Source organism: Manis javanica, chromosome 16 (genome assembly GCF_040802235.1).
Source record: "Manis javanica isolate MJ-LG chromosome 16, MJ_LKY, whole genome shotgun sequence".
Taxonomy (NCBI): Eukaryota; Metazoa; Chordata; class Mammalia; order Pholidota; family Manidae; genus Manis; species Manis javanica.
The window spans coordinates 46,308,844-46,552,636 of record NC_133171.1 but is presented as its reverse complement, the minus strand read 5'-3'; the positions used below and the strand labels follow the sequence as shown (position 1 = coordinate 46,552,636).

Genomic DNA, 243,793 nt, shown 5'->3' with positions numbered 1-243,793 from the left:
TAAAAATGTTCAAAAAAATGGGCAGAGGACTTGAATAGACTTTTTCCAATGATAACATATAGATGGCCTACAGGCAAATGAAAAGATATTCAGCATCACTAATCTTCATGAACATGCAAATCAAAACCACAATGAGATATCACCTCACACAGGGCAGATTGATTATTACCAAAAAGACAAAAAATAAGAATTGGTGCCCCATGTTCATGCAGCATTATTTATAATAGCCAAGATATGGAAGCAGCATGTTCATCAATACTGAATGATGAATAAAGAAAATGTGTGTATATGTACATGTACATACACACACACAAACACAGATACACAAAATGGAATATTACTTAGTCATAAAAAGGAAGGAAATCTTGCCATTTGCAACAACATGGATGAGCTTAGAGGGTATTATTCTAAGTATGTCAGACAGAGAAAGACCAATACCTTATGATTTCACTTATTTGTGGAATATCTAAAGCTAAGCAAAACAAAACATAAACAGACTTACAGAGAGAGGAAACAAATTGTTGGATTCTAAGGGGGGAGGTGTTAGGGGTAGGTGAAACAGGTGAAGGGGATTAGGAAGCACAAACTTCCAGTTATAAAGTAAATAAGTCATGTAGACAGCATAGGGAATATAGTCAATAACACTGTCATAACTTTGTATGGTAACAGATGGTAACTAGACTTACTGTGGGGATAATTCTGTAATGTGTGAAAGTATGAAATCACTATGATGTACACCTAAAACTAATAGGATACTGTATGTCAGTTATACTTCAATTTAAAAAAGATTTGTACCCAAGGGGTGAAATTTAATATAAAAACTACTTTATTGCTTCATTAAAGACTTAAGTGAAACTGTGAAAAAAAAATACTACACCAAGGCACATCATAATCAAATGGCTTAAAATCAGTGATAAAATCTTAAAGTAGCCAGAGGAATAAAAGACATTACATAGAAACAAAGATGAGGATAATTGCACATTTCTCATCAGAAACAATAGAATCTAGAAGACAGCAGAGCATCATTTTTAAAGTATTGAAAAAATTGTCAGCCTAGAATTCTAACCCAGTACTCCTATCAGATTGGCTTATGTCTGCTCAAAATTCTTCAGTGATTTCCTGTCTAAACGTCTGATCCCCCAAACACTGACTGAGACAGAGATTATATGTAGTAGGTTTATTGGGAAGTGCTCTGAGGATCAGTATCTGTGGAGAAGTGCAGGAAGAAGGACTGGGCAAGGGAAGCTGAGCTCTGAGGCAATCTCAATAGAAGCCTCAACGGACCCTATTAGGAGTTTGAAAATGGGATGTCCCTTCAGAGCTGTTCAGAGCTGTCCAGAGCTGGGGTGTGCGGCAAGGCGTTTGCTCTCATAGGCTGATCATTGATTGGATATGCAAAGCCCCAGGAAGGGTGCATGATCTTGGGTGAGGCAGCTCCCTTGGCCAAAGGCAGTTACCAGAGGGGGAGTAAGCTGAGAACAGTCAGCCTTCAGCACCCCAGCAGCTGGGGGAATGAGTACAGAGATTCTGAATGGAGAACTGAAACGCTGACTGCATTACCCACTGCACTTCCAAAAAGTTTAGTGGAGAAAAAACAATCTTCCGAGCAGGGGGCACTTGGGGCCCTTCAAGGTTTTGCACATACCCACCCCCAGCTCACCTCAGGCTGTCATCTCAGCCTCGAAGTCTCTCCCACCCTCTGCCCTGCCTGTATGTATTAGTTGGACAACTTTAAAGCCTTCAAATTACAGTTGAACACACCTCCTCTGACTACTCTTCCAGACTCAATAATCCTTCCGTCTGCACAGCGGTTAGCAACATAGACTGTGGAACAAGGGTTTGAATTCCAGCTCCTCCAATTGCTAGCTGGGCAACCTAAGGCAAATTACTCAACCTCTCTGTATCTTAGTTTCCTCATCTGTAAAATGGTCATAACACTAGTACCACTCCCTCATAGGCTTGTTCTGAGGATTGAATGAGTTAATGTATCTAAGGTTAGAACAGTGTCTGGCAGGAGTAAACAGTTGCTGTTACTATTATTGCTGTTGTTATTGAAGGTGCTCAGTATGCATTTATTGAAGGCATGAAGGATGAGGAAGAACCTGAAAGAGACAAAGTGCAAAACATGTTCAAGGAATGTTGAATAATTGAATCAGAAGTGCAGTAATAGCCTCCATCTGGTATTATTGGGAAGAATTTTTGGGAAGAATATGTTGGGAAGAATTTTTAATGTCATAGTAAAGAGTGTGCCTCTTATTTGGTAAGCAATAAGAAACCATGACAGAGTCAACAGATGGGAAAAAGAGCCAAAGAAAGAGGTATTGGTGAGCTAGGAGGTAAGGAATATGTGTGATGAGGGTGAGAGTTATAGGTGAGGGAAGTGTTGGATGAAATGGATTGTGGGGACTACGGAGGATGAGAACAGATGAGGGAAAGTGAGTTTAGAGGAAAGTCGTGTGGACCTAGGGAGGATACAGTGGGGGAAACAATTAGACTGATGGGGACAGGCAACGCATGATAGGGACATGCTGGGAGTAGAGAAGATGAAGGGTGATGGAGGCAGATGAGATTTATGGCGGTCAAGTGAGTGGCAGAACCAGCGAGGAGGACCTAAGAGTTGGAGCAGGACCATCTGAGAGAGATGGGCGGGTGGGGGGGGGGGAACCCTAGGGCCGCAGGAGCGGAGAGCGGAGTAGAGCAGAACGATGTCAGAGAAAGGGCCGTGATGTAAGAGCCGAGGCGGCGGGGAGGTGATGTCAGGGCTGGTGCTGATGCTGGCGGCGCAGTGCATTGTGGGCAGCTCCCCGCTCCGCCGCTGCCGCCGCTGTCGCCCGAGGAAGATCGGGGCCGGGCCGGGCCGGGCCGGGATGGTCCCGGTCGGGAGGCCACCGCCGCCGCCGCCGGAGGAAGCGGGCAGTCCAGCGCCGCACTGAGCCGCCCCCGCCCCCGCCCCGCCCCGGCCCCGGGGGATGCGCCGCCCCGAGCCGCTGCCTCTGCCGCCGCAGCCGCAGCCGCAGCGGGCACAGAGCAGGTAAGGCGGGGCGGGGCCGGCCGGCCGGCGGGCGGGGTCGGGAGGGGCTCCTGCAGCTCGGCGGGCCTTGGGCCTGGGTCACCCCAGGCGCAGCCTTCTCCAGCTCCCTCCCTGGGCCATCTCCGCCAGAGCTGGGACGCTGGCCTACACAGCCTGGGCCTCATCCCGAGGCCCCGAACGGCTCCCTGCCCCCTCCTCCCGGACAGACCCACCCTCTCCGCCTGTCCTCCGGGGGTTTTGCTCCTCACTTCTCACCTCTGTCCCTTGACCCCATGGCTTCAGTCTCCTGTCACCCCTCACAAGTCGTTCCCTGTTGTCTCCATAACCTCTCTCCCCTGTTCTCAGTCCCTCCATTCCTCCCGCTAACCCCCTTCCATACTTCTTCACCCCTTCAACCCTGCCCAGAAACCCCTTTCACGGTTGCGGGGCTTCTTCACGTGTCACCATGGTCTCTCATCTGTCTCTATCTTGCCCAACCCCCTCTTCTGATCCTGTTACCCCTCATCCCTTCCATTCTCCTCTGTCCCCCTCCACACCTCTTTTCACCTGTTCCCCATTACCCTCACTGGTCTCCCTCACCTCTCTGTACCTGGGCTCCCAGGTTCACACACACACCTCGCTCACACCTTGCATAGTTACACATCAGCACCTATATTCACATCCCAAGATGGGTTCCCACCCACTTGGGTATACCTCCCTCTCTCTCTCACACACACACACACATACACACACACCATGGGCCCCACACTATCATATATGCACATTCTGACAGATTCTCATAAGAACCACCTCCACAAACCCTCTCTCACTACACACCCATGCCTCCACACACCTAAAGGGTCCTAAGGGTGCAGTGATGGGGCAGCCAAGTGCCTGTGTTTGTGTTGTCCAACCATATCGTCTGAGCTGAGTGTAGCACAGAGTGTGGGAAGCGTGGTGGGTAGGGAGAAGCTCATCCTCCTGTTGCCACTGTCTTCTTTCCCACCTCACCTGTTCCTTCTAGGCTTGCCCATCTATAAAATGGGAGCAGAACCCAAATTTTCCTCATCAACCTGTAAAATCCACCATCACAGGACACCAATACAGGGCCCACCCAAGGTCACGAGTTAACTCCTGAAGACTCCCTCTCTACCTGTTCAATTGCCTCTTCAGTCCTGTCCTCAACCTGTGTCCTCCATGTTTATTCCAGAAACCCCCATCCCTACCTCTCCCTTCATCCGGACATTCCCCTCACTGCTCTCTGAATTCCTGATGCCCCTATGCCACTTTGGCAGAAGAGGAGCAGAGCCCTATTTGATGTTACTGCAGTTCTGATACTCTGAAGTTGTGTGGATTGGAGGAAAGTCAGCTGAGTCATTTGAAGAAAGAAAGAGTGGCAGTATCCCTTCTCATGAAGATCCCTTACAGCCATCATGACTTGTTAAAGGTTGTCTCCACACCTTTACCATCCCACATTGCCCCTGTATCAGTCTGGCTAGACACAGGAGCCCTGGGGAATTATCTGTCCTGAGGAAAGACAGGTTTATGGAGTTCCCACCTCATCCATAGACATCTTAGGCATTTTCCTCCTCTCCATCTTCCCCCCATCCCCAGCCTGAGTACCTTCCTTCCGTCTGTGACTCTCCAGAGTCACTGTGAGGGCAAGGCAGTGTGCTTGTGAAAAACATAGGGGAGGGAAGAGAAGAAAAGGTTCTGGTTCCAATCCTGTACTGGGTTGGCAGAGATCTCGAAGAGTGCCCCTGCCTACATACACACACATCACACAAACACAAACACCACACAAGCACACATATATACAGACACAAAGACACACACACACACACACACAGACCCTTAGACACAGACGCACAGAAAAGACACACAGAGGCATATACACATTCACACAGAGGGTTACATGCGCTGATACCCAGACACATCCATGTGCACACACTTGCATTTCCCTAGGTAACACTAGCTGGTTTCCCCCACCTCTGTCCTTCAGAGCTGGGACACAGCTCTTGATATCCAACTGCTGCCTATCCCAGTGCAACAAGAGCTCTGTTCCCTCTTGTTCATTCTTGTGCAGATGCAGAAAGGTGTGGTCAGAGGCTCTCTAACCCCATGCCCACCTGGACCTGCTGCCCCCTGTCACTCCCCCTGCCTTCTATTAGGTCACTCCTACTTTCTCTGCCTGCCCCAGCTCCTCCCAGTTCAGCCTGTCTCTCTCCCTCAGAGGGCTGCAGTCCCTCTAAAATGCATGTCTTGAGTCCATGGCCTTATGTTCAGCCCACCCCTCACATCCTTGCTCCTGATCCCATGGCTGGGCAGAGGGGCTGGCTCAGCCCCGGAATGGTGTGTGCCTCTCAGCAGCCGCATCCTCCTCATTTAGCACCACCCTCAAGGGGCTTTTGTGTATCCCCACTTCTTCTTGATTATCACATCTCCTGTGGTTGATTAACAGGTCTCTGTCACCCTGCTGTGTGTCTCATATAGGTCACCGCTTGGTCAGCCGTTGCCCCCCACTTTCAATAAGCCTCAGATGTACAGCTCCAAGGGCATTTTGTGGCACAGGGGAAGTGTAGGTGCTGGGGGCCACAGATTGAGTCACTCCGATTGGACCTCCTTGGCCCAGGTCTCCCCTACACAAGCATGGGTCCTACACTACTACGCCCTCTCGGTTAGCAAGGCTCCCGCTCTCGTTAGCTTGTCTCTTTGGGAACCACTTTCCCCACAGCCTGTTCACACATCATTTTCACCTCCGTTTTCATCAACCCGTGTGTCCTCTTGCTGGTTTTCGCATCCCCAGCTTGTAGTTTGTATCTCCCTTCCTGTGGATAGTATTCTGCCTTCTGCTCTGACCTCCCCTCTAATAAGTCTTGGAGCCTCTGCCCAGTGGGCCCAGGAAGGATGCCCGCCAGGAGAATGGAGATCCCCTCCTCCATAGCTGCAAGGTGGTCCTGGGCCAGTAGACTGTCTGGCTCACAGCCCCTCGCCACTCCCCCAGGTAGATGGACCCCCCAGGGCAGGCCCTGCGGACACCCCCCCTCCAGCTGGCGGATGCAGTGCCTAGCGGCAGCTCTTAAAGACGAAACCAACATGAGTGGGGGAGGGGAGCAGGCCGACATCCTGCCGGCCAACTACGTGGTCAAGGATCGCTGGAAGGTGGTGAGTGAGTGACCCGGTAGGGCAGAGGGAGGGGTGGGGGGAGGAGAGGTCCTGGAGACTTGTTAAAACAGGTGCCCTCAGCATCCTAACCCTAAAGGTGTCCCTGAGCGCCTTTGCATACTGCTTGCAGGTAATTTTTTTTGCCTACACTTGTGGACAGTCGCTTTCTCCCAGTGCCCTCTCTCCAACCCCGCCCTTTCTCACCCCTTTCCCCGCTAGGTCACGCTGGTCAAGCCCAGAACAATCAGAACAACTCCTGGTTGGATGTGGGAGCAGGAGCTGCAGAGCTCAGTTCGGGGGAGGGGCGGGGGGAAGGGCCCTGACTCTGCCGGACGTTGGAGAAGGGCAGTGAGTGAGCGTGTGTGTCTCCACTTCCGCAGAGGACAGAAAGGCCTGGGTTAGGGGAAAGAGGCCCTGCAGGCTGCTCCCACCGCATCCTCGCTCCATCTTCTCCATCCATCCTCCGCCCCTCACTGGTTCCTGCGGCAGGTGCAACACGCTGAGACTCCATCTCCCAGCGTGCCTTGCTCCCTCAGCCCAGGACCTCAGGCTGCTCAGCCTACTGGGGGCTGTAGTCCCAGCCTCCTGGAGGTTAATGGTCTAGACGGGAGGGGGACACCTGAGGGTTGGGGAAGGGCAGTGTCTGGGGAGCGGGACCTACTGTAATTCAATCCTTGTCCCACCCCGCCCCCTCTTTCCTTCCCTTTGAAGAGCGCTCTAGTGCCCTCCTGTCGTTGTGGAGGCAGGATGGCGTGGGGCTGACTGCGGGATGACAGTGTGTGAGCCTGTGGGTGTGCACGGCTGCGGAGCCAGGGGGAAGGGAGGGGGAGCAGCACAGGTCAAGTCTCCGCTGAGCCTGTGGGGCGGAGTGCGGGGGCGGCGGGGATGGCTCAGCTCACCAGGGGTGCGGGGTGGAGAGGAGAACCGTGGCGGCAAACACACAGCAGGCAGGTCCCCTGGAGGCCAGGCTTAGGGGCGAAGGTAGCAGCCTCATCAGAGATGTCTCTGGGACCCGGCGCGCTGAGCGGCTGCAGAGCTGAGGGAAGGGGCTGTCTGTCCCAGAGGGGGACTCGCTGAGAAGAGTAACGGGACAGAACTGGAGGAGGAGGAGCCAGGGCAGTAATCAAAGGAATGGGGGCTTGGCCGAGGGAGGCGAGTTCCTCCAAGACTCTCGGGTCCCCTGGCACCAAAGCTGAGTTTCTGGCATATTGGAGGAGAGGAACGTTTGCACTGAAGAGGTGAGAAAATGATGGTGTTTACACACTGCATTTAGGTTAGAACTTTCCTGTGCTTTTTTTGAGGGAGGAGAAGGAAGATGTATGGGGAGAGAAATGACAGGTGGAGCAAGCATGCAGTCTTCGGCAGGCTGACCTCTCTGCACACTCACTCCTCCCTGGCTCCTCGAGCACTGGGGAGGTGGGGTGCTGGATGCCTCCCCTCAGCCATCTCCCCGTGAGGGATGGGGCGGAGACAGGAGGCAGAGCTCAAGAACCAAGAACAAGCTGCCCAGAGGCGGGCTGTGGCCAGGAGAAAATGAGAATCAGTGGCACTAGCTGGAGTATTTAAAACTAATAACATTTTATTTTTCTTGAGGAGTGCTTCTCAAAATCAGAATAGCAAACAACAACAATAATAACTTAGCATTTGTTTTGAGCGCTTACTGTTGCCAAATGCTGTGCAAAATGTTTATATGTATTACCTCAACAACCAAGGGAGTCGATTCTGTTATTATCCCCATTTTACAGCTGTGGAAACTGAAGCACAGTGATTAGCTAGCCTGCCAAGTTCTCATGACTGGGAGGTGGAACCAGGGCTGACTGGCTGTCACCAAACTAAATCGCTTCCCGAGAATTAGCCTATCTAAGAATCAGGACCATGGAGTTCAAGGACTAGTCTAGTACAGATGCTCAGCTTTGGCATCTTTGTGGCCGGTTCTAGTCCAACTTTCTCATTTGACAAATGAGAAAAAAAGTGGAGGCTCAGCGAATTTAAGAAACTCACCCACCAGGTCACCCAGAGCTGGGCCAAAGAAGTAGATTTCCTTTTTCCTAAGTGAATGCTGGTCCTATTGTGTTTAGTACTCCTCCAGCCCAGGAGGCCCTTTGGCAGGGGAGGGGATTGTAAACAATTTAGGAGGGGAGGAGTAGGGTCCTGTGAAGGGAGGTTGAGAGAATAGTCCTGTTATGGGGCTATGGCCAGGCTGTGTCATGACCTCTGGCCCTGGGCACTTTGCCTTTGTGGGCCCCATCTCCATAATAAAGCATGAAAAATTATATATCATGACTGCACTGTTGTAAAGAGGAATGCATTAATATTACATATTAAAATTTTCTTTTTGACCTAAAGTTCATTTTCTTTCCTTCTGATTTTAAAAGAAATCAAAACATTTTCATAGCCTCCTAAAACTACTGTTATAGGCTGTGCCTGATCCATAAGGCAGCCCAGGCTGTGGGGCCTGGGAGGAGGGGGTGTGAGGTGAGTGGGTGGACACAGATGTTCTGCTCCCTGGCCCCCCGCAAGGGCCCAGGGAGGTTCTGTAATGAGTGGGAGAGGGTGAGAGAGACCAAGTAAAGAGAAACAGCCTAGCCTGTGTTTGGAAATGAAAGGGGTAGGGCAGTGAGGTAGGTGTCAGAAATGTCTTAGCTGCCCCAGGCCCTCCTTACCATCTCCAGCAAGGATTTTGGAGCCGGGCAGATCGGGGCTTGAATCTCAGCCCTCAGACTTTTCATTGCAGTGGGATCAACAGTTCCCATGACCTGGTGGTTAGAGGGTGGGTTCTGCATCAGCTTGCTTGGATTGAAATGAAACCTGGTTTCACTACTTTCTAGCAGGGTGACCTGGAGCAAGCTAGTTTTCCTTCTGTGCCAAATGTCCACTCCTATGGCCTTCCTCAGCTGTGAAGTTGGGAGACTTTGGGGATGAGCTGAGAGGACATCTGTGAGTCTGGAGCATAGTACCCCAGATGTGGTGGTTGTCCCATCCCCTTTGCCCTTCCTTCCAAACTTAGCAAACCATAAAAAAGATACTAGAATGACTCCTGAGTTTAAAGTTCCCCAGAAGAAGACATGCCATTGCTTCCCTTGAGTCTGTGTCTGTCCCCTCCTGGTTCTGAAATTCTTCTACAAGTATGACCTTAGCTTTAGCCTCAAATAGAGGGGCTCCAATGTCCCTTGTTTGTCTTTCCCTGTCTGGTCCTGGACATAAGAGCCTTCGAAATCCCAGCCAGCCTTCCACTTCTCTTCTAAATCCTCTCTTCACCCTTCTCTCTTTTCTAGAGTGTTTTCAGTTGTAACCTGCTGAGACCTCCCAGTCCTCAGCTCTCCCCTGCCCCCTTCCTGCCTCCATTCCCATGTTTCAACCACCGTTAAACATTTATTAGGCATCAGAGTGCTGAATCAATGCAAGGGGAAGGGCTCTGGTGGATGCCTGGAGAGGGCAGGCCACCCATGGAGGGCAGGCCCCGAGGAGGGGAGAATTGAGCTGTGCATCTGAAACCAAACAAGCCCCAACTTAGACTGCAGTCCCCTCCCCTTGTCCCACAAGCATTGCCAGCAGCACCCTCTCTCTCCACAACCCTGGGCCTCTGACTTGAAATGACTTTGATCCCACCCCGCCATTCAGCCTTGCTCATCTCCCAGAGTCGTCCTGCCGGAGCTCTTCCCCTGCCTCTTCTCACTGCTGCCTGTGGGTGGGAGGAGAAGGGCCCAGAGGGTCAGCTCTCCCTCACTGCCCCCGGAATGCACAGAGGCTCTCTGTACCTCCATTCCCACCATGCTCCCACAGCCCCCTCGCTCCCGGGAGGAGGCTCACCTCTGGCATCTGAGCTGGGGCCTCGGGAGTGATGTGAGCTTCAGTAGCTGCACAGGCAGAGAGCAGCCTTTGCTGGGGCCCCTCCCCCAAAGGCTCCCCCCTAATGACTCTTTCCCTCTTGTGACACCTTTCAGGAGACTGCCAGCCCCAGGAAGGGCCGGCTTCCAGTGGGGATCCACCCTGAAGCTGGGAGGTTCCAGAAATTAGTTTTTCTTCTGGATGGAGGTGGCTCAGTCTAGGCAGGGGATGGAGGGTGTGATATTCATTGTCCTTCCAGAGAAGGAAAGGTTCAGGGCAGCCCATTATCTCTTCAGAATCCTACAGAGGTCTTTTCCACTGCCCACTCACCAACATCGGCCCTGTATGTGTGTGTGTATGGGGGGGGGATTATACACCCATGGGCCAAGCTGTCTGTCCCCAGGGTTGGGGGTGGGTGGGCACTGATGGATGAGGCAAGGAAGGGAGACCTAGAGTCCTTCCCTTTGAGTATAACCCCCACCCCATCAGGGAGGGATGTGGTCCAGTAATGGGTGGGATGAGGAGCTGCTATGTCCCCTATTCCCTGTCCCCTATGTCTGTAGCTGAAAAAGATCGGAGGTGGGGGCTTTGGGGAGATCTACGAGGCCATGGACCTACTGACCAGGGAGAACGTGGCCCTCAAGGTGGAGTCAGCCCAGCAGCCCAAGCAGGTCCTCAAGATGGAGGTGGCTGTGCTCAAAAAGCTGCAAGGTGCGGGCTTAGGGCAGGGGGATGGGAGGGAAGAGGTGACGGAGCCAGGGGGCCAAGAGAGGCCATGGGGCCAGAGTCAGAGCACTGAGGAGACCAAGGGCAGGGGGTGGTGGGGGGAGAGGTGGTGCTGGGGCCAGGGCTGGGGGACTGAGAATCAAGAGTGCACCAGGAGGCACCTTAGGGTTGGAAGTAAGGAAGGAGTAGGAGTTGGGGGACCCCTGTCTGTGTCCCTCAGGGAAAGACCACGTGTGCAGGTTCATTGGCTGTGGCCGAAACGAGAAGTTTAACTACGTAGTGATGCAGCTCCAGGTGAGTCCCTGCAGCCCATTTCCTGGGGTGGGGCCTGGGGAAGGACGACTGGCCCAGGGGAGGAGTGGGGAGTGGCTGGCAGAGTATCACAGCAGCCATGGTCAGGATAGCAGCTGAGCGGGCAGCCCCTACCCCATCCCCACCCCCAGGGCCGGAACCTGGCTGACCTGCGCCGCAGCCAGCCGCGAGGCACCTTCACACTGAGCACCACGCTCCGTCTGGGCAAGCAGATCCTGGAGTCCATTGAGGCTATCCACTCCGTGGGCTTCCTGCACCGTGACATCAAGCCGGTGAGGGCTGCCCCCTCCCCACCCCACCCTCCTTCTCTAGGTCCCTTGGTTTCTTCTCCAGAACCTTGGCTGGGGTGGGGAATAGCCTCTCCCCTGCCTCTGGGGAGCACACACCCCTGCCCATCCCTTGGCCATGCCCACACCCGCTCCTCTGTTCTTCTCTCCCTCTCCCTTACCCCTGCCCTGGATAGTCCTTGAACCTGGAAAGGTGCAGGGGTTCAGGAAGGATAGAAGGACTGAGGGAAGCTGGGGCTTAGTAAGGAGTTTCAAGTAGCTGATTTTGTGGCACATTAGTTCGTGGTTCAGGAAAAAGCCTCCAAATTAAAGGAGGGAAAATTGAGGCTCCAAAAGGTTGGTTGAACGGCCCCATGCCACATAGCAAGAATGGTGCCAGTCTCCTGCTGCCCTAGACCAGGACAGTTACACTCATCTAAATGGCTCTGCTGGGGAGTTTCAAGGACTTAGAGGCAGACAAACCTCAGTTCAACTTCTGGCTGGGTAACTGCGTGCTGTGTGACCTTGGACAAGCCCCTAAGCTACTTGACCTTCAGTTCCCCATCTCTAAGATGAGGACCATCACAGCTGCCCCTCCTCTGGATGCCATGCCCTGCTGCTGTGTGTGTTGGTATTTTCCTCTTACATGGGTGTACGTGGGGCTGAGGGTCCCCCATTGGAGCTGTTTCTCGGTGCCCCTTCAGGTGGGCCAGGCGGGGTTGGAGCCCCAGGGCTCACAGCTCCCATCCTCCCCAGTCAAACTTTGCCATGGGCAGGCTGCCCTCCACCTACCGGAAGTGCTACATGTTGGACTTTGGGCTGGCCCGGCAGTACACCAACACAACAGGGGACGTTCGACCTGTGAGTATCACCGCTCACAGGACCCCTGGCCCCTTACCACACTCCCTCATCTGGGGACCCTTTTTTTTCCTGCAGCTGCCTATGTGGGCCCAGCCCTGTTTGGTATCGGCTTCCCCCAACTCTGGGTCCACACTTGGCCTCTCCCCTCCTTCCCTTAGCTTAGGCCCTGTGGGTGCCCCACCCACACCGACTGAGCTGTCTGCCCACTCTGGTCAAGGATGGACACAGGGGCAGTGAGCAGGGTCAGGAGGCAGGTTTAGGACAGGGGTTGGTGTCTCAGGCTTGCTCCTTATCAGGCCAACTGGGAGGGTGGTAGTACGGGAAGGCCACCCACGTTAAAGTAGGCAGGGTTAGGCGTGGTCAGCGGAGCTGAGATGTGGCCAAGGACGGGGCAGTGGCTGAAGTTCCTGGTGTTCTCCCCTCTGCAGCCTCGGAATGTGGCCGGGTTTCGAGGGACTGTTCGCTATGCTTCTGTCAATGCCCACAAGAACCGGGTGAGTGGCAGAGCTAGGCATGAGGGGTATGGGGGCAAGAAGGGTACAAGTTGGGTAGAGTATGCTGCTAAGGAGGAGTAGGACAGGCAGTCATGGAGGTGGGGAGAGGAGTATGGGGCAGGAACTAGAAGCCGCCACTACAGAGACCCTGATCGGAAGAAGGCGCTGCTGTTGTCCCTCTTGACTGCACCTCCTTCCTTGTGTTTTTGGGTCCCCTCTTCTCTGTCCCCACCACAAATCCCTGTGGGCTGAGAAAGCACAGACAGAAGTTTGGACTGTGGGATTCTACATGTGTTGGTGGCTCAGGGAGGGAGCCATGTCTTCAGGGAGACCTCAGCTCTGCACATAGGGCCTGGGCATCAGACCTCCCTGAGTGGTGTCCCTCAGTGAAAGTTGGTGCCCCCACTGCCAAGGAAGGAAGAACCTGAGAACGATGGGTGGCCCCCTTCTCCCCCTCCAGGAGATGGGTCGCCATGATGACCTGTGGTCCCTCTTCTACATGCTGGTGGAGTTTGCCGTGGGCCAGCTGCCCTGGAGAAAGATCAAGGACAAGGTGAGGCCTGTGCAGCTGGGTCTGAGGAGGTGGAGATGGGATGCGGGGCTGGGGCTGCATCTCCCTGTGCCCTCTTGCCTCCAGGAGCAGGTAGGGATGATCAAGGAGAAATATGAGCACCGGATGCTGCTGAAGCACATGCCCTCTGAGTTCCATCTATTCCTGGACCACATCGCCAGCCTCGACTACTTCACCAAGCCTGATTACCAGGTGGGAGTCTGTCCCCAGACTCTGCACCCCAGACACCCCTCTAAGGGTGACTCTCCAGCAGCACCTATTCCACTGAGGTCCCAGGCCCGGAGCCCCTGCCACCTTGGTCTTAGCATCTCTCCCTGCTCTTCCAACTGCATGAAAGTGTCTTGTGCTCACGTAAACAGTAGTCATAGCTAAGATTTATTGTGAGCTGCCCTGTTCTCAGTGCTTTTCATGCATTAATTCATTTAAGCTTCAAAATAAGCCTTTGGTGGAAATGTATGTTCCTTTTGTTATTATTCTAGCACTTAACAATTAATGAAGCCAGTGCTTACTAGTATTTTACACCAAAACTTTGCAGGTTGTCAAGTGGGATAATTATCCCCATGTCATAGATGAGGAGCCCTGCCTGATAGCATGGTTAGAAGCAGAGCTGGGCTTAGGCACATCTTCTGACTCCAAGCCCAAGGCACCATCACCACACCGTATGGGCCCCACTAAAGCTGATAGGAAAATGGGAGAGACATCAGCAATGTTGTGCTCAGGATGCACTATGTTTAGGCACCAGGCTGCCCACACTGGGCAGCAGTGTTGGGCATGCAGTGGGTACTCGGTGCAGTGGGTCCTGCCAGCAGAAACTGCCATGCATTCTGAAGAGAGACATGTCAGCAGAATGGCCTTGGGGCGCCAGAGGGTCTCTAACTGCCTGCACTTCCTGAGTCCAAAGCCCTGGTTATGAGCAGAGAAGCCTCACTTGGGCCAGTAGTAGGCCATCCTCCCAATCCTAGCTCAGCCTCATGGGGAACCCCAAGCCATACAGCCATGAGCACATTTGCACTGGGCCCTGTGCTGGCTGCTGGGAATGTAGAGTTGGCAAATTGGCACGTGAACACTTCAAACCAATGCACCGTGCCACCCATGGGAGCTGTGTGGGAGGGGAAATCAGGGAAGGTTTTGGAGAGAGGAGAGGGCTAACGGGAAGGGCACTGCAGGCAGAGGAAGTGGCCTGTGCAGTGGTGTGATCCCAGGTGGTGGGTTTGGGAAACTGCCTGTGGTTCTGGGCTGCTGCTGATTCTGCTGAGATGGTGGAAATGGCAGAGGAGCCCGCAGATGGTAATCGGGACAGATAGCAGAGGGCTTGTGTTCAGCTAGTGAGGCTAAAACCAAGATGATAATTTGCATGCTGATTTGCATATCATGTGCACGTTTTCATTCAAAATCAATATACCCTTCTCCTTCCAGTGTGCCCTGTCGGCCAATTCCTGTCCTGGAAGGCCCCTCTCTTACCCTGCAACCCTAGCAACTGACCCTTCCACCTGACTAGCTCTGGGGTCACCTCTCTGTCCTCCCCCCACCCCCCCACTTCCTGCAGTTGATCATGTCGGTGTTTGAGAACAGCATGAAGGAACGGGGCATCGCCGAGAATGAGGCCTTTGACTGGGAGAAGGCGGGCACCGATGCTCTCCTGTCCACGAGCACCTCTACCCCTCCCCAGCAGAACACGCGGCAGACGGCAGCCATGTTTGGGTGAGTCTCAGAAGGGCTATGGCCCAGTGCGGGGCTGGACAACTGCCTGGGGCTGTCCCCAGAGAAGCCAGGCCTCTCCTTCCTTCCTGCCTGGACATGCCTGGCTGTTTCTCCCATTCTTGGTGCTCAACAAGGTTCTCAAACCCCAGGAAATTCTGCCACATCTCTACCCTCAATCTGGGGATGAAGTGGGTGTCCTCACTGGGAGTTTGGACCTTACAGGGGGGCAGAGAGTCCTGAGCTAAATTACCTGAGCCCCACAGTGCGTCTGTTTCTCAGTGCTCACATATATAAACAGGTCTTGAGCCCGAGCACCAGGCACCCTGGGGTCTCAGAGGAAAAAAGCTGCAGCCCCCGCCCTCCAAGTGCCAAATGCTCTGGATTCAAGTCAGGCAGGTGATAAACACAGATGGAGGTGGCTCAGGGAAGGGCTAGGGTGAGAAGGGGCTCCCCACCCAGCCGGGGGAGGAGCCAGGGAGAGATGCGGGCAGGGGCTTCAGGGACACCGTCAGTAAGCAGACTCAACAGGACTTGCCAGAATATCATGGTGTCGAGTTCTGTGAAGACTTGCTCAAGGAACCAAAGTGATTCTTCCCCTGGTCGAAGGGAAGATGGCTAGTGAACTGGATTGATAATCTGGCAGGGCCTGGAAAGCAATGGGGTCTTCTAAACAAATAAGAGTGAGGTAGTGCTGTGCCTGTCCCAGGCAGCCACGTCTCCTGGCAGCACTCTGCCAGCCTGAGGGTGGTCTGGTCTCAGGGTTTCAGGGTTTGTGAACCATGGATGGTGGCAGGCCTAGGGAGAGTGCCTCCATGCCAAGACCTCGCCTGTGCCCACTGCTGTGGGTGGCAGTCATCTCCGGGGTAGGAGAGGGCACCCTTGCCAGCCTCGCACATGGCCCCTCCTGGCCCCTCCAGGGTGGTCAACGTGACTCCAGTGCCAGGGGACCTGCTCCGGGAGAACACCGAGGATGTGCTGCAGGGCGAACACCTGAGTGACCAGGAGAATGCACCCCCAATCCTGCCTGGGAGGCCCCCTGAGGGGCTGGGCCCTAGCCCTCACCTTGTCCCCCACCCTGGGGGGCCTGAGGCCGAAATCTGGGAAGAGACGGATGTCAACCGGAACAAACTCCGGATCAACATTGGCAAAGTAACTGCAGCCAGGGGGAAGGATGCGCGTGACCTCCCCCTCCCACCTGGTTCCCATGCCCCGGAACCCCTCCCCATTCCACCTGAGTGCCCTCTCCCAGCCCGTGCTGCTTGCCCAGCCTCTCTGGCCTTGTCCCACCTCAGGGCCAATGGCATCCTCACCCTGGGAGAACCACTTGCCCCCCAGCTGCCTCGTCAGCCCCAGCTCCTGAAACTCCCCTCTCCCATAGACCCCCTGTGTGGTGGAAGAGGAGCAGAGCCGAGGTGTGGGGGTCCCCAGCTCCCCGGTGCGTGCCCCTCCTGACTCACCGACAACCCCAGTCCGTTCTCTGCGCTACCGGAGGGTCAACAGCCCTGAGTCGGAGAGGCTGTCCACAGTGGATGGGCGGGTGGAGCTGCACGAGAGGAGGTGGGTCTGGGGCCCAGGGGTGGTCAGAGGCCTCAGTCCCCTCTGCCTCCTCGTGGCTGGTCTGGGGGAAAGGCCAGAGGAAGGGTGGTGATGGTGAACCCTGGGGTGTTGAGAGGGTTACACTTGGGCCGGGGGTCAGACTCAGTTGGAGTCTGTGACAGGGCCTGGAGGGGTGGGGGATGCAGGGGTGCCAGCTCAGGGAGGGCAGAGGGGCAGGGGGCAGGCTGTAGGAGAGATAGGCTGGGCCTCCAGGCCGGTGGGGGGAGCTGAAGGGCAAGTTGGTCAGTGGGTGCTTCCAGGACGCTTTCCCTCCGGGCTTGTTACAGATGCCTCCGAGGGCCTGCCTAGGCTCCCTCAGCTTTGGGGGAGGGTCCTGGAGAGGGGCTCCAGAAGGGGGAGACCACACTGTGGGTGTCAGGGCTCAGGGATCTGAATGTCAGGGACGTGGTTGGCGGGAGGGACGATAGGAAAGTTTAGAGCCAAGGTAAGCCTTCAGGATGGGGGATGGGAAGGCAGCCAGTGGCCGTCAGGGACCAGGGCCAGGTCCCACCTGAGATCTGGTGGGTGAGACAGCCTGGTGGGAGAGGCCCCTGAGAGACGCCCCCACCTTCCCGTGGCTCTAGGTGGGACTTCACCCCACACAAATTGAGGAAAGGGGCCATCTCCAAGGCCCAGCTCTGGGGAGGGTACCCTTCCCCACATCCATGTGGTGCGCCTCCTCATTCCCCCACCTCCACCGCGGCTCCTCCTCCGGATTCTGCCCCAAGTGCACTCCACCTCTAGGATGGGGCACCGGCCCTTGAGTATGGAGATGCCCGAGACAGGGGTGCCCTATGCTGGTCCCTGGGCCACCCCAGGACAGAGAGATGCTGGCCTTGCCCTCGGGGAGCTGACAGCCCTCACACACACTCACACTCATGCAGGCTGGCCCACCTGGGACAGAAGACCACATTTTCATCCATGGGAGCCCAGAGGGTTCAGGAAACAGGGACAAAGGAAGAAGAGTAGTTTGGAAGGGACAAGAGTAGAAAAGAGAGGTGGGAAATGCCCTGGACAAAGACAGCCCTGAAGAGCAAATTGGCTTGGCTCGGCTGAACCATTGTTTCAGGGATGGTGGGGAAAAGGAGAGGGCCGTGGAGAGATTTTCTAGAATCTAGATTTTCTAGGTTCAGGATCTCATAGGCAGGGCGGAAGGGCCAGGGGAACTCTGGAGCCTCTGGGTGGGAGGAAGTAGGAAGCGGGTGGGACTTGGATCACCCGCCTCCAGCCCCCTTCAGCCCCTCTCTTCCCTTGGCATCTCCCTCTCCTTTATCAAAACAAGCCATGCTCTCAAGAAAGGAAGTGACACCAGCCATTTACATGAAGTATAAATGTAAGACCCTAGGTGACTCCCTCTGGCTGTTTTTATTTTAAGCCTTATTAACATCAATAAAAATATTGTGTAGAGGGAGGAGTTGGCAGGGCCATGGTGGGTGGGGGAGTATGTTGAGAATGCCCCACAGGTGGCTTCCTCTCCCTATGCTGGAGAGAGTGAAGCCAGCCGGTTGCCCACAGCCTTCGTGTGAGGGTTTGCGCAGCCCCGGAGCAGCTAAGCCTCCGTGGTTCCCAGTGGGGGCCCCCTGGCGTTTGGGAGAGAACCATTCTCCCTTGGTAGCATCCTGCAACTAGACATACCCTTACTTGGGGCTGGTACCCTCCCTCAACCCAGCTGAGAACCTCTGGAAGTCATACACAGTTCACAACAGTTTAAGGTAACGACAGAAAAGATGTGCCAAGGTAGGATGCATAAACACACATGCTCCCTTCTGTGTTGAGAAGGGGACACAGGGAGCCCTGGGAGGATGCTAAGCCCCCATGCAGGATGGACAGGCTCCCTCCAGGGGTTGGTCAGACTGCAAAGGGACGTGGGGGGTGCATGTGTAAAGGCACAGAAATGTGAGTATGTGGGCCTTTTGGGGAAAACCGAGTGAATCTGAAATAGATCTGGCTAGGGAACAGGGAAACTGAGCTTCCTCTGGCAGACTGAGCACCAAACTAAGGAATATGGATTTTGTCCTGGAGCTGGGAGCCACTGGAGTTTGTGGGGGTGGTGAAACCTGCCAGGCAGGCCTGGAGGGTGGTGATAGAAAGACTAGATAAACCACCTGCAAACTCAAGGGCCAGGTGGATGCGTGTGCCCTGGATGCAGCAGGAGGAGCCCTTGCCGGGATCTGGAGCATAACGTTGGCTTTAGGAAGACCAAGTTTCCCTGGAGTGGTCCAGAGGAGAGTGTTATTTGGGCATAAGTACCAGATTTTCTTTTCTGCATGTTTATATCCCTGGAACACAGTAAGCATCAAAAACGTATGTTGAATGAATGAATGAATGAGATCTTTTTAAGGAGTGAGGTTGGAGGGTGACAACTCAGAAGGTGACTGGGCCTGGCTCAGGGTGGAAGAGGTGCTGTGGTCAGGAGGTTCCAGGTATCATGCTCCACTTGCCACCTACTTGGGGCACTTAGGAGTCCAGACAGGTCAGACACTGAACTCCACATGGGGTGGCTTTGCAGGTCACGAATGGATCTGCCGGGCTCACCCTCACGCCAGGCCTGCTCCTCGCAGCCGGCCCAGATGCTTTCAGTGGACACGGGTCACGCTGACCGGCAGGCCAGTGGCCGCATGGACGTGTCAGCCTCCGTGGAGCAGGAGGCCCTGAGCAATGCCTTCCGCTCAGTGCCTCTGGCAGAGGAGGAGGACTTCGATAGCAAGGAGTGGGTCATCATTGACAAGGAGACAGAGCTCAAGGACTTCCCCCCGGGGGCTGAGCCCAGCACATCGGGCACCACAGATGAGGAGCCAGAGGAGCTGCGGCCGCTGCCTGAGGAGGGCGAGGAACGGCGGCGGCCAGGGGCAGAGGCTGCGACCCGGCCCTGGGGGCGCAGCATGCAGACGCTGGCTGAGGAGGACCCTCGGCAGGTGCCACCCCAGCCCCCACCACCCCAGCTGAGCCAGGCTGATGGCCGGTCAGAGACATCACAGCCCCCAACGCCTGGCAGCCCTTCCCACTCACCCCTGTACTTGGGACCACACCCTCGACGGAGAGAGTCGGATCCCACAGGCCCTCAGAGACAGGTAAGGTTGGGCTTGCACCCCACTCCCTGTTCCCGGACACCCACAGTCCTGGCACGTGTGTGCTATGGGGGCTACCAACTAGCTCCCAACAGCTGCAGGCTGTGATGAAGGTAGGCAGGTTTAAGGGTTCAAAACCATGCTTGTGGAGGAGGCAAGGCTTCCCAGAGGAAGTACCCTCCAAGTTCTGAGTTGAGTCTTTCACTATGAGCAGTGTCAGCCAGGTGTAAGCAGGAGAGGGGCCTCCCGGGCCAAGGGGACAGTTCGTGTAAGGGCCTGGAGATGGCAGTCGGGAAGCCCTGCACTGACTGCATGTGGCAGCAGGTGAGGCTGCGAGGTAGATCCTGGGGCCTTGTCCTGGAGGGCCTTGGGGCTGTGCCAAGGGGTTAGGGCTTGATTTTAAAGGTTTGGTGAGCCATTGATGATTTTTAAACGGGTGCAACATGATTTCATTAATACTTTTAAATGATCCCTTTGACTGTTGTGTGGAAAATGGATCGAAGGGGCACAGAACTGTAAGCTTGAGGCTGCACGGCAGTGCCAGCGGGACAATGCCCTGGTGGCTTGGAACAAGGTCGGGGCTCTGAACGTGGGGCAAGGTGCACCAAGCCAAGAGGTGTTGGGGAGAGTATTGAGGGTCTGTGACAGAGCCAAGGGGGTCTTGGCTGATGGCATCTGGGTGGATGGTGGTGTGTCACTGAATGGCTTTGAAGGGAGCTTGGATTCAGACGGACAGAGTGACCTCCTGGTAGCTATGGGATGCTCATGTGGAGGCATCAGGGCTCAGGAGAGAGATCTCGATCGGAGATACGGATTGGGGGATCTGGGAAGCCACAGGAGTGGGTGATGTCACCCAAGAGGACTGTGTGGGGTGGGAGGGGCCCCAGGAGGAGCACACATCTGGGGAACACTCACAGCTGAGGGGTAAGAGGAAAAGGAGCCCTCAGGAAAGACAGAAAAAAGAGCCAGAGTGTGAGAGGAGCAGCCGGGGAGAGGTCCCTGGGCATCAGGGAAGGAGCAGCTGGAGGGGGGCAGGGCTGCAGGGAGGGCAGGGGGCTTCCTGCCGTCAGGGCAGACAAGCCAGGATGGACAAACCGCAGTGGGGAGAAGCAGAGCCAAGGCAAGAGGGCCCCCGAGTGGGCACAGGGGCAGGTATGCTGGGGATGTGCAGGGACACCTTCTCATATGGGAGGACTGAAGGACAGGGATGGCAGGGCAGGGAGGGGCCAGAGGGTGGCCGACTCGCGTACACTGGGTTGAGGGTCTGCAGCATGTCTCATGGCATTTTGGTTATTTTCTTCTGACAAGGATGGGGTGTCAGCCGAAGGCAGAAGGCCATTGGCCTGGTTTCTCTGCATGGGGCAGAGGCTGACCTCTGAGCCAGGAAGTGGCATCAGCTCTTGCTCTGAGTGCTGGATGAGGTCCGTGTTCCCTTAAGCTGGGAGCTGGGGAGGGCTGGGGAGGGCCAAGGAAGGGCTGTGCTGCATTCCGTTCGACTGTCCCATGTGGTGGGCATACACCCAGGTGCTCTGGGAGATGCCAGCATGCAGGGCTGGAGCCAGTTCTGCTGCATGTTCAGATCGGGAGGCTCAACCTGGGGGCACTCAGGTGCCCTGGACAAGAGAAGCTCCAAGCAGGGCTGTATTCAGGCTCCATCCCTGTGTCTAGAAAAGAGGACCTCTGAACCAAGAGATGTATGTCCCCACATTTCCCAGGACTCTGGAAAACTGGGGGCTCAAAAATGGGGACCATGAGCCCCCACCCAGAGAGATCCTAGCAGGCCTGAGGTGAAGGCTCAGCCAGAGCAGGGTGTGAGCTAGCACAACTGTGTTGCAGACCTGGACATTGTTCGCACCAGGACCAGCATTTGGGAAGCAGGAGAAAGAGCAAGATCTGTTTGGGGCTCCCTTGCCCCCCTCTCATTCATTCATGCATGCATGGATTTAATAATTCACCACCTAGGCATTCCACATGGACTGAGCATCTATACCATACTGGGGACAGAGGCATCAGAGATCATATGCACAATAGGTTATGCCCACAGGAAGTGCAGTCTTGAAAGAAGACAGGCAGTGGTGGTGTAGGGTAGAGAAAAAGCCCAGAATTAAAGGTAGGACGTCTAGGTTCTGGACCTGGGCTCTGCTGGCCCTTTGCTGGTGACTGTAGGCCAGTCAGGTCTCAGAGTAATGGAGCTGAGTTATCTGAGAGGTTTTTCTCACCTTCAGATTCCCACCTGTGTCCTGAGAGTCATCCTTACATTGGGAAAAATACAGCCAAGGGGGTAAGGAGAGAGATTTGGGGGAGAGGGCACAGGCCTGTTGTACAGTCAGTCCGTCTTGGGTTCAGGACCTGCTCTTGACATGGGCCAGTGCTGCCCATCTCAGCCAGACATGAGTTGTGTGTGTCTGGAGGGGTGTTTAGTGTTCATGGGCCTTGGCTTTCCTGCAGCATATAGAAGCCAGGTTGGTTAGTATACCACGACTGTGTGTGCATTTCTGTTGGTGTAGCATTGGTGTGTTGGTGTGCCCATAGATGTGTACATCCATGTGGGCGTCCACATCAACCCGTCTGTGTGGAGGATGAACTGGGCCTTTCAGTGTGTAGAGAACTACAAAAGCCTGGAATGTTGGAGCTGGAAGGATCATAACAATCACAGCAATAATTCTAAGGACTAATAATAGCTGGCACAATTCTGGGCACTTCTGTATCTTACATGAGTAGTCATCACATCAACAATGGGAATAGGCAACCCCCACTTAAAAGGTAAGGAGACTGAGGCTCACAGGAGCTAAGTCTTTAGCCCAGGGTCACCAGCTGGGAAATGTTAGAGTCAGAACTTGAACTCAGGCAGCTGGCTCCAGGTTGTGCTCTGAACCACTCAGTCTGAGGCCTGTGTGGTTAGGACAGGAGCAAACTGGACAGAGAGAGCAGAAGGTTCATGTCAGAGAGCTGGGGTGTGTGTGTGTGTTGCATGCACGCTTGTGTGTGTGGTCACTGGCCAGGCCACATCAGCAGGTGTGCCTGTGAGCATGTCAGTGTGCGTGATGCCCTCTGTGCTTGTCCATGTGTGAGCACATGGGTTTGGCCTGTTTGGCTCTGTATTTCAGTACAACTTGGTGAAGCAGAGACCCTCTTTCCTCAAGGGCAGGAGAAGAAGCAGAAATGGACTGGCGTGTTTTTCTGTCATCCTTTGGTCTGGAGGGAATCCTGAGCCCTGCCTGTGTGAGGGCTCCCAAACCTGGCTGCACACTGGCACCACAGTTTGTGCACACCCCCCATAACTGGATTAAGTGGCTCAGAGCAGGCCGGAAGCCTCTATAGAGACTCCCTACCCTGCCACCTTTCTGCAAGGAATCCCCTCCTAGACTTCACCCTGACTGCTCAGTGCTGATGTGTGAATTCCTCAAAGTAGCAGTCATTAAAGATATGTCAGCTGCCCCTATGGGGAGCAGGGATGAGGATAATGTGGAACCAGGCACAATCTGAGAGCATCTATTGTTCTTTGGTGTGCATTTTAAATTTTCTTTACACACACCTCACTTTTTTTTCTAGGGAACTTAAAGGTGCAACTTAAAAGTGGCTGGGAAACCAAGGGCAGAGGGGAAAGCAGCAAGAGTGTGTGATTTGGGGAAGGGATGTTTGCCACCCTTTGCCCATTGTCTGGCTGATAACCCAGCAGGTCAGCGTTCCCTGAGTACATGGACTTTTGTTTGGCAGCCACTAGGACATTTCTCTGCCACGTGCCAGGCATTGCGCTAGGGAAGTGGGACAAAGATAAATAAGGCTTCATAGTCCTGCCCTTTCGGACAGTCAGGAGGGGTAAGGTATGGATTGAAAGGTGTAAACATGGATGTTTATGATCAAGGGCCATAAGCGAGATCGCAGAGAATCTCTTCTCTGCTGGGAGCAAGGAGACTGCCCAGAAAGCTGGCTTGCCTCACAGAGGTGGTACTCCAGCTGGGCCTTGAGGACAAGTAGGTGGCCACAGGTAGTATCTGGTGTGAAGGAATAGGATCAAATCCCCCTGGTAGCTGACCAAACTGGCTGGGGTGTTAACCTTGAGCTATTCCAAGGGGAGTGGGCAACTGTGGGTGTGTCTGTCCCTTGATATCCCTGGGTGGTCCTCAGACCCCTAACCCTCAGCACAGAAGGGACCAGCTCAGAAGAATCCTACACTTGGCCAAAAAGAAGCTGGAAGGCAAAGGAGGGTAGGGGCAGAGACAATCCCATCAGCCAATTCTTTCTCCTCCCTTCTCTGCTGGAGGTTCCATGCTGAATCCTTGTGTCCCCACTTGACATATGCAAGGGGAGACACTGGAGCTGAGTGTCCCAGGCCCCCTGGGCTTTTAGCCTCTAGCAGCTGGCCCAGCCAGTCCCCACTACCCCACCAAAATCTATCTACACTGGCCTCAGCCCCAGGAAGAGCTAGGGGTCAGGATGGGAAAGGTTTGGTGACGCCCAAGCCACCACTTCCAGCCCCCACATGCTGGAGACACTCAGTCCACTTTCCCTTCCCTCTGAGGGCACGAGGCAGGAGGGCACAAGGTGGGATTCTTCCTGACGGCAGCGAGGTGGCCAAGCCCCTCCCATGGGCTGCCTTGTGGCTCAGCCTTGGAGAGAATGGGGAGAAAAACACTTCGTGGAGAAATGATTTTAATTTGCCACCGCCCTCCATTCCTCTATCCCGTTCCTCATTCCCAAGAGTGATTTGAAGGGTAACCACACAGCTTACCTGGCACAGCATTTACTCCATGGCAGGTACTGTTCTAATAACATGTAATCCTCACAACAACCTATGGCTGGGAACCACTGTTGCCCCCATTTCACAGGTGAGGAAGTTGAGGCATGGAGAAGTGAGGTAGCTTGTTTGAGGTAGTAAGTGGTGGAGCTGAGGTTCAAATATGAGTGGTGGGGCTCCAGAGTCCTACCCTTCTACTACACTCTGTCGTTAAGACCCTATGGCCCCACCAGGTGATGGGGGCAGGGGTGCCCAGGTAGGGGGTGTGCAGGGAATGTTCTCCAGAATTCAGGAGGAGAATGGAGTCCAGCTGGAAAGCAGATGGCAATCAGCTGCCAACACATGGCAGGTAACAGTTGCAGAGGGGCCTTCCTGAGGGGGAGGATCTCCCCCCGCCACCCCCCAGAGGGAACGCTGAGCTAGGTGGGGCTAAGCCAGGAAGGCTTCCCTGAGGAGGTGAGTGACCAAGGTCTCTGCAAGGAGGCCGTGGTGTGAGAAGTGCCAGAGAGGACAAGGAGGGGGAAGGGCGCTGGAGGCCGGAGCCTAGGTTCTGCAGCTGGACGGGGGGCGCTGTGCACCCCCCCACACACTGCCTGACCCTGCCCACCTGCCTAGGACGCCAGCGCCGCAGGGGCTGTGAGCGGTGGGTGGTCCCCGAGATGGAGCTGTCGAGTCTGTGCCTGACGCCTCTTTTCCCTCCACTTTCTTGGTCTCTTTCAGTTGGAGGAGGACAGACTCTCGGGGCACTCCCTCCCGCGGTACAGCCCCCTGCGACGACTGGCGTCCTCCGTGTTCTCCTCCTCCACGCTGGAGACCGAGCATTACCCTCACCCCGGCGGCGGCGGCTCCTCGGGCTCCTCCGGTTCCCTCATTCAGCGCAGCCGCTCGGCGGAGAGCAGCCCCGTGCGGGCGCCCCACCGACGCCACGCGCCCCTCGCCGCTGGCAACCACAGACTCGTGCCCTCGGTGCTCCGCATCTCGCGGTCCCAGCTACAGCAGGTGTGGGCCCGCTTCACCCACAAGACCTAGGCTGGGCCCCCCCCCCTCCTGGAGGGGGCAGGTGGGGGGGGAGCAGGCAGAGACCATGGTTCCTTCCCAGGACGCAATAATCATTCACTCACACACCCCACTCCACCGCATCAGGCAATATGGCCCCCATTAACGTTGGCCCAAGGTACTGTAATATCCCCACCCCACATCAGTCCCTTTGCTTGGTGCCAGCCACGTGGTGCGGGAGGGGTGGGGCTGTTGGTGCAGTTTCCAAGACAGGACAGGGGCATCAGCTGGGGCCACCTGTGGCTCTAGAGGCCAGTGGAAACCAAGGTGTTAGGGAAATGAGGCATGCTGGGTCAGAGTTAGACTGGCACAGGGTTTATTCTGTTTAATCTGTGATCTCTTGGCATGTCTGGGCTTGGCCCATCCCTGAGGGGAGTGTCAGAAGACTGGGACCCTCTCCTTGGGATGTGAGTGTCTGTCTGTCTTGTGGTGCAAGCCTTGAGGTGGGAGCCTGGCCAACCAGGTTCAAGGTTTGGAGGGGAGTGCCTCTATACTTGAAGATACGGGGGAAGCAGCCCTGTGACCCACTGGGCCTTTGCCATGCCGTTGCCACTGAGGACAGAGTTCCTGACTCTTGCATCTCAGTCCACTGAGTGCTGCCCCTCTCCAAAGGCACATGGGCTATCACCCACTAGTGGGATTGGAGCTGAGGATGGATGAAGAGGGGCCTCAGATCTACTGCTGAGAGGGCTCTGGAACCTAGGGGTGATGGGAGCTAGTCTAGAAGCAGTGGCAGAAAGGGTGGTTGTCAAGAATGCTGCAGGACCTGAGAGCTCAGCATAAATTTCTGCCAGCAGCAGCCCCACCACTGCCCTTCTCAGAGGATTACTCCTTCCTATAGGTGCTCAGCCAAGCCAGCTGGGCCAGGGACTGTGGTGAAGGCAGAACACAGTATAGGCAGATCAGATGGGGATCTGGAGATGGGTAGGGGGTCAGGATGCCAGAATGTCCATTTCTCAGCCCCCAACTTGTCACTGTAGGGATCCCCACGGTTCATTTCCTGACCTCCTGTCCATGTCAGCCAGCACCTCTGTTCTCCTGGGTAATGGGGTAGTGGTGAAGAGGGCACCAGGGAGGGCAGTGCCTATATAGGAAGGGAGGAGGCCTGAAGGTTTGGAAAACATTTATTGCCATGAGACTGTATCTTTGTATGTGCTTGTGTGCATCTTGTGATTATGAGTGTGCTTTTGTATGAACATTTGTGCATGTGGCAGGGCTGCCATGGATGGATGCTCAGGCTGTGCACTGCACAATTTCAGGGCATGCCACTTACATAGACTCTAATGTGAATGGCACCCACTAAAGTTGCAGTGCTGCAGCCTTATGTGTGGGTGTGCATGAGTGTGCATGTGTGTGTGTGTGTGTGTGTTAGGAAGTCAGAAAGATTATTTGTGCAGTTCCTGGTAGTTTCCTATGTACCTACTCTCATTCTGGCTCCTCTCTCTACCCTTTTCTCTTTTTGATCTCTGCCTCCCTCCCAACTCAACTCCTTTCAATCCTCAGCTATCTCTGGCTGAAGTAGAGGCCTCACAACCCCTGCCCCAGCCGGGGGTGGGGGTGCCATAAGTGGGTGAGCAGTGTCCTTCAGCTGAACTGTCTTCATACATGGCCAGCAATGTGGTATGGTTCATTCACTTGAGTTATGCCCACACCCACTACACTCTTTTCTCCAAAATCTCTTTCTTTTTGAGGATATCTAGGCCAAGTGCACCCTCCCAATCTGGAAATGAAAGCCAGACCAGTTACTGGACCAGTACTCAAGCCCCTCCCCCAACCCCATCCTGGCTGTTCACTTTTGAACCTCCCCAAGTTCAAGTCTGTGTTGCTCTCCAGGCTGTTTTGGGTGGCTCCATATACTGCCATGGCAGAAGGCAGAGAAGGGGTCAGGGTAGACCCTTTGAGGAAAAGGACAGAAAACACAAAGCACAAAGGTGGGGATGGGGAATGAACAGTAGCCCCACTCCCTGCCTTCTGTACTGCCCCACATTCTCCTCCCTACCCTCAGGCCCTCTTCCCATCCTTCCCAGCTAGTGGCAGGGGGTAAAGTGAAGGGGAGTCTGTGCATCAGCCACTCCAAAAGTCAGCAGCAGTGGGAGAAGGCCCCTGCATCTGGGTTAGATGAAACTGAGTACTCTGTTATCCAGCATTCCCTTTCCGAGGTTCCACTGTGCAACCCTGAGCACAGCTCCCACTCAGTGGCCAGACCCTGAAGTATTCTAAGATCCAAAAGTGCCTTGTGACATATCAGAGATGATGGCACTAGCTTCAGACTTTTAGCATTAAATACGTATTTCTGTTTCCCAAGCCTTTGGAGGTAAGGAATCCTGTTACGCATTCTAAAGGTAGCTGAATTTTCAAACACACACACACATACTCCAGAACTGATACCTGTAGGAGAGGGTGTGTCCTTTAAAGTAAGCTCATGATTCAAAATATTTTGTTCTTTGGGGACATCCTTCTGCTCCCCACCGTGGTGGAGGAGTGTCTTGTAAGCCATAAAGCTCTGAGCTAGCAGGAGGTGATCCTGATAATATTATTATCTTTTGAGGGTGGCTTTCACTTTTGGAAACAGCTAAGGCCATTTGAAACCACATGTGTTGGATCAAGTTCACATGAAGCTCTTCGGAGTCCTGCACGGATTGGAGCTGAGTTGCCTGTCTCAAGTTCCCAGACCAGGTAGGGAAGGTGTGAGCCTGCAGTGTAGTCAGGCTCTTTCTCCTGCAGGATTTGTCAAAGTGGAAACCAGAATGTTCCAAGACATGATAACCCTGCCTGGAGAAAGTGCATGACTTTCCCAAGGTCAGCTTTCAAAGGCGGCAGCACTCTGTTGTACTTTGAAAATGATGTTTTTGTACTTTGTAAGCACACCCTGCACATAGAGGTGGCTTCTAGTTATTTATTTTTCTTTTATTTAACAGTCACTGGCACACAGTGCTCATTATGTGCTAGGCAGTGATCTAAGCACTTTATAACATTAACTCATTTAATCCTCATGATAGCTGTGAGGTAGATCCCACTATTATGTGCATTTAGTGGACTAATCAGATTATTTAATTTACAACTACATATAAAAACCCCTGCCAATGCCAAATAATTGAGGTCTTGTTTGATAGAAGTTTTAGAGTATTTAAGTCTGTGTATTGTTCTATTTACTGTCCTTTCTGGTTGGCTCTCCTCATTCTATCTAAAAAGAAGGGAATTTTCTATGAGCCAGATTCTCCTTCCTTTTCCATTCCCATGTTGTCGTGGGATGGCATCCCAATGGGGGGTCTCTCCAGGGACCCAGCTTCTCAATCTCACATGGCCCCAAGCATCTCATAGCAGCTCTGGAGATTAGTGGGTGAAGTAAGAGTTATGGCGAAAAAGTAGCTGCTCAAAACCCTGACCTCAGTTGTATTGATGGGGTACTGGGAGTCGGGCTCACAGATGGGGCAAGTAGTGGCATTGGTGAGTTGGGCCAGGGGATTTGAGCTAGGTGTTACCAACTCATACATCAACAGGAGCGGAGCAGTGTCAGGAAGTGGGCAGGTTTGGGGCAGAAGGCCCCCTCCCCCATCATGCTCAGCTCAGCCAGTTGTTGCCACTGTCTTCCAATTTTTATGTGAAATCTCCCGATTTTTAATTATTGGCACTTAAGTTTTAAAAACAACTTTAAAAAAAATCACCATGTGAGCAAAACAAAATCGGTTTCTGGCATACCTTGAACTCAGTTTGCAACGTCTGTGAGCCTGAGGCCTCCCCATCGCTCTTTCTGTTCAAGGCTGCAGTGCTGAAAGGGCAGCAGTGTTCTTCCCTGGGAACTCAAACCAGGTGGGCTTCTTAGAAGAGGCAGCTCACAGCCAGTGGAGATGTGTGGTGAGTGCTGTGTGTACATGTTGGTGACCATATGGTTTGTGTGCCTGAATGTGTGTGTGGGCCAGTGGACTTGTTTGTGGTGAGTGGGGTCCTCCTCATAAGACCAGAGTTTTCTCTGTGGGACAGGACTCTAGGACAGCATAAAATGCTTTAGTAGTTCTCAGTAATGAACAAATACCCCCACGCACCGAAGACAGCTTGGGTCACAGCAATAACCATTCAACACTCATCCCAACCACTAGCACCGAACCTAGCAATCTCCTTTTGCATTTCCAGTTTTGGGAAAAAAAAGCATAGCCCTATCCAGCATGAGGGAGAATGATGGTACTTCTGAGCCATGCTGGCACATGAACCCTTGCTTCCCCAGCTAAGTTGGGGTGGGCATGCCCTTCCAATCCCAGGAAAAGCCAGGGGTCCTCTCTGCTGGGTTGGGTCCCAGGACCCTTTACTATTTCTCTCCTCTGCTCTGCCTAGGTCCCTTTTTCTGGGGTGGGGTGGTGCTGTCTGGCCATGCAGTGGTGGGTGAAGCCTGGGCCGCTGGGGTGGGCAGAAGGAGCTGTTGGAATGTGTCTATGTTGGGTGACCAGGGGAGGGGACCATGTTTAGGGAGGGTGTGAGGCCCCTGGCTGTGGGATCACAGGGAGTGCTGTATACTATGCTGTCCTTGGGCTGATTTATTACCTGAGGATGGAAGCATAGATCTCTAAGGACCTGAATACCACCCCACCCTACCCCAAACTCCACTGAGATTCCACCCCCATGGGCATCCTTGGTACCAAGGAGTGTGGCAGATCACTCTCCTGAAGTTGGGGGACATGCCTCCAAAGTTTGCATTATTCTCATTAGGAACAGAGGAGCCCCTGGGACTGTTGGGGTCAACCTCTGAAATGTTTAAAGCATCCTTCTCCCTAAGGGAGAGGCTCCCAGCCTGCCACATCCCTCAAATACCCCAAATCGTTCTCCACACCACCCCAGTGGGCTTCCCAGCTCAGGGAGCCCCTGAGCCTAAGCGTGGCCCCTCCTTCCCCAAGTAGAGTTGAGAACAGTGGAGGAGAAGGGGTAATGAAACCCAAAGGACTATGGGAACCTTCCTAGACCTCTCCTTCCACTTGGTTCTGCCGTCAGTCCTACCATGCACCCTCCCTTCTACCTGTACTGGCTGTAGGGGTGAGGGGGCTGGGGTTCATTCTGCCACGATTAGCTGCGCGCGCGCGCACACACACACACACACACACACACACTCTCCGTAGCTGCACACACACACTCACTCACTCACCCACTCACTCACTCCGTAGCTGCGCGCACACTTCTTCCACTCTCCGGACAGTAAACTAGCAGCTCCCAGCTCAGGGGAGCGCAGGGATCACGTTTCCGGCCACCTCGCACAAGTTTAAAACTGTAACGGGACCCCCTACCACTACTTTCCACTCCATCCCGCCCCCAAGCCCCTGTCCCAGCGGCCGTCGCACCACGAATGTACCTTCCGTCTTTTTAACTAGCTGCTATGCGGCGTGAGCAGGGTATTCCCCCGGCCTCCGAGGGCCCCGCCCCGAGCCCCGCCACACGCGTCCCCTGAGCTTCCCGCCTGGGCGCCCCGCCTCCGTACGCGGCCGGAGGGACTTCAGCCCCGGCGTCCTGCCCCCGCGCCGAGTTGCCCGCTGCTGAAGGACTGCCCTAGGTCAGCACTACCCGCCGCCCCGCCTCCGCGCCAACTTTGTTTGCTTTCCCCCTCCGCCAGCCCGCGGCCACTGGGGCCCTGGCCCCGGAGGGCCGTGGACTGCTGTAGGGGCACTCCCTCAGTGCTTCCAGAACGGGGGTGCAGGCGAGGGGCTGGGAGGGGGAGCTGGCCAAATCTCCAGGCTCGAAGAGCCCCCGTCGCCCCACCCCTGATTCCTGTTACCTCACCGCCCACAGGGCTGCCCCCCCGTGCCCCCCCAAAATTGGCCTTGCACTTGGATGCCAAAGAGCCCAGAGTGAGGGGGAGCCAAGCTTTGAGTCTAAGTCTCTCAGAGCCACCAACACCCCTTTTTTGCCCACACCCCATCGTTGGTATCTTATGCTCTACCCCACTCCACTACTGAGAGCCCTGGGGGTCCCCAAGCCTGCCCCTTCTTCCAGGTTTTCTTCCTACCCACTCCCGAAAAATAAAACTCAGGGACCAACATCTGCTTCCTTTGCACTTGCTCCGTCGACCCCCGACCTCGGAGGGGCTTCTGTGGGGGGAGGAGGCAGGGTTCAGGGCCCTTGTGGCTGACAGTATTGAGCGCAGAGAGGACTTGCCCCTGACCCCTGAGCGATGAGGCTTATGGGACTGGGGAAGGTCAGCCCTGGGGCCCATCTGAGCTCCTTTACTCTGAGGATCCCCCTCTCAGCGGGAGACCCTTCCAAACCATGGAGTTGAGGAGAGCAAGGGATGGGAAGGGGTTGGTGAGAGGACCCTCCGGGAGGTCCCGAATCCCAGCCGGTTTATTCCTGAGCCTCCCCCGTCTTGTCACCCCATCACCCGTTTTGTACTGCAATAATACTGTATTATAAGCTTGCACTATTCCCCGACCCCGGCCAGCATAAGCATGCACGAAAAAGTCAAAACCACACACACGAAGATGGGACGCTTTGTTTTCCCTTCCTCTCTCTCCGGGGGTGCGTCCTCAGTGTACAGAGCAGGTTGGGAAGCTCCGGCCCGGTGGAAAAGCATGCACTGAGTCCCCGCCCCTAGTCTGTGAGTACTGTACAAATCCAACACTTGAATCCGACACGCATACGCGCGGCACCGCCACGGGGGGCGGGGGACACGGACACGCACCCACGCGCACAAGGCCGCACGCCGGCGGGAATGGGGAGGCGCCCCGCCGTCGTGCGTCGCTGTGCTAGGGATCTTGTGCCTTTTTAAGTCCCTTTATGTTTATGCAGACAATCCGGAGAGCTTGTGTACTACCAAATCCTGATTAAAGACGCCTTCCAGGAACCTGCGCCTCGCCTGCTTTCTTTCACCTTCCTCTTTCTTAACCCATCATTGGATGCAGTGGACGTCTGGTTGGGCAGGGGCCTGGGGCTAGTCTTCTGCTGGCTCAGGGATGGGGTGAGGAACAAATTCCAGATCAACGGATAGAGCCTACCTGTACTCCCCGCGCCCCGCCCCCCCGCAGCTAAGACCTAGGCAAGTGGAGAGATAGAGGGTCAGGGGGTGGGGGAAGGAGGCAGGAGGCTTCAGCCGCCTTGAACTTGAACAAACCTCACCCTGTTGGCTGTCACCTTTCACCAAGAGGAAGGGCTTGGGGTGGACTCTGATCTCCAGGGCCCTACTCCAAATTGCCAATTTGTGGAGGGGGATGGGAGTAGGGGTGTGAGCCCACCTATCACTTAGTTCTCTTGTGGCTCAGACTATTGAAGCCAAGTGTATGGTGGGGATGGGAAGCCAGGATGCCAGCGAGTGCAGGCTTCCCTGACCAGTACTCTGTGATGGGCCTGAGGTAGCCCTGGTCTGGGGGAAGAATGGTCTGTTGAGGGAGTGTGAATTGTGCGGAGCCTGGGACCGGGGTTCAAGGATAGAATGTGGGTTGAGGAAGGACCACCTCAGTGAGGGCTGGGACGCAAAGAGGACTGCAGAGACTTCTGAGGCTCCCTCTGTCTCCTTCTCTCTGTCCCCCATCCACTTCTGCAGGCCTTCTCCACTAGGCCAAAAGAGGAAGACACTTTTCTCTTTGGGGCCTACAGCAAGTGTGGGGGCAGAAGGGCAAACTATAGCTCCACTTCTTGAGGACCAACATTTAGAATGCCCCTAGGCTGTCAGCTCCCTTGCCTGGGGCAGGAGGGATGGGTTGGGGACACTGAGGCCTGGGGTCGAGTGTGTGAGGATCTGTGGCCTAGGGGAGGCAGTCACCCTCCCAGGTTATCTTGTCCTTTCCACCCAGATGGCCATCCCAGGTCACTGTGCCTGGGGATGGTGGCACTCCTGCATGGGGGTGAAGGAGCAGAGGGGGGGCTTGTGACCTGGTAGATGTTTGAGAGTGGAGACCTAGACGGACAGGTGACAGATCTGGGAAAGGCTGTGGTGGGTGGAGGAGCCACCTACCCTGTCAACTGCTCATCTCCAGTTTTCAGGCTCAGCAATTATGGCAATGGGGGAGTTCCACTGGGGAGGAGGGGAGATGGGAGGTGAGCATGGGTGGCTGCTGAGGTAAGAGGAAGGGGGTCACTGTGAGAGGCATAAGGGGTGGGGAGATGAGATGAAATGCATAAAGGCATGAGAGGGTGGGGACCCCCTGCCCAGTGGGGTGGGTTTTCAGGGCTCACCCTCCTGCTTTTGTTGCTTGGCAGTCCCGCTTTGACCTTGGGACTGTGGGCTGATGTGTGGTGTGCAGTGTCTGGTTTGGCCTGCATTCAGGCAGAAAAGCTGCTCTGTGGACTATGTGGGGATGGGGGAATGTGGATTAACCTGCCCCTGGTGTCTCTGTCAGAGAAGTCGAGGTTGAGGAGAGCCGTTTTGCTGGTGGCGGGGGAAGATCAGAGTCTTGGCCATCTACCCCTCTCACTTTCCTGCTCATTTACGTCACGAGGGACTTGGGCTGGGCTCTGAAGCTGGTGAAGCTGGGCTCAGTGGAGGCAAGCAGAGGGCTGGGACTTTCATTCTCTCTGAATGGCTCAACTCCAGTGGCTTGCGTCCCTACCCCCACAGTTCTCTCCCACCACATCCACCTTTTGCCACACTTCATCAGAATCACCAGGGAGTTTAAAACAGATTTCTGGGCCTCACCTCTTTCCTAATGAATCTGGGAGGTAGGACTCAGGGCTCTTTGTTTTTAAAAATCACCCAGAGGTTCTGCCAAGCCAGTCTGGAGAACCAAAATAAGCAAAATGGAATCAAAGGGTTGCTGCCCTGGGAAGGGGGCAGGAAGATGGGAGCATCCCCAGGCCCCGACTTCCCCTCATTGGCAGTCGGCGCTGTTGCTTCTCTCTGAGCTGTAATGGAAGGGTGTCACTGCTGTCCCCCTCCCACGGTGTCCTCAGGCTAGGGGGCCAAGCACACAGCGGCTGTCTGGTGATCGCTGGCTGAGTGAATGAGCACAGGACTGGTGGACAACTGGATGATACTTACTGGGCTCAGGCATCCAGGAAAAAAGGGAGAGGGTGAAGACGGACTTCCAATCGTTCAGGAATGGAGGAATCTGAGCCCAGGCCTGGCCCTCTCCAGCACAGAGCCAGAGTGGGGGCAGGGGTGTGTGTGGAGGGGCTTGAAACAGAAAGCCCAGCATGCCCAGGCCAACGTGGGCTTGGCAGTGATCCTTAGGACAAAGCTGTTCCCACTCAAAGGTTCACAGCCCTTCTTGCTAAAGGCCAGAGGGTCCCCAGTTTCCCCTCATGGGAGGGTGGGGCGCCAGTGAGGCAATGGAAGGAGTTCTGCGTTTAGGCCACTCTGGTTGATGTGCTTTGTGACCAGGGCATGTCAGTGGCTCTCTCCAGGCCTCTGTTTTCCAGTCTGATGCTATCATCCATGTCTGACCTTTAGTTTTCATTCCTCTTCCCTTCCGTGTAATAGAAGAGGGAGGCTTTGCAATGGAAGGAGAGAGGGGTCCGCTCTGATCATCAAACCTGAGCACTGTGAGCAGAGGCTCCATCCTGTGGATGGGGCTTAGAGGTATCCATAGCTTGGTCCGAGGAAAGGGCGGTTCTGCCACGGATGCCTGAAATGTTAGCAGTGGGATGGGAAAATGGAAGTTTCCGCTGGATGGGATGTGTCTGGTACTAGGTGGTCGAGTTATGAGCCAGAACAGAGGCAGACATGCTCTGAGCTCTGTGTCTGCCTGTCCCAGGCTCTGAGGACCAGCACCGTCCCTGTGTTCCCCATTCACCCAGGAGCTGCCGGAACCCCCGCCTCTGTGTAGTCATGTTCTCTAGCCTTACCGTAACTAATCATGTCAAAGGGCCCTAGCACAAGGCCTGGCGCAGAACCAGCACTTAATGTTTGTTCAGTGAATGAGTGCATAAATGAAGAGTGAGTGCAGTGTAGAAATAGAAAACAATTGCTGGGGACTTCCAGCCTGGATGTGAAGGGGACAAAGCTCTAAAAAAGTTCCCTGCCTAGCTCAAACAGGGTGTGCTGGGGTCCCATCCAGGGTCTGGTGCTACCCTTCTTGCCTCACTGCCATCCACTCCCATCAAGTCTTCATGGATGGTCTAATTATGAAGAAGATTATAGCAGTTGGGGTGGAAGAAGTCACAGCCTTGGGCAGATCCCGGGCCTTGGGGATTCTTGCCTTCCCCTCCACCAGCCTTTGGGCTAGAGACCTTAGCTGGAAGAGCCCCTCTCTTTCCTACTCCCCTGTCCCCCATAGGTGTGGCATCTGGGAGCCTGGGGTTGGGGGGGAGGCAGTGACCTCCAAACCAGAGTACATAGGACAGGATGTAGAGAGTGGGGGTGCGAGGCAGCTAACATTTACTGAGCTAGCCCTAGGCCAAACTCATTCTTTACATGACCTTATTTATAACCAAAGCCTTTGTAAAGTGTGTATTATCCCCATTTTGTCTCCTAATATAGAAACCACATATTCCATGAGAACAAGGACCATATGCATCTTGTTCAACACTGAATTTACAGATTCTTAGCCTCTACCATGGTAGCCAGGACAACAGATATCCAAGGACTTCTTCTTGGAATAAATAAAAAGCCCTCAAAGGGCTCAGTGTTTATCAGGAGAGAGAACCATATAAACATCTGAATGTGGAATGGAGGGTGGAAGGTTCTGTATGGGAAGGGTGTGGGAAAGTAGAAAGGAGAGTGGTGAAGTCTGCTTGGCAGGTGGACAGGAAGGCTTTTGGAAGAGGAGCTATTTGAGCTGGGTCCTGGAGGAAGAACAGGAATTTGTCACATGAAGGGGGGCAGGGGCGGTGAGAGGAACCCCTGGCAGAGGAAGCTGCCTAGGGAAAGACCCAGCAGTGTGGATGAATGAGGCATTTGGGAGCGGCTGGGCGTCAGCAAGGCTGGAGCGAATGACAGGCATCAGAGGGTGCTGCTAGAAGTGAGGCTGGAGCAGGAGGTAGGAGGCTGACCATGGGCAGGAGTGGGGTTGTTATGTGCCAAACCAAGGACTGGAACTGTTTTCTGAGGACTGTGGTGGCCATTGTAAGTTTCTTCAGGTTTGAAGCAGAGAGAGATAGGATCAAATTTAAGTTCAGGAAGATCACTTGAGAGGCTGTGGGAAGGTTAGATGGGCAGTGTGGGATGGAGAAAACACGTTTGTGGCTACAGAACCACCAGACAGACAGGACAGGGCTATGCTTATGGGGCTGGGGCAGCAGACATGGATGTTTAAGAGCAATAGTTGGCAGGACACCCTGAGAGTCTGGATGGCACCTGAAGGTGTTGATGTCGGGATGTCTCCAGGTTCTGGTCTGGATGGGCTGTGTGTAGGAAGACAGAGACTTGATGTATTCAAAAAGGTTAACCAAGTGCTGATATCATCATTATCATCCCACTTGGAACAAAGCCATGTCAGTCCTATGAGGCCCGGTGCATTGTGGGCAACTGCGATGTGTGTGGATTGATGAAAGTGGAGCTGGAGAAAGCACAGTACCTGAAGTCTGATAAGGTGGTCAGGTCTTTCCGTCTGGAAGGAACAAGGTTAATGAGAGTTGTATCAGGAGTCTAGAAAGCCAAGAACAACGCATAACATTGCCAAAGATTCTGTATAAAGGTTCAAAGGGGAAAACTTAATTGAGCAAAAAGAACTGTCAGGCTGGCTGTGAATTCCTGGAAGCTCAAAACACATCTGTACAGGGCTGGAAAATACCTGGCTGACAGGCCAGAAAGGAGCAGGAGGGAAGGGGGCTGGAGTGCCAGTGCACTTTGCAGGGTGGAGGACAACCCAGACTTTGCCCTTGTCTGTTAGAACGTCATAGGTCCTAGTGGCCCTGGTGACCAGCTCCCTGGCTGTAGAGGAACTGAGTCCTGTGAGGAGGCAGTGAGGGCTGACCCAGGCACTTGCTGCCTCTCTCTGGGCCTGGTTTACTCATCTGTAAAAGAGAGGGTTGATCTACCTGGTGGTTATGATGCCTTGTAGTTGTCATTTTCCTCTCCTCATTGAACTAGACTTGGCTTTGGGTTTGGGGATGCACATGGAAAGGCGAGGAGCTGGAGTACTAGGAGACTGGGAGACAGAAAAGCCACCGGGACCAGGGCCTGGGACCTCAGGGAGCCTGGAGCATGGACACAATCATTCATCAGAGATTTACTGAGCACTTACTAGGTGCCAGGGACCATTGTAGATCCTGGGGATACAGCAATGAACAAAACAGACCCAGCGTCTGCCCTTATGGAGTCATAATCTGGTGGACCACCTGGGCATGTGGGCCTCCTAGCTTGGGGGGCAGTCCAGGTCTTCTCCGGCCCAGGAGGCTGGGTGGCCTCAGCGGACCCTGTGTGTGCCCCTTGCAGGTATTCTCCGTGGCATCCCCATTTGAGATGAATGGTCTCCCACGAGCTGTGCCTCTCAGCCTGCCCTACCAGGACTTCAAGAAAGACCTCTCCGATTACCGCGAACGTGCTCGGTTGCTCAACAGGGTCCGGAGGGTGGGCTTCTCGCACATGCTGCTCACCACCCCCCAGGCCCCGCTGCCTTCTGTTCAGCCTCAAGCTAATGGGAAGGAGGAAGAGGAGGAGGAGGAGGAAGATGAGGAAGAAGAGGAGGAGGAAGAGGAGGAGGAAGAAGAGGAGGAGGAGGAGGGCGAGGAGGAGGAAGAAGAGGAAGAGGAGGAGGAGGAGGAAGAGGAGGAGGAGGTGGTAGTCCTGGGGGAGGTGCTGGGGCCACGCAGTGGCTCTAGCAGTGAAGGGAGTGAGAGAAGCACTGACCGCAGCCAAGAGGGCGCCCCATCCACACTGCTGGCTGACGATCAGAAGGAGTCCAGGGGTCGGGCCTCCATGGCTGACGGGGACCTGGAACCTGAGGAGGGCTCCAAAACGCTGGTGCTCGTCTCCCCTGGCGACATGAAGAAGTCGCCCGTCACTGCCGACCTGGCCCCCGACCCCGACCTGGGCACTCTGGCTGTACTCACCCCTCAGCACGAACGGCCCCAGCCCATGGGCAGCCAGCTGGACGTGTCTGAGCCAGGTACTTTGTCCTCTGTCCTTAAGTCTGAGCCCAAGCCCCTTGGGCCTGGGATAGGGCCAGGGGCCGGGGCAGTGGCCACGGGGGCCGGGGGCGTGGCAGTCACCTCCTCACCCTTTACCAAAGTCGAGAGGACCTTTATGCACATCGCAGAGAAAACTCACCTCAATGTCATGTCTTCCAGTGGACAAGCCTCGAGGCCTGAGGAGCTGGGCACTGGGGGTGAGCTGGGCCTGGAGGTGCCCTCTGATGGGAGGGCTGTGGAGGCAGGGAACTCTGTGCCCCTGAATGGCATCACCCGGTCAGGGCTGGAGAGCTGTGCCCTGTCCGGTCCCCCTGGGGGTGCCCCCTTGGAGGTGGTCACACACCCACTACCCGGTGGCCCAGCCCTTGCCAACAGGCCAGCCCCACTGGAGTCAGGCCCAGAGAAACTGGCCATAGTCTCCCCCAGCCACCATGCCACACCAGGCCCGCGCCCCAGGAGCCGTATCCCTGTCTTGCTGTCTGAGGAGGACACAGGCTCAGAGCCCTCAGGCTCGCTGTCGGCCAAAGAGCGGTGGGGCAAGAGGGCCCGACCGCAGCAGGACCTGGCACGCCTGGTGATGGAGAAGAGGCAGGGCCGCCTGCTGTTGCGGCTGGCCTCTGGGGCCTCGTCCTCCTCCAGTGAGGAGCAGCGCCGTGCCTCTGAGACGCTCTCAGGTACGGGCTCCGAGGAGGACACACCCACCTCTGAGCCCGCAGCGCCCAGGAAGGCTGGGCGGGCAGCTGCCACCCGGAGCCGGATTCCCCGCCCCATCAACATCCGCATGCCCACACCTGCCTCGGCCCAGCAGCCTCCTGGCAGACCCCATGGTGCGGCTCCAGCATCTGACACAGCCATCACCAGCAGGTGAGAACTGCTGCCAACTCCTGGTGGGCAGAGGGTGACTGACCGCAGGCCTCCCCCAGCAGGGACTTCCCCAGAGCCAAGGTCAGGGGCTATTGAAGATTCAGGAAGGACCCCCAGGTACACTTCCTGTCCACCACCTCCCCAACTAAATCTTTTTTCTGACTCAGGTCCCAGCCTTGTCACTGGGCTCACAGGAGTGGCTACAGTGAGCATATCTGGAGGGGTGCCAGGGAGTTCAAGCTTGGGAAAGGTTGAGGGGGGCTACTGTGGTCCACACACAGCCTCTGTGTGCCATGGGACATTTGAAGCCAAAGGATAAAGCCTGGAATAATTCTGAGAAAACATTATTCATATTAATATAAACATAGGTATATTACACAGTATAAAATCTATGAGAATTTTCAAGATGAAACAGAGTGGTCAAAGAAAGCCCGCAGTAAGCTCATCTGCGGCAGCCTGGGAGTGTGTGGCCCCCAGAGGTCCTGCCTTGGGAGAATGCAGCACTAGGCCTCAACTGACCCATCTGAGCCATGGTCTCCTCAGTCTCATCCAGCTCTGAGGATGCAGGATGCTAAGGCTCGGTGCCCAGGCGATTCTGAAAATGTCTCTCCTCTCTTTGGCCTCTTCTTTTCTCTTGCCTTCCGCCCTCCATCTCGCCCGCAGGCTCCAGCTGCAGAAGCCCCCAGGGTCGGCCGCTGCTGCTGACCATCGCTCCAAACAGTCCCCGGGCCGCGGCCCGGGTCCGGGCCCAGGGGGAGCCCAAGCAGGCCCCAGGACCCCTGCCCCGCGCAGTGCGGGCCTCCCTGTGTCCCCCAGGAGCCAGTCCCTGTCCCGCAAAGAGAGCCCCTCCCCCTCTCACCAGGCCCGGGCGGGGGGCCCCTCACCGCGGGGCGCCCCGCAGTCCCGGGCCCAGCCAGACGGCACCCCAACCCCAGGGGGCCCCAAGAAAGGACCCAGAGGGAAACTCCAGACTCAGCGCGCAGCAACCAAAGGCCGGGCGGGGGTCGCGGAGGGCCGGGCCGGGGCCAGATAATGACTTGCGCGGCTCTCTGCGGCCCCCAACCCTTACCCCGGCCCCCGACCCGCAGCCGGCCACACTGGAACAGCTCCCAGCACAGCCTTACGCGCCTGATGCGCGCCACCCGCGGCCCCAGCTTCCCGCCTGCACCCGCGAGCACGCGCGCCAGCACACGCCGCGCCGCCCGCAGGCCTGGCCAATGGCGGGCGCCGCGCCGCGGGGGGGAGCGCCCGCCTCCCCTCTGTCCCCTCAGCCCCTCCTCCTCCTCTCCCGCCGACCCTCGGGGGCAGGCTCAACCTCTATCCCGGGGAAGGCTCAGCCACTTTTCACCAAGGATGAGGAAGCCGCCAATGGGGACGCCCTGCGCACCCACCAGGCCTCTGCTGCTCTCCATGCCCCCCAGGGACCTCTGCTTACACCTTCTGAGGCGCCTTGCCCTCCTCCTAACCCTCTTCCAGCCAAAGCCCCCTTTTCAGAAAGGCAGCGTCAAATTCCAGAAGTGGAGGCGCCAGCCTCCCCTTAGAGGCCAAGCCCAGGGTCTCCTGGGAGCAGTGGTAGGCCAAAAGGCCTCTTCTCAGCTGCAGCCTGGGGTTGGGGAGGTGGGGCCTAGTGGTGGTTGGTCTACTCAGGTGTGAGCGGGCAGGTGTGACCTGCTCCAAAGTCAGCTCCATCTTGATCACCCTGTGGAAGGTAGAGGCAGGTGATGGGAAGGATGCAAAGACCCCCCACCCTTAATGTGGGCTGGGCCCTCAGTGGGAACCATAGAGTGTTTGTGGGCTGCCTTTCTGGGCAAGTGTTTCCCAGTGGGAAGTTGGAGGGGGCTTTAGAAAAGAACTTCCCCCCCATCCCTTGGCCCTGTGTTCTAGTGCTCAGGACCTCTCACCATCAGGAATCCCTTCCTGCCATCTAACCTCAATCCTGTCTACAGTTTCAACCAACTTCCCTATGTCGTGAGTTCAGTGAAGGTGGAAAATGGCTGGTTATCATCTCTGCGCTGGCTCTTTGGAGATTCAGGGATTCAGTTCTGGCTGGGTCACTCTGTCCTTTTGGCTTTGGGGAGTGGGCTGGATCAGACCATCATCTCCCCCAGTGGGCAGAGACAGCAGAAACAGGCCGACAGACAGCTGGCCCCTGGACTCAAAGCAAGGCAGAAAGGCCCTTCTAATCTCCAGGCTGTATGCTTGTGTGATGGGTCTGTCCAAGTTCCCTCCTCCCCCAGCTCACCCTTCAGCCTGTCCCTTCTTGTCCTAACCCCAAACCATGTGGCTGAGCTGTCCCTGCAGAAGGTGAGGGCTGTGCCGCTCTGTGAGTGGATATGGGTCTGGCTGTTGCATAGCTCATCCCACCTCATCATGAGCCTCAGCTGCCTACATCTGGGTCAAGCAGTCCATTGGCTGCAGAAGGGACAGCCAACCCAGCCTATCTGGGACAGGGCCCCTGTATCCCTCCTCTGCCCTCAGCACCCACAGCCTCTGTCCCCTGACTTGGGCCCTCTATTCTTCCCTGGGCCAGAGAGAGCAAGGGAAGGCCATCAAAGGAAGAGGAAGAAAGGGCCCAGTGTGCCCCAGTGGTCTGGCAACATTCAGCCACCAATGCTTAAAAGGATGCCCATGAGAAAGCTGGCCCTGGGAGCAGCCTGGTGATGCCAGCTGAAGCCTTTCATGGAGAGTCAGCAGCGTGGGCAGCTGCTTCCCAAGGTGGTGGCTTCTCTGCAGACCAGCCCAGGGGAGGACTCCAGGGTGGACAAGCCTTTGAGGTCCAACCACGCTGATGCAGAGGCTCCCAGAACACTCAGGAAACCTCTCCAGACAGAGCTCTCTTTGTCAACCCAAGACCCTTGTAAGGCCTCTACCACCCTTTGGGTCCAGCAGAGGGGGTGGAGGAGGGGCCACTCCCTCCCACCTAGAGCTTCTCTGAATGACAATCAGCTCGTGCCAGCTGGGGACCAGGGCATGACCTCCGGTGCCCAGGTCCTGGGCCTGCTACTTGCCACCAACCAAACTGTGAATGTAGGGCCCCCAGCCTTGCCCCTTACCCAGGAACAACAACTTCCTGGTTCAGTGTTGGGAGGAAAAAGGGATGGCCTGAGAGAGCCCCAGGCTCATCCCACCCTCCAACTTCTAGGGCAGAGATGCAAAACCCTGTCTGCCCTGGGGATTCCAGACCTCCCTAGGGCTCCCAGCTGACCTCAGGCCTCTGCATCACTGAATGTCACCAAGGCATGGGGAGGAGGGGTAGGGGTGAGTGCCAGAGGGAGCTAGGGGAGTGACTGCTCCTCTCCCCAGGAAGGATCCGGGCAGAGGAAACCACACCTCCCAGTGTCCCCACCCACCCCCACCCCCAGCTTCAGCTTCTTCCTCTCCACTCAGTCCTTCCAGTCCTGAGTCCCTTCTCTGCAAGAGAGTGTCACACCATAACCTCACCCCTCCAGTACTTCCCCATCAGGCCAGCCTGTGTCACCAGCTCAGGTGTTGGTCTGCTCACTCCAGAACACGCCTTCCCACCCCAGTTGCACTGTGCACAAAGGGGCTGCAGGAGAGAGGCCATGCCCCAGGCACGTGGGCTTCCCCCATTCCCAGCTCCTTGAAGAGGCCTGGCTTGCTCAGTCTTCTCAGCTCCAGGGACTAGCCCTGGTGGGTATGAGGTGAGGGGGGGGGCAGGAAGTTGCCCTCCCCCTCCCCCACCCCCGGAAGCCCCTGAAGAATGTTTACATGCCAATCAGAATGTAATGTCCTCCCCCATGCCTTCCCAGTCACTGCATGGCCTCTGCCCACCCTGCATCTGTCCATCGCCTCCCCAACACCCTGGAAGCCGCTGTCATGATCAGATCGGGTCTTGGAAGGGAAGTAGCCATCACACTATTAAAAAGCCTGTGGACCTTTCTTTCTGCTGGCCTGGACTCTTCTTCCTTTGGGGAGAGGGCAAAGCCCAGGCCCTGGGGCTGGGGGTGGGCAGGAAAGAAGAGCACAGGTTGGGAAGTGGGGAAGGCACTGTTGTGGAGGCAGATCATCTCTACAGAGAGGAAATGGACGCTCAAGAGAGGTACAGGTAACTTGCTCAGGATCATACCCGTGGAAGGGAAATGCCCTGCTGTCTCTGATAGCAAAGTTTTTACTCCCTCAGCTCCCCTGGCTGCCTCTCCCAGGGGTCAGACACTAACTCTAGCTTTGTGCAGAGAGGGAGGGAGCAAGAATTTTCACTGCCGTATAAAGGACCGCAGTTCACAGACAAGGAGTAACAGTGGTCATTATTCTAGCGAAATTTATGAAAACCACAAATGAATGTAGCCTATGACCCAGAATCTCCACTTCTAGAAATATTATCCTATGGACAGACTAGTAAACTTACAAAATTTTGTGTGTCCAAAGTTTTCTACTACAGCATTTCTGTATAGCTCCACAAAGCCTCATCTGCAATTCTGACACCCAAAAAGTTCTGAGAACTGGAAGTTTTTTCATTAAATTGGCACAAACTCATTTGGTACCAAAACCTGACATTTATAATCTTTTAAAATTCCACTTGGTATACATGTTTGCAGTGGAAATATTAATGTGTTTGATTATGGGGTACTGCCTTAGATCCTCTTAGGGTGTTTCTTATGGAATATGCACTGAATGTATATTTATTTAATTTGTATATTTAAGTTGGAATTCCAAAAGATACCTGATCCCAGCGGTTTGGCCAACATTACAGACCTGTGAAAGCAAAAGTTCAGAAGCAATCTAAATGTGTGTTTTCATTGGGGCTGATTAGTACAGCATTGCTGCCCCTACTGTGGGGACCCCATCACAGGTACTGCAAAGCTACAGTGAAGGAAGTGGCTCTCTGTTACACTTATGAACCGGTCTCTAAGACTAAAATGAGCAGTATGTATAATGTGCACCTATCTAAGTGAGTCAGAGGTCTCTGGTTGCTTTGGGGAGGAGGGCTGGGGGAAGGGAGGCCTTACTGTGGTGTTCTTGCTGTAGCTTTTGCATTTTGGACCCTAGGTTCACTGGGTGTAAATCTTCTGTCTAGGCAGTACATAAACAATTCTGTCCCAGGACAGGCTTTTGGGCCTGCCTGGATCAGAGGTAAAAAAGGCTGTGGCTCCAAAGTCCTGCTCTCCCTCTGAAAATACCTCTCAGAAACAGCTCTGACATTCCAGAACCTATGTAGCCATCCCTCAATCCCCATCATGGCCGCCTAGGACCCCCTTTCCTCCCATGTGGATGCCAGGGGGCTCTAGGGTCTGATTCACCAGCCTTCAGTGGGGCCCTCAGATGCTTTCACCTTCCTCATTTTCCAGACTGTCAAAAGCAGGTTGTATTTGTAGTAAAAAGGCAAATGCTGAAAGCATATAGAACATGAAAGTTCCCCATCCACAAAGCTGACCATCTAGAGGTAACCCCTGTGAATGGCCTGTTGTGTACCATTTCAGACCTTCTGCTTTATGTTTATAGTAATTGCACTCGCTGTCTGTATATATATTTCTTATAAATAGAGGAGGGTGTTATACCTACTACTCTGAAACATGATTTTTACACTCAACGTTTTAAAATACAGATCTTCCTTGTTTTTAGTATATTCACAGAGTTGTGCAGCCATCACCACAATCAATTTTAGAGCATTTATTCACCCCAAAAGGATCTCCATACCTACTGGCAGTCATTCCTATTCTTCCCCAACCCCTCCAGCCCAGGCAGCCACTAATCTGCTTTCTACTCTATATAGATTTGTCTGTTTTGGACATTATGGTGGAATCATATAGTATGTGGCTCTTTGTGACTGACTTCTTTCACTTAGCATGTTTTCAAGTTCATCCTTATTGCAGTATTTATCAATACCTCCTTTTCATAGCCAAGTAATATTCCATTGTATGGCTAGACCATGTTTTGTTTATCCATTCATCAGTTGGTGGACTTTGGATTGTTTCTACTTTTTGGCTATTGTGAATAATGAACGTTCACAGTGTTTGTGGAGACATATGTTTTCATTCTCTTGGGTAGACACCTAGAAGTAGAATTGCTGGGTCATATGAAACTCTGTGTTTAACATTTTGAGGAATTACCAAACTTTTCCACAATGGCTACACCATTTTACATTCTCACCATAATGTATGAGGATTCGCTTGTTCTTTCAATGGCTACACTCTAGTCCATGGCATGAATGTTCCATTATCTATTTAACCAGCTCCACATTGATTTTTCATTAGATTCTTTCCAACTTTTCACTATTTCAAATAGTGCCAAAATTACCACCCTGGTTCCAGTCTTTGCTTACTTCCGTATCTAAACCTAGGAGAAATCCCCAGAATAATCAAAATAAATGAAAAATATTATCTTGTTCTATATTAAATTTATTTTATTATTACTGAGAATGAATGAATTTCATGGATAATTCATTCATTATTTAGCATCTTTCAATCATTCATTCATCAACTAATTCTGCAGGCTATGTTAAGCCCCACATGTACCAAGAGGCTTTGCCAGACATGGGGCACAGTCTGGGAAGTGAGACAAAGCACAGTGCTCCCTCAAGAAGGTGGTTATAAATTAGTTTTCACTTTACATGTGCCATCTGAGGCTCAGACAGGGACACCCAGCCCAGAGTGGGAGCTTCAAGAAAGGCTCTCAGATGGATAGAGTTTATAGACTGACTTTAAAGAACAAAGAGGAGATGCCACAGGAAAAGGAGAGGACATTCCCAGAAGAGGGAGCAGCACAGGCAGCATGCAAAGTGTGTGTGGTGGTCACAGGTGCGAATCAGGGAATACAGAGGAATGAAGGGGGCCAGGACCAGGCTTGGGGCAGGGTCAGCTCTGCCAAGGAAGATGGCTTTAGAAGGCTACAGAGAACCCCTGCCCACTCCTTGTCCCCAGGAGCCCGAGATCTGCCAGGCACACTTTCCTCCCAAGGCCCAGCTTGGCTGTCAGGGCCTACCTGATGCTTCATAAGTGAGGACCTGCCCAGCCCTTGGCCAACCTTCTCCCCACTCCCCTAGAAAGATATTTCTCTTTTCTGCCCTGTGGCCAAGAGACCTCTGAGGAGAGGGGCATAGAGAAATAAGTGGCTTGAACCAGGTTGCTAAGTAAGGGGCTAGAAAGGGACCACAATACCAGGGACATTCGAAGGGCCTTTGTTAGTAGAGAGAGGCCCCTTGGGGACACCCTGGAGAAACAAAACCAGGGTAGGAGTATGGAGTGTCCTGTTTCTGGTCACCAGACACTGGGGCCTGCTGGGATTTTCCTACCAGCTACTCAGGAGTCAAGGCCAGGACGAGAGCTGAGACCAATCCAAGACTGAAGAATGGTTGGGATGGCCTTCTAAGTCCTCAGCGGATGCAGGAGCCTGGTCATTGCCCAGGGTGATGTGGTGAGAGGGGAGGAGAGACTGCATGGTCATGGACATTTGGCCATAGATCAGAGGGCAATATGATGCAAGCCCATTTTCATCACTTAGGTGGCATCTTCTGTAATTCTCCTCCCATGTACCATTAAATGCAACAGTTCTAGTAATAATTTTAACTAACAGGCTGTTATTTTTCCAGTGTACAAGGCTTCTTGCCATCTAGCCTGGTATAAATGAAGTTCTCCTCCATCTTGGCCTCTGTGCTGAGGTTTGTATTACAAGGTTGGAGGGGGATGGGGATGGTTAAAATTCTAATTAAAACCAGCTTAACTGGTGATTCAGCACTGATCTGCCCTCTGGGTAGGTTCTTGGCATCTCACAACTTGCCTGTCCAGCTCCATCATCTGCCTCCAAACATCATAGTCACTGTCACCACATCTCCTCAATCACATCAGAGAGGAGAGCTGCCATTTGGGATGGTGGCAGCGAATAAGATGTAGCCAGGGGTACAGTTAATGCCAAAGTACTTTATGTAAGAAGGGGCTGCAGATTTAATTTTAGAGATTTAGATTTAGATCTGAGTTTCCTAGGAGCCAGTACAAAGAAGGAGAGGTGACTACTATATGACTACCAGCTACTTCTCATGTTAAAGCAGAAGAGGATTTTTCATTATTAAAGCAAAGGCAGCACAGCCAGCGCCTAGGGTTGATCCCCCTGGTTGTTCTCTCTGGCTGTGGAAAAAACTCAGAATATCCCCCGTGGAGCCACTGGATGGAGCATGGAGATGCGATGCCTGCAAAACTTTCCCCTCAGGAGCTGTGAAGGGTATTGGCATTTTATATTTTTATATAAATGATACGATTATATGGTATTAAATGAGAGAGGAACCAGCAGTGCGGGGGTCCCATGTGAGTAAGAGCAAGGAGGACAGAGATTGTCTCACCCTTGAGCTGGTCTCCAGGGCAGCGCGGGCATCCACCAGGTAAATAAGAGGGAGGTCAGTGCTGCCCAAATACTGCAGAGGTGTGAGGTGCCAACCAGCTGGTGCGTTTGGGGACAGGAGGGAAGGGGCATGAATGGGAGGGGCCAGGGGTAGGCTGGTGGGGTGGAGCCAGTCTTGGGGGTCATGTGGACCCAGCTAGGAAGCTGGGCTTTTACTCTCCAGTAGTTTAAACACAGACATTATCCTGTCATATTTGTGTTTTAATAAGTTCATTGTGGTGGGTACATGGAGAGAGGGTTGAAAGGGGCAAGGCTGGAGGCAGAGGGTTTTGTGTAACTTGTTTTAACCCTCCTGCTAGACTGTATGCTCCTGAGGGCAGGGACTGTGTCTGAGGCATCTTTGTAGCTACAGAATGCTTGAGTGGCACTAGAGACTCAACAAGTATCTCTTACTATTATCACCTGTCACTGCTGCCAAATCTCTGCCCTCACTCCCACTAAGTACCATTAACACGCACCACGTCACCAGTATAGGTCTTCCCCCAGAGCTTTCGCAGGGAGCCCAGCTTAGTGCAGTCTGCCACATCTCCAGCTCAGCAATTTGCATCAAAGGCCTGGGCTAGAGTGGGGGCCCTGGTCCTCTCTTCAGCTTTGTCACTGAGTCACCATGTGAACACAGCAACAGCACTCCCCTGCCCACCCTCCACCCGCACCATGTTTCTTTCCTGTTCAAAGTGGGGCCTAAATTAAACTAGTGGTTTTCAATTTTTTTTTTAAAGCTTGGGCCCTTTAGAAGCCCATTTTCTTAGAAATCTGGAAAACAATTTAACAAACCCCCAGCTCTAGCAACCCAGTGTTTGGAAAATCAGATCAGAATAAACCTCACACTGCTGGCCTCTGCTGTGCTTTCGCTTCCAGGGCCATGAATGAGAATTCAGTGGGGGCAGTCAGGCAAATCCTGAATCTTATGTGTTGCAGGCACCTATGGCAGGACCCTGGCAAACTCTGGCCTTCCCTGAGCCCACCGCCCAGGGATAATTGGAAAGCTCCTGCAAATAGGGGTAGGGAGCAGGCAGAAGGGGTAGTGTGCGTGGGAAGAGTCCCTGGGTGAAGAAGTGGGAGGGTGACAGTTCTGGGATCTCCTGATTGGCCAAGCTTCCCAGTGTGGTTCCAGGTATGTCTCCAGGCCAGGGCATAAACTTCAGGTGGGGGCCCAGGGCTACAGGGAGGCCTGTGGCTTAGCAGAAAGAACCCTTCACCAGGTTAGAGCCTGGGCCTCAGTCTTGAATCCTGGGCTATGTATGCATCAGGTTGTGGCTGCAGATAGGCAAGGTTAACAGAAGGCTTCATAGGACAAAGAGTATCCAGGGAGAGGGGGCACCATGCCCCAGGGGACCCCCTCCTCTTATGGACCCTTTGAGCTCTGCTGATTAAGGGGCTAGGGTCTCACCTCTTACACAACTAATTACCCCGTCATGGCAGCCTTAGGATACCCCACTTGGTCCCTATGTAAATCTCAGAGCCATAGAATCAGTGACCTCTGAATGGATGACAGCCCCTCTCCCATGTCCTGAGCCACACAGGTAGAGATCTCTGGAGACAGGGTGGCAGGGTCAGCCCAGTCCCTGGCCAGCCCCTTAGGGCTGGATTCTGGCTGCAGGCTCTCCACCCATTAGTTCATCTGTTCCCGCCTCCAGAGTCCAAGGGTCTAAGTGGTGGGTGTGCGCTGGGCACTGCAGAGGGAACCTGTGCTAAGGACAGTTGGTGGGTGGGCAGCATGAGATTTGAGGAGCTACTAGACCAGGTGGGTGGCTTTGGGCCCTTCCAACTACGGAACGTGGCCCTGCTGGCCCTGCCCCGGGTGCTGCTGCCCATGAACTTCCTCCTGCCCATCTTCCTGGCTGCCGTGCCTGACCACCACTGTGCCCTGCCTGGCATACCTGCCAACCTCAGCCATCAGGACTCATGGTTAGCGGCTCATCTGCCCCGGGAGCCTGATGGCACACTTAGCTCCTGCCTCCGCTTCACCCACCCCCAGGCCCTCCCCAACACCACGCTGGGGGAAGAGGGGCAGAGTTCTGGGGAGCTTGAGGAGCCCTCCACAGTGCCCTGCCCCCAGGGTTGGGAGTACGACCACAAGGAGTTCTCTTCCACCATTGCAACTGAGGTACCCAAGCTGGGAGGTTGGGGGAAGTGTGAGTGGGATGGGCCTGCCATTGTCTCAGGTGATTACTAGGTGGGTATTAGACACATTACTTTCCCTGTTAGCCTCAGTTTACCCACCTGTAGACTGGGTTTATGAATTTAAAGCACTGAGCTTGGTTACTGGCTTGCAGTAAGGAGTCTGTACATGGGACCTGCTATTATTATTAGAAAGGTGATTAAGGCAGGGAAAGTCTGAGATGGCTCCAGGAGTTGAGAAGGGTGTTTCTGTAGTAAAAGGTGGAGAAACAATAGAGGCCTCCTTCTCTCCCTTCCTCTTTTTGGGCCCCAGGTGTGGGATTTATGTAATCCAACTGGAGGTGAGGGCAGATGGGAGTAGAGTCTCTAGGGAGGAGTAGGAGTCTTGACGTCTTGGTCAATGTCCTCCGTGGGAAGCTGAGGCTGCAGAATTTGGAAAGGGTAAAGTCTCCCACCCCCCAAGCTGGGGCAAATAGTTGGGGGTTTATTATCTGACATAGAGGTACCAGGATGGCACAGATGACTTTAGAAGGCCCTAGAGTCTGGAGAGGGGGAATTGGTGCCAACTGGAGTGGGACTTGTGCCCATGGGAGGCCCCTCCCTGCCTTTCCTGCAGTGGGACCTCGTGTGTGAGCAGAAAGGCCTGAACAGAGCCATTTCTACCTTCTTCTTTGCTGGTGTGCTGGTGGGGGCCGTGGCCTTTGGATACCTGTCTGACAGGTGGAGTGAGGTGGGAGGGTCAATAAGGGTGTGGGGTGGAGCACCCTCTCCCATTAGTGGGGGTATGGGCCTAGTCTCCTAGTCTACCTCTGTCTTGGGACTTCCCTTCTACAGAGAGTTGACCCTGCATGACCCCGTACAGGTTTGGGCGGCGCCGTCTGCTGCTGGTGGCGTATGTGAGTGCCCTAGTGCTGGGCCTGGTGTCTGCAGCCTCAGTCAGCTACATTATGTTCGCCATCACCCGGACCCTTACTGGCGCAGCCCTGGCTGGCTTCACCATCATCGTGATGCCACTGGGTGAGGCAAGCAAAGGATGAGCAAGGCCTAGAGGGCTGGAGGGAGGCAGTGGTAAAAGGTGAAACTGAACCCTTCTGGCCTTTCTGTCTTTGGCTCTTGCCCTGGACCAGAGATGGAGTGGCTGGATGTGGGACACCGTACTGTGGCAGGTGTCCTGAGTGGCACCTTCTGGACAGGGGGTGTGATGCTGTTGGCACTGGTCGGGTACCTCATACGGGACTGGCGATGGCTTCTGCTGACTGTCACCTTGCCCTGTGCCCCAGGCATCCTCAGCCTCTGGTGAGCCCTGCGGGCTGCTGGGGAGTGGGAGACATAAGAAGCTGAAGACAGGATTAATCAGAGGCTGAGATTTAAAGACAGAGAGACTGAGAAGTGATGCTAAAGAGAACTAGTGACCAAGAGAAGGAAAGAGACAGAGAGAGAGGAGACACGAGACCAGTATGAAGAAGATGGCACTGTTCATGAGATGCAGAGAAACAGAATGTACAGAGATAGAGATGGAGAGATAGAGACAGAACCTGTGAGACAGAGTGAGTGACAGAGACCAGGACTGAAAGGCAGATTCAGAGGGACAGATGGAGATGGACACATGCACAACATCAGAAACAGAACCCAGCACATAAGCACATTCTGAGGCTGGCACCCTGGAGGGGTGGGGATGGGAGCAGGGCAAGCACAGGGGTAGGAGATCCAAGCAGGAGGGAGGGAGGCCAGGCAGGGTAGGCATTTCGTTGCCTTCCCAAAGTGAACTGGCTTGGATGACCCCTCTCGGTATGTCTGTATGTCTCTCCTTTATCCTGTGCTCTCCTGTCTTTTGTGGGAGAAGTGGGTGGCTGGTGCTGGTGGCTGAGGTCTTAGGGCTGAGGCCAGACTGTGGGGGACCTGGGCCTAGGAAAGGGAGTGTGGGCAGAGGTAGCTTTTAAATTTGGTCTTAAAGGAGGAATAAAAGTTCACCAGGTCAGGAGGGTTTGGAAAGGAGAAGACATTCCAGGTGGAGCGGACTGTGTGAGCCAGAGCCTGGAGGCTGCCAGCGTGCGGTGTGTTGGGGAAAGATGGGTAGGGGGTATGGCTTAGGGTGCTGACTGACTGGAGGGCTCCTGCTCCAGGTGGGTGCCTGAGTCTGCCCGTTGGCTTCTGACCCAAGGCCGTGTGGAGGAGGCCCACAAGTACCTGCTCCACTGCGCCAGACTCAATGGGCGACCAGCGGGTGAGGACAGCCTGAGCTGGGAGGTGAGGGTGAACATGCGGTGTGAGTGCATGCGAGTCATGTGTGTGCATGTGTGTGTGTGGCCTATGTGAAGTGCCCCTTTCCCGGGGCCCATTGTGTGTGCAGGAAAGTCATCCCTGTCTCTCCAGTGGGGAGTCCCAAACTCTTCAGGATGCCCTACCTGGCTCTGGTGGGCCACACCCTTGACTTAGAAACTACCCTACTCAAGCTCTCTTGTGCATCCCCACCCCCCTACTGCAGAAGGGAGGAACAGAGACCCAGAGAGAGCTGTGTGCCTTGCTAAGGCTGCAAAGCCAATTCCAATGTCACAAACTCTCCTCCTCCCCCACCAGACCCTGAACAAAGTGGCCACTAGGGAGCGGGTGGTCCGAAGACCTTCCTACCTAGACCTGTTCCGGACTCCGCGGCTTCGGCACATCTCACTGTGCTGCATGGTGGTTTGGTGAGGAAGGGCTGGTCTGGGCTTGGGGGATGAGGGGGTAGAGGGAGGCGCGGACTCCAGGATGAGCAAACTGAAACGGGGAAGAGCCCTAGGATCAGCCTCTGGCGGGGCATAGGGCTCTGGAAGGTCAGAAGATGGAACAAGCTTCAGAGGCAGGTGCGTTCAAATTCAGACTCTGCCATTTCTTACTGTGACACCGTGAGGAGGTCACTTAGCACTGTGAGCCTCAGTGCCCTTCTGCAAGACCGGGCGCTGTTGGTTCCTACTTCACAGGGTTGCTGTGAAGATCAGGTAAAGGCGCTTGGGCCACTGACACGAGCTGCACCCTCGGGGGGATTATGGGACAGGGCAGCGGGCTCTGACGGCGGGGGAGGTGGTTCCTCTCAAAGGCCGAGGCATCCTGAGGAGAAGGGACAAGCGGGGCGGGAAAGAGGGCCCCTGAATGGCATCGTGACCCCCCTCAGGTTTGGAGTGAACTTCTCCTATTACGGCCTGAGCCTGGACGTGTCGGGGCTGGGGCTGAACGTGTACCAGACGCAGCTGCTGTTTGGGGCGGTGGAGCTGCCCTCCAAGCTGCTGGTCTACCTGTCAGTGCGCCACGCCGGCCGCCGCCTCACGCTGGCTGGAGCGCTGCTGGGCACCGCCCTCTCCCTGGGCCTCAGACTAGTAGTGTCCTCCGGTGAGTCCCGCCCCCTGGCCGAACGCGCGCCCTTTCCTGGAACCTCCAGTCAAAACCAGTTAAGACCCGCCTTCACCCGAGGCTCCACCTCCCGTACTGGAAGCCCTTGGCTCTCGCACCAGGCGCGCCCACTGCCGGAACCCCTTTTCCTCCAGAGATGCTGTCCTGGAGCACCGCCCTGGCGGTGGTGGGTAAAGGCTTCTCTGAAGCTGCCTTCAGCACTGCCTACCTGTTCACGTCGGAGTTGTATCCTACCGTGCTCAGGTGAGGGGAGCCTGGGTCCTCGTTAGTCACGTCTCTTGCCAACACCTCCACATACACAGGCTGCCCCCAGTCCCTTTCACCCACTCCTTACTCCACTTCCGGAATACAGAGCTAACCAGAGCCCTGTTTGCCTAAATCCGGGAGAAGGCAGGGCATTTTCTTTACTAAGTGACCTGAGTGAGGTCAGACAACTCTGGGCCTCCTTTGGAAGAGAAGCTCCCATCCCATTCACCACAGGGTCATCCCAGGGGGTTGCCTCTGGCCGTAAATCCTGGAGCCCTTTAAGCTGTCTGTTGACAGCTTAGGTGAGAAGGAGACCTATAGGCAGCTGGGTAGGTTTGGAAAGCCATTTGTCTCCTCTAACAACAAGGCACGGTCTGTTTGAGCTGCTGACACTTCCACTTCCTTCCACATTCCCCTTTCCCCATCCCCTTATAGTGGCTTTTCCTTCAATGGCACCTTATTGGTACTGTCAGAACAGAGGCCCCAGGAGCCCTGGCCTGGAGGTGGGTGGGTGGGAAGGCCACCTGAAAGAAGCCCCAGCTTTCCTAGCTGTCTGGGGAGCCCTACGAGGCATGACCCCAAGTAGTTGTGAGCACCAATCCCATCCCCCATCTTTTCTTTCCGAACAGACAGACAGGGATGGGGCTGACTGCACTGGTGGGCCGGCTGGGGGGCTCTTTGGCTCCACTGGCAGCCTTGCTGGATGGAGCATGGTTGTCACTGCCCAAGCTCATTTATGGAGGAACTGCCCTGCTGGCTGCCTGCACTACCCTTTTGCTGCCAGAGACAAGGCAGGCACAGCTGCCAGAGACCATCCAGGACGTGGAGAGGAAGGGGTATGTGCCCAGAACTGTCTGTGGATATAGGTGCTCAGGTACCTGACACCTTAGGTAGGAGTCACAGGAAGAAATGTGTTATGTGTATCTGGAGCACGTATGGGAGTGTGCACAGGTGTGTAAATTGCATGTATAAAAGTACACGAGTCAATATGTATGTGAGTGTATGTGTGTACACAAGTATCAAGATTATCCAGAAAGAGATGGATGTGTGCTCACTCAGGCATGCCCACACCTCAGGGATGTGTACCAGCATGTGTGGGTACACATGTCTGTACGCCAGGAGCTGGAGAGAGCCCTGGGTCAGCCCTGATGGGGCAGGCTGGACTGGTAGACTCAGGGGCTGAATCCCACCACTGCTCATGACTGTTTTCTCCCCAGTGCCCCATCCAGCCTTCAGGAGGAAGAGATGCCCATGAAACAGATCCAAGACTGAATGGTATCCAGGGCAGGCCCTTCACACAAGTTCTTCAGCAGGGGGTGGGAGAGCAGAAGAGCAGGCCCTGTGACCAGGGCTGGGGACATAACACCCCCTGCCCTGGGATGGAGTTACCACCAATGCCCCCTCTCTGTGCTCATCCAGCCTTAGCTATTTGACCTCCAGCAATAGGGTGACTTCCCAGAATGCAGTGGGCTGCTGGAGAATTCTGGCATCCCTAGCATGGCTGGGGGGAATCCTATAAATTAAAGTGCTCTTTGGGTTGGGGCAGCAGTGTGGGGCTGTGAAATGAGCCCTGGCTGGGAAGAAGAGCCACTGACTTTGGCCCTGGGTTCTGATTATGACTTTGCCACTGATTTGCTGTGTGACCTTAAGCATGTGGCTTTCCCTCTCTGGGCCTCAGTCTGGTCATCTCTCAAATGGATAATGAAGCCTCTGAACAGACTCCACCACAGGATCTCTCTGTTGTCATGCTCAAATGAGATGCTGAATTAGGTGCTTCATTTGGAGATGATGCTAAAGAAGGGGCTGTCCTGTGATGACTTCTGGTACCAACAGGGCTGGGGGGCATGCTGTCCAATGTGGGGTGCTGGGGGCTGCCCAATGCCAGGGCCAAGGAACCAGGAGAACAGAGCTCTTTGTTCCCATGGCTGGCTCTGCTACCTCCCAGGCATTTTGCAGGGTAATCCCTCTCCCCACCCCCCAACCCACTGTCTAAGCCCCATGTCCAAAGAAGAGTTGGCATGGGAGCCAGTATTTTATTGGAGAAGACAGAATAAAACAAGTTTTATGAGTACCTTGAAGCTCCAGAATTTGCTGGGGAAAGGGATTGGGAAGCCTAGGAGGCCAACCTTCAAAGTGGAATCAGACAGGAATGGGAAAGGGAGGAATTGGCAGAAAAAGTCTAGGCCCAGGTTGCCAGAATCCCACCGTCTCCCACCCCATGGGACTGGAGAATTCTGTAGGTCCCACTGAACCATGGAGGCAATGGTGGGAGGCCCAAGTTCAGGCGATCTCTCCTGTGAGCATCTCATTTGGATTTTATCTCCACAGGGTCATAGATGTAGCAGCCCACATCACCAATGTTCACACCTGAGGGAGAGAGCCTTATCACCATGGGCCTTGGAGGTGGCTGGGGGTGCTGGGCTGAGGGCTGGAGGGAATTGGGAGGGGCCTGGGACATGTTTGACCACCCAGGAAGTTGTCCACAGATCCCCCAGACCCACATGTCTGGAGTGGGGCTGCCCACCTTTGGGGCCAAACAGGTAGCCATAGCAGGGGATGTGGCAATAGGGAACGCCATCATGCTGGGACACAAAGAGAGAGAACCATCTGAGCTTGGTTGTCTTCCCATCTTCAGTCTCCCTCCTCCCAACAAAACTACCATCCCTTCCCTGTTCACCTCTGCATGACTCCCAGCAGTCAGGGTCTTCCGGCAGCGCTGGCACCTCAGGCAGGGTCGGTGCCAGTTTCTGCCCAGAGACATTACCTTCTCAGCTGGTGGTGGAGAGAGGTGGTCATCCTAGGGGTGGGGCAGGGAGACCCACCTGCCTACTTTGTACTGCCTCCCTGCATTTTGATGCCCATCCTGTACACCCCTCCCCAAACTTCCTGTTGTCACTTACCAAAATAGACAGGTTCCTCACAGCCAGGGCACAGTGAGGTCTCCCCAGTGAACGTCTTCATGTGGGGAGGGCCTTTAAGGGGAAGAGGCCCTGGCTAGGGCTGAGGTGGGGGCCAGGCCTAAGCAGGGCCCACCAGCACCAGCCGGCAGAGCACTGTCTTCTTCTAAAAGCCATGCTTATCCCAGAGCCTCCCACCCAGGTGACCATTTGTCTGTCTCCCTTGAGCAGAGCTGAGTCTCCTCTCCCCCGACCTCTGTGTGTAGGAGGGACCACCTGCTTCCTTCTTGGAGCTTTCTCCCAGGAGCTCAGGTGCCCAAAAGCCCGACTCTATCAGCAACTCAATCCTCAGGAAACCTAAGCTGATAGAGGAGCTGGCCAGGGCAGGGGTGTCAGGTGTTGGGGAGCAGGGGATAGGAGTAAGAAACAGGGAGGGGAGAGGCGGAGGAGTGGGAGGGCTGGCTCTGTCTCAGTGACCCCTTACTCTTAGGTCCATCCCTCCAAGGCTCTTGCCTGGGAGTGGCCTCAGACCCAGGCCAGCTTTGCCTCTAACAGTGTGACTACACAAGGTCACTTGCCCTCTCCAGACCTCAGTGTCCTCACCTGTAAAACGGAGATGATGCCATCTGCCCAGTCTACCTCTTAACTCAGCAGCTGACATGAGGGAACATCCAAAAAGGGGCCATGGCTAAGAGAAAACTTTGGCATGACCAAATTTGTCGGAATGTGAAATAGAGGACTGAGTAGGAGACAGCCAGCTGGTCCCACCCATTCCAGCCTAGGGAGGGTCAGGAGGAGGAGTAGCCACAGGCCAGCCTCACTTACTTTTCTTGCCCTGGGGGAAGCCAATACTGGGCCTGGGGGTGCTGAAGCTGCTGGGGCTGAGAGGAGTGGTGGGAGTGGGGGAATTGTAGAGGTAGGAGCCCACCCCACCAATATTCACCCCTGCAGAGAGAAGAGGGGAGGGAGGTCAGGCTTGAGCTCCAGCTCCCAGCCACAGACAGGGTTCTGCTGCCCCCTTGGCCCCTTCCAGGCTGGTACTTACTTACCCCTGGGTCCGAAGAGAGCCCCATAGCATGGCCTGTGGCAATACGGCCTCCCATTGTGCTAGGCACAAGCAGAGGGAAGGGCGTTGCTCAAGGCTGTCCCCTGTGCCCCACAGGCCTTCCCCCAAGAGAGGCTGCCAGGTATGTCTGTTCACTGGCCTGGGCTGGTGGGGCTGGGAGGGGTAGGGAGTGGCTGGCGTGCCAGAGTTGCCACTGTGGTCAGTGAGAAAGGGCAGGGGCAAGTCAGGAAGCAATGCTGCTTCTCCTCTCTCCGCCACCCAAAAGGCCTGGGGTCCACTGGCACAACTCATGCTCCCCAAATCCTGGCTGGTGGTCTTCTGAGTTGGCTGCTGAGGTTGCTTTTGGTGGGCCTCCAGGGCCTAATCTGAGGGCTGGTGCATGTGGACAGTGACAGACACAGGGCTGTGTGTCCTAGCCAAGCCTCACCTCTGCATGCCCTCCTGGGGATAGGACGCTGTGGCAGTGCTCACATTTCAGGCAGAAGCGGTGCCAGTTCTTGCCCAGGGAGCTCACTTTTTCCGCTGTGAGGAACAAGGTGGAATAAGAGGCTGCCTAGAGCCAGGCTAAGCAGCGGGCACCCTTCTTTCCCGGTTCGGCCCCGCTTGCCCTGCTTCCCGGAGACAATGGGGAGTGCCTCCTGGAGGCCGACTCCATCCCGCCCGAGGGACCTGTGCCCCACAGGTGGAAAGAGGGTCTGGAACCACACCGTGGCCTGCTCCTCGTGTCCTCGGGGAACCCAGCAGGTCGCACTCTCCCTATCTTCTCCCCTTCCTCAGTCTGGGGCTCACCGAAAAACACGGGTTGCTGGCAACGCGGGCAGGTCCAGCTCATGGTTCCGCTCGGGGCTGCCGGTGCTTCACACTGTAGCCACCGCGGTGGGGCTCCGTTTCCGCCCCCTCCGCTGGCTCCGCCCAAGGTTCAGCTTTGAGCTTCATTGGGCTGAATCCGCTGCTCCTTGGCACCCATTGGCCGCCAGAAATTTAGAACTTCACCTGGGGGATGCAGTTGACTTCGCAATTGCACCCAAACACTAAAGCCCCCGCAACCGGGGGAGAGGGGAGAGGGGAGTGGGTTTTGAAACCTGACTGGGAGAGGAAAGAGCAATAAGGACGCCCGGTGGCTGGCCCTACTTTCTGGCTGGCTAGGAGGGGAAAACTGTCCAGAGTGTAGACGCCGTTAAAACACTATTAATAATTTCGACGACAGGTCATGGATGTAAAAAAATATGGTTTAATTCTTTCCTGGCAGTCTCACAAGCGTTAAGGCAACGGAATCTGGAGCCCATTTGTATTACTTCCTAACTCTTTGGCTTCAGGCAAATGACTTAATCTCCCTCTGCCTCCGTTTTCTTATATGTATAGTAAGTATCTACCTTAGCGGATTGTTGTGAGAATTAGATAAATTAATACGTGCAGACTGCCCAAACAGTGCCTGCCATATAAGTGCCAATAAAAGCAATAGTTATCATTATGAGGGGTCCCATAATGATATCAAGACTCTTAGTTTGGAAGCCTTAAAACATGGTCTGCATTCAATTGTTTGCAGGTTAAATTATAATTTAATTTATATAATTTAATAAATACTAAATTTAAAAGTATAATTCAGACGCTACACATTCGTAATTTAGTTTAAGATTTTTTAAATATTTGTTAAAAGTAGCTCAGCAGTGCTTCAAGGGACATTTCAAGAAATTTAAGCCTACATAATGGGAGAAAACATTCAAGAACATATATCTGCTAAGGGTCTAACAACCAGAATATACAAAGGACCTTAAACTCAATAATAAAAAAACAACCCAATTAAAAAATGGGCAAATAATGTGAGTAGACATTTTTTCCAAAGAATATATACAAATGGCCAACAAGCACATGAAAAGATGCTCAACATCACCATTCATTGAGAGATAAAAATCAGGACCACATAAAGTACCACTTTATACTTACTAGGATATACAATAAAAAGATACAATAAAAAAGATGAGTAGTAAGGATTTGGAAAAATTGGATTCCCTCATAAATACTTGATGGGAATATAAAATAGTGTTGCCCTTTGAAAAAACAGTCTGGCAATTCCTCAAAAGGTTAAACAGAGTTATCATATGATCAAACAGTTGTACCTCTGGATATATACCCAAGAGAAATGAAAGAGTATGTTCACAAAAACCTTATACATGAATGTTCTCAGTACTGTTATTCACAATAACCAAAAGGTGAAACCCAAAGTCCATCAACTGATTAATGGATAAACAAAATGTAGCATATACATGATATAATATTACTCAGCATTGAAAAGGAATGAAGTACTGATGTATGCTACAACATGGATGAACCATAAAAACATTATGCCAAGGGAAAGAAGCCAGACACGTAACACACCACGTGTTGGATGATTCCATTTATATGAAATGTCTAGAATAGGGAACTCCATAAAGGCAGAAAGTAGATTAGTGGTGGCTAGAGGTTTGAGGGAGGGGGATTGGGCATATTTGTGGGATGAAAATGATATGGAATTAAGATAGTGGTGATGGTTGCAGAACACCATGAATATACTAAATACCAATGAACTGTACACCTTAAAAAGGTGAACTTTGTTATGTGAATAATGTCTTAATAATGCCTGAAGGGCTCTTTTTAAAAAAAAAAAGGTAGCTCAGCAAATGAGGAGCAGGAAACAGAGCTGATTACCTTGTACCAGTGCCCCAGCAGAGGAAATAATCCCTGAATGAAGTATCACGGTGAAATGAGGAGTTTGAGTAAATCCCTCTGTTTTGTCAAATCAGCTTGGAAAAGGCTGATGGGAGTATGTGTGCTAAACTCATCTCTGGGCTGCAGTGCTGTGTCCTGCTAGGTGAAAGAGTCCTATTTGCATATTGGGAGCGCCAGACCCTCTCAGGACTTCAGTTCCCTCAACTGGGCAATGGGGATGGGAACTTCCATTCAACACTCCTATTTCCTCACTTGTCTCTGTCAGTACTTTTTGCTTATAGTGACACTTGTTTTATCCTCCTTGTTGACTTCTAAAGATAGATGGCTTGCACACTGTGAAACAAACTTTTCTATACTTGATCATTATTTGTTTTTTGTCAGGGACTGTTCCAAGATCCTCAGTTTTATAACCATTTTTTCACAGGCTTCTTTAACAAACTTGAAAAATATTACAGTTTTAACCTCCACTGTTATTTTACTCTTGTGTTTCTGCCTTTCCCATTTGTTTCTTCTTGAAGAAGGCAACTTGAGGTTCACTGTCATTTGCTCTCTATGGCTCTCATGGGAAAGGCCCCATTTCAGGAGGTTAGAAGGTCTTCATTGTTATATTTATTCTTAGACACGCTGCTTTCCCTTAGGAAGGCTAGCTTCATCTGCCCAAGGAGCTATCCTCAGAATTTCTGGGCATATCAAATAATCCTTTTCCAAGGCTCCCCAGCTCCGTGTTGGATCACCTTCTGTGCATGCCTCAGCCTCCTGGACGGGCAAAGGGCCTCACACAAAGAAGCAAGTACTGGAGTATGAGTACCATGTTGCTTTCACACAACTTGCAGTGAATCAGTGGGGCAAATGCTTTACTACTCCCTATCTTCTGTGACCTTCCCATATTGTATGGTCATGACAGTCAGAGTATGCCTCGGCTCTTCTACTTCACTGTTCACCAAAGTATAGTTGAAGCTCCTCCTTTCCAAATATTTGCTATCAACATGCAGGCACAGCAAATCACAGTGTTCCATTCTTCTTGCTTGCCTGGTTTCTATTATTCCCACTCTAAAAGAGGTTTTGTAAGGAATGCTAACAGAAAATTAACATTTCTTGTAGAAATGTATTTGCAGTTACCGAGAGTGGCTGTTCTGAATACTTTGTGTAACTAAAGCCTCTAAAGTGATATTTTAACAAATACAGAAATGGATAAATCCTACTCAACTATCAGGGTGCAGGTTGTGTCATCTCTTATAAGAGGTAGGCCCCTTTCATACAGATGACTGCTCCCTTGGTAGCCTACCTCCATACCCCCTGCTTTTTCCTGAACAGAATTCTGTCACAGTATCTATAATATTGTATTATACTCATTTACTTGTCTTTCTTCAATTTATAGGATTGATTGAGACTTACTTTTTTGTGTCTATAGCACCAAGTATATAGTGTAGGTGCTCAGTAAATGATAGCTACTATTATTACTAAAATCTTCCACTAACACCTTTTACTTCAGTTTTTAAGTTCTATTTTTGGGTATGTATATGTTGTATAGTTGTTGTGTTTTCTTGATGAATTGATAAAAGATTGTTGTTAGGTTGAAGAAACAAGCTTATCAACTCTAGGTGAGTGGGGGTGGAGATAATGACCTCAACCACCTGGAGGGCTGTCACATGGAAGAGGCATTAGGGGCACTATGGAGACCCTGGATAGAGGTTACATGGAAGCAGATTTGGATTCAGTCCAAGAAAAGAACCTTCTAATAGAGCCCAAACATGGAGTGGCTGCTTGAGACACTAGTGAACTTTCTGTCTCTGGCTATTATAGTAATGTTGGACAACAAACCAACTGACTGTCAGTGCTGCAGTAGGAATGCAAGCATCATATATAAACAAACCTTTAAGGTTTCCTCACAATATGATAATATACGATTCTGTGATTTCATTCTCAAGGAGGAGTTTGAAATTCTGTTAGCAAAAGAGCATTGTGAACATAGTGATAGCTGCCACCTAGGGAGTGCCAGCTACCAGCACTGTACTTGTTATTTCTGATGAGGGATTTAAATGTACATTACCAATTGTGCAGAAAACAATTGCTCAAAGAAGTTAAGAAATTTGTTCAACCTCATACAGACCCAAGCATTCTGACTCTCAAGCTCATATTCTTTCTACTCTCTGCTCCTAAGCATGATTTCTGCTAAACTGCCCATGTGTTTCAGTCTGAAAGGATTCTACAGTTGTCTGCATAGCACCTCTGTCCCTGAAGGTAGAAGGGCCTATCCAGGTAAATAATGGGTTGAGATGCAAGAGGCAGGGAAATGTCATTAAAATTTTTCCACAGCTTCTCAGTGCCCTCAAGACAAAGTTTTTTAACTTGTTTATAGGACCCTCTACCGTTCCAGTCTTCTAGCCATTTCTCCTGTTGCATCAACCCCTCCAACCACATGAAATGAACTTCTTAAGCCTGCTAAGCTCTTTCTTGCCTTAGGGCCTTTGCAAATGCTCTCTCTTTTCTGGGGACTTGTTTCCCCAATATCTTCACCTTGCTAATTTCTGTCTAGCCTTAGCTGCCCTTCATCTACTCAATATCCAGCTACTGGTGCCAGGCACTCTTTCCCGTAGCCTCCTGTGCTGGGGGATAGAGGGAGTACAAGCTATGACAGCTGCATTTTCCCTGCCTGAGTGCTGAATCAAATGAGGAAAAAAAGGCAGATGGAGACCTATGATAAAGGCCATGCTTGTAGCTTAATGGGAGAGTATAATAGATCTGCCAACTTCCTGACCACCTACCCCACCCGAGTCTAGGTTTTCTCTATCCTCTTAGTCTGAGAACTCCATGAGGGACCAGGACTGTTTTGCCAACCACTGTGTATGCTTCCAGAGCCTTGCTCAATCTCTGGCATTGTGCTCAATAAATATTTATTGGTGAATGAATGTTAAATGTTAAGCACAACTCTCCCTCAAGTGTGAGCAGATGAGGGCTAGTGGGAGAGATGGGGGATTAGGAGGGGACTGGTAGGGGTTGAGACTTTTGTTATGACAAAAGCCCTAGAGCAAGAGAAGCTCAGCTACCTAGATGTAAGGACTCAGGAGTTTGTTTCTTAATATACATGAAGATCAGCATGTATGATGCAAAGTAGAATATGATATAAACTATTCCTGATTATAAATACTAGGTAACTAATAAAGTAAAAAGAGAGCTCAAAACTTGCTTTGGCAGCAAACCAGTCCCACTAATTACAGTCATTCACAAGAACTTACTAATTAAGCTTAATTAGCATATAGCACAATTATGTCTATCATTAAATATATGGCAAATGTGAGAATGTGTTATATAAACTGTAAAGCACCTTACAAATATGGCTGCTATTATGTGCCAGGTTAATGTTGCAGTGAGTTTTGATTACAACTATAAATTCCACTCATTTTATGTCTTTGTAGATTTGTTCAAGTGTATGCTTGTGATTTTTAAGGCATTATCAAAAACTTTGCTCCTAGATGATTCTTTTGAAAGATTTCACTCAGTTTTGGTATGCTAATGAAAAATCAGTCCTACCTCTTTATCAGTATTTCTTAAACTTCATTACCCATAACCTCAGTGCTTTCTCACTCCATCTTCTGCATATACCTCCAACTAGAAAGCTTTACCTTCTGCATTTAATACTACTAAAGAAAAACAAAAATAAAAATAGAAACATACATGCAAAACAAAAACATATTGAAATGCTTTCTTAAGAACACACTAATCCTTCCATCTGTAGAGCACTGCTGTACATTATTAATGGCTCTATCAAGTCTGATTTTATTTTTTCCCCTTGTTTTCCAGCATCAACCTGCCCTCACATGAACCTCTTGAGGGCACTCTACATAGCTACTTGGGGCTATTGAATATGCTACATTTTGTGATTCAGTGGCATCAGCTCTACTAATTTAGAATCAAGACTGCAGGAATGGACCCTGACCCATTGTCATGGCTTCTTTCTACCTCTGCTTGTGAAGAAATCAAGAACAGTTTTAAGTGATGACTTTCTATGCAAAAAAAAAAAAAAGATGGATTTAGTTTCTCAAGTATTACTTGGAAATGATCCCTCAACTAAAGTAAGAAATCTATTTCATCTGAAAGTATATAAAATAACTACCTCCAAAAGACAAGTACCAAATGATTTCACTCCTTTGTGGAGTATAACAACAAAGCAAAACTGAAGGAACAAAACAGCAGCAGACTCACAGACTCCAAGAAGGACTAAGGATGACCAAAGGGGAGAGGTGGGGGAGGGCCGGTGGGGAGGGAGGGAGAAGGGGATTGACACACATGGTGTGTGTGGGGGTCATGGGGAAAATAGTGTAGCACAGAGAAGACAAGTAGTGACTCTGTGGCATCTGGTTATGGTGATAGACAGTGGCTGTGGTGGGATGTGGGGGGGGAACTCCATAATATGGGTGAATGTAGTGATCACAATGTTGCTCGTGTGAAACCTTCATAAGATTAATAAAAAAGAAGTAACTACCTCCAAATAACTAGCAGCATAAAAATGTTTCCATATGCTGGAAACTAAGAAGAAAAAGAGAGAGTGAAACTTGCTGGTCAGCTTGCTTATAAATCTGATGGTGACAGTGCTTCTTCCTGTAAACTACCAGCAACTTCCTCATCATTTTACGTCTGGGGGAGCAATTTTTTCCAATATATAAAAATAGTCCTTCCAGGTCATGAGGCTATGTTAATAAGACTAAAACCATTTAATCTTATGATTTCAGACAATTGCAAATGCTTACCCCTCTTCATAGAAGAGTCTTTCAGTTCCCTATGCAGCTCAAGGTCACAGAATCAGGAGTCAAGTTCCAGCCTCTTCCCAACTCCAAAATGAGTGGTCTTTTTCTCTTCTTTTCCTGAGCTTTTGGAACAGGCAGAGTTATAAGGTCTTTATTTCTCATCTTTTATTATTCCCCCACCCAACCACCACCACAAAAGAGCAGCAATTACAAGTATCTTAGTGAGGACAAGAACTTCAGCACCAATCTCTTGATAAAAAGCCACAAAGAGAAAGGCTACAAAGGTGGCACTGGATCTTTGCAGCTTTATAGGGGACATTTCATTTTCTACTTAGAAGCACTTCCTTTGGAAAACCTCATCTGCACCCATTCCACATTAATTCAACTTAGTCTAGATTGTTCACTAGAATAGAATCTGCTTTCCATGGTGAGCTTATGACAAGAGCTTGATCTAAGTACTTCACTCACCTGGCCATACTAATTGTTCAGGTATAGAAATCACATTAGTCATTCTCCTTGAGACTTTCTGGTGTAATAATGAAAGATATAAAAGATATACTCTCATTTTCAAGATAAAAGCCTGTAAGGATCATGGCAGCTTGAGACCACAGGGGATATTTTGCCTGAGTGGAGAGAAAATGAAACTGAACAGAGCTGTGGGAATGGGGAACAGAGAGACCTGATGACATCTCTGATCTCTTGGATATAACTCTGCCTTGGTTTCCCAGCTACCAAGCCCATCCATTATTTCCTTAAAGTTGTTTAAGTTTCTTTTACTTACAATCAAAAGTAACTAGCAGTTACTTTTGGTAGTCCTAATTAATACCACATGTAACTTTCTACAGGTAGAAGAGCTTATAGTTAAGAATTATTTCATATTGTATAAAGTTCTGACACTGCAGATAGCTTTATTTTATTTTTATTAAGGTATCATTGATATACAATCTTTTTTTTTTGTGCCTATGCTTAACACTTTCCCAATAAAAACATTTGTATCAAAGCCAGTATCTCTCTCATTAAAATAAAAGCTCCTTCACCAGAGAGGTCTGAGGGCCCTGAGGGTCCCTTATAACACTCTCTGGTTTTCTGTCTTTAAGTCACTTCTTTCTTTTTTAAATTTATTTATTTTTTATTCATTTTAGTATCATTAATCTACAATTACAATAAGAACATTATGGTCACTAGACTCCCCCTTCAGCAAGTCCCCCCTTACAAACCGCATTACAGTCACTGTTCATCAGCGTAGTAAGATGTTGTAGAAACACTACTTGTCTTCTCTGTGTTGCACATCCCTCCCTATGCCCCCCCCCCACCTTACACGTGCTAATCCTAAGTCCCCTTTCTTTTTCCCTGCCCTTATCCCTCCCTTTCCACCCCTCCTGCCCAGTCCCTTTCCCTCTGGTAACTGTTAGTCCATTCTTGGGTTCTGTGATTCTGCTGCTGTTTTGTTCCTTCAGTTTTCCTTTGTTCTTATACTCCACATATGAGTGAAATCATTTGGTACTTGTCTTTCTCCTCCTGGCTTATTTCACTGAGCATAACACCCTCTAGCTCCATCCATGTTATAGCAAATGGTAGGATTTGTTTTCTTCTTATGGCTGAATAATATTCCATTGTGTGTATGTACCACATCTTCTTTTTCCATTCATCTATTGATGGACACTTAGGTTGCTCCATTTCTTGGCTATTGTAAATAATGCTGTGATAAACATAGGGGAGCATCTGTCTTTTTCAAACTGGAGTGCTGCATTCTTAGGGTAAATTCCTAGAAGTGGAATTCCTGGGTCAAATGGTATTCCAATTTTGAGCTTTTTGAGGAACCTCCATACTGTTTTCCACAATGGTTGAACTAACTTGCATTCCCACCAGCAGTGTAGGAGGGTTCCCCTTTCTCCACAACCTTGCCAACATTTGTTGTTGCTTGTTTTTTGGATGGTGGCGATCCATACTGGTGTGAGGTGATATCTCATTGTGGTTTTAATTTGCATTTCTCTGATAACAAGCAATGTGGACCATCTTTTCATGTGTCTGTTGGCCATCTGAATTTCTTCTTTGGAGAACTGTCTGTTCAGCTCATCAGCCCATTTTTTAATTGGATTGTTCACTTTTTGTTTGTTGAGGTGCATGAGCTCTTTATATATTTTGGATGTCAACCTTTTATCAGACCTGTCATTTATGAATATATTCTCCCATACTGTAGGGTACCTTTTTGTTCTATTGATGGTGTCCTTTGCTGTACAGAAGCTTTTCAGCTTGATATAGTCCCACTTGTTCATTTTTGCTTTGGTTTCCATTGCCCGGGGAGATATGTTCATGAAGAAGTTGCTCATGTTTATGTCCAAGAGATTTTTGCCTATGTTTTCTTCTAAGAGTTTTATGGTTTTATGACTTACATTCAGGTCTTTGATCCATTTCAAATTTACTTTTGTGTATGGGGTTAGACAGTGATTCAGTTTCATTCTCTTACATGTAGCTGTCCAGTTTGCCAGCACCATCTGTTGAAGAGACTGTCATTTCCCCATTGTATGTCCATGGCTCCTTTATCATATATTAATTGACCATATATGTTTGGGTTAATATCTGGGGTCTGTATTCTGTTCCACTGGTCTGTGGCTCTGTTCTTGTGCCAGTACCAAACTGTCTTGATTACTGTGGCTTTGTAGTAGAGCTTGAAGTTGGGGAGCAAGATCCACCCCCCACTTTATTCTTCCTTCTCAGGATTGCTTTGGCTATTCGGGGTCTTTGGTGTTTACATATGAATTTTTGAACTATTTGTTCTAGTTTGTTGAAGAATGTTGTTGGTAATTTGATAAGGATTGCATCAAATCTGTATATTGCTTTGGGCAGGATGGCCATTTTGACAATATTAATTCTTCTTAGCCAAGAGCATGAGATGAGTTTCCATTTTTTTTGCCTCTTTAATTTCTCTTAAGAGTGTCTTATAGTTTTCAGGGTATAGGTCTTTCACTTCCTTGGTAAGGTTTATTCCTAAGTATTTTATTCTTTTTGATGCAATTGTGAAGGGAATTGTTTACCTGATTTCTCTTTCTATTAGTTCATTGTTAATGTATAGGAAAGCAACAGATTTCTGTGTGTTAATTTTGTATCCTGCAACTTTGCTGTATTCCGATATCAGTTCTAGTAGTTTTGGAGTGGAGTCTTTAGGGTTTTTTATGTACAATATCATGTCATCTGCAAATAGTGACAGTTTGACTTCTTCACCAGTCTGGATTCCTTGTATTTCTTTGTTTTGTCTAATTGCCATGGCTAGGACCTCCAGTACCATGTTAAATAACAGTGGGGAGAGTGGGAATCCCTGTCTTGTTCCCGATCTCAGAGGAAAAGCTTTGAGCTTTTCACTGTTCAGTATGATGTTGGCTGTGGGTTTATCATATATGGCCTTTATTATGTTGAGGTACTTGCCCTCTATACCCATTTTGTTGAGAGTTTTTATCATGAACGGATGTTGAATTTTGTCGAATGCTTTTTCAGCATCTATGGAGATGATCATGTGGTTTTTGTCCTTCTTTTTGTTGATGTGGTGGATGATGTTGATGGATTTTTGAATGTTGTACCATCCTTGCATTCCCTGGGATGAATCCCACTTGGTCATGGTGTATTATCCTTTTGATGTATTTTTGAATTCGGTTTGCTAATATTTTGTGGAGTATTTTTGCATCTACGTTCATCAGGGATATTGGTCTGTAATTTTCTTTTTTGGTGGGGTCTTTGCCTGGTTTTGGTATTAGGGTGATGTTGGCTTCATAGAATGAGTTTGGGAGTATTCCCTCCTCTTCTATTTTTTGGAAAACTTTAAGGAGAATGGGTATTATATCTTCTCTGTATGTCTGAGAAAATTCCAAGGTAAATCCATCTGGCCTGAGGGTTTTGTTCTTGGGTAGTTTTTTGATTACCACTTCAATTTCTTTGCTGGTAATTGGTTTGTTTGATTTTGTGTTTCTTCCTTGGTCAGTCTTGGAAGGTTGTATTTTTCTAGGAAGTTGTCCATTTCTTCTAGGTTTTCCAGCTTCTTAGCATATAAGTTTTCATTGTAGTCTCTAATAATTATTTGTATTTCTGTTGGCTCCGTCATGTTGTTTCCTTTCTTGTTTCTGATTCTGTTGATGTGTGTTGATTCTCTTTTTCTCTTAATAAGTCTGGCTAGAGGCTTATCTATTTTGTTTATTTTTTCAAAGAACCAGCTCTTGGTTTCATTGATTTTTTCTATTGTTTTATTCTTCTCAATTTTGTTTATTTCTTCTCTGATTTGTATTTTGTCCCTCCTTCTGCTGACTTTAGGCCTCATTTGTTGTTCTTTTTCCAATTCTGATAATTGTGACATTAGACTATTCATTTGGGTTTGTTCTTCCTTCTTTAAATATGCCTGAATTGCTATATACTTAAGACTGCTTTCACTGTGTCCCACAGAAGTTGGGGCTTTGTGTTGTTGTTGTCATTTACTTCCATATATTGCTGGATCTCCATTTTAATTTGGTCGTTGATCCATTGACTATTTAGGAGCGTGTTGTTAAGCCTCCATGTGTTTGTGAGCCTTTTTGCTTTCTTTGTACAATTTATTTCTAGTTTTATACCTTTGCAGTCTGAAAAGTTGTTTGGCAGGATTTCAGTCTTTTTGAATTTACTGAGGCTCTTTTTGTGGCCTAGTATGTGGTCTATTCTGGAGAATGTTCTATGTGCACTTGAGAAGAATGTGTATCCTGCTGCTTTTGGGTGTAGAGTTCTGTAGATGTCTATTAGGTCCATCTGTTCTAGTGTGCTGTTCAGTGCCTCTGTGTCCTTACTTATTTTCTGTCTGGTGGATCTGTCCTTTGGAGTGAATGGTGTGTTGAAGTCTCCTAAAATGAATGCATTGCATTCTATTTCCTCCTTTAGTTCTGTTAGTATTTGTTTCACATATGCTGGTGCTCCTGTGTTGGGTGCATATATATTTAGAATGGTTATATCCTCTTGTTGGACTGAGCCCTTTATCATTATGTAATGTCCTTCTTTATCTCTTGTTACTTTCTTTGTTTTGAAGTCTATTTTGTATGACACTAGTACTGCAACACCTGCTTTTTTCTCCCTATTGTTTGCATGAAATATCATTTTCCATCCCTTGACTTTTAGTCTGTGCATGTCTTTGGGTTTGAGGTGAGTCTCTTGTAAGCAGCATATAGATGGGTCTTGTTTTTTTATCCATTCAGTGACTCTATGTCTTTTGATTGGTGCATTCAGTCCATTTACATTTAGGGTGATTATCAATAGGTATGTACTTATTGCCATTTCAGGCTTTAGATTCGTGGTTACCAAAGGTTCAAGGTTACTTTCCTTACTATCTAAGAATCTAACTTAACTCACCTAGTGTGCTGTTACAAACACAATATCAAGGTTCTTTTCTATTTCTCCTCCTTTTTCTTCCTCCTTCATTCTTTATATGTTAGGTGTTTTATTCTGTACTCTTTTCTGTTTCCTTTGACTGTTTTTGTGGATAGTTGATTTTATTTTTTGCCTCTAGTTAGTATTTGGTTGGTCTGTCTGCTTTCTTTGCTGTGATTTTATTTTCTCTGGTGACATCTATTTAGCCTTAGGTGTACTTCCATCTAGAGCAGTCCCTTTAAAGTATCCTGTAGAGGTGGTTTGTGGGACGCAAATTCCCTCAACTTTTGCTTGTTTGGAAATTGTTTAATCCCTCCTTCAAATTTAAATGATAATTGTGCTGGATATGGTATTCTTGGTTCAAGGCCCTTCTGTTTCATTGCATTAAATATATCATGCCATTCTCTTCTGGCCCATAAGGTTTCTGCTGAGAAGTCTGATAATAGCCTGATGGGTTTTCCTTTGTATGTGATCTTTTTTCTCTCTCTGGTGCTTTTAATACTCTGCCCTTGTCCTTGATCTTTGCCATTTTAATTATTTTATGTCTTCGTGTCATCTTCCTTGGGTCTCTTGCATTGGGAGATCTGTGGGCTTCCATGGTCTGAGAGACTATTTCCTTCCCTAGCTTGAAGTTTTCAGCAATTATTTCCTTAAAGATGCTTTCTATCGCTTTCTCTCTTCTTCTTCTGCTTGGATTGGTCACACAGTTCTCTCAATATCTTTCATTCTTAGAGATCCTTTTTTCTCTCCGTGCCTCAGCTTCTTTGTATTCCTCTTCTCTAGTTTCTGTTTCATTTATTGTCTCCTCCACCATATCCAACCTGCTTTTAATACCCTCCATCGTGCTCTTCAATGATTGGATTCATTTCTGAGTTCTTGGATGTCTTTCCATACCTCCATTAGAATGTTGATGATTTTTATTTTGAACTCCCTTTCAGGAAGAGTCACAAGGTCCATATCATTTTAATCTTTCTCAGGAGTTGTATTAATAATTTTACTCTAGACAAGGTTCCTTTGGCGTTTCATGTTTGTATATGGCGCCCTCTAGTGTCCAGAGGCTCAATTCTGGAGCTGCTCAGCCCTTGAAGCAATGCCGGGGGTCACAGGGGAAGTGATACTGGTGCCTGGGGGGAGGAAAGAGCTGTTCCCTGCCTCCCAGCTGCTGTGCCTGTCTCCACTGCCTGAGCCAGTGGGCTGGTCACAGAGGTGTAAGTTTTTGTCCCAGAGCAGCCGGATATGGATCCCTGCTTTCCACAAGTAGCCGGGATTCCAGTCTCCCCAGGAACTCTGCCTGTATTAACTGTCCAACCCTATAGTCATGTGAGTCTCATGAAAGCACCATGAAATGTAGGTTTGTGCTCCCAGAGGAGATCTCTGGAGCTAGGTATTCAGCAGTCCCAAGCTTTCCACTCCCTCCCTGCTCCGTTTCTCTTCCTCCTGCCAGTGAGCTGGGGTGGGGGAGGGGCTCAGATCCCGTGGAGCCACAACTCTGGTACGTTACCCCGTTTGGTGAGGTCTGCTCTTTTCTCCAGGTGTATGCAGTCTGCTGCCGTCCTCTTTCCTGTTGCTCTCTCAGGATTAGTTGCGCCAATTAAATTTTCTAATTGCATCCAGTTTTAGGAGGAAGCCTCTCTCTCTCCTCTCACGCCACCATCTTTAATCTCTCTAGATATACAATCTTATAAAGATTTCACATGACCAACACTGTGGTTATTATATTCACCCATATTATCAAGTCCCCCCCACACACCCCATTGCAGTCACTGTCTGTCAGCATGGCAACATGTGATAGAGTCACTACAGGCACTCCATCGCCCCAGCTGGCAAAGCAGCCCCAAGATCCCTCACTGTGATAAGCAGCCTGCTGCTTCTTCCAGCTGGCACCTGCGTGCAAACCCATTGTCCCTGCCATTGCTTCAAACCAGCAGGAGAGCAGCCCCGCCTACAGCAACTACACAGCTTAATGCAGAGGCCTCTCCCTGTGCGTGGTTTATTGGCCCTGACAGCGGAGACAGACACTGTGACTGGGAAGCAGGTAAGGATTTTATCTTCCCAGCAGACACCCCCGCTGCTCGCCTGTGACCCCTGCCATTGCCTAGGCCATTGTGTAGGCCACCCACGGCAGTTTAGGGGATTAACCCAGAGGCTGCTCCCTGCATGTGGCCCACTGGCCCTGACAGCGGAGACAGGCAGTGTGAACAGGAAGCAGGGAAGGGCTTTGTCCTCCCAACAGGCACTGGCGCTGCTCACCTGCAACCACTCCCATTGTTTCAGGACTATGAAAAGGCAGAAGAACGTTGTTCAATTCAAAATCCCTCAAACACCAGAAAGAGGGCCTGTGAGACTGAAATCACCAATCTTCTGGAAAAATTATTCAAAATAAAAGTCATAAGCATGCTAATGGAGCTACAGAAAAATATTCAAGAGATAAGGGATGAATTCAGAAGGGTGACAGACACCTTAAAAAACAGTAGCTGAATTGAAATAAACAATGGGCGGATTTAAAAGCAGATTAGATGAGGTAGAGGAGACAGTAAATGGAATAGAAATTAGAGAAAAGGAACACAAAGAAGCTGAGGCACAGAGAGAAGAAAGGATCTCTAGGAATGAAAGAATATTAAGAGAACTGTGTGACCAATCCAAATGAAACAATATTCACATTATAGGGGTACCAGAAGAAGAGGAGAGAGGAAAAGGGATAGGAAGTCTTTGAGGAAATAATTGCTGAAAAATTCCCCAATCTGGGGAAGGAAACAATTTCTCAGGCCATGGAAGTGCACAGATATGCTAACATATTGGTTAACCTAGAAGAAATGGACAACTTTACGGAAAAATAAATGACACAGGAAGAAACAGAAAATCTGAACAGACTAATTACCAGAAGTGAAATTGGTAATCAAAAAACTACCTAAGAAAAAAAAAACCTGGACCAGATGGCTTCACCACTGAATTTTATCAAACATTTAGAGAAAACCTAACCCATCCTCCTTAAAGTTTTCCAAAAAATAGAAGAGGAGGGAATATTTACAAACTCATTCTATGAGGCCAGCATCACTTTAATACCAAAACCAGGCAAACATACCACAAAAAAAGAAAATTACACACCAATATCCCTGATGAACATAGATGGAAAAATACTCAACAAAATATTAGCAAACTGAATTCAAAGATACATCAAAAATATCATCATGATCAAGTAGGACTTATTGGAGGGATATAAGGATGGTACAATATTAAAAAATTCATCAACATCATATACCACAGCAACAAAAAGAAGCACAAAATCACACAATCATGTCCATAGATGCTGAAAAGCATTCAAGAAAATTCAACACCCATGCATGATAAAAACTCTTAACAAAATGGGTGTAGAGGGAAAATTCCTCAACATAATAAAGGCCATATACAACAAACCCACAGCCAACATCATACTTAACAGTGAAAAGCTGAAAGCTTGACCTCTATCTACTCAAGATGGCAGCATGAGTAAGGGTGGGGAAAATCTCCTCCCAAAACCATATATATTTTTGAAAATACAACAAATAGAACTATTCCTAAAAGAGATACCAGAGGATACAGTACAACAGCCAGGCTACATCTACATCTGTGAGAACTCAGCATCTCACAAAGGGGGTAAGATACAAGCTGCGGTCCGGCAGGACCCGAGCACTCCCCCGACCCCAGCTCACTGGTGGGAGGAAAGGAGTTGGAGTGGAAGCACAGGACTACTAAATATCCAGCCCTAGTAATCTGTACCAGGAGCACAGACACACATTGCATGGTGTGCTGGATATTAGAGAAACGGAAGGGTAGAGTCCAAGACAGAGACTGCGAGCGGGTCCCCATAGCTGGCTCCCCTGGGACAAGAGAAAAGCAGGCGCTTTTTAGAAGTCTGAAAGGGACAAGGGCTTAACAGTTGAACAAAATTGTCCCAGCACACTCAGCCTAGCAGGTTGGGAATTTTGACGAACGTTGGGCCCCCTAGCGCCTGGGGGATAAAGCAGCCCCAAAGCCCCTCACAGTGATAAGCAGCCTGCCATTTGTTCTCCTGGGCCGGCACTGCAAGTAGACTGACTGACCTGCCACAGCTGCAGAGCTGCCCCGCCCGTATCAACCACATAGTCTCCTCCCAGCGCACAGCTAATCAGGGCAGGCAGTGGAAGCTGGAACAAGGTCCAGAAGACACAAAGGGGTGCCATTCTCGCAGGAGAACACACCCGGCACAGCTGTGACCCCCCCCTCCCCCGCAATGCTCTAGGCTAGCCTGAGGGTGGCCACGCCCACGGCAGCTGAGATTATCCCACAGACTGGCTCACGGTATGCGGGTAACCACACAGGCAGCAGAAGCTGGAGCAAGGCCCGGAAGGCAGAAAGGGGCACCGCTCTTGCAGGAGAACACACCCGGCGTGGCTGCGACCTCCTGCAGCACTCTAGGCTAGCCCGAGTGTGGCCCCGCCCATGGAAGCTCAGGAGATTATCTCAGAGACTGCCTCCCGGTCTGCGGATAACTGGCACAGGCAGCGGAGAAGGGCAAGGCAACCAACAAGGAGGAAGAGACTTTGTTCTCCCAGCTGACACATGTGCCACCTGCCTGCGACCACTTCTATCACCATGAAAAGACAGAAGAATCTGGTCCAGTCAAAAATCACTCAGACTGTTGGGAGCAAATCTGTGGGCCTTTAGGCAGATTCGGTCACAAAAGCCTTAAGACAACAGCAACGTTTGAGTAAAAATCTTTCCTGTAAAGTCAGCTAAAAATCTTTCCTGTGAAGTCAGCAACAATGAACCCATCCACGCGTTAGAAACAAGTTTTCCTCTATTACCAAGAAGCGCATTTAGTGAACTCCTAGGTTAGAGCTAGGGGTTAGGCTACCTAGCAACATATGCATTTCTAAGTTAGAGCTAGTGGTTAGGTTACCTCGAAGCATGTGCCTTTTCTGTCCTTTGTTAAGCAAGAAACACCCTCTGCCCCAGGGGAAAGCCCCTCCCTTAAAACCTCCCTCCCAAGGGCCCCCACCCCCAAAATGGCGAACTCCCCGCTTCTCTTCCGGGTCCTCCATTCCCGCCGGTGCCAACCAAGACCCAATCACCCCTCTACACCTCCCCGCCGGCGCCACCTACGGTCCACCCTGGGTCTCCTGACCCACCCCTTACTTGCTAACCTGTATAAATTGAGCCTGCAAACAATGAACTGTGCCAGCTTGATCAGACATCCTGTCTTGTTGGTCGTTCTTTGTGTCCCTTGCCCCATTCTTTTTTTTTTTCAATTCTCTCCTCCAGGTCGTCGACCCCCGTTGATAGTCCTGCAGGTCGGGACATCAGACAACCCCAGAGAGAGGGCCTGGTGAGAGAGATATAACGAATATTCCGGAAAAAGAATTCAAAATGAAAGTCATAACCATGCTGATGGACCTGCAAAGAAATATGGAAGAGCTAAGGGATGAAGTCCAGAGGCAAATAACAGAAATGAAACAATTGATAGAAGGGTTTAAGGGCAGACTGGATGAGGTGCAAGAGACTGTTAATGGAATAGAAATCAGAGAACTGGAATACAGAGAAGCTGAGACAGAGAGATAAAAAAGAATCTCCAGGAATGAAAGAATATTAAGAGAATTGTGTGACCAATACAAATGGAACAATATTTGCATTATAGGGGTACCAGAAGAAGAAGACAGAGGAAAAGGGATAGAAAGCATCTTTAAGGAAATAATTGCTGAAAACTTCAAGCTAGGGAAGGAAATAGTCTCTCAGACCATGGAAGCCCACAGATCTCCCAATGCAAGAGACCCAAGGAAGATGACACGAAGACATAAAATAATTAAAATGGCAAAGATCAAGGACAAGGGCAGAGTATAAAAAGCACCAGAGAGAGAAAAAAGATCACATACAAAGGAAAACCCATCAGGCTATTATCAGACTTCTCAGCAGAAACCTTATGGGCCAGAAGAGAATGGCATGATATATTTAATGCAATGAAACAGAAGGGCCTTGAACCAAGAATACCATATCCAGCACAATTATCATTTAAATTTGAAGGAGGGATTAAACAATTTCCAAACAAGCAAAAGTTGAGGGAATTTGCGTCCCACAAACCACCTCTACAGGATACTTTAAAGGGACTGCTCTAGATGGAAGTACACCTAAGGCTAAATAGATGTCACCAGAGAAAATAAAATCACAGCAAAGAAAGCAGACAGACCAACCAAATACTAACTAGAGGCAAAAAATAAAATCAACTATCCACAAAAACAGTCAAAGGAAACAGAAAAGAGTACAGAATAAAACACCTAACATATAAAGAATGAAGGAGGAAGAAAAAGGAGGAGAAATAGAAAAGAACCTTGATATTGTGTTTGTAACAGCACACTAAGTGAGTTAAGTTAGATTCTTAGATAGTAAGGAAAGTAACCTTGAACCTTTGGTAACCACGAATCTAAAGCCTGAAATGGCAATAAGTACATACCTATTGATAATCACCCTAAATGTAAATGGACTGAATGCACCAATCAAAAGACATAGAGTCACTGAATGGATAAAAAAACAAGACCCATCTATATGCTGCTTACAAGAGACTCACCTCAAACCCAAAGACATGCACAGACTAAAAGTCAAGGGATGGAAAACGATATTTCATGCAAACAATAGGGAGAAAAAAGCAGGTGTTGCAGTACTAGTGTCATACAAAATAGACTTCAAAACAAAGAAAGTAACAAGAGATAAAGAAGGACATTACATAATGATAAAGGGCTCAGTCCAACAAGAGGATATAACCATTCTAAATATATATGCACCCAACACAGGAGCACCAGCATATGTGAAACAAATACTAACAGAACTAAAGGAGGAAATAGAATGCAATGCATTCATTTTAGGAGACTTCAACACACCATTCACTCCAAAGGACAGATCCACCAGACAGAAAATAAGTAAGGACACAGAGGCACTGAACAGCACACTAGAACAGATGGACCTAATAGACATCTACAGAACTCTACACCCAAAAGCAGCAGGATACACATTCTTCTCAAGTGCACATAGAACATTCTCCAGAATAGACCACATACTAGGCCACAAAAAGAGCCTCAGTAAATTCAAAAAGACTGAAATCCTACCAAACAACTTTTCAGACTGCAAAGGTATAAAACTAGAAATAAATTGTACAAAGAAAGCAAAAAGGCTCACAAACACATGGAGGCTTAACAACACGCTCCTAAATAGTCAATGGATCAACGACCAAATTAAAATGGAGATCCAGCAATATATGGAAGTAAATGACAACAACAACACAAAGCCCCAACTTCTGTGGGACACAGTGAAAGCAGTCTTAAGTACATAGCAATTCAGGCATATTTAAAGAAGGAAGAACAAACCCAAATGAATAGTCTAATGTCACAATTATCAGAATTGGAAAAAGAACAACAAATGAGGCCTAAAGTCAGCAGAAGGAGGGACAAAATAAAAATCAGAGAAGAAATAAACAAAATTGAGAAGAATAAAACAATAGAAAAAATCAATGAAACCAAGAGCTGGTTCTTTGAAAAAATAAACAAAATAGATAAGCCTCTAGCCAGACTTATTAAGAGAAAAAGAGAATCAACACACATCAACAGAATCAGAAACAAGAAAGGAAACAACACGACGGAGCCAACAGAAATACAAATAATTATTAGAGACTACAATAAAAACTTATATGCTAAGAAGCTGGAAAACCTAGAAGAAATGGACAACTTCCTAGAAAAATACAACCTTCCAAGACTGACCAAGGAAGAAACACAAAATCTAAACAAACCAATTACCAGCGAAGAAATTGAAGTGGTAATCAAAAAACTACCCAAGAACAAAACCCTCAGGCCAGATGGATTTACCTTGGAATTTTCTCAGACATACAGAGAAGATATAATACCCATTCTCCTTAAAGTTTTCCAAAAAATAGAAGAGGAGGGAATACTCCCAAACTCATTCTATGAAGCCAACATCACCCTAATACCAAAACCAGGCAAAGACCCCACCAAAAAAGAAAATTACAGACCAATATCCCTGATGAACGTAGATGCAAAAATACTCCACAAAATATTAGCAAACCGAATTCAAAAATACATCAAAAGGATAATACACCATGACCAAGTGGGATTCATCCCAGGGAATGCAAGGATGGTACAACATTCAAAAATCCATCAACATCATCCACCACATCAACAAAAAGGACAAAAACCACATGATCATCTCCATAGATGCTGAAAAAGCATTCGACAAAATTCAACATCCGTTCATGATAAAAACTCTCAACAAAATGGGTATAGAGGGCAAGTACCTCAACATAATAAAGGCCATATATGATAAACCCACAGCCAACATCATACTGAACAGTGAAAAGCTCAAAGCTTTTCCTCTGAGATCGGGAACAAGACAGGGATTCCCACTCTCCCCACTGTTATTTAACATGGTACTGGAGGTCCTAGCCATGGCAATTAGACAAAACAAAGAAATACAAGGAATCCAGACTGGTGAAGAAGTCAAACTGTCACTATTTGCAGATGACATGATATTGTACATAAAAAACCCTAAAGACTCCACACAAAAACTGCTAGAACTAATATCAGAATTTAGCGAAGTTGCAGGATGCAAAACTAATACACAGAACTCTGTTGCTTTGCTATACAGTAATGATGAACTAAGAGAAAGAGAAATCAGGATAACAATTCCATTCACAATTGCATCAAAAGGAGTAAAATACCTAGGAATAAACTCAACCAAGGAAGTTAAAGACCTATACCATGAAAACTACATGACACTCTTAAGAGAAATTAAAGAGGACACTAACAAATGGAAACTCATCCCATGCTCTTGGCTAGGAAGAATTAATATTGTCAAAATGGCCATCCTGCCTAAAGCAGTCTACAGATTCAATGCAATCCCTATCAAAATACCAACAGCATTCTTCAACAAACTGGAACAAGTAGTTCTAAAATTCATATGGAACCACCTAAGACCCTGAATAGCCAAAAGCAATCCTGAGAAGGAAGAATAAAGTGGGGGGATCTCGCTTCCCAACTTCAAGCTCTACTACAAAGCCACAGTAATTAAGACAATTTGGTACTGGCACAAGAACAGACCCAAAGACCAGTGGAACAGAATACAGACCCCAGATATTAACCCAAATATATATGGTCAATTAATATGTGATAAAGGTGCCATGGATATACAATGGGGAAATGACAGCCTCTTCAACAGATGGTGCTGGCAAACTGGACAGCTACATGTAAGAGAATGAAACTGGATCATTGTCTATCCCCATACACAAAAGTAAGTTCAAAATGGATAAAAGTCTTGACTATAAGTCATGAAACCATAAAACTCTTAGAAAAAACATAGGCAAAAATCTCTTGGACATAAACATGAGCAACTTCTTCATGAACATATCTCCCCAGGCAAGGGAAACAAAAGCAAAAATGAATAAGTGGGACTATATCAATCTGAAAAGCTTCTGTACAGAAAGGACACCATCAATAGAACAAAAAGACATCCTACAGTATGGGAGAATATAGTCATAAATGACAGATCCGATAAAGGATTGACATCCAAAATATATAAAGAGCTCACACATCTCAACAACCAAAAAGCAAATAATCCAATTAAAAAATGGGCAGAGGATCTGAATAGACACTCCTCCAAAGAAGAAATTCAGATGGCCAACAGGCACATGAAAAGATGGTCTACATCGCTAATCATCAGAGAAAAACAAATTAAAACCACAATGAGATATCACTTCACACCGGTAAGGATGGCCACCATCCAAAAGACAAACAACAACAAATGTTGGCAAGGATGTGGAGAAAGGGGAACCCTCCTACACTGCTGGTGAGAATGTAAACTAGTTCAACCATTGTGGAAAGCCATATGGAGGTTCCTCAAAAAACTCAAAATAGAAATACCATTTGACCCAGGAATTCCACTCCTAGAAATTTACCCTAAGAATGCCAGCAGCCCAGTTTGAAAAATACATATGCACCCCTATGTTTATCGCAGCACTATTTACAATAGCCAATAAATGGAAGCAACCTAAGTGTCCATCAGGAGAGGAATGGATAAAGAAGATGTACATATACACAATGGAATATTATTCAGCTGTAAGAAGAAAACATATCCTACCATTTGCAGCAACATGGATGGAGCTACAGGGTATTATGCTCAGTGAAATTGGCCAGGTGGAGAAAGAGAATTACCAAATGATTTCACTCATCTGTGGAGCATAAGAACAAAGCAAAAACTGAAGGAACAAAACAACAGCAGACTCACAGAACCCAAGAATGGACAAACAGTTACCAAAGTGAAAGGAACTGGGGAGGTTGGGTGGGAAGGGAGGGAGAAGGGGAATAAGGGGCATTATGATTAGCACACATAATAAAGGGGGGGCATGGGGAAGGCAGTATACCACAGAGAAGTAGTGACTTTATAGCATCTTACTACGCTGATGGACAGTGACTGTAATGGGGTATGTGGTGGAGACTTGATAATAGGGGGAATCTAGTAACCACAATGTGGCTCATGTAATTGTATATTAATGATACCAAAAAAAAAAAAAAGCGAAGGAACTAGAAATTAAAAAAAAAAAAAAAGCTTGGGTAAGTCCCTGGTCCAGAAATGTTTTGTTAAAAGTTTTCTGGTGTTTTAATGTTTTAATAAAGATCACATAATGTGAAAAAAAAATAAGACCATAAAAAAGAAAAGAAAAGGTGAATTCTACCTGTATAAAAAAATTCAACAACCAAGAAAACACCTAAGATAACAGAACAGTGGTTATATTTTGGGAAAGTAGTGACTGGAAGAGGACATGAGGGAGGTTCAGAGGTGTCAGTCACATTCTTATTTTTTGATTTGGGTATTGGCTTGTTCACTTTGTTAAAATTGTTGAGCTTAATACTTGTATGTATGCTTTTGCTTATGTGTGCCTTATACTTTAATACAAAATTTATTTTAAGGAAATTAAGAGTTGTCATATGACCTAGTATATACCCAAGAGAATTGAAAAACTTATGTCTGCACAAATGTTCATAGCACCATTATTCATAGTTGCCAAAAAGTGGAAATTACCCAAATATCAATCAGTAAATGGATAAACAAAATGTGACATATCCATACAGTGAACTATTATCTAACTATAAAATAAAATGAAGTTCTGATATGTGGTAAAAAATGGAATAAGTGAAAGAAGAACATTATGTTAAGTGAAGGAACTTAGATACAAAAGACAACATATTGGTCAAATGATGATGGATAAGGTCATTTATTGGTCTATATTGGAAATATTAAATAAACAATGCGCCTGCCCCCCCAAAGTACTAAATAAATGGTAACCATTATAATTATCATTACTATTATCATCATTAATTCTATTTCAAAATTCAACATGTCATTCAATCACAAAAGGACAACTATGGTTTGGTTCCTTTTATATAAGGTTCCAAAGGTTAAATTCACAGAGACAGAAAGTAGAATGGTGGTTATAGGGGTTGGGAGAAGGTGTGGGGAGTTGGTATTTAATGGGTACAGAATTTCAGTTGGGGAAGAAGTTCTGGAGATGGGATGTTGGTGATGGTTGTACAACAATATGAATGTACTTAATGCCAGAATTGTATACTTAAAAATGATTAAAATGGTAAAAAAAAAAAGACAACATATTGCATGACTCCCTCTATATGAATTATCCAGAATAGAAAGTCCATATCTGGTCTCTAGAATAGACTGGTGACTGCTTTGGGGCAGGGGATAACTGGGGCTGCTAATGTGTATGTGTTTTTTATAGGGGTGTGATGGAAATACTCAGGAATTAGAAAATGGTGATTGCACAACCCTGAAGATAATTTAAACCACAGATAATACACTTTAAAATAGTGAATCTCATGCTATTTAAAATTGAATGTTATATGAATTACATTTTAGTGACTAAGAATCACAATATTTGTAAATCTACCATATTGAGTAAAAGAAGTCCAAAGGAAAAAATATTATTCCAAAAAATGTTCCCTTTTCCCACAGATCAGCACATCTTGGAGATGGACTTCAGATACCAGAGGAGAATGGAGGTCTCAGTAGCATACCAGGGGCTGATAGGTAGGTGAGTCATAGTCACAGTTAGGAATGAAAGTTGTGACCAACATCCTTGATTGTCCCCAAGCACAGGAATGTGGTAACTGACGAGAAACAGATCTTGGGCTGGAGCAAGGAAGAGAAAGTAGAAAGTGGTGGTGACAAAGTGTTGGCAGTCCTGGCACCAGGTTGCTTTCCATTGCTTCATCCACAGGGTCACACCCAGGAATGAGTAGTCCTTAACTGACAGAAACTCAGCAAGAAGAGCCCTGAGATACCTCTTACCCCTTACTTCTTATTCTATTGGTAGCTTTGAGATGTATATTATGCAGTTCTTTATATTTGCAGTGTTATAAGTATTCCCCAAAGTTCCCCAAAGCTGTAATTAATTTGGGCAGTAAACTACACATCCAGGACACATCTTCTATTGTACCCGGATTTAAAAAGCAGGAACAAAACCAGGCTTACTTTTAAGGATAAGTCAAGAGCTAGGACAGTGCAGATTTAAATGAATCTCAGAGTTTAAAGGCCTTTCAAGAGAGCTAAATTTTATTACTGGGACAGTCCCAAGTTACCATAAAAGCACCTGCTATTGGCATTTTAGATGGTCAGAGTGTAAGGTTTTCCTTGGTATTTTGAAATGATGCTTTCCTGCTTCTGTGTGTCACACGTTTCAACATGTGTAGGAGAGGTCTAAGACTGAATGGAAACTGGTAGACAGTTGTCCTGAAGTCTTAAGTCCCACAATTTTTCAAATACTCCCTTTGTGATTTTCTCCACCCTCCTTCCTTGAGCCTCTTTTGTCTACTCATACTCCACTCCTCTGACATGCCCAATTTTTACCTGGATTCTTGTGTAAACCAGTAAGGAAGGATGAAGCTGAGATAGGATATATTCTACTTGCTGGGAACATCTAGATCAGGGTCCAGGGGGGATAAGATCTGGACTCCACAGCTTTAACATAAGTATCATGGCACAAAATGAGAGATGGAAGTTAGGAGATAATTTGACATGAGGAATGACCAGCTTAACATATATACCTTCTACACCTATCATCTTGTTCCTCTACTGGCACAAAGATATAGACATATATAACATATTTGCTCACTCAACTCACCATTTCCTGGCAGCTAAAATGACAGGGCCTTTTCCACAACTCATTCCTGCCCCAGCAGCCATACCCACCTCCTGGAAGTCACACCTTGGAGGTGACTGCCTATTGGCCCCAGAGATGCTCATCATTTCTGTTGTCTCCAATGGCTTCTATACCCACCTCCCTGGAGCAGAGTTCTTCTGCAGTCCTTCCTTCTAGATATCTGAAGATTTCTGCAATTGTTTCTGAAAAGAAAGGAAGATAGGTGGGTGAGAGTTAGTAAACGTCATCATAATCATCCTTATGTGGATAAGCTATAGGAGGGCTGAATAGAACTTTAGCAGGGGCAGGGTATCAGAAAGATGAAAGATGTACATTAATGATATCAAAATAAAAAAAAATTTTAATATAAAAAAAGATGAAAGAAATATCTCAATATGGTCTTTATCTTTGTTCTCTCTACATCCTCTATCATTATGTAACTCTGCCTCCATTTTTACTCGGTACATTTTCACTTCACTTAAACAGTTTTTACGCTCATTTCCCTTATTTTCTACAAAACTGCTTTGTTGCTTGATCCTTTACACATGCAAGGAAAAAAAGCTTTCAGTCAGTACAACTAGATTTGCATTTTTTTCTGTCCTTTGTGATACCATTTACCTGCCTGCATTAAAGTAAGTTTGTGAAAAAAGGTTATTTTGATTTACATTGTTTAATGTCCAGGTGTTTGTACAGCATGAATGGAAATGCATAACCAGTTCAACAGAGGCAGGGGCAAGAGAAAGGGAAGAGGAAGAAGGAACAAAAGAATGGTATTCTTCAAGAATGGAGTTTCTTGGAGAATGTACATTGCTCAGCCTTGGAGTTAGAGGAATTTAGGAAGTCTTGAGGGAAAAGCAACAGGATCTGTCTGCAGTGAGGGAAAACTGATGACAGAAGTGAAGACAGGATGCACTGAGTGGAAAAGATACAACTTAAAATACTATCTTTTAATGCATACAAGTATACAGAAAAAACCTGGTCTATAATTCCACAGTACCAGATAACCCTTACAGACATAAAAATTATATATTTTATGTGTGTATGTATATTTCATATACTATAATATATATATATAATAGTACATAAAATAAATTTTCATGGTCAGAATGTTGAAACAAAAAAGGATACAAAATAAAAAGTGAAAGCATGACTTCTCTCTTACAAAGACAACCTTTTTTGGTTAGCTTTGTTTCCTTTCAGAAACAAAATCAATAGCTTGATTTCGTCTTGATGAGGTGACAAGAGGATCTTGGGCCATGAAGTGTTGGAATTACTCCTTCAGCCCAATCAGAGGAATCTGGGCTTTGACTGGCTGGCTGGCTTCAACATGCCTATGGAATCTGGCTGGAAGGAGAAAGGGAGGCATCTGAAAATCAGTCCGCAGTGGCCTTTTATTGCTAACTCTTACAGTCAGTTTACCTCTCTTCCCATCTTCAGTTTTCCTTGAAGAGTTCAAGGGCAGTGTGTACCCCTCCTGAACTAGCACTATTCCAGAATGCTGTTGAAAGGAAGGGGTCATGGGCAGCCTCGCTTGATATGCACTCTTCGCTACAGACAGTGCTTTGTATACAAAGATCCAGGGCAGAAGTCAGAGGACAGTTGTCTTCTGGAGTGCTAAGCACCCAGACAACACAATCGGCAAATTATAGCTTTTATCTACTTATAAATTGTTATTTGCAATCAGTAATAAAAAATTGCTCTATTACCACATTGATTCTTTAAATGAATTTTTATTGAGTACTCTTTCTGTGCCAGGTAAATGGGCACTGTAAATACAATAATGAAAAAATAGTAAGCAAAAACATACTTCTTGCTTTGGAGAGTTTATAATCAAGTTGTGGGGGAAGGAGGCAAATATTAATCAAGGAAACACATGAATGTATAATTACAACCACATTTAAGTGCTACAACAATGTACTTGTTCTTTTGAAAGCATAATAATCACCACCAGGATGGTGGTGATTTTTTTTAAAGGTCTAAAATTTTCATTTTAAGTTCACCTGCTTGGCTTATCAACGAATACTGGCAGGGTAGATACAATTTTTTATTAAAAATTACAAAATCATAAAATTAAACCCTAAAGAAATGTGCTCATAATCCCAAACTATTTTCATTTGTCCATGCTCTCACAAAATTGTTAATAAATGAAGAGCTTACTTAGGTTCTATTCCTGGGCTTGATAGGTAAGCTCTGTTAAGATTAGAACCAAGGTTTAAGAATATGTATTTTTAAAAAACCCCACCTCACTTCCTTTACAGGCTGTATTCTCACTGAACCCATCTTCATCTTCTTTTAAATACAATCAGTGTCAACAATTGGATCTTTTATGTCCAATTCTCCCACCCCCACTCCCGCTCCCCATTCCTCCTCAGTCCCTGAACCTGACAGTCTGATAAGTGGATTTATGTTCTGGCATGTTTGGTTACCAAAGCATTAGCTAACTTTTTTGTTTTTTTTTATAGAGAAGGGATGGCATGGGATAAAGTGAGAATATTTAGCAGAACACTTATTTAGAGTATTATGTGCCCTGAAGCTAGCTGTGAGTAGGAAAAAGACGGTTATCAAGCAGGCCTCCATTCACAATGCCAAGGGGAATTTTTAGGGAATTACTTATACAATTTAGGTAAAATTTGGTGTTTGCTTGAATCTAAACTTAACTGCTGATCATCTGTTCCCATAGTTGAGTGAGTCCAATAAAAACTTCCTGATGTTTGAAGAAATTTAAAATATAATTATGACACTGTAAGCTGCATGTAAAGTTTAGGGTCCACTCCTTGTATATCCCTTTGTCTCCTAAGGTGAAAGTTTGTTCAGTACTATGATAGTGCTGAAAATATAGCCCTACCTTTAGGCACTGGCAACTGGGTTAGTTCTGTCCTCCCTTTCGCATGGCTTCTCTGGTTGGGCTCCAAAGCTAGATCCCACTGATCAGAGAAAAAGGTAGCAATACTTCCTGCTCAGACTACAGAATCCTAAAGCTCTCCCTCTGCTGGTTCAAGGAAGGTATGAAGAATATTGCTGCTTCAACTCTTGGAAGTGGCATTACTCTAGAAAAAGCCTGAGATTGGTAAATGTCTAGTAAAAAGCCTTAAGTTATCAAGAGAGCACAAGAATAGTTGTTCAACATACTCCAGCCCCAATTACTTTAGTTCTGCCCTTCTTAGATCTGACTTTCTTCCCTTCCCTACTCTTCTCAAGTGGCCCCTACTAACATAGTTAAGACTGTGACTCCCTCTGAGAGGGAGTGAGATTAGGAGTGGGATACGGATAGGATTAACCCCTCTCCACTCCTTTCCTAAATCCACCCTTCTCCCCACATGGAGGTGGAATTTACCAAGTTAACAGCTCTGAAAATCAGTAACAACTTACATTGTTAAATCTTAAGTTCTCTGAATTCCTATAAACTCCTAGAACGTGGAGTAAACAAGTATCTCTGAAGCTCACCTGGGTTTATGTTCTTCTAAAGGGCACCTTCTGAGTCAGTCTATGGTTTCCAGGCTAGAAAAGTACATTAAACTTAGGTTTCAGACAAAAAAGCAGGCCTAGGAAGACTAATCAGGATGGCCTTACCCTGTACACATTTGGTGCTGAGATGGAGATAATGATCACCTTAAGGCAGAAAAATATCCCTGTTGGCACTATGAGGTAAAGTAACTTGTCTAAAATCACAGCAAGGCAAACAGCTGAGGAATATTCAAAGACCTGACTCTCCCAAATCTGTGCCCCTTCCACAACATGAAGAGGAGGCCAGGACTTATAGACATCAGTCAAAGCTCTCAATAAAGTAAGCAGCTTCCCCAAACTCAAATAGGGATTCTACAGCTAGCTCTGCATGCAAAGACACAGGGAAACAAGAATTAGGAAAAAAAGATCAGCAAATGTGCATTGTTTTTGAGGGGTGGGTAGAACAAGACTCTGAAGCCTCTGCTGAGCCAGGTTTTAAACTGCTGTCAACAGGGACGTCAAGAGGAAACTGAGACAGAAATTAGGAAATCTGAAGGCCTCGATCCTTGATCCCTAAGAGCACCCCCAACAAGAATACTAGGAGTGTCCTTGGCAGAGCTCAGTTCCCAGATGAACACAGGGAGATCCAACATAGGGAATATAAAAGCTTCAAAATAAGAAGATGCCAAAACCCAACCACTGTTGCCTACTCTACACACCAGGCAACACTGGGCTGGATATATAACCTAACAATCAGACATGAAAGAACTAGCCCTGATAAGGGGACAAGAATAGTTGGAGGTGGGGGGGAGAAATAAGAGGGCAGGAGGAGTTCATTGTTTTAGTTTTCCTGAGTATAAATGCGTGTGGTTTTAAAACAAAAATCCAGAAGGAAACATGAGGTTTTAAAACAAAAATCCAGAAGGAAACATGAGATTAATACATTTATTCCAAGTAAACACATTAAAAAATAAAGTTAAACTTGTCCAGGTCAACTCATAAATTCTTTAATTTTTTGAACAAAATGTACAACCCCAAACATCACGCTATATGGTGGATATAATCTGGGAAAGGGAGAGGTAGAGGAAGGAATACATATGGGTTGTGAAACAGAATGAGTCCAATCCCAAAACAAGTTTCAGATGTACCTCTTCAGAACAGAAAAGGCTGCTAAACAATTTAATAGAAATTGTTACTGGATCACAATACAATGAACAAAGGTCATTTTGTAAATAAGTGATCCAAAAAGCATATCTGCTCCTGGGACCGAGCCATGAATAAGCCTGACTGATTTGTAGTCTTCCAAAAGTGAGCCTCCTATATTTTTTTCCATGTTTACTGAAGCCATTTCCAAACAGGCTTGTGGGTTAGCATGACTGATTTGTAGTCTTCCAAAAGTGAGCCTCCTATATTTTTTTCCACGTTTGCTGAAGCCATTTCCAAACAGGTTTGTGGGTTAGCATGACCATCTCAAACAAAGGCAACAGAATGAGGGAAATACAGGGGTTGACATGCCACAAGGAAGTAAACAGTAAACAAAAGAGCTACTCACGCTTCATTTCAAACAATGTTAAGGCAGGCCCATTGAAATGGAAGCCTAAGAGATGAACAATCCGTTTCCTTCGTTAGTCGTTTTCCATTTCAGCAGACTTTGTTGCTTCTCCCAGAGATCCATCAGCTGCCCAGGAAATTGGGTGGTAATACAACACAGCAATTGGAGAAGTAAGCTGTCTCCCTCCTCCCCCACATTCCAGAAAGAAATGTCAGTCAAAGCCAAAATACAATCAAAGCACACTATGTGGTGAGCCAGATAGACATTTGATTTTTAATGACAAAGAAGGAGAAAATGAATTGAAAAAAATTAACAGAAAATATTTTACAGTTATGTATAGAAGTTATGATGGATTTGTCTGGTATCTTAAAGAGAAAGGAAAATAGCAAAGGAGGTAAGGTTTTTTTGGCTTCCATGAACATTTACTTTAAGATGCTGACTGTATCTCTTGGTGATTCCAGATAAGATAGCCAACTAGTCCTGGATCATCTGGGCACCTGATTTCTAGAAGCCAACTCCATTCATCTACAAGTAGATCTGGATGTGTATTCTTAGTCATGAACACCGGATTCTGTGTGGTCCTGGATGGCAGCAACTACAGCTTCTTGTGCCGGTATTTCCTGAGGGACCATATTGCCTCCAAATACCTGCTCCCTTGTAGGGGACCCTGAAGCCAGAGATTTTACCAAATTCAAAGGGTTGTCACTGTCCTCATCTACTTGAGAAATTGCTACCTCTGTGATGGATGCATTCGGTATTTCTAGCTGTAGTGGTCCCATCTCCAGGGAACTACACTCAGGAGGGCTACCTGGCTCAGAGAGAGGAAAACATAACTTCTCTTTTTGAACTCCAGATGTCCGTGTGACGAAGTCCACAAGGTCTGGAAGGCAAGGTGATGGCTCAAAGCCTGCAGGTTTAACTGTTTCTGACTGCAATCTGAGTGAATCTTGATTCTCTAATTGAGAAATTTCTTCTACTTCAGGCATGATTCCTCCTGCTAAAAGGTCAAGGGCCTGGTGTGTTCCCTCTAGGCTCCCCAAGCCAAGGTCAACATTTTCTACAGGAAGTCCGGTTTTCAAAATGTTAGGAGTGATCCTCCCACTTACGAAATTAGATGATGTTTTTCTACCTTCTGCTCCAAAGTTCAGCACCAGGCTTTTGGGAGAATCTAATGGAAACTCAGACAAGGATGGGACTGGTTGAAAGTCAGTGAGAGTGGAGGGATTACATCCTACAAGTGACAAAGAGTTTTCTTCACACGCTTTCTGAGACAGGGCAGTTGGGGATTTATGTGCTGGGTCTACTTGAGTACTGCAGAAATCAACACCCATATTCCCCAGGTTCCCTAGGGCAGCAAGCTTTTCTACTTTCAAGTCTGTAACTTCAAAGTCTTCTAAGGCCTTGGTTTCTATTGTCACTGTTAATTCTGGATGGACACCTCGTAGCTCCAGGGCTTCTGCTTCTGGCTTCTCTGGGCTCTCCCAGGTCTCTGGCTTCTTGTTCTCATCCCAAACAGCCAGTTCATAAATCATTTTACCTTTAAACTCTTTTGATCTTTCTCTCTTGAGTTTGAGGCTTTTGTATCTAGAAGTTCTAGAAAGTGATTCTGGAGCTGAATTTTCTAGCCAATCTTCATTAACAGTTGAAACTCCTTGCTCTTGAGCACTATCTGTTAAACACATATCTGACCTGGCTGGGGACTGAAGCAATTCTGGCACAGAAATTTTCACAGGTTTATCCTGTGGGTTCTGGATTAAAGACCTAGCTTCTGATGGAAATGAATCTATTTTTGCCTTTGTATTAGAGAAAACCTGTGCACTCAACTCAATCACTACTCTATTTTGAGTTTCACTTCTTGTCATAAATTTCTTGGACTGTTCTGCTTTTTTGTCAGTCATCTGCAACCTGGGCTGTTCTACTTCTCCCTCCCACATATATCTGTTCCCATGACTCAAATTAGAATCCTCAATGCTATTGCACATGTTGATACCTGTTTCCTCTCCTACCATCCTCTCAGAGACCTTTGCTCTCCTTTCTTTTAGTTCATTGTCTGTCTTTATCTCACTTTTCCCACAATCCTTAGATTGATGGAGCTTTTGACTTTCCTTATCCTGGTTACCAGATTCCATTATGTGGGTTTCTACCAACCTCTGAGATTCCATGGTATGACCATGTATATCTGACAGGTGAGGGGCTTGTTCCACACCTGGTGGCCCTGGCTCTGTCAGGTTAAGCTCAGTTTTTCCCTCTGGAGATAAACCCCTATTAGCATCACCCTGGAAGGAACTGGAAGTCCACATGGCCAAAGTATTTGTTTTGGGGGTAATAGTTTCATAAGGCCTGCTATGGCACAACCTTGTTAACGGCTGTAGGAAGCCATAGCTGCTGCCTCTACTTCTTGAGTCTATGTGTTCTACAACTGACCATTTCCCTAAAGACACCAGAGTTTTTGCAATGGGTTTTTCAGGGTTGCTGACTAAAGAAGCAAAGACCAAACTTCTATCTGGAGGCAACTCCTCTTGGGATGCACTGATGTTCAAAGTAGAAGTGGAAGAGGTGTCTGAACTTTCAGCTTTAGAGAGGTTGCTGTTTTCCCCATTGGCCAATGGACCACTACTGAGCTTAGTCTCAGGGGCCCCCTTTCCACCACTACTGTAGAATATGTCATACAGGTCCTTAGCATTGGCTGTAGCTAAGCATGAATTTCGCTTTTCCAATTTTTTGGCTTGTTCACTGAACACACTTGAGAGGGGAGGTGGAGGACGCACTAACACAGAGAACAGGGTCTGGTCCCGGTCACTCTCACTCACCCCAGGAGCTGTCTCATCAGAAGGAATGGCAGTTGGCTGTGCTGAGGCCATGATGGCTACTGGCAACACTGGGTTCAAAATGTTAGGACCCAGGAAGCCAGGGCTGAGAGTGTGTGATACAGATGGGTTTGATTTCACTGGAGCCAAGACAGCATTTGCTTGAGCAGGAGATGGGGCAGCTGGATGAGGTATAACTGGGGGTGGGGGAGGGGGTGGGGGAGGGGGTGGGGGAGGAGGTGGTAGCATTTGTTCAGGTATATGGGATGGCTCATTCTTTTCCGCCAGTACCATTTTTTCCTCTGGAGACCCTTTCAGTATCACCTCTTCTCCTCCAAATGCTTTGGAGATGATGTCAGGAGGCAAGAGGAGATCAGCTGAAGACTCTTTGACCACTGGCAAAGGCTTAGCTGTGGTTCCAGAGGACTTGATGGATAGAAAGGTGTTAAGAGGAGCTGGCTTACTCACTGTAGCTGAGCCCGACTTGCGGAGTACTGTGGATGGGATAGGCAGGTTGGGTCTAATCTTAGTTTGGGTTGAAGTTGTCACAACGGGCATCCAAGGGCTAGTATGTGCAACAACCGTTTTCCCAGAAAGCTTGATTTTAATGGGCTTTGCCTTTGCAGTTTCAGTTTTACCATCCTCTTTGTCCTTATTGCTTTCTACAATATCCTCCCTGGGAATACTTGGAGCCATTGAACTTCTTTCTTCCTCTTTTTCTGGCTTCTTCCAGCTGAATTTCCCAAAGGAGGAAGATATTGGTGATTCTTTCTTTAATTCTTCTTTTAATTGGAGTTTGATGCTAGCTTTCCTTTTATTTTCCACCTTTTCTGGGGAGTTCCCACACTCAGAAAGTTGGTCCTCTAATTCCTCAGAGACCTTGTCATCCTCCTTTACTTCTTTCATGATCTTCGCCTTTTTTTCTTTCTTCTCTTCCTTTGGTTTCTCACTAAGTTTGCGCTTCAGCTCACTCTGCCGACGCCGTTCTGTCTCTAGGACAACAGCCAAGCCAGCTTGGCGGTCCAGATTCCGCCGTTCCTCATACAATGGGTTTTCAATCACATATTTCTGGGAAGAAAAAAGATAAAAGCTCAACAACTAGTCAAAATACTACAAGAGAGAAAATCTTAGCACCGCAACTGTTAGAATTTATTAGAAATTCCTGGTCATCTTCCTCAAGGATAGATAGTTCTATCAGGTCAGTATCTCTCACCAGGACTGAGAACTTCCTAGGGGCAATAACTTTTTCTGGCTCTAAAGTAGTTTGATAGAGTCAAAAGTCAAATTACTGCAGTAAGTGGGGAAACTCCACATGCTACTACAAAGACCAACCTTGTATTTCTCATTGTGTTGGTGACCCTTCACATGTTGCTCTCCAGAAATTGGATCCCCCAAAAATTCCTCACAGAGCTGGCAATAATATCCAGTGATGGGAATCAGAAACTCAGAGCCTGGAAGAAGCAGAAGAAAGTAAAAAAAAATAAGTCACTTCCACCCAGGATGACAGCAAAGGAAATTCCACTTCCCATTTGCAGTAAAATGGTTAATGGTATTGAGGACCCTACCCATTTTTGAGTCAGAAGTAGCATTTATATGAATCATACTGGCATAGTGTTTCCAAATTAAAGCTTGAACTCAGGACTTCTACCTCTTCTTCCTCTTGAGAACACTAACTGGTTAATTCAGGAGTTTCCTGTGCCATACTCATTTGTTGCTGATTCTCCTCAAACTCCAACTACCACTAGCATCTTAGGAGATTAAAAAACTATACTCCCAAATAGCCAAGTACCATTTGTATAAGATCTCTCATGTTGATATTAATCACCCAGGAATCTATCTTCTACAGATCTAAAGGATGACTGACTACCTAAGAAGGTAAGAAATGGAGAAGTTTGAAGACAAAGAATCTTTCTACTTCTCAACTTACCCCCTAATAACTATTCAAGAATATTTTCTGTTTCTTAGTTGAAAAGGCAGTTAGTTAAATTACTGTACCTCATACGGTTTTTTGTTTTAACTGGATTTCAAATAAGATTTTGGTATATAGGCCAGTGACAAAGAAAATTATATTTTAAAATGGTATGTATATGTTTAACATCTGTTAGATTTAGGGCCATACGGGTAGAGAACATTCTTGTCTTATAGAGCTCTTTATTTCTTCATGACCTAGTGTACTATTTTGCATTTAGAAGGCATTCTTACACTTTTTTTTAAAAGGAATGGGTATGTCTCACCCTATGCAGCTTCCTAGCACCTTAGTTCTGGTACATCTCTTCCTTGGCTGACTGTAAGGAAACCACAAAAGAGGCAGTGAGGAAACATACCTTTTGCAGGAACAGTTATCTTGTCAGTGCGCTTTACAGCATCTTGCTTGGCCTCACTCTGAGTCTTTGAAGCCCAAGGTCTGTTGTAGGGATCCAATGTCTATTTGCAAGAGGCAGAGGCGCTCACACAACAGCACTAAAAACTCAATGACCCACTTTTCTCTCTTTTTCTCCCCAAAACTAGGGGGGACAAAGAAACCCCCAGCTACCCACCCCCACCCATTCTGCCAACTGTTTAAATGGAAATCACCTGTGGAAAAGGTAAACACATGTTAGAGCAAGTATTAGCAATGGATAAAATGAAACAAATAATCAGGTTCTCAAGGAATCAAAAGAGGCAGAAGCCTCACTTACACTTATCACGGTGTTTAGTTACAGGCAGGTCCCCTGGACTGAGCCCTGGGGATGGTGTCTCCTTTGTTGGTATTGCTTGGTTCTTCAGACTGGGGCTCCTGCCCATATGAGAATGTTTCATTTTCCAGCTTTGTAATGCAGATGGGGAACAGAAGTTTGAAGGGAAGGAGGGCAAGAGTGGAAATAACAGAGGGCAGGATACCTACCTGTGTGTGCTTCTTATTGTGCATATGAGTGAAGAAGTCAAACATGGTCCCACAAATGGTGTTGCAGTCTTTGCACCAGTGATTGCCAGCATCATAATACTCATAGGCAGCAACGGACTGATCAGACTGCTTAGCAGTTGGCTGGAGGCTCTCAGCAGGCTTGGGGCTCTTAGTATGGGAATTCTCATAGTTTACCTTTGATTCCTGGACAGGGGGAATAAACCTACACTTAAAAGGAACTCAAGACAGTCTACATCTGTCTTACCTCAGAAAAAGTGGCCTACTGCAATAATAGATAAAAGGCCATATGATATTTCCAGTGCCTAAAGCTACACATACTGGGGAAAAAAACCCTAAGAAATCTGTCTGCAAGGCTAAAACAGAACCAAGTAGACTCTACAGTGCAATCTTATAATGGAGAATAAATCATAATGGCAATATATTTACTTATGTATCCTGAAATATCTAGAAAAAGACTCCAAGATTATGGAAACACTGGCTGCCTCTGTGGAAAAGTAGAGAATAGGATGGATAGGAGCCTTTTTTACTATATAATCTTTGGTAGATGTTGAGTGTTACCTATGCAATTAGTTACATTTTAAAATCATAATGACAACTAGGGAGGAAAGCAAACCAAAATGGTCAAGATAATGGACAGGATAAGCTAATGCAGAGAATAGATGACAGTGAACTCACTATCGCAGACGCATCCTGGTATGACAAACTGGAAAGCAGAGCTGGTGTTGTGTATAGATACAGCAGACAATTCACCTATGTGGGATGATGACTTAAATATGAGTAAAGTATTTCTAACTGCCTAAAATACCACTAGAATTTAACACCTTTGAGTTAACATGAATTCTCTTTTAAAACATATAAACTCTCCAACATTAAGTTATCAATAATAAATACTTTAGTATGAATTCATTTGTCAGCAAGCTGGAAACAAGGTACTTAGGAAATGAGAATTTTGATTAATGTTGGGGACTGAGACAGAAAAAAGATAGTTTTGGAATGTGGGAAGGCTAAGTATGAATGAAGTTCTATAGTAGACAATACCAGGTAACTGGGCACCTGGAATACTGGCCAGTGGGGAGAAGAAGATAGGATGGAGAAAGGGAAAGAATTAGGACTTCAAAGATAATCTTTCCCTACTACAGTCCTATTTAAGGGTCATTAAAGAGATCATACCCAGGAGGTAAAGAATGGGCAGATACATACATGCATACACTGCTGGCAGTAACTGGTACCACCTTTCTGGAAAATAATTAGAAACACGTATTACATATATCAAAATTCTTTATACCCTTTGACCTACCAATTCCACTCCCTGACATTTATCCTAAGGAAATTATTATGTCAAACACTATTTGATTGGTTAAATAGATTTTGGTATCCATGTAAGAAAAATAAAGGTTGTTAAAAATGGTATCACTGAAGTCTGTTTACTGGCATGGAAAGATGTTCATGATATACTGAGAAAAGTAAGTGACAAAAGACTTTTGAATAATCAGTAAATATATGTAAATAGGCATAGAATGTCAAATGTCACCTATCTGAAAGACTTCCCCTAACTACTCTATATCCCTCATCCTGTTTTCTTTTTTTAGGCCCTTGCTATTCCCTAACCTGTACTTGTTTATTTATTGTCTATCTTCTCCTATTTCATGAGAGTAAAGACTTTTTCTATATAGTTCCCTGCTATGCTTCCCATATCTAGAACAGTACCTGGCTCTTTCTTGGAGATTAATAAATATTTGTTAAGTGAACCGATGAACAGAAGAATATTTAGAACATATATACACCAAGTATCAATAATAACTGTTTCTAGGTGGATGGAATTGTGTGTTTATTTTTATGAAATGACTACAAAGAGAAAGAAAACCTCAAACCAACTACACACTTGAAAGAGAAGCAAAGAAGGAAGAAATACCAAAAATATGCAGGAAAGAGAAATTGCAGACACAACTTTCCTTATTGGTGAAATGAAAACTGAATGCAACATATCCCTATTAGCTTCATAGAATATGAAGACTCTCTCAAATGAAGATGATAGATTACCATGGGGTTGGTATATAAATGGAACACCAAACAATGTTTAAGTCAACTACAAACAAAGGGCCAGAACTTTCAAGCTCTTCTCCCATCAAAAGCCCTGAACTCCATAATGCTGGTATAAAAGGAATATAGTCCTACCTGGCTGACAAAAAGAACTTTCCCAGGAATACATGGAAACATCAGAGCATGGCTGATAGAGAATAGAGAATAGCCTCTTTTCTCCCCCATCCCCCAACATTAACTGAGCATCTACCATTTACTAGACATACCAGATGCTGTGAGAAACACATAAAGATAAATAAGTTATATTCTTTTATTCTCAAGAAGTCTCACAGTGGAAGAGACTGGCATGTGAACAGCCATGATTTTAATCGTGTTTTAATCAAGTCAGAATGAGATAATCTTAGAAGGAAACAAAGTAAAACATTATGGGAATGTTACAGAGGGGCTGACTAAATCTGGATGGAATTCAGGAATTTTTCACAGAGGAGGCGGCACTCAAGTTGTGCTTAGTGGATGGGTAGGGTTGGGAGAAATATTAGTCTAGGATAAGAGGATTATTAATTCAAAATCAGGGAGGCATAATAGCCTATTGCACATCTGGGGAAGTGCAAGCATTCTGAAGTGGTAGGAGTAAGATGTATTATTTCTTGAGCACTACTCATTTACACTATATGCTAGGCACCAAGCTATATAATGGACTATACTGGCAAATGAGACAGATATGGTTCCTGATCCTTTGAACCTTAAAATCTAATTGGAGAACACATATAATTATACAATTACAACTGTCATAAATGCTAAGAAGGAAAATTACAAGGTATTATGAGAGTGTATATAAGGCAAATTTAACAATCTGGGTAATCAAGAATCAGGGAAAGAATTTAAGCTGTGATCAGTAGGATGAATATGGGTTAGTTAGAAGTGGGAATAAGGAAAGAGTAGGGTTTGCATGGCAACCAGAGGGAAGAGAAGATGCAAAGACATTAGAGGGGATGATACATTTGAGGAATGAAAAGGTCAATAATGAAATTGTAGTGAGCAGGGTTAAGAGAGGCATGCAACAAGGCTGAAGAAGTGGGCGAGAGAGTATTTTGACCACTGACTGTATGTGAAGAAAGGATTAAGAGTGCAGCATTACAAGCAAGAACTAAAGGCTTGAACTTGGATGACAATGAAGATAATATGGTAAGATGGATGGAGGTTTACTTTGGAGGGAGAACTGATGGAATCTGTAACTGATTTGGTATGGAGCAGTTAGGGAAAGAGAAGCACTAAGCATACTTTTCAGGTTGCTGGCATGAAAACTGGTGCACAGTGGTGCCATTCATTGATATGGGAAACACTGGAGAAAGAAAAAGTCAGAGGGAGGTTGAGCACAAGCAAGAGTTTAGTTTAGGATATGCTGATTTTGAGATGTCTATGAGACAATGAAATAGAAGTGGTGAATAGTCTGTTGGAAACTCAGGTTTGGACCTCAGAAGAATCATTTGAACTAGAATATAAAACTGGAAGGTGTCAGCATGGTATTTCAGCATAGGACTGATGAAACGACCTAGAGAACAGAATTTTGGAGAACTGAGCTAGGACTAAGTTCTGAAAAACTAAAATACTTCAAAATGAGGTATAAGAGAATAGGAGGCAAAGGAGACTAAGCAGCAGCAGCCAGCACACTAGGTGGAAAAGAAGTATGATAGAAGCCAAGAGAAGATAGACAGTGGTTGCTCTTATCAAATACCAATTTGAGAACTGAAATGCATTCATTGGCTGTACAACATGGAGGTGACTTTTTTGCTAAAGTTATGAGAAGATTAGAAGCCTGGCTGGGGTAGGTTAAGCAGTAAATGTTAGAACAGGAACACAGAGGGCCCTGAATGCTGAGTATATGGGATTCTAATCTGTGGGTAATGAAGAATTGCTAAAATTCTAAAGCAGAGTACCATGATGTGTCCTATGTTTTACAAATAACTCTAACAAGAGAAAGAACAGATTGTAAAAAGAAACTAAAAAAATGATTACTTAGAAAGCTTCTCTAGGACTCCACGGAAGTAAAAGATGTAACAGAAAAGGTAAAGCTGAGTTGGTACCTTGCTGTTGGAAATAGAGTTTGAGGACGACACTTTTTCTGGGCTCTTAGATTTTTCTGCTTTCCCAGGTTTCTCTGTAGGCTCTTTACCATCATTTGAAGACTTCTGAGATTTATCCAAAATGTTAATTCCCAATATCTGAGCCACTTTGTCCAGTTCAGATTGCTTCTTTTCTGCCTCTTCTGCCTCTTGTCGAAGTTCTGCGATATCCTTCATAATGTTATCCTGAAGCCGACTCACCTCCACCAGGAGTGGGTCTTTGTGGCCATCCTTCTCCCTTCGTTTCTTGCGCAGCATTTCCCCTAAGTAGTCAAATGTCAAGAGAAAGAATGCAAGGTAAATTAGTTAAGGTGTTTTTCAGTGATAAGTAGTAATCTTTCAAGACTTTGTGAGAAAAATTTTTTCTCACAAAACTTTCAAAACCAAGGGAAAACTCTCCTTCCACATGGGCTGGTTTAGGTGAAGATTCTATGGAGGTACTGGATGAGTGGTCACATTATCTCTTATGTAAGGGTTAGCCCAGGATCTATGGACAGGCTTCAGGAGCTCCATGAATCCCCCAAATGATATACACAAGTTTGTGTGCATGTGTCTTTCAAAAAGGCGAAAAAATGCATGAACTATGAATCCACTGGCTATCCTCTTCAGAGAAGCAAAGAATTATTCAAAGGATAAAAAGCATCCAATCACATATTTGACTTTATCTGATTCAAGAACCCTACACTAATGCCACAGTTGTAGGTTTTGCCTCAGGCTCCCCTAATGCTATCTCCCATTCCAAACTGCAGGTCCTCATAAATTAATCCTCACAGGATTAAAAACTAAGTTTCTCATCCCTAAACTGTCCAAATGCAAAAGAAGAAATTATATCTTCTACTCTCTGTTCTTCCCACTATTGAAGCTATAGCATTTAGAAGCTTTGTTATGTTTGTTCTTTCTTCAGTGTGTATGTGAATTCCTAAAAGCACAAATGAAGAGATGGAATCAAAGAAGGCATAATGGAACATCTTTTGGTGCCTAAAAGTAAGGAAGTCCTCAAAAAAATGATGAGGGCCTATCAAAAAATAAAACAGGAGTCAACTTAAAGGGGTTCCCACTGGTCATATCTGGGGTAATTTGAGAATGAAAATAATAATGACAGTAAAATATTATATCCTATTGTATGGAGAACCCAAGAGTTCATTCATACTGAATTTCTATCATTTATCCATTTCTAGGATAAATAAATGCAGATGGGGGAATGGGGTGGGAGGTTCCTCTTTGAAAGTCAACTAATAAAGGTAGAAAGAATGATGAAATTAGAAAACCACCAACAACCAACATAACTGATTCAGGCAAGAAACATTAATGAATGCTAAAACTGGTGGGTAAAGTTTAAGAAGTAACTGAATACTTACACAGTCTCAAAGCATCTCCCTTACAAGATACTTATTTAAAAAGATAAAATAGTAATTTTATAGTGGAGAATCCAGCATATACCACCTTAGCCAAAAGACCAAAGTTCACACCATCAGTAATGGGATAAAAATCAACACCTTCTAGAACTCAGCATCATTTCTGTGATATTCTTGTTGAAAATGCATAACCAGAATTTAATCATAAGGAAACATCAAACCAAAATTAAGGAACAGCCTACAAAATATGTGACTTCTCTTCTAAAATGTCAGTGTCATGAAATACAAAGATTCAGGAACAGTTACAGATTAAAAGAGATTAAAAGAATATGATAACTGAATGCAATGTAAAATCCTGCATTTTCTTTTGGTTTTGGACATTACTGGGACTAGTGAAATATTAATATCGGTAGACTAGTATTCATGTAAATTTCCTAAATTTTGATAAGTGTACTATGGTTATGCAAGTGAATTCCTTGTTAGGAGGTACACCCTGAGGTGTATTTAGGAGTAAAGGAGCATCATGTCTACAACTTACCCAAATTATACATATTACATTTTATGTTTCTCTTTTAAAGACTTCAAGAAAAATTACACAAACATACACACACGGGTTGAAAGAAAGAAAAGAGTAAAATTTAAAAAGGAGTTAAAATTAATAATCACAGAATACCTGAGAATTATTTACTCAATTATTACAACTTTTCTGTAAGCCTAAGACCTAATATTAATTATGTCAACATTTTTTAAAAAGTGAGGCTTTAGGTCACGGAACCTGAGAGTCCCCAAAGCTTTCCATTTGGGTCTCCTACTCAAATTACTAAAAAAGGCAGTCATGCACAGGAGTGTCTGATACCTTGTTGTTTATGAAGCCGTTCCAACTCAGTCCTGAGATAGTACATCTTTTTCTGACGAGCTTCCCGGTCACTCTTTAGTTTTTTCCTCTCTTCAATAACCTGCAAAGTGGTGAGAAAGTCCTTCAGCCTCTAATGTCTTCCCTTTTCTGCTGCTCTCTTCCTTAAGCCCTCATTCTAGATAATATCTAAATGCAAGGATCTAAATGCCTGCAGAGAGGCTCTGACTTTATAATAAAAGTGGTATTTCATTCCAATCCAAGTTCTAGAATTAGCCTTTTTAGAGCTACATTGCCCAGAAAGTATTATTGTTATGCAGGAAGCACTACTCTATTGATGTTAACCTAAAGCTACTGACAGCAACTATTAGATAGTGGTTATGAGCCCAAAGGGACCCATTAAGAAGGGAACTAATAAATGTCATGGGTGAGGCACTGTGTTAGTTGCATCTCATATATCTTATGTATCATATGATCTTAGTTAGTCCTCATATCTAATTTATAATCCATATCATCTTATTTAATCATGACATTACCTGTTTTATAGTAAGAAAACAGATTGTGGAAGATTAACACATCCAAGACCATAATACAGTAAGAGGATTTAAAATCCAAGTATATGTCACCTGAAGCTCATGATCTTTCAACTGTATTACTACCACCTACTGGAAAAAGCAAATCCAGCTTATATCTATAATGGGCTAGTGTTAAAAGCCTGTGTATTATCAGCCCTGAATTAAGTGCTAGGTTCTTAAAGGGTAAGTTAAAGGAAAGCACTCAGTCTCCAATGGTGTCTCAGTCTTAGGTTTTGGCTTTATTGAATTGAACCCCCTCTTTTCCAAAATACTTCAACAAAACAGGGTATTCAAGTTTTGGATAATGGAAAATTAAGAGGATATGTTTTGTCTTCCCACGAATCAACTACACTTCTTTTAAACTGGAAAAAAATGAGATTGGACCTACTATTTTTCCTTTTTTTTTCTCCTCAGGTCTTAATTATTTTTATTACCAAACCAAAATTATACATATTACATTTTACGTTTCTAAATAAGATGAATTATTAGCTACTAAGAACCATTGAAAGTATTAATTTTTCCATTTGAAATCCTTCTATTCTGTATTCCTTATCCCCACATAATTTCTCTAAAACATCTAGAATTATTAGATCTTTACACCAGCCATTGCTACCTTCATGCAGCCTGGGAACCCAATGAACCTTGACAGTATAGATGTATTTAAAAAGTATCATAAATATACAGTTCTTCCTGGACTCTAAGACAAACCAGAACAAGTAAAGCTTATCTCTTGGTTTAATTACCAAGCAACAACTAGTTATTAGCTTTTAACCCCCATAATCACTATAGAAAAAAGATCCAAAACTCATTGGGATAAAGCACAGATATTTACTGATTCTCCTTCACCCAACCAAATTTTGGGTCCTCATTTCCCAATGAGGACCTACTAAAGAGTTCATGGCTGAGGATGTGGAGAAATAGGAACCCTCCTACACTGTTAATGGGAATGCAAACTGGTACAACTACTCTAGAAAGCAATATGGTGGTTCCTCAAAAAACTAAAAATAGAAATACCACTTGACCCAGTAATTCCACTCCTAGGAACATACCCAAACAAAATCCCTGATTCGAAAAGACATATGCACCCGTTTATCATTGCACTATTTCCAATAGCCAAGATGTGGAAACATCCTAAGTGTCTGTCAACAGATGAATGGATAAAGATATGGTACATATATGCAATGGAATATTATTTAGCCATAAAAAGCAAAGAAATCCTGCCACTTGCAATAGCATGTATGGATCTAGAGAGTATTATGTTCAGTGAAATAAGCCAGGTGGAGAAAGACAAATACCACATGATTTCACTTATTTGTGGAATATATAACAGCAGTAGACTCATAGACACTGAAAGGTGACTATTGGTTACCAAGGGGGAGGAGTTGGAGATGGGTGTGGGGGAAGAGGGAGGGGGATAAAGGTACACAATAATTCATAATGACAATGTAAGTTGATCATGGAGACTGTTGAACCATGGTGATGTACATTTGAAACCAACATAAGACTGTGTATTAATGATTTTTTTTTTAAGTGAGGAAAAAAGAAAAGAATTCAGGGCTCCCAGGTTTTATATACATAGTGTCCTAAGGCCAATAATTCTGCCAGTGAAATAAACTTAAAAATGAAGTCTAGTTTCTTAAAAAAGAACCTAGAGCCATACTTCAATTTAGTCCTAAGGAGAAAACATGTGAGAAAAACAGAGAGGGTATGTACATTACTTAGTGGTGACAGCAGCTACCAAAGAACTTAAAGGGCCTTACAAATTTCCAGCTCCCTCTAAAAGACAAACACAAATTTCTATTAAAATAGAAGACTCAGACACAAGATGCCCAAAGCTAATACTCACCTTCTGCTTCTGGGAAGCACGGTTCTTCTCATCAGAGATCTTCTCTGGATTATATCTTATGAGTGATGGGATGGACACCTGGACAGGCACTTGGGCAGCAGGAATTGAGCCTAGCACTGACTCCTTCTTCTTGGGCTTGTCAGGAGTCACAGTGGGGATCACACGGAGATTGGGACGGCTACGAGTAGCTAGTTTGGTAATTGGCATTACCCTATGTGGTTCTGGTAGAGGATGGTTTGATGGCTGAGAGGCTGGATACATGGGCCACCTTGAGGCTGCATATGCCATATAGTGCCTGTAGGCATCAAAGGAAGAAGGGGGAATGGCAGGTCCCTGGTAGTTTGGAGGTATTCGAGCTGCAGCAAACTGAGATGCCCTTGGCATATGAAACTGAGACAAAGAAGCAGGGTGTGGTAGTCTAATTGGGGCAGATGGGGCTGATGGCAACATGCATCTGACTGCAACGGATGACTGAAACCCACTGCCAACTACCTCTGGTCCTGCAATATGACCCACTGGATGGTCAGACTTTAGGAACGGGGGGCTGTTCTTTGTGAGCAGGTAAGGATCTACAGGGGAGACTGGGTGTGGATGGGACACCTCTGGGGAGTGGGTATTGCTATGGTGTGCCTCTCTGTTCTTCAGTCTGTGAGGATCTAAGGAGCGCAGATCAGCTGAGAAATGGTGGTCAACAGAGGAACCGTGGTCTGCTGAAAAGTGCCGGTCAACTGAGGAACGGCGGTCAGTGGAAGAACGTGATGGCTTTTTGCCATGAAGTCGTTCCTGGGTACGTGCAGCCAGTTTACTAATCTCTACTACCCCAATATCCAGCCCTATGGTCTTAAGCAAGTCGTGAATCTTAGCATATTCTGGATTGGCCTCTTCTATGGATTCTAACTTTACAGCTGGAGCTGAAGAGGGTAATGAGCTTGCCTTCTGCCTCATAACTTCACTCTCAGAGCCCCCAAGGGGCTTTGCTGAAGATTCTGACTTTAAATCCTCTTCTTCATCCCCATAGAGAAATTTCTCCTCATCCTCAATGTCAGGGAAACTACGTTGCCTTTTTTCCTGTGTGCTGGTAGAATCTGCCAACATGCTCAGAATGCGGGAAAAACCACTGCCATCCTGGCTAGCTCTCTCATGGGGCAGCAAGAAGTCTGTGGGTTGCTCAGATCCCTCAGCCTTCATATTCAATTTCTCCTTGTGGTACAGAAAACCCCCAAACTTCTCTCTGAGAGGACTGTTGTCTTTGGGCATTCCAGGGAGGGGACCCCATTGGTAGAGGTTGCCTTGAGGTTCCTTCAGGGTAGCCTCTACCACAGTCCCCTTGTTGTTTTCCATCTCTGAGGCAAAGGCAGCTATAGCACCACTTAATGGAAGAGATGGATGTCCAGAGAAGACAGGGTGATCGTGGCTGGAGCTGGTGCTGCTGGAAAAACTCTCAAGCTGCAAAGACAAACACAACTGATTTAATCTCTATGCACAATGTCAGAAAACTAGTAATTGAGATAAATACTTGAATACTTTGTCTGAATTAGCAGGGGAAAGGTAAGTATGGATGAAAGGGAGATACAGTATCCTTAGACAAGTTCAAGATTTGGGTCTTCATCTCTCCAGATGTTTCTGGTGTAGCAAGGAGAAAAAGAAATCAGGCAGACTGGACTGAGTCCTCACTTTTGCCCATTTATTGCAGTCCTTATCAAGGAATTTGAATTCAAAGGGACTTTTAAAGATGCCCTAGCTTACTTATTTTCTTTTCTATGGATGCCGACGAAAAAAGAAAACAAACATAAAATGGAACTGCTTTGACAACCATTTGATCAATAAATATGAGAGATGCCCTCTCAAAAAAAAATAAAAAAATAAAAAAATAAAAAAATAAAAATGGAACTGCTTTGGTTGAAGTGGAGTCAGAAACTCTGAAACCCTAACTGATCATCCTCCCCTTGCTCCCATAAGTGCCTAAAGTCACTTCTTCATAAGCCTTTAGCTTCTAAGACGACAGCTAAAAACTAGAGCTCATGCCTGACCATCTTTTCATAGGTAAGGAAAAAATATCAAGGCCCAGAATGGCGAGGTCACTTGTATAAAAACCACACAGGAAGTTGGTGGTAGAAGTGGGCCCGGAATCAGTATTATTTGATTTCTGATCTAGTGTCCTACCACTCATACATTTTGTCTTCTCTCTAAAGAGACATGAGGAAAATTCAGATCATCTCTCTCTGCCCTTCAAGCTTCATTTCCAAGAAACCCATATTCAAAGATTCCTACAGGCCTATCCAACTTAGAGAAAAAATTTAGAATTCTCTAGAAAATGTCTGTTTAGAAAGCTTAATATGTGACAATAGGTGGCCTCTACTGATACATTATAAGGTTTATAGTTTCCTTTAAGGTGCAGCTCATAGGCATAACAATGTTGGTCCAGCATATATTACAAAGATATCACTAGAGACACAGCCCCCAGGAAAGTAACTTAAGCCCCCCAGGCTTTAAGGTATTAGAGAGACTAGCAAGGAACTCCAGGAAAAATGCAGCAGAGACCTGCATGGAAGGCTCCATGTCCACCTCAATTCTCTTCTTCAGAATTGACTTCTTAGGCATCACAGATACTTCCTCAGGCCGATGTAAATATCCTGGCTCTGATGCTGTTAGGACACCGGACAATCCAGGAATGGGGCAACTAGTGCCACCACCATCAACTCCTACCAGTTCCTGACTCAAGCTCCTACTTCGTTCCTCCTCTTCCTCTCGTTTTCGCCTGGCAAGGTCCAGCTCTCGAAACTCAGGGTCAAGAAACCTAGGGCTCGGGCTCCGTCTACGCTGTCGATAGTTGCGGGTCCCTGATGTAAAACTTGGATGGTCACTTCCCACACTGTGAATCTTCTCTGTGTCATCATAACGGGGCCGTTTGGCTTCCCGGCTCCTTTCCTCAGGTCTTATAGTGTAGGAACTTTTTAATTTGTCTCTATTCCGTTCTGTTCCCCGCAACAGCTCATCATGACAACTGATATGGGGACTATAATCAGCACGATGCAGGAAAGTTTCTCTTGTTCGGTAGTCCTCATCAAGTTGTCCCAAGAAGGGACTGAGAGGCCCCTCTTCCCGGGAAATATATCGTTCTAGACCTCGAGAGCATGGGGAGCTTCGAGTGAAGACAGAATCATCAGTCATGTCATCCCTGAGGAAAGAGATAAATATCACTGAATACTATGGACTTGGAAAGAGGAAGACCAGACAGGCTGAGAGGACATTCAGCAAAGGGGCTACAGAATGCTTAGGACAAAAGACAATGATCATGAAGTCTGAAAACAGATCTATATATATACATGGAACATTTCCTCTCCAGGGATACAAGAAACTTCAGCCTCCAACTAAAAGGAGATATTTCTAATCTAGCTAGACCTAGCTCTTAGGCTAATCTCTTTGATTATATTTTGGGGATGCAGAATATCATGCTAGGGTTTGGGAGATGTGAAAACATCACTACCAGGCTACAAAAAGCCCTCAGTCACCCACCTCTACATTAGTTATATTCTAGCTCTTTGCTACTATAAGTGTGGTCTGAATAGCAGCATCAGTATTACCTGGAACTTTTTAGAAATGCAGGTTGTTGGGCTCCACCCAGGCCTCCTGAATCAGAATCTGCATTTTAACAAGATCTCCAGGTGATCTGTATGTACTTTAAAATTTGAGAAACACCAGTCCGGATCAACAATTTTCAAGCAATGTTCCACATTTTGAAGAGATTCTGAAGAGTACACACAAGATGCCTAATGGAAGGAGGGGCTAGGAAGGCAGAACCCACATGGCTCTGGGTCTTCCACTTCACTGAAATTATACTGGCTCCAGCTTAATTTTTTTATATAGTAAAGTTCTGTATGGTATTTCATTTGAAAACAGGATTTTGCTGTGCGGAAAATATTTTTTAACTACTATAATTGGAATGGTTTTCTTTTAAGTTTATAATCTATTTTGCTGCCTCATATATTAAAAACCATAAAACTTCATCACAGCCTCTTTTGTTACTACCCTCTTTCCTGCCTCACCTGGATATACACAAGAACTCTACTAATATTGGGCCTAGGAAAACTGTTGTGATGGTTTGGCTCATTATGTATTTTTATTTCAGAGATAAAAAGGTCTTGGACCTTTGCAGCAACAAGGTCCAACAGAATGGGACATCTGTCCTTCGAGCCCAGAGCTCTACACCACACATAACTGTCCTAACCTTTTTGGGCACTATGGTCAACAAAGCTTCTACTTCCCACCACCCCAAATTTCTGATTTAAATCACAGATAGAAATACAGATTGTCTAAGCCCTTTAAGCATACAACCTTTAGGTAATAAGAAAGAAAACTTACATGTTACATTCCAGAGTGAATTACTACCCTCCTGAGAATGGTACTCTTTGGTGTCTTCTACAGTTTCTAGTAGCTATTTTTGTTTTGTGAGTTTTTAGTAATGACTTTGCCTTTTTATAATTGTTTTCTTATAGCTGGGACTAAGCAGAACATCAAAGAGTTGCCTTTTCTTATTCACCAGCCCTTTTTTTGTTCAGAGTTTTAAACCTAGGTAACAGCTATAAATAACTTTATGAAAGACTATCAAGGATAAACGTTATCACCTCCTCTAAAAGAACGCCACCTGTGGGAACTCGCTCCTGTTATTCATCTCTTCCTCAAGAATCTGAGGAATTTTGAGGTCTCAATGTATTATAAAAGAGCAAAGAATGGAAATGAATCAAGGACAATCTCTGAAATTACACATAACTAGAGTAAAATATTTTACTCTGTAGGTTTGTCTCCCATGAACACACCTATTTCCAGAGAGGAATGTCTGTGAGTTGAGTCACTTCATTGCTATAACACCATGTACTGTACAAAAAGTTTCTGATCATATTAGAGTAGGGAGAAAAACACAGGCTTCATGGGTAGTGGCAAGTTTATCCATGCTCCCATGTTCAATTTTCCACTAAAACTATTACCAAAAGACAAACCGATCTAATCCAGCACAAAATATCAAGAAGCTAGAAATGAGATAAATCTGAGACTCAGAAAGTCTCAGTCCAGATCTACAATCCAGCAAAAGGAGACAAAAAACAATGAAATGCATAAAAACAGTTAAAAGAATGAGCTGTCATATAAATACAGGCAGAAATCAGTTTGCCTGTTAGAAGCTTATGTCCTTCTTCCCCAGATCTACCAAAGGATAAGAGAGCGAACTTGTGCAGTAAAAGTTAGACCTAAAAAGGGCCCCAAGCCCTTGTAGCTCAGAATAGCCCAGTGACAGACTCTCTCTGAAAGCTTTGGTTAAGTCCAATTCTTTTCTAAAATGTGGTCTATTTAAAAAACTGATTTTTGGATGTGGGTGATGGGTACTTGGGTCTTGTATTCTCTCCACTTTGTGTTCACAAATTCCATTACACAAGTTAAAAAACATATATGACAACATATGTCCACATAGAAGTTTGTATACCAATGTTCACAGCAGCAATATTCATAATGGCCAAAAAGATAAAACAACCCAAATGTTATCCATCCATTAATGACTGATAAATGGATAAATAAAATACATACAATAAAGTATTATCAGCAATATAAAGGAATGAGGTACTATTACGATATGATACAACATGAATGAACCTTGAAAACATTATGCTAAGTGAAAGAAGCCAGTTACAAAGGACCATATATTGTATGATTCTATTTATATAAAATGTCCAGAATAGGCAAGTCTATGGACAGAAAGTAGATTAGTGATATGCAGGGTGGGAGGTGGTGGGGACTAACAGCTAAGGGTACAGGTAATAAAAATGTTCTAAAATTGATCATGATGATGCATGTGTAATTCTGAATATACTAAATCTCACTGAACTTCACACTTAAAATGGATGAATGCATGGTACATGAATTATGGCTCAATAAAGATGTTAAAAAATGTATAATAAAAAAAAGAAAAAGTTCTTTCAGAGCCCAAACTTCCAATTCTTTTCCTGTGCTGATCCTCCAAAATGCCTAAAGAAAGCTGCTTGCTTTTCCGTTTTTTCCTTAAGGCAAATTACAGGGAAAAAAATCACACTCCTTCAACCTATGTCAAGGAAAAGAGGAATTAGGTGTTAAGAATTCCATGCATGGAATACATAATGGGCAGAGTTATATGTACAGGAGAAATCGACCTCATCCACAAGTCTTCAGAAGTTAAGTGTCTTCACACAACCTGTTCTTTCTCCCTTTTCAGAATAAGTTACAATTCTACACAGAGAGCTGCCAAAGTGAGGACACTGACTACCCTGGCAATCTGGCTGTAACCCAAACTTGACATAAAATTTGAAAGATTCCATACAGAAAGAGAAAGAATATCACGGTCTCAGGAAAAAATAAACACCTACATATAAAGGATGGAAACAGCCTGTTTCATTAGCTGCAGACTGGACTGACTGTTAGGAGACAAACTGAGAACGCCAATGGTCCTATGGCTTTATTTTCTTGGAAAGTAATTATCTACACAAACCATGTTTGAGCAAGAGTGCGAGGGGCAAAAAGTCTAAAGAATGGCATGGTACCTTCTTTCAGAACCTTAATCTCACTTTCTCTAAAATAGACCTGTCTGAAACACATGATTTTGCAAAGAATACTATCCCAAACTCCCTAAGAGGAAAATTTTGATTTTTATAATGTAAAAACAGTTGGCATCTGAAGCACACATGAATAACAAAGCTTATGGAAAAGGGAGATGACACCTTAAGACCTAACAAGAGGAAATGCTCAAAACCTCAGCAACGAAGGAAGAGAATCACACTGCGTACCACCTACTTGGACTGCCTACTCAATCATCGCCCAAAATAGCAGCAGCCAGAAGGGCAAGGGCTGTTGCCTCAATTAAGTAATACAGTCACATACCTTGAAGGCCTATCTTCAGAAGCTTCAGTGTTATATGACACACAACTGTCCTGCCTTGCTTCACTGCATCCAATGGCCTCTGGGGCTTTGAAGTAAATATTACTGAAAGGCATCACTGGTCCTCAGACTCCTGCCTAGCAGTCCCCAACCTGCCTGCCTATGCTTTCCATCACTGCATAGACAGTCTCAGTTTGAAAGAACATTATGTTGATTTATTGCTACTGCTAATCATTTGTGAAAACTCCCAATGTCCCAATGTGCTGGGCAGAGATTGTAACAGAAACAGTTCTCAGGTCTCAGAAAGAGAGCTGCACTCCCATTCTTACTTTTTCACTTTTGTGAGGTAAAAAACACCTAATGTGATTATTTACTTACCACATATAGTTAAAGTTCCTATTATCTGAGATCTCTATTTAATATTCTGGAGTGTATTTGCTCTTTCTCAGCACTCAATAGCACTGAAATTAAACATTTTTAAGGGTTTGTAACTTTCTATTAATGTTTATGTATTTAATATAATAGCACATATTAGACATGAATTTATCTAAACCCTTTCTGAATCTATATTTAAGCCAGGACAAGTAACACCATTAAAGAGTTTTCCTATTTTGCCCAGAACTTGCAGAGGTCCAGGACCCCTAGGTTCCAATATTTTGGAATCCATATCATCTCAACTGTTTTTAATTTGGGGAGACTTAATGTCATCTCAGCTTTCCCCTTTCTAGTTGGACCAGAATGCCCTTTAAAATGTCTTTTCTTTTACATAATTCTTTCTGCAATAAGCCTGTATCAATATACTCTCCCCACTCAGAATGCCATTTCCAGTATTATACTTTCTAGTGGACACAGGGCTTAACTTCTATGCTGGTACTACTCTTTCAAATACAGCATTCAGAAAACAGCAACATTTCTGCCTTTAAGAACTATTATAGTGCACCTTGCCTCAGATGAAGCCTACCTGTCCGCATCCTCCAGATTATCCACTGGTGACCCCAGTCGGTCACTAAGCCGCCGCCGTTCCGGTATGCCAACACAGAAGTGGTCGTTGCCAACAGTGATCCTTAAGCTCTGTTCCAAAGAGGAATCAGAACGCAGACCAGGAGACCGTCTCTACAAAAGTGAAAGATAATATAAAAGTCAATAGGGTCAAGACATCCCTATACTCAAAAATCTTTTCCTTCCTAGTCACAAAGTTTTGGTCCAACAAGATGAGAAATGGCTATGGTAAGACACTACCTCAAAAATAAAGCCCTTTAAAAAATACCATTTTCTTAGATGAAAGCCTGTACTTCTAACCCTCCCTTATCAGTGACCTCTCATTCTTTCATTTACTGGTACTGGGCGGACAACTAGAGGAGTGAATTACATCTGCTCTCAGAAGTTATACATTTCAAGGAGAAGGCAAGCCAAAAACAGGTGTGTGTGCGTGTGTGTGTTAAAGTACTTCTGAGAGCGGTAAGTGCCATAAAATCATTAAAACATGGTAACATGAAACAGATCGGAGAAAAGGAACTACTTCAGATAATCATTAAAAAAGGCTTTTCTGAGGTGATACCATTTAACCTGAGGCCTGAATGATCAGATGTCAGCCTTGCAAAGGACAGATAGAAGGATGTTTCAGGCAAAAAGAACAACTTCTGTAATGAGCTTTGTGTGTTCTGGGTAACAGAAAGGTGGGTAGTATGACTGCAGCAAAATGACAGAAGAGAAGACAGGCAGAAGCCACAGTTAGGAAATCTGGATTTTATTTTTAGTGTAATAAGCAGCCACAGAAAGGTTTCAAGCAGAGAAGTGATATGATCTGACTATCCTTTCTCTAGTGCTTGCATTGCTTATACCCTCTTTCCTTCCAGAAGGTCTTCCCTGGCTACCCTATCAAAAATTGTAACTCTTCTCTGCTTTTTTTCCTTCTTAGCACTTAGTCACATTTAACATGCCAAAACTTTTTACTTCTCCATCTTATTATTCAACTTTCCTGGTTAGATTATAAACGCTAGAGGGCAGGGGTTTTTGACTGGTTTGTTCCCTGTTGTAACCTCAGTGCTCAGAACAGATGTTTAACAGCTTTTATACTTTTATACATTTTATACTTCTCAGATGTATAAAATGAAGGTTTAAAGAAATCATTTTGATTGCTAGTACAAAATAAACTGGGCCATAACAACAGTGTGGTATAAAGGAACCTAAAGCAATAATCCAGGCAAGAGGTAACAGGGTCTAGGCTAGTGATGAAAGGAGGAGGGCAATTTGGGGGGATGTAGTTTGAAGGCAGAGTTGACAGATTAGGCAGATCAAGATAATCTTAGAGTAGATTTGGAGAAAAGAGAGATGATCACTGTTTCTGGCTGAGCAATGGGTGATGTAATTTACTAAGACATAAGAGTGAAACAATGAAACAATAGGTTGTGCATCAGAGAAGAAATGGGAGGTTATGGAAACTATTCTCCTTGCTTCCTCTGTAGTGATTAACACTCAGATTACAACTGCTCAGCTATGAAAACCTTAACATAGTGACAAGTCAATTCACCTAAGGCCAGCGTACCCAGAGCACTTGCATACTATTAACAGCTACTGAAGAAAACAGAAACTTTGTTACAGAGTTTAAAAAGAAGCCTGGTTGAGCTGAAAATAAATTCCAAAACACCAGACCCTGCCCAGAGGCTGTACTAGAGTGGTGGTTATGGTGAGAGATCAATATTATGTCTAAACTTCTTTACCTTATGCTCTGTCTCTCTACCAGGGAAACATAACGGTTAAAATCATGGGTGCTGGACACCAGGGATATATGAATTGAATCGCAGCTCTGCCACTTCTTAGATGTGTGGCCTTGATTAATTATGACCTCTCTGGGTTCCTAGGCGGTTCAATAAGGAATAATTTTAACTGCCTCACCTAGAAGAGTTGTGAGTGCTGAAAGAGAATGTGTAAAACGAAGGGCTAAGCACAATTCCTGCCACATAACCCAGTCAGTGGTACTGGCTGTTACAATGTCTGTGGGTATGCACACTTCATTTCGGAGAAGCAGCTCCAGTGTAGACAGCTAACCATTTACACTCTAGGCGTCTACTTTGTACACTTAAAGCAACCTAACTCGCCACAAAGACATCCAACTTCTTTTGAAAGATCCAGCGGGGCAGCTCAGGTCTAAGGGGATACAAAACCACGGAACACTGAGGAAACATCAACTGAAAAAGTACCAGCACACGGTTTGGAGGAAACTCCCCTCGCCCTGGCAAACTTTTCCACACCTCACCCAGAGTGAGACAAACAACCTATTCCTAGGAAATGGTGCACGGCCTCCCAACCAGGCGCCCGGCGCTTCCCGGGTCCGTTACTGTGCAAATGAAGTTCCCGGAGCTGACGGAACCTCCAGGTTCCGACGTCGCTGAGGGGGCCCAACCGCGTCGGGGGCCTTCAGTTTTGGCACCCGGGCCTGGGGGCCTACGGGAGCCTGGGCTGCGTACGTTTCTGGAAGCGGGAACTCGCGGGGAGGGGGCTGGAGTACGGTGCGAGTCCCGGTGGAGGGGTGGGATTTACCCGGCTGCCGCCGTCGCCTGGATGTTCTCCGCGGCCGTCCCGGGCGAAGTCGGCGCAGGACTCCCCCCGGCTGCTGCCTCGGAAACCGGCCGGGCCCGGCGGGAAGGGTCGTCGGCCCCGCGGCGGTGACGGGGAACCGCGACGGCCCCGCGGCGGGGACGGGGAACCGCGACGGGCCCGCGGCGGGGACGGAGAGACGCGACGACCCCGCGGGGGGGACTGCGAGGCCCGGCGGCCGTGGGGCGGGGACGGGGAGCCACGGCGACCCCGAGGCGGGGACGGCGAGGCCCGGCGGCTGCGGTGCCCGGAGGGCGAGCGGTGCCGGCGAGCAGCGGTCCGCGACGATGAGGAGCCGGAGGACGGCGGTGAGGTGCGGCGAGCCGGGCCTGAGGAGGAGCCGGAGCTGCGACTGGTGCGCGGGCCGCCCCCGCTGCTCTCTTTAGGCCGGTGCGAAGAGACTGAGGAGCGGGCACCGCTGCGGTACATGGCTCCGGCAGCAGCGGCCCCGGCGGCAGCTCCGACCCGGGGGCACCCCGGACACGGGGCCCCAGCGCGCCGCCGCAACTGCCGCCACGGCCGCCGCGCGCCGCCCCCGCAACGGGAGCAGCCCCCTCCCCTCGGCCCCGCACCGCCCCTCGGCCCCGCACCGCCCCTAGGGCCCGGCCGAGCGCGCCCCCGCGGCTGGCTGTTGGAGGGAGCGAGCACGCGTCCGACACACCCCCACGCCCTCCGGGGATCCCAGCTCCTCCACTCAGGGACCGGCCACGGGAGCCAGAAATGGGGAGGAGCGCGGAAGCCGGCGCGAGGCTGGGCGAGGGGAGGGGGAATGAAGCGCGCAACCCGCACTCCACAAGCCCCGCCTCCAAGCCCGCAAGATGGCGGCCGATGGGCCACCCACTTCCCCCTCCCCCGATCACCACGTGATTCAAAGGACTCTGCGCGGGGGTGGGGGGGGGACCGGAGCGGAAGAGAAGGCATTAGCGGGAGCAGAACCGGATATTTCCCGGGTTCTGGAGGGCCTGTGACGCTGCGGGCTTCGAGGCGGCGGGAGCACCTGCGCCCTTTCCTTGTTCCTCAACCTTGTTAATTACATGGGGATAATAAATGGTCTTAAGTGGCGGGAACATAAATAACCCCAAAACGTTCGGTACGTCGGAGTTAGAATGCACGTCGGCAAGAGTGGCCACCGAAGTGTGGGCCCCTGCAGAAGACTCACAGCAGCCATCAGTTTACTTCACCGTTTCCTGGATTTCTAGAGATTGAAATTGAGTATTGAAATTGAAAGTGCGGAATGCGTGCGTGATGGGGATAGAGAATTGAACACAAAGCAGATATCAGAGTAAACTCACCTCTCTCAACCAGAATACTTACTGTCACTGGGAGGACCAGCCAGGGGTCCACATTATGACAGGAGGTGAGTTATTCAGAACCCCTAATCTATGACCAGGATTTTCCTGGACGCCTGGCTGTAGTAGTTCTCTGTCTCAGGGCTTTTCATGCATACTAAGTACAAAAGTTAAAAAAGGTCAACACATACCAAGAAAAACAGTGATCAAACATGAAAAAAATGTTGACGGGAACCAGTAAAACTTAAAGAGAAAACGACGACCTGACAGTTTTCACCTATCAACTAGGAACACAAACCTTGAAAGTGGTATGAAAATCAGGTTTATGATTTCCAAGGCAAAGGCAGAACTAAGAAAATGTTAACTATAAAAGATGTCTATTTCGAAGTAGTGATTTTACAGCATCTTACTATGCTGATGGACAGTGACTGTGAAGGGGCATGTGGGGGGGACTTGGTGAAGGGGGGAGCCTAGTAAACATAATGTTCTTCATGTAATTGTAGATTAATGATACCAAAAAAAAAAAAAGATGTCTATTTCGCAGTGACTGCAATGGGGTATGGGGGGGAACCCGATAATATGGGTGAATGTAGTAACCACATTGTTTTTCTTGTGAAGCCTTCATAAGAGTATATCAATGATAACTTAATTAAAAAAATGTCCATTTTGAATTCACATGTTTCTATATTAAATTTAAAATATATCCAATTTCATGTTTGTATAGTGGCATATGCTCAGTAAAAACAAAAATTTTAGTAGTTGATTTTTCTTCCACTCTGCTCTTGCTTGCTCCCTTGAATTTCTGATTCCTGACTTTTGGGTTCTGTGGCTTCAGGAGCCTTCACCCTGTCAAAGTTATTAATATATTCTCCTGTATATTTTAAACACATTTTGTTTTTCATATTTACTTTGTATGGAACTTTATGTATAAAACCAAATAATCCATTCAATTAAAATCTAAACTTATTTTTCACAGACGAATAGCCAATTTTGTCTGAAATATGAATTAAAATTACCTGTATACTGGAACGTCATAGGGAATGAGTTACCCTGTAATGAATAAGCCTTGCCAAAAGTTTATTATCCACATCTCAATCCACAGTTGAGAGACAGCAAAAGCAATTCCGTTGTTTTCTGTTTGGGGTGTAATTTAACAGTAAATTAAAGTAATTTAACAGACTTTTTAAATGTGATTTCTCTATTGAAAAGGAAACTAAATACCAGGATTGATGATAGAAGTCAAAGAAAGTAAAACAATCTGAAAAACTGATGGCTCTTAATCAGAAAATGTGAGTTATAGGCAAGATTTTGAGCAGTCCAGGTCATATTTTATAATGTGTCCAGAGCACATTGCAGGGCAACAGAGACCTGCAATCAGACTTTTGGATACACCAGCTCAGTAGTACAAAAGGCCTGTCAGAGAAGGGTAGCAGTCTGTGTATGTGAGGCTGCCATATAAAACAGCCTAGAGAAGTTTATTTTCATCATCTTTGGCTGGGTGGGATTAGGAGATCTAGGAGACATTACCAAGGCTCACTGAAATCTGTGACTCCTCTCATTCCGAGCATGAGGAAGAAGACATTTCCTCCCCATTTCAGAAAGGTGGCAGGAGGGATGTGACTATTTCTAGCCACTATGGGCTGTGTGAATGAGTAGAAGCATCTTTTATCACTTCCAGGCCCAATCAGGAAAGAGTAGTTGTAAGACATCCATGCTCTCTTCCCTTGCTGTGGCAGCTAAGGAAGCCACATGTTTAGATGGTGCAGCCTCTCAGCCTGGGTCCCTGGGTGATTGTGTGGAACACAGTACCATGAGCACAGTACCACAGTGTTGAGCAGTGAAATTTTTTTTTAATTTTATTATTAAAAAATTTTTTTAAAAATTTTAGTATCATTAATCTACAATTACATGAAGAACATTATGTTTACTAGGCTCCCCCCTTCACCAAGTACCCCCCACATACCCCTTCACAGTCACTGTCCATCAGCCTAGTAAGATGCTGTAAAATCACTACTTGTCTGCTCTGCGTTGCACAGCCCTCCCTGTACCCCTCCCCACACTGTACATGTTAATCGTAATGCCCCCTTTCTTTTTCCCCACCCTTGTCCCTCCCTTCCCACCCATCCACCCCAGTCCCTTTCCCTTTGGTAACTATTAGTCCATTCGTGGGTTCTGTGATTCTGCTGCTGTTTTGTTCCTTCAGTTTTCCTTTGTTCTTATACTCCACATATGAGTGAAATCATTTGGTACTTGTCTTTCTCCGCCTGGCTTATTTCATTGAGCATAATACCCTGTAACTCCATGCATGTGTTGCAAATGGTAGGATGTGAGTAATATTCCATTGTGTATATGTACCACATCTTCTTTATCCATTCATCTACTGATGGACACTTAGGTTGCTTCTATGTCTTAGCTATTGTAAATAGTGCAACGATAAACATAGGGGTGCATCTGTCTTTTTCAAACTGGAGTGCTGCATTCTTAGGGTAAATTCCTAGAAGTGGAATCCCTGAGTCAAATGGTAAGTCTATTTTGAGCATTTTGAAGAACCTCCATACTGCTTTCCACAATGGTTGAACTAATTTACATTCCCACCAGCAGTGTAGGAGGGTTCCCCTTTCTCCACAACCTCGCCAACATTTGTTGTTGTTTGTCTTTTCGATGATGGTGATCCTTACTGGTGTGAGGTGATATCTCATTGTGGTTTTAATTTGCATTTCTCTGATGACAAGCGATGTGGAGCATCTTTTCATGTGTCTGTTGGCCATCTGAATTTCTTCTTTAGAGAACTGTCTATTCAGGTCCTCTGCCCATTTTTTAATTGGATTATTTGCTTTTTGTTTGTTGAGGTGTGTGAACTCTTTATATATTTTGGATGTCAGCCCCTTATCAGATCTGTCATTTATGAATGTATTCTCCCATACTGTAGGATACCTTTTTGTTCTATTGATGGTGTCCTTTGCTGTACAGAAGCCTTTTAGCTTGATATAGTCCCACTTGTTCAATTTTTGCTTTTGTTTCCCTTGCCCGGGGAGATATATTCATGAAGAAGTTGCTCATGTGTATGTCCATGAGATTTTTGCCTATGTTTTTTTCTAAGAGTTTTATGTTTCATGACTTATATTCAGGTCTTTGATCCATTTCGAATTTACTTTTGTGTATGGGGTTAGACAGTGATCCAGTTTCATTCTCTTACATGTAGCTGTCCAGTTTTGCCAGCACCATCTGTTGAAGAGACTGTCATTTCCCCATTGTATGTCCATGGCTCCTTTATCGTATATTAATTGCCCATATATGTTTGGGTTAATGTCTGGAGTCTCTATTCTGTTCCACTGGTCTGTGGCTCTGTTCTTGTGCCAGTACCAAATTGTCTTGATTACTGTGGCTTTGTAGTAGAGCTTGAAGTTAGGGAGCGAGATCCCCCCCACTTTATTCTTCCTTCTCAGGATTGCTTTGGCTATTCGGGGTGAGCAGTGAGATTTCGAGGGATAATCTGCTACCAGTATAACCTTGCCTAATATGACTATTATGGATATGGTTTTATTTTCTTTTCCGTATTTTCTGACTTTGGGTTATTTATATAATCTACAAATTTTTTAAAACCATAAAATTTATTTTAATGAAAAAAATTAGTGAAAAATAGGAGGTATAAGCCCTGTCTTTATTAGCCTATATATGAATTTTGATTATTCATGCTTTTGGTTGGATCTAAATAATGTGAAGAAAATGTAAATAGGTATTTATAGATATTTGGAGTTAATACATTTTAAATCAGGGTTAGTTATACTGTGTATCAACTTTTCCTCTCCAATCCTTCTCTGATATTGAATAACTGTTTAGCCGGCCTCCATGGTATATAATCGGAAAACTCTCCTGCTTCCCCTTCATATATGCCCTACACATAATTCTTTCCATGTCCTGCACGAAGCATCTTGCCGATCCCTTCATTTTTCACTTTTTCAGTCACAAGTAGTCTTATTGAAGGAGTGAAAATATCTTGTCCGAGGTGACAATTACAACTCTAAAGTTCAAGCTCAAGGTTCTTCCCTCCCCGTGCTGGTCCTGCTTCAGGTGCCACCTTGCTGTAATGAAGAGAGGTGTGCCAGGCTTCTCCACATGCCTACCTTTACTCCTCAGTTTACTCCTCCTCTCCCACTGGCTAGCTGCTATTTCTTAACCCTCCACCCCCAGGGCTTGGTGCAGGAGAAGAAGGGACTGGGAGAGATGGCACAGTCATTCCTGGTTAATACAGGATGCTCTTAATCTTTGAGAGTTGGTTCCCTATGGACATGTAGGACTCACAAATGTTGGCTTTTTCCTTTATATGTCACCTTTGCGGCTTTTTATTGTCTCTATTGCTGGAACTTAGGCAATGCCTCTCCTCTTTTGACAGCCTATGACCTTTTCCCCATAGTCCTTGGCCTTCTAGAAGTTCATCCCCTGTAAAACTCACTGTCCTGGGGTCCCTTCCCTCTCTGGGCATCCCTCATAGGAAGGACCCTTTTTAAATGACTCCAGGTTGGTTCCCTTTAGGTACACGTGTCCCGCAGAACTCACAGATCTTTCTCACACATCTTTGCCTTGCTGGCAAGGGCAGCACAGCTCCCTTGCAACCACCACATTGCTCCATGCGATCACCTTACTTGCCATCCCTGGGCAGCTAGTCAACCAGCACTGTGCTTTGCGACCTTCTCAGGTGGGAGTAGGATATCAGTCCCCACAGACTTTGTCTTGCCAATGGGTTTCAGCCCCGGGCAAGTTCGCTATGGATTGAGTGTGACCAAAGAAATTGACAGCATAATGTTCTTGGGATGAAAAGGTTATACCCAACTTTATTTCCAGGTGGCAGGTCAGTCACTAAAATCCTGTTCACTCAGGAGTGAGTCTGCATGCAGCAAGCCGGTCTCTACCTCTGGGCCCCTATGTCTGCACAGCCGTCCTTTGGGCCACTCTGCACAGCCATCCTGCTCATCCGTCCTCCGGGCCTCTCTGCAGTCATCCTGCACAGCCATCCTCCAGGCCTCTCTGCACAGTCGTCCTGCGCAGCCGTCCTCTGGGCCTCTGTCCTTGGCACTGCCACCACTCCAGCCTCTGCTCTGCTCTGCAGCCTTGCAGCCCTGCCACTGTGTTGTGTGCAGAGCACTGGGTGGAGCTCTTTATATAGAGTCAAATTGCCCACCAGTGTGCAGTGAGCTAGTCAACCAGGGCCAGGTGAGAATCCTGGCCACAGGAACTCATTTTATCCACAGACTTCCAAACCCTAGGAGATATATACCAAACACTCTGAGAGATGCTAATTGAGGCCTCTATCTCACTTGGCTTCAGGCAGAGAATGACCTCCCTCCCTCCCCAGAGTGGAGGGAGAGGAAATACAGAATGTGCATGTAGTTCCGCAACACAACTTCCATTCTCTCACATAGACTCAATCTGGATGATTAGTAGCGCTGGCAGACTGGTTCACCTCTCTTCCCATCTCCCTTTGAGGGAGATGGGGGAAAGGGGTACCTGGCACCTATTATGTTGCTTTCTGCTTTGGAGGCCTTTGCTGAAACTTCAAAGACAACAAAGAGAATTTAATTAACATCCTGTAACAACTGCTGTCTGTCATCAATTAGAGAAACTCTTACTAATCTGATGAAAATGGTTGATAAGGAAAAATTCTGTAATGTCCTAAAATTAAGTGACTTGAGGGTCAAATGAGAGAGTCAGTCAATTGCCACAGGCTGTAGCTAACCAGAAACTCCACATTCCTGGAGGAAGTCAACAATTATCTAGCAGGTCCCAAGAACCACTGCATCCCCCTTGCACAGGAGTTGTATCTGACCATCACCAACAACCAATTCCCGAGCCTTCTCTGTGGACTCACCACCTATCCCCAGACTTTCCCTACTTTGTGTTAGCCCACCTTCCTTATCTGTAGCCACCGTGAATTAGAGAACTTTCTTTCCTTGAGACCCCTCATATATATGCCTTGAATCTGGCGGACAAGTTGTTTCTGTTAACAGGCCTTGCTGCTAGTGAAGCAGAAATTTCCTGTCAGGACTCAGTCCTTATCTGGCTGAATCTGTAAAAGCACAATAAACCCTTTTATTTCAGAGATCTCTGTCTCTAGAACTTTTTGTCATGGTGAAATAGGTTGAGTCTCTCTCTCTCACACACACACAAACACACACACCCTATAGCAGACATATAGCAATGACAGATAAAACATGAACAGAGAAAAGTAAAGCAACCTAGGCTTTAAAATAAGATAACCCTGCTCCCCCTGTGAACATGCTGAAGCCACAGACCTCCTGATTTTTGAAATAAGTCTAGAAGCAAGGGTAGCAGTCAGAGATTTGGCTCCTGTGGATGGAGATTAAGGATCTTCCATTAGGTGGAGGACCTGGACCAGGTTTTCATCTTGAAGTCAAGGATACCCCTGCCCCTACATGAACAAAACTATTGCCAACTTTCTGCTTGGGGCGATAGCTTTATGGTAAGTTGTGTGCCAAGTGGGTGGGAGGGCAAAAGTTTTGACAGTCTATAAGTGATAACTGAGCCTAAGCACTCCCTGCTTGGTGACTACAATGGGCAATACTTTGATATCACCAATGTTCCTATAAATGAGTAACAAGCAATTAGAAAATATGATTTTAGACCCCACTAAAATGATAGTAAAAGGCTTTTTTTTAAAGGTATAAACTCATGTGCAACCAGGAATGGGAGGGAGATAATTCCCCATGGGGTAGAATTTTGGTCAATGGGACAAGCCAGTGAATAATTTCCCCCATATCTTCCCTTATCTCACCTCCCCTAGATGGGCTTGAGATGCAATTTGTTAATTGAGGACAGTTCCCAGCAATCAGTTTAATCTAGTAGCAGCCAGGTTGATGAAACATCCTTCTATTGGTTCTCCTTTCCTTCCTGCTTCATGCTCCTTGTCCCTCACACCTGCTCCCTGGACTCCCTAATAATAAAATGGGTAACCAAGGCTAACATAACTAACAAGAAAAAGATTGATATATTTGATTTCATTAAAGTTAAGAACTTCTATTTATCAAAAGACACCATTAAGAGAATGGAGTGGGAAAAGGCATATGCTACACACAAAAAGGACTCATATCCACAATATATAAATAACCACTACAAAACACTAAGAAAAAGACAGACACCCCAATCAAAACTGTTCAAAATTCTTGAGTAAGTACTCAAAAATGGAAATCCAAATGGCTAGTGAATATGTGAAACCTCATGGATGATCATGAAAATGCAAATTAAAACTATGAGATATACCACTTTACATTCAACAATAGAGTTAGAATTCCAAATGTTGGTGAGGATATGAAACAAGGGTATTCTCATACATTGCAAAGGGGGAGTATAAGTCAGCACAGCTACTTTGGAAACAGTTTGGCATTACTTACTAAAGTTGAAAATGACTACACAATTCTATTTCTAGGTATATATCCTACAGAAATGCAAGTACAGGTATACCAGGAGATGTGTATGGGAATGCTCACAGCAGCTTTATTTGTAATAGCCAAATACTGAAAATTGTCCACATATTCTTCAACAGTAAAATGGGTACATTTCAGTATGTTTATAAACATTCTATACAGGATTGCCAATTAACAAACTGCCTCATTCAGTAACATAGGTAGATCTTAAGAACATAATATTGAGCCAAAAAATTTAGACACAGAACTACTACATACTGGATGATTCCGTTTACATAAAAATTTTAAATTGTCAAAACTAAACTGTACTGAATAGGAATACAATCTTAGGTGGTAAGCTATACAGAAAAACAGATGGAAAACTGTAAAAATCAGCATGGTGATTGTTGCCGTAAGAATACCACCACTACTATTTACTTAATATCATTAAGTCAACTTAAAATTCTTTTTAACTTTGGCCCAAATTTAGCAATATTTGTGAAAATATGTGATGTGTCACCATAAGGATGGGAAGGGGAGTGTTGTCATTCACAAGAGTGGGGAGGAGGCTTCTGGGTTGTTGGTATTGTTCCATGTTTTAACTTGAGTGATTGCTTTTCCACAGATATTAGCTTTTTAATAACTTAATAAGCTGCACATTTGTCTTATGGACTTTAATGCATATGTGAAATTTTTCACAGTAAAAAGGGCTAGAGAGAATTTGCAACAACATGGATGGACCTAGAGAGTATTATGCTCAGTGAAATAAGCCAGGCAGAGAAAGACAAATACCAGATGATTTCACTTATTTGTGGAATATAAAAACAAAGTAAAACAGAAGGAACAAAATAGACCCGTAGACACTGAGAAGTGACTAGTGGTTACCAAGGGGGAGGGATAAGGATGGGTGTGGGGAATGGGGATAAAGGGCACAATAATTTGCAATTACAATGTAAATTGATCATGGGGACTGTTGAACCACTGTGATGTATATTCGAAACCAACACAAGATTGTATACTAACAACACTTTAATAAGAACAAAAAAGGCTAAAGAAAGAGAAGACAAAATTGTGATTTTATGAAATTTGAATCTCAGGCAGTATTATTTGTGTGCTAGCAAGCAATCCATGTTTCTAAGATGTGGCCAGCCTCCAAGATGACCCCCTGGTCACTGTCTCCTGGTATTTACACCCTTATGTAGTCCCTTCCCATATGGTACTAGGGTTGATTTGTGTGACCAATAGAATATGACAGCTTATCAAATTATTAAAAACTAATACAAGAATTATATTAACAGTTAATACAATGTTCATTATGTACCAACCATTTTCCCAATTTTCAACATGAAATAGCTAACATTTACAGCAAAGTATCCCAAATATGCACAATAAGGAATCTTAGAGATTGATATAAAGCAAATATGAAGTTTTATACATTATATATTTGCTTAATTGTATTAAAAATGACTTTCACATCAAATTTATATTTTCACAGGTATTGCTAAATTTGAGGCAAATTTAAAAAGAATTTACAGCTGACTTAATGATGTTAAGGGAACAATAATACTGGTGTGGTTTTCTATGGCAGAAAACACGAAGTCTGATGCAAATACAGGAGGAATGGGAAACACCAATTTATAATCACTGTGTTAGATGCATGGAATAAAGAGTAATCAAAAACTGTCATGGACCAAAAAATCCCAAAAGAAATTAAGAATATCTTCATGACCTTCAGGAGGCAAAGATTTCTTAAATAGGATACAAAAAGCAATAATGTAAATGAAACAGTTTTTAAATTAGACTATATTAAAATTAGTAACTTCAGTTGATCAAAAGACACCGTTATAAGAGTGAAAATACAAGTTATGGAATGAAGGACAAAACTGCAAAACACTTAACCAAAAATGTATTTGAATCCAGAATATATAAATAACTACATCAATAAGAAAACTATAGGTAATCCAGTTAAAAATGGGCTAAAAGGAAATACAAATGGGCAGAGGACTTGAACAGTCATTTCACAAAAGAAGCTATCCAATGGCCGTCAAGTATACGAAAAGGTGCTAAGCTGTCTTAATTATCAGAGAAATTGAAAAAAATTACTACACATTTACCAGAATAATTAAAATTTAAGAGACTGATAATACCAAGTGTACGCAAGGGCACAGAGCCATGGGAACCCTCATACAGAGCTGGTGGGCATGTAAATTGGTATAGCCACTTTAGATAACTGTTTGGCAGTATTTAGTAAGTTGAACATACACATACACTATGATTTAGCATGTCCTAAGTATATGCCCTTAGGAAATATAGACATATGTTCATCAAGAAGACCTGTACAGAAAAAGTTCTGGAAATGGACAGTGGTGATGGTTGTACAGTATTGTGAATGCACTTTGTGCCCCTTAATTATACACCTAAAAATGGTTAAAACATTAAATATTTTGATATGCATGTTTTACTACAATAAAAAAGATATGTACAAAATGTACTTTTGGCATTATTTGTAATAGTCAAGATTTCAACTGTAGAATGAATATACTAGATTCATACAGTGGAATACTATTCAGCAATGAAAAAGAACAGATTACAGCAGTTATATGCAATAACAATATGAATTTCACAGATACAATGTTGCACCAAAGTGGCCAGACACAAAAAAATAGGAACTGTATGACTATTTATACTGAGTTCAAAAGCAGGCAAAATTTATTATGGTGTTTTAAGTACAGATAGTGCTTATACCTGCTAATGTTCTATTTCTTAATCTAGATGTGTTCACTTTGCAGTAATTCACCACACTAGTCACTTAAGATGTTAAGTTTCGTTTTTCATGTTAGGTTTCAATTTTAAAAGTTTGGAGGAGGAGAAGAGGGAGATGAAGACATAGTCCTTGCTCTCATAGAACTTAAGGTCAAGCTAAGGAGACATAAATAATGTAAAATTACAACTGTGATAAGTACTATGAAGGAAAGGCACAGGATGGTCTGAGAACATGTAGTCAGGAGATCCAACATGGTTAGAGAAGTTAGGAGGTCTTCTCTAAGAAGTGATGTTGGAGCTGAGATCTGAAGATGAGTAGGAGGTACAAGTGGAGAGGAAAGCCTTCCAGGCAGAAGGGAACCCCTTATCCAGTGCTTCCCAACATTTACCTTTTCTTTTGTCTTTGGCTCTCCCTACTTCAACCCACTGGAGGGTCTCCACCCATCTTTATTCCAGGGCTGAGAGGAATCATTCCTTGACAGAATTGTTAACACCTTCCTGACATAAGATTTGGGAAGCTCTGCCATATACAAAGGCCCTGTGGTAGGAGAAACCATAGTGATTTCAGGGGCCAGATGGAAGGCCAATGTGACTGGAGGGCAGAGAAGAAGGAGGGTGAGGCATGGAGTTGAAGAGAAAGGCACGGGTTGACTATATTATCTACTATATTAAGTATTTTTAATATTAACATGTACTCACATCTGTGTATATGCTGTATTTGACTCAACTGTCTAATCCTGTTGTATATTTTTTAAGTCCAATATTGATGAGGAGCAACTGACTCTGATGATGGGGTTGCTGGCACATATCCAAACTGGCTCGTGTGTCCAGTGACTCCAGCCTTGCATATATAACAAGTAGGCCAGAAAAGGGACAGCCAGCCATCTAGAAAGAATGGTATGATGCTCAACTCACTCATGAATTGTTACCTAAAACCATGATTCATTGTTTGTAGGATGGCCGGGCTAAATACTGTATTTCTACTTACTAAATCTGGCAACCCCACCTGCTAGGATTTGGGGATCTGGAAACCAATTCCACCTACTATCCAGGAAATTGTTAGAACTGATTTATGTACTGTGCTTCTTGCTCATTGCTGACATTTCTTAGATCCTCCAAATAAGTAAACTCAGGTGGATTTACCCAGGTAGTAACTGCATGTGTTTTTTTCATCAATACAAGTCTATTATTAATGCAGTTATATCAAAATATCATTAAACTCAGAGACCAAAGAAGAAATCATAGTGAAAATGAAAAGGCACTTAGAACTGAATGGTAATGAGTATATAATACATTGAAACTCGTGGGGTGACATTTGTCAAAATTCATCAAATGGTACATTTAATATGCATGTATTTCACTCTACAGCAATTTTACTTTAAAAAAATAACTAATTTGTACCACAGGGCCAGCCTGGCTTTGGGCCCCAGGCTTCCCAGCTGGGGACTCTGCACCTGTGCCCACCTGGCTGCTGCATACCACCTGAGTGTCTGGGTAGTCCTTGAGCACAGCAAGGCCTTGATGACAGATTACCATGAGGAGTGGCACAAGAAGCTGGAGGCTCTGGAGTCCATCTACCCTGACTCCTTCCCAGCTCAAATGAACATTGGTACAAGCCTCCTAACAAATGGTCTTCCAAAATATAACTGGACTCTCCTGACACCACATTCTCCTGCAGGAGTGTTCTGCCTGACATGGTTCTGCTAAGTATTATTAGAAAATCCACCCAGCTTCACCATTACTGTGACATCTGAGGCTGGAGAAAATAGCGAAATTGTCTAGATACTCTCAAGTTTACATACAGTAAGAAATATCCAGATGAAGTCCCACCCATGAAGTATTCTCCCAGGAAAATCTAGGATATTGGTGGTGTTTCAGATATTTAAAAATTATTAGTATTATAGGCAGAAGAAAACGTTGGTATGGTGATCTTTTCTTTGGTGACGGCTGTGCAAGAAAATTTAAAGGAAATAGTCAATCAAATAAAAACTGGGGAAAAAAAAGAAAAAGGAACAAAAAGAGAAAGAAGCAGAAGTTGAAAAGCAGTTATTTCATGGCACTCTCATTACAACTGAGAATTTAAGTTAGAAGGCCAAGTTTGATGCAGAACCATTGGAAATTAGTGAGAAACAAATGAAGGAAGAACAAGCAGGAAAAATTAAGTAAGTGGGAAACAGCTATTTGAAACAGATCATAGTCCTAACACATCTGATATCCTGGAAGATGCTGGAAATAATGTGGAGGTAGCTGAGTCTTTGTTCCAAGAAATAGATCACATGGAGCTGGAGGAGGGTGAGGATGATAGAGACTACAATCCTGTTGACCAAGAGAGTGCCTGGACAGACTAACAGACTATCTCCATCTGCTGGAGAGGCATGACTCCCACACCATCTGTGGCTCTGTGAGATGATGTTCCTTCCCTTTCTTCTCTCCTAATAAGAAATAATTTTCAGGAGAATATTCTTCTGATAGTTTTCATCATTGAACTAAAAAAGAATACTAGTCTTTAAATTTCCATAAATAAATAAATTAAACTCCAGATAATTGTAGGCATGCAGAGACGTTTAGGAGCAAAAGGTACCGATGCCTGTAACTTCCTTGGAAATGCATTAAAAATAAGATGTTTGATGAATGGATAGAAGGAGGGTGGATAAATGGAAAATTGCATGATAAGGTAAATTTGGTGGAATCTTAACTGTAGAAATTCAATGCTGGGCAATTGGGTATCACCATGTAATTCTCTCAACTTTTATGTGTGAACATTTTCAGAATTAAATAAAAACCTCATAGGATAGGATGAAGATACAGTAATTCACAAAGAGAAATGTAGAGTCCTAAAGGCTTATATTAAGGAAGAAAGGTAAAAAATTATTAAGCTAAGTTTCCCTGGGAAAAAAAAGCAACACAATCACCTTCAAGAAAGAAAAAGAATGGCAGTAATAAAAAATGAAAGCACGAATTAACTGAAAATGAGACAAAGACACAACAGAGTTTGCAAAAAGACAAAATAAAATTATTTGAAATGAACTAATAGAAAAGGCAAAACTCTAGCAGACTTGACCAATAAAACAAAAGAGGGCAAATCAACAATTCTGGAAAGAAAAGAGGGATACAGGTAAGTTACAGTCAGGCCACAACTAGCCCTCACAAAGAGTTAGGAAAAGAAAAAAACCCACCCCCCTGGGTGGTAGCAGCCTCACCCTGGGTTTGCTACTTGGAAAGCTGGGTGAAGGCTGCTCTCATTCATTCCTTGTTCAGATAAGCTTCTGCAGTAAACAATATGTGCAACTGTATTGGCAGCCCTGGATTAACAGTTTAAAAAGTTATGAGATAATATGAACGACTCTGTGCCAATTAATTTTCAAACCCTGAACAATTAGTTCCCTTGAAAAATATAATTTATCCAACTATATCAAGGAAAAGTAGCAGCCTGAATAAACCTCTGAACCATTAAAACTAACAAATAAGTAGTAACAAAATTGACTTATAGAAAGTGTGAAATTTCTTATTTTTTTATGAAGTATAGCATAATTAAACACTATTGGAATCATCTGTTTGCTTAAATATAGATATAATGCAGCTGTGAAAGCACTTTGTTCTAGTGCCACCTTTTTTTAAATTAAAGTATCATTGATATACAATCTTATATTGGTTTCAAAAGTACAACACAGTGGTTCAACAGTTATCCATATTATTAAATTCTCACCCCCTCTACTGCAGTTACCATCTATCAATGTGGAAAGATGTAACAGAATCATTGACTGTATTCTCCAAACTGTGCTACCATCCCCGTGACCAACTTATATTGTGATTGTGAATATTGTGCCCCTTTATCCCCTTCACCCTTCCCTGCAAACCTGCCCCAACCTCTCCCTATTGGTAACCGCTAGTTACTTCATATCTGTGAGTCAGTTTCAAACTGAGGAGGACCACATAGTAACCAGCTCTTGATGAACAGCTTGAGTTCCGCAGTCATTCTGTGTCCAAAGCCTAGCAGTTAGCCAAGAGCAGATTCTCAGTGGGAGAATGTTTATCTGCCAAAGGTCATGGTCAAAGAGCTTCTGCAATGATGCCCCTGTCGGAACTTGCCACAAGCTTCATACAGTACCTCCATTTGCCACAAACACTGTGATCAAAAAGATTGTAAGGACCAAGTTGCATGGCAGACTGGACCAGCTGGAGAACCTTTTTTTCTTCTGAGTCTCACTCAAATGTGGCTTCACTTTAGGTGACCAGGTAAAGTCAGAGAAGTACACCTGAATATGGTAAACATTGTCTCTAAACTCACCTGAGTGATGTCTCTTTGTTTTTTTCATTTAGTAGTAGGTTTCACAAGTAAAACAATTTATCCTTCATTTTGGAGGGGACTGCCTGTAAGCAAAATCAAAAAGCACCAAGAAATTTCAATGAAGTGAAAAGCTCTTGTCCTTTAGTCTCCCTGCCTTTTGCTAGACATGTATTTCCTTAAGCATGTACAGTACCTGCTGTTTTATACTCGACATGTCCTGTCAGTCTTACATCATCAGTTCAGTGGACCAGTTCAATCTGATATGGCTACAAATCAGAGATTCCCACGGCCCCTCTCTCAGGCTTGATTATTTGCTATAACAGCTCACAAAACCCAAGGAAAAACTTTACTTACTATTACTAGTTTATTATAAAGGATACACATGAACAGCCAGATGAAGAGACATCAGGTAGGCCCAGAAGGGTCTGAGCACTGTGTGTGTGGATGGGTTCACCAACCTAGAAGCTCTCTAAGACCCACAGGGATTTTTATGATGGCTTCATCACCTAGGTGTCATTGATTATTAACTCATTCTCAGCACCTCATCCTCTCTCCAGAGGATGGGGGTTGGGAATGAAAGTTCCAAGCTTCTAATCATGGCTTGGTCTTTCTGGCAACCAGCCCCCGTTCTGAGGTCATCCAGGAGCTCCCCAAGACTCACCTCATTAGAACAAAAGACACTCCAATCATCCAGGAAATTCCAAGAGAATCAGGAACTCTGTATAAGAGGCTCCTATCACCCCCATCACTCAGAAAATTAGAAGGGTTTTAGGAGCCTCTGTCAGAAACTGGGGGCAGAGATCAAATATATATTTCTTATTACATCATAACTAGCAAGATCTTATGGGATGGGTAAAATGACCAAGATCTCAATGTATTAGATTATGGCACAGAGCCAGAGAATTCTTCTAACCATGACACAGTATGATAAATGTATATTGTTGTATATTGTATCTGCTGTTTTCTGTCAATTAAGCCAAAGAAAAAGACTTCACCAGCTCAGTATCCTCTTTGTGCCCCTTTCAGTAACACTCCTCCAAAGAAGATGAAACTGCTCTTTTGACTTCTAATATCCTTGATGCGTTTTTCCTACTCTTGAACTTCATACACCAGTAGTGTACAAGTATTACAGTTGTTCCACATCCCTGCCAGATTTTGTATTGTCAGTATGTCTCTCTAATTTAGCCTATCTAGTAGATGGGGTGCTAGTCTGTGTTTTCTTAGATACTGCATCTATTTGGCATCCATTAATCACAGGACCCTACTAACAGTCCAAGTGGTTTACATTTCCCCTGCAATCCAGCTTTTGTAAATATGCAAAAATCATATTACAAACCTCCCAACCCATATTAAGCCCATCTCCCCAATCCCTTCCTTTACCTAACTTTCACACACTAAGCCAATATTTCTCCTGCCCTAAATCACCCAGGGCCAGGTGCCAGACAACTAGAGACTGTTCCAATAGCCCAGAGCCTGCTCATATTATTCAAACCAACCAATCCTAATCTGTTTACCTTGCCTTTCTTGAAACAAATAAATAAATAAAGGCTGTGGCCTCTGCTTTCCCTTCACTTCCGCTTCTGCCTCCTGACCAAACCTGGTGCTTCCACATGTGACCCTGCACAGTGTGCGTACCCCCTTCTCCTGAAAGCACTAAGTAATAACTTTCTTTCAATGGCATTACCTTCTTCATGTCCTCATTCAGTCACCTCTGTGAATCCTGGAGATATAATTGATGCAGTATATATCGTTGTTTGAATTTCCAGGTCCCTAATGACAAATAAGATTGAGCATCTCTTAATATGCTTATTGGTCATTCAAATATGCCCCAGTGAATTGCTTGCCTAATTCTCCTGCCTATTTTTCTATTGGACTGTCTTTTTCTTATTGATTTTTAAGAGTTCTTTATATATTCTGCTATGAGTCCTTTGTCAGTTAAATGCATTACAAAAAAAAGTTTTCTTCCATATAGTGGCTTGCCATTTTACTTTCTTAATAGCATCTTTTAATGTCTTAATCAGCTCTTGCATTTAAAATTGTTATTTTTAAACTCCTGGCAGAGAAAACAGTTTGAGAGAAGCTTTCGGGATAAAAACCCAGAAGCCTGAAAACCCACCTCAGAAATTTTATAAACAATAATCTTTAAAGAAAAAATTTTGAGACAGGTCTTTTTCTCTATAGTCCCAGAAGAAATAAAAAATTCCTTGAGTCTGGGAGAAAAGGGAAATCAGAGGTAAAGCAAAGAATTTGGACTTTGAGTGATTCAAAACCAGGGTAACTTATGTCTCAATTCTCCTACCTCTATGCCATGCATAGAAATGTAGACATGATAATGTGCCATAACTAGACAGAGGGGACACAAGACAGCCTCCTAAATTTCCTGAGACCCAAGAGTGTTTTGGAGGAACAGTTTCAGGTTGAACCAGTAACTCAGGTAGGACGTGGATATTGAGAGAGATCCTCAGTGCCCGTGAGAACAAGAGCCAATAGGGGACTGTTATCAGTGGAGGTGCTGCTAAGTCATGACTGAGCCAAGAGATAAGACCAATACTTTCTTGAATGCAGACTTAAAGGACAGTTGCCAACAAAGTTCCCAGTGATTAGAAAGAAAGAAAAGGAAAACTGCTTCAGAAACCAGAGGTCTCTGATTATTAACTCATTCTCAGTCCCTCATCCTCTCTCCAGAGACCCTGTGAGAGCAGATCGGAGACTCTCCCCATTCACTGGGAGGTCACAGAGCCATACTCCCAGAAGACATACTAGAAAGAATCAAGAGGAGAAGGAAGAATGAAGGAAGAGGAAACTATCCGAAGGCCTAAAAATTTACCTGAAGGAGTTATTTCAAGAAGTCTGTTTAAACAGAAAGAGATGTAAATAATAGCTCTATTAATTGGCAAGTTCAAGCTACCAACCAACTAGTGGTATTGGGGCTGTCAAGATTTGATTAGCTATAGCAAATGAACTATATTTTCTTGGCACATGTGATTGTAATTTTGTAACCACACTATTACAAGTGTAAATGATTTTTGTGCTTTCCCGCCTCTGGAGGGAGCCTCTTTCACAATTATTCCCATCTTTGGTAATAATTTCAATGAGACTAGATTTAATCTCATTGTGAAATTAAAAACCCAGCAGAGTTAGGGTTTTTATGTTTTGCTTTTGCCAATCATCCTATTCTGAAATAGAAACAATGTTTATACTCACAGTATTCATTGTGTTTAGGAACACAGAAATACTGATTAGCACAATATTAGGGCAATAAATCAAATTCATGATCAAGAAAGAAACTAATAAGAACTATAGGTTTATTTTGAAAATAATTTTGCCAGCACAAAAGTTTTATATGACACCTTTATTTGAATTATACTTCCAAGGACATATTATGTTAAGAGAGAACTGAGCAAGTTGACAGTATCTATGTACAGGCACCAAGTCTCCATTTTGCACAAATGGAAATGGAAAACAGGATTGCCATTTTTGTAAATATTCTCATTCTAATAGCTTATCAAATCAGATTCCTTGAACTAGCTCTACAATGCAGAATGATACTTCTCCCTCTTGCTGCCAGGAAGAGGGGACATCTTCATTTTTTTCCACATACATTTTTGTTTTGAGATTTGCTTTTAAAGGCCAGGCTCTGGGTTATGTCCACTATACTTCAATTTTTTAAAAAGTAAAAAAAAATAAATAAATAAAGGCCAAGCTCTAGAATTTCACTAGTTAACCTACAAAGCTAAATTCAGGCCTTCAGATCTCAGTTTAATTGGCTGAAGAAAGAGATGGAAGGATTTCATTTAATAAGGAATATACTGCAGGAATCTTCCATATTTACTTTCCACATCAATAACTCTCTTCTTCCCATTTATTAACTCCATTTTCTCTACCCTGAGAAATATAGAAGTCTTATCTCAAAAATGACCTGAACGTGATATATCTGAACAATGGATTACTTACTACTCAGAAATAAAAAGGAATGAACCAGATACATGCAACAATATGGATAAATCTCCAGAATAGGCTGAGGAAGAAGTCAGGCCCAAGAGCATGATTCCATCTACATGAAGTTCCAGAAAAGGCAGGAGTCATATATAATGATAGCAGGTCAATAGTTGCCTGGAACTGGGGGTAAAGTGAGGAATTGACCACAAAGGGGCTTCAGGAAACTTTTTTGGGTGATGGCATTGTTTTATATGTTGACTGTGGTAGTTACGTGAGTGTATACATTTGTCCAAACTCATTGAGCTATACATTTAATTATACAGTTAAACTATACATTTAATTGATTAATTTTTATATGTAAGTTCTACCTCAATGAGTTTAATTATTAAAAATTAACTGAAAAGACATAGAAGAGATTAAAAGAATTCTAAGAAATTCAACTTTTGTTTCTGGCAACAGTGAAGTCAGAGTCAAAGTTGAATCTTCCCACTGAAAACAATAAACTAGCAAAGAGAGAAATCAGGGAAACAATTCCATTCACAATTGCATCAGAAAGAATAAAATACCTAGGAATAAACCTTACCAAGGAAGTGAAAGACCTATACTCTGAAAACTACAAGACACTCATGAGAGAAATTAAAGAAGATACCAATAATGGAAGCACATCCCATGCTCATGGATAGGAAGAATTAATATTGTCAAAATGGCCATCCTGCCTAAAGCAACCTATAGATTCAATGCAATTCCTATCAAAATACCAACAGCATTCTTCAATGAACTAGAAAAAATCATCCTAAAATTCATATGGAACCACAAAAGACCTCAAATAGCCAAAGCAATCCTGAGAAGGAAGAATTTAAAGCAGGGGGAATTATGCTTCCCAACTTCAAGTTCTACTACAAAAGCCACAGTAATCAAGACAATTTGGTACTGGCACAAGAACAGACCATAGACCAATGGAACAGACTAGAGAGCCCTGATATAAACACAACTATATACAGTCAATTAATATATGATAAAGGAGCCATGGACATACATTGGGGAAATGACAGCCTCTTCAACAGCTGGTGTTGGCAAAACTGGACAGCTACATGCAAGAGAATGAAACTGGTTATTGTTTAACCCCATAAACAAAAGTAAACTCAAAACGGATTAAAGACTTGAATGTAAGTCATGAAACCATAAAACTCTTAGAAGACAACATAGGCAAACATCTCCTGAATATAAGCATGAGCAACTTCTTCCTGAACCCATCTCCTCGAGAAAGGGAAACAAAAGCAAAAATGAACTCATGGGACTACATCAAACTAAGAAGTTTTTGTACGGCAAAGAACATCATCAACAAAACAAAGAGGCATCCTACAGTCTGGAAGAATATATTTGTAAATGACATATCCAACATGGGTTAACATCCAAAATATATAAAGAACTTACACGCCTCAACACCCAAAAAGCAAATAACCTGATTAACAAATGGGCAGAGGATCTGAACAGATAGTTCTCCAAAGAAGAAATTTAGATGGCCAACAGACACATGAAAAGATCCTCCACATCACTAATCATCAGGGAAATGCAAATTAAAACCACAATGAGATATCACCTGACACCAGTAAGGATGGCCAGCATTGAAAAGACTAAGAACAACAAATGCTTCTGAGGATGTGGAGAAAGGGGAACCCTCCTACACTGCTGGTGGGAATGTAAGCTAGTTCAACCATTGTGGAAAGCAATATGGAGGTTCCTAAAAAAACTAAAAATAGAAATACCATTTGACCACGGAATCCCACTCCATGGAATTTACCCAAAGAATACAACTTCTCAGATTCAAAAAGACATATGCACCCCTATGTTTATTGCAGCACTTTTTACAATAGCCAAGATGTGGAAGCAACCTAAGTGTCCATCAGTAGATGAATGGATAAAGAAGATGTGGTACATATACACAATGGAATATTATTCAGCCATAAGAAAGAAACAAATCCTACCATTTGCAACAACACGGATGGAGCTGGAGGACATTATGCTCAGTGAAATAAGCCAGGCAGAGAAAGACAAATGCCAAATGATTTCCCTCATTTGTGGAGTATAACAATGAAACAAAACTGAAGGAACAAAATGGCAGCAGACTCGGAGACTCCAAGAATGAACTAGCGGTTACCGAAGGGGAGGGGTGTGGGAGGGAGGGAGAAGGGGATTGAGGGGTATTATGTTTAGTACACATGGTATGGGGGATCACGGGGAGAACAGTGTAGCATAGAGAAGGCATATAGTGGATCTGTGGCATCTTGCTGCACTGATGGACAGTGACTGCATTGGGGTATGGGTGGGGACTTGATAATATGGGTAAATGTAGTAACCACATTGTTTTTTCATGTGAAACCTTCATAAGAATGTATATCAATCATACCTTAATAAAAAAATTTTTAATTAAAAATATTTTAAAAATTAAAATGAAAAAATAAAAGATGCAAACACTTTCAATATTTTCAATACCAGTTTCCTTCCTATCATTATTACACTCATCTTCTCCATAATTCTCTATAATTGGCTTTGATCTCCACACTCAACTGAAATTGCCCTTGGTGAGATCAAAGGACACCCCTCTCTATCCAAATACAAAGACCACTCCTACTCTTCCTAGAACTCTTAGCTCCTAACCTTTCCTTCCTTGAACTCTCCTCTCAAACTTCTTTAAGGTGCATTCCCACTGCTCTGCACCGTTTCTTGATACCTTGACTGACTAGTCGCCTTCCTTTTCTTGACCTCTAGTTTTGGCCAGCTGTAGGTGGACATTTCCTTTTTGAGGGTGAAGGTGGAAAAACATCTGAGAATTTCTCACCTTCCAAATCTTTTATAAAGCAGATCCCATTTGTCACTATAGATGCTGAACATGCCAGATACTTGCTTTCGCAGCCCTTTTTTGTGGCTCGATGCTGGCACAGATCTAGGCTGGGCCAATCAGATGCAGCTATCTTAGACTCTGACCCTGGAGTTATTGGTGAAAAGAAGCACAGTCAGTGGAAGAGTGTTCCCAGCAGCAACAACTTCCTGTTTCCACAGTAGCTTTGGCAGCAGTGCCAGGTTCAGGTTCTGGCCTAATGGTGTCAGCAGTGTAAGGCGTGACATCTAGTGGACAGTAGTATCCTCGCCAGACACTATTTATGGAGTGGTTTTGGCTGTGGTTATAGCTTCTTAGGCTCTGAGCCTGGTTCTCCAGCTTTCCCAGTGACTCTGTGAACTATTTATAACCTAACTTAAAATCAGAATCTATTTCCGTTGCTTGTGACTGAGAAGTCTGACAAATATAGCACTTCAGAAAGCTGTCCTCAGTTCTTTCTCTATACCACCTAAAACCACACAAACTTCTGTAGCATTATTAAAGAATTTATACACTCTAGCACATTATCATTTGCCACCTTATACTTTAATTTTTTATTTTCCTCTGTTTATTTATGTATATTTATAGGGCCTGTTGTGCCTGTAAATTATGTCTCTCCAACAATACCATGAACCTTAAGAACAATTAAAGTGGAAGATAAGACAGCCTTATAGAGTTGCTGATGGAAATAATGGGAACAGGACAAACTGAAGATAGAGAGTGAATGGCTGGCTGGTTCAATGTTCTTGAGTGTTTGAGAGGAGAAGAGATCTAGTATCCAAGTCAAGGAATTGGCCTTGGGAGCAGAAACAGGCCACCTGGAGCAGAAGAAGGGCAGGCAGAGTGTGGGGGTATAGATGCTGGCTGTGGTAGTTGTGCTGGTGGGCGCCTTAATTTTCTTTGTGGATTAGGAAGCAATGTCAAATAAACTAGTGAAACAACCCAAATTTCGATCAATAGGTGAAAGGACAAAAGAAATTTTTACCTAGTAACCTCTCCTCTTTTGCTCCCTGACTACTATCAAAAGACCCTTCTGAGAGGGTCCTGTGAGAACAGAGCAAAGGGAATGTAGGTAAGAAACAGAGCAGATAAGGTCGCCTGATTTTATTCAAGGATAAATTCACAGCAGGAGGCCTATCTTCTCAATCCATTCAGTATTAAACTTCAGAGTGAGATGTTGTCATTACAGGCCATTAACCTGTGTATTTGAATTGAAAGATGAAGTGTGTGACAAAGAGGACTGACTTTGCCAATACATTGATATGGCAGACACTTTCCATCCACTGAATGAGTTAAAAATATACAGCTCCAAGTATAACAACAAAGCAAAGCTGAAGGAACAAAACAGCAGCAGACTCACAGGCTCAAAGAGACTAGCTGTTACCAAAGGGAAGCAGGTGGGGAGGGAGGGAGAAGGGGATTAAGGCGTATTATGATCAGCACACAGGAGCATGGGGAAGGCAGTATAGCACAGAGAAGACAAGTAGTGACTCTATAGCATCTTACTATGCTGATGGACAGTGACTGCAATGGGGTGGGGTGGGGATTTGATAATATAGGTGAATGTAGTAACCACAATGTTGCTTATGTGAAACCTTCCTAAGATTGTATGTTAATGATATCTTAATAATAATAATATATAGATATACAGTTCCAAATTTTGACAAAAAATATTTTAAATGTAACAGGTAAGTACACTACATTGTAAACACTTTTCAAATTTTCTGTATATTATGACATTTTGATATCTTAAAAAATCCTTCTGGCTGGAGAGAGACTGCCTCTTCCAGGGAGCTAATTCCTAAAGATAGTAACAACTTGCCTGCAAGCTGCTTTTCATATGCAAAATAACCAATACTCCCAACTCCAATTTAATCTAACTCTCCTGCACCAAGCCAATATTTCCCTTGTCCTAAATCATTCTAGGTCCAGGTACCAGGTAATGAGAGAGCATCCTTATAGTTTTACAGCCCACCAAAATTATTCAAACTAGTCAATTCTAAATTACTTGTCCTGCCCTGCCTTGTCTTTCCCATAGAAACCCATAGAAGCCCCAATAAGCACCAAGGACTATGCTCCACCCTTCCTCCTGTCTTCTGCCTCCTGACCAATGCTGTTGCTTCCTCTGTGGCCCTGCATGGTAGGTGTTGACCTCTTTCTACAATATAGGAGCTTAATAAATTTCTTCCTTTCAAGTCTCATTCTCGTCTCTTTCAAAGTGGTCATACTGCCTTTACCATACCATATCCAACATGTACATTCTTAAAACATGCATTTTGTCAAAATAATCCAATTTTAAAATGGGCAACAGATTTTAATACACATTTCACCAAAGAAGGTATATAAATGGCTGGTGAGTACATGAAAATAAGAAGTGGGAAAAATGTTCAACATCATTATCCACCAGGGAAATGCAAATTAAAACCACAATGAAATACCATTTCACATCCATGGGAGGGACTGAAATAAAAGAGAGAGACAACAAATGTTGGCCAGGATGTGATGAAACAGGACATCTCAGACACTGGGGATGTAAATGGTACAGTAACTTTGGAAAACAGCTCAGTTTCTTAAAAAGGTATACATGAATTTACCATAAGACCTAGCAATTTCACAACCAGGTATCTACCCAAGAGAAATGAAAACCTATGTCCACACAAAGACTTTCAGATGAATGTTGATAGTGTTATTCACAACAGCTAAAACTGGAAGCAACCAGATCTCCTTCAATGGATGAATGGATATATAGAATATGGTATATTCATACAATGGAACACTATTCAGGAATAAAAAGGAAAGAATTGGAATGCAAAGTTGGGTTAATATTAGAAAATAAACTAATATACACTCTATTAGAAGGGTAAAAAACAAAAATTACATGTTCATCTCAATAGACAAAGAAGAATTTGACAAAACAACCTTTCATGATAAAAACACTCAACAAATTAGAAATAGAAGGGAATTTCCTCATCCTGACAAAGACCATCTCTGAAAAACACATGGCTAACATCATACTTAATGGTAAAAGACTGAATACTTTCCCCTAAAGTCAGGAATAAGACAATGATGTCTACTCTCACCTATCGAACACTGTAGAGGAAGTTCTAGCCAGGGAAACTAGGCAAGAAAAAGAAATAAAAGGCATCCAAATTGGAAAGAAGTAAACTATCTCTATTTACAGATGATATGACTGGGTGTATAAGAAATCCAAGGAATCCACTAGAAAGAAGTTTAGCAAGGATGTAGGATATAAGATCAATACAAAAAAATCAACTATTTTATACACTTGCGAGACAGGGACTGTGGGCTTAGTCAGAGTAGGGTGAGGGCCTCTGGAAAAAGCAAGGTAGGATATTTGCAGTCGGAGCAATGTAACTGCATGTAAGGAAACCCCCTACCAAAACTCTGTGTTAAAAATTAAGCTCTAGGGTCATTCTTCAGTGAGATCAGTTAATATTCCCCAGATAAAGAAGAGTAGCACGTTTTTATTATGCTAATCATTTGTAATCATGTGTAAGATTCACTTTAGCATGCTAAAAGACCCAGGCTTATGTGCTGTCTTTCCTCCTTCAGATCTGATGAGGTGATTTTGCAAACTGGGCAACTAATTTAGTAAGTAAGCCCAGGCATAAACAACATAGCAAAAGGCAGGAAGGATTCCACCTTAAAGATAAGACTGCATTTTCACACTCAGGAAGTTAAGAAGTTAGAAATTCTTAACTTACTCTTTAGCAAAAAATACCTCAGCCCACCTTGGGAGCTGGGCAGGCAGCCTTTTTTGATATGCTCCCAGACCAAGAGCTGGTATCTCAGGGAGAAATCATCAGAGCAGGAAGTTGCTTGTGTTAAATTAATTCTAAATATTCAGGGACCACTTAACAAGTCCACACCCCTAAGCCTTTTATCCTGTTCCCAAAAATCCTTATCTGCCTATAAAACCCCTAGACAAGGCACCACTATGGGCTCTCTTGTCCCCTCCTGGTGTGAGCCAGGAGCTCTGTCCTTTCACTTTATCTCTAAATAAAAGCCTGTACCTTGCTCTCCTACCTTGAGTGTTTGTGAAGCTCATTCTTCGGTTTCATGAACAAGCACCCTGGCATCACTTGCATTTCTGGAGCAATCCACAAATGAAAGGGAAAAAAATTACATTAAGTGAAATAGGCCAGTCATAAAAAGACAAATACCGCATGATTTACCCTATATGAAATACTTACAGTAGTAAAATTCATAGAGACAGAAAGCATAAGGTGGTTGCCAGGGGCTGGAAAGAAGGGGAATTGAGTGTATTTAATGGGTATAGGGTTTCATTTTGGGAAGATGGAAAAAGCACTGTAGATCGATAGTGGTGATGGTTGGATAACAATGTGAATGTACTTAATACCACTGAACTGTACACTTAAAATGCTTAAAATGGTAAATGTTATGTGTACTTTGCCAAAATAAAGAGAGAGAAGGAAGTACGGACACCTGCTACAAATGTAGAGGAACCTTGAAAACATGCTAAGTGAATGAAGCCAGTCACAAAAGACTATATATTACATGATTCCATTCTGTAAGTCCAGGGAAAGGAAATCCTCTAAAATATACCAGGGGCAAAATACCTCTAAAAACCAAAATCAGTCAAAGGGAGAAATAAAGTTTAAAACCATTTATTCCTTACAAACTGCAGGCAGGCCCACCTCTCTCTCCTGCTCCAGCAGCAGCAGCAAAACCGGCCCTCCTCTCACCTCTGGGTACAGGTAAGCCCTCCTTGCCCAGGTAATTACCCATTGATAAGGAGATGAACTTCTCTCCACCCCTGAGGAATGATGCAAATGCCCTAAATACACACTTCTCTCCACCTATGAGCGCCTATTGATATGCAGACGTACCAAAGCCAGGTGAGATATTCTGGAAATATTACAATTTTACCCACAGGATATTTTATGATTCCATTCACCTGAAAATCTGAAACAGGGAAATCAACAGAGACAGATAGTAGACTAGGGCTGGGGTGGGTGGAGGGTGGAGAATAAAAGACTGACAGCTAAAGGGTGTGAAGCTTCCTTTTGAGGTGATGAAAATGTTCTGATTGTAAGGTTGGAGGCACTGGGGGGAGGAGTCCGACACTGATGACCTGCCAAAGTCCCAGGCTGCTGCCCCCCCCAACCTAAAAAAGGTGCCTTAGGCTACACAATCCTCGTGGTGCCGCTGTAAACCTATGCTCTCCCTCCCCCTACCTTCTTTAAAAGCTCACTGCCTGCCCTGCTGGGTGTGACTTCCCCGGCCCGTGATAACCAGACCAGGGAATATCACCCAGGAATTGCGTTCAAATAAACTACCAGGCCCTTTGTTGCCTCTCGTCGCCTGCTTATTACAGCTAAAATTTATCTTACACTGATGCCAACTGTAATGACAGCTGAATGCACCTGTGAATATAGTAAAACCCACAGGATTATACACTTTAAGTGGGTGAATTGTTTATGTGAATTATCTCTCAACAAAGCTGTGTTTTTTAAAGAGGAGCAGACTACTGACACATGCTACAACACTGGCAGACCCCAAAAACATTATGCTTAAATGAAAGAAGCCAGACACAAAAGACCACATAATATGACTCCATTTATGTGAAAGAGAAATTTTCTTTCTGGGAAAGAGAAGCAGATGACAGGTGGTGTGCGCAGGCCTAGCTTCTGTTCCCTTCCAAGCCTTAAAACTAGCACCACTCCACGTGACCTTTCAAATGCTGACCTGGCAGGAGGATGATGTGGGTTGGATGAACACCTGGATGTGGCAGGGCCTTGCCCAGATTCAACCCTACCCACATTTGCCCCTTTGCCCTCTAGCAAATCACCTTGCTGATAACTATGGAGCAAAGTACAGGCAGAAAAGAGCAAGTAAGCCAAGAGGGTACTGAGGAGACAGAACCTACTGCCTTGGAAGCCACCATCTGAGAGAGCTCTTCTTCATTTCTCAGAGGTACCTTTACTGTCCACCCTTCCTTCCCACCCACTCCAAGGCACTCAGTTGAATCTGCTCACCCCAACTCCTACCATTTCTATGAGATCCTGATCATCCAAGCTCAGTTCTTCTGTGAAAATGAATAAAAGAAACCTCCTTCAAAATGGGAGTCAGGAAGCTATTAAGGAGGTGCTGTCAGGCATACCAGTCAAGCAACTTACGTAGATTAGCAGAAACAAGGAAGATTTCCTCTGCCCAGCAACAGCATTGTCCTTGCCTACTGCTAATGAGAAGCTACCACCAGTTCCAACTCTCACTTTCCTCCAATGAAGTCTTGTTCATAACAACCCCTCCCAACTTCCTCCTTCCTCTTGAAAAGGTCAGCTATCCTCCTTGGCTCTCTGGACTTGCCTCTGCTCTGGTTCTTGGAGGCCTGTGTGTCTCAAATTGCAATTCCTCTGCTAATCCTGACTTAGCTTATTTGCTGCTCAATTATCTTTGTTGTTTAATTTTTAAGATTGACAGTTCACATCAGGTCTGGATGTGATGAGTCTGAGGTCAGTTTTCAAAGTTGTAGAACCTTCCTTCAGCCCTCCAGGTTTTAGGAACTGCGACCATCCCTCCACTGTATGGACTGTGACTTATCTAGTGGCCAATGATTTCCACCTTTCTCTCCTTATCTCCTGTTCCCACCTGTTAATCCTCTTACCAATAATTTCCAAGGTGGAAGAAAGAAGACAAACTTGTACTGTTGGCCTCATTGTTTGGAAACCCTGTGTAAATTTCTCTGGGAAACTGGGTGAAACAATGGAGCCAAATGATACTGAATGGAGGATTATTTATCTTTCCTCCTTTATGTTCTGGGAAAACATAAATTAGTTGGTTGTGACAGGAGGAATCCTGTCTGTGGCATGAGTCTTTTGCCAGACTTTTTGCCAAAAATTTGGACACTGGAGTGTTATGAAATTGAGGGGACCACATCCTGCACCACCTTCTTCAGATAGTCAGTGGGAACTTGGGCCCTACCACTGTGCCTAAGCACCAAGCTGGCCAAGGGCTGGGGTGGAAGATGGCAAAGGAGGAGTAATCTTTAACAGAAGCACCAACCGCCCCTCTTACTCTCTTTTCAGAAGTGGTTTCTCCAAACAGCCCTCTTGTTCTCTCTTAGATGCCTACACTTGACTATACCTCATCCTGCTTGTACATATGCAATGAAACACTTTAGCTCAGACCTCTGTATAGGATGACCTATTTGTCTACAGTGGCTAATGTAAACTTACAAATAGCTGCTCACTCTCAAGATAGCTGCACAGTATTATTTAACTGTCTCCTGTATTTCTTGCAAGAAGGTAATTGAACATAGTGGCTTGATCCAATTAAAGCTGGATTTTTTGGCATAAATATTTTATTTTTCATAAGGAGGCACACAAAATCTGGTTGTCTCTTTTTTTGTGAGTTAGTAGCCACAGGTGATCCATTAATAATTAGAGGTTGTGAAAACCTACATTTCTTAATTTGTAAAAACAGGAACAATAATTCTTGACGTTAGAGCTACCAGGCTTCTTATTGAAATCAAATGAGATAATCATAGCTATTTGGTGAGCTACTCTTCTTTGGGTGCTGTACACACTTGTGTGAGGTAGGTACCAATAGCACGCCCAATAAACAAAATAAAACTAAACGAAGAGGTAACTTGTCCAAAATCACACTGCTAAAAATTGGTGGGTCAGAATTCAAACCCAGTTCCATCTAACTATATAAAGCTTATGTTTTTCTCACTGCTTCCCTTAAAGACATACATTGTGGGACTACACTTAGCAAGATACTTGCCCTAAGCCCTTTAATTACTCAATTATCTCCACAGTACTTTGGTATTAGTATTATTGCCCCTCTTGTACAGATAAAGAAATGGAGGCCCAAAGAGGTTAGGTAACTTTCCCAAGGCCATGTAGACTTGGAGTAAGGAAGCAAATTGTTTAAACGTCCCTAAGCGGCACTATTCGTTTGTGTAGCATGCATGTTTGGCTTCCCAGCTCTGTGAAGTTTTAAAAATTAATGCACCGCAAATGCCTGCTGGGAAAACAGCAGTGAGATGGGAGCGAGTTCTCTACGTGAGAGTGTATGAATGACATGGCACTAGAGCTGAAACCAGTCCATATTCAAGCACGCAGCATAAGCGTGTGGGAATACAAGGTGCGACCGCAGCAGTGCACCTGCTTAGGCCGCCGGAAGCAGAAAGAGGTGCGCACGCGCGCAGAAGCCCTGCGAATCGTAGGGGTACCTGAGAGGTCATCCCGCCTCTAGGTGGTGACAAGCGAGCTTGGCTGTCACCGCAACCCGGCACCACGCTCTTTTGCATCCACCAGTGCCGGGGCTCTGGGAATCCGGTGAAAAGCAGCTCCTTCAGGTTGGAGGTTCCGGAGTTCTGGAAGCTGGAACACAAGGGAGGGAGGAAAGCAAGGGCGGGTGGGCGCCCAGTCCAGATATCCGCCAGCTAGCCCCAGGGAGACAAGCCACTTCCCTTTCTGTCCCTTGAGGTAACGCGAGACTGGGCGGGGTCTGGCTTCGGGGCGGAAGCGAGGGGAGATCCCGGTTTGAGGGCGTGGTTGGAGGCGGGAGGAGCCGGCTGGGGCGCTCGGCGGGGTACCACGTTCTAGTTAGCGTCCAGCTCCCGCAGGTGCAGGTGCGCCGAACTGGACGTCGTCCTTGGGAACACCGATCCCCCCCTCTCCCCTCGGGAGGAACCGTCCCTCCCTCCACCTTCGGCTTCACTGCAGGCGAGGCCTCCATGGAGCAGCTCCTGGCTCAGCTGTGTGGCACCAGCGCGTTGCAACCGCTCCCGGCGTGGGAGGGGGACACCACCGGCCACTGCTTCACCCAGCTGGTGCTCAGCGCCCTGCCCCACGCGCTCCTTGCTGTGCTCAGTGCCTGCCGTTGGGGCACCCCGAGGTGGGTAGAGATGGGTGCAAGACTTCTTCTGTCCATGTGTGCCTGCAGACCTCACTGGAAACCCACATCCCTGGGGCAGTGTAATAACAGTAGTGAAGTCTGGAGTAGGGCAAAAGTAGAAAAAAAGCTGGGCAATACCACTTGCAGCAGTGTGGCTGTTTGGGGGCAAGTTACCTTTCTTCTTTATGCCTCATAGCATTGTTGAGAGGTTTAAATCAGATAATGCAGGTGAGCGTATAACACAGTGCTTGGCACGTTTTTAAAGGCTGGATGCATAGTAGAGGTTTATAGATTTTCAGATGTTCAAACAGATGTTATTAATTGGAGGCAAAATTGGGTGAACAATGTTTTTAGCCAAAGAGGATAATTTGTGTTGAAGTTGTAGGACCACTTTCTCACCACTTACATCTATGAAAGCTCATGTTCCTCTGTTAAGAAAAAGCATATGTACTCAGCTAGAAAGGAAGCAGTAGGTAGACTAGAAGAGCAAAAACCAAACTGTTGTCCTTCCTGGGTTTGGGTGCTATAAGGTGTGGCTGCTAAACTCACCTTGATTTTGTACTTATTCCTGTATGGCTAGATAGGGCTAAAATTAGTCTCACTTTGCTTACTGGCAAGGCAGGAGGGAAGTCTAGTCTGCCTGAGGAGTCCCTAGTGTGTGTGTCTCTATCCAGGATGAATTAGGGAGCTGATGAATCCCTTCCTTGGGAGGGAGAAGTTTTGGATCTGCTTGATCTAGGAGGAATCCTGATTTGTCCCTTAGGCAGAATGAGACAAAGTCTGGAGAGGGTTAGTCAGATAGCACAGACATCCACAAGCTGCTCAGAGGAGTAGCTATTAAAAATTGACACAGTCCTCTGGGAACTCACAGTCCAAGAAGGCAAGAAAGATCATCTTGTAATCAATAGAAATTGTGGTTATCTCACTTTAGTTTTCAAGCTTTTGTACATTGCTGAAAAGGGTTAGAAAGATCAGAATCTCAGACAGGGAAGGACTTCGGAGGGCTCTGGGTCCAGACTCCTCACTGCTCTGATTAGGAAAACAGAATGCATAAAGGGAAAGAGACTCTCCCAAGGTCATTGACTAGTTGATGGCCAAATCAGGGCCAGTGTTCTGTCCCCACATTTCAGGAAATAGAATAGTTAAAGATTGACTCTTATTGCACTATAAACCCCTCCACAGAACTGATCAGCTGGACTTTTTAAAGGACACCCAAAGCAATTTTAATGCATGATTAAACTTTTTCAGTAACCCAGCCTTGCCCACAAAAGGAATAACAGATTCAGTCCTCTTTTTATATGAACCTTCAGGTCATTCTCAGATTCACTGCTGTAGGCATGCTTTCCTATACTTGATTTTTAATGCATCCTGGTCACCCTTTTGTTTATTAAAAATATTTTTTTTTGCATGCCAAAAGATATAGACAAAACTAAAAAGTTTTTCTTCAGCTAATGGTGTCAACAATGATTCACACCACCTTCTACAACCACTGGAGAGTAGAATATTCTGAGGGTTCATAAAATTTAGGTTAGAGAAGTAGAGTGTAGAAGCTGTACATAAATCAAATTTGTATTCATCCGATATGCTTCAGGTGAATTTAAGAGTTATTTTAGATACTTTTGTAAAAATGATTACTCATCCCTTAGTGGTTGGTTATCTTTATGAAAATTTAAGATTTCTTTTTTCTAATTAAAGTCTTCATGTATGGTACAACCTTCACTCAAAATTGTTAATTTCTGTGGTGAAAAAATGATCAGAAATGTTATGGGTAGATTAGAAAATGGATAAGATTGATCCAGAAAAACTTCCTCAGAGAAAAGACCCTGGTTTCCAGGGTAAAATGGAATAGAAATAAGGTCTACAAGGCAGGAAAAGGAGTTGATTCCCTCTAGGTAAGTGAGTCATTGTACGTATGTCTGGGCCTTGAGTCCGCCGTAATGTGCCTCCTTCTCTCTTTTCTCCCCATCCCCAGGAACCCAGGTTACACCCTACACTGCAGTCCTGGCTGGCGCCTTCGAGTTGCAGCCTCCTTGCTGCTCGCCATCTTTCCACTGCTAGACCTTCTTCCAGTTGCTTTGCCACCAGGGGCAGGCCCAGGGCCCATAGGACTGGAGGTGCTTGCAGCGGGTGTGGCAGCAGTGGCCTGGATTAGCCACAGCCTGGCCCTGTGGGCGTTGGCTCATTCCCCTCATGGCCAGTTCCGGGGGCCCTTGGCCTTGGCTCTGGCTGCCTTCCTGCCAGCCCCGGCCCTAGTGCTCACCCTGCTGTGGCACTGCCAACGAGGTACGCTTCTGCCCCCACTGCTCCCAGGGCCCCTCTTCCGCCTGGGCCTTTTAATTCTGCAGCTGGCTGCACTCCTGGCCTATGGAATGGGCTGGGCAGTCCCTGGGGGGCCTCAGGAACCCTGGACCCAGGAGCCCCTCCTGTCCGAGGGTCAGGAACCTGAGGTAGCTGAAGATGGGGAGAGTTGGCTGTCATGCTTTTCCTATGCCTGGCTGACACCCTTGCTGGCCCGAGGGGCCCGTGGAGAGCTCCGGCAGCCCCAGGACACTTGCCGCCTCCCCCAAAGACTGCACCCAGCCTATCTGGCCCGTGTATTCCAGGCACACTGGCGGGAAGGGGCCCAGCTGTGGAGGGCCCTATATGGGGCCTTTGGGCGGTGCTACCTGGCACTTGGACTGCTGAAGCTGGTGGGGACCATGCTGGGATTCTCAGGGCCCCTGCTGCTGTCCCTCCTGGTGGGCTTCTTGGAAGAGGGGCAGGAGCCACTAAGTAGTGGCCTGTTTTATGCTCTGGGGCTGGCGGGGGGTGCTATACTAGGTGCTGTGCTACAGAATCAATATGGGTATGAGGTACGGAAGGTGACACTTCAGGCACGGGGGGCCGTGCTGAACATCCTGTACCGGAAGGCTTTACAGCTGGGGCCCAGACGCCCTCCTGCTGGGGAGGCCCTGAACCTGCTAGGCACTGACTCTGAGCGGTTGCTCAACTTTGCTGGGAGCTTCCATGAGGCCTGGGGCCTGCCCCTGCAGCTGGCCATCACCCTCTACCTGTTGCACCAGCAGGTGGGTGTGGCCTTTGTGGGTGGGTTGATCCTGGCACTGCTGCTGGTACCCGTCAACAAAATGATTGCCACCCGGATCATGGCCAGCAACCAGGAGATGCTACAGCACAAGGATGCGCGGGTTAAGGTAAGAGGGTGCTTCAGGTCCCTCAGCAATCTGGAGACCCCAGCAGCATGCTGGTCCCCAGATTCCCATGCACAGTGCCTGAGGGAGTGAGGGTGATCTAGCAGTTAAGAGCTCAGACTGGAGAAAGGCAGGCATGGGTTCACATCCCATCAACAGGTGCTAATTACCTCAGACATAACTGAACCTCTTTGGGCCTCCCTCATCTGTAAAGTGACAGCAATGATAATAGCTTGCCTCATAGAGTTGTTGGGAGGCTCATATGAGGTAATACTTGGTTCAGTGCCATTCACAAAGCAAGCACTAAATGAATGTGGCCCGTTTTAGAGTATTAGCTCATGCAACCCTAAGCAGCAGCCCTAAGAGGTAGAAGAAACCAAACAGATTTTTAGTGTTCAAGACAGGACCCAAGTCTCCCACTTCCTCACCTTGGGCACAGACCATCCCATAGCCGCCTGTGGAGAGAGCCAGGAGAACCCCAGCTACCTCTTAGGGCCAGGCTCTGGGGAAGGGAGTAGGGAACTCTTCTGCCTGGGCCAGCTTTGGTGTTGAGGGTCTGGCTGAGTCAGTTCTGGGTCTGCAGTGGTTGTGGCCACTTTCACAGAGGGGATGGCAGGCCTGGGGGTCCCTACAACACAGCTGCCAGCCTCTTCCTGGAATAGCTCAGAGTGCTGAGGGAGCAGCTGTCCCTGGTAATGGCATGTGGCCTTTTCCCCTACCCATGGCTAGGTCTCCAGGGCCTCTGGGAAGGCACTCAGTGCCTCCTTGACTTGCAGGCTGGGAATAAGAATGTTAGGATCCAAGGAGTTCCTCTATCTTGCCTGGGCCCATTGGCCTGTCTGTCCCTGGGCTGTAGTGTGGCTTCCTACACCTGCATACTCTGACAGGAATGGCTCCCATACCGCTCAAGTCATGGGCTGGACTGGGGACAACCCCTAGAAGCCCAGGGAAATAATCTCCAGTCCCTCATCTAATGGAAGGAGTGCTTTTACCCCAGTGTGGTAACTCTCCTGCACCATCCATCACTTCATCTCCTAGGGAGGTGGGGGGATTCTAGCTCCAACCTGCCCCAACCGAAACATGGAGGAGAAGTGAAAGCCTGGCAGGGGAAGCAACCCAGGGCTGAAAAGGGTTTGCAGGCAGGATTTCCAGCAAGGGCTGAGGTGAGGAAAAAGGCCAGGGCTAGGGAAGTAGAGAGAATCCAGGTGCAAAGTACTCGAGCCAGCAGTGACTAGGCAAAGGAGAATACATATCAGCAGCATCTCCTCTTCACACTGCCATCTTGTCCCTCTCCCTAGCTCATGACAGAGCTGCTGAGTGGCGTTCGGGTTATCAAGTTCTTTGGGTGGGAGCAGGCACTGGAGGCCCGAGTCGAGGCCTGCCGAGCTCGAGAGCTGGAGCGACTCCGGGTCATCAAATACCTGGATGCAGCCTGTGTGTACCTGTGGGCTGCCCTGCCAGTTGTCATCTCCATCGTCATCTTCATCACCTACGTGCTCATGGGGCACCAGCTCACTGCCACCAAGGTGAGGACTAGGAGAGGCAGGGCTGGCTGTAGGAAAGCATGGGAGGGAAGCAGCCAAGGAGACAGCAGTGGAGTGGGGAGGTAGGCTCAGGCCCTCAGTGCTGGCTGGGAAGGAGGGAAGAGGGCTCCCTGACTGCCTTATCCTTCCCTAACCAAGGGGAAATTCTCAGAAGGAAGCTTTTCCTGGTGTCTCAGATAGATAACCCTTCCCTTGGGGAAGGAATTCCTTTTTTCCCTCTAATCTGTCTTCCTCTCCAGCTTCTAGTCAGGCCCAGGCTCCATGTCAGGTTCTCGTATCTTTGTTCTCTGAAATCCTTGGGAAAAATCCATGATCTAGTGCTGGCTCTAGCCAGAGGCATATGATGTTGCTTCTTAGAAATTCTGAGAAGGCCTCAGAGTGAGGTAGGCCTGTGTGCTTATCAAGGTGCAACCTGGATCCTTGGAGGAACATCTGAAATTTCTAAGATCCTTGGCACGGCCACGTCTGCCACCTCTGACCCAAGGATTGTCCAGCCAGCCTCTCAGCTCTGCTCCATCTTCCCTCCACAGACCTGTCTGTAGGGCCACCCACCGAGCAGGCCTTCAGATAGCTCCTGGGCTTCAGGTGATGCTTCACCCCAGCTTCTCCCCTACTTAGGTATTTACTGCCCTGGCTCTGGTGCGAATGCTCATTCTTCCCCTCAACAACTTCCCGTGGGTGATCAATGGCCTCCTGGAGGCCAAAGTGTCCTTGGACCGGATCCAGCGTTTCCTTGACCTTCCCAACCACAACCCTCAGGCCTACTACAGTCCAGGTAATGGGAAGCTGGAGGGCAGACTCTGGCACAGGGTGGGGAGGAAACTAGCCCCTAGGGTTCTGTATATAGATGCTGCCAAGAGAAGCGAGAATCCAGGCAGAGTAGGTGGCCATTTTCTGGGAGAGAATCCTCAAACCAAGACAGGCTGAATTAGCCCTGAGCAGGTAGATATGGGGCAGGCAAGCCAATGACATGCCCCCGGTTTGCCCTCCCCCAGCAGATAGGTTGTCGATTAGAAACCCAAGTTGAATGCCCTCTTCCCTGTTCAGATCCCCCCGCAGAGCCATCTACAGTGTTGGAACTGCATGAGGCCCTGTTCTCCTGGGACCCAGTTGGAACCAGCCAGGAGACCTTCATCAGCCACCTTGAAGTGAAGAAGGTCAGATACCCTAAGAGAGTCCTCAGACTGATGAGGGAGATGCAAATGCAGTGACAAGTGAACAAGGACGGAGCCAATCATAGCTAGATGCCCTGTAGCTATAATTACCCATGGAAGGACTGGAGGGGTTTTGGTGAGCAGGTTCTAATCACAGAGGAGATGACACCTCATCTCTGAAGGTCATTCCTCCAACACACGGCTTTTTCAGAGTAGTGACATCTCTCCCTGGTCTTTAGATGGCTCACATCCACCCAGTCCAGGTCAACAAAAGTGTCTCTCCCTGTCCCACAAAGGCTGTTGGGTTCAGAACAGACCCCAGAGCTTACCCAACATCTCTTCCAGGCTGGGGGGCTTAGGGGAGAGGCCCAGCAGCCCCTTCAGAGAAGGATTTTAGTCTGATTTAAAGGAGTCACATCTTGTGACTCACACCTCAGCACACATCATCAAAGAAGCAATTGAAAGAACATTCCTGGCAGGACAGAGGCTTCTCTTCACCCCAGTCCTGTGTGCTGAGTCTTGCGTTTACACTCTCCCCTGACCCCTGTCCAACCCTTTGCCCCACAGCTCAACCCAGCATTCTCCAGTGGTGCCTGAACTTCCTCTGCCACGTTTGGCTCACATTTCTGGCTAGGGCTGTGTGTTTTGTTTTCCCTCTTAGTTCAGGCAAGACAAGGCTGGAATTTCTTAAAGGAATTTTACTAATGTGTCAGTTGGGGCTTTTTTGGATATAAGTCATAGAAACTCACTGGAGCTAGCTTGAGCAAACAAGAATTTATAGGGCTCTGGAGATGAACTGCAGAACCCAAGCATGCAGCTGGATTTCAGCAACAGCCCAGAACCAGGCCTCAACTCGCAGAGCTCTCTCCTTCTGTCCTCTTCTCTGTGTTTACCTCACTCTTCTCTCTCTGTGGACTGCTGTCCATTGAGCAGATGTGACTGCAGAGAGCCCTCCCCCTTACAGGGTGGGAAGGGTCTCAAATGGATCTGGTGCCCACTTGTATGTGGGTCAGCCTGTTGGCAAGGTGATGCATCACCAACAAGCTTCCGCAAGCCCCACCAGTTGCAGTAGAAGGAATTTCTTTCCTTTGCGTACAGGAAGGTAGCACCATGAATGTATGTTACAACAAAGAAATAGAAAGAGAACAGAAAATTTTAAACTACAGATCACAAAAATGGGCACGTGGGCAAAGCGCTGCTTTTTGCACTCATGTATGGTAATTCTAGCTGCAGGTGAACTTAGCCAGCCCAGCATCCAGGCCCCTACAGCCTGGGGTCCTTCCCTCCGCTCTCCCTGTCTCTGAGGATGCCTGCCTCAGAGCTTTCATTAGAAGTTCTTAGGCAGTTTTCCTCCCATTCTTTCTGGCCTACTGCTTCTCTCCAAGGCCCTCTGCACAGTGAAACAGATAGCTCCTCTGATGGAGAATAAAACACCCACTTCCCTAGGCCCAGTATGGTGTAAATGACTGAGGCACAGCTTAGCCTTTGGGGTGGAGAGTTCTTGCCCTCTAGACTAACTAGGGCCTAGAGAGAGGCCTCGTTTGGATAACTGGCAGTCCAGGACCTCAGGAGGGAGACCTGATCTTTGTGTGGCTTCCTTGCAGGGCGTTCTGGTGGGCATCGTGGGGAAGGTGGGCTGTGGGAAGAGCTCACTATTGGCTGCTGTCGCTGGGGAGCTCCATAGGTAAGCAACTTCCAGCACCCTCCTATCTTCAGCTTTGCCCTTCAGCAAACACTTGCTTAGCCTTTTTCATGACCAGAGATGCCAAAATGAACAAGACGCTGTCCCTTTCTTGGGAGAATTTTCAGTCTGGAAAGAGGAAGGCAGTAGAGACGGTGAGTTATAATCATCACTTCAGAGTGTGAGATGTGCTTTAACAGTGAATGAAGAAATAAATAGAAACATCCAGCATCAGCTGCTCTTTCAGAAAACGTGGTTGTACAAGGAAGGGATCCAGAGAGGCGCAGAGGTGTGAAGGAGAGCCTTCTGATTTCACAGTGAGAATGAATGAGTTCAGGGTGGGGGCCACACTCCTCTGAGCTTCTGAGCACTTCTAGATATGACAGCTGCTTGGTTGTAGCTGAATTTCTTCCCTTCCTAGTCCAGAATGAGCCTATAGGCTCCTTAGGACCCCTTGACCCTAGTGGCTTCCATCCAGAGAGCCATGTGACATGAAAGGGAACCCTATATAGAAGACAGCAGTCTGGAGAGGCTTCTGGGAGGCAGGGGCTGGGCATGGAGGGATGCAGTTACGAACTGACTCCCCATGCTGCTGGCCTGGTTCTCTGCAGGCTGCGTGGGCGGGTGGCAGTGTGGGGGCTGTCCAAAGGCTTTGGCCTGGCCACCCAGGAACCCTGGATCCAGTTTGCCACCATCCGAGATAACATTCTCTTTGGGAAGGCGTTTGATGCCCAGCTGTACAAGGAAGTGCTAGAGGCCTGCGCTCTCAATGATGACCTCAGTGTGAGTACCTGGCCCCGAAACCTCCTCCTGGCTGCCTGCTTCCCTTGACACCTCAAGTCAGAGACTTGTGTCTCTGAGAAAGGGTTGTTTCTACTCAGGCATCGTTTACCTGGGGCTGGCTGTCAAGCTTAGCACTCCTGGACTGTTCGGCTGCTCCATTTCCCCTTCCGTATAGGGCCTGGAGGGGTGGTGGTGACTGGGTGTTCCTCCCAGCAGCTGGGGAAACCTTTGGGCATCTGGGCCTAGGGGAAGGTTCCCTCTGAGGTTTAGCTCTGCATAGGTCCAGCTAGTGGTTCTGATTCAAGATGCCCTTCCCAACCTCCCACTGAGAAGGCTTGGGAGAATTAAGGTTACTCTAGGGAAGCCTGGCAAGCCCCTTAGACCCTCCACATCCAGAGTCCTGAATTTAGTGGGGATGAGATTCTACATTTCTTCCACTTCCCCACCCAGCCCCCATGTTCCCTGAAGGACTGTCATCACTGCCACCCTGTCCAGGCAAAGGTGGAACTTTCCTGGAAAAGAGGACCTTTGACTTGACCAGGGGGCATCTTATGTCTATGTCTATATCATTCATTTCTATATCAGGCTTTTCCTAAATGTCTACTGGGTGCTGGGAACCTCTAGGCACTAAGAAAAGTAATGAGTAACAAAGCTTTCCCTTCAGAGGACTCACCAACTGGTGGACCACAGGTGCTTCCTTTGATACAGGGGCCCCTTAGCTAAGGAGACTGCTCCCGAGGCCACAGGAAGGCTCAGGGGACATGCCTCCTCCAAAAATCTATGAAAGCTTCACATCGAATTTGTATATCATCACCCTGGCCTGTTAAAAAGGCTGGCAGTGAGTGACAGCAGCAGATCTACATTTGTGTCCCGCCCCTTAGTAGCTGTAGGACAACCTTGGACATGGCAGTTCCTTGGAACTTTGTTTTTGTCTGTGAATGAGAAATAACACCAACTTCATAAGGCTGTGGGGATTGGAGGAGATGATGCCTATAAAGTGCTAAGCACTTAGAAAGTGTTCAACAAATGCTAGTTGTTGAAATCATGGTTTATCCTCTCTGGCTTGCTCACCCCAAATTCAGGTCCAGTCACCTCAAGCTCCCTGGCTATCTTGACCCCCGCCACCTCTTCCCTGCAAAAGGGTGGGACATGAGGTATTAGGGAGCTCACTGACCAACACTGGGGGACCCTGTCCTGTCAGATCCTACCTGCTGGGGACCAGACAGAAGTGGGAGAGAAGGGTGTGACCCTCAGCGGAGGACAGCGGGCCCGGATTGCCCTTGCTCGCGCTGTCTACCAGGTAAGTTAGGAACCGGGAGAGGGAGTTCAGGAGCCTGAGAGAGAGGGAGGACTGAGATACTTTGATCAGTTTCTTCCCTTCCTACTCCATGCTCCTGAGGTGGTGGTCCCTTGGCCATCCCACCCCCCTTTGCAGATTCAAAGCAGAAGTAAAGGCTTTTTAAAAAATATGTGGCTTGAGGCAGTGGGACCCAGCAAAGCAGAGCATTGGCCCTGAGGCTCTGACTTTGCTTGACTGGAAGGAAGTCCATCCTCAGGTCTCATCTCCTCTGCTACTGCTGTAGAGATAGCCCCCAGAGCTCCTCTCAACCATCTTCTCTGACTGACTCAAGATTAAGACCTCGGAGAGGTCTGGGTTCTGGCTGGAGGACCTGGGACTAGGTGCCCACAGTGCCCCTGCTTCCTAGGAAAAGGACCTCTATCTCCTTGATGATCCTCTGGCTGCTGTGGATGCAGATGTGGCCAACCACCTCCTGCACAGGTGCATCCTGGGGGTGCTGAGCCCCACCACGAGGCTGCTCTGCACACACCGCACTGAGTACCTGGAGGAGGCTGACGTGGTGCTGCTGATGGAGGCTGGGCGCCTCATTCAGGCAGGTAACGTGGGCCCCTGGGGGGAGCCCAGGCAAAGGAGGGAGCCATCTGCCCGGGTGTGACAGGGGAAGGCCAGATGGTGGTCAAGTGCAGGCTCTATTACCTCTCCGTGTGTGGCCTGGGCCCAGTCTTCCTTCTGTCTGATGGGAGACCTTGTCCTGCCTTCACAGAACTGGTGGGAGGAGATGGAAAGAAACCCTGGTGTGAGCAGGAGAGAAAGATGCACACTGGTGAAATGCCTGTGGGCTTGGGACTCGGGCTTCATGCTATGTGCTCTGGAACTGCGAAGCCCAGGATCGCTGAGAACAGACTCATGTCCTCGGAGAAGAGAAAGCAGTTTTAGAATAGTCTTTTTATTTAAAAACAAAATAAAACAAAAACAAACCTCTGGTTGATTATCAATCTAGAGGGACATGACCATCTGCAAGTTACTGGGAGAGAAACACGAGGAAATGAGGCTTCACCAGAGTGCTCGGAATTCGGTGAAGTGGGAGGGAAGCGCTCTGCTGTCCTGAGATGTGGCTCTGGTCAGGGGACTCCCAGGTGGCTGTGACTGTCCTGGGGGTGACCGTTTGCTGTCTGTGCTGGCTGGACTCCAGACACAGACAGATGGACTTGCTGGTCCTGCCCAGAGTCTGGGGATCCAGGGCAGGGCTCAGCTGGGGTGGGTCAGGAAGGAGGTCCAAGGAGAATGAGAGGCGGGCTGGCACTCACATTTACAAAGGCACAGTGTATACTCAGAACAGCCTCCTCCTAAGCTCCCCTGCTGCCTTCCAGGGCCCCCCTCTGAGATTCTGCCATTGGTACAAGCTGCCCCCAAAGTCTGGACTGCAGATGGACAAGAGTCCGATTCAGGTATGGCCCAGGGGTGAGAGGAAAGGGCTTGCTCTTCACCACCACACTTACAGATACAAAGCTTGCCTGCCCCTCACACTGAAGTTCTCAGCTGTCATCCAACAAACCTAATTCCCACCCTGAGCTCCCCAATCCTCACAGCCACAGCCCAGTCAATACGGAGCCCAGAGAAAACAAAGAAGGGGCTGGAGGTAAAGGAAAACACATCTGGCCGTCTGCTGCAGGAGGAAGGCAAGAAGGAGGGCGCCGTGGCCTTGCCCGTGTACCGAGCATACTGGCGGGCTGTGGGCTGGGGCCTGGCCCTAGCCATCCTCTTTGCTCTGCTCCTCATGCAAGGTAGGAGCAAACCCCGGAGCCCCTTGTCCCACCTGCAGCCCTGTCATCTAGGTCCCCATCACATCCATTACAAAGGCCAGAGGCTCACCAGGCATGGGCAACAGCTGGGACAGAGGCGTGCCCCCAATTCTAAGGGAGTTCCAGGGCCAGAGGGGTGCACTCTGTAGCCAGCCTTGGAGTCAGATTGGAAGATCTGCTCCTAAGGCTGGCTTCCCATCTACAAAGTCAAGATCATGCTCTCCCCAGAGCTGGAGAGCAATGGGTCCGGGAAAGAAGTGCACACTAGGGAGGACATGGGGGGATAGCGGCAGAGTGGGGAAGGCCAGGGGAGTGCAGAAGGGTAGAAACTATAGAGTCAAGGGAGGGGGAAGAGGGTGTCTGGATAGAACGAAGCAGATGAACCTCTCTCACAGCTCTGTTTTCCCCATTCCCGTGGAGCCACCAGAAATGCTGCTGACTGGTGGCTCTCCCACTGGATCTCTCAGCTGAAGGCAGCCAAGAATAGCTCCCAGGAGGCACCAGCCCTGACCAGCTGGGGCTCCGCAGGGCTTCTCTCGGCCCAGCTGCTCCTCTTCTCCCCCAGAAGCCTTTGGTAAGTGGGTGCACCCAGGACCAGGCCTGGTGCACCGAAGGGGTTGCCAGGCAGGGAGTGAGAGTGGGGGGGCTGGTCTTCTGGTGGGAAAATTGGCAGGGAAGGGAAGGGGGCCCCTGACTGGCCCTACCTACTTTTGGTTACTCACATCCCCCTCCCTGCCACGCAGCACCTCAGACTTCCCACAGCCCCAAGCTGCCCCCAATGGCTCCTCAGACATCCGTTTCTACCTCACTGTATATGCGACCATTGCTGGCGTCAACTCCCTCTGCACCTTCCTCCGGGCAGTGCTTTTTGCGGCAGGCACACTCCGAGCGGCTGCCACCCTGCATCGCCGCCTGCTCTGCCGAGTCCTTATGGTGAGGGGATGGGAGGGTGGGGGTGGCATGGGGCAGCCCTCCCAGAGCCTGGGTGCCATCGGGGGCCCCATCCTCCCTCCTAGTCTGAGAAAATAGCCCATCTCAGATGGGTGCAGCACTTGGCAGTTTGAGACCTGGAGAGACCAAGTGCAGAACCACTGCCTGGGTTCAAACTCAGTTCCTTAAGCCTATAGCTTTCTCATCTGTAAAATGGGGAGGAAAGCATCTCCTTAGAGTCCACTTTGGACTTCCATTTTGGACTTGAAGTACAGAGGGCTGAGTTAATCACCCCTAGCTCATGCAAGGTCCCTTTTTGATTGATTGATTTATCTATCCCCTTTTTATCTGCACCCCCCTCTTTTCTCGATAAACAAATGTTCTTAGTATGTTTAATATGTATCTTTTTGTCTTGCAAAATGTTTTGTGTGCACATATTTTATAAATGACATTCCATTTCTTATGGCTTTTACTCAGGGCTGTTTCTAAGAGCCATCTCTGTTGCATTGTGTATATCTAGTGTATTGCTAATAGGATTATGAGGACTAAATTAATTAGCACATGGGAAGTGCAGTAGTGCCTGGCACATACTAAGTGCTCAATTATTATTAGTGATCTTATTACCAGGCCCTTTCTTGTCCATTATATTAGGGCCTCGTAATAACCCTGCATGGATGGTACTGATACCCCTTTCTGCAGATGAGGAAACAGGTTCTGAGAGCAGAAGTGACCTGGGCAAGGCTCGTGCTAGGAAGAGCTAGGCCATGAACCCAGTCCTCTGTGGGTCTCCCCATTGTCTGTCAGGGAGCAGCTGCCCACTGTTGTGCCTCTCCTCCAGGAGCCAAGGAGGGACATCTTCAGGCTGTGAAGGGATTCATTTTTCATGGGCTAACATTAGAAGGGGCTTCAGAAAGTCCTTTGACCTAGTCCCCTGCCTTAAGATAGGACTATCCCCTGAGTAAAGGCGGAGAGTTTGGGGATGGGGAAGGTGGGAAAAGGGCTAGGGCTGTCTCTGGGACGGTGGTCTAAATAGCTTAGCAGTTACTCCATGACAGGCAGGCTGTGCCAAGCACCTGACCGCTCTGTGTATATATACGGTCTTTCATCTTACTAACAGCTCTGTGAGGTACAGTTTCATTACCATCCTCATTTTTGAAATGAGGACCAGGGGCCTTTTGAGAGATTAAGCCCCTTGCCTGGGGTCTCACATCTAGTTAGAGGCAGGGCTGGGACCCAAATAGCAGTCTGACTCCAGAGACGGAGTGTTTAACCAGGAGGTAATACTGACTTTAACCGCTGCCCTCCCGCTCTGTCCAGCCCCGGACAATCAGGATGTTCCTCCTGACATCTAACTAAATCTCACTCAGTGGCTTCAAGTCCCCATCTTCTGGAGAGAAATTTGCTCCCTGCCCTCAAAAGGGGAGGGGGCTTGCCTAGCACAGAGGTAGAGGAATGAAAGGCATGGCCTCTCGGGGTTGCCACTGGCCAGAAGGATGGGGGAGTCTCTATCTACCCTGGGATATTCTTCCTCCAAGCTCCGCCAGCCCCTGCTCTCTGCCCCCAAACTCTGGGGGCACTTACTCCTTTCCTTTCCTCTACCTGGGGCCTTTCTCCCCACCCCACCTCCCCCAGGGCTGCCCCCAACCCCTCTTCTGCCAGACCCTGCCCTTCCTCAACCACACTCCCTCTCCCAGGCACCAGTGACTTTCTTTGACTCCACGCCCACGGGCCGGGTCCTCAACCGCTTCTCCTCAGACGTGGCCTGTGTGGATGACAGTCTGCCCTTCATCCTCAACATCCTCCTGGCCAACGCAGCAGGCCTGCTGGGCCTCCTGGCTGTGCTGGGCTCTGGCCTGCCCTGGCTCTTCCTACTGCTGCCACCTCTGAGCGTCATCTACTACCGTGTGCAGCGCCACTACAGGGCCTCCTCCCGGGAGCTGCGGCGCCTGGGCAGCCTCACCCTGTCTCCGCTCTACACACACCTGGCTGACACCTTGGCCGGCCTCCCCGTGCTCCGGGCCGCCGGGGCCACCTACAGGTGTGTGGAGTCTGCCTCTCTCAAACAGAGCCGGGTGATGAGATGCCGTGGGCCGGGGGGGGGCTTCTTCAGGTCTCCTAAGAAGAGAGGGTGGGTGAGGGCAGAGGTGGGGGAAGAGGAAAGAAAACAGACAAAAAGGAATAGGGATGGAGGCAGAGCAGACCCCCAGCAGGAGAGCATGCCGGCCTCTGTACCCCTGAGGTGAGGCCTGTGATCTGCTCCAGGAAGGAGGCGTTCTGTGGGGAAGGAGTCTGGGCAGGTCATTGTGACAGCCAAGTGGCCTCGCTTCCCTCCTGGTCTCCTCCAGGTTTGAGGAAGAGAACCAGAGGCTGCTGGAGCTAAACCAGCGGTGCCAGTTTGCAGCTAGTGCCACGATGCAGTGGCTGGACATCCGGCTACAGCTCATGGGGGCAGCCGTGGTCAGCGCCATCGCAGGAATCGCCCTGGTGCAGCACCAGCGGGGCCTCGCCAACCCAGGTGCCGCCCTGAGACCCTTCCCTCTCCCCTCAGGAGTGTGTCAGTCCCAGCCCCTTCTCTGCACCGTCCCCCCAACATTTTTGCCTCCCACCCAGGTTCCCTGTGAGGCTGTTGGAATTCTCATCACCCCTGTTTTAGAGTTGAGGAAACTGAGTCTCAAGGAGTCATTCACCCTGGTGGTGGTGGACCTGAGACTAGAAGGAGTCCTCTGACCTTCGTCCCTTCCCTGCCCCACCCCATCCCCAGCACTCGTCCCTGGCCTGCCTGTCTTCCACCTAGCTGCCCTCTAGCCTCTCCAGGCCCACTCCCCTCTCTTGCATCTAGCCTCCTGTCGTTGTGGTCTGGGTCCTGCTTCTCTGCTGGCTTCCTTTAAATGCCCACAGTCCACAGCTTGGATGCTTCCATTCTGCCCCACGTGCATCCCATTATCCAGGCCTCCCTTAGCGGCTGGTGCTCTTTCCCCCCAGGACTGGTGGGCCTGTCACTGTCTTATGCCCTGTCCCTGACGGGGCTGCTCTCGGGCCTGGTGAGCAGCTTCTCGCAGACAGAAGCCATGCTGGTGAGCGTTGAGCGGCTGGAGGAGTACTCCTGTGACCTGCCCCAGGAGCCCCGGGGCTGGCCACCACAGGTAGGCCTGCACCCCCACCCCAAGCCTGGGCGCTGGAACTCCAGAGGACCCTCCTGACAGCCCATCTGTCCCCCAATTGCTTTCCTTTCACTCCTCACCATCTTTCTCAGCTCCTCTAAGGTCCCCACACGATCTCCCCATTCTTCCCTGGGGTCCCTCATCTTTGTGTCTGTTCTCCCATCTCCTCTGCACTTGCCCTCGCTTTCCTCTCACAGCATCCATTTCCCACTGTTCTCCCCCACTTCCACTCTCCAGCCACCCCCCACTCACTCTTCCATGTCTCACACATCTCCCACCCTCTCCATGGACCCCACCAGCTGGGCACCAGCTGGCTGAGCCAGGGAAGCGTGGAGTTCCAGGATGTGGTGTTGGTGTACCGGCCGGGGCTGCCCAATGCCCTGGACGGGGTGACCTTCTGCGTGCAGCCTGGGGAGAAGTTGGGTATCATCGGCCGCACAGGCTCCGGCAAGTCTTCCCTGTTGTTGGTGCTCTTCCGGCTGCTGGAGCCCAGTTCGGGGCGAGTGCTGCTAGACGGGGTGGACACCAGCCAGCTGGAGCTCGCCGAGCTCAGGTCTGGGGGAGGGAGAAGAGGGGAGCCAGTCTACTGGCACTTAGAGAAAGGCCCGGCTGGGAAGGTTTTATATAGTTCAGGGCAGCCAGGGCCGATCAGGGGGTGGGACAGAGGATAGGACAGGCAGGTGAGGATACCAAGTTCTTTTGCTCAGGGGCAGACTCATAGCTGTGGCCTCAAGGTCCTCAGGCTGACGCAGACCCACCTTTCCAGTTTCTTCTTTCGTGTACTTGCCAGCATACACCCTCCATTCCAGACCACCAGCCCTGCCTTCTGAAACAGAGCCTCCCACAGTGCTGTGCCCGAGATTCTGAAACCCTCACTTCTCAGGCTCTGCAGGAGGTGCTTGGGACAGCTCGGGCCTGGGCCACTTGCCCCTGTGGCCTCATCTAGAGCTAACACCCGGCCACGACCACCACCAAATTAGCCTAGTATCATTTTTGCTGAGTTCCCTGACATGGGAAGGAGAGGAACGCTCTGTCTTCGAGCCCATTACTGGTCCTGGGCTCTGGCCTTAGCCTTCCTGCCTTCTCCTTTAACCTGTGGTGGCCTTACCTTAGGCTCCTCAGGACTCAATTCCAGGCCTGCCTCCAACCTTGAAGCACTCCCCCCACCCCCCGGTTCAAACTCTCTGGTCCTTGACAGTCACTGCTGCCCTGGTGACTGCTGGAGTCAGGGCCACACAGTTGAGGCCACTCCTGTTCTCTGTGTTCTCTGCCTCAGTGAGATGTAAGCCCCTCATGGTCAGTCAGGCCTTTGGCTTTTCGGGTATTCCTCATAGCACTGGTATAGTTCTAGGCATGGCTGGCCAGCTGGGGAGCAGAGGGGGTTATGTTCAGATCTTCTCCCCGAGCCATCCTGGAGGTGCTAGATCTGGAGCTAGAACCTGTGCTGGGAGCAGAAGTGGCTGCATCTCCAGCCGAGACCCCATGTCTTTTCCCTCCTTATCCCCCAGGTCCCAGCTTGCTATCATTCCCCAGGAGCCCTTTTTGTTCAGTGGGACTGTTCGGGAAAACCTGGATCCCCGGGGCCTGTATGAGGACAGGGCCCTGTGGCAGGCCCTGGAGCAGTGCCACCTGAGTGAGGTGATCGTATCCATGGGTGAGGACTAGGCCTTCCCCTGCTGGGTGGCAGAGGAGGGAGCGAGGAGAGGCCAGGCCTAGGGGTGAAGGTGCTGTGCCTTGCAGGTGGTCTGAATGGCGAGCTGGGTGAGGGGGGCCGGAGCTTATCCCTTGGGCAGAGGCAGCTGCTGTGTCTGGCCAGGGCTCTCCTCACAGATGCCAAGGTAAGGCGAGAGAAAGAGACATTCAAGAGGGTGAGGAAGAAGGTAGGGGACCTGGCAGGAGAGAGGGAACAGGTTTGGGAGAGGTTTCAGGGGACCAGGTTGGTTTTCCTTTTAATGCTTTAGAGCTGGAGATGAGGGCTGTGGGCCAGGCTGGGCCAGACCAGGAGCTGAGGTGTGGTGGTTGGGGCTTGGCTGACCCTCTTCTTCCTCCTCCTCAACCGTCTCTACATGTGTCAGATCTTGTGTATTGACGAGGCCACAGCAAGTGTGGATCAGAAGACAGACCAGCTGCTCCAGCAGACCATTTGCAAACGCTTTGCCAACAAGACAGTGCTAACCATTGCCCACAGGTTGGCAAACATTCAGTGAAAATTAATCAAGTGCTATGGTGGCATGGACCTAGAGCCTCCCTTCCTTTCAGGGGCCCGAGGGGTTAGGGCTCTAGAGATCCCAGTCCCTGCCAGAGTCTCAGCTCATTCTCTAGGCACTGACCCAGGCCCTTTGCAGAGCATTGTCTGAGAGAATCTGCAGCCCCACCCCTAGCACAGAGCTAGGGCTGCCCCGGCTCTGCAGAGCTGTGGACAGATCCATGCTGCCCAGGAGAGGACAGGGGAAAGCAGATCAGCTTTCTTCAGGGCATTGTCCTCTGTCCCCCTACTGACCACCTTCTCCCACACAGGCTCAACACGATCCTGAACTCGGACCGGGTGCTGGTGCTGCAAGCAGGCAGGGTCGTAGAGCTGGACTCCCCTGCCGCCCTGCGCAGCCGGCCCCACTCGCTGTTCCAGCAGCTGCTGCAGAGCAGCCAGCAGGGAGCCCCCTCCCCTCCCTGAGGGCCCCGCCCTGATCGCCCACCCTGCAGGCCTGCCCTCTGTCTTACCCACTGCTGGGGGGCGCAGATGTGCTGGCTGCTTGTTTACATTCTCCTCTGTAGGTCTACCTCTCCCTCACCTCCCCAGAGGGGAAAAGGATACCTGGGCTCCCTCTTTGGAAATCAGTGTTCTTGTGGGGCAGAGTCGAACTTCCTCAGAAACAGGCCTCTCCTCTGATCCTCTTACATCTGGGGCCTCCGGGACACTTTTCCAGCAAAAGAGCCCGCATGCACTTTCATAGTTTTATTTGATAAAATTCCCATCTTACATTCTGTGTATTAAAAAAATAATACTTCTGGTGTGGGGCAGAGGTCCCTCTGTGTGCCCCGCTGAGGGGTGGTGAGGAAGGACTGCTCCAGTCTGAGGGTGGAGGAGGTGAAGGAGGGGCCGGAAAGCCCCTACGTCCATCACAGTGCAGTAGTCTTTCCAGGCTCTGGGGGCAGGTCAGGGGGTAAGGGGAGCCCCGCCGGCAGCATGCTAACCTGGCACTCCTGGTCCTGACACGCCGGGGCATAGTGTGGGGCAGGGTAGCAACAGGGCGCAGCAGGGCAAACACCTCGGCGCCAGGCCCTCAGGGTCAGCAACACTGTGGACAGGACCAGGGCAGCAGTGAGGGCCCCAAATACCACCACGGCCACCAGGCTAGACTCACCTAGCCCGGCCTCCTGCCTCCGCACCACCTCCTTCACTGAGATGCGCAGCAGACCAGCCCCCACACTGTGGGGGACAGGCCCTGTGGCAGGTGCCACCACAGCCGAGGTGGGCCCCAGGGGAATGCCTGCTGTGGTGGTGGGATCTGGGACAGGTAAGACTAGCTCACAGGTCTTGCCACCATAGCCACTGGGGCAGAGACAGTGAAAGTCATGGACGCGGTCCCGACAGCGGGCTCCTCTCTGGCATGGGCGGCTGGCACAGTCATCCAGGTTGATGGTGCAGAAGCGTCCAGCAAAGCCCTCAGGGCAGAGGCAGGAGAAGCGGTTTATGCCATCCAGGCAGGTGGCGCCATTGGCACAGGGCCGCATCAGACAGTCGTCTGCATTCACCTCACAGCGGGCACCCACAAAGCCTGCCAAGCAGCGGCACGTGAAAGTGAGGGCAAAGCCCTGGTCATCCTGGCACTGCCCGCCATTCCGGCATGGGTTGCTGGGGTGAGGAAGAGGGCACTGAGACCGACTTATACCTGCAGAGTACCCTGGGCAGCATCCTGACCACTCTTCCACCCCCTTCCCAGCTGTGCCATCCTGAGCTACTCTCTGAGCCTTAAATGCCTCATTTTAAAAATGGGAATACAAACAGCTATCCAAATTGTGAGGGTTAAATTAGATGATCCAACGTCAAGCAGTTGGCACAGGGCCTGGCCCAAAGGCAAGAAGCGTATGATCAGGCCTGAGGCAGAAATGAGAACGAGTCCAGCCCTGCAGGTCCGTTCCCTCATTCACAAAGAGGCATGAAGCTGCTGTGGAACATCTTCAGGGGTTGTGTGCCAGCTCTCCTGGGAGGATGAGGGAGTCCTAGGTCCTCAACCTCCCCACACCCCCACCTCCCCAGCCAGAGCAGCCACACATTGAGCTGGTACACCTCCAGCTCCTACAGATTCTTGTTGGAGAAATAGTTCAGATGGAATAGAACTATTTCTTGAAAGAGTTGAGCAACCCTGAACGAGGGACACTTCAGCAGGCTGGGGTTTCATCCTGGGGTACCCTCACGTGGGACTTCTGACAGCTGTAATACCTCACCACCACCCTCCCAACAGTCCTGCCTCCTCTTCCCTCTGTCATCAGAGTCTCATCTAACTTCCCGTTCACCCCAAAGGCCAGTATTCACCCTGCCTGCTCGCAGGGTCCAGCCTTGCGCTCACAGTCATGCCCATGGAAGCCTGGTGGGCACACACAATGATACTCGCCACCGCCATCATATACGCACTGGCCTCCGTTCAGGCAGGGGGACTGCGTGGTGCAGATGTGCTCATCTGGACAGGAGACAGGGAAGGCTCTGGGTTAGCCCCTTACATCTGGCACCCAGACGTGCCCAGGCCCTACCCAGAGCTCTGTGGCATGATTCATACTACAAACCCACCCGAGGCTGGTATGGTGTCATGGGGGAAAACAACTGAACTTGGAGTCAGAAATCTCCTAGCCCTGGCACTGTCTGTCTCAAAAGTGACTTCAGGCAAGTTGTATCTCATCTGTGGTTCTCACTTTTCATCTGTAAAATGAGTACAATTTTCAGCAGCTGCCCTGCCTACCTCATGGGGTTATGTTGAGGACCAGTTCAGGCAACAGATAGTTATAAAGTCTAAAATGATACAATGCCATGTATCTGAGGGTTTGAGCCAGACACAACAGGTGCTCAATATAGATGGATTGTCTCCCAAGACACGTGGAGTCCCCAGTCCAACAGTTACCCCCTCTACTTCCCTACCTTTGTCACAGAACTTGCCCGCCCAGCCACTGTAACAGATGCACTGCCAGGGCTGGTGGCAGGTACCATGCTGGCAACCAGGCATCCGTACACAGCGCTCACAGTGCAGCCCCTCCCAGCCTGGGTCACACCTGATGGGGAGAAGCAGAGGCTCAAGGCTCTGGGTAGGCGGAAGTGAGGAAATGGAGCAGGCAAGGCCAGAGCTGGGAACAGGAGGATGTGTGGTAGCTGCCAAGGGAAAGCCTGCCTATCCCGGGCAGGTGTAGGGTTGTGCAGAGTCAGAGGACACACATATGGAATTAGACCATCAGACTCCAGCATTCAAATCCTGGTTCTGCACTTTGTCTAACCTTTTCACATGTAAACTGGGGATACACGTGGCAGGGATGTGTTGAGGAAGAAATTGAATAAGATATCTATATAGGCCCCCAGTATAATTCCGGGCATGTCTGAGTTGCTCAGATATGCTTTAAAAAAAGAGTGACGTTGAAAGGTCATCAGGACTACCTTTCCCCCTTGATCCCAGGGCAAAGGCCTGATCTATTCTGGAGAGTCCCAAACACCCTCAGGCCCTCCAGCAGCTTGCCCTGTCAGCTTATTCCTTAGGTCCATACACGATTTCATCTTGCTATAGAGTTTGCCCAAACCCCACCCCAGTGACTCAATAACCCAAATTCATTAGGAAAGATCCTCTTTCATAAGTGCTTCTCCCTAGCAACCCTCCCGCCCTGTAGGCTTTCTTTTCCAGGCTAAATTCTGTTTGTTTTCCTTGATCTCCTCCCTATGGCTCCCAATCTCCAAAACTCTCAAGCTTCAAGTCTTTCTCCTGGTATTTTGAGGAGTGTTTCAGAATTCCTGGTTCAGGCTTGGGAGAATAAAGAAGTGGGGAAACATACACTAGAAGTAAAAGAAAAGCAGGGCACAGGGGAGCTGGGGGTCAGGGAGAGGCTGCCCAGTCAGCACTGCCTGCCACCAGGGGATGGGGAATGAACAGTGGGGTCTTAGGCCATTAGACCCTCTGGGCTGGGGCTTAACCTGGTGGGTGTGGAGGGCTGGGAGATGGGGTGCAAAGAGTCTGTTGGGAGCACGTGCTTGAGAGAGGTACCTGCAGGAGCCGTCAGGCGCACAGCAGCCGTGGGCCAGGTCACAGTGGGAGCTGCAGTCATCGGCTGCAAGAGATTGATGTGAGAAAGGTGAGCCCGAAGTCAGGGTTCGGCTCTCTGAGATACAGGTCTCCGGAGACGATTCGGAGCCCCAATAATTGGGTGCGCTTAGCTCTGGGACAGAACAGACTCATCCTGTTAAAGCTGACGATCTGGATCTCTCCAACCCATCGCAGCGGCTGCAGTGCCGTCTCCGGCCGGCAGAGGTCAACATGCAAGCGTGGGACGGCCGGACAGGGCCGGGACCCGAGCCCCGGGGCGCGCTCACCTCGGGCAGGCTGAACGGGTGCCCCCAGGATGCACAGCAGGCACACGAGATGTAGGCAGCGGCAGCCGTTGGGCATGGTCAGCGCCGGCCCCAGGAGGGACGGACGGATGGACGGCCGGACGTGCGGACACCTGTGGGTGGGACAGCTCAGGCTGGCAGGCGGCCGGACGCGGGGATAGCGGCACGGATTCCGGTTCCGAGTGACAGGAGCCGAGGAGCGAGAGGGGCGTCCAGACAGAAGGGAATGGGAGCAGCGGGAGGGCGGGTGCGGGGAAGGGTTGAGCAGGAGAGAGGGTTGGAAGCAAGAACCCTGGAGCGAGCTCTCTGGCAAGGAGGCGAAGGATGGGAGGCGCGGGGCGAGGTCAGGGAGCGCGAGGGGCCGCGACTGGGAACGCAGTCGGCCCGGAGGGGTCAGCGTCTAGAGGCGGCCCTGATCACCGAGGGGACGCCGGGGCCAGTCTCCACTTGCTCCTTTGTGCCCTTCCTATCTCCGCCACGCTCTGCTCGGCCGTGGCGCTGGGCCTGGAACCGCCAGAGCGCCCCTAGCCCTCTCGGTCCTCACCTCTGGCTGGGAGGCGGCGCGCCCCTGGGCGCAGAGCGAGGCCGGAACCGACGGGCTCCGCCGAGGGGCTGGAGCGCGGGGCCGCCCCTAGCGGGCTGCGGGGCCGGGCGCCGAGGTGGCTGCCATGCGAGCAGAGCGCTGGGGAATCTGGGGCTCAAGGCGACCCCGAGCGGCGGCGGCGGCGGCGGCTCCTCGAGCGCTCTCAGGCCGCCCGCCAGGGGCGGCGTGTGCGAGCGGAGCCCGCCTCCCCCACCCCAGGGCTGCCGCCGGCGCGTCCCCCACCCGCCCGCGCCCGGCGCCCGGCGGCCACCCCCTCCCAGCACTGCGCACACCGCGCCCGGGCGCTCGCCCCTTCCTCCGCGGCCCCGCGCTCCTCTGGACCCCCACCCTCCGCTGCCACCTAACCTCTCCCAACCTCGCTGTCTTCAACGAAAGGAGGAAATTATGGGAGTCTAAATGAGAGCCGACTGTCAAGTGCCGGCCAAATGAGCGCAGCCGTTATTCTCCCATCTCGCATCCCGGCTTTCCTGACCCGCGCCCCTCACCGCGCGCCCCACCTCTGCTCTCACCAGTCCGCTTCCCATAACGCTTCTCAGTTGTATCCCTTGCACGCTCAGGTCACACTTGCATCTCCCAGCCCTCCTCCTGTCACCAAGCCACGCCTCCTCCGTTTGTAAATCCTGCATCACCTGCTACATCCATCTGCTCCTGTCCTCCACGCTCTCAGCTTCTTTCTGACCTCTTTGCCCCATCCATAGCCTTCGAGGATCTACCTATGCCGACCTAAGTATCAGCCTGACCCACCCCTCTCCGTCCCTCCTTCCATCAAGTCTGTGTTTCCTATCCCATTCCTTTCCGCGACCACCACTGGGAAGCCTCCCCAGACTGGGAGCACCCCGGACTCTGTAAACGTGCCCCCCAAGTCCCCACTTCTGTACCCTGGATCACATCCATTCTTGACCTCAGGCTAATCGTCAACTGCTTAAACCCAGAGCTCAAACTGAGAGGACCACATGCGGAGGACTATCTCTCCAGGCCAGTGGCTCAGAGACACCTGGGCAAGGCAAAGACAGGAAACAGTTTGCGTAGGGCAAGAAGGCAGAGATCAGGAACACGACTGCTTATCTCTAGTTTCTTCACATCAAGATTTCACCAACTTTGAGTTCAAAACATTGGAAGGAGAAGCTCCTACCCTGAGGCTGTTTTCTCCACAGGGGCTGAGACGCTGGACTAATTTTTCTTGCTGTCTTCATTGGACAAAATAGCTTCACCCAGCACATGCCTAGAGCCAATTTACCAGAAACTCTGATCACCTCTTTCCTGAAGAGCTCTCTGAATTTGAGTGCCATGGCTCTAGCCACTTACTTTGTTTAAAAAAATTTTTTCAGTGAAAAATTGCAAACGACCTATAATGTCCAAAATTACTGGAGGCTAAATAGATTATGGTATGTCAACACGATGTGACTATTAAAAGTCACCTTTATGAAGTCTAGAGATGTTTAAAAAAAAGTAAGAATACGTTAAATGGGGATAAGAAAGAAAGAAATAAAGCAAAACCTATCTCAGTGTTGGCAGTGATTTTTTTATTCTGGACAATAGAAATAAAGGTTATTGTTTTCTTACTGAAGCTTTTCAACATTTCCCCCTTTTCCACAATGAACGTGTACAACTTCATTATAAAAGAAATTCAATAACATTAAAGAATTTTTAGAATATAATAAAAAGAAAAAATCACCCATGATCCTAACTTGAGAAAATCACTATTGTTTTGATCCCTTTTCCCAACCAGATGTTTTTTAACCAGTGCTTATCATGTTGTATCCTGTTTTTTTTTTAAAAATGTACCTTTAATGTATCCTGCTTTTGTCTTTTTTACTCCACATCATATATTAATAGTCCTCAAATGGCATAATTATTTTTATGGTTGCCTGATACTCCATTAAATAAATGTATCATAATTTATTTAACCTAGCTCTCATTTTGGGATACTTATGTTGTGCTTACCTTTTTGCCATTATAAATTCATTCAACAAATATTTACTGAGCACCCTTGTGCTACTACTATGTGCCAGACATCATCCTAGGCACTGGGGATGCAGCTCCCAGGTAAATAGTAGTGCCACAAATTTTCATGCACACAGTTTTTTTCCATGGTTTAGGTTTTTTACTTAAGATAGCATCTGAACTGATGAATGACTGATTCAAAGAAGTTGTGAAAAAGGAGCAGGTCCTTTTCACTGATGATACTCATTGGCATTCACTGATGAAACAATAAAGATATTTGGAAGTTGATGGAATCAGACTGTATCACTTAATACTCCCTCATGCTTTGAAGATTTTAGCACCTGGCTTGTTGTCAGTCTCTTCCCTCCCACTTCTGTCAAATCCTTGGTGATCTTGATGATTCAATACCACATAGACAATTCTTCTAATAAGGGTGATAGTTTACTTGCAAAGATGGTCACCATGCTTCCTCCTGTCTGATGTGACCCTTTGCAATGATTTTGCTGCTTCTCTCAGCAAGCGATGAAGTCTGTTTCTCAAGCCCTTGAATCTGGGCTGGTCTTCTGTCTTGCTTTGACGATTAGAATGTGGCAGAAATGCCATTGTGTGAGTCCTCAGAGTCTGGGCCTCAAGAGACCTTGTAGCTTGCCCCTTTGCTCTCTTAGAACACTCCCAGCATGATGTAAAAAAAACTCCAGTGTAGCCTCTCAGAAGACAGGAAGCCCCATGGAGGGGAACTGAGGTGCCCTGGCCAGCAACCATCAGCGTGTGAAGTCATATTACCCAGCCCCAGTCAAGATTTCAGATGACTGCCGCTACCTGAGTGAGTCTGGGCACACCAACCGAACAACTTAGCAGATTTCAGCTATATTATCAAACTACTGGCAGGCAAATGGTGGTTGTTTCAAGCCAATAAGTTTTGGGATGGTTTGTGGCATAAAAGACAACTGATAAAACCAGTCTCCCATATCCTTGATTTCTTCTTCTCCTCCAGGGAGAAGTATGGTCCCACCCAAATGTTGCTGTATGACCAATTGCTTCACATGTTCCCTAATCTCAATTTTAAGTATAGTGCTTTCCTGTTACCAACTCCTATCTTTTCAGCCCATGCCCTCTGGTACCTGAACACAAACAATTCTGGATACTTAAGTTGTGTTAACTTTTTTTTGCCACTATAAATTCTTTCAACAGATACTGAATTTGAATCCACTGGGATCACTAATAAGGTCCACATTACAACTTTTGTGGGCTATAGGCATTTCACCTTCATGGGCCTCTTCCTCTACAAAAGAATGTTAAAATTTGTATTCTATGATTGCATTGCATCATATTATTATATATTCATTTTTCTTCTGGTTTTAAAATAAAATTAAAACATTTTGTGGGCCCCTAAAAGTACTATGGGCCTTAGGCACTGTGCCCCCTGTGGATAAATTTGCCCTGTTTCTCATCCACTGATCCCACCTCCTTTTCAGTGACCCTAGCCCCATCACAACCACCCTTCTTTAATTTGTGATCTATCATTATAATCAGTCCCTTGCATATACCAACTCCTTGACCCCTCTCTCCCATCATATTCATCTGGTAAAACCCCACTACTGTGCCTTCTCCAACCTGCAATGAAGCCAATGTATGTGGCTGAAATAAAAACACATCTTTAGGCTGACTGATCTCACTTAAATTCATCCCCCTCAAACACCCTTTGTGTTGACCATCAATGCTCTTAAGTTCCTCATTTCCTCCGTTCTATGTACTCTCCCACCCTCCCCAATAGCTATTTTTACTTTCTCCTCTCTCCTCCAACCTCCAACCCCTCCTCCTTTCTTCTCACTATTTAGTGGTCTTGCTTCCAACTCCATGGAGAAAATATAAGGAATCTGAAGAAAATTTCCACATGCTTCCACCGCCTACCTGCGTCTGTCTCCACACACTGTGCCGTCCCTCTTGTCACCATAAAAGCACTGCCTGTGTCCTTACCTAGGTGAACTCCTGTCCTGGGACCCCATCCCTACTTGCCTGTGTAATTACAGGGCTCCTGCAGGGCCCCCCCAAATATTGTGCTTAATCAGTTTGCTCTTTTCCATGGGATAATTTTCCTCATCCTCTCTTCCATCTCAAAATAAATAAATAACCTCTCTAATCCCATATTCTCTTCCAGCTACATTTTTCTGCTTCACTTTACTGAACACTCTTCAAAGACATTTGCCTGTAATTGCTATCCTCACCTCCTCTCTTCCAGTTTTCTCTTGAACTCACTCTGACCTCACCACTCCACCAGAATTACTCCTGTCATGGTCCCCAGGGCCCTCACCATTATTAAATCCAATGATGACTTCTAAATCCTGATCTCACTGGCTTTGTAAGCTGTATCTGAGTTGTTCACCGGCCTTCTAGGGCCATTCACTAGCTTTTCCACCTATTATGATGACCACACCTCTTCGGTCTTCTTTGCTTCCTCATCTCCCCAATTTCTTCTGCAGCCCCATGGCTCAGTCCTCAGACCTCTTCTTTTTTCTACCTTTACTCACTCCCTTCATGATCTCATCCAGCCTAATGGCTTTAAATACCAGCTCTAGGCTAACAATTCTCAAGTGTATATTTCTAGTCAAGATTTTTTCTTGAAATCCAGACTCATGTATCCAACTGCCTACTCAACATCTCCACTTGGATTGGCCAATAGGCAGCTCAAATTTAGCCAGTCCACATGCAAACTCCTAATTTCCAGCCTGAAACAGTCTTCCTATGCCAGTCTTACCCATATCAATAAAAGGTTATTCCATCAGTTCAGTGTTTTAGGCCTAAATCCTTGGCATCATACTTGACTCTCCTCTTTCTCTCAAATCCCACGTCCTGCAAACCTTGTCAGCTTGCCTTCAGGTTCATCCAGAATTTGACCACTTTTCACAGCCTGACCTCGAACGCTCTGGTCCAAGCGCTGTTATCTCTTGCCTGGACTGTTGCAATGGCTTCCTAGTGGGTCTTCTATTATCATATAGCAGCTGGGGTGATCCTGATCAAATGGGAGCCAGATAAATGCAATGTGGTAGTCTAAACTGGATCCTGAAACAGGAAAAGATCAGTAGGGGAAAAACGAAGTCTGAATAAAGTCTAGAGTTTAGTTTACACTAAGGTACCAATGTTAGCTTCTTAGTTTTGACAAACATACAATGGTAGTATATAATGTTAACACTGGGAGAAACTGGGTGAATGGTGTATGGGAAACTCTCTTACTATATTTGCAAATTTTCTGTAAATATAAAGTTATTCAAAAATAAAAATTTTTTAAAAAATGGAAGTTAGATTATGTCACATCTCTGCTCAAAGTCTTCCAGTGGATCCTATCGGCCTTATCCCCTCCACTTCCCTGCCTCACTCTGCTCCAGCTAAACAGGACTCTGTTAATTACTGAACACATCAGGCAAGTTTCCTGCCTCAGGACATTTGCACTAGCTGTTTCCTCTGCCTAGAATGCTCTTTCCCAGATATTCTCATAACTCATTCCCTCAAGTCATTCAGTTCTCTGTTCAAGTTTCATTGTAGCCCTCTCAGATCACCCTATATTTTAACCCCATCCCCAACTCTGGCATATTTCCATATTTCTCTGACCCACAGGAATCTGAGACATAATAAAATGATTGTTGTCTTAAGCCACTAAGTTTTAAGGTGAGTTGTTATACGCAGTGATAGATAACTGACATTAACAAAATGCCAGAGGTATTCAGTGGGTATGTCCTTTCTTTCTGGGCCTAAGTTTCTCTTGTAAGCTTTAACTCAGTGGGCTCTAAGGATGGTTCCAGCCCTGATGGCTCTCACATATCCTCAATGTTGCCACATCCTTCATTGTCCATTTTCACTGCCTCCTTTACAGGCATTATCCCACCATTTCATCACTCTTAGAGAAAAACTAACACCCCCAGACACCAGGGGATGACTGTAGATCTGCTGAGGCAAGAAGGTGGGCTCCTGGGGCCCAGTTGGCTTGAGATGTTTTGAAGTGGAGGCATGGCGTAGTGAGTAAAATGAATCCAGTCACTGATTAGTGTTGGCTGTATGATCTCTGAGAAAGTCTGAAACCTTTCTGGGCCTTGGTTTCCTCATTTGTAAAATGGGGAGAACAGTCCCAGCCTTACTCTGTAACAGGGCACTGTGAGGATAGAATGAGAGAGGGTGTGTAAAAGTATAGTGATGTGAACAGCAGGTGGGAGAGTAGGGGCTGGGCTGGGCTGAGTGGGTGCTGAGGCTTTGGGAAGGAGAGGGTCCCTAGTAAAGTCAGTTTCCCACCCTGCAGTGGGAGAAGAATTTGGTGACAAGAGCAGTGATGGGAAGCTGAACTGGACTGTTCTGGCTGTGCTGGGGCTGGTCTCTTAGCTACAGTTTCTGTTCCATCATCTTTGAGAATCCATCTGCTACTAGGCATGGGGGCCCCTGGACGCAAAAGGACATCATTTAGTCCAGGTTTCTGTCTCTGTAAAACTGTTTCTGACACACATCCTTCCCTGATTTAACAGTCTCCTAGGAAAGAAGGCTCATCTCACTGTCGATTTCCAAAACTTTTGTTGAAACAATTCCCTTTTCTGTCAGAGGCCTCATGATACTCTGGGTAACTGAGGCTTAAAACCCTTAGGTCATCCTTGACTCCTCTCTCCCAGTCCCCTGTCCTGACTGCTCATCAAATGCTACCCCATCCTCCTTCTCCCATGGCCCTGAGTCCATTTTGTCCTACTGCCTCAGTCCTCGTCAACACTCTCCTCACCATGCCAGACTCATGACAAATATTTCTTACCTGGTCTCTCAGTTCCAGGCCCACCCCTCTCTCCCACACACCCAGTCTGCAGGGTGACTTGAGGTTAAATGTGCTGCACACCCTCACTGTCATCTCACTCTGTGGCTCAGCAGCCCAGGATCACTCCTACTACTCTTCAGGCTGTGCAATGTCAAGGCAAGAGTACCACAAACTGCTTCAAATCCTGGCTCCATCACCCTTAGTTGGGTGACCTAACTTCTCTGAGCCCCAAGGTCCTTGCTGGGAAATGGACAGGCATCTTATGTTCTAAGCACTTTAAGTGCATGAACTCGTCTGAGCCTCACAACAACTCTGTGGGGTAGGTACTGTGCTTAATCCATTTTTATAGATGGGGCAACTAAGGCACAGAACACATCAGTCATTTGCCCACGTTCACGCAGTTGGTTAAATGACAGAGCCAGGATATAAACCCAGGCAGTCTTCTTCGGAGACCCTTCTCTTAACCACTGTCCTGTCCTTGGGAAGAGTGACTGGTGTGGACTGTGTGGTGAGAGCTCCCTGACTGATACTAGCCAATTCTTGGCTTTAATTTCTGCTTCACAGTAGAACTTAGTGGCTGTTCTTTGGAGGACTTTGGGAACAAATTGGTCTGGAAGCCTGATAACTTTAGGGACCTCCTAAATATGCCTTAATAGTGGTGTCTGTGGTTTGTTTCTTTGGTAGTGGGGGCGGCACTAGACATATGAAGCTCATTTCTGGCTTTAATCCAAGACCTGAACAGTAACTCCTGCTCTAGAACACCCAAGTCTCCCAGCCCTCAGGATTCCCCACTTTCCTGAGCATTTCTTCTTCTCTGAGTACTTGCCAATAAATCCCTCCTCCAGGGCACCCAGCCACCTTTCTTGTCCTCCCCACTGCTCACCTGGGGAGGTGGATTCTCAAGTTCCCTTCCTCATTTCCTACCTTCTTTTCAAATAAGATTTCATGTATTGCCAACACCAAAGGAGGGTGGAAAGACAAGAGAATGGGGAACAAGGGTAGTCACTCATTCATTCACACATTCATTGATAGATCCACAAATACTTCTCTTCCTCACTGTCTGAGCCTAGCATGATAATAAGCACTGTGATCAGGAGCTGGAAGGGGACCTCAGAAGCTCAATAGGCATTAGTGCAATGATCAAATGAATAAACACAAATGAAAAAAACTGCTGGGCCCTGACCTTCAACAGCTTGTAGTCTAGTGGGGCAGGCACACTCGCTCACTGCCCACATACTCCAAATGAACAGGGAACCAGATGCGCCTGTGGGCCCTGGACCTCAGAGAGATCCAGGGGCATGCAGGACTGGCCCTTGTCCTCACCAGCTAAGGGGTAATCATCTACCTGCTTGTTTTGTCCTGCCACCATCTCTCCAAAACAGTCTGGCCAGCCCAAGAAGTGGGGGCTACAGGTGAGAGCAGAGCCTGTGCAGAGTGGGAGACAGGCATATCTGAGTAGGCCACCCTTCACCAGGGCTTTCTGCCAGCGCAGGGGCCTTTGGGTCCTGAAACAAATGTCCTCCCCCTCTGGTTGTTTCCTGTCCTCCACCCCCACCCCTACCTCCCAGCAGGAGTTGGAGCCAGCTGCTCAAGGGCTGAAATCCAAACCAGCTATTGTGCCCCACCTTTTGGCTGTGTTTGACTCTGTGTGTGTGTTGGCAGGGCCTATTGTGTGCCTCAGAGCTGGAGTGTCATGTCTCAGGCTCTGGATACCATGCCTGGAGTATCTGGAAGTACTTGCCAGCGAAAGGGAAGAAGCTGGACTTGGATAATATAATAGTGGGCTTTGGCTTCAGTTGGAAAGCACCAGAGGGGAACTCTGCCTGCTGACAGACCCAGTGTGCAGTAATGTAGCAAGTGTCCAAAATGTCAAGGGAGGGAACATGTCCATTTGGGACCATGAGAGTATGCAGACACATGTGCACAGGCCTGGGGAGACAAGAGGTTCACCCATATCCAGAACTAGGAGAGTAAAGCATGGAAGTACCAACTGTTTACATACTTGTGATGCCCTGCCACCCTGGAAGCCCCCAGTGCCCATGGTGGTGAGAGGAACCAGTACCCCAGGCAGGTCATACTCTAGCCTCTCTAGCAGCTGCTAAAGGAGCCATCCTGGCTTTAAACTCTGTAGATAATGTTAACTATAACTAAAAAGGCTTTGTAAGGCCTTAGAGCCTTCTAGCTATCAGGATGAACAATTCAAAGGACTATGAGGCTGAGCCCAGGACGGTTTCAACTCTTTTTCACCTTCCTCCCATACCTGGAGCTCAAGTTGTTATCTTTGATAGCACTTCTATTCCAAGGCCCTTTTCTGCCTGTGTGGTCTGTCAGGTCAACCCTGTACTCCAAGCAACACATCCATTCCAGCAGGGAGACTAGGTCTACATAAATGAAATCAGGAGAAAGGACTGTCTTGGCCCTGGGTTGATTGTGCCCTGGGAAATACATGATCATGCTTGTGCTAGTGGGCCCTGCACCACCCGGCAGCCCCATGGACACAAAGGTGCAGCCGCTTGAAAACTGCCATCAGGAAGTGGTAACTTGACTCTTCTGCGAAACCACCCTCCTCATAGTTCTCCTACAGTGATGGTGAACAATTATGTAATTTGGCCTAATGCATATATAGGTGTACACACGTGCATCTGTACATCCACAGGGTGATAAGGTAAACCAGCCTCCTCACAGTGAAAAGAAGTTTATCTCACATATCCTAAAAGTTTAGAACTCTCCAGGATGGTGACCTTTCTTTCAAAGGTATGTCTTTGTTTACTGATACTTTCCCTGTTTCCAAAATATAAACTTGGATCACTTTTCAAATCTATACAACATGTTGGTTTACTTAACAGTTCACAGGCCTTTCTCTCTCTGTGGATCCCAAAACAATTTCTGGAAAGGTATAGAGAGGAGCTAGGGGTTATACTCATTTTGAAAAGAAAACCACTTCCTCATTTCTTCCTTCAGGCAGATTTTAGTAAACAATATAAAACATCATATTTCAAAAAAAATCTGAGTTTGTCATCTTATATCACAATGAATGCCACGTTTTGAAAGTACCATATGGGTAATGTAAGGGGAACCATGTGGAGATGTATAATGATGGGAGTCTTTATTTTAAGATCATTTAGTGTATGTTATTATTAAATTAATAATAGCAAAAAGTTGTAGGGGTCTGAAAAACATGGACAGGATGGAAAATAAAGATGACTTGTCCTGGAACTCTCTACTGAGGTTTTATTTGTGTTGATGGAGAAGCAAGTGCTCAAGGCCAGTTCTGCAAGAGATCGACCCAGCTCCCATCCCTAGACCCAGGGAAATGGGACACCTCTCCGCTCTGAAATGTTGATGAGCTGGTGGAGGGGAGAAGGACAGGGGAGCAGATGGATTCCTGGACAATTGTTCCGGCTGTCACCAGAGAGCACAGGCAGGAGGGAGCAGTGGATAATTTACAGGGGAACAGATGCTGAGACTTCTCCGGAACCATCTGGCCAAGAGAGGCCTGGGCTCAGGGTGGATGCTGTCTTTAGATCTGAGTAAACTCCTTGGCCTCCAGCCCACCCCATTTCCTCTATCTGCACTTGTGGTTTTCCCAGGAGGGCCCTGCTCCCTGAATGCCCATCTCCAGAGTTCCATCTGGTTTCTGACCACCTCCCTTCTTCCCTGATCATGGCTTCTGTCTTTGCTATTATTTCTGACAGGGAAGTTTGGTCCTAGGGGTGGACTTTCACCTATGCATTTCTATTGTGCAGTATTTTCAAGCCCTCCTCCCCTCCACTATATTCCCTCTGTCACTCATCTCTGTGCCATTTAGTGATTCAACAAACAATTGAGCACCTATTATGCCAGGCATTGTTTTAGACACTGGGGATACAGTGATAAATGAGAAATAGTCCCAGACCTCTGGAGTTTGCATTATAGTGGGAGATGGTCAATAAACAAACATCAGATAATAGTAAGTGCTAAGAAAGAAAATATTAAAGCAGAGTAAGGGAGAGAGTGACGGGGGTGTGTTTTAGAGTGACCAGGAAGAGGCTTCTCTGAGGAGGTGACATTTGAACAAAGACATGAATGGGAGAGACTATCTGGAAGAAAAACATTCCAGGCTCAGGGAACAGAAAACCCGAAAGTTTTGAGTATGGTTTATGTGTTAGAGGATGCCATGCTGTTTATTCATTAGCTATTTACCGTGTGCCAGGCATCTTCTAGGGAATAAGAAGATGCAATCAGACATAGTTTTTGCCCTGAAGGAGCAGCAGTTTAGCGAGGTTTAGAGCACCGGAAATAAATAATTACAATACAGGGTAGCTACAATGAAGTTACCTGCCAGTAGCTAGAGATACCCAGCAAAAGGAGCCACCAAATCTAGTATGGAGGATTGGGGAAGGCTATCTGGAGGAGGCGACAATTTGAACCGAGGGTTGAAGGAGTAAGAATTGACAATGCAAAGGGAGGAGGGGGCATGGACATTTTACGGCCTGATGGCCTGGAAACAGGGCAACTAGGAACCTGAAGTACTCTGGAGAGGTGGAAAATTAGGCTGGTGAGGGTATTAGAGGCTGGGTCATGCAGATTTCTGCGCGGCAAGCTGAGAAGCTGCTTTTATTCTTTGGATGATCTGGAGTCAGTGCTACGAGACTTATCTTTGTTCTTTTGTCCTGTTTTCTGTCCCTGTTTCTTGTGTGTATGGTCTTTTTGTTTTGTTTTGTTTAGCAGAAACATCTTTCCCCGCGCTTCCTGCTTATTGCCCTCTTTCCTTCTCCAGCAGCCAGGCCCCCAAACCTAGCTCTAAGGAGAGTTTTACCTTCCCCGATCACAGGGTGCCCCAGTTTCCCACCCAAGGCCACGCCCCATGGCCACGCCCCCGATGACGCGCTGCGCCTAGTGCGTGGGGATTCCCGCGATCGTGGCCACTACCCGGCCTGCCCTGCGGCAAGATGGCGGCCTGAAGGCATCGGGCAGCGGCAGAAAGTTTGTTTTGGGATTGGAGTAGTCGGGCTGGGATGCTAGAGCTGGGGAATATCGTGGGGACCCTAGCATGGCGTAGGGGCGGAGGAGGGACTAGCTCCGGGGTTGAGAAGAGGAAATGGAATGGTGGAAGGTTGGAGGCGGAGAGAAAACAAGAGGGAGATGGAGGAGGAGGGGAGGGTGCCTAGGAACCGGCGGCAGGCTTAGGGGAGGTTCGGGTCGGGGGAACCAGAAGTAGGTGTGCAAGCCCTGGATAAGCAGTCAAGAATTGAAGGGGAGTTTCTTAATCGAGAGTAAAGAAGCCTGGAGCCTGTGGCTGAGGCCCGACTATACCAGGCCGGTGGGAGAGGACAGGGGTCTTTAATGTGGAGGAGGACAGTGGGAAGTGGGGAGAGAAACCTGGAAGATGCTGGGCGGGTTTGGTAAGGAGGGAACTAAAGCCAGCCGAAATGACCCTCTTCCAGACTCAGATCAGCCTTTCCACAGTTCCTATAGCAGCATCTGCCCCAGTTTCAGCCGAAGACCCAGGGGCCCCAGGGATTGGAAGACATCACAGTGTCTTGGAAAGAAGAAGAGGTAGCGACTTGCCCCAGCCCAACCCCAGAGCGGGTAAGGTGGCCTCCAGTGACAGGCTGTTACGCATCCTGGAAGCAGGATGCATGGGCTCCGAATGATGCGGAGATCATTTAATCTGAGAAGAGCACGCTTCTGTAGAGGTTGCCCTTGCCTGTGGTCCCTAAATTAGTGTTCTGCTTAGATTGCACGCTGATTTGTGAGATTTGGGGGTGGAATTGAGCCTTGTGTGTGTGCCTTCACCTGTGCAAGTGAACACTTCAGAGATAAGGCTGAAAGTATTTTAGCGCATCCCTGTCAGAAGTGGTTTCCTATGTGCTCACTGAATATTTTTTGATCACCCCATCACATCTTCAATTTGGCATCCTGTCTGAAGGTGAGATTTGTGGGTGACTGATGGTGGGGAGTTATGAGAAAACAAGTTTCTGATGGTGTTCACTGACTATTTAGGTACCTGCTGTCACCACCTCTTGAATTCACTCTTGGAGCATGTTTACTTCTTTTGATCTTTCCTTTGGTAAGAAGGGCCTGTCAGTATTCCTTTGAGGATGTGCATTTGGTGGGCAGGTGGGTTCAGAGGAGGGGGGAAAGGCAACTTGGGATTAGGGGGAAGAAACCTAGATCAGTTTATAGTAAGAGGTCAAGCTGACAAGTGTAAAGCCCTGGGAATGTTTGTCACATGACTTTTTGATGCTGAGACTCTTGATGTTTGAGATCTGCTTTACAACCTGCACCAGTGTGGGTAATGAAAGGAAAGGATTATGGAACTTTTCTCTTTTAGTAGCTTTCTTTTCTTCCTTGTATTCTCATCAAATCACATTAAAAAAAAATCACCTTCACTTGCCAAACTAAGAATGGCTTGAGAGATAGTAGATTTGTGATTGGAGAAAAGGGAAGAGGTCTAGAGCCACAGAGTTATAGTGAATATGCCCTATGGTTATGTCCAAGACCAAATTGGGAGCAGACTTCTTATTGAAGCCTGTTTAGGGCTGGCATCTGCTCCTTGATTGAACTGGGAGGTCTGGTTTGATCCAGGACTCTTCATTAATCATCTCCTGCAACCCCCCCACCCCCAAAAAAAAGGCTCCAGACAGCCAACCCAAATCACTATTACTAAGTTAGCTTCAATACTGTCTGGCATTTGAAGAACCAATGCTGTTTAGCTGTGACTCCATTTCTAGAAGGTTGAGAACCTTCTCTTTCTGAGGACAATTTGTGCATGCCCTCCTGGAAATTGTGGTCACCAAGGACAGTGTGCTGAGCACACATAGTAGTTAAGAGCACTGACTCTGGAGCCAGACTGTCTAGTTCAGATCCTGGCTTTTCCATTTGTAGCTCTGTAACCTTTAGAAATTGCTTAGCTCTCTGTGCCTCAACTTTCTCAACAATAAATGTGATAGTAAGAGTACATCTCATACAGTTATTGTGAGAGTTAAATAAGTTAATACTTGAATGCATTTAGAATGATGCCTGACAATATGTATTTATTATTATGCTAGTCAGATCTCAGCACTAATTTCTGCTTTATGAGTGGATGTGGTGTCTGTGAAGGGCCCGTATTGGTTTGGGCTGCTATCCTGATAGAGAGGTGAGACACAGCTTTTGGATAGTATAGTTTTGCATGTAGTGGGATGGTCTCGTTAAGCTTTTAAAAGTAATATTAAAATGACAGTGATTTCCTGTTTGAAGTTGTGAGGCTATAGAATTATCTTCTTTGCAATTGAGCAATAATAATAATACTGCTTATTGAGCATATTCTATGTGCCTGGCACTGTGGTTGACTGCTTTAAATGTATTTACTAATTGAATTTTCATAACAACACTACAAAAGAGACACTGCTATTATCCCTATTTTGCAGATGACTAAGTAGAGGTGCAGAATGGTTATTTTGCTCAAGATGACCCAGCTAGAAAGTGGCAGAGCTGGGGTTTGAACCCAGGCAAAGGGGCTTCAGCAATTGACCATTTTCTTGGGTGGGGGAGTGGATATGGTATGAAGTTAACTTTTAGATATGCTTAGTGGCGGTTTGTATCTCATTGGTTTGACATGTTGGTTAGATGTATATACCCATATTGTAGTAAAATTGTTTTGGTTATTTAAAAAATGTGTTAGGAGCTGAGCTCTTACCACAGCTCTCTTCCTCCTTCCTCTCAGAAATAATGACTGGTGCAGGGACTGTGGTGAAGGAGGCCTCTGTGACATGTTAGCCGAATCTGGACTCTCTTCATGATTCAAGTTGGTGACTGCCCTTTGGAAAACCTAGGGGTGTGGGTTGGGTGAGCAGACTGACATTAGGATCCACTCCTAACGTGCCTTACAGGGGTGTGTGTATAATGTAGATGTAGATGAAAGACTCATTCCTGACTTTGATTACTGACATGAGCAGTTGAAGTAGCCATAGTCTTAAATTCATAGACAATCTGGATGTCCTCTATTTAAAAAAAATAGCAAGTTTCAAACTCACAGAAAAAAATAAGTGGTATTTTAAATAGTTCCCTCCCCCCAGCTTCAGGGGAAAATGGAAAACAAATGTGCTGCTGAGGCTTGCGGCAGAGGCCCTGGCCCAGTGCTTGTCTCTTACCCTTTAGCCAGGCAGGAAGCCTGTGTGCAGCCTTGGGGCAGAGGTGTGCCCAAGGTTTGATTGACTGGCTTATCCTTTGCCCTGTATTTAAGACTCACTCTTCCCCTCCTTCTGACTCATGTCCTGTCTATTTAACACACCCTCAGGGCCCATCTTTTTCTTTAGTAAATGATTCTATACTCTGCCCTCAGAGTAGGCCCAAGCCTGGTGTCTTAAACAGATTTCAGGGGAGTTGGGGGCTCAAAACATAGGGCTTTCCGTGAGAATTCTGACCCAGCCCTGTGATGAACTTTTCTACTTGTTATGGCACATGTGATTTTGAGACTCTTGCTTCCCTCCTCCATTAAATTAGGAGCCACATATCTCCGGGTAATGTACTTTATTTTGATTTGCGCTGCAGTCAGCATGCTGAAACATGTTATTGCCATAAAGTACACCTTTGAGTTTTTGTAGAATCCCTCAGACTTTCTAGATTCCTGTCACATTTTAGCAAATGATTGAACTGCAGGGCAAAGGCTGAGGGATTTTGAGCTTATATCTCCCCCTTTACTGTTTTCTTTTTGTTGTTATCTAAATCAGTGTCTTCTAATAACACCCCTTATTCATGTATTAGCTTGAATCTAATCCCTCACCTCCTCTCATCAACATATTTTGAGTGCCAGGGACTTGGGTAAATTGTGCCAACATTTCTCACCTCATTCAGCATCTTAACAGCTCTCTAGACTCAACCTCATTCTCTCTAGCTTCTGGGCCTTTGCACTTGATAGTCCTGCTTCATGGATTAATTCCCCCTTCTCCCATTTATCTTCTTTCTTTGTCCTCAGTTCTCAGTTTAAATGTCACTTCCCTTGGGATCCTTCCCCACACCTGCCCCTCCACCTTTAGTGCTCTTCTGTGCTTGCTTCTCTTTTAACACTTAGGCTGTGTTGTAATTGCCAATTTTCTTGTCTGACCCTAGTAAGACTTAAGTGCCTGAGAACAGGGACCATATTTTAGTATTATATTCTAGTATAGTAGAATAGTGCAGGACACCTAACAGGTGCTTTATAATGCTGTGGTGCATATAGAATGAATAAAATGTGGTGGAGTCTCTTCCCACTCCAATCTGTCTTACGTGCTGTTGTAAAAATTACTTTCCTATATGAAAAATAATTTCTCAGCAATGAAATTGAATTGGTAATCAAAAAACCACCCAAGAACAAAACCCCTGGACCAGATGAATTCACTGCTGAATTTTATCAGACATTTAGAGAATACATAATACCCATTCTCCTTAAAGTTTTCCAAACAATAGAAGAGGAGGGAATACTTCCAAACTCATTCTATGAAGCCAGTATAACTAATACCAAAACCAGGCAAAGACACCACAAAAAAAGAAAACTACAGACCAATATCCTTGATGAACATAGATGCAAAAATACTCAACAAAGTATTAGCAAACCAAATTCAAAAATACATCACGAGGATCATACACCATGGTCAAGTAGGATTCATACCAGGGATGCAAGGATAATACAACATTTGAAAATCCATTAACAACATCCACCACATCAACAAAAAGGACAAAAACCACAAGATCATTTCCATAGATGCTGAAAAAGCATTCGACAAAATTCAACATCCATTCGTGATAAAAACTCTCAACAAAATGGGTATAGAGGGCAAGTATCTCAACATAATAAAGGCCATATATGACTAACCCACAGCCAACATCATACTTAACAGCGAGAAGCTGAAATATTTTCCCCTGAGATTGGGAACAAGACAATGCCCACTCTCCCCACTTTTATTCAACATAGTACTGGAAGTCCTAGCCACGGCAATCAGACAACACAAAGAATAAAAGGCATCCAGATTGGTAAGGAAGAAGTCAAACTCTCACTTTTTGCAGATGGCTTGATATTGTACATAAAAAACCCTAAAGAATCCACTCCAAAACTACTAGAACTAGTATCTAAATTCAGCAAAGTTGCAGGATACAAAATTAATACACAGAAATGTTACATTCCTATACACTAATGATGAACTAGCAGAAAGAGAAATCAGGAAAACAATTCCATTCACAATTGCATCAAAAAGCGTAAAATGCCTAGGAATAAACCTAACCAAGGAAGTGAAAGACTTATACTCTGAAAACTACAAGACCCTCTTAAGAGAAATTAAAGAGGACACTAATAAATGGAAATTCATTCCATGCTCTTGAGTAGGAAGAATTAATATTGTCAAAATGACCATCCTGCCTAAAGCAATATACAGATTCAATGCAATCCCTATCAAAATACTGACAGCATTCTTCAACAAACTGGAACAAATCATTCTAAAATTCATGTGGAACCACCAAAGACCCTGAATAGCCAAAGCAATCCTGAGAAGGAAGAATAAAGCAGGGGTTATCTCGCTTCCCAAATTCAAGCTCTACTACAAAGCCACAGTAATCAAGACAGTTTGGCACTAGCAAAAGAACAGACCCATAGACCAGTGGAACAGAATAGAGAGTCCAGATATTAACCCAAGCATGTATGGTCAATTAATATATGATAAAGGAGCCATGGATATACAATGGGGAAATGACAACCTCTTCAACAGCTGGTGTTGGTAAAACTGGACAGCTACATGTAAGAGAATGAAACTGGATTACTGTCTAACTCCATACACTAAAGTAAACTTGAACTGGATCAAAGACATGAATGTAAGTCATGAAACCATAAAACTCTTAGAAGAAAACAGGCAAAACTCTCTTGATTATAAACATGAGCAACTTCTTCATGAGCATATCTCCATGGGCAAGGGAAACAAAAACAAAAATGAACAAGTGGGATTATATCAAACTAAAAAGCCTCTAAAGCAAAGGACACCATCAGTAGAACAAAAAGGTATCCTACAGTATGGGGGAATATATTCATAAATGACATATCTGATAAGGGGTTGACATCCAAAATATACAAAGAGCTCATGCACCTCAACAAACAAAAATCAAATAATCCAATTAAAAAATGGGCAGAGGATCTGAACAGACAGTTCTCTAGAGAAGAAATTCAGATGGCCAACAGGCACATGAAACGATGCTTCACATAGCTAATCATCAGAGAAATGCAAAGTAAAACCGCAATGAGATATCACCTCACACCAGTTAGGATGGCCAATATCCAAAAGACAACAACAAATGTTGGCAAGGATGTGGAGAAAGGGGAACCCTCCTACACTGCTGATGGGAATGTAAACTAGTTCAACCATTGTGGAAAGCAATGTGGAGGTTCCTCAGAAAACTAAAAATAGAAATACCATTTGACCCAGGAATTCCACTCTTACGAATTTACCCTAAGAATGCAGGAGCCCAGTTTCAAAAAGACATATGCACCCCTGTGTTTATTGCAGCACTATTTACAGTAGCTGAGAAATGGAAGCAACCTAAGTGTCCATCACTAGATGAATGGATAAAGAAGATGTGGTATATATACACAATGGAATATTATTCAGCCATAAGAAGAAACCAAATCCTACTATTTGCAACAACATGGATGGTGCTAGAGGGTATTATGCTTAGTGAAATAAGCCAGGTGGAGAAAGAGAAGTACCAAATGATTTCACTCATCTGTGGAGCATAAGAACAAAGCAAAAACTGAAGGAACAAAACAGCAGCAGACTTACAGAACCCAAGAATGGACTAACAGTTACCAAAGTGAAAGGGATTAGGGAGGGTGGGTGGGAAGGGGGGGAGAAGGGGAATAAGGGGCATTACGATTAGCACACATAATGTGTCAGGGGGCATGGGGAAGGCAGTATAGCACAGAGAAGACAAGTAGTGACTCTATAGCACCTTACTGTGCTGATGGACAGTGACTGTAATAGGGTATGTGGTGGGGACTTGATAATGGGAATCTAGTAACCACAATGTTGATCATATAATTGTATATTAATAATACCAAGAAAACAAAAGATGTCTCTTCCCTTAGAAATGCCATTGTTTCTCTCTCATTTAGGATAAAGTCCACCCTCTGGCTCAGCATGCAAAAAGCTTTCTTATGCTCTGGCCCAAACTCAGCCCTGTAGCCTGAATTGCTGCCACCCAACTTCATCTGTCCTGTTCTTCATTGCTCCAAATTTCCTACTGCTCTTGAACCTCTTATGGCAGTCCATTTACTTTATTCTTTGCTTGTGCAGCTCACCTCTGTCTGAAGCTCTGCTCATTCCCTAAGACCCAGCTCCTCTGTGATGCCCAGTGAGAATTCTCTGCTTTCCTTTCCTCCTTTTGGCCTCTGCAGCACCCTGTTTAAACCTGTTTTCTGGCACTTACCATGTTGTATGGTGAGTTCTTTCTTTATATGTCTCTTTCACTGAGCTGACCCACTGTAGAGGAGGGGCCCTCCCTGGTCTTGAGGTGGGGTTGGGGTAATACTGAGGAGACTGAGAGGGTGGGAGGGGTAGGAATTGGCAGCAGGGTGAGCAGTGTGATAGAGTTTGGAGCTGGGCAGACTTGTTTTCAGTCTTGACTCTGCCACTTACCAGCTGTGTGACTTCAGGCCTGCTGCTTAACCAGTAGGATCCTTGGTGTTTTCCATGTAAAATGAGGGTGACCTCATCTTTTTTGCAGAATAATGAGTTCATAGATATAGCATGGTGCCTGGCCATGGGATAGGATGCTCAGTAAATATTTGTTGAATGAATGCATACCATTTTTGGAAAATGCAGTGGATAAAAAAAAGGCTTTGTTTATTCAAGCTGGACTAAGCCTTTTGACTTCTGCCAGGTGGCCAGGAGCGTTTTTGAGGTGGGAGTGAAATTGAAAGAATCTCCTTTCTTGTGATGAAGCAATAATAAAGGTGAGACTGGGAAATATCATGAATGAGTAGCCTGTGCAAAATCATATTGTTGATGCTTCTCCCAATCTCTTACGTTGTAATGACCCCTTTGATGGATCATGCCATGCATGTGAGATTGGTGGTAACCCTGCTGGATACAGTCAGGAGGTGAGTAGGTGGTGGATTTGTAATGTAGTTAAGGCTGTGCATGACTCGTGGTGTTTGAGGATCCATACTCCATGGTACTTTGTGGACTAAAAATGTTGAGTGACGCTGATGGAACACATTTAGGCATTGAGGAAGCCAGACCTCTTGGCCCCAGTTTTCTTAGGGCTTTGATGATGTCCTTGTTCCACAGAATGGGCTTAGCTCAGATACTCCCCAGAAGTGGTGCTGGTAGCTGAGAGTTGCTGTCCTTTTTTGTTTAGATAATGGGGGTCATTCTTAAGGCACCAGCAAACACCAAAGGAATTTGTTTCCAGATCCCTAGACCTCTTAACTGTATAAGCTAGGTGGTGGTCCAGTGTGAGTTTACAATCAGATGAGGAAGGTATATCTGAGTTCTTGGGAGGGCAGCCTTCTTGTCTGGTCTTTAAACCCCTGCCCCAGGCAGGTGCCTCTCTGTGATCTTAAAGCACTCACCACACTGTCAGGCAAGTGGCTGTTAACTTGTCTCTCCCCAACTAGGGGCAAGGTCTTTTATCTGAAGCTTCTTAGGAGCAGGGTGTTTTACTGAAGGCTGAGCATTTAGGCCCTAAATAGCAGGTGCTAAACAATCCTGGTTACTGTGTGATCTGATCCAGTCCTTCCTCAATGAGACTAAAAGATTATCTGGCAAAATCTTTTGAATTCCTAAGAAGAATATTTTGCAGAAACAAAATGAATGTAGTAACAGTAGCATTGAAAATTATTTTCCAGGGTTGAGTTAATGTGGTTAAATGATCTTTCAGGTATTTGGCTTCAGCTATCTCACCTTTCAGCCTTATGTTCTATAACACATCCCTAAACCAGCAGGAAGGGGTGAAAAGATGAGGCAAAATACACACCACCAGTATATTTTTTTGCTCAATCAGTATCTCCTAGTCATTCTCATCATCCTTAATCAGGATCCTTCTAATCATTTTTGTGTGTTTGTGTTTCTAGACATTACTCATCATGTGTTGCCTGTAAAAGAAACAAAACTCAATAATCATATGTACTGTTATTCAGCTTGCTCTGTTACCTAGCAAGTTACCTAGGGGTAGAGGAGTGCCTGTGGAGGCTTTGAAGGGCCTGGCTGTAGCCCACTTCCCGCTTGGTGGGTTCCTCTGGCGCTGGCTCCTTGGGGGGATGGTGAAGCTTCACTCGAGGTGCTTGCCACAGCAGGCTCCCTGGTTGTCTCTGAGGGATTGATTTTCACTCTGAGATGAATTGTCTGGTAGGGGTGTCCTCGAGTGGGAGTCGAATACGAGCCTGATGTGGGCATTAACATTTCTTCTCACGTGCGTTTCTCACCTTCATTCCTCTTTAATCTTTGCCTAGGAAGAGAGTGAACTTACCTGATTTCTCAGCCTCTGTTTTAGTACAGGGAGAGTCCCTGGTCTCTGAAACCTTGGATCAGCAGGTCACTTGCTGCTCTACCTTTTGAAAGCAAACCAGACTTAGCTGATGTTTTTTTATTTTTTTGTGTGGGTGAGGATTCTGAAAGTAGCCTGTCAATGGCCTCACTTTCTTACCAGTCTAGGGAAGAGGCCAGAGCCCACAGGAAGAGTTTTCTTCTCTTCTTGAGGGTTATCTCACCCTCTGTGGTCAGGCCTTGGCCTTTTGAGCTCTGGGGCTGTTGTCAGAGCAATATGGGGAGCCCGATGATTAGGTGGTTGGGAAGCCTAGTGGAGGTTTTTCCTGCCCATGGTAATCATTAACTGAGGCTTCGGAGAGGCCAGGCTCATCGTATTTGGAGCCAGAGTGGCCACTATCTTCCCTTTCTACCCTGAGTCATCTCATCATCTGCAGGGCTTTTTTTTTTTTTTTTTATCTTATTTTTTCCCTGTCAACATGTTGCCCCTCTGTACTAAGCACCAGCAGTATTTGCTGAGTATTCTCTGGCTTTCCTGTCCTGCACCCTTGGGGTTGCATCTTGTGGGTCTTGGGGACTCTGCTGTGGCTGCAGTTGTCTTGAGATCTCTAAGCCAGAGTGTGTCACTTCCTTTAGGGTAGTTCTGGAGGCTTCAGGAAGAGTGCATTCTGCTGTGTACTGAGCTAGCTGGGGGTGAAATAGTCCCTGTTGGAGTCTGGGGAGCCTGGCTCTGTCCTGGCTTTATTCTTGCTCTGTTGGTTTTTCTGGGGCCAGCTCCCTGGGAAGTGCCATCCCCCTGGCTTTTTTAGAAACTGAAAGGTGGCAGTGTGCCACCCCTTCCCTTAACTGGCCCAGGTGTGGGCCAGGTCACACACTGCCCGATTGTACTGTGCTTTGATGCAGCTCTGGTTGAAGCCTCTGATCCCTGGACCAGCTCTCTCCCAGCCCCTTTCCTTGGAGCCTGTGAGAATAAGGTGAACTCTGTTGGCACAGGCATGGGATGGGTGGCAGCTGCAGCTGTGGGTGGCTTTGTTCTTAGAGCCCAGCTTTCAGAGCTATGGTTCAGCCTGGCAGTGGTGTTTGGGGACTAGGTGAGACAGGGGAACTGCCCCCCTGGTGGGAGGGCCCCCTTCCAGAACAGCCATCTTTTTTTGACCAACCAGAGAGCCTTGTTACCTGGGGTCAGCAAGCTGGGCTCACTGGATGGCAGGGGGATTGCTGCACTTCCATGTGGCGTGGTTTCTGGATGTGAGAAAATCCCTGGGAATCTAGTGGGAAGTCTGGAGGAGCTTCCCCTTTCAGGAGAGTGGTGTGTACCCTTGGGCATCCTGCAGCTTGGCATTCCTTCTGCTCTCTCTTTGCAGCTCCGGAGTTGGGCTGCTCACAAACCAAGCTGTCTGTTTATATGGAGTGCCTGGAGGGCGTCTGCCATGAGTCTGTCGCTAACCATGCTAACCAGGAGAGCTGGCTGGTTGGGGAGAAGACACTAACCCTGTGAGTCTGACTCGGGCCTGCTAACCTGCCCTGGGAGTACCATCAGCAGTGCCTGTCCTCTCCCCTCCCCGAGCCCCCTCTCCCAGCCCCCTCCTTGTAGCTTACATCATGCCATCCCTTCTGCTCCCTTGTCCTTATACTGGATTCTCTCCCTCTTCCCAGTGTCTTTTCTGGGGTGGGGATGTGCCTCTTCCAGGGCCAGGAGAGGGGGTTTCCTGTGCACAGTCACCTGCTCATCTACCAGCTGCTGCTGGATTCTGCCCTCCACCCCTCTCAGTTCTCCCTTAAAAGAAAATTGGTTAGTTCTGTTGAATCTGCTTTTAGCACATGGAGTTTGAGAATACCTTTCAGCTACCATGCTGTTTGTGTTTCATGCCTCAGACAGATGGAGCTAGAGTGGGAAGGTAATTTCCTTCTAGATGGATAATTTCCTTTTTTCAAGAGGGAGTATGGAATCGTGTTCACATTATTTTCACCCCAGGATAATAATTTAAGATCGATCAGAAGGTTCTCCTTGGGGTTGGGGAGGTTGAGGAGAACCTTGGCCTGGCTGTGGGAAATTCCCTTGGCAGAAGAGTGAAGCTACTTAAGCTGGAGCCCAGAACTAGGTACCCATCTGAGATGTAGCTCCTGTTGGTGACTGTTGCTCTCGTAGGTGGCATGGGTGCAGTTTGGTCCCCTACTTCTTTCCAGGCTGGAGCTTCAGGTTGACTTGAGTGGGGAAGAATAGCTAGGAAGGACTGTAGCCCGAAGGGCAGGACGTGGCTGTGTACTCCACCATGGGCCTAAGAGAGGCCTTGTCCTCAGCCTGCCGTGGAAAAGCTCCTGCCAAGCTCCCTTCTCCCTCCAGGCTTGGAAAGGACAAGGGGGCTCTGGGGATAGAAAGAAGGCCAATTGCTTGGGCTCCTTGGTGTTCTGCACAGCAACTCTTTAGACAGACTCTCAGTGTCTCTAGCCTCTGGAGGCAGTGCAGTATGGGTAGGCTGGTTGCAGGAACCTGAGACCAGAAGGCCCTATAAGCATATGGATTCTGTTTCCCCTGGGCTAGAGGGAAGAAGGCAGGGAACTGCTTGCTAGCAGGGGGTGGGAGTGCATAAATGTGAGAAGGTATAGGTCCTGCATGGATGTGCAAGGACTTTGAATCGGGAGTCAGCAAGCTGGAGGGGTCTGTGGCTTGGGTCTGACAAGGAAAGCGCAAGGGGTCTGGGGTGGAGGGCTGCTTCAGGCCCATGCCTCACTTTGCCCTTCCTTAGGAGAGGGCATGGGGACTGGTGTCAAATGCTGGTTAGGACCTTGGGGATTTTTTTGCCCTCCCCTTATGATGGGGTGGGCAGTTTGGCTTACTTGGATCATCATCATCAGTTTCTTCAGCCCCTTTGTTCCTGTCAAGTGTTTGCTTGAAAGAGAGACCAGGTGGATAGACTTGAGGTATTTGCTCAGGTGGGGAGCCATATGAGCTCTTACAAGTCACCAGTGTTCATTCTGGGCAAAGTAATTCCTACCCATTTTGGCTTTTAAAAACCTATCAGTCTGTTCTGCTTAGAGCAGGCAGGGCTCCAGGTCAGGGCCACAGGCAGCTTGTCCTAAGAGGGTGAGGTTGTACTTGCCCAGAGGGGCAGCAGGCATGGCTGTTAGAAGGGCAGCAGGGCTGGCCTGGGCACAGACTGGCATCTGCCAGCCTAGTCCTTGGCCTAGAGTGGAGCGCACCCAGGCTCCACCTCATGCTCTGTTGGCTGCTTGCCTGCCACGCGTCCAGGATTGCTGAGGGCTTTGCTCATGTATCTCAGGAACAGCTGCAGGCCGGAAGTGGGGGGGCTGGTGGCAAGCAGGAGGGAAAGGCTGAACATAGCCAGCTTTGGTAGGATTGGCTCACTGTGCTGCTGTTACTGACAGGCAGGGTGGACAGGGACTAGAATAATGGTGGGGGTGGGGTGGGGGGTGGCCCTTGTGGGCAGTCCCCAGGGTCCCTGCTAGGTCAGCTGGTTACAGGGCTGGCCCTTGCAGGCTGGTGGTTTCTGTTTCTTGGGCGTCAGCTGGAGGCAGAGCCAAGATTTCAGAGATTTGAGAAGCAGCCAGGCTAGTATGGAAGGAGTGTGCCTTGCCCCAAGTGGCACAGTTTCCTCCAGGCTTGTTGAGTTCAGAGACTGTGTCCAGGGTTTATAGCTGAGGACTCTTCCCACAGCGGAGGCACTAGTCCCTGAGTTTATGTTTTAGCAGTTGATTAGGGGCTTTAGGAAGGGTCTGTGTTTTTTATTACTTTCATCCTGCTGGGTTCCAAGGGAATTGCAGGATACAATATGACTTGAATATTATGAAAAAGAGCCAGTATTCCTTTCATTGTAAAAGCAGTAGTGTTTGCTAACTTCCTTTTGACTTTCTTTGGGTGAATTATGAGGAAGAACTTTAATGATTTTTATGGTGATGTATGGGCTCCTTGATCCCAAAGATTGGGTTCATTGACTCCTCAGGTCCTTCACTGCCCGATCAGTGGCAGCTGTTGGCAGAAAGGCATATCAGTAGGTTTGGAAATGGTCTGAGCCTAGACAAACTGTTGGGCCATAATTTCTTAAAGAGAATGTGGGTGATGTGGGGAGTTGGGGAGGCAGCTTGTCTCTCCAGGGCAGGACAGCTGAACTGGAGTAGGGGTGCAAAGGGAGATAGTCACGTAGAACATGGGGAACCGAACAAGATAATCTGGTGGGGAAAGGCTGAAGTTTGAAAAGCTAGAGCTACACCCATTTTTAATTCAACCTGTCTTCCTCTGCTGGACCACTGTTAAGGGGGTGGCCTCTGAGCCCTCAGCAGGGAGAAAGCTGGATACTTGGATCTCCCTTCCTCTCCTGTGCTTTTGACTTTGCCCAGGGCCTTGGGCAGCCCCAGAGAAAGTGTGGCAGTAGGAAGTAAGAGGGTGTCCTTGGCTCTTGGGCTTGAACCTTTTTGCTGTTGCCTCCTGTGGATGTTTTCCGGGAGTAGGGGTAAGGATAGAGTTTGGAGTCAGTTCAGTATTCTCAAGTGGATTCTCCTTGGCCTACTCTGTCGCCAGCAGCAGTGCTCTCTGACCATGGTGGAAGCCTCTGGTCACCTACATACACATACTCTCCATGTCCACAAAAGGCAGCAGGTATGAGTCCTGTCTCCTGGTTAAAGGGTGATGATTGGCGTGCTTTGTGTCCTTTGATTAAAGGACTCTACTCAGTCAACTTCTGGTGCACGTTTCTCCTTGTATCTGTTTCTGACTACATTCTGGCTCAGCTGTTCAGTGGGTTCACAGTGCAGGTTTGCTGTGCGTGCCGAGTCCCATTTCTAATGAAAGTAGACTTTGTTCTCTGGAGGCAGCTAATCATGCCCCATGGGCTGTAATCAGGGAGAAGGTATTTAATACAGGGCAGGAGGCAAGAGGCGGCCTGCACTGACTGGCAGATTGCAACATGGCAATTAGGAGGCTATCACCCCCCTCTCCATCCCAGCAGATACGGGGTTGAGTCTCTCCACTGGTCTGATTTTGAGTAAGGGAAGAATGAATACTATGCAGAGGAGGGAGGAGGCGGGGTTAGGTGGAGTGGTGTGGGGGCGGTGAGGAATGAGAGCTGCTTTCCCCTCTCACCTCATCTGCATGAGGTGGGGAAGGTGTGCCGCTGCTCTGGGTGTCTCCCTCAGCAGGGCCTGCAGGTCCAGCCCAGGAGCCTCAGACTAGCCTGGGTCAGCCAGAGGTTTTAACCCAGGCCTCGGCCTTTCCCACAGCACAGCTGTTCTTGGAGTACAAACCCAGCATGTGATCTGGTAGGCCCACATCCTCAGGCATCTGCTCCCAATTCCTCGAAGCTCCAGTAGTTTGGGGTGAGGGGTGGGCGTTGGATTCTTCCCTGCCAATTTCTACTTCCAGAAGACCATTTTCTTGGTGGTGCCCTGGAACAAGCTCAGCATCAAGCAAGAGGCCCTAAAGGCTCTTGGCTTGCTCATCACAGCCCATGTCCCATTCTCAGTTGTCCAGCTGCTTACCCTGGGTACCTTCTCAACTTGACACAATATTGGGAGTCCTCCGTGAGCTGAAACAACCTGGGAACTTTGGGGGAAGGAGATGTGGCCAGTGGAGGCTGCACCTAATAGCTGAATCTTCCTGGAGGGACTGCTCTGCTCCCTTGCAACTCACCTTTCATCTCTTACCTGTGGGCCTTGGGTCTAGCTGCTTCTTGGCTTTGTTCTCCACTGCATCTGGCATTGCTCTCACCCCTGGGTCTGTCCTTCCTTGAAGCACTTCCAGTTAAGGACAGCCATTGTGTTCCTGTTTACTGCTGGAATTGTGGCCCTCTGTGGACTGGATCTGGGGCACTTAGGAGATCTCAGGAGTGGGAGCTAGGGCCCCAGTAAACACTGGTATTTATAAACATGGAGCAGGGAGTAGCATAGATTCTCCCTTGGGAACTTGTGTTGGGGACGCTGCCGGCCCCCTGGTAGACTGTCTCCCCAGTTGGGAGTGGTCCTACCCGCTGTGACTGATGTGTATGAAAAGAGGAGGCTTTGGCTGGGAGAGGGAAACCTCCATCACCACTACCATTCATCCCATAGAGTCCATCTGCAGTTACTCCCCATCTCACTGCAAACCACATCCATGCTGTCTGTCTCTTCAGCAGGGCAGCTCATCTGGCCAGAAAACGCTGGGAATATGTGCTGTGGGGCAGAGGAGTGGGGACTGAGGTCAAGATGAAGCAGGAGGAGCTTGTAGGATGTGTGACAACTAGAGGCTGGGCTGCAGAGCATGGAGGCCACTCTCCTACAGGTAGTTACCGGGTACCTGAGTATGTCAGTGTCTTCCCTGCGTGCATACTGCTCAGCCAGGAGTCCTGGTGCCTGGAAGACAGCGTGGGCATTGGCAGGAATAGGGCTAGAGAAGTAAAGAAGACACCAAGAATAGAGGTGGGGGTCACGAAGAAGCCTGCTGGGGGTTGGGGGCTACTCAACTGGTTAGGGAACTGATGGGGAACGGAACAAGGGGCCTGTTTTCTCTGTAGAGAAGGGAATAAGGCAGAGGCCAGCTCTGGAGCCACTCCTAGATTTTGTAGAAGCTCTTGGCGACCTTAAGGATTAAGAGTATCTCTTAATCCTGTGTCTCTTGCTCTTCCCCCTTTTTCAGCTCATGTACATGCCATACTCAATTCACTCTGAGTATCACAACTCAAGTACCCAGGCTGGCTTGGGACTTTCTGGGCCTGTCCCTAGGCCATAGTAGCTCCCACCCTGGGGCCCTCTGGAGGGGTAGCCCCAGGGAACCTGTGGGGGTGGCTTGTTTGTTCCCGCACACCCCAGGAGTGTGCTGTCCTTTCAGGCCTGCCCGGATTCCTGAGAAGGGAGTCAGCCAGACACAGCATGCTGCTTGTGCCCTGTGGGGACATGTTCTGCCTCACCATCAAAGGGGTGGAGGTTGGCGGCTCGTGCCTGCTGCCACGCCCCAGAACCCCAAGCCAGAGACCAGGCTGCCCAGATGGAGGAGGAAGGCCACTCCTGCTTCCCTGCCTCCTCTACTCCTCACAGTCCTTCCTGCTTCGGGCCCGTTGGAATGTGACAGGAGTCATGGCCAGAGCAGGTCCTGACAGCAGCAGCACTTGCTTTAGCCTGCAAGGCTTCCCTCAGCCCCCAGCTCTATTTAGATGGATGGCAGGGGGAGAGGGTTTATGCCCAGAAGGCCACCTAAGGTTACTCTGTTGGTCCCTGTGGTGGCTGCTGCCCCCGTGCTGCAGCCCAGCTCATTACAGGTGGGGGAAGAGCTTGGAACCCTGAGAACCTGGAGGGGACCTCATAGGTCACGCAGTCAGCCACCTCTGTGTGGATGAGGAACAGGCTTATCCAGTGAGGAAAGGCCTTACCCAGGGCCACACAGTGTGTCGGAAGCAGCACTGAGCCTGCAACCCAGGTGTCTCAGCTCCCAAGACTTGGGCTCTCTGCACCAGGGTTTCTCAACATTGGCACTTGTCAACCTTTCAAAGAATTAGCTTTCCTGAGGGGGCAGTGCTGTGTACCGCACAGTGTTTAGCCACATCCCTGGCCTCCATTCATTAGATGGCAGTAGCTCCCAGCTGTGTTATGACAACCCAAAATATGTTTATAGACATTTGCCAAATATCTGGGAGGGGGAGGGGGAGGGGCAAAGTGTGTGTGTGTGTGTCCCTCCTGGACCTAATCCTCCTCATTACAAGGTCTGTTTACTAGCATTGTACACAGTAGTCATCTTTGGGCTCATTTTGGAACCATTATAGGAGCTTTCTTTCCCATCTTCTCAGGTCTCTACTAGGCTTTTTCCTGGTATTCTCTTCTACAACCTAGGTTCTTCAAATCTCTTAGTTATTTCCAGACTCTGAGAGGACATATGTGGGTAGGATGGTGACAGGACAGGGCCAGAGCTGTTCCAGAACCAGGCATGTGGTAAACTGATGCCATGAATTCTTACAGACACACATGTATCCTATTGGGCCTGTGACATTGCTTTCGTGGAGAAAGTCAGGAGCCCAGCACTTCTAGGTCTCTCCTGTCCCTACCATTTCCCCCTCAGACCCTGTTCCATGGCTTTCCTTCTTGGCTTTCCCTAGGGGGCCTTCAGGTCCTCCACTGGACAGGCTGGCCTGTGGTGCTGACAGACAGGCGGCTGACACCTGGTTTCCACTTTCTTCCCTTCTCTGGTTTCAGGAGCTTTTGGCTAGAGGAAGTGGAGGGGCCGTGGGATGTGGAGAGCCGAGGGCTAACTCTTGGACAGCGGAACAGAGAGAGCTGCCGACAAACAGACGGTATGTTCCATGAGGCCTGTGCCCCCCACTTGGCTCCCTTCCGGGGAGGATGGCAGGTGAGGGGCAGCCCACCTCTTGGTGGGGGTTGGTGGAAAGAGTGGTGGAGGCCAGAGAGGCTTGGCCTTCAGGGCTCTCAAACTGGGAGACCCCCCACTGAGAAGCCTAGGTACACATCCTCAACCCTCACCTGGTTATGACTTTTTAGGTTAGCATTTACTGCACATTTCCTAAGTGCAAGGTACTGTTGTTAGTGCTGTATATAATCTTCACAATGACCTATGAAATTGTTGCTCTTTTGATCCCCAGTTTAGAGTTGAAACTGATACACTGGGGGCAGTTTTCCCTCTGAGGCCTTCTAAACCCAGAAAGGTGCATGGTGGGCTGCTCTTGGACCCCTCGCCCCACTGCTAGGGCATAGTCTCCTCTTCTTGGTACCCAGGCCCTAGGCTCTGCCTCTCCCACCTGTCTGTTTCCATTGGACCCGTGCCCTGCTCCAGCACTCCCCTGACCTATGGGCACTGACACACCAAAGTCCAGCCCTTCTAATGACCCCAGCAATGGCTCAGGCCCATCTGCCTGCCCGGTGGCTCCTATATATGTCATGTCCCCTTTTACTCACTTTTTCCCTCAGTCCAGAGGCATCTCACCCATGTCTCTGAGCCTCCTCCTTCCTTGCTTCCCCTTAGCAGGTTGAGGAGCACCCAACTCCCAGAATGACCAGTGCAGCCCCTGCTAAGAAACCCTACCGCAAGGCACCGCCTGAGCATCGGGAGTTGAGGCTGGAGGTTCCTGGATCGCAGCTGGAGCAGGAGGTCAGCAAGACTGGTAGCCCTTCCCTGGCTGGCAGATGCAGCCCCAGAGGCTGGATGTCTATCTGACTTCTGCCCGAGGGGACCTCTGGCCCCCCAAGTCAGGGTGAGGGTTACTGACAAACGTTGGGGTCTCCCAGCTGCAGCGCTGCTGGTGGGGGCAGTGCAGACTCAGGGGATAGCTGTGCTACATGTCCACATGTCAGGGAACCTCAGAGCCTTTGGGGTCCAGTAGAAATGATCTCATGCGGTACTATTATTCCTGCAAGAGGCAGCCCACCAGACTGAGGGGTCCTAGCCTGTTGGAGGCTGGGACTTCTATCCTTTATTAGTAGAGGAGAGCCAGTTACCCTGCAGTCCTTTGGGGGCTATTAGGAGGTGGTGCTCCAGCCATGGCCCACCAGACCAGCTGTTCCTCATTATCCCCAGAAGTCTGGCCCTTCCTCCAGCTTTGCTGTATTTGGCTAACATTTGTTAAATACATGCTTCATACCAGGAACTGCCTTAGGTTCCTAAGGAGCGTTTTGCAGGCAGCTGCAAAGTATTGGCCTAAATGGCCATGCTTCCTCATTAAGCGCACTCTCAGGTGGAAACAAGTGTTGGCGTGTGTTCGTCTTGCTGCTGTGTTTCCACCCTGTTGTGTGTGGAGGACAGTTAAAGAACTTGATAGTCAACATGTGCTGAGCCTCAGGCGTGCCATGGCCTGCTTTGGTCAGCCTCAGGGCAGAAAGGCCATGACTTGCCCATTTTCAGTTCAGGGAACATTAAATTAAAAGGGCAGGTATTGTACTAGGTGCCACCCAGTAGGCCTACCCCTGGTTTTGAAGATGAGGACACTAAAGCTCAGTGAGGTTAACATAGCCAGTGTGTGGCAGAACGGGATCAAATCCAGGCTCCGGTGGCTCCCAAGTCCATGGTCGGGGTTCCCTGCCTCATTTTCCTGCCTGTGATTGGTGTGCTGAAGCAGTCAGCTCCATTCGGGGTGGGTCCTTCTCCAGCTGAGGACCCTTCCCTCTTGCCATGGCATATGCCTGCTCTGCTTTGTGGTTAGCTGAGTTCTATCTCTTGGGCCATGACCAAGATGGAGGGCTTGGGGCAGGAGGAGGACAAGGGACGGCTTGGGGAGGATGGGGCAGGAGGTCAAAATCAAGAGAAGACCCTTGACTCCCCTCAGTCAGGATCTGACTGTGCACTCATTCCCCCTGGCCTCTGTAATGGCCTCATTCTGCCCCTTCTTTCCCACCAGAGGCCAGGAGGGCCCGATCAGAGCTCAGAACCCTGCCATAGCTTGCCTAACTTCTTCACTTCTCTGGAAGGAAGGTTTCTGCCATGCCTACAGGGCCTCCCAGGAGCCCTGGGAACAGCTGAGAGGCTCTCTATCTCAGGGAAAGGTGGCATGGGTACCAGGATTCATTTGCCACTGGATGTCGGATTAAGAGAGGGGTTAGAGCAGGTATGGGTTGGGGTGAGGATTGGAAGGGGTCCTTGAGTCTTCTGGTTGGCTTGGAAGAGAGTCATCTAGGCTTGTCCAGGTCTTACTGGACTGCCTCCATCTCTGCAGGGCCCTGCTGCCCACTTCTGCTGTCAGATTCTTTGGGCTTCAGACATGGCCCTTGCCAGGGCTCTTTGGAGGGTGGGCCAAGCAGGCGGCCAGTGGTCCAGAGATGAGTCTCACAGTTCTGTTCTTTTGTGCCCAGGAGCCCCTGACTGATGCGGAGCGGATGAAGTGAGTATCTGCTGCCTGAGAGCCTGACCTGCTTTACCGTAGCTCTGTCCCACTTAGCTTGGGGCAAGGCTATTGGTACAGTTGGGCTTTTCCTTGGATTAAGTAGAGGTAGGGGTGGGCTGTTCAGGAACTCTGGGACAGGAGGCTTGATGTGCATATTCCTTCTGGAAAAAGAAACTTTGTTCCATGGACCCCAAGAGAACCTGGAATCAAGGAGTTGGATGGCTGTGAGGGGACTGCTCTTGTCAAAGAGCCTTTCCCAAGCTCCTAGCCCTCCTGCACCAGCTGCCTCCCTGCAGTCCTGTCTGTCAGCCACACGAGGCCCCTGGAGGGGAGTGCAGTGCTGGGCTGGATTTCCAAGAGATTAATAATGGAGCAGTCTGATTGTGAAGTGGGGAAACTGGAGCTTGGGGCTCGGTGGCTGGCTGACTTAGGCTGTAACCAGAGACAACTGTACCCTTCCTCCAATTCTGTGTTTCCATTCTTCTCCACTGAGGGGGGTTGGGCTGTCCTTTGCTGTCCCCTCTGCCTCCTCACAGTCTCCAAGCCAGGCTGTGTTCTCAGCACCCGCAGGCCTTTGGGATGTGCAGGCTGAGTTTCACCGAGTCCCCTGTCCCCAGATGCTTGTTTTCATGTCCTCCCTGCTCCTTCCGTCCTGAGCCCAGCCTGGGGCTCCAGGGCTGGCGCTTCTCTTTCTGATGCCCCTCTACTCTTGACCCCTCATCCTGCCAGGCTCTTGCAGCAGGAGAATGAGGAGCTTCGCAGGCGCCTGGCTTCAGCCACCAGGCGCACTGAAGCTCTGGAGCGTGAGCTGGAAATCGGGCAGAACTGCCTGGAACTGGAGCTGGGCCAGAGCCGTGAGGAGCTGGACAAGTTTAAGGACAAGTTCCGCAGGTGTGGCAACAAGGGGCTAGGACACACATACACACATCTCCCCATTACATACATCACACATCTGCCTGGAAGAGGCGTTGGAGAGCATTGATTCTGATGAGAAAACTGAAGTCTTGGGAGGAGAATGACTTGCTTAAGATCCCACATGAAGGCGGGATCTTGACCCAGGGGTCTGCCTTGTATTCCTCTGCAGGCTGCAGAACAGCTACACAGCTTCCCAGAGGACCAACCAGGAACTGGAGGACAAGCTGCACACGCTGGTAATCTGAGGAGGCAGTGTGGCTGGCACTGTGCTCACAGCATAGCAAGGGGCTAGGACCTGCCTGGGGAATGCCTTTCTGCTCTGGGGCTTGGGCGGGAGGGGGCGGTGCAGGCAGTGGTGGGAAGGCCATGGCAGTGTGCTGTGTGAGTCAGGACTGTCTTAATGCTCATTCTGTTTCTCTCTGTCTTTCCCTCATGCTGCCATCGTTGCTGCTGCACTCTCCTCTCAGGCCTCTCTTAGCCACAGCTGGATTTTTGCAGTTGCGTCTGAGTTTGAGTGTTTTCTCCTTTGTCCTGGCCTCCTCCTCGGCTGAGATCGGGGATTGCTGGGGCCCTGGCTATTCCCCCTGCCCACTCCTTTCCTCTTTCCTCTGTGAGGCCCGTTCAGTCATCACCACCTCCCTCCTGGGGGACGGCTGGGGAGCCTGCTCTTGGCTTAGGCAGAAGTACTGATTGATGTCACCACTGAAAACGCACAGCTTCTCGGCTGCAGTGGCAGCAAGCCCAGGCCATTTGGGGGCAGGGGGGTGCAGAGCCAGTCCATGAGCTGAAGATCAGAAGGCTGTTTTTGAGCCTGCAGCCCCTTCCCTGTTGAACTAGTTAATCTCACAGGCTCCCCCAGCTGCCACCCAGCCACTACCTCCTCCCTCCTCCCAGCCTGATCCGGGAGACAGCTGCACACTTAGGCTTCACTCCCTGGGTTTGCACATCTATTGCCTCTGAGGTGCCAGCTGCCTTACTTGGTGCATAGAGTTCCTCATGCTCCCTCAAGGGATGGGCAGCTCTTCTGCTGTCTCTGTCCTGGCCCAGGTGACAGTAGGCCATGCCCAGAAAGTGCTGACCCCACAGCTATCCAGACCACAGGAGAAGTGTCTGGTGTCCTTCTGTCTGTCCATCATCTGTCTCTGTCCGCCTTGGTTGCCATGGCACCTGCAGCTTCCTGTGTCTCTAGTCTGGGAGAAGGGAGGGGAGGGAGGGCTGTCTGGGGCGTGGGCTGGATTCACCGCGTCTTGTGCCTCAGATCAAGAAGGCTGAGATGGATAGGAAGACACTGGACTGGGAGATTGTGGAGCTGACCAACAAGCTGCTGGATGCCAAGAACACCATCAACAAGCTGGAGGAGCTCAATGTATGTGCTCTTGGGGGCTTCCTCGCCTGTGGCTGGCTTTGCCTGGCCCAGCCCTGCTCCTTGGGCAGGGCCGGGCTCTGAGCCAGGTCTGTATCTGCAGGAGCGGTACCGGCTAGACTGCAACCTGGCTGTGCGGCTCCTCAAGTGCAACAAGTCTCACTTCCGTAACCACAAGTTTGCTGATGTGAGTAGAACACTCTCCCTGTCAATGCCAGTCCCACCTTTTTAGGACTCTTCTAACTCCAGTTTCTACACCTCTTTCTCCATCCCCTTTCTGCTTTGCCTTCCCTGTTAATGTCTCAGGTCTCCTCTCCATGTCTCCTCTCCAGCCAGTCAGCTCTGCTACTGGTTGGTGTTCCACAGTGCTGTCAAAGGCCCATTATCACTAGGACTGTTGGTGTTTCTGGAACAGAGACATGGAGAGAGGGACTCAATTTCAGTATCCCATGCAGGAAGGTGGGGGTGGCCAGGAGCTATCAACCATAAGAATATTGAGAGAGAATTTGGCCTAACTGATCCCAGGGGGCAGACTTGAGACCCCAGAGCCTCAGGCCTGAGGTTGATGGGGCCTAAGGATGGAGTGAAGGTGTTCCCAAGGCTGCTCTTCAGGACAGATTCTCAGCTTATGTCTGGTTTGGGCAGAAGCCACTGCTGAGATAGGGGAGAGCATATGGGGCTTCAGTTCTGGGTTCAAGTCCTGACTGCATTAAGGTGAATCTTCATGTTATTTTACTCCTTCTGGGCCTCAGATATCTGTGAAATGAGGATATACTTTGGCATACTTCAGGAATAGGAGACAGCAAAGTGCTGAGCACACAGTGGTACTTCTATGTGGTAGCCATTATTTTTGCTATGAGTCAAGCTATTTTAGGCTGGATCATTTGTGTCTCCCTTCTTCCACTCCTGTACCGCAGCTGCCCTGTGAGCTACAGGACATGGTTCGGAAACATCTGCACCGTGGTCAGGAGACTGCCAGCCCAGGCCCTGCCCCCAGCCTGGCACCAGGGGCCGTGGTGCCCACCTCAATCATTGCCCGGGTGTTGGAGAAGCCAGAGTCTCTACTGCTCAGTTCGGCCCAGTCGGGCAGTGCTGGGCGCCCCTTGGCTGAGGATGTCTTTGTGCATGTGGACATGAGTGGGGGTGCCTCTGGCGACCCAGCCAGTTCCCCAGCCGCTGGCAGCCCTGTACCCCAACCCAATGGAGAGTGCCGCTCTTTGGGTACTGCTGGGGGCTCCCCAGAGGAGGAGCTGCCCCTGCCCGCCTTTGAGAAGCTGAGCCCCTACCCTACCCCATCTCCTCCACACCCACTGTATCCTGGCCGCAAGGTAATAGAATTTTCTGAGGATAAGGTGCGAATCCCCCGTAACAGCCCCCTGCCCAACTGCACTTATGCTACCCGTCAGGCCATTTCCCTGAGCCTGGTGGACGAAGGGAGTGAGCAGGCCCGGCCCAGCCCAGCACCCAGCAGCCCTGCCTCAGCCCAGGCCTCGCCCCACCACCAGCCCAGCCCTGTGCTCCCAACACTCAGTGCCCCAGCCAGCTCTGCCAGCTCTGAGGAAGACCTGCTGGCCAGCTGGCAGCGGGCGTTTGTGGACCGCACTCCACCACTTGCCACTGTGGCCCAGCGCACAGCCTTTGGACGGGAAGCACTCCCTGAGCTACAGCGCCATTTTGCCCTTAGCCCCCCTGACAGAGATGAGGAGGTTCAGGCACCTTCATCCCCACCCAGTGGGAGTGGGCTTTTGCTGCCAACAGAACTTGACTCTAGCCTTCCCAGGGAGGAGGAAGAGGAAGAGCTGAACCTGCCCATCAGCCCTGAGGAGGAGCGCCAGAGCCTGCTGCCAAGTGATAGTGGCCCAGAGGAGGGGCCTGGCACTTCCCACACTGAGGGCAGGGCCTGGGCACTCCCCAGCTCCAGCCGCCCCCAGCGTAGCCCGAAGAGGATGGGGGTGCACCACCTGCACCGCAAGGATAGCCTGACCCAGGCCCAGGAGCAGGGCAACCTGCTCAACTAGGACCCCTGCTTGCCTGCCTGCCTGCCACTGCTGCACTGGGACTGCAGGGAGGCCCTACCCTGCAGCTCGGGGTCCCCTTCCCAGCCCAAGGCCTTGAACTCTCCCCCATGCCCGCACAGCTCTTCCTGTGTGGGTGGGGTCAGGCAGTGGGCCACACCAGGCCTCTCAGCTGCACTGACTATAACTGGCACCAGCTTGCCTCATGGTTTTTCCTGTTTCTCCTTGGAATATTTATTCTCCAAAGGTAGCACACAGCTGGGCTCAAGACCTTTCTTCCAGTCAGCCCAAATTGGGCTGTTCTGGGGAGCTGAGGGTTTATTTCATCAGTGTTCTCATGCCACCCTCCTTTCACATCCACAAGCTGTGTTGTGTTTTTTGAGGTGGGGGCAGTGTTGTCAGGATTACTAACCTCCAATTCCTATTTTCTACTTGTTTCCCTCTTCCCTCAAATCTGTGCTAGCTGTTGCCTTCAAGGGGCCCTTGGGGGAGGAGGGAGAGGACTGACTCAGGGCTCCCCTCTGCTGGCTCCATCCTCCCTCTGGAAGGGAGTAGAGGGTGGGATTCAGGGGTCTCAAGCTGGACTCAAGGTGAGGCCTGGCCCCCTCCCAACCTTGGCTCTAGACTGTTACTCCCAGCTTTGGGAAATTTTCTCACTGATGACTATTTTAAAATTAAATAAAACTATTTTACCGGTATGGCCTAATTTGTCTATTAATGACCTTCCTTCTGTCAGTATTCCCAGTCCTAGTCATGGCCTAGTCTCTGCCAGTTAGTGACTCTCCCCTGCCCCACTCTGCCTGGAGCTTCTTGGGGCACTGCAGGAGGCAGTGGGAGTGGGTGTAGCCTTGCCAGGGCCAGAGTTTCTCCTTGAGGGTCAGTCCAGGCCAACTCTGGAGGTGGGCTCTTTACCTTAGTTCTAGTCCTTACAGGGCCTGTGTTAGGTGTCGGCTAAGAACCCCAGGTCCTAGAAGTCGGAGACCTGAGCGAGACCCGTGAGACACTTGGGACCCGTGGAAGCTACGTAGAGCTTAGGCCATGAAGCGGCACTGTCCCCTAGTGGTGTCTCGTGGTAGTTCCAGTTCTTCCCCTACTGCCAGCCCCAGTGACCACAGCCACACGCCAGGTTGTAGAGTTCATAAAATCTCTTCCGAGACAGCGGGCTGCAGCCAGAGCTGCCAGCAAGTCCAGAGGCACCGCCTTGGGTTCAAGTGCCCCAAAGGCTGTTGCTCAGTCACAGCTTCCAGAGCCTCCCACCACACTGCCACGAGCTGCCAGAGCCCCAGGCACTTCCCACTCCTCCCCCCGCCCTCCCCAAGCCCCAGGGCCTGGGCCTGGCCCTGACATCTGGGGCAAAGTGCTGGGACAGACAAATGTACTGATGGGCCCAAATGGAGAGTCACATCTCGGTCTCTGCCAACAGACTGTCCCCTAGTCCTGATGTCATTAGCACCATCTGAGAGCTGGGATCTGTGGAAGGGCAGAAGGGCAGAAGGGTATTCAGACCACCATTCACCATTCATTCCTCCACTGGGGACCACAAATAGGTGAGAGGTGGCCTAGGCTTCCCACACCCACTCATCCTTGGGGTCTCAAGCCACTTTCAGACATGGATATATGATCAACCTTGAGGGCTCTTACCACCGGGGCACATCCAGGAGCTGCTGCCCCTCTGGTGGGCAGCAGGCTCCTGCCTTCTCTCTCGTTCCTGGGCATCACCAGCCCCTCCTTTCACCTCCTCCTCCTCCTCCCCCTCAGAGAGGAGGTCACAGATCTGCTGCTGCAGCTCTGGGCTAATGCTGTTCTCAGCCAACACCAGGCTCCGCAAAGCTGTGGGGTAATTTTCTACCATGTCCAGCAGGGTCTGAGGTGGGGAAGAGTGTGGAAAAGGATGAACACAGGGTGCCTCCTCAGCCGCAATATGCCACCCCTTTGGTATGTCCCCAGGCACACCGGCTAACCTCCACTCCAACCCCTGGTCCATCCCCAAACATGAAGACTCACCTGAGCTGACTGGTTAGTGAGCCCTGTGCCCTCCAAGTCTAGGACCTCCAAGGTGCGGCTGGAGGCCACGGCCACAGCCAGCATCCCTGCCACGTGGTCACCTGGGGAGAGAGCACATACTCATCTGCATTTAAACTCAGGCCTGCTAACCCTTCCTCCCACAGCTTTCCCCATTGCTCCAACAAACTTAGACCCACCCCCAGGCCAGAAAGCATTTAGGATTGGTAGGCAGCCAGGATGGGAGCACTGTGATTGGTGAGTGAATGGGTGGTAACAGAGGCTTTGATGTACCTGTTGGTCATCTGTTCCTCCACAGAGGTGGCTCCTTTACTACCTTCCAGAACCCACTCCCTGACCTTCTGCCCCTCCAGTGTGGGGGTTACCAACTGATAGTCCCAGTTTCTTGGGTGGGGGAATCACAGGGGGCTTTCTTGAGCCTCACCTAGGGGATTGTAGTCCAGATTGAGGACGCGGACCTGGGAGCTGTGGGCCACAGCAATGGCAAGGCGGCTCCAGCCCTTAGGGGTGATGCCAGGGTTGGCACTCAGTGTTAGCTCCTTCAAGCCTGGGGAGTACCAGGGATGGAGGTCAGGCTCTCCTCAAGTCGTCCCCATTACCCTGGCCCCACCCTACTCTGGCAGGCAGTGGCTGGGAGCCATCCCACCCTCCACCTCTGAGCTCCAGGGCCATTAGAGACCCGTACCTTCCCTGCCCACCACAGCCTGGAGGCCTGAGTCTCCATACTGCTCAGCCCCCAGTGTTTCTCCTTCCTGACAGGGTTTAAAAAGCATTGTACGCATACTGTCAGAGCCCTCAACTTTCGGCTATGCTCCCTGCCCTCTGCACTTAACTCTTCAAGGCCATACCAGCTCATACCCTCCGCAGGACCCTGCTCACCAGACTTGGCTCCATCTGGGGGGAGGAGGCCACAGATGAGGTTGATGGCTTCATCACCCAGCATGCAGTCCCCCAGGTCCAGAGCCACAAGGGCAGGGTGCAGGGCCAGGGCTGGGTTCAGCAAGGCCAGCCCTGCATCTGTCAGGGGACTCCCATGCAGGCTGGTGGTGAGACCAGAGAGCAGAGGTTACTGCTTTCATCGGCCCTCTCTGTAAGGGGAAGAGGCACCCTCCTTTATGGGAGCCCTAGAGTTGAGGCGGGCACTCAGTAACAGCATTTAGGAGAGGTCTTGGGAAGGGAGAAAGAAAATTCTAGATTTTAAAGGAGTACAGGCAGAAGGGGAGTCTGGTTTCTTTTCTGGGGCAGGGACTGGGATCCAGGACAGAGAACAGAGAAAGGGTGGTGGATTGGGATTCTTCAGTGAGCAGAATGTAGGGGAAGGGGTCCAGTCTGAAGGAACTATTCGCTCTGGGGAATATTCCGCGAGAAGTTACTGCGGGTGATTAAGTAGTGAGGTACATACGCCTTTTCAGAAGGGGGTGGTATCCCATCTCATTTGGCGTGGGGCTGCGTGTGCAAAGTCCGCAGATGAGATAGATGCTTGGAGGGCATTGTGGAGGCATGGGCAGAGGGATGAGATGTATGTATAGGGCGAGATGGTAGGTGAGTGGAAAGACAGGTAAAGGAAGGAGTGCGGACGAATAGGAAGTGGCGGAGGGCGAAAGGAGGGATGCAGGGCCCGGGACCGCTTGCGAGGGAGTGCACTCACAAGAGGGACTGGATGGAGCGGTTGGTCCGCAGCGCCTCCGCCAGCTGCTTGATGCGACTAGGGCTGGAAACGACACCCAGGTTAAGGTTGAGCTGCGCCAGGGACGCGGCCCCGGCCAGGGCCCTGCAGATGCGGCCGAAGTCGCGGTCGCAGAGGCGACAGCCGCGCAGTGAGAGCAGGCGCACGGCGTTGTCGCGCAGGCCGCGGCAGATGTCCCGCACCTCGGCGCCTGACAGCGGCTCCCCTGAAATCTGGATTGAGCTGGGCAGCATCGCACCCACGACTGGGCCTCCCGGGTGGGGGTCGCGGCCGGTGCCGCGGCCGAGGTTGGCGGGGGCGGGGCCGGGGCTGGGGTCGCGGACGGAGCGGGGGCAGAGGAGGGGACAGAGGCGCAGGCGGAGGCGGCGACGAAGAGAGCCTGGGCCCCGGTGGGAGCCGGCCGGTGTTGCGGATTCGCCGAGGTCACCGGCCGGGCTGAGACCGCGCGGTGCAGGGGCCGGAACGAACCGTGCGGTCCGTGTCTGGGCGGAGGGCCGGGTGCGCGATCTGGCGCCGGGCGGACGCTGCTCTGCGCTTGCCCTCCTTCCTCGCGGTTACGGCAGAGGCTCAGGGGCCTCGGCTTACGACCCGCGGCTCCGGTCTTCGCTCGGAGGCTACATCCACTCCCTCCCTTCCTTCAGCCCGGCTTCCCTTACCGCCCCGCAGGGAGAGCCCGAAGTGGGAAGGCGGGCAGCAGGTAGCGGGCAGCCGGTGGCAGCTCTGGCTTCCGCTCCTAAGCCTGAACGAGCGGCGGGTTCCCATAGCAACGGTCGCGTCACTGCCGCTCGCCCCGCCCCCTGCCCGGCCTAGGCTTTAGAGGGCCCGACAGGTTTGCGCCGAGTGGTTCACGAGTTGTGGGGACGCTCTTCTGGGTGGTCGTGGGGCCGACAACAGGCATAAAGTAGGTGGCAGCGTTGAGGTCTGGGACAGATCTGAGGGGGAAGGGGAGAATGGAGGCATGTCAACAGGGAGATGGCGTTTGAGACTATTACCGTGTTCTTTGCCATTCTTGTGTCGTTCCCAATTCCTAAGGACCAGACCCCAAGTTCCCTCACCTGGATCCTAGGGGCGCACGGTCGCCGCGTTTGGAAGTCCCCTGGGCCTCTTAATCCAGGCCTCGCCCCAACCCCTCGACGAGACGCAGGGTGTGCGGTGATTCCAGCCTGCGAGAGCTTCCCCGCGCGCCCCTTACCAAGATGGCGGCGTCGCAGCGGGGGCCCAGGGGCCACGGCCGGGCAGCGGCGGCCTGGGCTGCTATGCATAGCGATTCCCAAGGGGCCCCCGGGGCAGGGGAACAGCAGGTACATGAAGGGTGCTGGTGTCCTACGTAGGGTACGTCTGATACCCTGAGCTGTTCAGTACTCATGAAATTGGGGTGGCCCAATGTGTGTGTGGGATGCTGGAAATGTCAGCATCAGCGACGTGGAGTGCCAGGGAAGTGGGCCGTGGCTTTCAGCAAAGGTACCACTGCTTGGTGCGAGCAGTGCTGTTAGAATTTTGTTGACTAGTGCTGGTGTGAGGGTCTCCCATAACAAATGGTCACGTAGGGCAAATGAAGGGCAAGTCTTTCTTGTCCCTTAATTAGGAAGAAAAGATTGCAAACTCAGATTTACTAGGATAAAGACTTTTTTAAACAACAAATTGCATAGTGGTCAAAAATTCTATTAACCACCTGACCTAACTCCTTAGGTGGAATAGATTGGGTGGTGGTGGTTTTCAACAGTAAAGAGCACTCTTAAGAGAGAGAGCAGAGAATACTGAAGGGAGCTTTGTTCCTCTGGCCCATAACCAGGAATGTGAGCTCCCACAGGAAAATGATCCCTACACAATGGCCCAGGTGCATAAGGGCTTTGTCACGACATGGGGTCAAGTCTCAAAGTTTTTGCCCAATTGTCATTGTTCCACTGGTGTCCCAACAGTGAAGCCGTGCCCACTCAAGCTGGGTGCACTCTTCCATCAGACTTAGGGTTCTTTTGTTTGATGTTTCCCTGGTGCTCCATGGGTCAGATGTCCCCTGCCCTCAGGGACAGGTTCCATATTCAATCACTGCCTTCAGTGCAGTCTGGGGTGTGCCCACCTTCATCCTGCCTGGATGAAGGTATAAAGGAACATGTAAAACTGCCCCAGAAAGAACAGGGAAGTGTACAGGAAGTAGGGTGGCAAGGAGGACCATTCCATTTTAGATTTGATCACCTACCTGGTATTTCTCTAAACATAAAAACATTTAAAAACCATCCCAAACTGAGACTATCTAAAATCCCGATCAAAATAATCAAAATAATAGAGAGTCATAATAAATATAAAGCCCCACACCTCCTTCCAATTCTCCTCCAAGTTGATGTGAAATTGGGCTTCCTGAGAAAACAGTGGATGATTTAGGTCAGTGGTTCTCAAAATTTATGGTCTCTGAACCCCTTTAGACTCTCAAAAATTACTGACAATACCAAAGAGCTTTTGCTTATCCAGATTCTACCTATCATTTTACCATAACAGTAATTAAAACTGAGATGTTTTAAAATGATTATTCATTTAAAAAGTAACAATAATAATCCCATTACATGTTAATATAAATAACGTAATTCTTACAAAAATAATCGTAATTTCCAAACCAAAAAGCAATCGGTGAGAAGAATGGCATTGTCCTGCACTTTTACAGATTGTTTGAGCATCTGGCTTAATAAAAGACAGCCAGATGCTCCTCTCTGCTTCTGCACTCCATCAGTCACCATGGGGTTGTTTGGGTTGAAGTTTAATGAAAATCTGGTGTCATGCACTCAGGTAGTTGGGCATCTGCTCTTCAAACAGTACCTGAAAGTGTCTTGGGCACCCCCAGAGGTCCTCAGACCATGCTTGGAAAACCACTGGTTTAGAAAATGATGAGGCTCCCATGCCCACCACCTGTTCATGCCCTGAGGCTGAGGGTGAGCAGAGCTCAGGATGGGAAAGAAGACAGGGCAGGGAGCTATCATGGAGCGGGTGCTTCATTGTCCTCCCCTCTGTCCCCACGCCTCACCACGTTTGGCCAGGAGCAGCCTGACTCCACCTGGCTCCCTCCTCCCAGGGGGAGTAAATGCTGAGATGGAGCATTCCTACGAGTCGTCCCTGAACCACAACTGGCAGGGACCAAATGCTGAAGGGGGAGAAAGCACGGGGGACCTGGAAAGGGCAGTGCAGCAGTACTCAAGCCAGGATGCACAGATCACCTGGAGATTTAAATGTTCCTCTGACCAGGTTGAGAAAGGCCCAGACAGCAGGAGTTAGGGAAGTCCCACCAGGAGTGTAGCCAGGCACCAGAACCACAAGATTGTAGTGGGCTCAGGAAGCAGACCACCTGGGTTTGAATCCATGCTCCACCAGTTATATGTATAACTCACTACCCAACACTCAGCTTCTGTTTACCCTTCTGTAAAATGGGAATATCATGCTAGCTATTGCGAATATGAGGCAAGATCATCCATATAAAGTTCTTAGCACTGTGAATGACATAAAGTCAGTAAGTTTTGAGCTGCTGTTATTGGCTATGGTGATTTGGGTGCAGGTCATCAGCCTCTGCCAGCTTCCAGGGGCCAGTGACTCAGAGGAAGCGGCCACACACACAGGATAAGGCACCCGAGGGCAGGCCACAGCTGTAGTCCTAGCACTGCTCAGAGTAGACGTCCCACCTGCTTCCTCTCTCCTCAGGAAATACAGGGTGTCGGTGACTTCCCCTGCCCACGATCCAGCCCTGCAGGAATCCGCATGGTGCCAGCAGCTGGCTGACGCACAAACGTGATGTCACTGGAAATAGGTGGAGGAGTCGACCAGGTGCACTGATGGTGCTCACACTGTGTGCACATGTGTGTGTGTGCACACTCTGTAGTCAACTCAGATACTCTTGTTTCCTTTTAAAATTATTAGAACATTTCAAATCTAATGCAGATGGCAGAAGGGAAACATAGAGTGGAAATATTTTAATGGCTTATTCTTGGCCTGTGGACTGTTCATAGAGACCCGAAACGAATGGGGCTCATTCCTCACTTGTCCTTGAGAACACTTCATTACTCCACACACACTGCGTTCTGCCTCGGAGCTCAGCAGATCACCCACAGAAGTTAACAGCAACACGAAATGGGGCAGGGAAAGCTGGAGGGACCTGGAACACTCTGAACAGGCAGTGTAGCCATGTTTCACTAAGAGGCACAATGGGCCATGTAATACTTCATTCCTGGACATGAGTGCTCCCCCAGTGTTTGTAGGGTGGAATCTGAGAGCCTTCAAACACTCTCAGTGCTGCTGAGTTTCAGGACATCCACCCGACACGGTGAGCCTGCCACACTGATGACCGGGCAGCTGGCCGGCCTTCTGGCTCCGTAGCTTTTTTGAATTCACACAGAGAAGTGCCAAACAGGCACTTAATTAAGTGCCATAACTAACAGAAATGAACTGGAGGGGCCGTCTAGGGCCAATCCTGTGCCTCCTGGAGGAATTATATCTAATCATCCAGGACAGAGTCTTCCGGATGGCCTAAGACCACGAAGGGAACCAGGAGAACAGGAAGATAATTGGATCCAGGACTCAACATGCTTCATCAGGAACACAATTATACAGGCTAATCCTCCAGACTCAGTGGGTCACACAGCCATTAGTAAACCTCATTAAAGGATCAACCCTCACATCCGGGTCTTGAGCATGGATGCAAAGTTAAGCCACAGACACGTTGGGCTGAGACTGGCCATATGTCAGGATTACACCTTCCAACCAGCCCCACGCCAGATACATTTGGAGGCCAGACTGATAGAGAAAGTGACTGAAAGCAAAGAGGGTTTGGGTTTTTTTCTTTTCTTCTTCCTTTATTGGTTGTTTCCTCAGCTCTAAATGCATGTTGAGAGGTAGCCTCCTAGCTTGCAAATCTACCTTGCCAGACTGCTTGGTGTGAAATGATTTTTTAGGCTTTGCAGCATGCATCACTCTAGTTTTCCTTCCACACACTCTCCATCTGAGTGTGGCAATACCACCTCCTTGTCACCTTGGAGGTGGCTACAGTCTCTCAACAGGAGGTGCAAAGTTCTGCCTGTAATTTCTTGCTGACAAACCGACGCCGAGTTCTGTCCTTGCCTCCTCGGGACAGCCAGCCAAAGGGGGTCATAGGGTGTGATCTATTCTCAAACAGGGACCTTAGGCCCCCCACGGCTCTGATCCACACTGCACAGAGGAACCAGCCCCCAGTGGCCTCCTGAATGGGGAGAACCTCAGCGATCCCGCCACAGACCACACTGGCCAGGAAGGGGCCAGCCCCCTGCAGGAGAGGCCTGGGGCCTCCTCTAAAGCTGAAGCTCATCACCAGTTCAGGCCCCTCCCCATGGTGTCTCCCCAGGAGGGGTTTCATTTTCCCTTACTTAAGTGTTAGGATTAAGAAGGCCATGAAGCTGAATGGAGTGGACCGAGGTTTAAACTTGGCTAATATATGGCTCCTAATGCTAGCACCACACAAGAATCCTCAGACCCATCTTTCTTTCCTTTTTTCTTTTTAATGAGGTTACACTGACTAAATAATTTAATTAAATTTAGTAGGGCACTTTTCAGACAAATAGCTCATACATTTTGGACAAGTCTAACATGCTTCAAAAGCCTATAAGATGAGTTAATTACACTTCTCAGATATTTGAAATTTTATGCCCAAGATAATCTTTGTTTTGTGAACAAATATTTCATTACTTCTCCTGTTTCCCCTATTCCCTAGCCTCTGAGCTTAGGAGGAGTAAATGTGGGGGCCAAGGTAAAGGGTCTATTAGGGTAATGGGCAGTGGGGCAGAAAAGGGGCAGAAGAGGGCATTCGCCATACTGAGGATATTGTCAGTTTGCCCCAGGACAAAATAAGTATCCTTTCACAGGTCACAGAAGCAAACGAAACCAAAACCTCTTTCTCTCTGTCTCTCTTTCTCTCTCACCGACACACATTACAATACAGTGACAATGACACTTACCTGTTCCTGAATTGCACGTCTTAACAGAGGTAGACCCATGATAAACTTCACTCTCTGAACTGTCAAAGCTCTCATTTCATCAAGACTTAGATCATAAGAGTCGATGACAGACACAAAATGGGCATTAACACTCTGAATTGCTGGTGACTCTGAGAAGAGCCTCCAGACCTAGGGACCTGCTAGAAGGAGCATCTTTGTTTCATCTCTTTGTATCTCTTGTTAGATACTATGTGTCAAAGAAGGCCCCCTGTGTATGTAACATAGGCTGTGTGTTCAAAACAGGGGTGGGGGGAAATGGGAGGCAGGAAGGATTTCCTGACAAGACAATCTTGAAACAAGATTCCAACATCTCTGCAGGAGTAAAGGACGTTTTCATGGTCTGAAATGACTCAAGACCAGCACTTGAGGAGATGGGGGAGAATGAACTGACCTGTGCAGTACAAGGGGTGGACTATGGCGGCCATAAGGAGGGTTGCTTAGGGTTTCCTTTAAGAGAACCTGCAGCAGGGAGCATCTTCCCCAAAGCCTCCAGTGGCCATACCTTGGAACTTACTGTGGTGTTCACACCAAGGCTACTTTTCTCTCCCACTGTTCCAGCTGGTGATGGAGCACAGCCAGGCTCTACAGTCAGGCCATTCCTGCCCAACAGACAACTCGGGCCCAGGGAGCCCCTACCGACCCACTGAGACTCCCCCACCGCTGCCCTGCACCCTCCTTTTCTCACCGCCAGATGTCAGCCTGCCCACACACATGCTGCCCCCTAAGTTGCTTGCATATCTAGTCCCACCTTGTGGTCTGCTCCTCAACAAACCTGACTTTGGTTTGATAAATAAATTACTCAAACTTAATTTATACAAAGTTACACTTTGTATAAATGATATTTATATTTTTAAATAAAGGTAATAAATACTCAAAGCTCATCACTCCCTAGTTATTTTATTATTATAAGCTCTTCAGGCAGAAGTACTGTAAGGATAATAAAGGGCCAATTTTGCCAAGATGTAATATCCCCATTCCTCCCAGATCCTCCTACAAACTAACAAATCCTGGACATCACACAATAAACAGGCACAGGAAGACTCTGAAAGGTGCAAAAAAGAAGTCAGACTATCTGAGGGAACTCAGGACCTGAGGAATGACATGGCAGCAAATTCTCTGGGTTTCCTTATTGCCACCCATCTAAGCCAGACAAGACACTGTAGAATCTTCCAACCCAGATTCTCCAGCAAGCACAGACAAAAAATACTCCAAGAAAAGTTCTCCCTAGTTGAAGAGTGCCAAAAAGGCCTGGAGTTGCTTGGCAAACAATAAACCATCTTTGGGAGTGTAGGTGGGGAAGTGACCACCAAGCAAGTGGTAGCAAGGGCATGCAGTGTGATTCCAGGCATCAGTGGGGCCTCAGGAGGCTTTCCCCACAAGTGGGCGACTGGGGAGCTTGCAAAGATGTGGGCTTGGCTGCAGGTTTGCTTCAGCCTGACTCAATGGGAAGCCCTGGAGTATAAATGCACCTCGGAGTCGTGCACTCTATCAGTTCATCATTCCCAAGGAGCAAGCAGAACCTCTCGTGTTTCCCAGAAAGTGAACTTCCATGGGTCTAGGATGATTCCAAGGAGGCTCAGCTGTGAGCTGGTACCAGTCAACATGACAGCAGCCGAGAAGAGGGCCAGGCCTGGTCAAGTGATGGGGAGGGGTATTAACATCAACAGCTATAGCAGCTGACCAGATAAGTTAGAGACCCACAACAGCAACAAATTAAATAAGGAAAAGATAACAAAGAAAAGAAAAGCAGAAATGCAATCAGAGAACAGAAAAAGTGTAACCAATGAATCCAAATGCTGGCTCTTTGAAAACAACCATCACCACAGATTATTGTTAAACATTGTTCTGGAGGAGTTAACCAATGTGAATAGGCAAGAGAAAGAAATTAGAAAAAACCAAAACTGGAAAGAAATATGGAGAACTATCACTATGTACAGATTGTACTGATGACCCCCATGCTTGACCTCTCCTTGATCCCTGCCCTTTGACACTGCAGTTCACATAAAGAGGCAAAGTCTATTTCCCTACCTCTTGAATCTGGGCTTGTCCATATGACTTGCCTTGGCCATTAAGACACTGGAAGACCTGAGGGAAAAAATAAAGGCTTGAAAAGGTCCCTGTGCATTCTCCTTCCCCTTGCTCCTCTACAACCCCATGGGAACATGATAGAGCTGATTTAAGAACATGCCCAGTCTAGTCTGTTGGGGTACTAAAAAGTAAAGGACATGAGAAGAGCACAGTTGTCTCACCCAATGCCATCCTAAGCCAGCCTACCTCCAGGCAGCTCCAAACTATGTACAAGAGCCCAGTCAAGACCAGAAGAACCGACAAACTCATGATCAATATGAAACGTCCAGTGCTTTGAACTACTAAATGTGGCATAAGAGCTAACAGATACAATATGACTGTATCCCTGGATGCCTCCAAAACAACCAAATAGAAGTACTACACAATAAGAGTTGGAGGCTACACAACTGAGAAAAGTCAACAGATTTCATATAGATACATGAACAGTCAGAAAACACATGAGAGTAAATATCTTCCTGCAAAAGTACTAAAATAAAAGAAAAATATATGGAAGAATAAACTTTTAAAATGCACAGAATGTATACAAAGAAAACTTTAAAACACTCCTGAAGAGAAGACAAGTAATGACTCTATAGCATCTTACTATGCTGATGGATAGGGATTGAAATGGGGTAGGGGAGGACTTGATAATATGGGTGAATGTTGAAACCACAATATTACTCATGTGAAACCTTCATAAGATTGTATGTCAATGCACAATGAGATATCACCTCACACCAGTAAGGATCACCACCATCCAAAAGACAAACAACAACAAATGTTGGTGAGGATGTGGAGAAAGGGGAACCCTCCTACACTGCTGGTGGGAATGTAAATTAGTTCAACCATTCTGAAAAGCAGTATGGAGGTTCTTCAAAAAACTAAAAATACAAATACCATTTGACCCAGGAATTCCACTTCTAGGAATTTACCCTAAGAATGCAGCAGCCCACTTTGAAAAGACATATGCACCCCTATGTTTATCACAGCACTGTTTACAGTAGCAAACAAATGGAAGCAATGTAAGTGTCTGTCAGTAGATGAATAAAGAAGATGTGGTACATATACACAAGGGAATATTATTCAGCCGTAAGAAGAAAACAAATACTACCATTTGCAACAACATGGATGAAGCTAGAGGGTATGGTACTCACTGAAATAAGCCAGGCGGAGAAAGACAAGTATCAAATGATTTCACTCATCTGTGGAGTATAACAATAAAGAAAAAAACTGTAGGAACAAAACAGCAGCAGACTCACAAAACCCAAGAATGGACTAACAGTTACCAAAGGGAAAGGGACTGGAGAGGATGAGTGTTAAGGGAGGGGTAAGGGGGGAAAAATAGGAGGCATTACTCTTAACAGACATGATGTAGGGGGGGTGGGCAGGGGAGGGCTGTACAACACAGAGAAGACAAGTAGTCCCTGTATAGCATCTTAGTATGCTGATGAACAGTGACTGTAATGGGGTATGTTGGGGAGACATGGTGATGGGGAGAGTCTAGTAAACATAATGTTTCTCATGTAATTGTAGATTAATGATAACAAAATTAAAAAGAAATCATAAATAACAGGGCACAAAAGTATGAATAATTGTCAGGAAAAAAGACACTTCTTCAATAAGTAAGAGACACTCAACCTCACTTACAAGAGAACTGCAAATTAAAACAATACTCTATCATTTTTTGTAAAGACAAAGATCAAAAAGTGAAACAGTTTGGACACAGGGGTGGCAAACAAGACTTCTCTTAAACCTTTCCTCCACAGACAAATTGAGAAAAATAAATCAGTTTTTTAAATTTATATTCCTCTTGCTCAGCAACTTTACTTTTAAGAAGTAATCTTATAATTCGACATATATGCAAAATTCTATATGTTCACGGATAGCCTTTAAGGATAACAAAGTATTAGGGTCCAAAAAATGTCTATCGATCTGGGTCTTGGTAAATAAGTTATGGTGTGTACATGTGACACAATACCAAGAAGCCATTTTAAAAAATGGGCTGTTCTATATGTACTTACATGCAAAAACTGACAAAATATAAAGCAAAATACTAAAAAGTAAATGTGGTATGCTATCACACTTGTACTTTAAAATAATTATATTCAGATACACATATACACACACAAACATGCTTGCCTACACACCCATGGGATGGGCGAGGAGAAACCACTAAGTGTGAAGCTGCAGTGAGTGCTCTCCCCTACCTGCCTCTTCAGTAGGAGCTGGACAGTCTGTGTTAAAAGCCCTAAAAATCTTGCTTCAGCCCATGTAATTCCACTTCTAGTAATCCCTCCTGAAATGCTGAAAAAGGTTTCTGTTCACATGTGTCCAAAGAATTATCTATAATCAAGAAAAATTGGAAACAAGTACCATGTGTGTTGGCTGTGCCATTTAATACTCCTCAGTTCAGCTCTACAGAACAAAACAACTGGATGGATGGAACTTAGGACATATCAAATACAGAGAGTAAACAAGCATGGAGCTTGTAAGACATGTTAGTTATAAATGAAGTAGAACACATATGGTCTAAACATAGACAGGAAGGGATCGAAGAACCAAGTGGTCACCTAGTACTCATGAGCACCCAAAATTGGCCACCCACTGCTGGTACCCATTCTGGACCAAAGCGTCTTCCTGAGACAGGGGAAGACAAGCACTTGATACCCAAGAGGGGCTTTGACAAGAGACCTATGATCAGGCATGCTTGCCCCTGCACTTCTCCAACAGAGCGTGTGTGTATGGGCTCCAGGCCCCTTCCAACTCCCGAGTTCCAATGCCAATTCCCACACCTGGTCCTCAGGACCACATCATCAGCAAGGAATGGTGTGGAGGCAGAGAGAAAGAGACAGGCTACGTGAATGTTGCCCAAGCCAGGATCCAAATACTATAGTCTAGTATATAAACCTACTCTGTCTTCTTTCCCTTGCTTCTTACGGTGTTTGAATCATTTATTAAGTCAATATAAACAGCCTAATTTGGTCTGTGTGTCTGTTTTTGTCTTCTAGGACAGTATCTTTGGAGGCCACAATACCATCAGGATAATTTCCCACCACCACAATTACAGGAAATGATTAGGTAAATTCTCCTATATCCACATAACAAATTATCTGTTTAAACAACATTTACACAGTATGAAATAACGTAAGCATTGTTAATACTAATAGAAAAACAAAATATAAATATGAACAGAATGTAATTATAAATATCCAAATTTTATTGTAGGGAAAGGTTTCTTTACAGCTTTATGTACATAATTGCACTCAAATATTACCAAATTATCTGCAAGGTAATGATATACACATGACCTTTACATTTTTTTATATTTTTCATATGTGGTAATTTTGTAATCTGGAAAAATCATAAACTCTTAAATAGGCGAAGAGAAGTTCAAGATTCAAGGTGGTGGCGTGAGAGGTGAGACGGAGAACTCCCAAAACCACAAATAGCATGAAAATGTAGTTAATTCAGGCAACTAACCCTAAAACAGCAACAGGAAAGACGGCCGCACCAGACAGTACTCACAACTCACGAACAGAGCTGACCTCACCCAAAAGGGAAACGAATGAAGGCCTTGATCCAGCGTACCCGAGCCCTTCCTCCGCCCCAGCTCACCAGCGAGAGGAGGAGAATCAGGGAGGGGCAGGGGGTGGAGGCCTGGGACTGCCGAACACCCTGTCCCAGGGCTCTGCTTTGTGAGCAGAAACCTACTTTGTGTGGGTCCCCAGAGGATGGGCGCCTCGGACAGGCAGAGTGCTTGTGAGATTTGACATTCCGGCCATTAGTAGAGGATGGGACCCACACCGGGCCACGCTGGGTCACGGGAGAGGCAGGCTGTCTGAGAGGCTTCCTTGCAGCCAGAGGGCTGCTGAAGGGGCGGGGTTCGCGTGGAGCTTGCTGTGCAGGAGAAGGGGAGAGATGGACGAGCTTGTCTGCGCCTGCTGCCCAGCCGGTTGGGAACTTTGGGGAGCTTCAAGCGCTCCATCCCCTTGGCTGCCTGCTCAGCTCCGAGGCCCCCCACTGTGACATGCACCCTGCTGCGCCTCCTTCCTAGCCCGCGGGTGTTCGGAAACCGACAGTCACTGTGCTGGCATCAGGCCAGCCAGAGGGAGGCCCCGCCCACCACAGCTAGAGAGGCGCAGCACAGAGGCTTACACCTGTGTTCTCCGCCCACTGGCTCTGACACCAGAGACAGACAGCGCTGGAGGGAATCAGGAAACAGATCTCTCCTCCCCCCAGGCAGCAGCTCCGCGACCCTACGGCCCCCAACCTCACTCTAGGGGCTGAGCAGCTCCAGGGACTGGAGCCTCTGGGCACTAGTGGGCACCTCACAGAAATATTAAATGTCAAAAGAACACGGTTCACACCAAAATCTCAAAAACCCCAGATAAAGGCCCAAATGAAACTGAACTCACCAATCTGCCTGAAATAGAGTTCAAAATAAAAAACACATATGCACCCTTATGTTTATAGCAGCACTATCTACAATGGCCAAGAACTGGAAGCAACCTAAGTGTCCATCAGTAGACAAATGGATAAAGAAGATGTGGTACATATACACAATGGAATATTATTCAACCCAAAGAAGAAAACAAATCCTACCATTTGCAACAACATGGATGGAGCTAGAGGATATTATGCTCAGTGAAATAAGCCAGGCGGAGAAAGACAAGTATCATATGATTTCACTCATCTGTGGAGTATAACAACAAAGAAAAACTGTAGGAACAAAACAGCAGCAGACTCACAGAACCCAAGAATGAACTAACAGTTACCAATGGGAAAGGGACTGGGGAGTATGGGTGGGAAGGGAGGAATAAGGGGGAAAATGGGGCATTACTGTTAGCACACATAATGTAGGGGCGTGGGGGCACGGGGAAGGCAGTATATACACAGAGAAGACAAGTAATGATTCTACAGCATCTTACTATGCTGATGGACAGTGACTGTAATGGGGTATGTGGTGGGGGCTTGATAATAGGGGGAATCTAGCAACCATAATGTTTTTCAAGTAGTTGTACATTAATGATATCAAAAGAAAAGTAAATAAAAAAATTTTAAATGTGAATCTTTAAGTTGGCTTCTGTCTCTTTAAGAAGAGAGAACTCTCAAGCCCTGAGTTCCCATCTCGAGGAGGGGGCCTCAAGCCAGTTCAGTTGACTTTCAGCTGTGGAAGCTGGACGTTGCAGGAACTCCTCTCTGAGAGTAGTTTGTAAACGGGAAGCTTTCAAAGTTGGCTGATTAATTACTTAAGGATCGAGACCCATAGCTTGCGGAGGTTTGTTTCCCTTGTATTGGTTTGTTACTTTGTATGGACACTTTTCAGGTAACCCAGCAACACTAATTATGGTGATGAAAGATTTTGTGAATCAGTTGAATCAAATTTAAGTAAGTTCAGAAACAACATGCCTTCAACTCTCAAATTTGACAAGTCCATTCAAACTGGACAACAGTCAGATGCCATCTGTCAGTTTCTTCCCTCTTCTTTCATTAAGCTTCCCTCTTCTTTCAAAAAGTATTGACACTTTTCAGAGACTGCTGGTCATTTCTAGTTACTAAGGAGGGATTTCATGCCTCACCAAGATGCCTGTAAAAGTCATACTAGCATGCGTTTGATTTGTATAGTGATCCGTTACTAACAAAGTTGGGTCTTACTGGAAAAAAGAAAGTATATTCCGTTCTCATTTTTAATACCTTTAAGAAATTCTTGTACTTTGATTTCAAGTGAGTGGTAAATGATTGCTTTCTAAAAAACTCAAACCATACAGAAACCTGTAATGCAAAAGATGAAAGCTGTCAACCCAGTGCTGTCAATTTCTACCCTATAATTTCAATCCCAAACTAAGGGTATGTTTTGTTCGTGCTCATCGTATATAAACATAAGTTGTTTTACAAAAAAGAATCCTATTATAACATTTATTTGCACTATTCTTTTACAAATTATCTATACTTTCTATCAGTTGGTACAGGATCTACCTCATTTAAAAACATTTTTTAGCAGTTTTAGAGTATATGGTAATTTTATCTTTCTTGTAAAAATCAAAGATTGATATACAAAAAGGAAAAGACACCTGAATTCAAATTTTCCCTTTCACTTCTGTCCTGCTCAGTTCTCCATAAAACTTGTAGTTATTATTTCAAATTAATATTCCTTATTTTGAAAGTTCCAGTGAACTAAACGATGAGAAAATAAATGCAAACAATATGAATTTGAATTACTGTTTAGGTTTCTCTATTCAGACTATCTGAAAAAAATACAGTGTTTCAAAATGTTTTTAAAGGCCTGACATGTCTGTGGTGGTGGTATTTATTTATCTTTTGTATTTTTTTTAAAAACTATGGCTTTTTGTTGGTAAAAGAGCCAGTTTAGAGTTACTGCTTTTTTGGAACTTGAATTCTAGTAAAGTGACTTGTACAATATACAATAAATAGGCTAAGGAAAGAATTTCACTCACTGAAAAGTCAAGTACCTGCCAAAAATATGTGATCTGAGAGATGGCAAAAACTTGGTCCTTTAAATGGAGTGTGTGTTAGTTCATGTCCTCTGAGAAACATGCCACAACAGTATTAAATGTGCCAAAGTGGTGTTTTTTGTTTGTTGGTAGAATACACATAATTCAAAATATACTATTTTAACCATTTTTAAGCACAGAGTTTGTCATTAAGTACATTCAACTTGTTGTGCAACCAAACCATACCACACAACCCTGCCTTTCTAAGTGTACAATTCAGAACAACCGTCACTGCACTCAGTTTTAAAACACTATCAGTTCACCAAAAATAAGCTCTACACACTTTGGCTAACACAGCTCAATCCTCCTGTTCGCCCCAGTCCAAGCCAGTCACTAATCTGACATTGGCTTTAAAGGGACTCTTACAATATGTGATCTTTGTGACTGATTTTGTTTACTTAGTATACTAAGGAAACTAGTATACTGGTTTGTTTTTGAAGTTGGTATCATGTTGTAGTTTGAATCAGTACCTCATTTCTTTTAATAAACAAGTAATATCCTATGGGATTTTATTAATTCATCAGTTGACAGATACTTACTTACACTTTTTGGCTATTATGACTAAAAGTTTTATGAATATTTGTGGTTACACCATTCTACATTCTCACCAGCAGTGTGTGAGGGTTCCAGTTTCTTTACATCCTTGCTAACAACACTTGTTATTATCTGTATTTTTTATTATAGGCATCCTAGTGGGTCTCTCTTGAATCTTAAGTCCCATGTACCTGCGCCTTATCATTGTGACTTGTTTTCTTGCATTTACCTGTGGTGATTCTTGTCTGCCTGGATGGCTGCCTCTTGTCATTTGCTCATGGCAGTGCCCACATGTTCACCCAGCTTTGTGGTCCTCCTTTACTGCCGACCTTACTGAACGCCAGGCAGGCTGCCATGGCTGATCTTAGATACAGCACTGAATTCATACTATTTCATGATTTATAGTAATCCATCTAACATTGTAATTGTCTAGATGTGCAGAAAATATTTAATATAATTACCACATTAAAATGTGATACCAGGAGAAAAAACACTGTTGATGAATAAAAGTCTTTCAAATTCTAATCCTTTTCTCTACTCTCACCATAGTAATTTTTGAAGAAATTATTTGATTTTGATCAAATATGTTGCTGAACGTAGGAAGATAATACAGTAAGACAAGTTCTTGGTTTATAGAAGCTTTCAAGTAGGCTTATGTTCTGTGATTTTTACTGTATTTGGGAAAATCTGGTAGATGGGTGGAGAAAAATGTTTTATAGGAACAGTGAAATGTCTCATGACAACACCTTTATATCCTGATGCGGAAAAGGCCATTTTGCCCTATTTAGAGGGAAGTTGTCAGTGAAATCTGAGAACTCTCTTCAGTGAAGTAGTGTGACAAAACACACTGACAATCTTGTAAATTTCCAATTATGCCTCCTAGGCCTTTGTTAAAGCTTCCCACCTCTCAACGGACTCCTGGATATAACAAACCCTATACCTTATCAGTGGATGTGAAGAGGGAGATTCCTCCTGATGCCCAAAGACACAGGAGAGCCTGAAAGGGACCCTTGTGCACCCAGGCCCACCGGGGCAGCCAGAAGGCTTCCTGCAGGAGCTGAGATGATTACTAGTAAAGTAGGGGGAGCATGTTTATTGAGTGCTGGGCATTGTGCTAGCCATAAGTTTGAATTCTGTTACATTATTTCTATGGAGATACCTTGCATGAAGGACTTTACAGTGCATTTTGAAAGAAAGGCTTATGATTTCTTGGGTAACTAAAATTTTTGTTCTGTTTTATATTTACTAATTTAATATTGATGTCATTTAAGGTCTCCTTCAACGCTTGGATGCTCCACATACCCCTGGAGCCAACGTCCAAGCCCCCATACTCGGCGGCCACAGGAGACAAGCACCGGCAGCAGGGCTTCAGCAGCGATGCAGCGTTTCAGGCCGAATCCAGCAGAGGTTGTGGACCTCACTGCTGACGATGATGACGATGGTACGCTGGAGTAGCAGCAGGGCACAGCTATGGGGAGAATTTGATAAAATGAAATATCTTAATATTTTAGAAACTCCTTCTGTTGTTTACTGGTAGTATATTATTAGACCACAAGGAAGTTGTCAAATATCCTAATCTTATTTTTTAATTGATATCATAAATTGATACATAAACTGAGGTTTGCACATTGTGTCTAGAATGCTTTCTGGTTATTGTTTTATTACTTGGCCGTTATCTTCTTGGACAAAAAATATTTTGACAAGTGGTAGTTTAATCGATCCTCATATTTTCCTGTTAATTAAGTTTGTAATATTGTTGTACTTTAACTTTGCTATGAAGAACTAAAATGGCATTTTTTAAGTACACACAACAGAAAGCCAGTATGACTGACTTAAATGGTTAATACTGTTTATTTGAAGTAACTAATTAAATAAGTTATCATTGATATACACTCTTATGAAAGTTTCACCAGAGAAACAAAGTGGTTATTACATTCACCCTTATTATCGAGTCCCCTCCCATACCCCATTGCAGTCACTGTCGTCAGTGTGGTAAGATGCCACAGAGTCCCTATTTGTCTTCTCTGAACTGCACTGTCTTCCCCGTGACCCCATACACACCATGTGCACTAATCATGATACCCCTCAATCCCCTTCTCCCTCCCTTTCCACCCACCCTCCCACACCCCTCCCCTTTGGTAACCACTAGTCCCTTCTTGGAGTCTCTGAGTCTGCTGTTTAGTTCCTTCAGTTTTGCTTCATTGTTGTACTCCAGAAATGAGGGAAATCATTTGCTTTGTCTTTCTCTGGCTGACTTATTTCACTGAGCATAATACCCTCGAGCTCCATGCATGTTGTTGCAAATGGTAGGATTGATTTGTTTCTTATGGCTGAGTAGTATTTCATTGTGTATATGTACCACATCTTCTGTATCCATTCATCTATGGATGGACACTTAGGTTGTTTCTGTATCTTGGCTATTGTAAATAGTGCTGCAATAAACACAGGGGTGCATACATCTGAGAAGTTGTTTTCTTTGGGTACAATCCATTGTGTGCATATACCATATCTTAAAAAATCATTTATCCATTGAAGGTATTTGAGTTGCTTTTATCTCTTGGCCAAGAGCATGGGTATAGAAATATGTCTTTAAGATAAAAAAAATGTGAATTTTAAAGTAGAAAGTTATATTAAAAAAAAGAAGCACCCTGACACATTCTATATCAAAGGTGATGAATAGATGGCTTCAAAATGTAATCTAAAATATGTAAGAATATTTAAGGGAGGTACCAAAACCTAATGAGGGAAAAGAAAGGGATTTTCAGTAAGTGGTTTGGTGATAGCCAGTTAGCCACGGAGGAACAAGAGTGCATTCTGTTTACAATCTTATCTGACACCATAAAACAGAAATTAGTTCCAGAGGAAGTAAATAATTAAGGAAACATACTGAACCAAACATAATATGTACCCATCGTCCAAATAAGGAAACACTTTCCAAACTTACACTAATTTGGAGAAGAATACATGCCCCAGATATTACAGATTTCATATCATAAAACTGAAAAGCTGTTGTGTATTTCTTAGAAGAATTACATATCATTTTGTTAAAAATAACTTTGGAAAAAATACACAGCAAATGTACCCTATTTTAGAACGAAAGGGTTAATATCTTAAAGAATATGAGCAAATAAGATCTTAACACCTTTAGAAATTGCAGGATTGATATCACTATATAGGATCATACAAATTCTTATGGAAACTATTAAATCTATAAACAAAAATCATACAAGAGGAAATATGTGAAGATGTACAGATCCAGAGAGTAAGTATTGCTTTCACTATGTGCGTTGAGCTGCTTTTTAGTAATTTTCATTTAGACAGATGGGATTTTTACGCTTGTAACAAATTTCATAGTCTTCAAAGTAAAACATTTTGGCTATCAATTAGTTGAAAAGCAGACGCCCTTTACAAGTTTTCTCCTTTTGTTTCTAGAACGTATTGATGAAATCGAGGAGGCTCCCTCCACTCCCCAGGTCACTGCCCGTGCAGAAATTGTTGTTACCTTGACGGACAGTGACTATGCAGAGACTGATGTCACCTTGAGTGACAGTGAAGTGGAGACTGTGACAGATGGAGAAAGCCATCAGTAAGATTGAAAGAATTTAACATTTGAAGTTTTAAATGTAAACTTAAACATCTTTATGCTACAGATATTTCCATTCTTTTCTTTTCTTGAGATTTAGTTTGTGTATGTATATGCCAGATAAGTGATTTTAGTGGTTTTCAAACCAGGTTACTATAGACTCCCCTGGAAAGATCATAAAATGAAGATACATTGTTGCCTGGATTGTATCCCCCACCAGTTGTGCCAGAATCTTAGGGGTGACTATTTTTAAAAATAGTGTACACTCAGAGTTAAGAGTCTTTGCTCGAGGTAAATGGCAATTTCACTTAGTGTTTTACAAAATTCAGTTTGCTTTCTGATTAAGGGAAATCATGAGCTCCTTTGAAGTTTAGATGTTCATAATGCATGAATACTGGGTATGGGCTAAAATTAAAAGTGAAGAAAACTTTAAAGGAGTATTGATGCTGAAGTAGTACTTTTTGTTCTGATTTGTTTCATCACAAGATCGCAGTGCTACCAGGGAAGCTTGTGCTATTATGTTAGGGCAGCACAGCAGGAAACATTCTTTTGACCTTCACTCAGTAATTTCATCTAACCCCTGTGCCAAAAAATGAATGAAAACCCTCATTTGCTTTGATAAATAACTGGAAATGACATTGTCCCTTGGGAATCATTTTGACACCCCCTTCAAGAAACTAAACTAAACTAAACCCTGACACTGCATTCATCTTGTGCTTTAGATGATTACAGACATTGGTAAGAGTCCCTCTGTTCCATTTGTCCCTCTTCCATTTAATTCATCATACTAAGCTCTGGATTAATCTCAATTTTTGTGTTGGAATGAATTTAGAAATGCATTTGCTGATGATGTTTTAATGTGTGTTGTTATAGGTTGAAAAAACACACATTCTAATTTTGGAATATCTCAAAACACACCTAGAGTGTGTGCTTCTCCACTTGCCACTGTCCCACTGAAGCGCTGCTTCTCATGGCCTGGAAGAGAGCGTTCTAGAATATCTCCCCGGTTTAAGTTTTAAAGGATTTTCACACTGAGAAAAACTGACACTCCCCAGGTTGTGCCCCATTATCCCGTGACTTTGCACAGTGCCTGGTACAACAGTGACTCAGTTCCTATGAGCTACAAGAACTGCTGAAATGAAGGATCTCCTTTTCTTTGTGGAACTGGATACCTTTCTTGCCATGGAGCTGCTGAGTATTTAAGCAGATACATTTACCATAGTGAATGGATAGGGCTCTGGACGCGTGTCTTTCCTTATTGTTACTGGGGGTACTAACTTTGTCACTGGTTAGCTGGCCCCTAGAGACTCTGCATCTGCATTTCAGATTCTTTGATGTCAGGACTTGACAGATGCCACTAAATTGGAGTTAGGACATCCTATGAAGCTTTCACAAAAGTACTACAAAATGGACCTGGAACTTTTGGTAGCTATTACCAGCTTTTCATGAATGACAGACTTCGCATCACAGACTCTGGGTTTGTTTCGCAAGGATTTTACACGGTGACCTCTGTCCTCCTTCAAAGCCATTGTGATCCTGAGACATTTCTTACTCTCCGGCCTCAGCCTGTACTGCCCTTGCTGGAATGAGCTGCCCTTCCTTTACTATCTCAGAATTAATCTTTTTTACTCCTGATACTCGAGAATTTCATTTTAGAGTTCGAACTTCTTCATAAACTCTTAGGCTTTACACTTGCTGAGCCCATCTACAGCCCAGTGTGAACGCTGGGGTTCTTTGCTGAGTGGTCGAGCTTGTGCCCCCCATGACTGCATGTCAGTGGGTCTGGCTCACCCTTTCCACACAAGCTGACGATAAACTCACAGTCAGTTTCACATTCAGTTTGGATGAGACAGAAAATGGCATTTTCATAAGCCCCACCTTTCAAAAACACTCATTTTTCTCTGGGAGCTTTAGGACTGACTGTGTATTCTACATGCTATTCCTCTGTACGCTCAGTCTACATCATTACAGACAATCCCCTAAAATTAAATAAAAAAAGAAACATACAGTAAGTAACAATACAATACAAAGCCATACACATCATAAAAAGATGATAAAAATGTTCAGCGCAAACAAGTGATGTCTTGTTATGACTCCCAAACTGGTCAACGAGCTGCAGCTCTCCTCGCCTCTGCTGATCCCAGGAAATTTCTCTGCGCCTTCGATCTCTTTTAGGGCAGCACCAGAAACATAACTTGGTTTAGAGCTCCCAAAGCTGTGTTTCACAAATTCAATCTGGACTAAATATACAAGATCATGCAGATGTTATTAAATGTTTAGGGTGTTGATTGTTTTGTTATTTCACGGCTGGTACATAATTTCAGGTACTAAGAGAAAATGTGAACATTTGATTATAACCCCAGATGTATACTCAAAATAACCATTGAAAAGAGTGCAGCATTCTTGAACCAGAATCCTGTATTTTACACCAGTGATTGGTCTGGCATATCATTTCTCATATCCTGAGGTCAGTGGATTGTGGAGAACATTTGCTGAACATTTCATTCAGCATGTTTACTGAGTGCTGGGCATTGTGCTAGTCATAATTTTAAATTCTGTTTCATTATTTCTAAGGAGATACCTTGCATGAATGACTTTACAGTGTATTTTGAAAGAAAGGCTTATGATTTCTTGGGAAACTAAAATTGTTTTTCTTTTTTATATTTACTAATTTAATATTGATGTCATTTAAGGTCTCCTTCAACGCTTGGACGCTCCACATACCCCTGGAGCCAACGTCTAAGCCCCCATACTTGGCGGCCACAGGAGACAAGCACCCGCAGCAGGGCTTCAGCTGCGATGCAGCGTTTCAGGCTGAATCCAGCAGAGGTTGTGGACCTCACTACTGACGATGATGACGATGGTACGCTGGAGTAGCAGCAGGGCACAGCTATGAGGAGAATTTGATAAAATGAAATATCTTAATATTTTAGAAATTTCTACTCTTGTTTACTGGTAGTATACTATTAGACCACAAGGAAGTTGTCAAATATCCTAATTTTATTTTTTAATTGATACATAAACTGAGGTTTGCAAATTGTTCCTACAATGCTTTCTGGTTATTGCGTCATTACTTGGCCATTATCTTCTTGACAGAAGATATTTTGACAAGTGGTAGTTTAATCGATCCTCATACTTTCCTGTTAATTTTATTTCTAATATTATTGTCGTACTTTAACTTTGCTGTGAAGGACTGAAATGGCACTTTTTAAGTACACACAACAGAAAGCCAGTATGACTGACTTAAATGGTTAATACTGTTTATTTGAAATAACTAATTTATTTTTTTCTTTTAAAGTTATCACTGATATACACTCTTATGAAGGTTTCACAAGAAAAGCAATGTAGTTAATACATTCACCCTTGTTATCAAGTCTCCCCCCATACCCCACTGCAGTCACTGTCCGTCAGTGTGGTAAGATGCCACAGAGTCCCTGTTTGTCTTCTCTGAGCTGCACTGTCTTCCCCGTGACCCCATACACACCATGTGCACCAGTCATGATACCCCGCCATCCCCTTCTCCCTCCCTCTCCACGTGCCCTCCCCAACCCTCCCTTTTGGTTACCACTAGTCCCTTCTTGGAGTAAGGAAGCAGAACTGAAAGAACAAAATAGCAGCAAACTAATTTACTTTTAAAAGTTGCTATCCTTTAGTGTAATATTGTTCTTCCCTTCTGTGCTGCTCAGCGTTAGCGTTTTGTTTCGGCTGAGCACTGCACTCCAGTCACTGAGGAAACAAACCAGAATTGGAAACAGGTGAGGGAACGCGGTAGCACGTGTGACTACATGAATACATCTGTAAGTTTCCCCACATATTGAGAATTATCTTCAGGAATTATCAGTTACATGTCAGTATGGTCAGTCATGATTTTCTTAAAGGATGAAGGCAAGTCATATATAAATTTGTTAGCTTTGGGGGTTAGCTATAAATTGGAGAAAGGATCCATTAGGGAGGGAGGAAGCGTCAGAGGCCGTGTGTACTCGGCTCCCACGGACGCTCTGCAGTCTGGGTGATCATGACTCTCAGAGCACCAGGGCTCTGGGATTCTGTGTATGAAAAGATCGTTTATTTTTACCACGTGCATTTCATTCAACAGTGTCTTGCTTTTTATTCTGAAGCACCAGAAAATATCTGTAAGAGAGTGGTTAATATGATAGGGATCAATTTAAGATTGCTCAGAGTTAATTAAATATATGACAACTGTTTTGCAAACTTCTTGTGTGTTTTCCCATGCGACACCTACCAGCCAGTCAGTAGGAGAAGGTGACAGAATAGCCTTCTAACCCACTGGAATTAGTTCAGGCAGAATACTTTAACCAGGTTAAAAGACTGCCAGTGATAAGTAGATGCCTCCTTCTCCCCACTGATTTCTCTCAGTGGAAAGCTTCTAACCTATTAAAAATAAATCCAAAGCTTAAGTGTCTGGGTCCCCTGCTTCCTCACTCGCAGCCATTTAGTCTCCTGGAGGCATCTGCAATGTCTGCAGACATTCTCAGGTCTCTCTTTTGGGGTAGAGGGCTGCCATCACCCAAGTGGTAGAGGCAAGGGATGCTACAAATCACCCCACAATCCACAGGACAGCCCACCCTGTATCCCCACTTCCTTCCCCTACACAGAATTGCACAGCCACAAGGGTCAATACTGCCAAGGTTGAGAAACTAAGATAAGTCATTTGCAAATAAACAGAGGTTCCTCCCTGCCCTTTTTATATGTAGCAAATATGTTTAAGCATCCAGAGTAGTTTCCCATATAGGGCAACAGGTACTGTCTGCATTTCAGAAATCAGCCTACCGCTCTGCACTGTATAGAAAACATTGTATTCTCGATCTGTAACACATTAAGAGAATCCCTTCTTTTTGAACCAAATTGTTGTGACTATGCTTTGGACAGATTTATTTCGATTCTTCTCAATTTTTAAACAGCCATTTTATAATCAGAGTCTAAAATATACCTCATTCAGAAGTGAATGTCTGCCTCAAATTTACTTCCTACTACAGAACTTTTTTTCTTTTATTATAAAACACTGATGGAATTAATATTTGCATTTTCTTTGGAAAATAAACAAAAAGCCGTGTAAAAAGTGAGAGAGTGCTTAGGTAACTTATCCATGACCATACTGTCAGTGGTGAAATTAAAACTGCTTTTCAAGCAGTCTGAATCTAGGATCCATAGTGTACCAAAGAAAGGACAGTTTCTAACCCTGTTACAGCCTGTGACAATGTATATGAACAGAGCGGAAGCACTTTTTCTTTCCTTTTCCTCTCTTCTGCTTGGTAGAAGATCACAAAACTTCCATAGTGTTTACTCAAAAGACTATTTCAATAACCTGAATTATTGGAATATGCACGTGTTGGATTTTTAAAACGCAGTAATCACATTCTAGTAACATCATTTTAATGTTGCAGTTTAGCTTTATGAAAGCATTTTGTAAAACTATATATTGTACTTACCAGAGTTAACAGTTTTAAAGTTGGTTTTAATTACCATAAAATGTTAGCTTAGATTAAAATATAGTCCATTACCTAATTTGTTTTGAAATGCTAAATAACTATTTTACATTGTGCAGAACCTAATGTAGTACCGCTCACTAGTTCAACAATGGAATCTCCGACCACGAGCCCTTGGGTTCACAACTACTCAGATTCATCTGCCTCTGAGCAGGCCTCTGACAGTGAATCAACTGACGATAGCAGCGAATGGCCAGAGACGTCAGCTCCTCGTACAAGCAACAGAATGACTGGGACTGATACAGGAGGTACGTTTAAAAAAACGGGCTGGGGAGATGGAAGTTTTCATTACTTTTGTTAGAAAAAGTATTGTTTTAAGGATTTTAGCTATGTTAGCAAAAGTGTAATCTTAGAGTGAGCATTGTATGTGAGGAAAGTCGTCTCTATTAGACTGAGATTTTGTATTGGATGTGCTGTATGTTATTGAAGTATCATAGCACAACTGAAAGAGATCGGGGGCTGTCACCAAAAATATGAGCAGCAACAAAAGAAAACATAGGTAACTTGGACTTCACCAAAATCTAAAACTTCTGCACATCAAAAGACATTACTGAGAAAGTGAAAAGACAGCCTACAGAAAGGGAGAAAATCATGTGAAAATCATTCATTTGATAAGGCTCGAGTATCCAGAATATATAAAGAACTTGCACAACTCAACAGTAAAAAGAGAACCCAGTTTAAAAATGGGCAAAGGACTTGCATAGATATATTTCCAAAGAAGATATGCAAATAATGGGAAGCAAATGAAAACAACCTCCTTCATTATGAGGGAAATACAAATGAAAACCACCTTACACCCAGCATAATTAGAAACAAAAAACCGAAACACTGGAGAGAGTAAATGACCAGTGTTGACAACAATGTGGAGAACCTGGAACCCTTATGAATACTTGGTGGGAATGTAAATCGGTGCAGCTGCTGTGGAAACTACTTATTTCTTTGTTAATACCCTAATCAGTCAGGATTCACATTTAATCTCTTAGGTAGCAATTTACTACTTGAATGCCCTTCTCACCGTATTACTGTAACTATATTGATGATGATGTTTTGGACAGACAGACTTGCTTAGGTTGTATTTCCCTAGATTAGGAGAAGAACACTGTTCTAGGCCAGATTGTTCCTGTATATAATAAGCCTGAGAGAACCAGTTCTGCTGGCTGCATTTCGTTTAAATGCTTTGTAGAACATCCTTCGCCTATTTTGTTCACATCCTGTCCTTACTTAGCACATTGCATATTTCCAGCCTTGAAGCACTCAAGCCATCTAGCTTCAACCAGGTTCCTAAATGGGGCTGCACAGGGCTGGTCAGAATCATAGAAGCAAGCAGATGGGTGCCTCATGAATTTAGGGTACCTAATGTGGGTTTTGGTAGTAAGATGCCAGACTGTAATGTATCTCAGTCAGTTCCCTTTCCTTCCTTTCAGTGGTGGTTCCTATTCTCTCACTCTAAGTTTTGTATTTGAGATATCTGAAGATAATGAGGGCAAGTTCTTTCTGAACACACAAGGGTCATCTCTCGCACTTCCGTCATGGCCGCAGCAGTCCGCAGCGCTCTTGCTGTGCTTACAAATTCATCTCCTGAGTCTTAGGGTTGCCCAGAATCCTCAAATAACTGGATCTGTAAAATTAAAGCGTCCATGTTGGAAGCAACCGTGAAGGTCGCTTAGTCCACCCACTGACTGGATTTCATCGCAAAGGTTTTCAATCTTTTCTCTGAAGTAATTTCACCCTAAATGACATACACTTGTACAACATGTTGACATGGGGGCTGAGATAAAGTCCTGAAAATGTTGCAGGAAATAAAGCTACTGTAGTAATGAATTATTGTACATATATCACAGCATATAGAAAATAGTTCCTTATAGGCTTTTGGTGATGGTCATTTCCTCATATGATAGTTTTAACTTTGCTCAAGTTATTTAAAAAGTTTGGAATCCAAGTGAATGAAAATGATATAATTATATACTGAGTTATAGAATTATAACTGACTTTGAATCTGCTATAATTTATGTTTTCAAAGTAACCAACTTATTTTCCTTGTTTTTTGATACAAATCACTTGTAATATTTAACCTCTCAACTGATGCTAACAAGGTGGTATGAATGCCAGGAGGCAATTAGAGATGAGAAAAAACTGGTAATTTTTTAAATCCAAGTCCACAGACTCCTAAATCTAGTTCTCGGGTTACCTTTATTTGGGTTCATGAGATTAGCCCAAATAGGCCAGACCCAGAAGCTTGGAGAAAACCAATATACAGAGATTTAGAAGAGAGACACTCTGTAGCAGAATTTAGATCACAGAACTTCCTCCGGAGAGAATCAGCAAAGACAAGAGAGGACGTGTATGGGAGGGCAGCCCAGGAGAATGGCAGGGAGGTTTGCCGCCCGCTTTCAGACCTCTCAACCAGAGCCCAAAGTACCTCCACGCAGATCCTTTTATGTGACCCCATTAATTCCCTTCACTGTTTTGGCCAGTTTTGATTGGATTTTTCTATTATTTGTAAGTAACCATTAGATTCCTGATTGGTACCTTGGCCCAGAAGAGATTAGGTGGGTCCTATGAGCCAAACAGGAGCAGGTGAACTCTGGTATGGGCGACTCTAGAGATCAGACTGGAACGGTGTTGCTCCAGAACCCTGCGGACTCTGCGGGGAGGCCTCAGGAGGCACACGGGGCAGGGGGGTGGAGAGGCCTGTGGGCACTCCACTCTTCCTGTGTTTATTTTATAAGTAAAAAATTTCATCTACATTTTTATCTGCTTCCCACATAATAGTTTGAGGAAAGGATGCTGTCTTTTAGATGACTTTGTAACACTGTGCGAGGCCCTCCGGGGTGGGGGGGCACTTTTGCATGTCTTCTGACAGGGAAGGGCATTCCTCCAAAATAACTATGGGCATGGGGCAGAGAGCGTAGTCACAACTCGTGTATTTCATACCTAGCAGATTATCTTCTTCTCTAACAACAGCTACGCAGGGCAGTGACTGCTCCACTTAATAGGTGAGAAGGGTTAGATGACTTTCCTAGGGTCACACTGCTCGGGATTAGACAGGCTCATGATTCACACTCAGGCCCATTTGACTCCATGCTTTTTTCACACTGTTCAGCACTAATTCACTAGTTCAGATATATCATATGTAATAAATCAGTGATTTATCTTACTGCCCTTGCAACGATGGTCTAATTTAGTGGCCTGTGATTATTTTTTAAGTGAGTCTCTAGGATTGTCTGAAAGTTCTCATTTATTACTGATCGAAGGGATTTGGGAAATCAGAAATCAGGTTATTATGACACCATTAATTCTACACACATCAGAATTTTATTTCTTACATCCTGTTGGGTCTGAGTTTAGAGACCATAGGAAGGAAAGAGACGTTGAAGGTTAGAACGGCAGCCAGACAGGCTCTGGTTTGGTGGTTATGTCTTCAGAAGATAAGATTTTTAACACATAGTCTGCATTACGTAGGAATGATTTGTGGTATTAGGGGTTCCTGGAGTTCAGGAGAATTTTGCTTTATTGCATATAATAGAAGGACTCACTGGATATTAAAAAAAGTTTTAATGCCATTAAAAACAAATCACTTGTTATGGCCCAGGAGAAGATGATCTACTGTCATATTTAAATGTCATGGTATATATGAGGCTCCTAAAGAATTCAGGCTTTCAGGAAAATCTCAATGAAGACTCCTGCCTGAAATTATATGATATATATGTTAAGAATGTGGCACTATCACATTCTTATTTACAGAGATTTCAATTTACCAAACATGTTTTAATTCTTTATTTACTTATTTATGGAAAACTATTTTTTTACACAGTAATATTTTGTTCCTTATACCTCAATAAAGCTGAAAGAAGTGAAATGACTGTTGAAGACTTAAATAAATGGATTCATCCTGAAAAGAAACTTTAAAATTTTATACTTGTGAATATTACTTCTTGCATAATGAATACAGAAATAGAAAATTTTTAAGTGAAACTGGGAAAAATGCTGTAAATTTGAGGAAGGATAGTTAACTGTGGTAAAACAGACACACTTGCTTTTTTGTGATGATTTTTACTGCCAAGAAATACTAAGCTTTGTGATATCTTGGAGTAACACACTGATTTGAAAACATAACTTTTAGAAAATAAGTTTAAAACTTTTCTCACAACTTATTGAGCTCAGTGAAACTTTCAGATACTTGATAGCAAGGTTTCCTTTGAAAATATGGCTGAATGTTTTCATGGTTACCTACCTTTTACCCCAGCTGAATGAATCAAAGAATTACAATTTGAAGGAACTCCTTCTATAATGCAACTAGAGACTGCCCATAGCCTATACCAGACTACCAAGAAATTCTTCCAAATAAAATGAAATTCGGACTGAAATCTATAAACATGTTTTTTACCTCAAATAGATGCATGTTTTGTAGAGTAAGACGGATGCGTATTCTGCAGAAGGATCTTCCAACAGTTACTTTGACACACAAAGATTTAGAATGAAGAAATGGGGGGAAGGCGTCTGTGTGAAGGGCTGATGTCCACGGCCGGTTCCCGGCAGACATGCTCCTGTCATGGTATTAATGAAGTGTGGGGAAAACGGCCTGGGGCGGGGGGAGAGGAGCAGCAAGGAAAGGACGTCTCCACAGTCTTGCCCAGAAGGACTACAATTGCCTTTCTTCTCTATACTGCTCTGAACTGGGAAATGATAAAGGAAAGAGAGCTTTATATGTTTATAAATGTGTAATTAATACAGCTGACGACACAGAAGCCAACAAGCCTGTGTATGGCAAAATAAAATTAACAAAAGACGGTCTGGAAACATGTTTACACTTATGACAAAAGCTTCCATTGTATATGAACTACTTATAAATCATCAAGAAAAAGGAGAATAGGCTACGAAGGTGAATAGGTAATTCTGGGAAGAAATGTAAGTGGCTAATATATACAAGATTTTTCTCAGATTGGCATGTGAGGACTGAGTGACAGTGGGGGTCCTCAGGGACACCTGTGTACTGGTGACAGGTGTATTAATTATGGTCACCTTTTGGGCAGGGTCTTTTGTCAACTGGTATCTGAGTTTAAATTATTTTCTGAGACTCAGAACTACTTACAGGAAATTTATGCTACAAACACTGTCCATGAATGACGTGTGTGTGTGTGTGTGTGTGTGTGTGTGTGTGTTTGCACACGCACTCGTGCACGTGAATGTACAAAAGAAGACTAGCATGAGAGGGCTCATACAGATAGATATTTATTGGAGCATTCGGGTTGTTTCCAATTTTTATCAATGGAAATCTCTTTGAAAAATTTTGGTACATTCCTATAGTAGAATGCTGTGAAGCTGAGAATGAAGTAAAACTGTACATTGACATGGCAAGATATCTAAGATTATTCAAAGAAGAAAACAGGTTGCAAATAGAACAGAGAAGACTCAAGCATTGCTAAAGCATACATAAAAAATTAAACATATGCTAATACGTTTCTAAAATACAGTAGGAATCTATACTAGCAATGGACGCTCAACTGCATGGTGCCTCGGTTTTCCTTACAGATGCTGCTTTGACAAGACGACGTCATGAAGCCTCTGCCGGCCCAAACTCCTACGGAAACCCACCTGCTCAGGCTCAGTCTCCACCTGTTACTCCTCACCCCGTGCATGCCTCCCATTCTAACATGTCTTGTCATGCACCCCCACCTCACCCCGTGGCACCCCCACCCCCTACTAATTTAGACAGCACAGCTGCCCCAATCCCGCAGCATCCTCATGCCACAAACCAGCCAATTCCGTATTACATTCCAGGCACTGCACCTCCAGGACAGAGACTGCATCGTCATGAAGTTGCGCAGAGGATGGAAGATCGAAGGATGATGATGCAGCATACAATGTATGTTTCATGTTTTTAAAAAGATAATCACACATTATTCCTTTTCCTTCTATTCCCATTGGATTATAACACTATAAAATCAGTAGAGGCAATTTAAGTAAACTAAACCACCAGTTCACTAGGTTATTCTTTACTAACCAAAATCTTCCTCTGTCTTAGCCTGACTTGTAGGTGTTGACAAAACAAGTTGACCAAACAAATTTATTTAACAAAACCAAACCATTTTCAGGATGCAACAAAGGGTCATTTATTTTTGCAAACCAGTCTCTTGTTTCTTTTTTCAGTTTCCATAGTAAGGTTAATGTTAAAACTGATGATCTTGAGAAACAAGATACAGTGCTGAAATATATGCTTTGACTTATTATATGTTACCGGCCAGACGGAAAAAGAGTATTAACATTTTTCAGCTGTGCTTTTTTCAATGTCTTTTTAACTTAGTTTATTTATTAATTTAAATATCATTCTATTACCTTAACATGGGAAGACTAACTGAACTTTTTGCTTTTTCTTTGAAAATTAAGCATCTGGTTTTCTACTTTAGGGCAGCAAATTCTGTTCTTTATATCCTGCCTGTTTGTTTTTGTAAATACAATTTTACAGGAAAACAGCGACCCTTGTTCATTTATGCGTTTAGCCAGTGCAGCTGCACCAATCCCGCAGCATCTTCATGTGGTTGATTTTGTCTGTGGCGTCTTCGGCCCCTTTCACATTACGGAGACTAACCTGAGTATCGCAAAGACTTAGTAACTACTTAGTAAGACCTAGTTGAGTATGGCCTATAGAGAAGTATTTGGCCCTTAGAGAAATGTTTGCAAATCTCTTGAAATAATTAATGATCTACCACTTCTGTGACTTCTTCCTTGAGTCGGATAATTTATGATTATATCCAGAATCTCTGGTTGTGGTGCCGTTGTAATATAGTAACCCTTTATATAGAAAGTTGCCAATGTAACATTAATATTTCCCAGTATCTAGGAGATTACTTGTTCTAAATTGTTAAGATTAAACATGCAGTTGTAATCGCAGTGGTGCTCATGTGAGACTTGAGCATAAGACTGTCTGTTAATGATACCTTCATAAAAAAAAAGATTAAACACGCAAAATTTGAAAATGTGTTACAAGCTAATAGGAAATAAGAATTTGAGTATAAAAATGCATCACTGGAACTTTTTTTTGAAGTACTCTGTTCAGAACTGTGCTTCTATTTGTAAATTTGACTGACTCTAGAAAGAGAAAATATATTATTTCCAGATGTGGAACCTCTTCTTGCATGCGTTTGAAACAAATGCACAAGGTTAACGTATTTTAATCTTAAAAGATTTATCTTTTAAAATGGCTGAATGTTAACAATATAAAAGTAAAGCAAAACAAGATTCTTCCATTTTCCTGCCTTACGTGTTTATAGATGTATCTTACTTGCTCCTGTAGCATTTGCTGCGGTGTTAAATTTTAAAAATTTTATTTCCATTCAGATTCGTGTTATTTTACTTAAAATATCTGCTGTAAAGAAGGTATATAACAAAACATTCAAATTGTCTTTTTCCTTGGATAAATTTGAATTGGAGGTATTGTAAGAAATGAGCAGTGAGAATTTGTGGGGTTATCATTCCTTGATTTATGAATCGTTAAATCTATGTTACATTTTTATAATTTGTTATTAGATAATGAATTTCATGACTAATCTACGGACATTTGAATATTCATACTAGGCTATTTTTTCTACATTAAGAAATAACCAATTATTCAATTATTTCCGGTGGTCTTTCTGTGTTCTGTTTCCAGGCTGGGACCTGAGCGCCCCCCACCTCACACACACAGGATGCACCCCTACAGTGGACACGGACATCCTGTGCCTGGGACTATGTCCTCACATCCTCGGTAGGCTCCAGAGAGATCGGCTCCATCAGTATCTTGTCTGTTTCAGGGATATATGCTCAGTAGCTTGTGGTTGAACAGAACAGCCAGATTCAATGCTTTCATAGTGGAATGCCACCCAGGCTGGTGCTGTGGAGAAACTGAATTCAGTTTAGCTGTGAGGCACTGCCTCTGGGCAAGTTAGAGACCTGGAGAAGCAACAGGAGGACCTTGAGTTCTGGTGCAGGGGGCCACGTCACACAGGACGAAGCTGTTCTGCTGTCCTTCAGGGGTGTCTACCATTCAAGCCAGCTCCCAAAATACATCCTGCTTCTCACAACTTCATTATACACCCTCCCCGTTCAGAGTACTTACATCTACTTGACTGCCTCTAACCCTGGCTACTGACAAGAGAACACCAGCTTGTGCCTTCCTGGTCTTACGGTGTTTACCAGAGAAATGGAAGTAGATGTGCATTAACTTTCTATGAAATTCATTTTCCTTAGGAAGTCATTGAGATCTTGGTCTACAGTAGCTTTTGAGGCAGAACAGAAAGTGAGAATAAAGAAATGGAGATTTGGCATTTAACAGTTTTACTCTTTATAAAATTTTGTTTACCCTTGTATTGTAAGGTACAGATGTGTTTGTGGTTGTAATTATCTTCGAAGCCAGCAACCCAGAGACACAATTCAACAAACAAAAGTCTTGGGAGCATCTGTAACATTCACATGAACAAACAAACAGAAACACCTAATTTGTGTGCTCCTCAAGTAGAATCAGACTTTTAGATTGGAAGGAACCTATGCATTTTGTTTCCTTTGTAGGATGTGAATGAAACTCACTACAGTGCTTTGCTCCCTGTAATGACAAAATTGAAGTTTTGAGTTTTACTTTCTGAATTGAATTTGAGATTTTTGTTAGTTATATCTTAGGGGCTAAATTTGTCTCAGCTGTGTACGTTAAGAAGTTTTAGGTAACTTTAAAAAATGCAAACATACTCCCCCACTCCTACTGATTATCATAAGACATTGCAGAGATGGTTACAAGCTAAAGCGCTCTCATCCTTTGTCAGGGGCCTGGGACATGAAGCCGGAGGCGCCGCAGCTGCTGAGGCACCTGGAGCATCGCATCCCCACCGGCACCATCACCATGTACCACTTCGACTTGACTTCGTATTTGTACTACTTCTTCCTATACTGGTAAAACAAAAACATTTCAAAATGGTGAAATATTCTTCTTCTTAAGAGTATTCTTTTTCTAATTTACTTTATTGCAAATATTCTCCATGATTTGTTACAGGTGTTTTAGTAGAATTTGAGAATTAGTAAATAGAAATTGTGGTATAAGAATGTATGAGATATATTAAAATCTGTATTTGTATTTGCACTGAAAAATGTACTGTATTTCTCTCTCCTTATACAAGTTTTTTCTTTTGTACAAAGACACCAGTCTTGATCCACTGTCAGTGGGACATGAGCTTGATTTTCTCTCAAGGGGTAATTGGTCTGTTCCTATGCATTTCTACTTTACTCATCTGCCAAAGGACTGTACTTATTCTCTGTATCTGATTTGAACAGATGAACATTTTCTAGATACCAATCTAAGGTGTAAATTCATTGAGTTGGCAATTCATAATACATACTAGTTATAAAAGTAGGACAGAGAAGGGAGTGGCTTCATCTTGGGGAGGTAGACGTACTGTAGGAAAGGCTTCCGAGATGCTTTATTATGCATGTGACTTCTCAGCAGGTTTTGGAATTGAGAATGATGCTTTTGCAGTGATTACAGCATGTTAAGAGATCTCAAATAACATACACACAAGCAACTGCAAATACGTTGGTATTTCTGGATCTTAGGAATGGGGATCACTCAGCAATAAGAAATAAAGCTGCCCTGCCCAGAAACTGGGACTCGGGAACCACTGAAAGCAAAATGACTTGGTCTTACTTATGCTTTTGGAGAGATTTACTCAGATTATAGTTAGAAAGACCACTTCCTCACTTGTTTCGAAAAACAGATTTGCAGGAGAGCGGACGGGATCTAGTTAGTTAAGACATAGGAGAAGAGGTAAAAGTTGGTAAATACCTGAACAAGGACAGTGGCAGTTGGTGTAATAATGATGAGACACATTTGAATGACATTTGGGATGACTCCCAGATGCTAGCGTGGTGCCTTTCACTGAGTTGCAGAGTATTAGATTATGGTTTAGGCAAGAGGTTAGGTGAGTTAGCTTTTAGACATACTGAATCTGTGATAAGTGGATATCAAGGTAAAATGTCCAGTAGGGGTTTAAGTTTATAGTCTGCACCTCAAAGCCATAAACTGATACCTGAGTTAAAGATATGTTGTGAGTTGTCAATATATATGAGCCACATACTGTCTTAAAATACTAATCTATGGAAGAGGATTAGATTGCCAGAAAAAAATGTATAGACTGACAAATTGAAAAAACCTTGGAGAGTGATAATACTATATCTGAAAGGTAATCCTGTTCTTCAAAGAAAGGATTCTGAGCACTGGCTAGAGGAGTTGAGAAGAAACAAAATGAGAATAATGTCAAAATAATATGGTCATTAGTGTCTCACCACAAAAATACAAAGTTGGGAAAATGTTGAATGCATTATAGAGTGGTTATTGGTGAGGATGGGGATGGTGTCCTTCTTAGATTCCAGGGACGAAGGTAAAAATGTGCGAACAGTGAATATAAACTGCTTGCTTTAAAAGCCTGGCTGTGAAGGGAAAGCAGGAAACAGGGCTGCAGTTATTCCAGGATTAAGGAGATGACACTTGGGGATAAACCTGAAGCTATGTTTAGGCTTAAGAGAACACGAGAAGAGGACACAGAAGCAAGAGGTGGGCAGGAGGAGTCACTGAAGAATGTAAGGGTGACTTTGTCGCACCAGTTCAGTGGGCTGAGAAAAGAAGTACAGACAACCATTTGCCTTAACGTACTGCAAACACTGTATTTATATTGCAGGTTTATAAATATGGAGCTTTATTGCTTTCACAGTATTGACAGTGCTTTTCAAGGAATAGTCATCCTGGCTTTTAACACTGGTTATTCTTCACCTTCAGATACTGGAACCTTTACAAGAAACAGAAGAGGTCAACAATGGAGCATCTCAGGAGACGATCGAGAGATGCACATACCCACATAAATACAAAAAAGTAAGAATTTATTCTGTGTGATGTCTACATTATGGAAATGTATCAGATTTAGTATTATGGACCTCTGAATTCAGCTACATTATTACTAAAGCAACACATGCATACGATTTTCAAAAATTTGAAAGTTTAAAAGTATATATTCTGAGGTTTCTTACCCTGATGACCCAAGTTTTTCTTCCCAGAAGAAAACTCATAGTTAAGGGTTTCTTACGTAATCTAGGCATTTTTAGGCATTAATAATGTACACATGTACATATTTTCCCTTCCACTTTTAAAAATAACACAAAGAGGATGACAAGTGCACCGTTTTTGTGCATTATGTTTTCATTCCGGATCAGCACCCACATGCCACCCATATTCTCTTTAATGACTTAGACTGTAATTTAACTGGCCACTTATTTTGACATTTAGTTAACCTACATTTCTTACATCGTACCCTCAATTTATAGTGTTATTTAGAGAAGTTGTGCAGTAGACATGTTATATAGATTTCTTTCAACAAACAACTATGCTATGCAGACTAATAATAAGAAAGGGAAAAATCACTGTATTTTTCTTCTGTTTTCTAAGAGTATGAAAGAGCTATTACCACTAAATTTAAGTCCTTTCAGTTGTTGAAGCTAAAGACTATGTCATCGGATTAATTTATTTGGAGATTATTTGAAAATTCCTTAGTAAAGGCTATGTGTTATGATGGGACAAAAATAGAGTTTGTAATCATCCTAACGGTGTATTAAAAATAGTAGTTTTCCAAGTAGTTAATTAGTTACTTTTTATTTTCCTTTTGATGCTGCTTATTTAAGCCCTAAAATAACTTAGTTGAAATTAGTCACTTAACTCATCCACTAATTCATCACAGTCATACCTGGGAGATAACTTGTGGCTGAATGTGTAGTTTTGTTTTGCATTGTCTGTCAAATAAACACAGACTTTAGTCAGTTGTTCAATAATGTCATCCCACTAACACGGTGACACCCGATCGCCTCTCACAGAGGGACCTGCCCCGCCAACAAGCCGGCGAAGCACCGACTCAGGAAGCCACCGACGAGCAGTGCACCATCTGCTTGTGCACTTTAGAGGAAGGGGAAGATGTGAGGTAACTAGACATGAATTATCTAAAATCCGTTGTCAAAACTGTGCATGAGATTTTATGTG

At 46.8% G+C, this 243,793-nt stretch overlaps 8 protein-coding genes and 1 pseudogene across 63 annotated transcripts; 5 read left to right on the top strand and 4 right to left on the bottom strand.

The window, feature by feature from the left end:
* The first annotated feature begins 2,765 nt into the window (after positions 1 to 2,765).
* On the top strand, positions 2,766 to 43,128 carry TTBK1 (tau tubulin kinase 1). 4 transcript variants are annotated; one of them, XR_012126050.1, is made up of 17 exons: positions 2,766 to 3,031; positions 6,015 to 6,175; positions 10,567 to 10,714; positions 10,950 to 11,023; positions 11,173 to 11,313; positions 12,064 to 12,168; positions 12,597 to 12,662; positions 13,123 to 13,215; positions 13,300 to 13,425; positions 14,780 to 14,934; positions 15,852 to 16,083; positions 16,313 to 16,491; positions 19,040 to 19,601; positions 25,057 to 25,335; positions 37,679 to 39,237; positions 39,901 to 40,809; positions 41,122 to 43,128. XR_012126050.1 is itself a non-coding variant. In XM_037004254.2 (16 exons), the coding sequence occupies exons 2-16, from the start codon at positions 6,068 to 6,070 to the stop codon at positions 40,268 to 40,270; spliced, it is 4,197 nt and encodes a 1,398-aa protein (XP_036860149.2). In that variant the 5' UTR covers positions 2,766 to 3,031; positions 6,015 to 6,067; the 3' UTR covers positions 40,271 to 43,128. The 4 variants fall into 4 exon arrangements, 3 of the variants coding, with proteins under 3 accessions (XP_036860149.2, XP_036860150.2, XP_073080282.1); XM_037004254.2 differs by having other exon boundaries at positions 39,901 to 43,128; XM_037004255.2 differs by lacking the exon at positions 25,057 to 25,335 and having other exon boundaries at positions 2,774 to 3,031; positions 39,901 to 43,128.
* A 6,098-nt stretch (positions 43,129 to 49,226) lies between these two features.
* On the top strand, positions 49,227 to 55,411 carry SLC22A7 (solute carrier family 22 member 7). 3 transcript variants are annotated; one of them, XM_017668957.3, is made up of 11 exons: positions 49,227 to 49,693; positions 50,324 to 50,427; positions 50,570 to 50,724; positions 50,835 to 51,003; positions 51,831 to 51,954; positions 52,285 to 52,394; positions 52,859 to 53,073; positions 53,229 to 53,337; positions 53,970 to 54,176; positions 54,558 to 54,615; positions 55,019 to 55,411. In XM_017668957.3, exons 1-10 carry the CDS (start codon positions 49,304 to 49,306, stop codon positions 54,610 to 54,612), a joined length of 1,638 nt encoding a protein of 545 aa, XP_017524446.1. In that variant the 5' UTR covers positions 49,227 to 49,303; the 3' UTR covers positions 54,613 to 54,615; positions 55,019 to 55,411. The 3 variants fall into 3 exon arrangements, with proteins under 3 accessions (XP_017524446.1, XP_017524445.1, XP_017524448.1); XM_017668956.3 differs by having other exon boundaries at positions 54,558 to 55,411; XM_017668959.3 differs by having other exon boundaries at positions 49,262 to 49,330; positions 54,558 to 55,411.
* On the bottom strand, positions 55,372 to 87,574 carry CRIP3 (cysteine rich protein 3). Of its 2 annotated transcripts, XM_037004213.2 has the most exons (11): positions 84,524 to 87,574; positions 83,403 to 83,555; positions 64,758 to 64,876; positions 58,093 to 58,296; positions 57,731 to 57,825; positions 57,287 to 57,344; positions 57,063 to 57,182; positions 56,241 to 56,312; positions 56,018 to 56,112; positions 55,865 to 55,922; positions 55,372 to 55,707 (listed from the first exon to the last, which is right to left on the bottom strand). In XM_037004213.2, the coding sequence occupies exons 4-11, from the start codon at positions 58,133 to 58,135 to the stop codon at positions 55,646 to 55,648; spliced, it is 603 nt and encodes a 200-aa protein (XP_036860108.1). In that variant the 5' UTR covers positions 58,136 to 58,296; positions 64,758 to 64,876; positions 83,403 to 83,555; positions 84,524 to 87,574; the 3' UTR covers positions 55,372 to 55,645. The 2 variants fall into 2 exon arrangements, with proteins under 2 accessions (XP_036860108.1, XP_073080520.1); XM_073224419.1 differs by lacking the exons at positions 58,093 to 58,296; positions 64,758 to 64,876; positions 83,403 to 83,555; positions 84,524 to 87,574 and adding exons at positions 56,841 to 56,891; positions 58,011 to 58,091 and having other exon boundaries at positions 55,372 to 55,922; positions 57,283 to 57,344.
* A 151-nt stretch (positions 87,575 to 87,725) lies between these two features.
* ZNF318 (zinc finger protein 318) lies at positions 87,726 to 144,328 on the bottom strand. Of its 9 annotated transcripts, none has more exons than XM_073224409.1 (16): positions 144,143 to 144,328; positions 139,969 to 140,032; positions 135,883 to 136,029; positions 130,789 to 130,874; positions 129,105 to 129,187; positions 110,711 to 110,862; positions 105,394 to 106,030; positions 102,853 to 104,298; positions 100,435 to 100,534; positions 98,185 to 98,486; positions 95,261 to 95,296; positions 94,736 to 94,810; positions 94,040 to 94,243; positions 93,480 to 93,579; positions 92,488 to 92,606; positions 87,726 to 92,223 (listed from the first exon to the last, which is right to left on the bottom strand). In XM_073224409.1, the coding sequence occupies exons 7-16, from the start codon at positions 106,021 to 106,023 to the stop codon at positions 88,900 to 88,902; spliced, it is 6,336 nt and encodes a 2,111-aa protein (XP_073080510.1). In that variant the 5' UTR covers positions 106,024 to 106,030; positions 110,711 to 110,862; positions 129,105 to 129,187; positions 130,789 to 130,874; positions 135,883 to 136,029; positions 139,969 to 140,032; positions 144,143 to 144,328; the 3' UTR covers positions 87,726 to 88,899. The 9 variants fall into 9 exon arrangements, 7 of the variants coding, with proteins under 7 accessions (XP_073080510.1, XP_073080509.1, XP_073080508.1 ...); XM_073224408.1 differs by lacking the exon at positions 135,883 to 136,029 and adding an exon at positions 129,766 to 129,892; XM_073224407.1 differs by lacking the exon at positions 135,883 to 136,029.
* LOC118969674 (RWD domain-containing protein 1 pseudogene) lies at positions 126,739 to 127,164 on the top strand (annotated as a pseudogene).
* Positions 144,135 to 163,360, top strand: ABCC10 (ATP binding cassette subfamily C member 10). 13 transcript variants are annotated; one of them, XM_017675407.3, is made up of 22 exons: positions 144,135 to 144,268; positions 144,639 to 144,810; positions 146,783 to 148,001; positions 149,297 to 149,524; positions 150,161 to 150,317; positions 150,590 to 150,699; positions 152,301 to 152,380; positions 152,989 to 153,160; positions 154,362 to 154,460; positions 154,867 to 155,056; positions 155,831 to 155,908; positions 156,050 to 156,244; positions 156,683 to 156,836; positions 157,006 to 157,195; positions 158,887 to 159,230; positions 159,538 to 159,707; positions 160,175 to 160,335; positions 160,653 to 160,906; positions 161,862 to 162,007; positions 162,094 to 162,191; positions 162,429 to 162,541; positions 162,871 to 163,360. In XM_017675407.3, the coding sequence occupies exons 2-22, from the start codon at positions 144,650 to 144,652 to the stop codon at positions 163,022 to 163,024; spliced, it is 4,473 nt and encodes a 1,490-aa protein (XP_017530896.3). In that variant the 5' UTR covers positions 144,135 to 144,268; positions 144,639 to 144,649; the 3' UTR covers positions 163,025 to 163,360. The 13 variants fall into 13 exon arrangements, 6 of the variants coding, with proteins under 6 accessions (XP_017530896.3, XP_017530881.3, XP_036860112.2 ...); XM_017675392.3 differs by lacking the exon at positions 144,135 to 144,268 and adding an exon at positions 144,276 to 144,398; XM_017675401.3 differs by lacking the exon at positions 144,135 to 144,268 and adding an exon at positions 144,454 to 144,544.
* On the bottom strand, positions 163,292 to 168,139 carry DLK2 (delta like non-canonical Notch ligand 2). 6 transcript variants are annotated; one of them, XM_073224414.1, is made up of 6 exons: positions 168,047 to 168,139; positions 166,916 to 167,046; positions 166,590 to 166,653; positions 165,485 to 165,615; positions 164,888 to 165,032; positions 163,292 to 164,206 (listed from the first exon to the last, which is right to left on the bottom strand). In XM_073224414.1, the coding sequence occupies exons 2-6, from the start codon at positions 166,989 to 166,991 to the stop codon at positions 163,471 to 163,473; spliced, it is 1,152 nt and encodes a 383-aa protein (XP_073080515.1). In that variant the 5' UTR covers positions 166,992 to 167,046; positions 168,047 to 168,139; the 3' UTR covers positions 163,292 to 163,470. The 6 variants fall into 6 exon arrangements, with proteins under 6 accessions (XP_073080515.1, XP_073080514.1, XP_073080517.1 ...); XM_073224413.1 differs by lacking the exon at positions 168,047 to 168,139 and adding an exon at positions 167,883 to 168,039; XM_073224416.1 differs by lacking the exon at positions 168,047 to 168,139 and adding an exon at positions 167,893 to 168,008.
* Positions 168,140 to 179,155: 11,016 nt separating this feature from the next.
* On the top strand, positions 179,156 to 204,534 carry TJAP1 (tight junction associated protein 1). 25 transcript variants are annotated; one of them, XM_037004241.1, is made up of 15 exons: positions 179,156 to 179,229; positions 179,691 to 179,835; positions 181,955 to 182,035; positions 189,639 to 189,709; positions 190,100 to 190,229; positions 194,861 to 195,006; positions 196,908 to 197,005; positions 197,695 to 197,817; positions 199,512 to 199,540; positions 200,273 to 200,434; positions 200,628 to 200,694; positions 200,926 to 200,955; positions 201,717 to 201,824; positions 201,925 to 202,008; positions 202,739 to 204,534. In XM_037004241.1, the coding sequence occupies exons 8-15, from the start codon at positions 197,719 to 197,721 to the stop codon at positions 203,837 to 203,839; spliced, it is 1,680 nt and encodes a 559-aa protein (XP_036860136.1). In that variant the 5' UTR covers positions 179,156 to 179,229; positions 179,691 to 179,835; positions 181,955 to 182,035; positions 189,639 to 189,709; positions 190,100 to 190,229; positions 194,861 to 195,006; positions 196,908 to 197,005; positions 197,695 to 197,718; the 3' UTR covers positions 203,840 to 204,534. The 25 variants fall into 25 exon arrangements, with proteins under 25 accessions (XP_036860136.1, XP_036860127.1, XP_036860125.1 ...); XM_037004232.1 differs by having other exon boundaries at positions 197,692 to 197,817; XM_037004230.1 differs by lacking the exon at positions 194,861 to 195,006 and adding an exon at positions 180,250 to 180,316 and having other exon boundaries at positions 197,692 to 197,817.
* Positions 204,535 to 204,963: 429 nt separating this feature from the next.
* Positions 204,964 to 208,729, bottom strand: LRRC73 (leucine rich repeat containing 73). The gene is made up of 7 exons (XM_017675371.3): positions 208,601 to 208,729; positions 207,507 to 208,477; positions 206,738 to 206,898; positions 206,283 to 206,405; positions 205,841 to 205,941; positions 205,478 to 205,700; positions 204,964 to 205,306 (listed from the first exon to the last, which is right to left on the bottom strand). The coding sequence occupies exons 2-7, from the start codon at positions 207,776 to 207,778 to the stop codon at positions 205,236 to 205,238; spliced, it is 951 nt and encodes a 316-aa protein (XP_017530860.1). The 5' UTR covers positions 207,779 to 208,477; positions 208,601 to 208,729; the 3' UTR covers positions 204,964 to 205,235.
* Between the last annotated feature and the right edge of the window lie 35,064 nt (positions 208,730 to 243,793).

What these genes read in the sequence shown, in the direction of transcription:
- TTBK1 (XM_037004254.2), top strand. Translation starts at nt 6,068, where the DNA reads ATGCAGTGCCTAGCGGCAGCTCTTAAAGACGAAACCAACATGAGTGGG. An exon ending in ACGTAGTGATGCAGCTCCAG is followed by an intron (nt 11,024 to 11,172) that starts GTGAGTCCCTGC and finishes CCCCACCCCCAG; the next exon opens with GGCCGGAACCTGGCTGACCT. An exon ending in CAGACGGCAGCCATGTTTGG is followed by an intron (nt 14,935 to 15,851) that starts GTGAGTCTCAGA and finishes TGGCCCCTCCAG; the next exon opens with GGTGGTCAACGTGACTCCAG.
- SLC22A7 (XM_017668957.3), top strand. Translation starts at nt 49,304, where the DNA reads ATGAGATTTGAGGAGCTACTAGACCAGGTGGGTGGCTTTGGGCCCTTC. An exon ending in CCAGGCATCCTCAGCCTCTG is followed by an intron (nt 51,004 to 51,830) that starts GTGAGCCCTGCG and finishes CTCCTGCTCCAG; the next exon opens with GTGGGTGCCTGAGTCTGCCC. An exon ending in CTGTGCTGCATGGTGGTTTG is followed by an intron (nt 52,395 to 52,858) that starts GTGAGGAAGGGC and finishes GACCCCCCTCAG; the next exon opens with GTTTGGAGTGAACTTCTCCT.
- CRIP3 (XM_073224419.1), bottom strand. An exon ending in GCATCATCTCCGTTTTACAG is followed by an intron (nt 56,313 to 56,840) that starts GTGAGGACACTG and finishes TTCCCCTTAAAG; the next exon opens with GCCCTCCCCACATGAAGACG. An exon ending in TGAGGAACCTGTCTATTTTG is followed by an intron (nt 56,113 to 56,240) that starts GTAAGTGACAAC and finishes CTCCACCACCAG; the next exon opens with CTGAGAAGGTAATGTCTCTG.
- ZNF318 (XM_073224405.1), bottom strand. Translation starts at nt 114,267, where the DNA reads ATGCCTTCTCTTCCGCTCCGGTCCCCCCCCCACCCCCGCGCAGAGTCC. An exon ending in GTGCTTCCCAGAAGCAGAAG is followed by an intron (nt 100,535 to 102,852) that starts GTGAGTATTAGC and finishes ACCACTTTGCAG; the next exon opens with GTTATTGAAGAGAGGAAAAA. An exon ending in ACGGCTTCATAAACAACAAG is followed by an intron (nt 98,487 to 100,434) that starts GTATCAGACACT and finishes TTGACTACTTAG; the next exon opens with GGGAAATGCTGCGCAAGAAA.
- ABCC10 (XM_017675407.3), top strand. Translation starts at nt 144,650, where the DNA reads ATGGAGCAGCTCCTGGCTCAGCTGTGTGGCACCAGCGCGTTGCAACCG. An exon ending in GCGGGGCCTCGCCAACCCAG is followed by an intron (nt 159,708 to 160,174) that starts GTGCCGCCCTGA and finishes CTTTCCCCCCAG; the next exon opens with GACTGGTGGGCCTGTCACTG. An exon ending in CCCGGGGCTGGCCACCACAG is followed by an intron (nt 160,336 to 160,652) that starts GTAGGCCTGCAC and finishes GGACCCCACCAG; the next exon opens with CTGGGCACCAGCTGGCTGAG.
- DLK2 (XM_073224414.1), bottom strand. Translation starts at nt 166,991, where the DNA reads ATGCCCAACGGCTGCCGCTGCCTACATCTCGTGTGCCTGCTGTGCATC. An exon ending in GCGCCTGACGGCTCCTGCAG is followed by an intron (nt 165,616 to 166,589) that starts GTACCTCTCTCA and finishes TCTCCCCATCAG; the next exon opens with GTGTGACCCAGGCTGGGAGG. An exon ending in GGACCCTGCGAGCAGGCAGG is followed by an intron (nt 164,207 to 164,887) that starts GTGAATACTGGC and finishes TCCTCACCCCAG; the next exon opens with CAACCCATGCCGGAATGGCG.
- TJAP1 (XM_037004242.1), top strand. Translation starts at nt 197,719, where the DNA reads ATGACCAGTGCAGCCCCTGCTAAGAAACCCTACCGCAAGGCACCGCCT. An exon ending in ACTGATGCGGAGCGGATGAA is followed by an intron (nt 199,541 to 200,272) that starts GTGAGTATCTGC and finishes TCATCCTGCCAG; the next exon opens with GCTCTTGCAGCAGGAGAATG. An exon ending in GTAACCACAAGTTTGCTGAT is followed by an intron (nt 202,009 to 202,738) that starts GTGAGTAGAACA and finishes CCTGTACCGCAG; the next exon opens with CTGCCCTGTGAGCTACAGGA.
- LRRC73 (XM_017675371.3), bottom strand. Translation starts at nt 207,778, where the DNA reads ATGCTGCCCAGCTCAATCCAGATTTCAGGGGAGCCGCTGTCAGGCGCC. An exon ending in CCCAGATGGAGCCAAGTCTG is followed by an intron (nt 206,406 to 206,737) that starts GTGAGCAGGGTC and finishes GGTACTCCCCAG; the next exon opens with GCTTGAAGGAGCTAACACTG. An exon ending in TCTGGACTACAATCCCCTAG is followed by an intron (nt 205,942 to 206,282) that starts GTGAGGCTCAAG and finishes CTCTCTCCCCAG; the next exon opens with GTGACCACGTGGCAGGGATG.